The sequence below is a fragment of the Musca domestica genome, unplaced genomic scaffold (assembly GCF_030504385.1).
Source record: "Musca domestica strain aabys unplaced genomic scaffold, Musca_domestica.polishedcontigs.V.1.1 37, whole genome shotgun sequence".
Taxonomy (NCBI): Eukaryota; Metazoa; Arthropoda; class Insecta; order Diptera; family Muscidae; genus Musca; species Musca domestica.
In genome coordinates this window covers 6,849,611-7,131,656 of record NW_026712321.1, presented here as the reverse complement: position 1 = coordinate 7,131,656, position 282,046 = coordinate 6,849,611, and the positions used below count along the sequence as shown (strand labels likewise).

At 34.0% G+C, this 282,046-nt stretch overlaps 3 protein-coding genes across 3 annotated transcripts; 2 read left to right on the top strand and 1 right to left on the bottom strand.

Annotated features, from left to right (window-relative positions):
* Positions 1–39,961: 39,961 nt before the first annotated feature.
* Positions 39,962–226,959, top strand: LOC101888476 (uncharacterized). Its single transcript, XM_059126116.1, has 13 exons — positions 39,962–39,968; positions 107,563–107,698; positions 138,702–138,910; positions 139,355–139,599; positions 162,592–162,664; positions 182,994–183,145; positions 183,221–183,428; positions 183,538–183,668; positions 193,834–193,987; positions 196,951–198,036; positions 206,731–207,030; positions 210,176–210,573; positions 225,823–226,959. Exons 1-13 carry the CDS (start codon positions 39,962–39,964, stop codon positions 226,426–226,428), a joined length of 3,705 nt encoding a protein of 1,234 aa, XP_058982099.1. The 3' UTR covers positions 226,429–226,959.
* On the bottom strand, positions 151,039–152,553 carry LOC131804030 (uncharacterized). The gene is made up of 2 exons (XM_059126245.1): positions 151,258–152,553; positions 151,039–151,178 (listed from the first exon to the last, which is right to left on the bottom strand). Exon 1 carries the CDS (start codon positions 152,488–152,490, stop codon positions 151,342–151,344), a length of 1,149 nt encoding a protein of 382 aa, XP_058982228.1. The 5' UTR covers positions 152,491–152,553; the 3' UTR covers positions 151,039–151,178; positions 151,258–151,341.
* Positions 153,065–154,832, top strand: LOC131804029 (uncharacterized). Its single transcript, XM_059126244.1, has 2 exons — positions 153,065–154,662; positions 154,742–154,832. The coding sequence occupies exon 1, from the start codon at positions 153,277–153,279 to the stop codon at positions 154,576–154,578; it is 1,302 nt and encodes a 433-aa protein (XP_058982227.1). The 5' UTR covers positions 153,065–153,276; the 3' UTR covers positions 154,579–154,662; positions 154,742–154,832.
* Positions 226,960–282,046: the final 55,087 nt, after the last annotated feature.

Genomic DNA, 282,046 nt, shown 5'->3' with positions numbered 1-282,046 from the left:
TGTAATGTTTTAATACCATGTGAACAGAAATCCTCTCAACAATAACAAAAACACACAGAGAGCGAGAGTGAAACCAAAGGACCACTGGGACAAACTGGCATTTGCGACAGTTGTCAAATAAAAGCGGAATAAAAATTCTATGAAAACTAAAGCGAATCCGATTTACCCCTTGGTGGCAAGCGGAAAAAATTGCAATTTAATAAATAATCCAAAAACCACTTGAATGATGCACTTAAACACAAGCAGACACACACACATGAATACCACCACCATAGCAATAATATACATTCAATGAATGACTAGCTGGCTGACTGCCTGCCTGACTGCCCTCTCGCTTGAGTGCCCTCCATGAATTGCTGGAATTGTATCTATGAATTGATTCAATAGATGACTGCTGTTCGATGTTTGTTTGAAAATGAAATGCATGAACAACAAGATCACACATGAGTGTAAGTACTTGGCCTATGGTTGTATTCAGCCAGGCAGTCACTCATTGATCTCTGTCAGTCATTCATTCCCTCATTCATTGAAAAAGAGTCAGCCAGTCAATTATTTGACTAGTAAAGGACCCTTTTGTGTGCATTGCTGGATGCTAGAGCGGAGGGGTGGGGGAGTAGTGCAAAATATAAGTAAGCGACTTTGTTTGCCATTCAGTGAATAGTGAGTGGTTGAATAGCAAAATGAAATATTGGTGGTGAAACACTAACACACTCACACACAGAGAGACAGAGAGAGAGCACAAGAAATGGCAAACAATAAAGTATTGGAAAATTGAAATCTTTGTAACAAAATAATTGAAAATAATCGATTTTTAATCTCATTAGAGGGGTCGAGAGCCAAAGTCAATTTCTATAACCAACACACACACATCAACACAAAACAATAACCACACACACACACACACACACACATGAAAATGTAATACTTTTCAAATCATTTGGTAATGAAATAAACAACAACTGTCACTCTTATTACAATTGAAGCGTATTTGAAATATGGCAAAGAAGAGAGATTTTAAACTCCCCTCCTAGATTTATGGAATCGATTGATTTCATTCATGTTCGGAAATCGAACAAGTGTTCTATAAACCAAAAAAAAAAAAAAAAAAGAAAAAATGTAAATTTATTGTAATTGAATAATGTTTTTCTTAATGGCTGGAAACTCTTTTGCATCCGCTGAGTGAGAGAGGGGGGGTAGGGGAGAGGGAGACACTGGTACATAAAACATGCATCAACTACAAATGGCATTATGATTAACAATCGATTTTTTCTAAAGTAATTCAATTGAAAAAAATAGAAACAGGGAGAGGAGAAATACGCATTTTTATGGGGTGTAAACCACATGGTGGAAAATGATTTTCCAGGAGAGGCTGAATAGTTGAATTGATTGGGAAATGTCGTCATGGTTTTTGTAAAATAATGTCAATCACCAGGAGAAAGGGTTAAACACAGACAAGCCTCCGGGAACATACACTACAGCTCTTATATGAGCCACAGAAGACCTACAGCTCTTCTATGAGCCATAGAAGACCTACAGCTCTTCTATGAGCCATAGAAGACCTACAGAGCTCTTCTATGAGCCATAGAAGACCTACAGAGCTCTTCTATGAGCCATAGAAGACCTACAGAGCTCTTCTATGAGCCATAGAAGTCCTACAGAGCTCTTCTATGAGCCATAGAAGACCCAGAGCTCTTCTATGAGCCATAGAAGCGCTACAGTTCTTCTATGAGCCATAGAAGACCTACAGCTCTTCTATGAGCCATAGAAGACCTACAGCTCTTCTATGAGCCATAGCAGACCCACAGCTCTTCTATGAGCCATATAAGACCTACAGCTCTTCTATGAGCCATAGAAGACCCAGAGCTCTTCTATGAGCCATATAAGACCTACAGAGCTCTTCTATGAGCCATAGAAGACCTAGAGCTCTTCTATGAGCCATAGAAGACCTACAGAGCTCTTCTATGAGCCATAGAAGCGCTAGGGTTCTTCTATGAGCCATAGAAGACTACAGCTCTTATATGAGCCATAAAAGACCTAGAGCTTGTTGCTCCACTATAGGTCATAGAAGAGCTGTAGCTCTACTATGGCTCATAGAAGAGTTGAAGCTCTACTATGGCTCATAGAAGAGCTGTAGCTCTACTATGGCTCATAGAAGAGTTGAAGCTCTACTATGGCTCATAGAAGAGCTGTAGCTCTACTATGGCTCACAGAAGAGCTGTAGCTCTACTATGGCTCATAGAAGAGCTACAGCTCTACTATGGCTCATAGAAGAGCTGTAGCTCTACTGTGGCTCATAGAAGAGCTACAGCTCTACTATGGCTCATAGAAGAGCTACAGCTCTACTATGCTCAAAGAAGAGCTACAGCTCTACTATGGCTCATAAAAGAGCTACAGCTCTACTATGGCTCATAGGAGAGCTACAGCTCTACTATGGCTCATAGAAGAGCTACAGCTCTACTATGGCTCATAGAAGAGCTGTAGCTCTACTATGGCTCATAGAAGAGCTACAGCTCTACTATGGCTCATAGAAGAGCTACAGCTCTACTATGGCTCATAGAAGAGCTACAGCTCTACTATGGCTCATAGAAGAGCTACAGCTCTACTATGGCTTATAGAAGAGCTGTAGCTCTACTATGGCTCATAGAAGAGCTACAGCTCTACTATGGCTCATAGAAGAGCTTAGCTCTACTATGCTCATAGAAGAGCTACCAGCTCTACTATGGTCATAGAAGAGCTGTAGCTCTACTATGGCTCATAGAAGAGCTAAGCTCTACTATGGTCATAGAAGAGCTGTAGCTCTAATATGGCTCATAGAAGAGCTTAAGCTCTACTAGGCTCATAGAAGAGCTGTAGCTCTACTATGGCTCATAGAAGAGCTACAGCTCTACTAGGCTCATAGAAGAGCTACACTCTACTATGGCTCATAGAAGAGCTGTCAGCTCTACTATGGCTCATAGAAGAGCTGTAGCTCTACTATGGCTCATAGAGAGCTGTGCTCTACTATGGCTCATAGAAGAGCTGAGCTTACTATGGCTCATAGAAGAGCTGTAGCTCACTATGGCTCATAGAAGAGCTGTAGCTCTACTATGGCTCATAGAAGAGCTGTAGCTCTACTATGGCTCATAGAGCGCTGTAGCTCTACTATGGCTCATAGAAGAGCTGTAGCTCTACTATGGCTCATAGAAGAGCTGTAGCTCTACTATGGCTCATAGAAGAGCTGTAGCGCTACTATGGCTCATAGAAGAGCTGTAGCTCTACTATGGCTCATAGAAGAGCTGTAGCTCTACTATGGCTCATAGAAGAGCTGTAGCTCTACTATGGCTCATAGAAGAGCTGTAGCTCTACTATGGCTCATAGAAGAGCTGTAGCTCTACTATGGCTCATAGAAGAGCTGTAGCTCTACTATGGCTCATAGAAGAGCTGTAGCTCTACTATGGCTCATAGAAGAGCTGTAGCTCTACTATGGCTCATAGAAGAGCTGTAGCTCTTCTCTGTCTCATAGAAGAGCTGTAGCTCTACTATGGCTCATAGAAAAGCTGTAGCTCTACTATGGCTCATAGAAGAGCTGTAGCTCTTCTCTGGCTCATAGAAGAGTTGTAGCTCTTCTCTGGCTCATAGAAGAGCTGTAGCTCTTCTCTGGCTCATAGAAGAGCTGTAGCTCTTCTCTGGCTCATGGTAGAACTTTAGTTCTTCTCTACCTCATAGAGTGGCTGAAAGGCTTCCCTGGCTCATAGTAAAACTTAAAAGTCTCCCACATGAGGTTTTAAGATATCTTTTCTCTAAAAGTCCTTAAATACTGTTTCTCTTCTATAAAAAGTTCTACTATTTATTCCATTTGAAAATCTGGAAGACACCTCTCTCTCCTCGACATAAATTAATTTTACAAAATTCACTTAAATTTTTCATTAATTCTCCTTTTTCGTTTGCCACTCCTCTCTGCCGCTCCAAAAGTCCGCCTTCAAGACTTTCAGGATGTCCTCTCTTATTAATTGCATGCACAAACAATTTGACTTCATAAATCTCTTTTTGGCTTCTTGTTCTTCTGATGCTGCTGCTGCTATTAATTTACAAAGCTTCTTTAGCTTCTGGTTGGTGTGACATGAAAACAAAGGCGGACAAACGAGACAAGCAAAGATTGATTTCCGTTAGAAATTTGTCTCTAATGCAGGCAATTAATTATGTGGCAACTATTGATGTTTGTTGGCGTTGTTGTTGTTGCTGCTGCTGCCATTGTTGTTCTTGGCTTGGCGTTGGTGCCAAAGAAAATCGTGCCTTTTTTGCTTTGGGTGTCTCGGAGCATTGTTACTCTAAAGATTAACATTAATTACGGACAGCTGATGATCCCATTTAGCGGGGTGTTTAGTTAAAGATTTGCTTTTGTCGCCGTTGTTGTTCTTTTCGCTTTCTAAGGATTTTTACTTTCAATGTTTATTTTTTGTTTTTTTTTTTTTTTGTGTTTGTTTTAGTTTTCCACAGAATCCGTTTGCTTGTTTTCGTTTTATTTTGTATTCATCTCATTTGCTTTTTTGATCTTTATTAATGACAGTTAACAAAACATGACATATTTCTTCTGCATCTTCTTCCTCCATTTCTGCTTCATCTCATGAAGCGTTTTTAGGTTTTGTTTATTGTTCCATGGCTGGACGCGCGTGGATGGACCAAGCAGACTGATTGGCTGTTGTTGCAAGTAGACATTGTTAGAGTTCAGTGTTTTGTTTTGATTTCACTTTGACAGATGGTATCAAAATAGAGGCTATTTCATTAGCGGCACACATGTGTGCTTGAAACAAAAAAAAAAAAAAAAAACAAGAAACTAAAATAAATGACTCTCTTCAATGGATTGTTGATAGATTTGTTGCCTAAATCTGGAGGCGTGTGTTTTGTTGAAATTTTGGAGCTTTGCATTTTTTCTTTTGTTTTTCATGTAAGGTAGCAAAGTTTTAATCCCTTCGGGTTTTATCTTTGGCTTTTTGTTTTCAAAATTTTTATCCCAAAATATTATTATTTGTTTAGATAGTATTAGGTCTTTTTTTTTGGAGAGAAATATTTGTCATAATCTATTATGACATTTATTGCCAGCATCTGTGGGCGTATTTGGGTATAAGGGGCACACGCACATGTCAACGGAAATCCAAAATTTATGAGATTTTTTTTTTTCAATATTCATACTTTGGAGGAGCATAGTTTTTATACCCTCCACCTTGGAAAGGAGGGTATATTAAATTTGTCATTCCGTTTGAAACATCCCTAAATATTCGTCGTAGACCCCATAATGTATATATACTCATATATATTCAGCATAAAATTCTAAGTCGATTTAACGATGTCCCTCTGTCTGTCTGTCTGTATGTTTGTTGATATCTCGATACAGCCAACATTATTTGACGTAGAGCGTCAAAATTGTGCAGAACAATTTGTATTGTGTCTAGGATGGTTGGTATTGAAAATGAGATATATCCGTCGACGTTTTGGTGTAGTCCTCATATAACGGTAGCTCCAGATATTCGGTATTTTGATGATTATTGCCACATTTTTTCACCGATTTGTCTAAAAATTGGTATTTGTTGGTCACAATGGGCTCTTGCTCCGGTGGCAAAATATTGCACGTATAGGTCTACGATTTGGTATAGCCCCCATATAATGGTACCTCCCGATGTTCGGTATGTTGATGGTTTTTTTTTTTTCACATTTTTTCACGGAATTGTCTTAAAATTGGTATTTGTTGGTCATAATGGGCTCTAGCTCCGGTGGCAAAATACTGCACGTATAGGTCTACGATTTGGTATAGCCCCCATATAATGGTACCTCCCGATTTTCGGTATTTTGATGATTTTTTTTCCATATTTTTTCACGGATTTATCTAAAAATTGGCATTTGTTGGTCATAATGGGTTCTGGCTGCGGTGGCGAAACATTGTATGTATAGGTCCACGTTTCGGTATAGCTCCCATATAGCGGTACCTCCAGATATTCGGTATTTTGATGATGATTGCCACGGGTCTTCGCGGATTTGTCTAAAAATTGGTATTTGTGTGTCCTAATGGGTTCTAGCTCCGCTGCTGAAACATAGGTTCACGTTTTTGTATAGCCCCACCTATACCACCCTATATTCGATATTTTTTTTATAGGATACCACCCTATATTCGATATTTTGATGATTTTTGCGACATTTTCCCACGAATATGTCTAAAAATTGGTATTTGTGGGTCACAATGGGTTTTAATGTTTCCTTTACCCTAAGGTGGAGGGTATTAAAATTTCGGCCCGGCCGAACTTAATGTTTTTTACTTGTTTTCTTTGCATTGAGAGGGGTCTGGAGATTGTTAAATATTTTGGATTTCAAAATATTTACACCTTGAAATACTTGAACAGAATTTTGTATAAAAATCATATGACTTATCATAATTTTTCAGAACAGCTCCTCTATGGGCCTTAGAAGCTCTGTAGCTTCTCATTGAGCCATAGAAAACCTGCAACTCCTCTATGAGCCAAAATGGTCCAATAATCTTTCCCTTTTCTTCTCTCGTCTCAATTTCTCTTAAAAAAATTCAATCAAAGCATTTGTTGACTTTTTGATAAAATTTTGCGCTCCACCAACGTCAGCCTTGAATCCTTCACTTTCATTAGCCCCGTGGGGAAAATATGACCTTTTTTCCAAAATCAAACAAACCATACCGAAAAACAAAGGGTTCTTCGGGCAAAAATCAAAAGGTGTTTTCAAAAAAAAAAAAAAAAAAAAAAAAAAAAACCAAACTGAAGTGGAGGTAGGCATGGAAACAAACACACACAACCCCAAAAAAAAAAAAAAAAGAAAAAAAAACAAAAAACCTGTGTGGGTGGTTAATAAAAAATGCACACACTAACAAGCATCTCTGGGCAAAGTGGACGTTACACTGGGTTACGTTTGGCAATAAAAACAAAAATTTTTGATATTTCACAAAACCCAAAAAAAAAAAAATGAAAGTCCATGTCAAGGTCTTCAAGAGAAATTGGCAAAAAATCTCCTCGAGAACTGAAAAAAAACCTCTAGGATCACATAAAACACATGTCCAACTGCTCGAAAAATAAACCCACAAAACTGGCCATAACACAAAGTGCTCTCTCTCACACCAACACTCAAATATTTGCTCTTAAATTCATCATCATAGGCCAGCCAGCCAACCAACCAGTCAAGAGCGCAACTAAACTTAAATACTTCAACTTTATTTGGCCTGGCCGCAATCATAAAAATGGCTAAAAACAATTGACCATAAACCCACACACACACACACACGGATGCGTTCAAACTTACTTTTCCAAAATTCCATATTCGTCTCAAAAACCCCCACAGAAAATCTGGAGAAAAAAAAAAAACACATGACGGAATACTAACCAAGCCCAAAAGTAGCTCTGAGGCAAATTGAAAACTAAAAATGAACAAAGGTCGGACAGTGAGGTACGGTTCGGTTTGGTTTGGTTTTTGGGTAAACAAGGATTTGTTTTCATTGAGTTTTTAACTTTGGCAAGGTTGAGAAAACAAACACACCAACACATGCATGCATTTTTATTGAGAGACCAAAAGTTGGGAAGGGTACCAGAGAAAAAATCTTATGTATTTGTTATGTGTGTTGGTGTTTCTACAAACATAACTGAAACTCCATAAAATTGAATATGGATAAGGAGAAAAAGTGGTCAGAAATGCTACTGGAATAAAAAAAATTTAAGGGCTGTGAATAAAGGGCCCTCAAAAAGGCAGCAAGAATATTTCTCTTTTTTATAATGGAAAACCTCCACATGTCATTAAAGAAATGAGAATAATTTTTCCAAGGTGTCGAGATAAAACGGATAAGCTGTTTTCGTCACCCAGATAACCCTTGAAGAGCTTCAGAATAAAATTAAAGATTTTTCCAGAACAGCTAATAACTTTTTAGATTAACTGGATAGAATTTATAACCGTCTTAGAGTTTCAGGATAAATCTTGTGCAGCTTCAAAATAAAATCTAAGATTTTTCCAGAGTATCTGGATAATACGGATAAAATTTTAAGGCTAACTACATAAAATGTATAATCGTTTTAGAGTGTCAGGATAATATGGATAATCGTTTTAGAGTGTCAGGATAGGGTGGATAACCGTTTGGAAGCATTTGTATAACTTGGATAACTATTTGAGGATATGAGGGTAAGGCAGGATAAAATTGAAGATTTTTCCAGAGTATCTGGATAATACGGATAAAATTTTAAGGTTATCTATATAAAATGGATCACCATTTTAAAGAGTCAGGATAATATGGATAATCGTTTTAGAGTGTCAGGATACCGTTTGGAAGCATTTGGATAACTTGGATAACTATTTGAGGATGTGAGGGTAAGGCAGGATAAAATGGAAAATCTGGATAAAACGGATAAAATTTTAAGGTTATCTACATAAAATGGATAACCGTTTTAAAGTGTCAGGATAATATGGATAATCGTTTTAGAGTGTCAGGCTACCGTTTGGAAGCATTTGTATAACTTGGATAACTATTTGAGGATATGAGAGTAAGGCAGATTAACTTTTTAGTTTATCCGGACAACATGGATAACCTTTTGAGGGCTAACTTTATCCTTTTTAAGGCCCTGGACAAGGATAAAAATCTGTTTTGGGTATCTGAATAACTTTTTGGGGTACCTGGATAACGATTACAGTTTTGTAAGCTATGCGGATAAAACGGATAATCTTTGTGATTATCTGAATTATTACAAAGTATTTTGATAATGTGGATAACCTTATCCTTTTTCAGGCCCTGGACAAGGATAAGAATCTGTTTTGGATATCTGAATAACTTTTTGGGGTATCTGGATAACGATAACAATTTTTTAAGCTATGCGGATAAAACGGATAATCTTTGTGAGTTATCTGAGTTATTACAAAGTATTTTGATAATGTGGATAACCTCAATAACATATCTGAATAACGTGTATAATCTTCAGAGTTCATTTAGAATACGTAAATAATCGTTTGATACCTGATCTGGATAAAATGGATAATCTATTGAGGGTATATAGATAACTCGGATAAGCAATAGAAAATGTCTGGTAATTCCTATTAGGTCAAAGTATAAAGTGGATAATCCTGTCAGAGCATTGGGATAATTTGGATAATTTTTTAGACAGTCTGGATAAAATGGATAACCTGTTAAAGGCAAATAGATAGCGTGGATAATCCTTAGGATGTATTTTGCAAACGCAGATAACCTCCTCAGTGCATCTGGATAAAATGGATAACCTTTATGAGACATTTGGGCAACATGGATAACCTGTGTAAGGTATCTGGATAACGTGGATAACTTTAATAATGTGTATAACCTTTAGATGGTATCCTAATAACGCTAATAGCCCTTTTGAGGTATGCAGATAAGTTGGATAAATTTTTAAGATATAAGGATAATATGGATAACTTTTATAAGATATCCTGATATCTTGGTTAAGCTTTATAGGTCATTTGAATATAGATGACGTGGATAATCTTTAGGATGTATTTTGCCAATGCATATAACCTCCTCAGTGCATAACAGTCATAAGGGACATGAATAACCTTTATAAGAGATCTGGTTAACGTGGATAACGTTAACTTTATAATGCGGATAAATATGACGGATCCTGATAACGCTAATAGTCCTTATAAGGTATCCAGATAACCTGGATAACTTTTAAAGGCATACGGATAATATGGATAACTTTTAAAAAAATATCCGGATAACTAGAGGTACCTTTATAGGACATTTGGATAAGATGGATAACTATTATAGGGTATCCAGATATCGTGGATAACTTTTATAAGTTATTCGTACCACATTAATAGCCTTTATAGCATATTTGGATAACCTGAACAACCCCTATAATTTACCCGGATAATGGGGATAATATGTTTAAGGTATCAGGATAATGTGGATAACATTTATAAAAATATTGAATAGCCTGGATGTGGTATCCGGATAATGTAAATAACAGGTATCCGGTTAAGGTGGATAATCTGTATAAGTGATCCTGAAAACGTGGATAATTTTTAGCATATCTGGATAATGTGGGTAAGCTTGTAAATAGTGGATAATCTTTATTAGCTTTCCAGATAATGTGGATAATTTTTTAGAGCATATGGATGGCGTAGATAATCCTATAATAATCTGGATAAGGTGGATAACTTTCGAAGGTTATCTAAATAAAATTTTATGTAGTATCTGGATATGGTGGATAATCTTTTTGACGAATCTGGAAAATATGGATAACTCTTTTAGCGAGTCTGAATTATGCGGATAACAATTTTTAGGGAGTCTGGATAATGTGGATAAACAAATTAAGAATCTGGATAAAGAAGATAATTTTCGTAGGTTTGCTAAATACTATGGATAAGTTTTACGTAGTATCTGGATATCGTGGATAATATTTTTGGCGGATCTGGATAATATGGATATCTTTTTAAGCAGTCGGAATGATGCAGATAACAATTTTAAGGAGTCTGAATAATGCGGATCACATTTTCATGTTATCTAGATAGCTTGGGAAATGTTCATAGGATATCTGAATACCATGGATAATCTTTATATAATATCTGGATGACGTGGATATTTCTTAATCCAATCTGGATAATATGGATAACATTTTAAGAGTCTGGATAATTTTCGTAGTTTATATAGATTCTATGTATAAGTATCTGGATAAAGTGGCTGATCTTTTTAGCACATCTGAATCATGTAGATAACTCTTTTATGGAGTCTAGATAACGTGGATAAAATTTTCAAGTTGTTTGGATAAAGTGGATAATTTTCGTAGTTTATCTAAATACCACAGAAATTCTTTAGGTAGTATCCGGATTACTTCGACAACATTTTTGGCGTATTCGGATAATGTGGATAACCAGTTTTGGGTTTTTGGATAACGTGGATAATATTTTTAAGGAATCTGGATAACGTGGATAAAAAGTATAAGTTATCTGGATAGTGTGGATAATATTTTTAGCGTATCTGTATAATTTATATAAAATATCGACGCTGTATGGATAATGGGGATAAACTTATCAGGTGAGCGGATAATGAGGATAAGTTTTATGGCACAGGGTAACCCGGATAAACTTTGAAGGGAATCTTTTTGGCATATGGATAATGTAGATAATCTTCATAAAAAAATTTATAAAGCGGATAATGTTTAAAAAAATGTGGATAAAATGGATAAACATGTTAGCCTTACATGTACTTTGGAAACGCGGATAATCTATTTATGGATATTTTTATTAACATTTCCTTTTAGCCTCTTTCCAAACCTCTCCCTCTCTCCCAGGCCCTCTCTGTGCGAGGCCCTCAAACCATTTGCAACCTCTGCCAATGTATGACCGTTTGCCAAATTGATTGCGGATTTTTTGGGTAGCTTAAGTGGTTCCGCTTTTGATTTACTTGATTTGAAGTCAAACCGAAAAGGAAGCAGGAAGGATTTACATCTTGTTTATGTTGTTGTTTTTGCTTTTTTATTTTCTTGTAGACCCCTAAGCCTTTTTTCTCGCACACACAAACACACACACATCCACATCCAGTCATATGCTTGTATTAATATTCTTATTACTTATTCCGAACTTGTTCAGGCTTGAGCACACAGCCATGCATAAAACATTCATATGTGTGTGGACCATTTTTTTTTCCTCCATTTTCCGACCAACAATATTTGATTTGTTTATTTCTTTATTCTGGAACAAAAAATAAATGCTTAACTGGCAGGCTAAGCGATGGCGACTGCCACAGCTAGCCATGGAATTGAAATGCGCCGAGAAAAAAATAAAGGACTCAGAACAAGGAGTATGTTTTTGGTATGGTTTGGTTGAGTGACTTCTTAAGTAGTTTTCTTGTTGATTTAATTTCGTAACATTTGGCACACAAACACACACACACACACGTTTTCATAAAAAAACAAAACTGGAGATTGAGCATCAATTTTTGTTGTGTGGCTTTATGGGGTCCAGTTGGTCTCTTTTTTCTATAAGAGTTCATGGCAATGGCAACAGCTGTATTTGCCATTGTATTTATCCAAATTGGTGTGTGTGTGCGTGTGTGTGCCATTTTGTGGTGATGTGTTAAAGGAAACGGAAACGTCATTGGTTTCATTCTTTACTTTTCCTTGTTCTGCAAAAGAAATACAATAGCCTAACAAATCATTAAAGCAATTTCTTATTTTCTTATTTCCCTTGTAAGGATATTAGTTTTTTATTTATTTTTCGTTTGTTTTTGTTTTTTTTTGCTTTGTGGGTTACATGTGTGTGTGTGTGCGTGTGCATATGTGTGGCCAAAAATTAGTTTTATTTGCCAACAGGATTTCCAGATGGATATGTTTGCATAGGATTATTTTTTTGGTTGTTTGCGGAAGAATGTTTTGGGGGTGGGGAGAGAGTTGTGATGTGGTAAATATGTCAGTGAAATTAGCAAAACTTTGATGCGAAAAATTCTTATTGGAAATCATAAAAAAACACAAGAACAACACTCATTAGTCAAAGAAAACATACGGACGTGCTTATAATTAATATGGTGAACCAGGCATATGCGGATAATGTGAATAAGTCATATATGTTGTATGAGGCATTAGGTGATTGAGAGAGGTATAGCGGGGGGTTAGGGTGAATTACGCATTTATGCTGGATAATAAAAATTTTCCTAATTTGGATAATGATATATTCACATTTGTTTAGTGTGGATAATAATAGTTTAAGGTTAGGATAATAATATATTTACGTTTGGCTAAGGGAGATTGTGACTTTTTATATTTGAAAAACAAGTAAAAAGGCTGTAAGAACTTTGAATACCCTCCACCATTCAGAACGAATTGAAAAAAATAAAATCCATTAAAAATTCTGTTAAAATATTAAAAATACCGATTATAGCCGTTATATTGGGGTCTATACGACAACGTGGATCTACATAGGTAACTTTTGTCATAAGCCATTCAAATACGATATTCAAATGAGAAACTTATAAAAAATTCGGTGAATAACGTAGCAAAAATCATCAGGTACCGCTCTATGGGGGCTATACGAAGACGTGAACCTGCACAGACAATTTTTTGTCATAAGCTACAGTATCCATTACGAACTCCAAATGTCGAATTTGAAACAATTCCGGTAAATAATGTCACTAAAATCATCAAAATACCGAATATCGGGTGGTACCGCTCTATGGGGGGCTATACGAAGACGTAGACCTGCATACAAAAATGTTTTTCATAGGCGTATTACGAATTTCAAATACGAAATTTGAAACCATTCCGGTAAATATTGTCACTAAAATCATCAAAATACCGTATATCGGGTGGTACCGCTCTATGGGGGCTATACGAAGACGTATGTCTTAGGCTAATGTATCCATTACGAACTCCAAATACCAAATTTGAAACAATTCCAGTAAATACTGTTGCTAAAATTATCGAAATACCGAACATCGGGAGGTACCGTTATATTAGTGGATATTCAGTATATGATATCTGGAAAATAGTTTTTGCATCTGCAAAACATGGATAACAAATTTACGGTGTCTTTCGTACCATCTGCCTGACGTGGATAAGAAATTTATGATGTTTGGACCATTGGATAATCAATTTATGGTGTCTGGATAATTAATTATACATTTGGATAACGTGGATAATCAATTTATGAAGTCTAGATAATGTATTATACATCTGCATAACGTGGATAAGCAATTTAAAGCGTCTAGATAATTAGGATAATCAGTTTATGATGTCTGGATAATGTGGATAATCAGTTTATGGTGTCTGGATAATGTGGATAATCAGCTTATGGTGTCTGGATAATATGGATAATCAAATTGTGTTGTCTGGATAACGTGGACAATCATCTTATGGTTTCTGTATAACTTGGATAATTAATTTATTAAGTCTGGATAATGTGGATAATCAACTTATGGTTTCTGGATAACATGGATAATAAATTTATGAAGTCTGGATAATGTGGATAATCAACTTATGGTTTCTGGATAACATGGATAATAAGTTCATGAAGTCTGGATAATGTGGATAATAAATTTATGAAGTCTGGATAATGTGGATAATCAAATTGTGTTGTCTGGATAACGTGGATAATCACATTGTAATGTCTGGATAACGTGGATAATCACATTGTAATGTCTGGATAACGTGGATAATCGATTTTTGAAGTCTGGATAATGTGGGTAATAACATTGTGATGTCTGGATAACGTGGATAATTTATTATACAACTGGATAACGTGGATAATTAATTTATGACGTCTAAATAATTTGGATAATCAGTTCATGATGTCAGGATAATGTGAACAATCATCTTATGGTTTCTGTATAACTTGGGTAATTAATTTATGAAGTCTGGATAATGTGGATAATCAACTTATGGTTTCTGGATAACATGGATAATAATTTTATGAAGTCTGGATAATGTGGATAATAAATTTATGAAGTCTGGATAATGTGGATAATCAACATATGGTTTCTGGATAACATGGATAATAAATTTATGAAGTCTGGATAATGTGGATAATAAATTTATGAAGTCTGGATAATGAGGATAATCACATTGTGATGTCTGGATAACGTGGATAATTTATTTATGGTTTCAGGATAACGTGGATAATTAATTTATAGGGTCTGGATAACGTGGATAATCAATTTATGGTTTCTGGGTAAGGTGGATAATCAACTTATGGTTTCTGAATAACATGGATAATAAATTTATAGGGTCTGGATAATGCGGATAATCAAATTGTGTTGTTTGGATAATGTGGATAATCAAATTGTGTTGCCTGGATAACGTGTATAATTAATTTATGTTTCTGGATAACGTGGATAATTAATTTATGGTTTCTGGATAACGTGGATAATCAATTTATAGGGTCTGGATAACGTGGATAATCAATTTAAGAAGTCTAGACAATAGATTGTTTATGTGGATAACAAATTTATGACGAGTGGATAATGTAGATAATTAATTTATAGGGTTTGGATAATATGGATAATTAATTTAAGGTGTCTAGATAATGTAGATAATAAAATTGTGGTCTCTGAATAACGCGTATAATCAATTTTAGTGTCTAGATGATGTGGACAAAAAATCGATGAGTTATGGATAGCGTGGACAATTATTCTATGAAGTCTAAATAATAGATGGTTGATCTGGATAACATTGATAATCATTGTATAGGGTCTGGATAATCATTTATGGTGTCTGAATATCGCGGATAATCAATTTAAAGTGTCTGGATACAAAATTGTACATGGATCACCGATCTATGGTTTCTGGCTAATGTGGATAATAGAATTTTCATTTAGGTAGCTTATTTTAGATCTCTGAAGAAAATTCACATGAACAAGTTTGGAAAACAGATTGTAGCTTCAAAATTTTGTGAATCTTGATGGTGAGGTTAATCAATCAAAAAGGTCCAGCACAAAATTTTCTTATCCAAAGAGCACGGTTAACATATTCTCATTATGCGGATAACAAATTTTTTCGTTACAAGAAACCATAAACACACTTTTTCGTATCCGCTCTACGTGTTAAAGACTTTAAGCTTATGCGGATAACACGGATAAGCCATTTTCATTATCCTAACAAGTAAATTTCCATTTCCAACAGTCCCCCCCTACCATTAAATGACAGAAAATAAGTTGCTTATGCTTAGCTACCTCCTCCTTATCCCCCCCCCCCCCCCCCCCCCCCCCCTCCTTCCATTACCAATATATTTTTTTGATTTCCTTTCCTTTATTTCTTGGCTTTTGTTTTTACAGCTCATTTAAGCAACCACATTTTGTTTATTTCCTTCAATTTCGCTTTTTATACCCTACACCACATAGTGGTAAGGGTATTATGTCTTTGTGCATTTGTTTGTAACATGGAGAAGGAAACGAGTTAGACCCATAGTTACTTTTGAGAACCTTCATAGAATCACTTTCTGAGTCGATTTATGCATGTCCGTCCGTCTGTCTGTCCGTCCGTCCGTCCGTCCGTCTGTCCATGTTTTCTTGTGAACAAAATGCAGGTCGCATTTATTATCCGATTGAGATGAAATTTTCCTAACAATATTTTTTGGCCCAAGGACGAACCCTATTGAAATTGGTGAGAATCGGATCAAATTTAGATATAGCTCCCATAAATGTCCACTATCAGTCCAAATTACCTGAATTTTGGCACACCCAACCGAGTTCGGCCTAGAAGCAAGTATATCAAATTTGGAGAGAATCGGTTCAGATATAGCTATAGCTCCCATATATATCTTTCATCCGATTTGATCTTGAAGTCCCTCACATTCCTACTATGCACTCCACAACCGTGATATTTGGTACCAGGTATTAGATGGAGCACAGAAATAGCTGTTTTAAATTTTATCAAAATCGGTTCAGATTTGGATATAGCTCCCATATATATATTCATCCGATTTCGGGTTAATTGACCACCAAATGGCCAATATCAGCCCAAATGGCCCGAATTTTGGCACATGTGACCGAGATTAGCCTTAAAGCAAATACAACAAATTTGGAGAAAATCGGTTCAGGAACAGCTATAGCTCCCATATATATGTTTTATCCGATTTGGTGTTTAAGCCTCTCACATTCGTAATATGCACTCCACAAGAATGATATTTGGTACCAGATATAAGATACAGCCCAGAAATAGCTGTTTGTAATTTTATCGAAATCGGTTCAGATTTGGATATAGCTCCCATATATATCTTCATCCGATTTCGGGTTAATTGGGCACCAAATGGCCGATATAAGTCCAAATGGACAGAATTTTAGTACATCGGACCAAATTCAGCCTAAAAGCAAGTATATCAAATTTAGTGAAAATCGGTTCAGATATAGATATAGCAACCATATATATGTTTCATCCGATTTAGTGTTTTAGTCGCATACATTCGTAATATTCACTCCACAACCGTGATATTTGGTACCAGGTATTAGATGGAGCACAGGAATAGCTGTTTTAAATTTTATCGAAATCGGTTCAGATTTGGATGTAGCTCTCATATATATCTTCATCCGTTTTCGGGTTAAATGTGCACTAAATGGTCAATATCAGCCCAAATCACCTGAATTTTCGTACATAAGACCGAATTCAGTCTAGAAGCTAATACGTAAAATTTGGAGAACCCCGGTTCAGAGATAGCTATAGAATTAGATAGATTTTGATTTTGTACCAAGTATCTCATAGAGCTCTGAAATGCACTGTATAAACCTTTTTACGAGAGCTCTACTAAATATGCATAGTGGTGTAGGGTATCATATAGTCGGCCCCGCCCGACTTTTGAGCTTTCCTTACTGGTTCCTTTTTCAGTTTTTTTCCTCGGCTTTTTTTTCTCTCTTTGACATTCCTGAGCAACAAATTAACATTTCCCGCATTTTCTTCCGGGTATTTAGGCTGTGTGGCGTTATTGAGATTTTGGCCTTAGAATGTATTTAGAGTTCCCCCATTGTTTAACTTGGGGCTTAATATTCGTTCGAGAGAAAGAGAAAAAAGTGACGACTTTGTTGCTTTTGTTTTACGTTGTATTATTGTCATGGTTGGTGTTGTTGTTGCTCCACCAAAAGTCCTATTTAGTTTACATATTTAAGGATTAAGTTTTAGTTGACACAGCTGTTGTTCTAATTTCGGCCAAGAGGAGAGAGAGCAAAAAAAAAAAAAAAAAACAAAACACCAAAACTAAACAAAGAATGGAGGCTCAGAGCTATTTACTTTTTTGTTTTTGCTGTTGTTGTTACAATAACAACCATGAACTGTGACAAAAAACAAAAAACGAAAACAAATTGAACAACCAACCAATTTTTGTTTCGGAATTGTATGTTTACAACTGCCGTTTGTCCTTTATCCGAAACATTTTTTGTTTCGTTTTCTTCTTTAGGTGTGTGTTTGGCAACTTTTTAAGCCGTTTTATATACATTTGTACACAATCATCATCATGATCATTGGCAGTTTTGTTATTGTTTTTTTTTTCTTTTTTGCTGTTCGCTTTCATTGCCACAAACGTTTCTCTTGTGCAAATTAATAATGAAATTAGCTTAAACAAATATAGCCAATGTTGTTGTCCACCAACCAAGTTTTGTTTGCTTTGCCTATTTTTACTTGGCATGGTTGGATGGTCGGTTGGATGGTTGGCTGGCTGCTTGGTTGGCAGCCTGACTGTTAACTGCCCAAATGAGAGTCCGTGTCCATTTAGTGTATTTTAGGGATTATATTTGGCAATAAAATCCAGTAAATACAGATGGTGTTCATGTGAATTTTGTAATTTGGCTTTTTCGTTTAGTTTGCTACTCTGGTGTAAAAATCGTAGCAAGAGTAGTGGGTGGGGGGTATAGAAAACGAAAGTAATATTATTGAAAGGCTACGAGGCAAGGAAAGAAATCGTTTAATCTTTTACTGGAGATTTCTGAAATAATATAGGAAACATTGAAAAAACTCGTTCTAATAATTTTTTTTTTTTTCAGAATTCTTTCTTTGTATGGTCCCCATATTGCAACCAAAAAAGGAGCTTCCACAGGCAGTCTAGAAAATCTCAAGCTTCAAATAACAAAAAGGCACCTTAAAACAGTAGAATTTGAAAATTACATTAATTCTACAATTTTCAGGATAATTTTTCAAATCCACAATCACAATACAGGGTTGCCCATATTCGACGGACCCATCTGGCAACGGCATAACTTTTGACAGAGATGTCACAACGCTGACATACCGCGTTTGAAGCATCAGTCCAAGCAGATTTTTACCATGAACCAATACACGCCACGCGAGCGCTCTGAAATAGTTGAAATTGACATTCAATAGAAGAAGTCAATTGTGAAAAAAACAGAAAAATGTGAGAAGTGCGCCTTCTAAGAACACCATTAAGCGTTTATACGAAAAATTTTCGACTGGTAAGGCTCTTTCTAATCCGAAGAGGTCATAAAAAAGTCGACCAAGGCGATCGGCCGAGAATTTCGCTGCCGTACGAGCCAGTGTTGAGAGGTCCTCAAGAACATCCCAAAAACGCCGTTCTCAGCAGTTGGGCATGGCTCGGTCCACTTTACAACGGATTATTCGCATTGATTTGCATTTGTTCCCGTACAAAATTCAATTGACGCAAAGAATGTTGCCTGCGGACAAGCCTCGTCGATTGGAATGGGCAAAAGGGCCCAAAGGTCCGTCGAATATGGGCAACCCTGTATTAAAAAAAAAAATTACACAACCTAGTGTAGTTGTGGGGATTTTATCAAAATTAAAAAAAAATAGAATTATAACTCAAATATGTTATTACACCCTCCACCATCGAATGGAGGGTATATTAAGTTTGTCATTCCGTTTGTAACACCTCGAAATACACATTTTAGACCCCACAAAGTGTATATATTCTTGATCAGCATAAAATTCTATGTCGATCTATGTCGATGTCCGTCCGTCCGTCCGTCCGTCTGTGGAAATCACTCTAGCTGCCGAACGAATTGAAGTAGATTGATAAAATTTTGCTCAAATATATGCTATGTCTGCAGGACTTTTGGTATTGAAAATGGGCCGTATAGGTTCACGTTTTGGTATAGCCCCCAAAATTGTCTGTGCAGGTCCTTCGTATAGAACCCATATAACGGTATCTCCCCATATTCGGTATTTTGATGATTTTAGCGACATTATTCACCGAAATAGTTTCAAATTTGGTATTTAAAGTTCGTAATGGATACTACAGCCTAAGAGAAAAAAATTGTCTGTGCAGGTCCACGTCTTCGTATAGCCCCCATATAACGGTACCTCCCCATATTCGGTATTTTGATGATTTTGGCGACATTTTTCACCAGAATTGTTTCAAATTTGATATTTGAAGATCGTAATGGATACTACAGCCTAAGACAGAAAATTCTCTGTGCAGGTCCACCACTTCGTAAAGCCCCCATATAACGGTACCTCCCGATATTCGGTATTTTGACTTTACCGACATTATAACCGATTTTTTTTTTAAGTTTCACATTTGAATATTGTAATGGCTTATGACAAATGTTACCTACGCAGGTTCAGGTCGTCGTATAGACCCTAATATAATAGTTACATTCGGTATTTTTAAGATTTTAACAGAATTTTTAACGGATTTTATTGTTTTTGAGAATTGCCAAATTCGTTACGATTGGTGGGGGGTATTCGAAGTTCGGCCCGGCCGAACTGTGGTAGTTTTATCAAAATTAAAAAAAAATATTTAATTACAAATAAAATATTTTTTTTAAATTACATTAATTCTGGAATTTTCAGCACCTATTTTAAAGAAATTTATTTTTATTTATTTATTTTTATTTATTTTTTTATTAAATCAATGCTCTTGGGAGATCTTCAAAAATAACTGATTGACTGACAGTGAATCAACGCTCAGATGAAACGTCTTTTGTTGGATTTTTGGAAATACGTACTAAAATGGTTTGAAAAGTACTAAAATGTCGCGAAATAAGTGACTGGCAACCGACTGACTGAGAATCAATGAGCAGAAAAAACAACTGAAGCTAGAATCTTGAAATTTCGCACTATGGTCAGTCTTGGTGCGTAGGCGTGTATTGGACTCATAAAATGAGCTGAATTTCGGAATAAGAGTCACTGATGGGGTGCAGAATATGTATTTATATATATATTTTGTATTTATATGTATATTTTGCCAGAATATGATAAAAATCTACATCTTTACCATATTTAATTTTAATTTATAAAAAAATGTCTTTAAAAATTCTTAGAAGTAAATTCACATTTGTAACTCTGTAGGTATTTCGTATACAAAAAACGTCCTTTGGTAAAAATAAAAATGCGTTAAAAAATTCCTATCATCTCATTTCTTCGAAGCAGATGGCAACCTACTCTTCAAATGTTATTTGAAAATTCTCACACCCTCAGCAGCATCATCAAATTATCCCCGTTGACGTTTTCGATTACCTTCGTGCGTTCACACAGCCATTTACATGTTTTTTTTTTTATTTGCTTCGTTTCTTTTGTATTATTGATTCAAAGAAAACTAGCAGTTTTTCTCCGTTTTTTTTTTTTCATTTTCGCCCTGCTGCTTCAGGTTACATCTGTTAGGGGCTGTGTTGGCAATTTTTATTTGTATAATATTTTATACCGACACTTGTTTTCACATTCCGCTTTTCGTTTTGTGTATGTGTTTTGTTTGTGAAATTAAATATAAATAATATTGAAGCGTGAAAGCCATGCGGAAACAGCGGAGCAGCAGCAGCAACAGCAATAACCATTATCAAGTTGCGATGAAAAGACGTTCATATGTTTTTCCACACATGCACACACACTCTCTCTCCATGCCCTGCATTTTCATATGGTTATGTTGTGATGAAAATTTTAATGGCTGTGTAGAATGAAAAATATGAAAATAAGAAATGATGCGTGATTTTGCATCAAATCAAATTCTCCAAAGTGGATTCGAGGTTTTTTTTTGTAATAAAAATGTTGTAATTTTATTACAGCAAGAGTGAGCCAACTAAGAAAATTGAAATATAATGAAGTTAGTTTTGGCAAAATGTGGAGTTATGGAGCAGGTTAATTTAGGGTAATATAATTTACTGGCAAGTGCCCTCTACTTCGTCAGCAAAAAGTCCACCTTAAAATTATAGATTCGTTCTAATTGTTGCTAGGCCTTTAAGGTTTTCACAATTCACAATTTGATCAGCTGGGCAAAAAATTTTCCGACTTTCACGGCCATATATATTATTTAAGCTTTACCCCTTTTCGGAAAATATAATAGGTAAATGTTAACATTTTATAACAACATATCTTCCGAATCTTTGATTTTGAGGATTACCGAGAAGGATATTAGTAGAACCATTGTACAATGGACTCATATCCAATTTCTCCGTCCCAAAAGTATTTCGACGTCTCCTTGTGAAAACTCTAGAAACTAAAAGGGATCGTAGTATCAAATTTCGAAATTCCAACGCTATTTCTTCATTCATCTAAACATACCTATATCTAAAACAATCTACATCGGTCCATCCTAGACTCCAAAAGTGATCCAAAATTTTTAGCACCATTTAGTACATTTCTAACACTTATAGTACGCATTTGTAAAACCACCACCAGACCAACAGAGACTTTAATATCAAATTTCGAGATTCTAGCTCTATCGCTTCACCCAATACCAAAATTTAATTAATTTGCAAAAAAAAAAAATACCATATCTCAATTTCATTTCAACAATGATTGCAGTATAAAATTTCACGGTGTCAGCCTTATCCCGTCACCCAATACTAAATTTTGTGTGTTTCGTACAATTATCGGGATTTCAGCTCTATTCCTTCAACAAATACCAAATTTAGTAAAATTTAGTACCGCATTTCCAAATTTACCTCCATATCTCAATACCAGACACTAACGTAGACCTTGATATCAAATCTCGAGATTTCAGCTCCATCCCTACCCCCATACTAAATTTTGTACCACTTGGTACTTTTCGAACAATTATAGTATGCATTTCCAAGACCACCTCCATATCTTGACGCTGACACTAAAACTGACAGTTCTATAAAATTTCAGGATTTCAGCTTAATTCCTTCAGTCATAACCAAATTTAGTACCATTTAGTACTTTTCGAACAATTTTTGTACACATTTCCAAAACCACCTCCATATCTTAGCTACCGACACAAATCGCCTATTGGCCGATTCAATATCAAATTTCCGGATTCCAGCTCTACCCCATTACTCAATACCAAATTTAGTACTATTTAGTACTTTCCAAATTTAGTACTTCCAAGTTTAGTACTATAGCACGCATTTCCCAAAAATTCCTCAATATCTCAATTCCAGATACCAGAAGAGACCTCAATATCAAATTTTAGGATTCCAGCCCTTTCCCTTCACCCAATACCACATTTAGTACTATTTAGCACTTTTTGTACAATTATGGTACACATTTCCAAAACCACCTCCATATCTCAATTTCAGATACCAGCAGAGACCTCAATATCATATTTTAGGATTCCAGCTCTCTCCCTTCACTCAATGCCACATTTAGTACTATTTAGCACTTTTCGTACAATTATAGTACATATTTCCAAACCACCTCAATATATCAATCCTAGAGACCAACAGAGACCTCAATACCAAATTTCGGGTATCCAGTTCTATTCCATCATCCTATACCAAAATTAGTACCACTTAGTACGTTTCATACAAGTATGGTACACATTTTCAAATCCATTTCCATACCTCAATTGCAGATACCAACAGAGACCACAATATTAAATTTTAGGATTCCAGCCCTATCCCTTCACCCTACGCCAAATTTAGTACCATTTAGTACTTTTCGTACAGTTATAGCACACATTTCCAAAACTACCTCCATATCTCAATCCCAGATACTAACAAAGACCTCAATATGAAATTTCGGGTTTCCAGTTCTATTCCCTCATTCTATACCAAAATTAGTACCACTTAGTAGGTTTCATACAATTATGGTACACATTTTCAAATTCATTTCCATACCTCAATCCCAGATACCAACAAAGACCTCAATAACAAATTTTAGGATTCCGGCCCTCTCCCTTCACCCAATACCACATTTAGTACCATTTAGTACTTTTTATAGAATTAAAGAACTGATTTCCAAATCTCAATACCAGATACAAACAGAGACCTCAATATCAAATTTCCGGATTCCAGCTCTACCCCATCTCTCAATACCAAATTTAGTACTATTTAGTACTTTTCATAGAATTATGGTACAAATTTCCCAAAATTCCTCCATATCTAAATTTCAGATACCAGCAGAGACCTCAATATCAAATTTTAGGATTCCAGCCCTCTCCCTACACCAAATTTAGTACTATTTAGCACTTTTCGTACAATTATAGTACACATTTCCAAACCACCTCAATATATCAATCGTAGAGACCAACAGAGACCTCAATATCAAATTTCGGGTTTCCAGTTCTATTCCCTCATCCTATACCAAAATTAGTACCACTTAGTACGTATCATACAATTATGGTACACATTTCCAGAAACACCTTCATATCTCAATTACAGATACCAACAGCAAACTCAAAGGATTTCAGCCCTATTCCTTAAGGATTTCAGCCCAGGATTCCAGCCCTATGCCTTTACCCAATACCAAAATTAGTACCGCTTTATACTTTTATTAAAAATGTAGGACGCAAATCCAAACCCACCTCAAAATCTCAAACAAAGATGCCATCAGTAAACTAAATATCAAGATTTTTCTCTATTTTTTCTCCCAAATACAAAATTTAGTACCATTCTGTACTTTTCGTACAATTATAGTAGAGATTTCCCCAAACCATCTCCATTTTTTCAGGCTACACACGAGCAGCAGACACTAATATCAAATTTTAGATTTCAAGCACTCTCGCTCTCTCTCTCTCTCTTCACCCAATAACAAATTTCATCAAATATTGTACTATTTAGTACTTTTCGTGGACTTTTAGTACCCATCCCCAAACATCATTTTTATTACAAAACTTCCACGAGCAGCGACCCCAATACAATATTTCGAAATATCAGCTTTATCTATTCACCCTAAACCAAATTGTTCTAAACTTAAACCAAATTGTTCTAAACTTTCCGAAAACATCTTCATATACAGACCGCACATTCCAGCCTTGGTTCTCATACCAAATGTCATCTTTTTCGCTCTATTCTTTCACATTACACCAAATGGTACCATTTTAAAAGTTTAGTACCATTTTAGAACTTTTCGTAACCTTAAAGGTAGAATTTCTAAAAATTCTTCGGTACATCTATCCTGCACTCCACCAGTATCTCTCATCGCAACTTTTAGTATCGGAGCTCATTCCTTTTATCCAATAAAAAGTATCAAATATTTACTACATTTTAGTACTTTTCGTACCATTTTAGTACGAATTTTCAAAAAACCAAATCTTATCTCAAGCCAATGCAACAAGATTTGCTCTTTTCAAAAAATATTGAATAAAATGCAAAACTGTGAGGATTATGTACGTAGATCAGGGCCAGGAAAATGTAGGCTCACGTGCTTTTGGATGAGTGTAATTCTCTCCACAGAGTAAAAAAATTGGGAGAACAAAAAAATGCGCCCGAGCCTGATATAGCTGTTTTATATTTATTCCAATATCATCCTTGAGGGAAAATAATTAACATTATTCTCTCTTCTACCTGCACCTTTATTGTGCCGTTTGTAAATTAATACTGGGATTAAGGCTATTAATACTGGGATTAAGGCTAACCATTTTGCAACAACAAAGTTGCTGAGAATGATTATTTGAGGTCCGAAAATGATCAAAATTTAAATTATATATTTAAAAGGTAGATCGTTAGTCTGATTATCCCCAAAATACACAATTTTCGTACGGATTATGATTAATTGAAAAATTCTCTCTTCCTCTCTCCAGCTCTCTCTTCTCTACTCACAAGTATAAATTAAAGGTCCCAAAATTATCAAAAAATAAAAATGATGTATTTTAAAGATACTTCCTTAATTTAATAACCCCAAAATACACAACCTTGGCACGAATTATGACTAATTGAAAAAAAAAACTCTCTTCCTCTCTCCTGCTCTCTCTCTCTCTCTCAACTATCTACAAATAATTCCAAACACCTCCTCTTAAGCCTTATCCCATTTTAAAGTATTAAATCAGCATTTTTCCCTAAATATGTCAACACATTATCACATTTCACATGGCGGGTGGGGGTGGGGGGCTGAGGGGAAGGAAATGTTAATTTCCCTTTTACAGAAAAAGTATCCATCATTGTCAACGGCCTCGTTTTTTCTCTCTCTGAGTCATTGTTGATACATCATTGTTGGTAGGTTGTGTGTGTGTGTGTGTGTGTGTGTGATACCATTTATCATATCCAACTTGTCTCTAGGATCTCAATGTCTTCCTGGGCATTTTTTCACAACTTGGCAAAATGGTAGATATTGTTGCCTTAGCCCGACCATTGGCCATTGTTTATTTTGGGGAGAGCCAAATTCTTCTACTCTCCCTCGCTCCCTCGCTCTCTCTCTCTATCTAGTTACCTAAAATTAACAATTTTCCTTTTTGCAGAAAAATCTCCAGCTCAACAAAAAAAAAAAAATTTCAACAAACATAAATACATACGTATGTACATATATATATCTAAAGCAATCCCCTCAAAGTAGCTACAACTTCCGTAACACTTGTCTAAAGAACCATAAAATCTCTGTACGATGGGCTTTCATCCCCTCAGCTTTTCCCCCCAATAGGTCGCCGTAGAGAAAACAAACTTTGGCCAATAGGCCATTTACTCAGAAAAAATGACAAAGCAAAAGTGTGGCATTTCCCTCTTTCATCCCAATGTCCTTCAAAAAAGCGGTGAACTACATGATGATGTATGAGTTTTTGATTGACAGGTACTAAAAAGGATACTTAGGCTTAGGTAAATAATGTGATGAGGATCGAGGGGAGGTGTGGTGGTGTGGTTCATATAATGACAAACCCAAAAAAACGAAGAGAAAAACATCGCCACAAAAGAATCCCAAGGGGGAAACCCGAAAAATATCATGTCTAAATTTAGAAAATGATGACAAAAGGAAACCCAAGAACAGACAAAAACAAAATTTGGGGAAGGAATTTTTACAAAAAATTAAGAAAAGGACTTAGATGAAGGAGTGCAGTGAAAAAATCATGGTTTTGATAAATAGTCTAAATTTTGATATTTTCAAAGATGTGATTTTTCTCCATGTTCTAAAAACTCTTTTAAGACCTATTACTCGGCAGACTATCCACAAAGGAAACTCATTACGAAATAATGGATTAATGAACTATTTTTTTTTTTTTTTTTTGAGAAGGAGTGAAAGGACTTGAAGTTGGAGAGAGTTAAAAATCATAGATTTTGTTGATGAATGTTGAAGAATTTTCTAAGAACTATTTTAAGATCTATTGCTCGGCAGTCTATCTACAATGGAAACTCATTACCAAGTAATGAATTTATAATTCTTTTTGAGAAGGAGTGAAAGTTCTTGAATTTGGAGAGAGTAAAAAATCATAAATTTTGTTGAAGAATCCCCAATAGGAAGTCATTACCAGGTAATGAATTTATGAACTATTTTTTGAAAATAACCCATTAATTTTTAGATTCTTTTTTGGCGTATGATTAATGCAAAAAATATGTCTTGTCATTGCTCGGTAAGTGGTTATACAGGGTGAGATGAAAAAAACTGCAACCAACTTCAGACTGCTGTCATTTCTAAGCCACTCGTCCGACAGCTGTTAAAATTATTCCAGTGATTGCTCATTATATTGTTTACAAACGTACAAAAGCATTTTGTTGAGAATTTTCCAGAAAAAAAGTCATGTGTGATGGAATTCAAGCGTGATTTCTTCAGATTTGGCTGGAAAACCACAAGTAGCTATAGAGCATTCCAGAATTTAAATGTGAATACATCTTTTGTGTCGCGTACCATCATCGCTTGTTACCGTGATACTGGTAGGGTAGCCCGACGTCAAGGAAGTGGACGGAATAAAACAGCAACATCCGCAGAAATGGTTCGAAAAGCAAAGAAGCGACTTGGTCGACACCTGCGTCGCAGTGGCCGAAAAATGCCTTGTGAGCTGAACATATCGCAATATTTCATTCGCCAAATATTGAAAAATGAGGTCGGGGTAAAGCCATTGAAATTTCAAAAAGTGCAAGAACTTACACCGCAACAGAACAGAACTGCCGAATTTGGTTTTCTCCGATGAGAAAACATTTGTTATCCAGCAGTTTGTAAGCAAGCAAAATGCCAAACTTGCCAAAGAGGTCAGCTGAAACTGTGAAATTTCGGTTGGCCACCAGAACTCAAGCGCCCGCAATGGTGATGGTGTGGGCCGCCAAAATAGCCGATGGTTGCTCTCCGTTCGTATTAATCGACCGTGGCATCAGAAAAAAATGCCGAATATTGTGGCGAAAATATTCTGGAGGGTGTATTAAAGCATGGCCACAGACCTTGGACATTCCAACAGGGTTCAGCATCTTCGCACTCAGCACGCGCCACCCAAGAGTGGTTACAAAATAAGGTTTCTCGCTTCATTTCTAGCGCACAATGGCCACCAAAATCTCCAGATAACAATCCCTTGGACTATTGTGTCTGGAGTATTTTCGAAAGCAAGGTCGGCACAAAAAAATACCAAAGTGTCGATTCCGTTTCGCCGGGAATGGACCAAAATACCGCAGAGTAACATTCGGGTAGCCTGTAACGGTTTCATTGGCCGTTTAAAGGCCATAATTCGTGCCAAAATTGACCAATTCGACCAAATCTAAACTTATTCTAAAATTTGATGCTATTTCCCACATTTTTTGCTTTCATTCATTGAAATTTAAAAAAAAAATGTAAAAATTATGGCCTTTGAATTTATTGCCGTTTTTTTAATCTCACCCTGTATTCGATATTTTGATATCGAAAAGTGTGACATTTCATCGAAATTATATTAAATTTGCTACTTGGAGTTGGAAATGTACCCATTCATCCTATGACAGAAAATTGCCTATAGAGGTCCACATCTTTGTATAGCTCCCACATATATGTATCTACCTATATTCGGTATTTTTATGATTTTAGCTCCATTTTACATCAAATTTTATCAAAATTATTCCAGTTTGTGGAATTTACAGTTCGCAATGGTTACTGCTTACTATGACAGATCCTGGATACTAGCCCCCATATAGTATTTTGCAGATTTTAACAAGTTTTTTAATATATTTGTCTAAAATATTGGATTCCACAACAGACACCGTCCTCGGCGATTCATAGTTGATTGAAGAGGTCCACATTTTCTTATATCCCCATACATGGATAACACCTGATATTCGAAATTTTTTAAATTTTAGCGACATTGTTCAAGGGAAAACTCTTTAGTGTGAGTGTGTATGTATGTGTGTGAAACAAAAAGAAACAATGAAAAATGCATGAGAGAATGAACCAGAATTTTCCAGTGGAGTTTGAAGGGAGATAGAAGAGAGAGAGAGGAGAACTTTAAATGCTTTAGGAAATTCGATAGAAAAAATATCATCCTCTGGGGTCTCGATTTTTTCTATAGAAAAAAATACTACCCTCTACGGTCTCCACTTTTTCTATAGAAAAATAATATCAACTTATAGGGTCTCCACTTTTTTGTATAGAAAAAAAAATATCACCCTCAGGGTTCTCAGAATGCCAATCCCTGAGATCTCGGAATTTTTTCTATGCTGATCCCTGGGGTCTCGAAATTTTTTCTATTCCGATCATATTTTGCACGGCCGCTTTTTGGTACGGCCGCTTTTTCGCTAGTCTTTCCTTAAATAAATCTAAGATTTCCCCGCCTTACCCCCTGGTAAAAATTACCATCGTTCTCCACTAATAATAAACAAACGTTATTTTTATAAAAACAACAATATAGGGATTAAGCCTGACCATTTTGCAATAACAAAATACTATGGTATCCCGAACAAACAAGCCAGCACTGTTCTAAACCTAAGATTTTAATTTTTTGCCAACGATATTTTCGGACAAATTTTTTTTAAGGATTTCTATGGATTTTTCAAATATAGAGTTGAAAGGTCAGTTTTTCTGGCTTAGCATTGGAGACCGACATAAGACGTTCGTGATGAGTAATTAATTTCCCCATCCCAAAACCAAGCAGCTTTTGAGAAAAACTTTGTTGTACCTTTCAATATTTGATTTATTTAGGATTTTCCATAATTTCGAAAATATTTCTTCCTGTTTCTTTTTAAGCAAAAATAATTACAGAACATATTTTCAGGTAACTCCAACCCGAACCTTTATTCCTTTTTTTATTTTCCGAAATTTTGCCCGATTCAATATTTATTTTTCATTTAAACAAATTCATCGAAAAATTGTTTCAGATGTGAATTTGAAATGTTTAATTTATTTAAATATCCTTTAGCGCTGTTTTCAATATTTGATTTATTTAGGATTTACCATAATTTCGAAAATATTTATTTATGTTTCTTTTTAAGCAAAAATAATTACAGAACATATTTTCAGGTAACTCCAACCCGAACCTTTATTCCTTTCTTTATTTTCCGAAATTTTGCCCGATTCAATATTTATTTTTCATTTAAACAAATTCATCGAAAAATTGTTTCAAATGTGAATTTGAAAATGTTTAATTTATTTAAATATCCTTTGAAGGCCGTAGGAACTCTTTCTTTGCTTCTTCTTTGCTTTAAGAATTTAGCTTATCTCATGATTTATTTCCCAGGTTGAAAAATATCCTTATTATTTATGTTTTGAAATATTTTTTTTTTTTTGCCCGCCTGGGATAAAGCCTTCCTGCTTAAGGTGATTTTGGGTTTCTGCCTCCTGTGGGGCCAAATTTATTGCCGTTATAATAAATCGCTGGAAGAGTTTTCATTTCTTTTTTTTTGGCAAATATATTTCTTGAACACGCACATAGGTGTTTAGCATACATAAAATATGCTTATGTGGCGGAATAAAATGAAATAAAATAGAAGAAGCGGGGCAAAACTTCATCAATGGTGTCTGATGAATTTCCGTTTCCTTACACAAATAACCACAAAAAAAAATAATAAAAATAACAGAAAAAAATATGAACATAATTCCATAACCAGCAATTGTGGCAAGGAACTAGGGATGGAGGAGCGGGTGGGTGCCAGGTTTCGTATTTGCCTGGCATCTTTTTGATGATAAAATCAATAGAAATACCCAGTTGGAATAATACCAGCTTGCATGTTTGCTGGCCATTTGTAACGATGTTAAGGTTCAATTTCATTGCCTTTCAAATTTAATCTTCCCACTCTATCGTTCTTTCCCTTCCTTCGCTCATTCTCCATTTCTAATCATTATGCTAAGCCAACGAACATCTGCTTAATGAATAAAAACCAAATATTTATCAACTTGTAAGGCAGTTTTGAAGAGTCCTGGCAGAAACCAAAGAGGAGAAAAAATGAATAAAGAAAAAATTACAGAGAGAGGTGAAGGAAAGGAAGAAAGATCTGCCTAAGCATTTCCCCAATAACGTTTATTTACAAAGCATCATTAAAAATCATTGATATTCCTTATTCCTGGAAAACTTTCAGGCCACTAATGATAATGACCATAATTTTTGCCGCCCACAGCGTATTTGCTTTCAAAATTATAATGACTTGTGTAAAAAACAAATCAATAAAATGTCGGAAAAGCAAAGGAGAGAGAGAGAGGGACTCCTGGCAAGCACATAAAGCAAAGTCAGATAAATTAAAGGATAAATAACAGCCCCACAACAAAATGTGATTTGTAATCATTAATAAAGCGATTAGTATTAATCATTTCATATCATAAAGAACCTAAATAAAAAAACACCAACAACAACAGAAACAACTTCGATAAAGGAGTTCATGAAAATTCAATATATTATTTGTGTTCAATTAAAAGAGAGTGGGAACAACTGTGGGAGAGACTAAAATGGGAGAGACAAGTTAATTAAAGGGAATTTCCCAATTTTGTTAAGTGGAAGGACGTAGGAAGAAAATTCGAGGACAATGGACATTGAATGTTTATACCCTCCACCATATATGTATAGTATGGAGGGTACACTAAATTCGACATTCCGTTTGTAACTCTTTGAAATAATAATCTATATTCAGAGAGAGATGAAAAAACTACAACCAAATTTAGATTGCTGTCATTTCTAAGCCACTCGTCCGACAGCTGTTAAAATTATTTCAGTGACAGCCCATTATATTGTTTACAAGCGTACAAAAGCATTTTGGTGAGGATTTTCCAGAAAAAAAGTTATTCATGATAGAATTCAAGCGTGGTAGTGTAATTTCTTTATATTTGGCTGAAAAACCACAAGTGGCTATCGTTAGAGCGCTCCAGCATTTAAATGTGAATAAATCTTTTGTGTACCATCGCTCGACGTCAAGGAAGTGAACGGAAGAGAACAGCAACATCAGTAGAAATGGTTCGAAAACGAAAAAAGCGACTTGATCGAAAAATAGTTCGTGAGCTGAATAAATCGCAATGTTCCATTCGGCAAATATTGAAAAATGAGCTCGGGGTAAAGTCATCGAAATTCCAAAAAGTGCAAGAACTTACACCGCAACAGAAAGAAACTGGAGCCAAAAGAGCTAAAGAGTTGCTTCGCTTAGCCGAAAGAGGTGAACTGCTGAATTTGGTTTTTTTCCGATGAGAAAACATTCGTTGTCCAGCAGTTTGTAAATAAATAAAATGATCGTGTTTACTTGCCAAAGAGAAGAGCTGAAAATTTGCCCCTTCGTTTGGCCCCGAGGCCGCCATAACAGCCGATGGTCGCTCTCCGTTCTTATTAATAGATAAATGCCGAATATTATCGCGAAAATATTCTGGAGGGTGTATTAAAGCCTTGGGACCGCAAACATTTTGGCCGCAGACCTTAGACATTCCAACAGGACTCAGCACCATTGCACTTAGCACGCGCCACCCAAAATGGTTACAAAATGAGGTTCCTCGCTTCCTTTTTTAGCGCACAATGGCCACCAAAATCCCCGGACACCAATCCGTTCGACTATTGTGCGTGGAGTATTTTGTAAAGCAAGGTCGGCACTAAAAAATACCCAAATGTCGATCACCTCAAGCAAACGCTTCGCCGGGAATGGGCCAAAATACCGCAAAGAAACATTCGGCAGCGTGTGACGTTTCATTGGCCGTTTAACGTCCATAATTCGTGCCATAGGTAACCAATTCGAACAAATCTAAACTTATTCTAAAATTTTATGCTATTTCCGACATTGTTTGCCTTCATTCAATAAAATTAAAAAAAAAAAATGTAAAAATGATGGCGTTTGACTTTGTTGCAGTTTTTTTTATCTCACCCTGTATATATTCTTGATCAGCGTAACGGCGACTCCCGATATTCGGTACTTTTATGATTTTAGCGACATTACCCAGCGGAATTGTTTCAAATTTGGAATTAGAGGTTGCTTAAGGATACTACAGCCTGTGATACAAAATTATCTATGCAGGTCCAGGCCTTCGTATAGCCCCGATATAGCGGTGCATCTCTATGCAAATCCACATCTTCGTATAAAGCTCAATATAAAAGGTATTTACGGTGTTTTTAAGATTTTAACAGAATTTTTATGGATTTTTTTTATTTATTTATTTTTTTTTTTTTGACAATTTTCAAGTCGTATCGAGGGTATTCATTTTTTTTTTCAGGTTCATTATAGTTATTTTTATCGAGAACAATTTTCCAATAAGAAAATTAGTCTGAAGGAAACCTTTTTTTTGGAAAAAGTCATCAATTAATTTTTTTTATTGGGAAAACCTCTTCAAAAATATTTTGTTTATGCGAAAGATTAGATCAAAAAAAAAAATATTTGGGAACCTCATCGGCATTTGCCAGTAGTAAAATTTTCCAAGAAGAAAATTATTTTCTAGGAAAGATCGTATCGAACGGCATTTTCCAAAGGAATTTTTTTTCCAATAAGAAAACTTTTTTTCCAAGGAAATTTCCCACTTTGTTAAGGGAAATGATGGAGGATGAAAATTTTAGTCTGAAGGACATTTTTTTGGAAATGTTTATCAGTGAACTTCGAAAAAGTTTTTTCTCCAATAGAAAACCATAATTCAAAGACTTTTTCCAATATAAGAATTTTATTCTATGGCAGGATAATTCTATTTATCTTAATTTTCATATAGGGAAAAAATTGTCAAGCATTTCTCCTAATAATTTAATAAATATTTTTTTACGGATATTATTCTGATATCTTCAACCTTAAAAAATCCTCTCAATTTTCCTCTCCGCTTAAAATTCTTCTTTGTTCCCAATTATTAATCTATTAATTCTTAATCAGCAATCCATGCACCTTTAAGAAAATCCTTGAAAAAGTCATTAAAATTTGTTGTGTTTTTACCTTGTTTGTGTTGTGTTTCTCCCTCCCTTTCCCTCTGTAACCTACATAAACGCGGCCATAGAGAGAATAATTAAAAATTCACATGTTAAATACTTTATGTTCGACTTGTTTTCTCTTTACGGAAACAACAGAGCTCCACATCCTTTTTATCCTTTCTTCTCTGTTTTCCTCCCTTTTCTTTTTTTCGGCGGATATGAGCCCTTATCACTTTTCTTTCTCTCTTTGGGAAAGATATACTTAACATATAAATTATACAAATTACTTGCTTTTATGCTGAATATACAAGGATTGTTTGCTACATGGCATGGAATTGGGAAATCCTGGCCGGAGGAAAATTACACACACGCACACGAGAGGGGCTCGTTCTTGGAACGAACATGAATAATTCAAATATCGTGTTTGCTTAACTTTTAAGCGATATTAATGATAACCGTTTTCTGGAAATTTAAAATTGTAACGAAAATACACTCTCACACACACACCCGGGCATATGAGGAAAATACCGTTATGGAAAACTGATTCTTTAACCATTCATCCCAATGGGTGTATGTGTCTGTTTGTCTGTGTGTGATATATGTCATAGTCCTTGCCACAAAAACCTGCTGCATGTTTGTAAAAATAAAAACCGAAAACAAACAAGTTTGTTGCTGTTGCTGTTGTTTTCATTTACATTTCATGATGTCTTTGCCAGCAGGTTGAATTGTTTATACACAACTACATATAAACGATCTACAAACATGCATACATAGGAGAATAGTACTCTGCTGACACATATATTCGGAGCATTGTTACGTTAATAGAGTTTAAACGGAAAAAATACAGGATTTTAGCAAACTGTATAAAAGGGTGGGTTAAGATTATTGGATATTGATATTGGAAAGAAGAGCAGAGGTCTGGGAGGGAATTTTTTAATTAAAAAAAAAATAATTCTAAAAAACTTCGTCAATAAACCTTTAAAAAATGCATAAGAACTACGATAAAACACATTAAGTCCTTCATTCATCAAAATGTATAAAAAAACAGTAAAGAAAGGTCAAAAGTTGGGCGGCCGGACTGGATGATACCTTACACCTCCTTGTATATGTTTGGAATCTATTTGAGGTAGATTATACTTGATATATGGCTTTAAATTTGAAATCGGAAGGAATTCATATATGAAAGGTATATCCATCTCCGAACAGATTTTCACCAAATTTGACAATGAATTTGTACCTCTCGTATCAAAAAAGCTTTAAAACTCCTTTCTTAAAAAAATTCAAAAAATACCATTAAAGCTCCTTTATTCCTTAATACAAAACAATTCTAAAAATCCGAATTTTTTTCATTTATACAATATTTTCATAATATATAAAATATTTTTGAAAATAAAATTGGACTAAAAATTACTTGATTTTTTAGTCCTTATTTTTTTTAATTTGTCGCATTAACACTCTAATCGTCCTTTAAAAACAATCAATTTGTTCTCTTCAATAATTCTAAAAAATCCGCTACTTAGAGAGTCCTTGAAAATTTTACGCAACTTTCCTAAAAAGGACCAATAAAATATTCTCTTAAAATCCACAATTTGTATCCAGAAGTTTCTTGAAAAAAAAAAAATATTCTTAAAAAATCTACTTCGGACTCCTAGAATACCAAAAGAAAACATATTTCACTACAAATTGGAACAATAGTGGACCTCAATATAATTCAATAAATATTTACGATAAGATGATCTTTTAGTCCTTTAACAACATTTAACAGTACCTCAAAAATTTTTGTTTGAAATTTGTGAAAAAAATATCCTCTAAAATTTTATTTTTCACTTTCCTTCAAAAAATGTACTCAAAAAGTCAATCTTACGTCTTGAGGACATATTCCTAAAAATTCAAGTGTGTCCTTAACCAAAATGATTATAATCCTTTGAAATGATGACGATCCTTTGAAAAATATTTTTAAGAAAAATTTCAAAATATTTTTAAAATATCCTGGTTTTGTCCTGGAAATTTATCTTAAAACTTCAAGGATTTGCACTTAAAAATATTTTTGAAAACTACTCTTTAAAATACACATTTCGTCCTTAAGAAATCCATATTTAATACTTGAAAATACTCAAAAAAACAATATTTTACCCTGAAAAATTATTATTAAAGAATCCACGTTTAGTCCTTGGAACATATTTTAAAAAGGTCCTTCAAAAATATAAAAAATATCACTTTGGAAAAGCAATCTTAAAAAATCCACGCTGGATCTATGAAAAATAATCTCAAATATTCCAAATTTGGTTTTTGAAAAATATTCTTAAAATTTACTTTTGATCCTTAGAATTTAGTGTACAAAAATCCACTTTGGATCCCGTTTCTTATATATTTCACTTTTGACACTTTAAAATATTCTTAAAGATTCACGCGTGATTCTTGGAGAGTACCTTGAAATGTCCTCTAAAATTTAATTTTTTACTTTTATAGTCCTTCAAAAAAGGAATCAAAAAGTCAATCTTGAGGAAATTTTCCTAATGATGATGACCCCTTGAAAAATATTATTAAAAAAAAAAAATTCAAATATTTTTAAAATATCCTGGTTTTGTCCTGGAAATTTATTCTAAAGAAATTTGATTTTAAACCTTCAAGCACTTAAAAATACACATTTCGTCCTTAAGAAATCCATATTTAATTTTTGAAAATATTCAAAAAAAAAAAATATTATTAAAGAATCCACGTTTAGTCCTTAGAACATATATTAAAAAGGTCCTTCAAGAATATAAAAAAATCAGTTTGGAAAAATTATCTTAAAAATCCAAGCTGAGTCTATGAAAAATAATCTTCAGTATTACAAATACAAAATTAACGTTTGATCCTTAGAAATTGGTATACAAAAATCCTTGAAAGCCCGTTTCTTAAATATTTCACTTTTGACACTTTAAAATATTCTTAAAGATCCACGCGTGATTCTTGGAAAGTATCCTTGAAATGTCCTCGTTTGGTCCTAGAAAGCAAATTTGCCCTTAAAAATATTTTATTGAAATTCACATTTGGTCGTTGAAAAGAAAAAACATTTATCGGTCTTATGAGTCCCAGATTTCCCTCAAGAAAATGTTTTTAAAAATCCTGTCTTGTACTTCTTAAAAAAAATCACTTTTATCCTTGACAAAATAACAGTAAAAACAGTGTTTTCCCAAAAATCCACTTTCAATGCTCTGTAGGTCCTTTAAAAATATATATTTTTAAATCCACTTTGAATGTACTGAAATATTTTTTAAGACTCTACATTTTTTAATCAATAGGTTCTCGACAAATATTTAAAAAAAAAATCTACGTTTATTGCTCTACAGGTCCTTGAAATAATATTCTTAAAGAATTCACGCTTCATAATCTATAGCAATTTGGGAATATATTTAAAATTTCCAAGTTTTCAAATTAGTTTTATAGTCTGAAGTTACTTAGAGGATATACGGAAAATAGACACGTATATTGCTCTGTATGTCCTTCAAATATATTTAAAAAAAAAATCACGTTAATTGCTCTGTAGGTCCTTGAAAATCTATTCTAAAACGATAATTAGTATGTAGTCCTTAAAAAAATATTCTTAAAAATTTGGTGTAAAGCTAATTGGAAGAATATTTTTAAAAATCGATCTTTTCTTAAAGGGTATTCTCAAAATATCCTCAAAAAATGTTAAGAAAACAAACCCTACGTCCTTTCTTCGAATGTGCTGAAGCAATGTTCCTAAAATTTTTTATAATTCCAAGTTTAGTACTCCTAAAGTCCTTGAGGAAATTTCTTTAAACGATTCACGCTATTTTTTCAATAATTCTTAGAAAATTACGTTTAAAATTTTCATTTTCAAAAAATAAATATTTTAAGTTCCAAATATCCTTGAAAAAATCGTTAAAATTTCCATATGTATAAGTTCGTAGTTCCTTTAGAAAAAAAATCTTAAAATGGTCCACCGGTGTTGTTTCGAATGTCCTTAAAACGAAATCTGAAGAGAGTTAATTTGAAAATCTAGGTTTGTTACTCCATTGATCCTTTCAAAAACAAAAAAAAAAAAAAACTTTTGAAATCCTGGCCTATTGTTCCGTCCTTTAGAAACCATTAACGTTTTGCTCTGTAGGCCCTTGAAAAAAGTTGAGACTATCTTCATCCTTTATAAGAAATTCCCTAATCAAAAATCTTGCCTATATTTCCTTCTATCCTCCTCATTATATATATTTCGTGTTTACACCAAATCCTCTGATTGTCTCTGGCCCCTCTTCCTCCCTCGCTAAACCCTCCATTTTGCCACCAAAAAAAAAAAAAAAACACACACACACACCTTTACAATTACACCAAAACAATGGCATTCGGCCATAATACTACCGGTTTTGTTTTGCGTTAACCTACATAGCGTCATCGAACCAAAACCTGGGCTCAAAAGCCATTGCAAATGCTATTCCCTGTGGTAAGGACACACACACATATATATACACACACACATATATACACACAAACACACACGAAAATAAAGGATATGAAAACAAGTGTAACATCAGTGGCAACAAGACTACGAAACTTTGTTTTTTTTTCAACTCTAACTTTGTGTGCTCTGTACGGAATAAATGAAAAAAATGTATATTTTAAATGAATTTCTCGCTCTCTCTCCGTTCTTGCACGCTTCACATAGCTAAGTGAAATTGTGGCAAAAAAGAAAAAAAAAAATAAAAAGCTGAAATTAAAATTTTGTTTTTAAATCATTTTAATTGTTGTTTTTTTTCTTTCTTTTTTGTTCTATTTTCAGGTATGTGGAATTCAATTTACCTTTAATACGAAATGAATTTAGTTTTCATGTTTTTGTGCGAACGACTTTTGGGCAAGTAAAAAAAACTTATAACAAATTTTTATAATTAAAAATTATATAAATAATTGCGGGAATTTTATGGTAAATTTAATTAACTAAGTTTTTTTCAGCGATTTTTTTTTTGAACAAGAAGCTTGGAATTAGTTCATGGTAGAATAATTGAGAGAACACCTGTTCAATTGTTTCGGACTCCTGAAAGTATGCAACAAATGTTGTTTTTAAACAGAAATTTCAAGAATTTAATGCAGAATTGATATACAATATGAACAACTGTTTATTGTGGAATATTTGTGTGGGTACACATTATTTCAATACTCCTAAAAATATGCAGCACATATATATATATATATATATATATATATATATATATTATATATATATATATATTATATATATATATATATATATATGTATATATATATATATATATTATATATATATATATATATATATATATATATATATATATATATATATATATATATATATATATATATATATATATATATATATATATTTATATATATATATATATATATATATAAATATATATATATATATATATACATATATATATATATATACATATATATATATATATATATATCTATTATATATATATATATAATATATATATATATATATATATATATATATATATATAACTTAAATTTATATTCACCAGGGAGTGGATTCTTGTCTATGAAAATATGAAAAAAATATATCTTTTAAAAAATTTGCACTTTTTTCTTTTTTTTATAAAATTTTTCATTTCACATTTTCACGGAACAAAAATTGAGGGCCAGTGTATTTGGAATTTCACATCCATTATAATTTTATTGAGAAGGAATCCAGTTAATTCACCTTGATGACCATGAATATATTTTTTACACAGTCCAGTCAGTCAGCCTTAAAAAAAATGTTCCAAACTGCCAGTGCAAATATTGGTAAATCAATTGTTCGCTTAAAAGTTGACCCCTAAAAGTAGGCACCATTTTTAAAATGGTATTCTTAAAACCTTACCGTGGTGCATTGTTGTAAGGAATTTTGGCCAAATCAATTTTCATTTAACTAATAATCAAAGCAGTCAATACATTTCCACTGGATCCTAAAAGTGTGCACCATTAATTGATATTCTTGCCCGAATTTCTTCAAATTATAGTCCTCGTCAATCCATATTTTTGGCTTTAATATCCAATTTCAAGTCAATCCTTGAAAACTTATTCTTAAAAATCCACGATTGAAGATCTGAGAAAATATTTTCTAACAACTTTTGAGGGCTACGTTTCCTATTAAATATAGTTTCAAGGTTTCGGAGGAATAATTGCCAAAATGTCTGGTAAGTTTACTTTTTATCGTCCAATTTTGCTTCAACTTTTCAAATCCTAATATTTGCATCAGTGCTAGGTCATGTGAGAAAATGGACAATATCGGCCCACTCCATCAAGTATCTCTCCTACAAAGGGGTCAAATTTGGAATAATTATAACTCTTATAAAATTTGATGTAAGTGTTCGATTGTCTTCAAACTACACTCATCATGATATTTCCATAAACACAAGATCTGTTATAAAGATGGTAGATATCGAACCCTTCCTTCTGGTACCTCTCCCACAAAGGGCCAAAAAATCCGAAATAAACATCCGGTTCTCCTCATATTTCACACACACCATTATTTTTACTAACACAAGATCTGCTGTAAAGATGGAATATATCGGTCCATTCCTTCAGGTACTTCCCCCCACAATGGGTCAAAATGTCAAATAATCATGAAACTCATTCTCATTTTCAATTCTCTTCAAATTTCACCCATCCTAACTAACACAAGATTTGCAATGAAGGTGGAATATATCAACCGTTCCCATTTTTCTTTTTTCTTAGAATCTGATATGGAAATAATCCCTATCGACCCCACCCTCGTGGCACCACTCTCCCAAATGGTCATAATTTTCAATATTTATCTCTCATATATTGCAAAACATGTCAGTGATTCTTTCAAAATTGGTACAACTAAATATTTATCTTTACCAGAGATTTATCGACCGGACCGCCCCCACAAAAATTTACAATTTTTAATAACATTTTTTCGCATAAAATTCTAAATAAATGTTCGGGCTATTTCTAATCAGTATAAGATTAAGTAGAATACTCCACCATACTTGGTACATCACGCTTTTCTACGTTTCTCATATCCCAAATCGATTGGGAACAAGGTGGACAATATCGAAACCTCGCCCCTAGGAGGTCAACTTTTTAAATAATCATAGCGCAAATCAATGAACATTGGCAGAGGGTCGGCATAGCCGTCTGATACTTTTTAACTTGTTTAATAGCAAAAAAGGATGCAAATTTAAATAAATTAATTTGGCTCCTAAAAGTATACACTATTCAAGGCAATTAACGCAGTATCTCAACTAAATCAATTGTTTTACTATTATTTACAAAAAAAATCTTTCATTCCATTTGGTGTCATTCATTTTAATTTAATTCACGACTCCTAAATTATTAAACATTTCTCGCTCCTAACAGCATGCACCATTTTTAAACATGAACATTTTAGTATAAAAGATACAAAGAACACAATTTTCCAATTTTAAACAGAAATTATATTTGCCCCCTAAAAGTATGCACCAGTCATTAAAACATGTGGTAATTATTTCAACTAAATCAATTGTTTTTTACTCCCTACATTCCATTTTCTGTCATTCATTTTAATTCAGTTTACAGCTCCTTCTAAATAATTAAACCCCATCTTGCTCCTAATAATATGCACCATACTTTAACATGTTTTAGGACATTTTATTTAGGAAGATTATAAAACCAAGTTTTGGTTTCTAATATCACAGCATTTATTAATTTTAACCAAAATATATATATTTGACCCCCAAAAGTATGCACCATCCTTGGCAGTTAACACATTATTTCATTTAAGGCAGCTGTTTTTCTGCTTTTTTGTTTAAAAAGAATTCCTCGGTTTGCAAAAGCACAGCATCTATTAATTTTAAATAAAAAAAATATTTAGCCCCTGAAAGTATGCACCATTCATGCCTATTAACTTATTATTTCATCTAAATCAGTTGCTGTTTTTCTTTTTTTTTGTTTAAAAACAATTCCTCGGTTTTTGAAAAAACAGCATCTATTAATTTTAATCCAAAATTTATATTTAACCCCTAAAAGTATGCACCATTCATGTCTATTAATCTATTATCTCATCAAAATAAATTGCTGTTTTTTTTTTTTTGTTTTTGTTTAAAAACAATTCCTCGGTTTTTGAAAACACAGCATCTATTAATTTTAAATAAAAATTGTATTTAACGCCTAAAATTATGCACCATTGACGTCCATTAACCTATTATCTCATCAAAATCAATTGCTGTTTTTTTTTTTTTTTTTTTTTTGTGTTTAAAAACAATTCCTCGGTTTTTGAAAACACAATATCTTTTAATTTTAAATAAAAATTATATTTAGCCCCTAAAAGTATGCACCATTCATGTCCATTAACCTATTATTTCAACTAAATCAATTGTTTTTTCCCCGTTTTTGCTCAAAATCAATTCTTCCATTCGATTTTCTGTCAATCATTTTTATTCAATTTACCACTCCTGCTAAATTATTAAACACTTCTAGCTATTTCAAGGAAATCCAATAATAGCAATCAAATCAGCTGACGTAATTTTTTGTCCGCTGTGTCCTCCTCTATTCTGCGCGATGTGTAATGTGAAACCAAAAATACACTTTGTTGAATGTGATTCAATTGTTTTCCTTGTTGCTGCTGCTGCTGCTACGCAATACTTCATTCTTGGGCTTCCGATTCTGTTTTCATTTGATTATAACGATAAAATAATAAAAAAAACCAACAACAACAACAGCAGCAACAACCTATCAAACAAACAAATAAACAATAGAGTAATCGCAATAAATACCAAAGTAAGTAATTTAATATTGATTGACGACGATTGACAAGGTATGTTTTGCGCTGTCAAAGCGCTGTGAAATCTGTTTTGCGATGTTTTCGTTTTTTCGATTTTTTTTTTGTTATTTATTTGTTTATTTTGTTCTTCGACATAAACGGTGAAAGGAAAGGAAATTTGATTCAGTGTATTTTTGTTGTTGTACGTTCTTTCCTGGAGGAAACGTTTTACTTGGCGGGGGGTGGGGGAGGACACCAAGTACAATGTCAACAATGCCAAGACAATGCCTTGTCATATCAATGGATTGTGAGCTCCTTTGTTTACTTATTTATGCCATCGTTTTGATACCGAACCGAATACAAAAAAAAAAATCCTTCGATATCCTTATGCTCCCTCATTCATCCATAAATTCATAAAATATTAAAAAAGGCAAATCAAATCATTTGTTTTAAGCTTCAGAGGAATGGTTGAAAAACAAGGGCCATACGGTGTGGAAATTCCTGGAATTAGTCGGAAGAATGAAGGAAGGCCAAGACGAAAAAATATTCTCGATGTGTTTATTTCAAGTATGTGGGAATGTGTGTTCTGCGTATGTTTAGAGGTGTCAATATCTCACAAGTCTCCAGTGAAACCCCCCATCCTCCTTTTTGAGACTTTGCACTCACATGCAGGAACATTGTTTACAAGCCTTGTTTGCCACAAACAAAATGGGGCCCTCTATGTCATCTCCCTTCCTCCCTCTCTCTCCCTCCCTCTCTCTCCCTCCCTCTCTTGAACATATGCTCCCTCTTTTGTTACGGGTATCGCCAGAAATTTCGCAAAACCATAATCGCTGGTATTGTGGCAAGTGTCAAGTTGTTATATTGACATGTGTTGGCATCTTTTCATTTCGGTTTGTTTGTTTATTTTGTACGATTCGCGGTGTCTCTGTGTGTGTGTGTGTTTGTAATCCTTATATCAAGAGATCCTCTTTCGTTTTTGAGCAGGACTGACATTTAAGTGAGATAAACACATTTTAAAGAAATGATGAAAGATTTAGACCGCAATGTCAAAAAAAATGGAGAACAGTGGTGTGGAGAAGGAAGATCTGAAAATATGTAGATATGATACGAGCCAAAAAATTATGAATATTGGTTCAAGTTTTGGTAGAGTCCTTCTATAAGGATGCCTTCCGATTTTAGTTATTCCGAGAGTTTGACAAAAATTTGAACTGGAATTTTGCCGCTTTTGTGAGGGCTATTCTGAAATACTAATTCACATAATATTAGTTGTGGCGGACGGAGTTCTACCCCAACAAGAAGCAAACTACAAGCTGGAAAATACAGCCAAACACCTTGAAATAACCAAAATAACAAAATAACCGGGAGATAAATTTAAACATGGGCGGACTGTAGCAAAACGTAGTATTTTTTTCTAGTAGCGGTTCTGCACGAAAAGAACTCAAAATTCCAAAATTTGATGAAATTAAAGAGAAGACATGACAAGAAAAATACTTAAAACCCGTTTTACCCTTAAATAGAGGAGGTACTTTCCGAAATCGCATTTTTTATTTATTTACTTACTTTTTTTGGAAATTTTGCTATAAAGTCTCATTTTTTGCAGGTGGCCTCCCCGAAATGGTTTCGAAAGGCTACGTTAGTGATAGGAATTTTAGCAAAAAGTCCCGACCTCCATGGGCCATTGCTTCATCCAATTTTGAAGTAGTTCAAAGCTCTTTATAAATTGTCAAAGTTCTTTATTAGATGTTGCGAAATGTATCTCAAAATATTGGGTTCCTTTTGTATATGGCCGAGGCTATATAAATGACTTCAAAAGGTTTGGTCTACGAATCCGAAAGTGTCCTTATTCTTATACCCTCCACCAAGTATGGAGGGTATACTAAGTTTGTCATTCCGTTTGTAAAACCTCGAAATTAACATTTTAGACCCCACAAAGTATATATATTCTTGATCAGCATAAAATTCTATGGCGATTTAGCGACGTCCGTCCGTCTGTCTGTCCGTCTTTGAAAATTACTCTTGCTTCCGAACGAATCGAAATAGATTGATAAAATTTTGCTAAAATGTATGTTATGTCTGCAGGACTTTTGGTATTGAAAATTGGCCATGTAGGTCCACGTTTTGGTATAGCCCCTGACATTCGGTATTTTGATGATTAAAGCGACATTATTCACCGGAATAGTTTCAAATTTGGTGTTTGAAGTTCGTAATCGATACTACAACCTATGACAGAAAATTGTCTATGCAGGTCCACGTCTTCGTATAGCCCCCATATAACGGTACCTCCCGATATTCGGTATTTTGATAATTTTAGCGACATTATTCACCAGAATAGTTTCAAATTTGGTATTTGAAGTTCGTAATGGATACTACAGCCTAAGACAGAAAATTGTCTGTGCAGGTCCAACTCTTCGTAAAGCCCCCATATAACGGTACCTCCCGATATTCGGTATTTTGATGATTAAAGCGACATTAATCACCGGAATTGTTTCAAATTTGGTATTTGAAGTTCGTAATGGATACTACAGCCTAAGACAGAAAATTGTCTGTACAGGTCCACCTTTTCTCAAAGCCCCCATATAACGGTACCTCCCTACATTCGATATTTTGATGATTTTAGCGACATTATTCACCGGAATAGTTTTAAATTTAGTATTTAAAGTTCTTAATGGATACTACAGCCTAAGACAGAAAATTGTCTGTGCAGGTCCACGTTTTCGTACAGCCCCCATATAACGGTATCTTCCGATATTCAGTATTTTAATGATTTTAGGGACATTTTTTCATCAGAATTGTTACAAATTTGGTATTTGAAGTTCGTAATGGATACTACAGCCTACGACAGAAAATTGTCTGTGCAGGTCCACGTCTTCGTATAGCCCCCATATAAGGGTACCTCTAAATATTCGGTATTTTAATAATTTTAGAGACATTTGTCACCATAATTGTTTCAAATTTGGTAGTTAAAGTTCGTAAGGGATACTACAGCCTAAGACAGAAAATTGTCTGTGGAGGTCCACGTCTTCGTATAGCCCCCATATAACGGTACCTCCCGATATTCGGTATTTTGATGATTTTACGGACATTTTTCCACCAGAATTGTTTTAAATTTGAAATTTGAAGTTCGTCATCGATACTACAGCCTAGGACAGAAAATTGTCTGTGCAGGTCCACGTCTTCGTATAGCCCGAATATAACGGTACCTCCCGATATTCGGTATTTTGATGATTTTAGCGAATGTGTTCACCGCAATTGTTTCAAATTTGGTATTTGAAGTTCGTAATGGATACTACAGCCTAAGAAAATGTCTGTGCAGGTCCACGTCTTCGTATAGCCCCCATATAACTTAACCTCCCGATATTCGGTATTTTGATTTTATCGACATTATAAACGGTTTTTCTTTAAGTTTCGCATTTGAATATTGTAATGGCTTATGACAAATGTTACCTACGCAGGTTCATGTCGTCGTATAGACCCTATTATAATAGCTACATTCGGTATTTTTAAGATTTTAACAGCATTTTTAACCGATTTTATTATTTTTGAGAATTGCCAAATTCATTCCAAATGGTGGAGGGTATTCAAAGTTAGGCCCGGCCGAACTTACCGTGGCTTTTGCTTCAAAATGTCATTTCTTTAACAATGCGATGATTTTCAATGATCCATGAGAAAATATTTCTAAAACTCCATGTTTTTTTTTTTTCTTTCAATTATCTCTAAAAACCTAAAATTTTTCTTGCAAGAGGGAAAATGGCCCTTAAGAACTCCACGATTCTCTAATGGAACAATATTTTCTTAAAAAATCTACGAGTCTTCCAAGAAATATTTACGAAATATTCTTAAAAATCCTAAATTTTTTTTCCAGGAAACAATATCTAAAAAAATTTACTATCTCTCTGCAACGGTCCTTGAAAACTATCCTTTCGAGGTTTACATTTTTTAAATGTCCTTTAAAATTCTATTTTTCGTGAAACATTTTTTTAAATACTTGAATTTTTCAAAGGTGCTTAAAAATACACTTTAAGCATCCACAATCATAGGTCTATTTGTCCTTCTTAGAAAATCCAAACCCAATCTTTGTCTGAAAATTTTCATGAAAATATCCATAATTACTACCCTGTGGAACATTAAAAAATTTCTATACATTTAATGAACAGTAGTTGCCTTGTAGGTCCTTTAAAAAATCTTTAAAAAATAATATTTTATCCTTAAAAAATAATATTTAAAGATTCCTTAATTATTTTTGTTTAAAACGTTGTGACGTTTAAAATATCGTAATTATTTTTCTGTAAATCCTTTAAAAAAATCTTAAAAAAATCATACTTTTTGCCATTTAGGTCTTTAAAATGATATCCTTAGGTCCGGCATAAAAGATCCTTCAAAATGCCATGACTACTGCTATGTATATCATCTAATAATCTTTAAAAGTCCACTCAGAAGGTCCTTAAGAAAAACTATTCATAAAAAAAATTACGATTCTTGCTCTGTATGTCCCTGAAAAAAAGGAATTTCTTTAGAATTTATCGTTAATTTTTATTTTTCCAAAAAAAAATATATATTTCTTTCCAAATCCTTAAGAAGAGCAAAAAATCGATAATGTTCAAAAAATCCTGAAAACAAACATGATTTTTGCTGGTTTATAAGTTTTTTGTTCTAAATTTTTCCTCTAAGGATCCTTGAAAATACCTGCTCTGGAGGTCCTTGGCAAATATGTCTTAAAAATGCGTTGTTGCAGCTTAGGTGGTCTTTGAAAAATATTCTTCAAAATACCCTAGTGTTGCTCTGAAAAAATTTTCCTACGAATGTCACGAATTCCCTTCACCATTTTTTTTCCAAACCCATCTTTTAAGTATTCTGATGTCCTGCTCTGAAATTCACTCGAATGTTCCTCTGAAAAATATTCCTACGAATGTCACGAATTCCCTTCACAATTTTTTCCAAACCCATCTGATGTCCTGCTCTATTCTTAAATATTTTTAAAAAAAATTCTAAAATTCTTCCAAAAATATTCCTTTAAATTCCACGATTACGTATAACGTATAAACGACCCTTCAACAATTTTTTTTCAAACTCCTCATTTTTATATTCTGATATCCTTCAGAATTGAAATCTAAACAAAATCCCCTCAACTATTGCCGCCATTTAAAAATTGTTTATCTCATTCCTTCCCTGACATAGGTTTTGACTTGCAGATCTAAACTAATGTCAGATATTGAATTATTTATGAAATCCTCCTTTACCTTATGCCCAATGCCAAAATCTCAAAGAAAATCGCACAAAACATAAGTTTCAAATCAACAACACAACAACATCAAATTTCCTCCACACACATTAAATACGGCCTTGTCGTGTCGCCTTCGTATTTCCTTTTGCAAAACATCGAATGCGTGTTGAATTCACACTCAAATTTAATGGGTTTTTGTAAAATGGTATTGGAAAAAAAAAGAGAATGAATAAAAGGAGAAGAAGAAGAAGAGTGGTCTAAAAATGTTTATCCATTTCCAGGCCATTATGGCGATTATTATTATTATGAACGAGAAACAAAACTTTATTGAATATTTGATTTTGAAAACACTTAACAACCGACTATAATGTGATTGAATATTTTATGAACATCGTCGAATAAAAGGATATTTAAAAGTTTTCGTTAATTTGTGTGCGTCAAAAAAAAAAAAAAAACTTTTTATTCATAAAAATAAAATTTTATGAGAATGTTTTTGGATATTGGATGAAAGTCCAATATGGTTCGAGAAAAGGCTTGTTTAAAGTCGGAAAAGTCCAGCACAGACAAATTTCTATTCAAAAACAAAAAAAAAAAAAATACTTGCTTTGGCATATTAAAGATTTGAATTACTCTATGCCCTATTGGAAAAGAACTTATTCAGCGAGCAGAATTGCTATTCAGCTCAAGAAGTTGTAATATAAAAAGGCCCACTAAAGGTCAACAGTCGGGCGGGGCCGACCATATAATACCCTAAACCACTATACGTATTTAGTAGAGATCCGTAGCAAAAAAAAAGTTTAAAGGGTGAAATTAAAAAAAAAAAAAACCTGCAACAAAGTCAAACGCCATAATTTTCACATTTTTTTTTAAATTTTATTGAACGAAAGCAAAAAATGTCGGAAATAGCATCAACTTGTAGAATAAGTTTAGATTTGTTCGAATTGGTCACCTTTGACATGAATTATGTCCTTTAAACGGAAAATAAACCGTCACACGCGGCCTGAATGTTGATCCGCGGTATTTTGGCCCATTCCCGGCGGAGTGCTTGCTTGAGGTGATCGACACTTTGGTATTTTTAAGTGCCAACCTTACTTTCTAAAATACTACAGAGACAATAGTCCAACGGATTGATATCCTGAGATTTTGCTGGCCATTGTGCGCTGGAAATGAAGAGAGAAACCTCATTTTGTAACCATTCTTGAGTGGCGCGTGCTGAGTGCATTGGTGGTGAGTCCTGTTGGAATACCCAAGTTCTAAGGCCAAAATGTTAGCGTGCCAAGGCTTTAATACACCCTCCAAAATATTTTCGCGATAATATTCGGTGCCGAGTTCTGTTAGAATGTCCAAGTTGTGCGGCCAAAATGTTTGCGTGCTCAAGGCTTTAATACACCCTCCAGAATATTTTCGCTATAATATTCGGCATTTATTCTGATGCCACGGTCGATTAATACGAGTGGAGAGCGACCATCGGCTGTTATTGCGGCCGACACCGTCACCATGGCGGGCGCTTGAGTTCTGGTGGCCAACTGAAGGTGCACATTTTCAGCTGCCCTCTTTGGCAAGTAAACACGAACATTTTGTTTGTTTACAAACTGCTGGACAACGAATGTTTTCTCAGCGGAGACGGAGAAAACCAAATTCGGCAGTTCACCACTTTCGGCCAAGCGAAGCAACTCTTTAGCTCTTTTAAGTCTATTCTCTTTCTGTTGCGGTGTAAGTTTTTGCCTTTTTTGGAATTAGGAACTTCAATGGCTTTACCCCGAGCCCATTTTCCTATATTTGCCGAATGGAATATTGCGATATGTTCAGATCACGAGCCATTTTTCGGCCACTGCGACACGGGTTTCGATCAAGTCGCTACTTTACTTTTCGAACCATTTCTGCTGATGTTGCTGTTTTCTTCCGTCCACTTCCTTGACGCCGGTCTACGCTACCAGTATCACGGTATCACGGAGCGATGGTACGAGACACAAAAGACTAAATTCTGTCGGATGTGTCTGTCATTTGAACCGATTTTGTCCATTCGGTGCATAATTAACCCGAAATCCGTTGAAAATATATATGGGAGCTATATCCAAATCTGATCCGATCTCGCTAAAATTTGACAGGGGTAATTTTTGATGGCTTTATTTGATATCTGGTAACGAATGTACCAAAATTCAGGTCATTTGGGCTGATATTGGCCATTTGGTGCATACCTGGTAACGGATGTACCGAAATTGAGTTCATTTGGGCTGACATTGGCCATTTGGTGCACAATTAACAGAAAATCCGTTGAAAATATATATGGGAGTTATATCCCAAACTCATCCGACCTTGACAGGGTTTTTTTTTGGGCTGGATCTGATACATGGTACTAAATATCATGCTTGTGGAGTGCCCATTTCAAATGTGAGGGATTTAAACACCAAATCGGATGAAATATATACATGGGAGCCGTAGCTGTATCTGAATCGATATTCATAAAATTTGATGTATTTGCTTTTAGAATAAGTTCTACCGGATGTGCCAAAATTCTGGTTATTTGGACTGATATTGACCATTTGTTGAATGATTAACCCAAAATCGCTTGAAGATATACAGGGTTGCCCATATTCGACGGACCCATCTGGCAACGCCGTAACTTTTGACAGAGATGTCACATCGCTTAATGACATACCGCGTTTGAAGCGTCAGTCCAAGCAGATTTTTACCATGAACCAATACACGCCACGCGAGCGCTCTGAAATAGTTGAAATTTACATTCAACAGAAGAAGTCAATTGTGAAAACTCAACGTGCTTTTAAAACATTAAAAAATGTGAGAAGTGCGCCTTCTAAGAACACCATTAAGCGTTTATACGAACAATTTTCGACTGGTAAGGCTCTTTCTAATCCGAAGAGGCCATATAAAAGTCGACCAAGGCGATCGGCCGAGAATATCGCTGCCGTACGAGCCAGTGTTGAGAGGTCCCCAAGAACATCCCAAAAACGCCGTTCTCAGCAGTTGGGCATGGCTCGGTCCACTTTACAACGGATTATTCGCATTGATTTGCATTTGTTCCCGTACAACATTCAATTGACGCAAAGAATGTTGCCTGCGGACAAGCCTCGTCGATTAGAATGGGCCCAAAGGTCTGTCGAATATGAGCAACCCTGTATATAGGAGATATATCCAAATCTGATTTGATTTCGCTCAAAAATACCTCTCCATAATTATCTGGTACCAAAGACGATTATTGTGGAGTGTATACTACGAATGTGATGGACTTTAGCGCTAAATTGGTTGAAGCTATAGCTATATCTGAACCAATTTTCATCCTATTTGATGTACTTGCTTTTAGACCGAATTCGGTCGGATGTACCAAAATTCAGATCATTTGGGCTGATATTGACCATTTGGTGCATAAATAACCCGAAATCTCTTGAAGATTTATAGCAGCTATTTCCAAATTTCCTTTAGCCAATGGAGTACAACAACAAAAATTCTTGCTTTTGTATTTTCAAGATTTGAATTACTTTGCCTTATTGGAAAATACCTAATTCAGCGAGCTGAATTGCTATTCAGCTAAAAAAAAGATATAATATTAAATATCCATTAAATATTCTATTGCTTCACATAAATGTTCAGAATTTACTATAAAAAATACATACATATATATATCACAGATATGTTCTTGAATTCCATTCATAATGAACTGCCGTATATAAGTAATTACATATATGTATGGTATGCTCCACATATATCATTGTAATTTGTACCATATTTTTTTTTTGTGTGGCAGTCCTTTCCCCATTCAGCCTCTCCTCAATTTTTTTTTGCTACCATTTTTTTCCTGTTTTTCTTCATTCACTCTCTTCTGCTCTGATAAAAATCATTTAATGTTCTGGTTAAATTACGAAAAATTGTTCAATTCACTTTCTTCTTTTTTTTGCGCTAGCGAGAGATACAAAGCTACATGTATATGTACACATATACAGCAAGAGAGCTGGGGTGAGCATGAGTTGAGGACACAACAGCAAAAAACCCGTCCACCAAATAAATGAAGAAATTTCAGAGGTTATGCGGTGGCTATGGCAGGGAAATGAAAAAAAAAAATGAAAACAAAAAACCAGGAGGAAGGAAGAGCACAGTTTAGATACATTTTAATGTTTGTTGGGTAGAAGTAGGTCGAAAATGTGGTCGTTTCGTTGGTTTGCCTCATGCGCTAATGGCAAAGTGCATGTGGGCACTGACTGTTTTTTCTCGTTTCTCCATGGCATTTTATGGAACGTTTTTTTGTTTGGTTGGTTGGTTGGTGGCTCGGTTTCCTATATCTCTGTGCTTTTATGCGCCGACTATACATCACATTAAATGAAGGCATGGATGAATGTGTGCGCGTAGTTTTTTTATTTGGGTTAGGTAAGTCGGTCGGACGGTTCGCTCGCTCGGTTCGACTAATCAGAACAATATGTTGGGGTTTCTAGCTTTCTTTCTTTCAATTCGTTTTTGTTTTGGCTGTCTCTGTGTGACAGAATAAGTCATTTGCGTTTTGGAAACATTAAAATTAGGCTAGGCTGAATTGCCTAAAATTGGTTGCAAATTCCGAAAAAAAAACTAACAAACAAAAACAACATAATTGCTGGCATAATAGTTAAATGGTGGCATAGAAGGGGTCTAAGAAGGGGGGAGGGCTGGTTTTAATGCCACCCATTTGAAATTTGTTTTAAATTGTGACTGGCAGGAACTGATAAGCGGTTTACCATCTGGGGGTTTTAATAGGGACAACTTTGCAGCTTATTTGGGTACCTGAATTGAGAATTTGGGGTTTATTAGGGACAATATTATAGCTTAGTCAGCCAGCTAGTTGTAAAATTATACCATGGGAGCCCTGATTGAGCCAAAAATTTGTAACACCTGATAATACTGGTTGTAGACCCACTATGTTAGGTATCTATATTCCTACCTCGTCGAGCTAAACTGATCAAGTTTTTATACCCTACACCACATAGTGGTAAGAGTATTATGTCTTTGTGCATATTTTTGTAACATGGAGAAGGAAGCGAGATAGACCCATAAATGCTTTTGAAGATCTTCATAGAAGCACTTTCTGAGTCGATTTATGTATGTCGGTCCGTCGTCTGTCCATGTATTTTTGTGAGCAAAATGCAGGTCGCATTTATTATCCTATTGAGATGAAATTTTCCAAACAACATTTCTTTGGCCCAACGACGAACCCTATTGAAATTGGAGATAATCGGTAAAAATTTAGATATAGCTCCCACATATATCTTCGTCCGATTTGCCTTTTATTGTACACCAAACGTGTAATATCAGCCCGAATAGTATGGAATTTTGCGCATACAACCCGATTAGGCCTGAAAATAAGTATGCCAAATTTGATCGGTTCAGATATAGCTATAGCTCCCATATATATTGTTCATCCGATTTGTTATTTTAGTCCGCCACAGCCATAATATGCACTCTGTAACAACAATATTTGGGGAAATATATCAAATGCAGCTCAGAAATACCTTTGCTAAATTTTATCGAGATCGGTTCGAATTTGGATATATCTCCCATATATAACTTCGTCCGATTTACCTTTTATTGAACAGCAAACTTCTAATATTTGTCCAAATGGGATGGAATTCACCACATGCGACCTAATTGAGTCTAGAAGCTAGTATGTCAAATTTGGTGAAGATCGGTTCAGATATAGCTATAGCTCCCATATATATTGTTCATCCGATTTGTTACCCACTGCCGTAATATACACTCCGTAACAACGATATTCAGGGAAATATATCAAATACAGCTCAGAAATATCTTTGCCAAATTTTATCGAGATCGGTTCAGATTTGGATAAAGCTCAAATATATATCTTTATCCGATTTCAAATGATTTGTGACCATATGGGCAATACAAGTCCGAATTTAAAAGATACAAATGCTTCGGCATATTTAGTCTATTGAACTTTCAATTATAATCATAATCATAGCGTGTATGATTGAATTCTCCCATAAAAACTTTTAATTGTTATGTGGAGCTCTGCTAAATTAGTCTACTAAAAATTCCGCACGACTTCAGGACTTTCTTTACTGGTTTATTTCTGCTATTTAATTATGCCATTTAGCAATTTACTTATGCAGTTATTTTCTTGTTGTTCTTCTTTTAAAAATTCCTTTTACCCCATAGAAAGGCCATTGAGCTCTTTCCATGATCTGAAGTTCATTAAATTTCACACATATATCCATAAAAATTGTAAAATGTAGTATATTAAAATACTTTCTTTTTATGATATTCGTACGTGTTTAAAGCGATTTTAAAAAAACACACACAATACGAATGGAGTAATTTCGCATTAGGAAACAGTGTAAATACTAACCCAAAGAGATTGTTTCCCCTTTTATTGGAGTCTTTGAGAAGGAAAAACGAAAATCTCCCTCAAAAAAAAAAAAACAAAAAAAAAAATACAACTGGTGGATTAAAAATGATTTTCCATAACGCACATACAAAATCACAACACACACACACACAATCTTGTTATGATGGCAAGTATTAAATGTTACAATATACGACAGCCGAACATGTTCTTGGCCAATGTGTTTTTTTTTTTTTTTTTTTGAAAATTCAAAAAATTCCGAAAAAGTCACGTCTTTTTCATGTAGGATTTTCGGCTTGTTTACAAAGAAAACAAGCAAAAGGGGAAAACAAAAAATATTCTATTTTTTTCTTGTCTTCTAATGAATGTTTATGATCTAAGGAGAGGCACATCTAAGGGATATATGTGTAAAATTGGGGGAATATCTCTTCCCACCCCCTCAACCACAATAGGTAATAAAAATTTATGACATCTTTAAGTTGAGGTGTCTTTGTTTTCAAAAAAAAAAAAAAAAAACTAACAAAAAAATTGTCTGGTTATCAGGTCCGTTCTTTTAGATTATCTGTCAATACAAATCAAATTAGTAAGCCAAACTCCCCAAAAAAATTATCTGTATTAGATTGGCTTTTCACTTGTTTTATTGATTTCCCTTTGTTTACCTTTTTCCCCCTTTTGATAAGATTGCATTTTTGTCGTTGTAACACAGCTAAACTGCAGTTAATGGGAAATTGGGAAATTTTTAAAATTACATATCTAGGAGCCAAACACAGACACATGTCAAAAACAAACATTTCATATCAAAAAAAAAAAAAAAAAAAAAAAAAAAACAGACAAAAAATGCAGTTTGTTTTTTCGTTTAAACAAAAAAAGTAATTCATCATAACGTCATTATGAAAGTGGTCTGTGACAGGAGACGACGACTGTAAACAGACCAGCCAACCAACCAACCGACCAACCCCAACCACCATGCAACAAACATTTTCTTGTTGTGACACTTTTTTTGCTTCCTCAAAACTGAACTATAAACACGTCCATAGTTTTATGTGCATTTTTTTCCTCTCTGTTCCCCCCCCATTCCCTCGAATAGTTTATCTGTAAAAATCTTGAAAAGCCACAATCAACTATGAAGAAAATTATGTTGTCTCCAAAGTTATGCTGCATACAATAGAGAATGAGAGAGAAAGAGAGAGAGAGAGAGAGAGAGAGAGATTGAAGCTATCTTATGTTTTATAATTTAATTTATTTAGCAACATTTTTATTTAATTTATTTAGTTTAACTAACATACAAGTCATGCATTCATTCGTCCGTTCGTATGTGCGGCTTTGTGCAGGAATTCAGCAAAGTGGTTGCTGAAGGTGTGGCAGGATTTGATGCTTGCACAAAGATTTTAAGAGATGCTTGTAATTGTATTTCATTATTTACTCGTGATTTATGATGAAATGTTGAAAAAGCTGTCACTCAGCTAGGCGAATGGAAAAAAATGCCAGGAGGAAAAAAATAAGCTACAGTAAAAACAACATTTGTTTATTAGTGAAGAACGACCCAGGGAATACCTATGTTTCGGAAAGAGCCACCAATCCTCATCAGTTCCCTTGTTTTTTGTCTGGGATATTCACCCCAGAAGTTATTTTAAAAATTTTTATGACAAAAAACATTTTTTTTTACCCAAGTGACAAGATCGTAAGCTCAATAGAAGAGGAACCAAAGAAGTTCTCCACAAATAAACAAACGTTGTTTTTATAAAAACCACAATAAAGAGATTAAGCCTGACCATTTGGCAACAACAATATTTTTTTTTAAATAATTTCGATTATAGTTTAAAAACTTTTAGATTTAAAAATAATCAATAAAAAAATGATTCCTTTTAAAACCCAAACAAGAAAATGCTATAGCCAAGCGGGGCAGATCATGTGATAACCCGCATCATCATAATATATAGGAAAGCCCGCTTAGGTCTAAACCCATTTTTGTCGATTTTTCTTAAATAAATGCAAAAATATTTCCTCTGGTTTAAAAAAATAATCACACAAAAATGTTGGTCCAATTTTTGCCGCTAAATATTATCCGATATTCATCCAAAATACAAGGCTACTGCCCTGTTCTATACTCCAAACACATGAGAAATTCCGTGTCGATTGTTATCCAATTGGGACCTGTAGAGCGACTCTAAATCAGGAAAAATTTCAGTATTTCCAGTATTTTCAAAACCAAAAAAAAAAAAAAAAACAAGTAAAAAAGCTGCTAAGTTCGGCCGGGCCGAATTTTTAATACCTCCCACCACTTGAAAGAAACTTGAAAATTTTCAAAACAAAAAAATCCGAAAACTACCACTTAATTGAAAACCGCTACATGGAGACTATACAAAGATGGTGACCTGTATAGGAAAATTTTTGTCATAGGCTATAGCACCCATTACGAACTTCAAATACGAAATTTGAAATAATTCCGATAAAAAATGTCGCTAAAATCATGAAAATACGAAATATCGGGGGTACCGTTATATGGGGGCTTTTCGAAGACGTGGACCTGCATACGCAATTTTCCGCCATAGGCTGTAGTATTCATTACGAAATTCAACTGCCAAATTTAAAATAGTTCCGATAAATAATGTCGCTAAATTCATGAAAATATCGAATATCGGGGGTACCGTTATATAGGGACCATACGCAATTCTTTCCCATATGCTGTAGTACCCACTGGTATCTTCCAGTACGAAATTTGAAAAGATTCCGGTGAATAATGTTGCTGAAATCATCAAAATACCCAATATCAGGAGGTAACGTTATATGGGGCCTATGCGAAGACTTAGACCTAAATACAAAAATGTACATATTACGAACAGCAGATACGAAATTAAAAATAATTCCGGTAAATAATGTCGCTAAAATCATGAAAATACCAAATATCGGGGGATACCGTTATATGGGGGCTATACGAAGATGTGAACCTGCACAGATAATTTTCTGTTTTAGGCTGTAGTATCCATTACGAACTTCAAATGCCAAATTTGTAACAACTCCGATGAATATTGTCGCTAAAATCATCAAAATACCGAATATTGGGAGGTACCTTTGTATGGGGGCAATACCAAAACGTGGACCTACATGGTCCATTTTCAATACCAAAAGTCCTGCAGACATAATATACATTTGAGAAAAATTTTATCAATCTACTTCAATTCGTTCGGAAGCTAGAGTGATTTCCACAGACGTATAGATGGACGGACTTCGCTAAATTGACACAGAATTTTATGCTGATCAAGAATATATATACCTTGTGGGATCTTAAATGTATATTTCGAGGTGTTTCGGAATGACAAACTTAATATACCCTCCATACTATGGTGGAGGGTATGAAAATCTATAATTTTGGATTTTAAGAAAATATACTCAGACATTTTTTAGAATGTATTTATCCACTACAGTACCTTGTGATATGATAGGGTTAAGAAGTTTGATGTTAAAGGGTTTGAAAGAATATTCTTAAAATATCTGGAAAATCCTAAAAAATATTATTTAAAAGGTGTATCCTCTTTAAGAGGTCCTTTAAAAATATATTCCAAAGAAAGTTTAACAAGTTTATAATTTTTAATCCGCAATGGTTGGTATGTTTGTCCTTGAAAAATATCCACTAAAATTCCAAAATTATTGATTTATTAAGCCTTCCAATAGATTAAATTTACAAATATTGAGTTGCAAATTCTTTGAAAGTTATTTGTTTAGCAAATCTACGAATATTGGTCTAATGGTCTTGAAGGCATGTTCTTTAAAAAATCCACGATTATTGTTAATGGGGATATTCCTTAAAAAAAGAAGTATACATTCGGTTCGAATATTGTTTGTAAATATTGTCAAAAAGGAACAATTATAGCTCCATTACATTCCAAATCTGGCTTGGTGGTACGTCTGTAACGAGGACGACAAGGAATTGCTTTCCCCTGGTTTCTTGAGATTTTATATCTTTTATAAAAAAATAACTCCAATAATACCTTAGGATTCATAACCTCCCCATTTCCATGTGCTGTTTCATACGAATTTAACCCTCTCCCTCATCCTCCTGCCTTTTTTTCTTGGTCTTGCATCTCTTCTGTTGCAGGAAAATAGACCCTGCGTCATTTTGTTTATTTCCCCCCATCCCTAACCCTTTTCAAATTATTTAATTAATTTTGAAGACAAATTTCTCGAGCGATGTTGGCATGTTCCATGTCGTCTTGTGTGGAAAAGATAATAAACATAAACATTTGATTATAAGTACACAAGTGTGTGTATGTATGTGTGTGTGTGCAATAAGATTTCATATCTCATGCTCCTACGCAAACACACACACACACAGAGGCACAGAGAAAAAGTGACTGCCAGAAGCAGCCAAGAGCAACAAGCTGACAGCCAAGCAAAAAAAAAACATAAACGAATAACTAACAGACAGATTGATAGACATACGAATAGACAGACTTTCTTTGGCCAATGTATATGTGAGTGTGTGTGTGAGTGAGTGTGTGTGTGTTATCTTTATCAAAGAAAATATATCACTTGTTTTCAGCTGGCAATACTTGCCAAGTTTCTATGTCGAGCCATCATAGTCTCATGTTGGAAAATTGATACAAAAACAACAACAACAACAACAACAAAAATGAAGTGAAATGAGAGAAGAAGAAAAAAAGTCAAACAATTTTATTGCTAAATCAACAAAGTTATAATTGATGTTTAGATTTGTAATATTTTCTTATGTGGCTTTGTGTAATGAAGACGCACACACATACATACAGGGTGAGATAAAAAAAAAACTGAAACAAAGTCAAACGCCCAAATTTTTACATTTTTTTTTTAATTGTATTGATATCAGATTAAGTTTAGATTTTTTTTAAATTTGTCACCTTTGGCACGAATTATTGCCTTCAAACGACCAATGAAACCGTTACCAGCTGCCTGAATGTTGCTCTGCGGTATTTTGGCCCATTCCCGGCGAAGCGCTTGCTTGCGGTGATCGACACTTTGGTATTTTTTAGTGCCAACCTTACTTTCCAAAATACTCCAGACACAATAGTCCAACGGATTGGTATCCTGAGATTTTGCTGGCCATTGTGCGCTGGAAATGAAGCGAGAAACCTCATTTTGTAACCATTCTTGAGTGGCGCGTGCTAAGTGCGATGGTGCTGAGTCCTGTTGGAATGTCAAGAAAAAAATGTCGGAAATTTTAAATTAAGTTTAGATTTGTTCTAATTGGTCACCTTTGGCACGAATTATGGCCTTCAAACGGCCAATGAAACCGTCACACTCTGCTAGAATGTTGCTCTGCGTTATTTTGGGCCATTCCCGGCGTAGCGCTTGTTTGCGGTGATCGACACTTTGGTTTTATTTTAATGCCAACCTTGCTTTCGAAAATACTCCAGACACAATTGTCCAACGGATTGGTATCCAGAGATTTTGCTGGCAAAGCGAGGAACCTCATTTTGTAATAATTCTTGGGTGGCGTGTGATGAGTGCGATGCTGCTGAGTCTTATTGGAATGTCCAAGGTCTGCGGCCAAAATATTTGCGTGCCCAAAGCTTTAATACACCCTCCAGAATATTTTCGCGATAATATTCGGAATTTATTCTGATGCCATGGTCGCTTAATACGAGCGGAGAACGACCATCGGCTGTAATGGTGGCCCACAATATCACCATGGCGGGCGCTTGAGTTCTAGTGGCCAACCGAAGGTGGTCACATTTTCAACTGACCTCTTTGGCAAGTAAACACCATCATTTTGTTTGTTTACAAACTGCTGGACAACGAATGTTTTCTCATCGGAGACGGAGAAAACCAAATTCAGCAGTTCACCACATTCAGCCAAGAGAAGCAACTCTTTAGCTCTTTTGAGTCTACTCTCTTTCTGTTGCGTTATAAGTTCTTACACTTTTTTGAATTTCAATGGCTTTACCCCGACCTCAGTTTTTAATCTTTGTCGAATGGAATATTGTGATATGTTCGGCTCACGAGCCATTTTTCGCCCACGACGACGCGGGTTTTGATTAAGTCGCTTCTTTACTTTTCGAACCATTTCTGCTGGTTTCTTCCGTCCACTTCCGTCCACGTTGGGCTATGCTACCAGTATCACGGTTACGAGCGATGGTATGAGACACAAAAGATTTATTCACATTTAAATGCTGGAGTTCTCTAGCGATAGCCACTTGTGGTTCTTCAGCCAAATATAACGAAATCACACTATCACGCTTGAATTCCATCGCGAATAATATTTTTTTCTGGAAAATTCTCACCAAAATGCTTTTGTACGCTTGGAAACAATATAATGAGCTGTCACTGGAATAATTTTAATAGTTGTCGGACGAGTGGCTTAGAAATGACATCAGTCTGAAGTTGGTTGCAGTTTTTTCATCTCACCCTGTACATGTATGCACACATAGACAGCTAAGTATGTGTGCAATGTGCCATTACCATATTATATATTTTGATGTAGACTTCTAAGATTGATTTCTTCAAATAGATCATTGTTGTTATTGTTTTTGTTGTAGTTGTTGTTGTTTTCTTGTTGTTGTATGTTATCATAATGATAACACCATGTTGTATCTTTCAACCAAAAAAAAAAAAAAAAACATAAATAATATATTCTCGATTTGATTAATCTACTCTCGCCAAAAACATGGCGCCATGACCCCGGGCTATGGAGTCTGGGACAGTAATGGATAGTTCAAAAGGAGGGGTGGGGGAGGGGTTTCCACCCACTTCATTATAAGGTCGAAAGTAAAATTTCCATTTATTTTCCTTTCGAAAATGAATCCTTAGCAAAACATTACACAGCTCAACACACATTAGCAATACGGCCGAGACAAACAAACAAACAAACAAAAGAAAAGAAAATAAGTCTAGAAAAAAAAAACTCAATTAATTTTCCCGCTGTTTAGAAGTTGTTTAGAAACAATTCAAGCCCTTCAACACATGGGGAAACCTCTCAAAGGAACTTGGGAGAAAAGGAGGAGGAGAGAGAGAAAATCTGACCATAACAAATAGTTCTTCCCCACATATATGTCAAAATATTATGGCCAATGAAAAGTCACAATAAACACTTTTAATTTCATGGTTAATTCTCCGCCAGCACTCCACCCCCTTGCAGATCCAACCCAAGAAATTTTTCTTCCTTCCCCGCTGGGATGTGATTTTTTCCTGGGTAGTTTTCTTTATTTCTTCATTCATTTTCATTTCATTTGTTTGTTGTTTTTGTTTTGGGGGTTTCAAATTAAATTAATTGTTTACTATAATAATAATGGCTTTTTAAAAGTGATGGCGCACACAGTAGTTGTTAACAACATTTTCAAAGAAAAATGCCAACCCCACACCCCCATCCCCTCCAATCTTGCAACACTTTCTAGTTGATTAATTATTTTGCCTGGAAACGGAAATGGCGTTGGCATTTCACGTGGCTAATGATTAAATAAGTCTCTGATAATTACAAGACATTAGAAAGTTTAAACGGGGTCCAGGCCACAAATCTCAGTCGATTCAGACTGTGGGCCTTGCGGAAAAGTGTTTTATGGCGTCAAAGCATAATTTGTCATGTTAATGGCATCAATTTCCGTTAAAATGATGACAATACTTAGTGCTACCGTTTTAGAAGGCAAATGGAATATTATTTTAAAGGCCGGGAAGCCCTGGGAGAAAATTCTCAAAATTTTTTATTAGATTGAAATACCCTAATATACCACAAAAATCAATTATTTCATTAAAAGTCATAAAAAAACATTATGTTCGCTCGCTCCAAACTTTAGGTACTATCCATTTTTAGGTAGCGAAAATGATGGAAAATATTTTCGAATTAACACATCCCGAGAATATTTTCTGTTTCATGAAAATATAATTTTTTCTAACCTTTTAAAATTCCAGTGGATTAGAATTTGGAGAAGATTGATTTTTAATATTTGAACAAAATATTTGATTCTTACACATGACGCCCTTAAAACCCCGCTAAAATCGACTATTCTTGGACATGATGTCGTCAGAACAATTCTCAGAATCCCCAAACCCAAAAAAATACCGCTCAAATGAAACCCGTTATATGGGGGCTATACAAAGATGTGGCATAAGTAGTTTGTGTCATAGGCTGTAGTATCGGCTCCGTATTTTATATACGAAATTTGAAACTATTCCGCTGAATAATGTCGCAAAAATCATGAAAATACTGAATATCTGGGGGTACCGTCATATAGGCGCTATACTAAAATGTGAACCTATATAGACAATTCTCTTCTATGGGACAAAAGTACTCACAAAGAACTCTTTGTGTAGAATTTCAGATAATTCTATGAAAATCAAAAATCGTCAAAAAGCCGAATATCAGGGAGTACCGTTTTATATCGATATCGTGAACCTATATATAGACAATTCTCTTCCGGGGGATAAAGTTCTCACGTGGAACTCCTTGTATGGTTTTTTAAGCAATTCCATTGTAAAATGTGGCTACAATCATCAAAATACCGAATTTCGGGGGATACCGTTATATGGGGACTATACGATATCGTGGGCCGATATAGCCCAACTTCACCTGCAGGCAAAAGACAGATCTGTGCAAAATTTTAGCTTCCTATCTTAATTCGTTTTGACTGTAGCATGATTACAACAGATAGACGGACGGACAGGGCTAAATAGTCTTAGAATTTTACTCTGATTAAGAATATATGTACCTTGTTGGGTTCAAAATTATTATTTCGATGAGTCCCAAACTGAATGACGAATTTAATATAACCTCCATACTATGTATGGTGGAGGGTATAAAAATCTATCCAATTTGGGCTGATATTAAAAATATGGCTCACAATAACCGTAAAATCGAATGTAGATGTACATATCGAAGCTGAACCGAAGCTGTTACAAAGAAATGCATAAATAAATAAAAAAATCGAATTTACGACACGAAATAATTGTAAATAATAAAAGAAAAATTTAAAAAATATTGAATATTCTTCAGCATAAATATTTTGTAGAAGGACCTAAAATCCACGATTTTTAGACATGAGGTCCTGCAACTTAAAAAAATATTAAATATTTTTTAGCATAAATATTTTGTGCAAAGACGATTTTTAGACATGAGGTCCTGCAAACTTAAAAAAATATTAAACATTTTTTAGCACAAATATTTTGTAGAAGGACCTAAAATCCACGATTTTTAGACATGAGTTCCTGCAAACAAAAATCTTAAATATCGAGAATCTCGAAACTAAAAAAAATAAAAGAAAAAATTACAGATTTTTTGGTATCAAAAAAATTTAAAAAAGTCCTAAAAATCCATGATTATTCGAGATGAAATCCTTGAAAAAATCAAACCCAATATGATATTTATAGTGAAGATCTGAAAGAATTATTAAAAAAAAAAAAACAAAGAATAAACATTTTTCGGTATCAAGTCCTTGTAAAAATTTTATAAAAATTCCACGATTCCTCTGCATAAAGTCCTTGAAGAAAAAAAAAACAAAATCGATTCTTTGACAATTAAATAAAAAACCAAAAATACATTTTTTCGGTATAAAGTTTTTTAAACCGAAAAATCTAAGATTCTTAAACATGAAGTCCATAATATACTGATTCTTTGACATAAAATCATTGTAGATAAGCCCAAAAAGTTCAAAATTATTTGAATTGAAGTCCTCAAAATAAAATTCTTAAAAGTCTTATATTTAAACATTGAAAAAAATAATCAAAGAAATTAAAAATCTACAATTCCTCTTCATAAATTCCTTGAAAAAAAATACAAAAAGTCGATTCTTAGACTAGAGCCCGGCAAATACGAATCTTGTAAATCCACAATTCTTTATAGGGTCCTTTTGACCATACAAACAATATTTAAATATTATATTATTGTATTTACATAATTTTTTTGTTTAATGAATTTAGTCATATTTTCAAACACCAAAAAATATTTTTGCCATAATGAGGTAACTTCACTTTCACATTTTTTTTTTGTTTTGAAAAACATACTTCCCATGAACAATATTTGGAATTTTGAATATGAAAAAATTTAACACTTTTATTATTATTTGATTTTATATGTAAGAATATGTATGTATGTATGTATGTAAGTATGTATGTATGTATGTATGTATGTATGTATGTATGTAATACACTTGTCTTACAACTCTATTTTATTTTGATTAAATTAATTTAATTATTACTAATTTAATTATCACAATTTTGTATTCATTCCTTGATTTTGTTTGTGGGTTGAATTCAAAATTAATGACTTTACCCATTAATAAAGTCGTTCGGCTATCTTAATTGAATGTAAACATTGAGCAATTAAAATCATTTAAATTGTGATTTTTACAAGATTTTTATTACACTCTAATTGATTTGGAGAAAATATGGAATTTTTGGATGATATTTGTTTTATGGGAAACATGTGAAATCCATTAGATGAATACTGATTTGGTAAATCTATAAATATTTAATTATGTAGCGGAACCTGATTTTTTATTTAGCGATATGAATATTAAATAAAAAAAAAATAAATAAAACTGATGTTTGCACCGTGAGACTTCTTAATGTGGCAAAAACATCAAAGAATGGATCAACACTGATTTTTTTTGATGAAATAGAAAATTTTCCCCTTGGGAACCCATATCGACAAATTCTAAAAATAATCTTCAAAATTATGACAAGTTGGAGTCAAACGCCATAATTTTTACATTTTTTTTACATTTTATTGAATGAAAGCAAAAAATTTCGGAAATAACATCAAATTTTAGAATAGGTTTAGATTTTTTCGAATTGGTCATCTTTGGCACGAATTATGAGTTTTAAACGCTTCACACGATGCCTTGCGTTATTTTGGCCCATTTCCGGCGAAGCGCTAGCTTGAGGTTACCGACACTTTGGTATTTTTTAGTGGCAATCTTGCTTTTCAAAATACTCCAGACACAATAGTCCAACGAATTGGTATTCGGAGATTTGGTGGCCATTGTGCGCTGGAAGTGAAGCGACTAACCTCATTTTGTAACCATTCTTGGGTGGCGCGTGCTGAGTGCGATGGTGATGAGTGCTGTTGGAATGTCCAGGGTCTGGACATCCCTCCAGAATATTTTCGCGATAATACGAGCGGAGAACGACCATCGGCTCTTATGGCGACCCACACCATCACTATGACCGGCACTTGAGTTCTGGTGGCCAACCGAATGTGCACATTTTCAGCTGATCTCTTTGGCAAGTAAACACGATCATTTAGTTTGTTTACAAACTGCAGGACAACGAATGTTTTCTCATCGGAGAAAATCAAATTCGGCAGTTCACCACTTTCGGCCAAGCGAAGCAACTCTTTAGCTCTTTTGAGTCTATTTTCATTCTGTTGCGGTGTAAGGTCTTGCACTTTTTGGAATTTCAATAGCTTCACCCCGAGGTCATTTTTTTTTTATTATTTGCCGAATGGAATATGGCGATATGTTCAGCTCAAGAGCAATTTTTCAAGAGCAATTTTCGGCGACGCAGGTTTCGATCAAGTCGCTTCTTTTCGAACCATTTCTGCTGATGTTGCTGTTTTCTTCCGTTCACTTCCTTGACGTCGGGTGACGAGCGATGGTACGAGACACAAAAGATTTCTTCACATCTAAGTGCTGGAGTGCTCTAATGATAGTCACTTGTGGTTTTCCAGCCAAATATAAAGAAATCACACTATCCCGCTTAAATTCCATCAGGAATAACTTTTTTTCTGCTAAATTCTCACAAAAATGCTTTTGTACGCTTGTAAACAATATAGCCAGCTGTCCCTGGAATAATTGTAACAGCTGTCGGACGAGTGGCTTAGAAATGACAGCAGTCTGAATTTGGTTGAAATTTTTTCATCTCACTCTGTGAGGTGCCCATACCGGAACGTGGGCCGATACAAAGAATGTATATACATTGTTCTTCCCATTCGTAGATCTGCTCATCTCAATATCTCTCGGTTTACTGCCTTTTAGATTTATTCTGCAATATTGTTAAATTCTACCCCAATCTTCAATGGGTTCGAAACACACATTTAAACCCGTTTGTCATTCGTTTGAGTTAAGTACCCTCTCTCATGACATTTTTGTCCATCTGTTAGCGGTATAAACAAACTGGATTTTCATTTACTTGCAAATGTCCTGAAAAAGCTTCTTTGTGTCTTTCTTTGTTGTTGGCTCCCTCTTATTGCCATAAAATATTTCAAATGAATTTTGCCGCACATTAACACCGCACTCCTCTCGCTCCACCTCCCCACCCCCTCGAGTAAACCTTACGCACTCCCTTGCCATTCGATTCACGAAATCCTTTTCAACAAAAGAGAGGACTGAGGGGGTACCTTAATTTAATAATGCTCCAATTATTTTTGCATTTTTTGTTGCTCCTACCAACCAGCTTCAAGTACTGTGTTACAACAACAACAACAAAAATCCAACGTGTATATGAATGTGGTAATAAAAAACAACAAAAAAACCCCGAGTGCATTCAGTGCCAAAGCGGCTCTTTTAATACTACCAGTCAGTTCATAGAGCAACAACAACAAAAAAGACATGGAATAAAAACCCCAAGCCGAATAGGCACAGACAAGTTAAATTACATACCCAGCTTGTCAAGCTGTTAAATCCATTCATTTCAGAAATCACTGTGAAATGTTGTTGCTATTGTAGGTGTTGTTGTTGTTGTAGGGGGGGTTTTGCAGCTCACACAAAGTGAGTGAGAAAATTGAGATCCTTTTTATGCCACTGACTTAGTTTAACAGTTCGTTCTCCCGCCCGCAATTCTTTACATGGAATTGTGTCTATAAAACAAAAAGCGTCAGGCGAAATGTAAGCCAGCAATGAAACGCCGCAGTACAGCCGACCTCAAAGAGGGTCAAAACAAAAAATTTCATGAATAGCCCGATGGAGGTTAAAAGAGCATAAAAAACACAGCATTAACTTTATAAATGAGATAAAATATCTGGCCATTAACATGAAGGTGGCGCGGGAGGGTGTTAAAAGGTGTTTAGATTTTAAAGGGAATTATAAAAATATCGCTCATTTTTTAATTGTAAAATTTATAAAAATTAAGAGGTGTGAGAGGTTACTGCTGGTAGAAAATCTTTGAAGGTCTTCTATAATAGGACTGTTATAAGATTTTCACAGGTAGAACAACGTCGAAAGGTCTCTTACAATTTTTGAAGACCACTGACTTTTCCAGACCTTCAATAGGAGTTCGTAAACCGCTTCCAATGGCAGAAATTTACAGAGCCTCCATAAGGGAAAGTTTAGAGACGTCCTTCTGTAGATGTAGACTTTTGATCGTTCTTATTTAAACTAGAGGTAGAGATACGAAACCCTTAATATGAATTCAATGGACAAAAACCCCTTTACAGGGGTTCACTCGTCAGGAGATCTTTTTATAGGACATTCTAAAGATTTTTATCGCCAGTGATCTTTTTTTTTTCCTAGTAGAAAAATTCCTCTAGAGATTTTATGGTTTAAAGAGCCTTTCTGGGTCTTTTGTGGCAAGAAGACCTTTGATAGGATTTCTAAGACAATAGCAGGAAAATTTGACTTTATCTTGGTTACCTTGGGCGTAAAACACTTTTTATGTACAGGGTGACATAAAAAACTACAACAAAGTCAAACGCCATAATTTTAATTTTTTTTTAAATTTTATTGACATGTCGGAAATAGCATCAAATTTTAGAATAAACTTAGATTTGTTCGAATTGGTGACCTTTGGCACGAATTATGGCCTTCAAACGGCCAATAAAACCGTTACACGCTGCCCTAATGTTGCTCTGCGGTATTTTGGCCCATTCCCGGCGAAGCGCTTGCTTGCGGTGATCGACACTTTGGTATTTTTTAGTGCCAACCTTGCTTTCCAAATTACTCCAGACACAATAGTCCAACGGAGATTTTGGTAACATTGTGCGCTGGAAATGAAGCGAGGAACCACATTTTGTTACCATTCTTGGGTGGTGCGAGCTGAGTGCGATGGTACTGAGTCCTGTTGGAATGTCAAGCAAAAAATGTCGGAAATTTTAAATTAAGTTTAGATTTGTTCTAATTGGTCACCTTTGGCACGAATTATGGCCTTCAAACGGCCAATGAAACCGTCACACTCTGCTGCAATGTTGCTCTGCGTTATTTTGGGCCACTCCCGGCGTAGCGCTTGTTTGCGGTGATCGACACTTTGGTATTTTTTAGTGCCAACCTTGCTTTCCAACATACTCCAGACACAATAGTCCAACGGATTGGTATCCGGAGATTTTGGTGGCCATTGTGCGCTGGAACTGAAGCGAGTAACCTCATTTTGTAACCATTCTTGGGTGACGCGTGCTGAGTGCGATGGCGCTGAGTTCTGTTGGAATATCAAAGGTCTGAGGCCAAAATGTTTGCCAACCCAAGGCTTTAATACACCCTCCAGAATATTTTCGCGATAATATTCGGTATTTATTCTGATGCCACGTTCGATTAATACGAGCGTGGAGTGACCATCGGCTGTTATGGCCGCCCGCACCACTCCATCATCATGGCCGGCGCTGGAGTTCTGGTGGCCAACCGAAATTGCACAAATTCGGCAGTTCACCACTTTCGACAAAGCAAAGCAACTCTTTAGCTCTTTTAAGTCTATTTTCTTTCTGTTGCGGTGTAAATTCTTGCACCTTTTGGAATTTCAATGGCTGTACCCCGAGCACAATTTTCAATATTTGCCGAATGGAACATTGCTATATATTCAGCTCACGAGCCAATTTTCGGCCACTGCCATGCGGGTTTCGATCATGGCGGTTCTTTACTCATCGAACCATTTCTTATAAAAATATGTTTTTTATACCCTACACCACAAGGTGGTCAGGATATTATATCTTTTGTGCATTTGTTTGATGATCTCCATAGAATCACATTCTGAGTCGATTTATGCATGTCCGTCCGGCCGTCTGTCCATGTATTTTGTTGTAGACAAAGTACAGGTCGCATTTATTGCACAGATCATTAGTTTGGCCCAAGGATGAACCCTATTGAAATTGGAGATAATCGGTCAAAATAGATAGATATAGCTCCCATATATATCTTCGTCCGTTTTGCCTTTTATTGTGCACCAAACGTGTAATATCAGCCCTAATTGTATGGAATTTTGCATATACACCCAAATTAGGCCTGAAAATAAATATGTCAAATTTTATCGAAATCGGTTCAGATATAGCTATATCTCCCATATATATTGTCCATCCGATTTGTTATTTTTGTCCTCCGCAGCCGTAATATGCACTCTGTAATAACAATATTTAGGGAAATATATCAAATGCAGCTCAGAAATACCTTTGCTAAATTTTATCGAGATCGGTTCAGATTTGGATATAGCTCTCATATATAACTTCGTCCGATTTACCTTTGATTGTTCACCAAACGTCTAATAGTTGTCTAAATGGGATGGAATTTGCCACTTACGACCGAATTGAGTCTAGAAGCTATTATGTCAAATTTGGTGAAGATCTGTTCAGATATAGCTATAGCTTCCATATTTACTGTTCATCCGATCGGCCCCGCCCGACTTTAAGACTTTCTTTACTGATTTTTTTTTTGTCAAATGTTTGCAAAAAAATTGAAAAGGAAATGATTTATTTAATTTTGTCCTTGAACAAAAAACAAAAAATAAAAATAATAATAAAACTCCTCTATGGTTGGTAGATCTTGGAAGGAAACTTCTCCTTTACATCTATGATAGAATGACCTTCTGTGAACCTTCAATTCTTCTATTTTTAGAGATGCAAAGACATACCTTCTCTGATTAATTTGGCCTTATAATGTGGGTGGAAGACTTTTAAATATCTCTTATTTTTTGGAAGATCCTTTACAGGACTCCTAACGGCAGAGAATAGAATATAGGAGTCTTGTTAATAGAAAATATTATTCGGGTCTCTTATCGATGCCTGATCAATTACAGTTTTTTCATAACTGTACCGACCTTGTTCAAGGGTCCTATGGTCAGAAGACATTTCAGTTGTCTTCCATGACTAGAAGAAGTTTAAATGGACTTCTTTGTCCATACAACTCTTGACAAGGGCAGTTAAAGTTATCCTGTGGTTGAAAGGTTTTTTTTTTTTTTTTTCAAAATTTTCTTTAAATGATGATGAAGGAGGAAAAACTATTTTTGAGCTCTGCTTAGGTAAGTAATCCTTCTAATGATTTTTTTTTAGAATTTTGAAAAATTAATCTGAAGAGCTTCTAAAGATCGGAAATGTTTTAAAAGTTTGTATTTGTATTGAACATTTTTTTTTCACATCAGCAATATTTCAATATTTGATTTCAATTAATTGAATATTCAAAATAACAAGACAAATTTTTCAAATATGTCTCTGCATTACATCCACAATGTGACAGATGTTTCATTGCATTTCAAGCTTTATAATAAATCCCTCAAAAAAAAGATTTCCCAACAACGCAATATTTAAATTTTCATTTCAAAATATTTTTTTTTTCTTTGTAAAACAAAAAAAAAACAACAACACTATTCTGCTGATGATGCATCAATCATCATCAACATGATTCTAATGAACAAATGTTGTGTGTGGCGGTCGTTGTCGGCATCATTAAAATTATCCCCCCCCGCTCAAAACCAATATGGATGGGGTTCACCAACCAAAAATATCAAAACAAAAAAAAAATATTCGAAAAAAGATCAAAGCGATAAAAAAGACAAGCCATAAAAATATCCAACAATTTTTTGTTGTTTCAGATTTTTTTCTCCCCAAAATTTACGCTTGTTGATCTTTGGCCCCTGCCTCTGCGCAATGCAACCCTTTCCCCTAGCAAGCAATCCGAACGGCTTGCAATGGACAATTCATGTTCTTTTAATTCATTTGCCAACTAATTGATGTTGGATGCGTAAGAATTGATGGAAGCTAAAAATTTTGGAGGCAAGAACAAGGGAAAGAGAAAAATAATCATGACATATGTCTGTAAGTCTAGGGAAATTTTTATTGGATACAAAATCAATAAATGTTGGTTCCCATCATGTCTTTTGGAGGGGTGGGGGGGCAATCTTGATTGAGGGAATGCAAAGATTATTGCCCAAGTGTCAGTGATTCCATACGGAAACAGCTGGCCATAAATGGTGGTGTGTTGATTTCTTGGAAATTATATGGGTCACTTGCATAAAAACAATAATAATAAAAATATGCCATAATTTTTTTGGGAGAATGCATTCCAGAGCACATCCACAATTAGGCAGTGTGTGAAATGTTTCTATGGAGTTATGGGCTATGAGGTGTGGTGAGTATTTTTTATTAATTTGCTAAATTGGGAATAGGTCACATATTTTTTATTTATTTATTTATTTTTTTTTTTTTTCAAAAAAATACTAATGGGAATACAAAAATTTGATTACTTCAATAAAAAAAAAAACAACAAAAAAATAACAAAAGTAAATTAAGAGCTTCGAATTCCAGGAATTCCATTCAAAGTTACGAAAATAGAAAACAAGACTCCCCATGGATTCTTAAGACCAAAATTACATGTCTTGTATTTCCCATAAATCACTTTGCTATTTTGTAACACAACTCACACACACATAGACTCACTCACTCACGCACATGCTCTCTCATTTTCATGTATTTCTTTAAGATTTATCATTTCGTTTGTCATTAGGAAATGCTGATTCGAATCAATACATTTTTATCACCTCCTTTAATGAGTGATTTATTTCACTTAATTGTATTATAATAGTTTATTGATATTAACACTTGTTATTGCTTTTATTTTTTTTTTTATTGTTTGTATTTTTTTGCAACAAATCATATTCGAAGATTTCGGAAATCAGTTAATCATTCATGATGTGGGCGAAGCCATTAATCAATTTTATTGATTTTGAAGGGGGGAAATAAAATTGTTTTTTTTTTTTCGATTGTTTTTAGAAATTTATCTCCAAAGGTTTAGGAAATATAGAGAACATTGATTGTTGAGAAATAGATAGTATTATATACTGATCGAATATTTTCAAAAATTAAAAAATAACACCAAAAGTGAAAGAAATTTGAATTTACTGACATTTTAAGGGGCCAACAAGGCAATTTTCTTTAAAGGTCTACGTTGCGACTATAAGCAAGTTAAATCCAGTTTTTAGAACCAAATTCTTCAAAACCTCCTTTAATTATTTCCGGGAGCAAAGGAAAATCCAGGACATTAATTCCAATTTGTATTAGTGTATAACACTTCCAGGGGTACCCTTCTATAAAAACACTCCTAGAGGTCATCTTCCATAAAATACAACTTATATGTCATTGTTATGGAAGACCTCTCAAAATTTGTTTTTATACCCTCCACCAAAATATGGAGGGTATATTAAGTTTGTCATTCCGTTTTTAAGACTTCGAAATATACATTTTAGATCTGAACTAAATCTAAAGTATATATATTCTTGATAAGCAAAAAATTCTATGTCGACCCTCCGTCCCACTGTCTGTCTGTCTCTCTGTTCGTCTGTCCCTCCGTCTGTGGAAATCTCTCTAGCTTCTGAACGAATTTAAGTAGGATAATTAAATTTTACTCAAACGTGTTTTTAGTGTGCAGGACTTTTGGTATGAAAAATAGGTTATATAGGTCCACGTTTTGGTATAGCCCCCATATATCGGTACCTCCCCATATTCGATATTTTGATGATTTACGCTTCATTATTCACCGGAATTGTTTCAAATTTGATATTTGAAGTTCGCAATGAATACTACAGCCTATGACAGAAAATTGTCTGTGCAGGTCCACATCTTTGTATAGCCCCCATACAACGGTACTTCCCGGTATTCTGTATTTTGATGATTTTAGCGACATTATTCGCCGGAATTGTTTCAAATTTCGTATCTGTAGTTCCTAAAAAGTACAACAGCCTGTCACCAAAAATTTTCAATGCATGTCCACGTCTTCGTATAGCCCCCATATAACGGTACCCCCCGATATACGTTATTTTTATGATTTTAGCGACATTATTCACCGGAGCGGTTTCATATTTCGTATTTGCACTTCGTAATGGGTACTACAGCCTTGGAGAGAAAAATTGCCTATGCAGGTACAGGACTTTGCATGCTCCTCATAGATCGATACCTCCCGAAATTCGGTATTTTTCACCGGAATTGTTTCAAGTTCGCAATGGATACTACAGCCTATGACAGAAAATTGTCTGTGCAGGTCCACGTTTTATAACCCCCATGGTACCTTCAGAACAGATTTTTTTCAAGTTTCGTATTTAAATACTGTAATGGCTTATTACAAAAGTTACCTATGCAGGTCCACGTCGTCGTATAGACCCTGATATAACAGCTACATTTGGTATTTTAAAGATTTTAACAGAATTCTTAACGGATTTTATTTTTTTTAAATTGCCAAATTTGTACCAGATGGTGGAGGGTATTAAAAGTTCGGCCTGGCCGGCTACATTTGGTATTTTTAAGATTTTAGCAGAATTTTTAACGGATTTTATTTTTGAAAAATTGCCAAATTCGTTCCAAATGGTGGAGGGTATTCAAATATCGGCCCGGCCGAACTTACAGCTTTTTTACTTTTTTTTTTTTTTGTGGTCAAAATAACAAAAAATATTCGCCCTAAAGTATTTTGAGGTAAATTTTTGATTATCTTTGCTTTTATATGTTACAAAAAGGTTTATTTTAAAATTGTGAATCACCCTGCCCTGTAGGAGGTCTCGCACGAAGATTTGAAAGTGTTTCAAACTTCAAATCATTGTCGTTTTCCACATAACTTTTTTTTATTTAATGACCTCCCTTTTCTTTAAAAGAAAAGCTCTTTGAGGTAATAATCTATACAATTTTAGAATTAAGATAACGCTTTCAACTGCTCTCACAAAGAGAGAAATTAGAAAGAAAGCGACATTTTTTTTCAACACCATTCATTTGAACACTCAATTATGTTTGTAAAGGTTTTTAGATAAAAATACACCCATTTTAAACATTTGTGAAAAATTTTATTCATTTCCTTTCATCTATTGATTTATGGCCAAGCTAACGATCCGAATAACACCTTATCATGGCATATTAAGATATCACTAATGAAAACCGAATGTCCACAAACATATTTTATTTTGTTGTCATGTTATCATAATGATGACCCAGAAACCGAAAACAAATGTGGGTGCAATAAAACTTAAAAGGTTTTTAACAACCTGGCGCGCATGCGTCCAGATGGGGGCAATCTTTATCGATAATATATCATTTTAATGGCCATGGAGGTGTCTCTCTCACAACTGGGTGTGGGTTTTGGTGTAAAACAAAAGAGCTACCTAATTGAAAATAACCATCGTATTTTTAGTGTCTGTCTAAACAAGGCCTCTTTAGGTGTCACATCAAAATCAATGGGCCGTTGAAAGGGAAACATTTAAATTTACATTTCAAAACCACAAAAAAAAATTAAAAAAACTCTTTGTTTTGTGTTTATATTTCTGTTGTAACATCTTTCAATGCTAGCTGTGTTTTACATCGTGTTCACTTAACTAGGGGTGTCTTCATTCACTTGTCACTTCGTGGCTGAACGGAAGAATGTAAGTGTTGTGTATGTCATGCAACATGTTGGTGTATGATGCCAGCACCAGAAAAGTGTTCATATGGAGAATTTTAGAGATGCATGGTTAATGCATCTGACTGCAAGTTGATTTTCTGCCTCTGTTGCATTTTAATATTCCTCCTTCTGCTGGAGGAATCTACACACATACACACACAGTGTATGCCCCCTATCATTTGCCACTTGTTGAGTGTTTGCAAATTGCAGTTATGTTGCATGCATTCCAATTAATTAAAGTGCATCACAGACTTCCACTTTAACAAGGAGCAGGAGAAATAGAAGCAGAAAATTAACAAGAATGACATTAACATCATCATCATGAAGATGATTATCATCATTTGCTATTCTCTCAATTTGTGAGAGAATTTCTGTCTATTTGCTATATCTCTTCTGGGAGTATGGATATCATTATTTCAATGAAGGGAGTAGTATTTTAAGTCGCCTGACATCGTGAAATTTTAATGGATTTGCTTTTTTGTTATAAAAAAGAACAAAATTGAAAAATATAAATATAAGTTCAATTGATTATGGCCACAGATGTAGAAATCTTCGGAAAACTTTAAGATTTCCAGTCTCAAATAAGGGCAGTCAATGAAGGTTAACAATTACAATTTATTTGTTTGACTCTCAAGAACATTTTTAATAATATTTTGAATATGAAGTCAATTTTGCTAGATTTAAAGTATTTCGAATTTTGATTCATAATCCGTCGAAATAAATAAAACCCCAAATCATCAGCTTATATACTATTGAGAAATTGCATATAGTGTTATAATAGGAATTATACTCAAAATAAAGTAATAATAATAATAATAATAATAATAATAATAATAATAATAATAATAATAATAATAATAATAATAATAATAATAATAATAATAATAATAATAATAATAATAATAATAATAATAATAATAATAATAATAATAATAATAATAATAATAATAATAATAATAATAATAATAATAATAATAATAATAATAATAATAATAATAATAATAATAATAATAATAATAATAATAATAATAACAATAATAATAATAATAAAAAATTAAAAAGTTAAAAAGTATCAGCCGGTTTTGCCGACACATGTATACCTTCAGACAATGTTCGGTAATTATAATAAATTTAGACGATGGAGTAGGTTCCGAAGGAATGGGCCAATATTGTCAATTTCGTATCGGACCTAAATAAATATGATATAAATATTGTGAAATGCCAGGTTTGGACTATATCGAATATTTCCTTCAATTTGTATGGGATATGTGATAAATTTTAAAAAATGTTAAAATATGCGTGAGGTACCAGATATAGTCTACCGGATTATTCCGTTTAAATGTTTCATCTAGTACAGATAAAAATATTGGTATGGGCAAAATTGCAAGAAAATCGAACATTTATATTCAATTTTAGGCGAAATAATAAATTCCATATTCATCTCAAGTTTCTGGTGGAGAGAAATATTTAGATATGGCAAGTTGCAAAGAATCGCTGATTTGTTTCGCAAGTTATGGCTTATTTCGGATTTTATAATTGTTTTGGTTATTAAAAACTTTGACCCTTTTTGGGGGAGGTACCAACAGGCATGGGCCGATCTTTACTATCTTTATAAAAAACCTTGTGTTGATAAAATATTGAGATGTGCCAAGTCAGGTGGAATCGAATTTTAATTTCGAGTTTTATGAACATCATGGATATTCAAAATGTTGACCCGTTGTGGGGTAGGTACCAGAAGGCGTGGACCGATATATTCCATATTCACATCAGAAATTGGTTTAATAAAAATATTGTAATGTGTGTAATTTGAAGACAATCGGACTCGTACATCACATTTTATATGAGTTATTATTATTCAAAATTTTGACCCTTTGAAGGAGGGGAGGGTACTTGATGGAGTGGACTGATATTCTCAATTTTCTCACCTGACCTAGCACTGATACAAATACTAAAATTTGCAAAGTTGGTGCAAAATCGGATTATCCTTTCTCCTTCTGTAAAACCGTTATTTTTATGAGGCACGGAATGACAGACTTAATATACTCTCTATACTATGGCGGAGGTTATAAAAACACGTGGATTTTTATTTTTCAAAGGACTTTCTGGTCGAAAAACGAGAATTTTTTATTAAAAAAAATTGTGATACAAAAAACTTGCATTTTTACATGTTAAGGACGTTCTGATCAAAAAAAAAATGATTTTTAAATAATGTTTTAAGGACTATCTGACCAAGAAAATGCGGATATTTAAAATTATTGTTCCAAAGATGTTTTGATCAAAAAAAAGTGATTTTAAAAATACCTTATGAAGAATCTACCCACAAAGAGTTTTTTTGTAATAAAAAAAAAACTGAATATTTATATATTTCAAAAGATCCTCCGGCCAACATTATTTTGATTTTTCTGACCATTTTTTTAACGACAATAACCCCTTTTCGCATTTTTCCTGGCCGTACCAACAGAGACCTTAATATCAAAAATTTCGGAATTTCAGCCTTATACCTTCATCCAATACCAAAGTTTGTATCATTTAGTAGTTTTCGCACAAAAATCGGACGTATTTCCAAAATCACCTCCATATCTTAACCACAGACACCAACAGAGACCTGAATAAAAAATCTCGGTATTTCTGCCTTAAACATTCACCCAGTACCAAACTTAGTATGATTTATTAGTTTTTGTATAAAAATACATATTTCTGAGGGCATAAAAATATTCGTATAAATTGCCCCTCCACTCGGTCCTATAGAACATCTTCTTAAAAAATCCTCACTTGAACGGTTTATTGTCGTTGAAAATCCATTCTTAGACCACTAATAGTCCCTAAAAAAATATTTTTAAAAATACCCTGACGAAATATTTCAAAAAGACTCCGCTGGGAGCCCTCTTAATTTTTACAGAATTTACGTCTACTTGTGTATCTGCAATACCTTGAACAACAGTTTGTCACGATCAAATTTTATTGTTTGACGTTTTGAAATAAAGAAAAATAATCTATATTTTTAGTTTATAGCCCAGAAGGCACATATCTAGGTAGGCTCTTGAACCCCCCCGAGCTTAGAGCTCTATTGGGCCTTCATATACTTGAGCGTTTAAAAATTGACGCTTTAAGCTGTGTCAGCCCTTCAAAACAGCATTCTTCCAAAATCAAAAAAAAAAAATAAAAACAGCAAGGAAGAGTCAAAAGTCGGGCGGGGTCGACAATATGATACCCTACACCACTACACATATTTAGTAGAGCTTCCGTAACAAACGAATTTATTTAAAGTAGATCATATCACCTATCAACATTTGGCTTTAGAGCAGTTATAGTTTGGTTTCAGAGGGAACTAATTAATATATGTGGGAGGCATATCCAATTCTGAATCGATTTTCTCTAAATTTGAAGGAGAAATTTTAATCTTTTATACCAACTAACATTGTTACAGAGTGCATGATATCCGCATGGACGGACAGACGGACTGACTTGCATAAATCGACTCAGAAAGTGATTCTATGAATATCCTCAGTAGTAACTATGGGACAATCTCGCTTCCTTCTACCTATTACAAAAAAAGCACAAAGTCATAATATCCTTACCACTATGTGTTGTAGGGTATAAAAAAATCTTAAAAATCTCTCTTCATAGATTCTTTTAAGATTCCACTTTTTTTGTAACAGGCCTTTCCTCTTCTCGAAAAACAGCCAAATCATTGTCTGCTAATTTAAACCACTGACTTTAAGCCTGGCGCCTAAAAAGCTGTCTCCTTTAATTCACCGCAACGAAAAGATTCAAATCTTCTACGACTCCCCTAGCTAAGCTTGATGGATGACGATGAAGGCAATGACATGAGGATAAAATTTATATTTTTATATATAACTTGTTTACTTCTTCGAGAATACAAGAGTTGGGAATTTATTTGCATTATACCTTGGTAATTACAACACAAATCCTTAAGCTGAGAATCAGTCTCCAACCAGAATAGAAAAAAAAAATACAATTCATTCACAGTTTCCTGTTTCTAAGCACCTATCAATATTAATCTCAGTTGCACCCTTTTTGTTATGAAAACCTGTAGGAAATAGCCTCCTCCTTCCCATATTTTTTGTCGTTGCTGTTGATCCTCACGGTGGATGTGTATTATGGCTCGGCATTATACTTAACCCGGTTTTTTCTATTCATTCAAGATTACTCCCTATTCAATTTTTGTTCCGTCTTCATTTACAGCTTCTTCATTCATATACAGCGATTTTTTTTTTGTTTGAATTCATTCAAGTTTCTGTTTCTTTATCCAACATCAATTCATTTGGTTGCTCCCTCCGGCGATGGTAGTAACATCAGTGGCAGTGAGTGGAGGTAGCGGCAGTAGTTCTTTCTGCAATTCAAGTAACTCATTGACTTGTACAATTGAAGAAGTGAACCTTACAGGTTAACTTTTTTCTTGGCCTCCTCCCCCCCGTACCCACTTCGGTATAGGGTGTCACTTTGGATCCAGTGTTTTTTGTTTTCATTCTTGTTTTTTTTTTTTTTCGTTGTTATAAAGCAAGCTACAAGTTCCACTTGTTAGGGAACTCTGGTGTGTGTATGATTCTCCGATTTTTTTTCTTGTTTATAATGAAGGAAAAAAATGGGAACTTCACACTAGTGTGAAGTGTTAAGCAACTTAAAGATATGAAGACCCATAAGAAGCAGCCGAGAAGTGGTAGAGGTAGAACAAAAAAAAAAAAAATGTCGAACTCTCGCTCTTTTTTTTGTTTGTACTCTCTCAAGTGCAGTACTGAAAAACAAAGAAGCAATGAACAGCAACAACAAAAAAAAAAAAAAAACTCAAAATAAAGAAAATCGCAAGTCAAGCTGTTTGTTGTCACCATGGTCGGTACACAATGAGATGAACTCGATGATTTTCTGGCTCAAAAAGCAGCTGTAACCAAGGAGTAGGGAAGACGAAGGGGGATTTTTCGGGTATTTCCAAATTCCAAAAATTTCAAAAAAAAAACAATTTCAGCTAAAACTCCAATTTTAGAGGCAAGTCTTTAGGAAACTTTTTTAAAAATGTATTGATCAGGTTAAAAAGTATCAGTCGGCTCTGCCAACAGACGTCTGCCCTCAGCCAATGTTCGATTACTTAAATATAGTTTTACTTCTGTTATGATTATTCAAACGCTTGACCCTCTATGGAGTGGGTTTTGAAGGAATGGGCTTTTTGGATGCTTACATGGTTTACTTTGAGCGTTTGGTTTCTCAAAATCTTGAATCCTATGGGGGAGGTACCAGAAGAAATGGTCCGATCTCTACCATCTTTATAACAGATCTTGTGTTGATGGAAATATTGAGATGTGCCAAGTCTGAAAGGAAACGGATGTTAATTTCGCGTTTTATAAGGTCCATGGATATTCAAAATTTTGACCCTTTGTGGGGGAGGTACCAGAAGAAGAGGACCGATAAATCCCACCTTCACAACAGAACAGATAAAAAAATGTGTGAAATATAAATAGAACCTGATGCTTATTTCGGATTATATAAACGTTTTGATTATTCAAAACCTTAACCCTTTGTGGGGGAGCTAAAAGAAGGAATTGTCCGATCTCTACCGCCTTTACAACAGATCTTGTGTTAATGGAAACATTGAGATGTGCCAAGTCTGAATGGAATCGGATATTAATTTCGCGTTTTATGAGCTCCATGGATATTCAAAATTTTGACCCTTTGTGGGGGAGCTACCAGAAGGAGAGGACCGATATATCCCATCTTCCCAACAGATCTTGTATTAGTACAAATAAAGATATGTGTGAAATAAAAAGAAAACCTGATGCTTATTTCGTATTTTATAAACGTTTTGGTTATTCAAAATTTTGACCCTTTGTGGGGGAGGTACCAGAAGGAGCGGACCGATATATCCCACTTTCAAAGAAGATCTTGTGTTGATGGAAATATTGAGATGTGCCAAGTCTGAATGGAATCGGAGGTTAATTTCGCGTTTTATGAGCTCCATGGATATTCAAAATTTTGACCCTTTGTGAGGGAGCTACCAGAAGGAGAGGACCAATATATCCCATCTTCATAACACAACAGATAAAAAAATGTGTGAAATATAAATATAACCTGATGCTTATTTCGGATTTTATAAACGTTTGACCCTTTGTGGGGGAGCTAACAGAAGGAATGGTCCGATCTCTACCGCCTTTAAAACAGATCCTGTGTTGATAGAAATATTGAGATGTGCCAAGTCTAAATGGAATCTGATGTTAATTTCGCGTTTTATGTGCTCCATGCATATTCAACAAGTTGACCCTTTGTGGGGAAGGTACGTGATAGAGTGGATCAATGTTGTCCATTTTCGCACCTGACCTAGCACTGACTGCAAATATTCGGATTTGCTAAGTTGGAGCAAAATCGAATCATCATTTCTCTTTCTGTGCAAAAAAAAATGTATTTTTTGAAAATTTCGACATTTTGTGGGGAGGTAGGTAACAGAAGGAGTGGGCCGTCCGATCGCGATCTAAGTTTGACAAAATATTATGATGTATCAATGTTGGACCAAATCGAATACTCCCTTCGAGAGTTATCGTGCGCATCAGCCAGACATATAGATGGACATCGTTGGCCAAGGACACCAAATGTCCTGAAAGGGATTTGGTTCAAAGACACCTAGGGTCTAAAATCGATATTTCGACTAGGTACGTTTTGATCGTATCAGATTATTAAAAAAACTAAGTTTGGACCTTCAAAAATTTTCTTTAAATAAATTCACGTTTGGACCTTCAAAAATATTCATTAAAAAAATTCACGTTTGGACCTTCAAAAATATTCTTTAAAAAAAATCAGGTTTGAACCTTCAAAAATATTCTTTAAAAAAATTAGGTTTGAACCTTCAAAAATATTCTTTAAAAAAATCAGGTTTGAACCTTCAAAAATATTTTTTAAAAAAGTCACATCCGGAACTTCCAAAATATTTTTTAAAAAAGTCACATCCGGAACTTCCAAATTTTTTTTAAAAAAAAGTCACATTCGGAACTTCCAAAATATTTTTTAAAAAAGTCACATTCGGAACTTCCAATTTTTTTTTTAAAAAAAGTCACATTCGGAACTTCCAAAATATTTTTTAAAAAAGTCACATTCGGAACTGCCAAAATATTCTTTAAAACATCCACGTTTATTGATCCTTGAAAAAATCTTCTTTAAAACATCCACGTTTATTGATCCTTGAAAAAATCTTCTTTAAAAAATCCACGTTTATTGCTCTTTGAAAAAATATTCTTTAAAAAATCCACGTTTATTGGTCCTTGAAAAAATATTCTTTAAAAAATCCACGTTTATTGGTCCTTGAAAAAATATTCTTTAAAAAATCCACGTTTATTGGTCCTTGAAAAAATATTCTTTAAAAAATCCACGTACATTGGTCCTTGAAAAAATATCCTTTAAAAAATCCACGTTTATTGGTCCTGGAAAAAATATTCTTTAAAAAATCCACGTTTATTAGTCCTTGAAAAAATATTCTTTAAAAAATCCACGTTTATTGGTCCTTGAAAAAATATTCTTTAAAAAATCCACGTTTATTGGTCCTTGAAAAAATATTCTTTAAAAAATCCACGTTTATTGGTCCTTGAAAAAATATTCTTTAAAAAATCCACGTTTATTGGTCCTTAAAAAAATATTCTTTAAAAAATCCACGTTCGTTGGTCCTTGGAGAAATATTCTTTAAAAATCCACTTTTATTGGTCCTTGAAACAATAACCATTAAAAATTCAAGGTTTAAACCTTCAACAATATTTAAAAAAATATATCCACATTTATTAGTCCATGGAAAAAGTTTCTTAAAAAAACATCCACATTTATTTGTCCTTGAAAAAATGTGTTTTAAAAAAATATATTTTTATAGGTTCCTGAAAATTTTTTCTCTAAAAAATTGGTCCTTGGTTATTGGTCCTTGAAAGAAAATTAATTAAAAAATTCACGTTTATTGGTCCTTGAAATAATATTCTTAAAAAATACCAAATTTGTGCCCTGGATGAAGCTTAAAAAGTTTTCTTAAGAAACTCAAATGTTTGGCCTTGAAGACCCGCTCAAAAATCTTCAACAGCTCCCCTTTTTAGATTTAAAAAACTTTGATAAAAAATTGTAAAGCTTTATATGCCAAAGTAATTTTTTAAAGAATTCCCAATTGTGAGCCGTGTTTAAAAAAATATTAACCCTTCAAAATCCAGCAAATCTCCTTTACCCAGTACGTATCTTAGAAAATCCCCACTTTTTGAAGTTCAAATCATTTTCCACGGATCGACATCCCTAAGACCTCAGTTATCAACATCATGCTTAAGTTCATCATCTTGGCGGCAGGCTGTTTGCTTGTTTTTGTAGTCGTTGCTTGTTTTTAGTCGGTAAATGAGTAGCAAACATAGCCTGGAGATAGTCTTGGCTTAGGTTGGGTTGGTTGTCTGACGTCCAACGACTGATGCTATGGTTGGTTGCTTGTTATCTAAGGCCTTCATTACATACACACATACCTATAAGCAGACGTACACGTACATACGTTCAATGACTGTCCTTTAAGATTTAATTTGAAGTAAACTCTTGTTTATTGGATGATGACGATGAGGCTGGCGAGATAATAATGCTGCTCCAATAATTCTGTTTTTTTTCGGTGTGCTCATGTTCGAAGTACACTCCAATGAAAAGCAGAAGAAGAAAAAAACGGCTTCCATGAGTCCACTTCTCATTCTATGCCTCGTCTTTTTTTTGCTTTGTTACTCAAGGGGTATTTTCTTCCTTGCCTGCTGTTCGTCTGCCTTGGCTGTTGTTGTCGGCATCATCGTCGTCCATCCGTCTTCATTCTGTGTCAATGAAGTGTGTCGTCTCTTAGATGAACCTTTAAATGCGTGCAAAATTTATATGTTGCATGCCTGGATAACACTTGTCAGAATCGTTGCTCTTGTTGTTGTACAACAACAGGAGGCTTGGCGAGGATTTTTTTTTAAATTGCATAGCATAAAACAGTAGTGCAATGCCTTAAAGTCATTTATGGAAAACGAGTGTTCAACGCTAACAAGCGTTGCTTTAAATTATTACCTCTCTCTTTGGGAGGAGGAAGTCTGAGATGAGCAACCTAACAATAGAGAGAGTGAAAATCATGAAATCAAAACTAGAACTTGGAAGAGAGTGAAAATAAATTGAAACATATAATGAAATTCTTTAATTTTTTTTTTCAAATACAGGTGGCTGAATATAAAAAAATTTGGGAATCTAGTACAATTTTTATACAAATTATTTTTAAGGTAATTCAGCTAACCTTTGACGATTACAGAATTCAACAAATCCAAGTCATTATTTGCCATCACTTTATTTTCAGCACTAATATTGTATCTTCCTCCAGCTAAATGAATATAATAATACTTCAAAAAAAAAAAAAAAAAAAAAGAAATCCATAAAAATAAATGCAATTCATATTAAATATGCAAAATTATCACCAGCTCAGCTAGCTGAAGACTTCTCCCTTAACATACGTTCCTACACCTCATAACTCATATCCACCATGTTCTCCAACATAAAATGTCACTACTTTTCTCTCTGGACAAGAAAAATCAACACAAATATGTTTTTTTAAAGCATTGTAAAAAAGAATTACGAGTCTTATTGCTAAAAAAGGCACAATAAAATAAAATTTAACAAAATTGCACGCACTTCAGCTATAAAATATGGCAAATGACTATTACTGCCTGACGCCATCTAATAGTCACATACGAACTGTGTATATCTACATACACACATTCGTTGTACGACAAATGTTAGCATATTTCAATTGCACCATAACGACTACACATGTACTCTCTTCGTAAGTACAAAATGTTCTGCAAGTTGAATATTTTTGTCATTTTGACTGCAGCGGGCACAGTGGTTAAGAATTTGGTTTTCAAAATCTCAATTTTATTTTAACAAAATCGATAGTTTTTTATTATTTTAATAAAATTCATAAAATAATATTTTCCTAAACAAAGCAGTCGACCTTAATGGAAAACTTTGAAAAAATATTCTTTTAAAAAATCCACGTTTATTGGTCCTTGAAAAAATATTCTTTTAAAAAATCCACGTTTATTGGTCCTTGAAAAAATATTCTTTTAAAAAATCCACGTTTTTTGATCCTTGAAAAAATATTCTTTAAAAAAATCCACGTTTATTGGTCCTTGAAAAAATATTCTTTAAAAGATCCACGTTTATTTGTCCTTGAAAAAATATTCTTTAAAAGATCCTCGTTTATTGGTCCTTGAAAAAATATTCTTTAAAAGATCCTCGTTTATTGGTCCTTGAAAAAATATTCTTTAAAAAATCCACGTTTATTGGACTTTGAAAAAATATTTTTTTAAAAAATCCACGTTTATTGGACTTTGAAAAAATATTCTCTAAAAAATCCAGGTTTATTGGTCCTTGAAAAATTATTCTTTAGAAACATCCACGTTTATTGGATCTTGAAAAAAATATTCTTTCAAAAAGTTCCTTTTAGTAGATTTTGAATAAATATTCATTAAAAACACGTTTTTAGGCTTTAAACAAATATTCCTTAAAAAAATCCACGTGTTTGGACTTTGAAAAAATATTCTTTAAAAAATCCACTTTTATTGTTTATTTATATATTTTTCAAAAAAAAAAAACCACGTTTATTGTTCCTTAAAAAAATATTTAAAAAAAATACTTTTTAAAATCCACTTTTGTTGGTTCTGAAAAAAATAAATTATTTAAAAAAAAATATTTTTTTAAAAAAAATCGCGTTTATTGGTCCTTAAAAAATATAATTATATTAAGAAATATTTTGTTAAAAAATCCACGTTTATTGGTCCTTAAAAAATTATTTATATTAAGAAATATTTTTTTCAAAAAATCCGCGTTTATTGGTCCTTAAACAATAAATTATTTTAAAAAATATTTTTTTTAAAAATCTACGTTTATTGGTCATTAAAAAATAAATAATATGAAAATATATTTTTTTAAAAAATCCAAGTTTATTGGTCCTTAAAGAAATAAAAAATTTGAAAAAATATTTTTTAAAAAAATCCACGTTTATTGGCCATTAAAAAATAAATAATTTGAAAAAAATTGTTTTAAATCAACGTATTTTGCTCATCAAAAAAATAAATTATTTATTTAATTTATTTTTTAAAAAACCGACGCTTAATGGTCCTAGAAAATATATTTTTTTGAAAAATCATTCTTTTAAAAATTCCACGTTAATTGGTCCTTAAAATACATATTTCTTAAATAACCCCCATTGAAAAATATTCTTTAATAAAATATTCTTTATTGGTCTATTGATCGTTGAAAGGGTTTTTTTAAAACCTTTGATTATTGACCTTTGGTCCTTGAAAATATATATCAAAAAAAAAAAAAAAAAAATCAAGAATATTTGTCCTGGAAAACTATTCAAACAAAATACAGATTATTGGTCTGTTGGTTCTTGAAAAATAATCTTTATAAGATTTAAAACTATTCTTTAAAAAAATTCACTATTACTGATATGCTAGTTCTTGGAAATTATTCTTTAAAAGATCCAAGATTACTGATTCTTTAAAGAAATCCACGTTTATGAGTCTGTTGCTCCTTGAAAAGAGTTCCTACCAAATCTTCAAATCCCCTTTGACAAAAATATCCTTTAAAATCTACGAAATTTAAATAAAAATATAAAAATGAAAATTTTTTTCTTAAAAACTCCATTTTTGTAGTCATTTTTTTATAAAAATATTAGAATGAGCAAATTTGGGCCCAATCGGATACGCTCTCCAAGACCAAGAGTTGGTGTGATCACGACAATGGCGATTGTTCTCGATTTTTTTAATACACCACTGATAATTGATAAATGTTGCTAAAAATTTTATTTTTGTAATACATTTCTTTAATAAAAATATTAAAATGACCAAAATTTTCCTAAAAATTCCATTTTTGTAGTAATTTTTTTTATAAAAATATTAAAATGACCAAATTTGGATCCAATTGGTTAACCTCTCCAAGATTTGTTGTGGGCTTCAGACAGACATTTATTTTGGCCGTATTAAATAATAAAAAACCTCAACGTAGTGTTGAGTATTTAAATCGATCAGAATTAAAAAATAAATTTTGTATTAAATTTCCCTAAGGAGAAGTGGAAAATGTGTTATCTTTTTAATCAAATAATATATAATAATGTTGAGTATAAAAATCTATCAAATTTAAAAAAATTGAATTTTTTCTTAAATTTCCCTAAGGAGAATTTTAAAATATTATATTTTTTGGTATTTGCAAATTTTGGAAATCCCAATTTGTTACTTTTCCAACACCGAAAAAATCATGAAAATATCTTCAACCGTTTAAAAGTTACAGCATTTTTACCGGAAACCACAATCACTGTGCATTTTATGACACACGTATGTGCATACGCATGTATGTGTAAGTGTGTGTGAGTGTCATTCCATGCAACTTTCAATTTGCCATTTGCTACTGGAATATACAAATGTATGTCCGTTGTAAAGTGTTCTCAACAATATTTTCATAGATTTACCCAATATGACACTCAGAAAACTTTTCAACACTATTACAACTCTCTCCCTACAATTCCCACACTCTCTCCTCTCTCGCACTCCCGTTTCTCACTGCAATGGTAACACAACCAAACAGACAATTACAATAACTTTCATATTGGCTTTGCACTACTGTCAAGAATATAGAATTTCTTCGATTTGCTGGATTGGAGTTGTCACTGATGGTAGTAGTGGTGTTGTTGTTGTTGCTCTTGCTGTTGTTGTTTTTGTTGGCTTACACAAAAAGTTATTGGTGATTTGAACGTGACCAAAAGCATACTTCAGCACGTACTTTACTACTGCAATGCAGCCCAACTGCTGCTATTGACTAGAAATGACTATAAAAAACAAAAAAAAAAAAACAACAAATACAAAACTTTAACACTGGAAGTTGGAGCGCCATCAACACCACCATCAAACCCAACAAAGTATTGTCGTCGTCGTCGTCGTATGGCACATAATGACGATGGCCCCTTCGTAAAAAAAGTGTTTGGCCACTCTTTTTCAATGACTACCACTTCCACTCTCTGAGTGTGTGTGTGTGTGTGTGAGAGAGGGAGAAGAGTGGGAGAGCAGCAGCACCATGTTGAATGTTATTATTAGTAACGAAATTAAATTGATACTATTGATTTTAATTAAAAATGTGTTTATTCCCCTTATTACGTGCCTGCTCATTTTGCGTGGTGGTGCGGCTGGCCATTTCCAAGATTTCCTCGGACCATTGTTGTATTTCTTTCTTTTTTTCTGTCGATAAATGCAATGGCATTTTGTGGCCCTGCACGTGCTTGTGGTTTTTATATGAAATGAAACAAAATGAAATGAAAGAAAAAGAAAAACAAAGAGGAAAAACGCAGCCAATTGAAACATGTTTAATTTCAATGTACCACCAAATGGAGGAACTTTTCTTTGTTTGCTTTATATATAAGTGTGTGTGATTAAGAGTGCATGTGTGCGTTTGAAGAAGAAGAAATTGCATTAACCTTTTTGAGGTCGTTGAGCAGTTAAATTATTAAAACAAAAATAAAATACAAAACAATGACATGCCACGTTGCAGTGAAACAAACGCAGAAAAATCATTATTTAAATGAGTTTAAGTGGCAGGCAATTTATGGCGGGTAATTAATACCAGTTAAGTGGAGAAATTGAAATTTATAACACAATAATCATAATTTCTGTTGAAAAATTCTCTTGGCTGAATTGAATTGCAAATTGCAAGAAAGTTAAGACATGTTTGCCAAATGAAATCTAATTTTTCTGTTTTAATATATTTGAGGCAAAAGGGGCTCATTTGTATTGAAACTGAAAAATAGGCTTTATTGGTCAACAATATATAATTTTCTTAACTGAAATCTGCGAAATTTAATAAAAATGCTCTAAAGAGTTGGAATGTGTATCAGTCGGCGTTTTCGAAATATATCTTAAACAGAACACATTTTGAGAAAGATCGCAAGTTTTTTTAGAAATATTGCACAATTGTTATTAATTGTATTTAGGCAGTACTTGGCAAAAAAAAAAGAATGAATTTCGATGATTTATCCAAGATTTTCATGCCAGAATTTTTTTCAAGAATTCCTGTCCTGACAAAAAATGTGGTTTTTTGACTGACTAAGGCATTTGTACCTCTCGTGGATATATGGATATAGAGTACATGATATGACTTCGAAAAGGTAATTTAAACAAAAAAAAATGATAATAACAATAATAATAATAATAATAATAATAATAATAATAATAATAATAATAATAATAATAATAATAATAATAATAATAATAATAATAATAATAATAATAATAATAATAATAATAATAATAATAATAATAATAATAATAATAATAATAATAATAATAATAATAATAATAATAATAATAATAATAATAATAATAATAATAATAATAATAATAATAATAATAATAATAATAATAATAATAATAATAATAATAATAATAATAATAATAATAATAATAATAATAATAATATAATAATAATAATAATAATAATAATAATAATAATAATAATAATAATAATATAATAATAATAATAATAATAATAATAATAATAATAATAATAATAATAATAATAATAATAATAATAATAATAATAATAATAATAATAATAATAATATAATAATAATAATAATAATAATAATAATAATAATAATAATAATAATAATAATAATAATAATAATAATTGAAAAAAATATATAATGAGCTTTCACTGGAATAATTTTAACAGCTGTCGGACGAGTGGCTTAGAAATGAAAGCAGTCTGAAGTTGGTTGCAGTTTTGTTATTTCACCCTGTATATCTCTAGGTGTATGTGAATGGGTTTTCGCCAAAATTTGAACACTTGATTCTAAGCTGTATTTGGTCGGATGTGGGGAAATAAATACTAGTTGGACAAATATTACACATATGGAGGACTATGAAATTGAAATCAGACAAAGATCTATATTTGAGCTCTATATGAATTTGGAACGATTCTCATCCAGAAAGTTCGTCATTGGGCCAAATAAGTGATTTGCGGAAAATTGAATTTCATTCGGACAATAAGTGCGACCTGCACTTTTTTACAAAAATACATAGGCAGACGGACGGGCAGATGGTTGGACATGAATAAATCGACTCAGAATGTGATTCCATGGAGATCTAGAAAAAACCTCATGCCTACCGGGAAATGCTTGAAATAACTTAACAAATATCGACAAACTTTTGATAGGAGGTCCTTGAAAAAATGTTCTTAAAAAATACCTATTTTTTCAGGAGCATATTTTAAAGCATTTTCTTAAAAAATTCATATTTTAGTCGAAAAATATTTGCAAAATCCAATCCAATTCTGAGCTAGGAAATTTTATAACGAAAATTTTACAAAAAAAAAAAAAAAAATCAGAATTATTCGTCAAAATCCTTGAAGTTTTGCCAGAAAGGCCTCAATGATACGTGTGTCTGAAATTTACATTTTTTTGTAGAATAAAGTCCTTTTAAACGTTTTGGAAAATAATTCGCCATATTTTACCTTAAAATAATATTGAAAAAAAAATCCTTAAATGTTTTTATTAGAAAGTTCTTAAAAGTACATATTTTGTGGCCAAAAATTATTTACAAAATCCAAGATTTTTAGCCAAGAAATTTATTAACGAATATTTAAAAAAAATATTACAATTCTTCGTCAAAATCCATGAAGTTTTGCCAGAAAGACCTCAGAGATACGTTTGGCCGAAATTGGACATATTTTAGCATAAAGTGCTTTAAATTTGTCGGAAATAATTAAAAATGTTTACCTTAAAATAATATTGTGTAAAAAAATTCTTCATTTTTTATCAGAAAGTTCCACAAAAGTACCAAGTTTTTGGCCTCGAAGTTCTTAAAATATCTTAAAAAAGTAAAAAAAAAATACCTCCATATATTGTGCTATTGATGGGAGTTATTCGAGAATACAATGCGTCATTTTTAGTTGAAATAGTTGTTTATTGGACTTTAAGTAGCATAGAATTTTGGAAGGAAGTGAGGTTCCTATATAAAAATTTTATGTTGGGCGCCACTATATATTTTACTCTTGGGAAACTATTTAATGTGTCATATTTAGTTGAAATATTTGTTTATGGGATTTTAAGTAGCATAGAATTTTGGGAGGGAAATGAGGTAAAATTAAATTGGGCGCCACCAAATATTGTTCGCTGTAGGATTTATTAGAGAATTCAATGTGTCATTTTTAGTTGAAATATTTGATTTGTAGTACAATAAAATTTTGGGAGGAAGTGAGGTTCCTATATTGCCTCCAACAGGGACCGTCAGGTGTATAATGTTGGAAAAACCTTTTGAGGTCTTAAGAATGTTATAAATAAAAAAATGGAGTTGAAATCAATTAAAGTTTTTAGAACCAAGCCATAAACCTATGTTGGCCACCAAATACTGAAATAGAATCTACGAAGTTAGAAAGTATCTCAGCTAAAAAAATATGGGATATTTGAAATATGAGCCGGATGCTTTTTTCGGATTTCGGAAATTCTTCGTTTTTTTTATCAGAAAGTTCCACAAAACTACCAAGCTCTTAAAATATTTTAAAAAAAGAAAAAAAAATACCGAGAAGTTCTTGGAAAACCTAACATTGTCATTGGAGCTCCTAAAATTATATAGAAATATTTAATTTAAAAAAAGTACGATTTTTACCAAAAAAAATTCTAAAAAAATATTTTTTTTTTGTAGAGTTGATAAAAGTTTATAAATGTTTATAAATTCCTTCCACCACTGGTTCCTAATGGGTTAAGACCGCACTGCTTGCATTTTCATTCTAAAAAAATATTTTTTTTTGTAGAGTTGATAAAATTTTATAAATTTTTATAAATGCCTTCCCCCACTGGCTCCTAATGGGTTAAGACCGCACTGCTTGCAATTTCATTTCATTAGCTGCAGTTTTGTGCAAACAGGAAGTCTCAAAACGTCTTAAGTTTTGATTTAATTGAATGTGTTTTCTGTTATTGTTTTGTTTTGTTTTTTTTTTCATTTTTTTTTTGCTCTTCCATTTCTATGCACGTCTTCCAATTTCGTTTCAACAACATTGTTGACATTTTCTATTAACGTTTGGGGTTTTCTTCGCTTCGCTTTGTTTTGTTTTATTTTTTCCCCTGCAACTGACTCCCACCATGGCACCGAAACAATGGCAATTCTCTCAGGCTTTAGAATGAGTTGTGAGTGTTTAGTTTTTCAATTTAATAACAATTTTTTTTTATTTAGTTTATTTTTCTTTTTTTTTTGCAATTGGTGTTGTTGTTTCTATTTTGACCACTTGAAAGAGCGAAGGAAAAATTCACATGGGCCCCTAATGTCGACAAGTGTGGCAAAATGTGTGTGATTGACGTTTGTGTGGCAGTGGTCAGTTGTGTGAGGTGCCACCACCCTGCGAGTGTTTGCCAAAGTGACAATGGACGTGATTGTTGCTGGGTTTGTTCTAAGCAGGAGTTTGTGGTGGCTGATTCCAGCTTGACTAAGCTTTGGCGAAAACTATAGAAAATTATTAAACGGAAGGAAGTCATAAAATTTTAGTTTAAAATATTTTTTTTTTTTATTACTCTCAGCTAAAAGAAGATTTATTAATATTGCATTTTAATAGCAGCCTGATTGTGAGCAATAAATTTATGCATTATGTGAGGCGCCATAATCTTCGGGAGTGGGGTGTGGGTGGTTGGCTATTTTCCCAGCTCTTTCTAAACTGGCATTAGTTTGTATGCTTTCTATTGTTATATGGCGATATAATGAGAAAATATTGTCTAGCTTATTGCCTTTTCTAGCTGCAGAAAAGGAAAATAGTTATGTCTTCAAACTTAGTTAAATTTATGGTTGAGTTTTTTTTTTTTTTTTTTTTTTTTTTTTTTTTTTTTGTGAAAAAAATATTATTCTTAGCTGCATTACAAAATTTGTGTCATTTTATAAAATTAATATTTTTTTATGGCAAAAGGAAAGAATGGAAAACTGCAGTAAAAATGTTTACGTTGAGCGCCACCATATATTGCGATATTGAGGGGAGTTATTAGAGAATACAATGTTTCGTATTTAGGTGAAATATTTGTTTATGGGATTTTAAGTAGCATAGAATTTTGGGTAGGAAGTGAGGTTCCTACTTTAAAAATTTTATGTTGGGCGCCACCAAATATTGTACCCTGGAAGAACTATTCAATGTGTCATATTTAGTTGAAATATCTGTTTATGGGATTTTGAGTAGCATAGAATTTTGGGAGGAAGTGAGGTTCCTACTTAAAAAAATTTATGTTGGGCGCCACCAAATATTGTGCTGAGGGGATTATTAGAGAATTCAATGTGACATTTTTACGTGAATTATTTGTTTATAGGATTCCAAGTAGAATATAATTTTAGAAAAAGTAAATTGCCTATTTAAAAATTTTATATTGGGCGCCACCAAATATTGTGCTGAGGAGGGTTTTTAGAGAACTCAATATGTCAATATTTGTTATTGGATTCCAAGTAGAATATAATTTTAGGAGGAAGTGAGGCTCCTATTTAAAAATCTTATATTGGGCGCCACAATATTGTGATATTGATGGGAGTTATTAGAGTATACAATGTGTCATATTTAGGTGAAATAGTTGTTTATTGGATTTTAGGTAGCATAAAATTTTGGGAGGAAGTGAAGTTCCTACTTTAAAAATTTTTTGTTGGGCGCCACCAAATAAAGTACTCTGGGAGAACTATTCAATGTGTCATATTTAGTTGAAATATCTGTTTATGGGATTTTAAGTGGCATAGAATTTTGGGAAGGAAGTGAGATTCCTACTTTAAAAATGTTATGTTTGGCGCCACCAAATGTTATGCTGAGGGGGGGTTATTAGAGAATTCAAAGCATAATTTTTAGGTGAATTATTTGTTTATTGGATACCAAGTAGAATATAATTTTAGGAGGAAGTAAGGTTCCTATTTAAAAATATTATGTTGGGCGCCACCAAATCTTGTTTTTAGAGAATTGAATGTGTCGATATTTGTTTATTGGATTTAAAGTAGAATATAATTTAAGGAGAATATAGAGAGAATATAGTAGAATATAATTTAAAAATTTTATGTTGGGCGCCATCACATATTGTACTCCGGAGGAGCTCTTAAAGATTTTAATGTGGCATTTTTAGGTGAAATATCTTCTTTATTGGATTTTAAGTAGATAGAATTTAGGCAGGAAATGTGATTCCTATTTTTATTTTGCCCTCAGACAGGTCCGTTATGAACAAATGGTTTGTCAACTCTTTGGAAAATAAAAAAAGACTGCGATAATTTGGGGTCATACTTAAAACACGTATTTCATAGCTTGCCATAATTTTTGTATCTTACACCACATAGTGGCAAGAGCATTAGGTATTTGTGCATTTGTCTGTAACATGTAGAAGGAGGCGCGATAGACCCATACTTACGTTTGAGGACCTTTATAGAATCACTTTCTGAGTCGATTTATGCATATCCGTCCGTCTGTCCATGCATTTTTGAGATCAAAATGCAGGTCGTATTTATTATCCGATTGACATGCTATTTTCCAAACGAAATTTGTTTGACCCAAGAACGAGCCCCGTTGAAATTGGTGAGAATCGATTTAAATGTATATATAGCTCCCATATATACCTTCAACCGATCTCAGGTTAAAAATAACCAAAATCAGACCAAATGACTTGTATTTTGTGCACATTAGACCGAATTTATTCTCGAAGCAAGTACATCAAATTTGGTGAAAATCGATTCCGATATGGCTATAGTAGCTCCCTTATATATGTTTCATCCGATTTGGGGTTTTAAGCCCCTCACATGCGTAATATGCACTCCACTACAATGATTTTTCGTACCAGATATCAGATACAGCTCAGAAATAAGTGTCTGAAATTCTGTCAAGATCGGTTAAGATTTGTATATAGCTTCCACATACATCTTTAACAGATTTCGGGTTAATTGTGCACCATATGGTCAATATCAGTCCAAACGACCTGAATTTGGCACATCCGAGCGAATTCAGTGAAATTTAGTGAAAATCAGTTCAAATATAGATATAGCTCCCTTATACAGGGTTGCCCATATTCGACGGACCCATGTTTTTTTTTTTGGGCCCGTTCCAATCGACGAGGCTTGTCCGCAGGCAATTGAATTTTGTACGGAAGCAAATGCAAATCAATGCGAATAATCCGTTGTAAAGTGGACCGAGCCATGCCCAACTGCTGAGAACGGCGTTTTTGGGATGTTATTGGGGACCTCTCAACACTGGCTCGTACGGCAGCGATATTCTCGGCCGATCGCCTTGGTCGACTTTTATATGGCCTCTTCGGATTACAAAGAGGCTTACCAGTCGAAAATTTTTCGTATAATGTAAATTGAATGTAAATTTCAACTATTTCAGAGCGCTCGAGTGGCGTGTATTGGTTCATGGTAAAAATCTGCTTGGACTGACGCTTCAAACGCGGTATGTCATTAAGCGATGTGACATCTCTGTCAAACGTTATGGCGTTGCCAGATGGGTCCGTCGAATATGGGCAATGTTTCATCCGATTTTGGGTTTTAAGTCCCTCACATGCGTTACATGCACACCAGAACCATGATCTTTTATACCAGATATCAGATACAGCTCAGAAATATGTTTCTAAAATGTTGTCAAACTCGGTTCAGATTTGGATATAGCTTCCACATATATCCTTATTCGATATCAGTTTAGATTATACATCTTCATCCGATTTTACCGTTATTGTCTACCATATATATTCAACCGAATTTTTCCATTTGGTGAAACTCGGTCCAGTATATATATTGCTTCAATAAATATTTTTTAATAAAATTCCTATCCATGTCATATTATGTACTATACAGCAATGTTATTTGCTACTATAGGTTCAAAAGCCTCCTATTCAAATATGTTGAAAATCGATTCGGAGTTGGATATAGTTCCTAAATTTTGAATACTCTAAAGCCATGATACGCATTCAAATAAGGTTCATAGTTGCTATAATCTACTTCACATAAATTCGCAATATACAATTTTTTGTTACGGGACCTCTACTGAACACGCATATTGTTGAGGGGTATCTTATAGTCGGCCCTAACCGAATTTTGAACTTTTCTTACTAGCTTTCTCTTTTGCTTGACGAAAACTCTCCCAAAGCCACCTCGATAGTTTTGCCTTTTATCAGACACGACATATCTGATTGGGGTTTCTAATGACCGACAACTCTCTCTCTCTCTCTCCCTACCTGTCTGTCTCTCTCTTTCTTTCTCTATATCTCTCGACTTCTGCAAACACTCCAGTTCTCTACATTTTATTTCTAGCCTTTGACATTTTAGCAGCCTATCAAAAAAGACAAATCACAGAATTAAACATAGAATAAATTTTAAACAAATGTGTGTTTGTTGCATATAATTCGCATATACAATTTCCAAATCACTTCGGAATAAATATCAAATACAAAAATAATTTAGAAATTATCTTGACAAAATATTGGCAAATATTTGAGCTAAAACTGCCTTCCTGCTCCTTGATGTAATGAAAATTGGACATCTCTGCATAATTCCTTCTCTCTCTCTCTCTCTTCCTCTCCATGTCTCTCCCCCCTCAAACTTGTAATTATTCTTGATTTCGTTTTAATAAACCGAAAACGTACACCAGGCGTATGTATGCTGAAGATAAAAATCTTAAAAACTCCTCTACGTTCAAGACATGATCCTGATGGCAGCTTAATTGGTGGCACTTCATTGTTGTTATTTGTCATTGATGTTGTTGCTGCTGGTGTTTTTGTTGTTCTTTTTGTTGGCAAAACTACTGCGACTCTCACAGTATCTTTAACTATTAATTATAATTTAAAAGTAGTATTTTTTTGCTATTTGTTGCTGTAATATTTATTTAATCTAAAGTGGAGTGGAGTGAAGTTGATTTCCCCACATCAAGTGACTATCAAGTGGCATGGTGAGGAGCCAATCTTGGGGCAGGCTGGCAGACAGTCATACACACAACTAGCCACCTGCTAGCTATTAGTTTTATGATGATCTCCTGTAGAGGTAGCGTTTTCAGAGTGGGGGAAGGGGGCATACAGGTTCTCGATTTTTTTCTCTGTTTGCCATTTTAATACACTGTTTATCTTTATGGCGCTTAATAAACTTAAGAGCTCCTCTATACGATATTCCATCATATTTATTTTTGTTCTGCTTTTTTTTATTTATTATTTTTTTTATAAACCACAAATCCTGTTTTATATTTTTGTGATGCCTGTTGTGATTATCGTTTACGAATTAAATTTTTCAATTAACTGCGGTCTATTTATGTTATTTTTATACGTGGTTTTTATGATTAATAATATTTGATTGATTTTAATCTGCTGAGTATAAACAAATATACATAGGCTCACACACACGCACACATATGTAGATTGTAATTAATAAAATAAATATGGTGTAGTGTTTATTTTTCAATGTTTGTGTATTATTTTTATGAATTATCAGGAATTGTTAATCGGTTTTTATGGGACTAGTGGATGTTGTGGGAAAATGTGCAGCCTTAAATAATGTTTTGAGGATTTTTATATCATGGCTAGAGAGGGTATACAGGGTTGCCCATATTCGACGGACCTTAGGGCCCATTCCAATCGACGAGACTTGTCCGCAGGCAACATTCTTTGCGTCAATTGAATTTTGTACGGGAACAAATGCAAATCAATGCGAATAATCCGTTGTAAAGTGGACCGAGCCATGCCCAACTGCTGAGAACGGCGTTTTTGGGATGTTCTTGGGGACCTCTCAACACTGGCTCGTACGGCAGCGATATTCTCGGCCGATCGCCTTGGTCGATTTTTATATGGACTCTTCGGATTAGAAAGAGCCTTATATGGCTCATTTTCTGTCTTAGAATGTAGTTCCCATTACGAACTTCAAATGCCAAATTTGAAACAATTCCGGTAAATAATGTCGCTAAAATCATCAAAATACCGAATATCGGGAAGTACCGTTATATGGGGGCTATACGAAGACATAGACCTACACAGGCCATTTTCTGTTTTAGGCCGTAGAATCTATTACGAACTTTAAATACCAAATTTGAAACAATTCCCGGTAAATAATGTCGCTAAAATCGTCAAAATACCGCACATCGGAAGGTACCGTTATATGGGGGCTTTACGAAGACGGGGACCTACATGGCCCGTTTTCAATACCAAAAGTCCTGCAGATATAATACACATTGGAGTAAAATTTGATCAACCTACCTAAATTCGTTCGGAAGCTTCGGACGGATTTTGCTAAATCGACATAGAATTTTATGCTGATCAAGAATATATATATTCTATGGGATCTAAAATGTACATTTCGAGGTGTTACAAACGGAATGACAAAGTTAATATACCCTCCATATTGTGGTGGAGGGTATAAAAAAAAACATATGACAGGGTGGTTCTTTTATTCGTTACTGTTTTTCTCCTCTTGGGTTTTGTACACTATACGGATACCATGATACAGCAGCATCCAATCGTTTTTGCTACTATTTTCTTCTCAGTCTTGAACCTTTTGACTACCACACTGATCGCAAGTACTCGTGATCGATCCATATGAGGCAAAAGAATAAATGTATTTTAAAACACATATCCTTCAGATCTCCCGCTCTCGAGTATTTTTCACTCGCGGATATTATCGAGCAATTCTAAGCTCTGGTAAAATAGCATTGCTTTGTCGTCTGCTCAAAGGAGAGTAAATTGTGGTTTTTCTCTTTGTATCATTTTTTTGTACTATTTTCATTTTCTCACGGATAGAGCACTGCCAAATCCTAATATAGAACTATATATTGATTCTGGCACCCCAGACATGGACATTTAAAAAAGTTTTGATATTTATGGGATCCCTTTAAGGGTCTCCTATTTTATGACGGTCAATTAGGATTTACACATGACTCTAACACTGTGTGTAACACTGTTCAGTTTCTTAAATTTCACATGGGGCAACATTCTTTTTCTATGAAAATATGAAATAAAACCAGTAAAGAAAGTCATAATGATACCCTACACCACTGTACCAATTTAGTAGAGCTCCGCATAACAATTAAAAGTTTTTATGGGAGAATTCAATCATACACGCTATGATTAGAATTATAATTTAAAGTTCAAAAGACTTAATATGCCGAAGCATTTGTATTTTTTAAATTCGGACTTGTATTGCCCATTTGGTGCACAACTAATTTGAAATCGGATAAAGATATATATGGGAGCTATATCCAAATCGAAACCGATCTCGATAAAATTTGGCAAAGATATTTCTGAGCTGTATTTGATCTATTTCCCCGAATATCGTTGTTACGGAGTGCATATTACGGCTGTGGGTGACAAGTCGGACGAACATTATATATGAGAGCTGTAGCTATATATGAGCCGATCTTCACCAAATTTGACATACTAGCTTCTAGACTCAATTCGGTCGTAAGTGCCAAATTCCATCCCATTTGGACAAATATTAGAGGTTTGGTGCACAAAAAAAGGGTAAATCGGACGAAGTTATATATGGGAGCTATATCCAAATCTGAACCGATCTCGATAAAATTTAGCAAATGCATTTCTGAGCTGTATTTGATATATTTCCCCAAATATTGTTGTTACAGAGTGCATATTACGACTGCGGAGGACAAAAGTAACCACATTATATATGGGAGCTATAGCTATATCTGAACCGATTTCGATAAAATTTGGCATACTTATTTTCAGGCCTAATTTGGTTGTTTGTGCAAAATTCCATACTATTCGGACTGATATTACAGGTTTGGTGCACAATAAAAGGCAAATCGGACGAAGATATATATGAGAGCTATATCTAAATTTTGAACGATTATCTCCAATTTCAATAGGGTTTGTCCTTGGGCCAAACAAATGATCTGTGCAAAATTTCATCTGAATAGGACAATAAATGCGAACTGTACTTTCTTTACAAAAATACATGGACAGACGGACGGACGGACATGCATAAATCGACTCAGAATGTGATTCTATGCAGATCATCAAAAGGAACTATGGGTCTATCTTGCTTCCTTTTGCATGTTGTTTGTCACAAAAACATAATACCCCGACCACCTTGTGGTATAGGGTATAAAAATTTCCTTTATAGACTTTTTCATATGATATTTTTTTTTTTTTCTTGTAAATATTTGTATTTTTCAATTTTATAGAACAACAAGTAAGCAAAGGCTACAGTCGAGCGGGACCGACCGTTGAATACCCTACAACACTATAATAAACGATACAGTTTATATAGGCGAAATACTCGAAATAATTCCACAAGATATTGTGATAAATAATAAAAGAAAACCATCAGGTTTCGTTCTCTAATTTTCGAATAATAGCAACTTCAACTAATTTGCTCATTTCCAATTTATTGGTAGATGTTGCACTTAAATGGTCTTCCTAGATCTGGAACCAGTATTTCCCAAAGACCTATAATCTCTCAGAAGTAGCAAAAGATTAACATTTATTATTGGTTTTTGACTGAAACGCATCTATATAAGATACAGACATTTGACTATATTCTTCAACGAAATCAGCGTTAACGAAATAGTCAGAAGTGCGTCTATCCTGTACTTGTGAATTCTCCAAAAAGTCACTGGAATGGTCATTTTCGTATTTTGTCTACAAAAGTTGGCAAACTATTTCACACATTGAATATTTTTGGATGGCCATCCAAAACTGCTCGGCTTTTTGCAATGCCCGTAACCCCCTTTCAAATGTGCGTGAGGATCGGGCGATAATTACGACCTGCTGACAATTTTGCAGTTTTTTTGGTCCATTTCAACCCCTAAATATATGGCGATCATCTCCAAAAAGAGTAGGCTTCTATTCTGACCCTCATCTGATCCCCATGCAAAATTTCGTTAAGATCGGGCCATAAATGCGATCTGTATATAATATCCTGATATCCTAACTACTTAGTTTTGTTAGCTGTAGAAATATTACCAAATGTTTAATTCAAAATGAAAATATGCCAAAAATATGACAAAATTGAAAAAAATATGAGAAAATGTTACAAAATCAATATTTTCACCTTTAAAGAGATATTTTTATGCGATTTTTTAGACGTTGTTTCTTTCCTGCCAAGAGGCCATTCTGAATTAATGAGAACTGTCGAAATCAGTTCAGCCGTTCTCGACATATAAGAGATCTTTCAAGCATATCTTCTTTGATAGACATATATATCGCACATATTTTGCTATGTATCCGATTTGTTGGATGTTAACATCAATGTAAAGATCAGGAGTAACCTTGTCATGGCTTTGTGATTTCGCCGGGATTTAAAATATTCGCGGTTTAATGAAAATTTTTGAATTTTTTCAACACAAAAGATATGGTCTATTTTACCCGCTAAACTCTAGCTACATGCGAAGTTCCCCGTCGATTGGTCTATAATTGCGACCTGTATAGCTACTGCAAAATCCGACATTTTTTCAGTTTTTGGTCCATTTCGACCCCTAAATATTATGCGATCATTTCCAAAAGAAATAGGGTTCTATTCTGACCCTATCCCCACCTCCATTCTAAATTTCGTGAAGATCGGGCCATAATTGCGACCAGTAGAGTGATTACAAATTAACATGGACAGACGGACAGACGGACGGACGGACATACATAGCTAGATCGACTCAGCTTGGCGAGCTAGGAAGATCCATATATATTTTCCTATATGGGAAACCAATATTTCGTGGTGTTACATAATTTTTGGCCCAATCAAACTTATAATACCCCCAACACATAGTGTTGTAGGGTATAAAAACTGAGCCCCTGGTATTGTCAAGAAATTATTTAAAATAACTTCAAAATTATTAACATATATTTAAAAGTCATTATCTGTCAATAATAACACCTAATTTATCTATTGGCTCATTTATCAATGCCAAAAATTAATTACAGCAGGAGTTTCAATTCAATTAGCTACATCATCGTTATTTTTTCACAACCTATATGCCAAGCCTGTTTCGGCAGCAGTCTTTCCAAAGAAAATCATTTTGGCATAAGGCATTTTGTTCAATCATTTACAACAAATGTATGCTTCATAGACCCTTCATCAGCATCGTCATCATACGCATTGTCATCATCATCAAACATAACAACAACATTTATCTGTCTGATTCCATGATGATTGATTGGTCCTCCCTCAACATTTTAAAGAGATTTCATGGTATGACAACCAACATGGTTTTTTTTTCACAGAGAAAAAAAGCATTTAATTCCAGGGAAACATAATGTCATAACATCATCCCATTTAGGGTCTGGAAAAGAGTGATGGGAGAGAGAGAGAGAGAGAGAGGGGTAGGAGAAGACTCATTTTTCTACTTTCAAGAGAATCGCTTTATCATTGATGCCATCAACGGCAAATTATCACAAAACTGATGTGTTTGACATACTTGTATGAAGGTCTGGTTGGCAGTTAACTCATTTTGCGACGTTTCTTTTACATTTTTTTTTTTTGACAAAGGTTTTGTAGTGGGAAACTTGAGCTGTAGGAGTAGCAGTTCATTGCCAGCCATCTGTGGGCTGCTGCTGCTGCTGCTGCTCTTGATCGCCATTTTCATAGGAAAAACTTCCTTTGAACTTCTTCTTCCAAGAACATTGAAAATGGAATGTAATGAAGATGAGACGGATGACAATGACAACAAACGATGACACGTTTAGACGTCATACGCCCACGTTTAATTAATTTTATTTTCCACGTAGAGAGGGAGAGGAGGGAGGGGAGGGTGGGAGGGGAGGGTGGTAGGTTAACCCAGCACCCGAATAACTGTTATGGAACACATTTTTGAACAATAAAAGTAACACAAAACACTTGCAACCGTGGCTACATATTAAGTAGGAAATTCCAATGCTTAAATACCACCCTCCCCCCACCCCCCTATTCCAAGGTGTATGCCCATCGATGATGATGATTTTTCTTCCACATAAATGTTTTTGCCTTAAATATCCATAATTCAGTTATGATTACAGAATGGTGACGCATCGGGTTTATGGTGTCCATGCCATCACCACTCCACTCCACAACAACAAATTGAACTCCAGGAAAAAATATACAAAGGTCTTTGTCGCATGCTGAATATTGAATGAAATAAGTGGCGTCACCTCAACGTCATAGCCCAGCAAATTCAACTCAACTCGTTGTGTGTCTGTCTCTCAGTCTATCTATGCCTGTCACCCATCCCAATTTCTGAGGCAGACACGCACAAGCCATTTTGAATAAAATCCATAATTGGATGAACTTTTCATAAGAAACAAAAAAAAAAGAGTTTATTATTTAAACGAGAGAAAAGGTCATAAACGTCATGATGAATGTGACAATAAAAATGCAAACGAAAAACATGAGCTCTTCTTTTTGAAACAGACACACACACACCCAAACACAGTGTCAATTTTGAAACAAAGGAATTTTCATGAACATAATCATAAATCAAGAATCAATAGAATATTGAAAATCATTAAGATGATTATTTACTGTCAAAGAATTATTTTTGATTTTGATTGGATGACATTGATTTGGAGGGAAAGAATTTGAAAATAAGATTTGAAAAAAAAAAAAAACACAGATAGGAGAATTTTCTTACTCCAAAGACACTCTTGGTGGGATATTATTAAAAATCATTGGAAAAAAAAGTCTGCCCGCTCTTCTATATAAGGAAGTGCTCCTTAAGGACTTTAATATATAGAAGATTAGCCTCAAATTTGCAGATTTTCGCACGTCTTTTTTCCATATATCGCATAACCCATCCAGCTTATTTTTAGTTCGAAGGCCTTAAAAAAGTCCAGAAAAAAAGTTATTCGTGATGGAATTTAAGCGGGATAGTGTGATTTTTATACCCTCCACCATACTATGGAGGGTATATTAATTTTGTCATTCCGTTTGTAACTCCTCGAAATACTCATGTCAGACCCAACAAAGTACATATATTCTTGATCAGCGTAAAATTCGAAAACGATTTAGCCATATCCGTCTGTCTGTCTGTGTGTCTGTCTGTCTGTCTGTCCGTCTGTATGTCTGTCTGTTGTAATCACGCTATATTTCGAACAAATTGAGAAAGAAGGCTAAAATTTTGCACACATGTATATTTTGCCAGTCGGCAGGTTAAGTTCGTAAATGGGCCATGGAGGTCCAATTTATCATATAGCCCCCATATAACGTTACCTCCCTATATTCGGTATTTTGATGATTTTAGCGACATTATTCACCGGACTTGTTTCAAATTTGGCATTTGAAGTTCGTAATGGATCCTACAGCCTAAGACAGAAAATTATCTATGCAGGTCCACGTCTTCGTGTAGCCCCCATATAACGGTACCCCCCGATATTCGGTATTTTGACGATTTTAGCGACGTTATTTAGCGGAATCGTTCCAAATTTGGTATTTGAAGTTCGTAATAGATACTGCAGCATAAAACAGAAAATGGGCCATATAGGTCTACGTCTTCATATAGCCCCCATATACCGTACCCCCCGATATTCGGTATTTTGATGATTTTAGCGACATTATTTACCGGGATTGTTTCAAATTTCGCATGTGAAGTTCATAATGGATACTTCAGCCCATGCCAGAAAATTGTCTGTGCAGGTTCATGTCTTCGTATAGCCCCCATATAACGGTACCCCTCATATTCGGTATTTTGATGATTTTAGCTACATTATAAACAGATTTTTCTTCAAGTTTCGCATTTAAATATTGTAATAACTTATGACAAAAGTTGCCTATGCAGGCCCACGTCGTCGTATAAGCATTCGGTATTTTTAAGATTTTAACTGAATTTTTAACGGATTTTATTTTATTTTATTTTTTTTTTTTTTTTTTTTTTTGGAAATTGCCAAATTTGTACCAAATGGTGGAGGGTATTAAAAGTTTGACCCGGCCGAACTTACAGCTTTTTAACTTGTTTATATTTGGCTGGAAAACCACAAGTGGCTATCGTTAGAGCACTCCAGCATTTAAGTGTAAATAAATCTTTTGTGTCTCGTACCATCGCTCGTTACCGTGATACTGGTAGCGTAGCCCTTCGTCAAGGAAGTCGACAGAAGGTGGAAAACAGCAAACATCGGCAGAAATGATTCGAACAGCAAAGAAGCGACTGGATCGAAACCCGCGTCGCAGTGGCCGAAAAATGGCTCGTGAGGTGAGCTGAACATATCGCAATATTCCATTCGGCAAATTTTGAAAAAATGAGCTCGGGGTTAAGCCATTGAAATACCAAAAAGTGCAAGAACTTACACCGCAACAAAAAGAAAATAGACAAAAAAGAGCTGAAGAGCTTCTTCGCTTGGCCGAAAGTGGTGAACTGCCGAATTTGAGTTTCTCCAATGAGAAAACATTCGTTGTCCAGCTGTTTGTAGACAAACAAAATAACCGTATTTACTTGCCACAGAGGTCAGCTGAAAATGTGCACCTTCGGTTGGCCACCAGAACTCAAGCGCCGGCCATGGTGATGGTGTGGTGCGGGCAACCATAATAGCCGATGGTCGCTGTCCGCTCGTATTAATCGACCGTGGCATCAGAATAAATGCCGAATATTATCGCGAATATATTCCGGAGGGTGTATTAAAGCCTTTGGCAATCCAACAGGACTCAGCACCATCGCACCAATCCATTGGACTTGAAATTGGAATTAATATAAAATTTAATTCAGATTTGGCACATCTCAACATTTCTATCAACCTTAGATCTGTTATAAAGATGGTAGAGATCGGTGCATTCCTTCTGGTACCTCCCATACAAAGAGTCAACATTTTGAATAACCAAAAGAATCAGAAAATCCGAAATAAGCATCCGGTTCTCTTCATATATCAGGCATTTCAACATTTTCAATAACACAAGATCTGTTATGAACATGGTGGAGATCGGACCATTCATTCTAGTACCTCCCCCACAAAGAGTGGAAATTTTGAAATACCAAAACCATCATAAAATTCGAAATAAGCATTCTGTTCTCTTCAAATTTCGCACATCCCATTATTTCTAGTGACCCAAGTTCCGCTGTGAAGATGGGATATATCGGCGCACTACTTCTGGAACCTCTCCCGCATAGTGTTGAAGATTTTGAACTCTCAAAGGAAGCGAAATAAGCCCCCAACTCGGTTCAAATTTCACACATTCAAACATTTCTGTTAACACAAGATATGTTGTGAAGATGATATAAATTTGCGAATTGTTTCTGGTATCTCATCCACAAAGGGTCAATACCCCGACAAATATTTTTTAAAAGAATCGCGATTTCTTTCAGAGAAAAATCTAAAAATATATTAAAAAAACTTCATTCATAAACAGAAATCCGTTGAAAAATATTTGAAAAAACTTAAGGACTTTTGTCGATAAAACCCAGATTTTTTACACCAGAGTTTCTGTCTGACAAACCCTGGGAAAATTAAAAAATCTAAGTTTTTCAATTGGTGGCCCATTGAAAAAAACTTGAAAATTATTTTTTTAGGAATAAATATTTTTAAAGATTTCATTTTTGACCATAAAAAATATTTTAAAAAAATCAACGATTTTGTTGATACAATCCTTATTTTTTACCGCTAAGAAGTGCTGGAAAAAATTAATAATTCAAGATTTTCAATTGGGAAGACCTTAACAAAATATTTTTTAAAAATCGATTTTTCCATTGAAAGACCTCGAAAAATATTTAAGAAAAAATTACTATTTCTGCAATTGAAAAAAAAAAATTAAATCCATGATTATTTGCCAAAAATGCAACTTCAAAGCATTTCTGAGAGGGGACAACCTCAACAAATAAAATATACGATTTCTGGCCGATAAGGGCTTAATAAGTTTTTTGGGACGTTCCAGAAAAATATTTTCACGAATCCTCCATTTTGATTGGGAGGACTGTGAAAATGCTAAAAATACACCATTTTTCCCAGCAAAGATATTGAAAAAATAGTTTATCTTCCGATGTAAACTTTCAATTTTTAACTCCTCTTTCACAATTAGTTGTTTTTTCCCACAATTTGGCTATTCCATGAAAAAATTACATTTATTGTATATTTAATGTTTATTATATTGTTTTTTTTTTATTTTTTTGCATTGTTATTTAAGATTTTAATTCTAACTTTTTTTATTCAATTTTTAAATATTTTATTATTTATTGGATCTCCTCTAATTCAATTTAATTTCTAACCACAAATTAAATTACCTCAAATGATTTATAGAGCTCTCAACAAAATTAATATTTTCGAAAAACCGGAGAAGAGAGGGATAGAGTGAGATATTAAAATGTGTCTCCTAGGTCATACACAAGCGTTTAATAATTTTGATTGATTACTTTGGTGTCTGGTGTAGTAGTGTGCGTGTGTGTGAGAGAGAGAGAGCGCTCATGTAGATGGGTCAGTGTCAAAAGAAGAAAAATGCGTTTGGCGACCTAATCGACGTTGTAAAACCTTTTACCTTAATAATGTAAATGTAAAATGTCTTAGTAAACCAAGAGTTCACCTTCAATGTTTTCACGAGGAGAGAGACTTACTCTTCCTCTATCTCTATCTCTCCCAGTCACGTTGGGGTAATAAAATGTTGTTGGATTACTCCGAAGTGTGTGTTTGTGTAATTTGCGCCTTTAAGCAATTTAAACTCTTTTTTTTGGTAATTTAGCATTAATTTGATTTCGGTGGGTTTCTTTTGATTTGGTGCGGTGGAATTTTTAGTTATAATTATTTAATAAAATTTCGTTTTTGGTAAATTATTGCCAAAGGGCAATTGATTTTATTACTCGACTTTGGAGTTGGGGGTAATTAAATTAGAGAGCGATTAGAAAATATTTAACTCTTTTTGGTAATATATTATTTAAGGTGGGGGGAATTGTAGTTGTTGTAGAAAATATTTAACTCTGTGGGTAATTTTTTTTATGTAGTGTGATGGAATTTCTTGTTTATGCCTTAAAGTAAATTATTATTAACAACTATAATTTTCTTGTCTCTCTTTTGCAGGTCCCCTCTCTGAAGTACAGACCGCTGTTGGCCTCGAGGTAGCATTGCCCTGCGACCTAATGCCAGGTACCATGATGGCTGATAAGGTACAATTGGTAATTTGGTATCGTCAGGGCAATGTTAAGCCTATCTATACGTAAGTACACCAATAATAATTATTCGAAAATAATTAAAATTTATTTAAATAGACATTAGAACAATATTTTGATGATTATTATTTTTTCTTCAAATAGAAAATATAAATTTAAAATAAAAATAAAAATATTTGGTCAATTTTAGAAAAAATCGAAAATTATTGTAAATTAAAACTATTTAAATAGGAATTGAAAATTCATAGCTGGCATTAAAATTAACAAATATAAGGAGGTTAAAATATTGCATAGAAGATTTTCTTTGAAAAGATGCCGGTCAGTTGAGATAATTTTTGCAAGGATAGTTTATGAACTCTAATGGGATGCATGAACAAGTTAAAACGTATCAGCCAATATGGCCGACAGATACATACCCTCAGCCAATGTTCGATCATTTAAATCTATTCTGACTTCTATTCAAATTGTTGACCCTCTATGGAGTCCGTTCCGAAAGAATTGACCAATATTGTCCATTTCGTACCGGACTTAAATAAATATGATATAAATATTGTGACGTGCCAGGCTTGGACCATATCGACTACCTACTTTACTTAATATGAAATATGTGATAGTTTTTAGAAAATGCTGAAATATGCGTTAATTGCCAGATATAGTCGACTGAAGTATTCCATTTTCATAATCTACCTAATGCCGATAAAATATTGCTATGGGCAAAATTACAAGAAAATCGAGCATTTATGTCCTATTTTATGCGAACCCATAATTTCAGATCAAAGATTTTATACCCTCAGCCATATGGCTAGAGATACGGTCAAACGTGCCTAGTCGAAATAACGGTTTTAGACTCTAGGTCTCCTTGGACCAAATCCGTTTCAGGACATTTGGAGTTGATCTAGCGATGTTCGTCCGTCCATCTGTCTGTCTGGCTGGTTCGCACGGTAACTTGATACATCGTAATATTATCATCAAACTTAGATCGAATTCGGATATGGACAATATTGGTCCATTCCTTCTGGTCCTTCCCAAACAAAAGGCCGAAATTTGAAGAAAAGCATACTCTATCAAGTACCCCCCCCCCCCCCTCACAAAGGGTCACAATTTTGAATAACAATTGTAACTCGTATAAAATGTTATATAAGTGTCCGATTGTCTTCAAATTACTCACAGCACAATATCTTTATTCACCCATGGTCTGGGAATATATGGAATATATGGAATATATCGGTTCACTCTTTCTGGCACCTCACCCCCCACAAAAGGTCGAAAAAAATATATTTTCTGCACAAAAAGAGAAACGATAATCCGATTTTGCTCCAACTTTGAAAGAATTAATATTTGCTTCAGTGCTAGGTCAGGGGCGAAAATCGACAATATCGGTCCACTCCATCAAGTACCTCCCCCGCAAAGGGTCACAATCTTGAATAATTCTAACTCTTGTAAAATGCGATGTGAGAGTCCGATTGTCTTCAAATGTTACACATCCCAACAATCCTACTAACCCAATGTCTGGAAGAAAGATAGGATATATCGGTCCACTCTTTCTTCTACCTCCCTCACAAAGGGTCAAAATTTTGAAAATTCATGAAGCTCAGAAAACACGAAATTAATATCCGATTCCATTCGTACTTGGCACATCTCAACATTTCCATCAACACACGATGTGTTATAAAGATGGTAGAGATTGTACCATTTCTTCTGGTACCTCCCCCACAAAGGGTTAACATTTTGAATAAACAAAACGATCATACAATCCGGAATAAGCATTCGGGTTTCTTCAAATTACCCACATCCCAATATTTTTATTAGCCCAACGTCTGGTGTGTAGATGGGATATATCGGTCCACTCCTTCTGGTACCTCCTCCACAAGGTGTCAAAATTTTGAGTTACCCTGAAGTTCGTATAACGCGAAAATAACGTCTGATTTTATTCAGACTTGATGCATCTCAATATTTCCATCAATACAAGATCTGTTATATAGATTGTAGAGATCCCACCATTCCTTCTGGTACCTCCCCCCACAAAGGGTTAATATTTTAAATAACCAAAACTATCATAAAATCCGAAATAAATATCGGATTGTCTTCAAATTTCACACATCACAATACTTTTATTAGCCCAAAATCTGGTATGAAGTTGGGATATGCCGGCCCACTCCTTCTGGGACCTCCCCTAATAAGAGTCAAAATTTTGAATAACTCCACAAACAAAGAGTCACATTTTTTATAACTTGCGAAACAAGTCGGGAATTATTTACAACTTGCTATATCTAAATATTTCTCTTAACCAGAAATCTGATATGAATATGCAATGTATCGGAATTTATGATTTCGTAAAAAATTGGAAATAAATTTTAGATTTTCTTCAAATTTTGCACATACCAATATTTTTATCTGTATTGGATAAAGTATGAAAACGATACTTCGGTCCGCTATATCTGTTGCCGCTCATTGCACATATCTCATATAAAGTATAGGAAGTAGTCGATATAGTCCACGTTATAATATTTTTATGAGTCTTTGGTCAAATACGAATTGGTCAATATTTTCCAACTGCTTCGGAACGACCCCCATAGTGAGTAGACATTTTGAATAATCATAACTTAAGGCTGAAGTTGTATATCTGTCGGCAAAACCGACTGATACTATTTTATTCGTTTACCTTAATTTTTATACCCTCCACCTTGGAAAGGAGGTTATATTAACTTTGTCATTCCGTTTGTAACATCCTTAAATATTCGTCTTAGACTCCATAAAGTATACATATTCATAATCAGCATAAAATTCTAAGTCGATTTAACGATGTCCGTCTGTCTGTCCGTCTGTCTGTCCGTCTGTCTGTCCGTCTGTCTGTTGAAATCACGATACAGCCCACATTATTTGACGTAGAGCGCCAAAATTTAGCAGAGCTATTTGCATTGTGTCTAGGATGTTTAGTATTGAAAATGAAATATATTGGTCCACGTTCTGGTATAGTCCCCATATAACGGTACCTCCCGATATTCGGTATTTTGATGATTTATGCCACATTTTTTCACGGATTTGTCTGGAAATTGGTATTTGTAGGTCATAAGGGGTTCCTGAGCGTGTGGCAAAACATTGCATGTATAGGTCCACGTTGTGATATAGCCCCCATATAAACGTACCTCCCGATATTCGGTATTTTAGGTTTTTTGCCACATTTTTGCACGGATTTGTCTAAAAATTGGTATTTGGTTTCCAGCTCCGGTGGCGAAACATTGCATGTATGGGTCCATGATCCATATAACGGTAACTCCCGATATTCGGTATTTTGATGGTTTCTGCCACATTTTTTCAATGATTTGTCTAAAAATTGGTATTTGTGGGTCATAATGGGTCCTAGTTCGTGTGGCGAAGCATTGTAATTATAGGTCCACGTTTTGGTGTAGCCCCATATAACGATACCTCCCGATATTCGACATTTTAATGGTTTTTGCCACATTTCTTCTAATGTTTCTTTTACCCTAAGGTGGAGTGTATTAAAAGTTTGGCCTGGCCGAACTTAATGTTTTTTTACTGCTTAAATTTGAAATTTTATTTATTTTCAATATTTTTTGCATTCAGAAATTCCCATTTCTCATTTCTTGAGAATCAAAATAAAAATTTGTCTTAACCTCAATTTGTTTCCATTTATTTCCCGTCCGAAAAAAATGAGATTTATTAAAGAAATCTGATTTATTTCCACTGGATTGCTGGATGAATTATTAAACCGACGAGAAATGTTTATTTGTCTTGGCATTTCTTCGAACATATTTGCTGGCTTTATTACATTACGGGCTAGCCATGCTAGGCTAGGCAGAGGAAGATAAATAAGTAAAGCACTCAGTCAGCCAGCTAGGCTGCTATGCAGCCATTTTTTCTTCCAGCCTTTTGGCCTTATACATAACATAATTATTATTTACACCCGCATTTTATGTTGAATATTTCTTTGGAGATACCGTGACTGCCCCTACTCCTCCTCCTCCTCTCATCTCTTCTTGGTATCACTACCACTCATTTGGAATAATAAATATTAAGGAAAACACTTTATTCCCAATAATAATTTCCAGAAATTGTGGCAAGGTCTTATGGTACTTATTTGGTGTTTTTGGGTGGTGGGGAGGTCTGTGGTATTGACCAAAGAGAGGATGTGCCCAGAGAGAAAAAAAATTAACGAGGCGCCTTAAATTGTGTTGTTCTTCAACTCAAATCTTTAATGGACCTCATAAAGACATTTTTGGACGGCAAGAAATTCCAGCGCTCCTGGGGATAGGCCGGATGGCTGGCTGGAAGGTGTAGCTGTTTTTTTTTCTCCCCCTTTTTCTCCCTCCTCTCTTGCCTGCCTATATTTTGTACATCATGTTTGCTCTTCATTAGTTTAATTAATTGTTGTTATTAATGAGTTTTATTTTGTATTCAAATAAACACCTATACCTCTAACCTCACACCCCTCCCCTCACCCTCACGGCTCATCTTCATATTCTTTGAGGTATGGCCAAGAAGTAAAGGAAATATCTAATGATGTAAATGATTCCAAGAAGCAGAAATTTTTACCGAAAATATTTAAATGAATTGAAAAATTTTGTAATCTTTATTTCCTTTAATTTTTGGTGGTGGCGGCGGCGACATTCAATAGGGGTCTCATAATGAGCAGACCCAGACCCCCCTTGAAGTGGTGGTGTTCTAATTTTTATGGTCTGTCACTAATTTTAGGAAAGGTAAGGCCAGCCAGCCAGCAAGACATACAAATGGCATTTGAGGAATGTTTTTGTTTAAAAAAATGAATCCAAAAGAAAAACAATTAAAAAAATTGTCATCAATCATGTTTTTTATTATGGTTTGCTGCCTCGATAGAGAGGTGCCAGACCTTATGTCTAAAATCACGTAGCTGGTATCTAAATTGTAAAATTTTTATTGTTCGGGTTTTTTATCTTTATTACTTGTAATGTATTTTGGAAAATAATTTCTTTGGTGGCCCAAGGAATGGCTGGCCGTGATAAATCATGGCTGAGAGAGAACACTTAAGGGTTCAAAAGGAGGGTTGCCAGGAGGTAACATCTTCTCTTGGAAAAAAGATATGCATTGAAATTAAGTTGTATATCATTTCAAGTGGGCCATTACCCCAAGAACTTTTGGCAAATGTTTGTTAATTTGTTTTGGAGATAAAAAATATTGAAAAATTGCTTTTTTTCAAAAAAAAAAAAAAAAAAAAAATGAAATAAAAAAATAAAAATAATAATAATAATAATAATAATAATAATAATAATAATAATAATAATAATAATAATAATAATAATAATAATAATAATAATAATAATAATAATAATAATAATAATAATAATAATAATAATAATAATATTAATAATAATAATAATAATAATAATAATAATAATATAATAATAATAATAATAATAATAATAATAATAAGAATAATAATAATAATAATAATAATAATAATAATAATAATAATAATAATAATAATAATAATAATAATAATAATAATAATAATAATAATAATAATAATAATAATAATAATAATAATAATAATAATAATAATAATAATAATAATAATAATAATAATAATAATAATAATAATAATAATAATATAATAATAATAATAATCATAATAATCATAATAATAATAATAATAATAATAATAATAATAATAATAATAATAATAATAATAATAATAATAATAATAATAATAATAATAATAATAATAATAATAATCATAATAATAATAATAATAATAATAATCATAATAATAATAATAATAATAATAATAATAATAATAATAATAATAATAATAATAATAATAATAATAATAATAATAATAATAATAATACTAATAATAATATAATAATAATAATAATAATAATAATAATAATAATAATAATAATAATAATAATAATAATAATAATAATAATAATAATAATAATAATAATAATAATAATAATAATAGTCAATAATAAATTCGATCTGCATTTTGTTCACAAAAATACATGGACCGGAAAACCGGACTGGCATGCATATCGACTCAGAAAGTGATTCTATACCATAATCAAAAGTAACTATGGGTCCTCATGTTACAAACAAGGTTTAAGGTACGCACAAAGACATAATACCTATATCACTATGTGATGTAGGGTATAAGAGCGAATATATAGAGTTGGAGGTTCATAAATAATTTTTTTCTAGATATTCAATGGTGGGAGTTGGTATGGTCATAATTTAATAATTAAAATAAAAATTAAGAAAATAAAGAATTTTGTTACCAGAGGATACATTGAGGATTTTGAAAACGTAAAGAAAATTTTCTAATATTTAAGGTCCTGGAAAAATTATATTTTAAAAATTCACCACAAATACTACTCCTAAAATATTCATTAAAAATCCCTTTCATTTTTTTTTGATACCCCTATGTTCCCATGTACATACATAGCTTTGAGTGTGGGTACGATGTATATATTTCCTTATTTACATACTTGATACCATAATATTGTGACAATACCAGAGAACACCCTCCCTACTATTGTAAGGTAATAACTCTTTAACAATTTCACTTGATGTTCTTTCATATCACATCATCTTCTTTTCTTCTTCGCCTCGCATTCATTCATTCCTCAAATACAATAACCAAATATTATGTCAGACAAATAAGACAAAATTTGACAGTCGAAAAAATACCAAAAAAAAAAAAAATAAAAATAAAATAATAAAAGAAAAAAGAAATATATTGAAATAAAGTGAATTCTTATTAACGAACATATTGTGTCTGTCAGGCTGATGTTATGTGTGCTTTACATACAAACACACATCAAATCAAGCATACGAACATACATACATCAAGATGTGAATGCTGTTGACATTTTTTTTATATTTATTTTCTTATGTTATTTTTTGAATTTTATTTTTTTTTCTTTATTTATTTTCAAACATAAGCTACATGAATGACGAAAATATCAATTCAATTTCAGAATAAAATAAAAACAAATTTAAATAGAAAAAAATATATGTCTATGACAATCGTATTGTCATACATTCAATTCGTGTGAAATTGAATGGAAATATACTAAGGAAATAGGAAAGTTGTCAGAGAAAGGCACTGACGAACAATATATGCAGAGCACATAAAAATTCAGAAATATTTTTTAAATTAAAAAAAAATTGTTATGCAAAAAATATAATATTTCAAAAAAAAGTTTTTTCGAATTTTTTAAACAAATCAAATTCAAAGGAGGAACATTTTGCTTTTTCGTATAGTATAGAGACCCTTGATATATTCTGTAATCCTAGGACCATAAAATATGTACTTTAAGGCTGCTTCATGAGCTACGAGAGCCATTCCATAAATAAGTTTTTAAGAAAACCTTAGTTATTGCCTCAAATTCAAAAAGACCCCACTAGGGTGCCAAAAGACAGTAAGAAATCTACCCTCGTAGCTTCACTTTTCTTTAACAGTATTCTTGAAAAATATAATAACTTTGAGAGGTCGTCAGGAAATATTGGGACCAAATCCAGAGCATTATCTCTGAGAACTCTCAATGAAGATGTCACCATTATAGGCCTGAGCAGTTCTTAAAAAATGTTTTTTTTTTTTTTTAATAAAATAAAATAACCTTTAAAAACATCGACTTTTCTAAACTCTTCAAAAAAAAAAAAAATAAATAAATAAATCAATTCCAAAAAGATTAAAAAAAATCTTCCGATTGCTTAAGTCTGGGGTATTCCTTCATTGACTCAACTTCATATTACTCTCTATTGTAGAGGGCAATATTTTTCAAAACGAAACTGAACAGAGATCGTCACAGAAACACTTAAAAATACCTAGATTCGAGAACCTTCCAAATAACACCGGCGATGTGCTTCAAAATTCTACAAGACTAGCAGAAAATGTTTCAGAATAAAATCTTGAAATGTCGATGGTTGTGCGCTTCTATAGATCTAAACAAAATAAAAAAAAAACTCAACTAGGCGTTCTCAGAAGTTTTCGAAAATTCCCTTTAATTTCTTTAAACGTTTACACAGGAAATCCACAGTTAAAGCTCTAGGAGGCCTTCAAACATTTAATTTCAGTTCTTCCTCGTATAGCTCAATGAAATCTTAAAAAATCTTTTCTTAAATATCCGAGAGATCTGCACTTAAAAGTTTTCTGGTCCGAAAGCTTTCCTAAAAGCGCTAGCTTCAAAACTCTTCAAAACCCGAAGAGAATACTTCAGAAAATATTCTTAAAAGAAATCCAAAAAAAAATCTAGCCCTCCCAGATATTTTTGAAAATGTCCTTTATTCTCCTAAAATTTTTTTCAAAGGTAGTCCACAATTATAGCTCTAGGAGGCCTCTAAACATATTCTTATAAAAACATACACAACCTCTTAGGTCTCTTCAAGAAAATACTTGAAAATTCATATGATCCTTAAGGCAAAACAAATCGGTTAGCAACCAATTCTGAGCTTCCAAGCTTTTGAAAAAAACTATTGTTTAACAAGTCAACAATAGTAGCTTCGAAAATCAATTGTAGAAAAATCTGAATAAACCCTTTGAGAATCTTTTTCAAAATTCGTTAATTTCTAAAGGTCTTCATAAAAGCTCCAAAAAAAATCTTTAAACTTCGAGATCTCTTCAAAAGAATAATTAAAGTCGAAAGGCTCCGTAAAGGCTCGGTTATTGATCCAAATTCCATAAGGATTTTGGATCCATAGGCCAATTTTTTTTTATAACCCATTATATAGGCTTAGCCATACACAAAATTTAAGATAGAGCTTTTAAATTTAATATTGGTCTGAATCTACATGTAGTAGATTCAATTGTACAAAATATGGGGCATCTCGGTCCACGTTTTGGTGTATGCCCCATATAAGTGTATACTCCGATATCAAGTATTTTTACATTTTATCCATAATTTTTGTAATTTCAAACCATCCTGGCAATATAAGTTGTGATATAACCCTCATATCCCCCGATTCCAGCTATTTCCGGGGTCTAGGCCACATTTTTAATTGAATTGGCTCTTATTTGGCGTCTTGGTTGCTTAGGGGGTAGAAAACCTCTTCCCCAATTTGTTTAGCGTAGGTCAATGTTTAAAAATGGCGCCCATATAAGGGTACCTCCTGAGTTAACCTATTTTGCGGAGCAAAAAATTTCGAGGTTTTCTATTCTGACCTAATACTATCACTTGCATTTGGAATTTTCCATCCCCAATACCATGACTCGAAAATTGTTGCATAGTGTAATCAATGAACTCCCATAACGGAAATTTTCAAAAAAAAAAAAAAAAAATCCCACCAGCTCCAAGAGCTTTTCATGAAAATGCGATAATTCAAAAAAAAAAAATTAATAAAATTACGAACTTCGAAAGCCATTCAAAAAATATTTGAAACAAAATCCACGAGAATCGAGAGATCAAATTTTTTTTTCAAAATCCCACGAGCTTCGAAAGTGCTACAAAATGTAGACCAAGAGTTCCGAGAGTTTTCCTAACGAAATTATGAACATTCTAGTAGCTCGTTGTTTAGAATTTCGAGAGATCGAAAGATCCACGAGAATCGAGAGACCTATTTTTTTCAAAACCCCACGAGCACTTCAAAATGTAGACCAAATAAGAGTTCCGAGAGTTTTCCTAACGAAATTTTGAACATCGAGCTCCTAGAGCTTTTCAAAAAATGTGCCTTGAAAACTCTACATTTCTTGTTCCGGAACCTCTTCAATATCTATTATTTAAACAATGGACGATTCAAACAGATAAAGAAGGAACTCAAATAGCTCTTACAAATGACTCAAAAAATTCCCGAGCTCAATTATAATAATTTATAGTCTTTCATCAGTCGAAGGTGCCCTGCATAGTCCTCCATGTTCAAAACACCCCCAACAAATAGATTGGTCTTCTCACCTGCTTATATATTATTCATTACTTTGTTTGAAATAAATTTTATTTGATTTCGAATAATTTCCTACAAAATTCCTTAACATTCTGCCCACCCACTCTCCACCAATTTATTTTTCTTCCACAGAATTCCATTGTCCTTTTGTATCCTTTCTTCGTAATGGACTAATAAAATATCGTTAACAAACCTGTACGGAATATTAAGTAATTCCTTTGAAGTTTACCTTGGCCATTTGGCCAATGTTGTTTGGCAAATTGCTACGCATTCAATTGCCTTAGCCACCTCTCTCATACCCTTCTCATGCTTCGCCTGTTTATTTCCATTGTTGTCTCCTTAACAAAATAGACAAGCTCCGTTCGGTCTTTTGTTGAAAACGCCAATTAACCAAATTTCAATTGAAACTTCATTTCATTTTGAATACGAAAAAAAAAAATACTGAAATACATAAATAACAAAACACATCATTGTTGCCGATTTCAAAAGAAGCAGGAGTATTTTCTTTTGGAATTTCTAAAATTCTTCTCCTGGCCGCCATCTGAGAAGCGGAGGAAGGTGAAGAAAATGAAATGATCAGAAATTCCGTAAACGAAAAACTAATTATCCGATTTGCATAACGCTAAACCAGGGTCCTGGTGGATATTTGGTTTTCTAAGCCTGTGGCGTAGAAATATTGTGGAAAGATGGGAAAGGGGAGGGATGGGGTTGAGTACAATAGGCCAGTTCTGGAATTATTTGCATTTGTTATAGCTGAGTCAGCATTTTTCTCAAAATAGACAAGCACCCACCCTCACCTGAGAAAATAAATATTTTCTTTTGTCTATTTTTATTGGCCAGTTTGTGGGGGGGGGGAGGAGAGAGAGGGGAGGATGCAAATTTTAACACATTTTCTATTGAACTTTGTCACCTCATAAAACTGGCGACATCATCATCAGCAGCATCATCTTCAACATCATCATGTTGTCATGTCACAGTAGAGAGGGGAGGGCAGGGAGAAAACAGGACAATAAAGTCTCAATTTTTTGGCAGGAAGTATCCAAGACTCCCCCACATCTGCTGTTTGTTTAAGGTCTATTGCAGACATCAGATACTCTGTGTGTGTGTGTCTCTCTCTCTCTCTCTCTCTCTCTCTCTAAAATAACCAGGGAGTAACGTATAACCATAACGATACCCAGGAGATATCTCCCATTCCCAGAAGATAATACTATTTGAACGAAACTTAGTTTAAACGGCCAGCGAAAAAAAAAAAAACACAATCTGTCGAATTTTTGGCCTTCCCGGGAGCCAAGTTATTTGTGTGTGTGGGTCGGCCGCTGCGTCGTGGCATCCATAAAGTTATTTGATGTATTCGTATTTTTGAGGGGCCCCCAAAATGAAAATGAAAATTGAAGAAGAAAAATGTTTAGCATTTGTTGATGTTCTCATTACAGTTTTCACTTGACTGATGAAAATGTAAAGTATTTCTTTTATGTGTCTTCGGAGTGTGTCATAGAGAGAGGGGGGGAGACTGTTTACCTTGGCCATGTCATTGTTACTTCGACATTCCTTCCCCTCCCCTCCCTCTCTTAAAGCATGTATTTTCTCTTTGAATAGGTAATCCCAAGGTATAAGAAAAATTCCAGTTGTTCATTTTCCATGATGTTGTTGCTGTTGTTGTTGTTGATTTTACAATGTTTATTTAACATAAACATGCGACAACAATAGAATTTTTAATCGAATTTTATTTAGAAACGCGTGTCATTTCTTCTTCCAGACACCAATTTTTGCTGTTGTTGTAGTTGTGGATGATGTCGTGTTTTTTCGATATTGGCTGACTGAATGGCTGGCTGGCTGACTGTTTTTCTCAGGACTACCGCTGCTGTTTTTGATGTTTAAATGTCTAAACTCAATCAATTGAGAGACAATTTGGCAGGCATGGTAGGAGGAAAAAAAGAGACAATTTTTTTTCTGTGGAAGATCCGGACAATTTTTTCTGATTTTAATTTTATTTTTTATTTGAAAAAAAAAAATCCTGAGTTTAAACCTGCAGGGTGAGAACAAAAAACTGCAACAAAGTCAAGCGCCATAATTTCTATATTTTTCTTAATTTTACCGAATGAAAGCAAAAAATGTGGGAAATGGCAACAAATTTTTCGAATAAGTTTAGATTGGTTCGAATTGGCTACCTTTGGTACGAATTATGGCCTTCAAATGGCCTACATTTTTCTTAATTTTATCGAATGAAAGCAAAAAATGTCGGAAATAGCATCAAATTTTAAAAAAAGTTTAGATTTATTCGAATTCGTCACCTTTGGCATGAATTATGGCCTTCAAACGGCCAATGAAACCATCACACGCTGCCAGAATGTTGCTCTGCGGTATTTTAGTCCATTCCCGGCAAAGCATTTGCTTGAGGTGATCGAGACTTTGGTATTTTTTATTGCCAACCTTGCTTTCCAAAATGCTCCAGACACAATAGTCCAACGGATTGGTATCCGAAGATTTTGATGGCCATTTTACGCGGGAAATGAATCGAGGAACCTCATTTTGTAACAATTCTTGGTTGGCGCGTGCTAAGTCCTGTTGGAATGTCCAAGGTCTGCGGCCAAAATGTTGGAGTGCCCTAGGCTTTAATACTTCCTCCAGAATATTTTCGCGATAATATTCGGCATTTATTCTGATGCCACGGTCGATTAATACGAGCGGAGAGCGACCATCGGCTGTTATGGCGGTCCACACCATCACCATGGCCGGCGCTTGAGTTTTGGTGGTCAAACGAAGGTGCACATTTTCAGCTGGCCTCATTGGCAAGTAAACACGAGCGGATCATTTTGTTTGTTTACAAACTGCTGGACAACGAATGTTTTCTCATCGGAGAAAACCAAATTCGGCAGTTCACCACTTTTGGCCAAGCGAAGCAACTCTTTAGCTCTTTTGAGTCTTTTTTCTTTCTGTTGCGGTGTAAGTTCTTGCACTTTTTAGAATTTTAATGGTTTTACCCCCCGAGCTCACTTTTCAATAGTTATATCTGAACCAGTGTTCACCAAATTTGATGAATATACTTCTAGACTGAATTCGGTTGGATGTGCCAAAGTTCAGGTCATTTGGACTTATATTGGCCATTTGGTGCACAAATAACCAGAAATGGGTTAAAGGATATATGGGAGCTATATGTAAATCTGACAGATGGAATTACATGCCTAAATCGACTCAGGAAGTGATTCTATGAAGATCCTCAAAAGTAACTAGGGATCTGTCTCGCTTCCTTTTGCATGTTACAAACAAATGCACAAAGACATAATAACCTGACCACCTTGTGGTGTGGGGTATAATAATACTCTTCCTGAACTTCATGTTCTGCATATAATTGAAACCTCCGTCTCTCCATTCCCTTTTCATTCATCAAAATTTTCTGGGAATAATTATTCATTGTTTTTGTCGTAGTACTTCTCCTGTCTCCATTCACTGTCGTAAATTTAATTCATGACTTCTATACCTTGTCAAACAAAAAAAAATCAATGGCTCTTAACAATTCCGCTGGTGTGTGATTACAAAGTTGACAAGGTTCAGTGCCAAAGAAAAGGGTAATGGTTAATGAAAAATTCAGCAAATCAAGAAATTTCCGCCACACAACCCCTACCCACAAAAAAACCCTTTTTACCCATTTTTTTTTTTGAAAATTGTTGGCATGTTCAGGACAAAGAGAATTTATGTACAAGTTACAAGTTATATGGCCACAAAATGCAAAAAAAAAAAAACAAAAAATAAACTTGGGAAAAATGTACAACGACATTTCTTTATTAACATTCATGCCATTCATACGCTCGCTCTCTCATTCATTCCTTCTTTCCTTGCTTCATTTTCGGGTTAGAAGGCAATAAAACAAAAGGCCTTCAAAGAAAAGCGTGTAAGAAATTTCCTTTTGGCATCACAAAACATGAATCATGCGGCAGTCACTTGAGTTGGGGGTCGTTTTTTGTTTGGCTCAAAAAGAGGAATAAATTTACTGAAAAATTTCCAAACAAATTAGTTGCAATAAAACAGAAACGGGGTAGGTCACCAACTTTTTGTCTGTCTTTGATAAGGGGTAGCCAAAAAAAAAAAAATGAAATGGAACGTGCAAATTTTTCAAGACATTTCAGAGGCAGAATAAAAAATTAAGCAATTGAACAGAGATTTTAAGACGTGAGAAAATGTAGGAAAAAAGGGCCTCTACACCAAATGAAGGTTCCTTAAAAAATAAATGGAATTTTAAAACAATTCCAAATTGTTTCCTACCACCCAGAGGATTTATGTTTGAAATCCATTGATTAACATTGGTTTTATTTTCCCCTCTCTCTCTACCTTTGATCTGCCATAAAGACATAACAGTTATGTCATAAAATTCAATTTATATATTTTATTTCTCCAAAATTTATTTGTTAACATTTCCACCTCAAACATCATAAAATTGTAAGCCTTTTTTAATGGCAGATTAGAGTTGACGTGGATGTGATGTGATTTTATTTTAATTTTCTGTTTTTTCCTCATCAAAATCTCCCATGTTTATCACCAATGTTAAAATTGTGTTAAAACAAGCTGGGAACAACAGGAACATCAACGCCGACATGTCGCTCCATAAACGTGTGTAAATGTAAATGATATTTGTTACACATTAATGTCAGTCGACCATAAAAATACCTCTGGCTGGTCACATTCAATGTGCTGTAATCCAGGGCAAACATTGGATTTTTGAGTGAAATTCCCCCCAACCCTCTCTCTCACGAACTCCGTCGAAGGGTGTACAATTTCCCTCAAATTACTACCGTTGGAAATATTTTGAAATTTATATATCTTTTGTTTTATGACCACCCCGGTCAGGTCTTTAAATGAAAACATAAAATTAAAAATTGATTTTTATGGTGCTCAGTGTTTTTCAGTGGGTTTTATTTGAGAAAAATATTGTTTTACAGGTCATGAAATTAATCTTTTTTTTCGAAAAAAAAAAAAATATTCTTGTGGGTAGAAGGAGTGTAAGGAAAGGAGAAGGAAATATGGAGTAAATTTAAAATAAGTTCTGGCCCCGAGATATGGTGCATATTGGAGTATCTGTTAATCCTTATTATTTTTTTATTTTTTTATTTTATTATTATTATTATTATTATTATTATTATTATTTATTTATTTATTTATTTATTTTTTTTTTTTTTTGAAAAGCAGACGTTTTTTTCATTCTGAATATTTTTTTAAAATTTCGAACAAAATAAAAATAAAAAATCCATGTTTAATGCTTGGGTAATATTTTTTCTTTTCTTCCCCTTTTTTTCTTTCCGAATATTTTTAAAAATTTCGAAAAAAATCCATATTTGAAGCTTAGGTAATATTTTTAAAACTATTAAAAAAAATCCAAGAAATTAAAAGAAGTTTAAATGTAGCAATCGGTTCTCTCGGCAGATTTATACCCTCAGATTATTTTAATATATTTTGTCGTGCGTTACGGATTTTAAAAATATTGACCCTTTACGGCATGTGATGTACTTGAAGGAATGGACCGATATTTCCCATCTCCGAACTCGATCTATCTTCAATATAATCAATAATATTACAATGTAACGAGTACAAAATCGAATACTCGAGAGTTAGAGGGTTATCGTATGCACCAGCCAGACAGACAGACGGACACCCCTAAATCGACTCCAAATTTCCTGAAACGAATTTGGTCCAAAGAGACCTAGGGTATAAAACCTTTATTTCGATGAGGCATTATTTGGCCGTATTAAATGATATATACCCTCTGTAGCCATATGGCTGAGGATATAAAAATATAATTTCGAAATTTATGTTTGAAGTCTTAAAGGTCCTTTAATCAAAAAAAAAAAAAAAAAAAACTAACAATAAATATCCTTTTGTAAATCAAAATTTAAAAAGTTCTTGGGAAATATTCTTAAAAAAATCTACTAGAAATGCACTCTAGAAAATCCAAATGTAATGCCTTGGATGTCCTTGATAAGTATCCTTAATTCTTAAAAAAAAAATCTACTAGAAATGTACTCTAGAAAATCCGAATTTCCAGCCTTGGATGTCCTTGATAAATATCCTCCAAAAATCACCTCTAAATCGACTCCTGTGAAAAACTACGTTTGTAGCATTAAGAGTCCTTGAAAAGTATTAGAAAAAAAACAGGCAATAAATGGTCTTTAGAAGTTTGACGCTTAAAAAACATTCCTAAATATCTTTCTAAGTGATCCTGTGAAAATCCACTACAGAGGCTTTGAGGGTTCTTGAAAAATATCCTCCCAAAATCGACTCTAATTCGGCTTCGGCGAAAATCCATGTCTGCAGCATTAAAAAATCGACAGTGAATGGTTCTTTCAAAGTCGACATTTCAAACTTTAAAAGTGCAGGAAAAATATTTTTAAAAATCGACTCCAAATTCTTTATGCGAAAATCCACTAGTAAAGCTTTGAGGGTCCTTGGAAAATATTCTCCAAAAATCGACGCTAATTCGACTCCTATGAAAATCCTCTATTAAAGCGATTAAGGTACTTGAAAATATTAAAAAAATATATATATTCTAAAAATTCCTTGCAAATCATTTGAAAAAAAAAAAAAAATCAAAAATAAATGCTGCTTGAAAATTATTACCCCGAAGACCAACTCTAAATGGTCCTTTGAAAATCCACATTTGAAGCTTTAGAGTTCCTTGAAAAATATTAAAAAGACTTTAAGAGTGCTGGAAAATTATTCTTGAAAATCTATTCTCAATGCTCTTGTGAAAACTCACTTCCAAAGCTTAGAGGGTCTTTTAAAAATACCCCCCAAAAATCCTTGAAAAATTATTCTGAACAAATTTGTAGCTTTGCTAGTCTTTGTAAAAATATTTTAAAAAGATGGACAATAAATGCTCTTTGGAAAATCCTGCTTCAAAGCTATTAAAGTCCTTGAAAAATATTCTTTATAATCCAAGTCTGAGATCCTCAAAAAACATCCTTAAAAAATCGAGAACAAAATCCACATTTGAATTTAGGTATTTGGATGTGATTGTCCTCAATATTATAGCTTTGAAGGTCCTTGAAAAATATATTTTTAAAAAATTGATTTGTTATTTTCCCAAAAAATCCTTAAAATCCAGTTTTGAATGTCCTTTAAATATAGAGACTTTAACTTCGATTATAATAATATATTGGAAATGGACAGTAAATGCTATTTAAAAAATCCTGCATTAAAGCTCTGAAGGTCCTTCAAAAAATATTCTTCACTGTTTGTAGCTTTGATAGTCCTTAAAAAATATTTTCAAAATGTATAATAAATGCTCTTTTGAAAATCCTCCTTTAAATCTATCAAGGTCCTTGAGAGATATTCTTTTAAAAAAGACTATTGAAGACCTTGAAAAACATTCTTAAAAATGGGAAATAAATGTTATCAATCTAGCTTTGAAGGTCCTTTAAATGAAGAATCTGTTAAAATACGATTTTTGGAATTTTAAATTTTTACTTTTTATTTCTTATTTTTCTTAAAAAATCCCCTTTTGTACTAGTCCTTGTAAAAATATTTAAAAAAATGGACAATAAATGCTCTCTTGAAAATACTACATTAAAGCTTTAGAAGTCCTTGAAAAAATAATTGGAAAAATCCGATTTGTAGCTTTGATAGTCTTTGAAAAAAAATATTTAAAGAAATTGACAGAAAATTCTCTTTGAAAAGTCCTCTTTCAAAGGTTTTTTTCAAAGGTTTTTTTTTTTTCAAATTTTTCTTTAAAAACAATGTTTGAGGTCCGTTAAAAAGCTTCATAAAAAATAGAGAATAACTGCTCTTTGGAAACTTCACGTTTTGGATACTGGTATTTGGTTGCGATTATTCTCACGTTTATAGCTTTGAAGGTCCTTGAAAAATATATTTAAAAAAGTTGTTTGTTGTTTTCCAAAAAAAATCCTAAAAATCTAGCTTTGAAGGTCCTTGAAAAACATTCTTATAATATTGATTGTAAAAGCTCTTTGGAAAATCCACGTTTGGATTCAGGTATTTGGTTTTGATTGTCCTAACAATCCTCGTTTGTAGCTTTGGAGGTCCTTGAATATATATTTAAAAATCCAGGTATTTAGATTTGACTGCGACCATTATTTTACAATTTTTTTTTTTAAAAAAAATCTCTTGATCCCAAAAAATTTGTATAAAAAATTTAATTGCGTTTAAAAAATGTTCTTAACATTTTATGGCAACAAAAAAATATTGGTCTTCTAAAAATACAAAAAAAAGTCAAATGAAACGTTTGTGGTCCCTTGTTTCCCAAGCCACCAAAATATATCCCCCGATCCCCAATAAAATGTCTATTTCCAAGAAAGGTCCACTTCATTTCCTCTTTTCCAAATTCGAAATGTCCATCAATAACAGCCCATCAAAAAGAGCGAGGACACATCAATTGTCAATATAAATTTCGTCTAACCTGACACTAATTATAGGCCCTGGCTCAATATCTCTTGGAACAAATTCATTGACATTAAGGCAATTTAATTGCTATTTTATTGAAATTGTATTTGCTGTCAATAACATGTTAATGTTGACGTCTAATGGCTCTAAATTTCAACACAAATTTTACATGACAAACGAAAAAAGGTCGGTCAATAATTTCAATACCAAAAATAAACCTAAAATGTAAATCCAAAAATAAAATACAAATAAAAATAAAAATATATTGGGACCTCAATTGCTTCTCCCAGTGGAGAAACTTTGAGTTACTTCCCCCAACCCCAAACAAGGGAAAAAAGATGTGAATGGAATTCCTTCTATTTGGCACAATTATAAAATGCCAACAACAAGAAACTTTCCGGTGTGTGTGCGTGTGGACACCAATGAAAACGAAAGCTAGCTGGCTAGGCCCAAATACTCCCCCATAATTTAGGGTCACTTGCCGCGCTTGTTCGAGGGCGTTAATAAAACTTGTTGTTGCCATGATGTACAAGAAAACTTTTTTGTTCTTCGATTCCTTTGGGAAAATCATCCTCAAACAGAACGAGAACAAACTCAAATTGATGCACCAGTTTGTCAAAATAAAGAACACCGTTGATGACTCCACGACAAAGTTTGTGTGCGGGTGTGTCAATGTGTTTGATGAGAGGTAAGAAAATCCATGTATCTATCCATGATGGGGGTGGGAGGAATCTATGCGTGTGCATATGACAACAAACATGTCAACACGTGGAACTTTTGACAAAACAACGGCAACAACATCAGCAGTGAGACAATTTACGACAATGACAACGACCTGTCATTAAAATGAGATCTACAGCGAAGGGTCTCAACAATGTATCCAACGGCTAAGGGATACAAATTCTACACTGAAAAAAAATGCCTGGATAATTTTTCAGAAGAGAATTATAAGATAGAGCTCACTGAAGAAAGCCAAAAGCCTTCTATTCTGGTATGTTTTTCAGAGAAAAGCTAAAATTTGTCTCCTTTAAAAAATAGCTGGTATCCCCTTTTTCGGAGAATAGTAGATGCTGCTGTAGGTATTTTCTATTGGATAATTTCGTAAACGAACTAGACATTTTTAATTACTGAGAAGGGCAAGTGGTGTCACCTTTCGGAGAAGAGTTGAAATTTGTATCTTTCAGAGAAGAGATAGTGGTCTTCTCTATCGGCTGAAGCTATTTTATCTCAGATATGGCAGAGGTTTTCTCTTTCGGGGAAAGCAATATATCTTCTCTTTTAGAGAAAAGCTAAATGTCTTTCCTTTTGGAGGTGTTCTACTTGAGAAAATTGAGCTGAGAGTTTTCTTTTTCGAAGAAGGGTCGATGGCCTTCTCTTTCAGAAAAGAGATGAAGTTCTTGTCCTTCTAAGGAGAACCAAAGTTTTTATTTTCTATTGGATAATTTCGTAAACGAACTAGCCATTTTTAATTACTGAGAAGGGCAAGTGGTGTCACCTTTCGGAGAAGAGTTGAAATTTGTATCTTTCAGATAAGAGATAGTGATCTTCTCTCTCTGCTGAAGCTATTTTATCTCAGATATGGCAGAGGTTTTCTCTTTCGGGGAAAGCAAGATATCTTCTCTTTAAGAGAAAAGCTAAATGTCTTTCCTTTTGGAGGTGTTCTACTTCAGAAAAAATGAGCTGAGAGTTTTGTTTTTCGCAGAATGGCTGATGGTATTCTCTTTCAGAAAAGAGATGAAGTTCTTGTCCTTCTAAGAAGAGCCAAAGTTCTTATATATTGGAGAGGTACTAAAGTCCTTATTTCTACGAAAAAATGCTTAAAGTCTTCCTTTTCGGAGGATATCTGAACATCTTATATTCTGGAGTAGAGTAATAGTTCTTATATATTCATAGAACACCTGGCGAATCTCATTTTTCAGAGAGAAGTTCTCTTTTCTGTGATAAAGGTTTTCTCCTTCCTGCAACAATTTTTCCTTTCGAGAAGAGCAAAAGTTAGTCTCTTTTAATAGAATGTTCTCCCTTTCGAAAAAGATCTAAAGGAATTATATTTTGGAGAAGATCTTCTAGAGTAGAAATACTCTTCTCTCTCGTAGAAAAGCTGAAGGTTTTCTAGTTCAGAAAAATGAGCTAAGAGTTTTCTTTTTCGTAGAATAGCTGATGATATTCTCTTTCAGAAAAGAGTTGAAGTTCTTGTCCTTCTAAGAAGAGCCAAAGTTCTAACATATTGGAGAGGTGCTAAAAACCCTATCTCTAGGAAAAAATGCTTAAGGTTTTCCTTTTTGGAGGATATCTGAACATCTTATCTTCTGGAGAGTTCTTATATTTCTCATTTTTCAGAGAGAAGTTCTCTTTTCTGTGATAAAGGTTTTCTCCTTCCAGGAAAAACCTCTCCTTTCAAGAAGATCAGAAGTTCGTCACTTTCAACTGAATGTCTTCTCTTTCGAAAAAGATCGGAAGGAACTATATTTTCGGGAAGATCTGAAGTTTTGCTCTGTCTCATTGAATGCCTAAAGGTCTTTTCCTGTCTCATAGAAACCCTTAGGATCTTCACCGTCTCTTTGAAGACCTGTAGCTCTTTTCCGTTTAATTGAAGTCCTGAAGATATTTCTCGAATTTATTATCATATAGAAGGCCTGAAATTCTTTCTCCATCTCATCGAAGATCTGAAAGTAAAAGATCTACCGGCTTTCTCTTCCACATAGAAGATCTTAGGCTTTTCTCTGTGTGGAAGAAGGTTATAGACTTCCCTTTCTCTCTCCCTCTCTCTCTCTCTCTCTCTCTGTCTCTCTCTCGGAAGAACTAATTGTCATTTTTATTTCATGGCAGTAATGTTATATTCGCGGCCTCAAATAACTAATGAACTTATCTGTATCGTAGAAGAGTAGAAGACCTCCCCTGTTTCATGAACAGCAAAGGACTTCTCTGTATCATAAGAGAGGGAGAAGATCTACAAATATTAATCCAAAAAAAAAGACCATCAACTGTTCTATGGGAAATAAAAACTGTCATGTCTTCTATGAAAAATTTAGACCTTTATGTCAGAGAGAGCGAGAGAGAGATAATTGCTAGTTTCATTACCTGGAAAGAGAGTACTTATTTGAGATATTCTTTTTATCGAGAGTAGGCAATCATATTATTTTTCATAGTTTTAATATCAAACCTCTGAGAGCTCTCTCTCGTAGAAACATCAGATCTCTTAAATCCGATTATATATGAGAGACAAGATTTCTGAGATCCTTACTCTGGAAGAAAAATCTCTGAGATAAATAGAAGATCTCTTTAATAAATAATTAGTGAAGAGAGATGATGACCGTGTCTTTCTCTAGTATAGACATTTGACCTCTGTGATTTTCCTCTGGCGTAGAGAATATCTCTGAGATCTTCCTTTCGCATAGAGAGAAAATCTCCAAGATTTTAGCGTAGATATTTGAGATCTTCTTCAAGCAAAGATAGCAGGAGCTGTGTCCACTAAATAAATTAGATTTTCGGGAATTTTCTTTGGGGAGATTCTTGTGATCTTCCTTTGCCGAGAATACAACTGGGATATTTCTATAGTATATTGAGCAGATTTCTAGATATCCTGGTATAGAGAGCAGATGCTGAAGATCTTCCTTAATTCAGGAAAGCAGTTATATGAAGCCTAGCGTAGATAGAAAATATTTTAAACTCTACTCTAGCAAAGAGAGAAGGTTTGTTATATCTTTCCTTTTGTATAGGGCGCAGATACTTGAGTTCTTCCTCATGCATAGATATTAGATATTTGAGATCTTTGTCCTGTAAAAGATCATTCGATCATTCTCAAGCATACAGAGCAGATATCGGAGTCTGTCCTCTATACAGACAACGTTTTTTTTTTTTTTTTGAGATTTTTCTTAAGCATTGAAAGAAGATCACTGAGATCTTTAAAATATCTGCGATATCTTAAGGTAGTATTGGGAAAAGATCTCCGCGATTTTTTTCTGGTATGGACGAATCAGTGAGATCTTCCCTTTTTATGAGGAGAACATTTCTGAGACCTTTGTTTAGCATAGAAAGAAGATCTCCGAGGGTTTACGCAGGTATTTTCCTTTATTATAGACCAGCTATGAGCAGCCTTAAACGAAAAAGTAGAAGTGTGAAGTATTCCTCTAGTATTGGGAAAAGATCTCCGAGATGTTTTTCTTCCGAGAATCAGTGAGAGCTTCCCTTTTTATTAGGAGAACATTTCTGAGACCTTAGTATGGTATAGAAAGAAGATCTCTAAAATCAGGTATTTTCCTTTATTATAGACCAGCTATAAGCAGCCTTAAACGAAAAAGTAGAAGTGTGAAGTATTCCTCTTGTATTGGGAAAAGATCTCCGAGATGTTTTTTCTAGTGTGGACGAATCAGTGAGATCTTGCCTTCTTGTTGGGAGAACATTTCTGAGATCTCTGAGAGTTTTCGCAGGTATTTTCCTTTATTATAGACCAGCTATGAGCAGCCTCAAACGAAAGAGTAAAAGTGTGAAGTATTCTTCTAGTATTTGGAAAACATCTCGGAGTTTTTTCTGTTATGGACGAATCAGTGAGATCTTCCCTTTTTATTCGGAGAAAATTTCTGAGACCTTTGTTCAGTATAGAAAGAAGATCTCAGAGAGTTTACGCAGTAATCTTCCTTTGTTATAGACCAGCTATGAGCAGCCTCAAACGAAAAAGTACAAATAAACCACATGTATTCTCTCTCGATTTTCTTTTGTCGTTGATTTGGCAGGGTGAGAGAGAGTCTCTTATCATTATTGATGTAGATTATGTGAGAGGTACTGTTATACAAATTTTTTATGTAGAGAGACAATTGCTGAGATTTAGAAGAGTAGAGAAAATTTTTCTCTAGTTTGAGATGATCCCAGATATATTTCCCGAGCAAAGAGAAAAGATCATTGGCGGAGATCTCTCTCTCTCTTTATCTGCCCTAGAAGGAGTTCCCCAAAAAAGAGGAAGTCTACTGAGAATTTTTGATTGGAGACATGATGTTTCCTGGTCCTCTTTGTTTTTGCACAGTGTCGTCCTTATTCCATTTGTTGTTGTTCTTCCAGGGAAACCCATATTTTGGCATATTTTCCTTCCTATGCCAAGGGCCTTCTTGGCGGACTTGTATATGTATATTGACTGTTTATTTGCCTGCATGTTGTTGATGTGTGTGTGCGGTGGTATTGATGCCGTTATTAAAGATAGCTAAAATACCACACCACACAGCACACACACGCAGATATGACCCTATATCCGCTGGCTGTATTTGTCGCCTGGTGATGCCCTGCAATATTGGGTGTTATTTTGGATGACAGCTAATAAAAGTAAATTAAACGTGTCACATTTTACGATTTTGGTTTTTTCTCGCTCGCTTCATCTCCATCTGCTATTTTTTATTATGTGTTAAGTTTTGAGAACCGCCTCCCGAAAAATCTACATTTGAAGGCTATTAAATAAGTAATAGGTAGAACCAAAAAAAAAACGTTTCTAAAAAACGAACGAACGCTAGAATGTAACTAAAAGCTCGTAATTTATTTTATAAGTCTATTTGAAGTTTATGCTCGTGTTTTGTTGTTTTTTGGCTTTTTGACACTGGGGTATGAAAATGTTTTTTTTTTGGTTTTTTTTTTGGGAGATTTTGCTATTTTGTTGTGCTGCTGTTACTAGAAATGGCCAACGGCCCTGGCTGCCTCCGCTGCTCCTTCGGCTTTTTCTTCTCCTCCATTTTTTATGGTGATGCATGTTAATGTCTTACAATATTCTTGCGATTGGCCGTCTTATTTTATGATAATTGCCAGGGATTTTATGCCCAGGTAAAAGCCATGGAAGATGGCAAAGATAGCGTCCAAGATCTATTGGCTTTCTTTTTTGGTTTAAGACAAATTGGATTTTTTGTCCAAAGTTGATTGAGAAGTTCAAATGGAAAACTTTGCTAGAGAATGTTGCCATTTTTTGTTGTCGATTTTTTATTTGGCTTTCATCTTATCTAATTTGATGAATTTATCTAGGTCAATGTAATTGCCCAATAAAAGTAGACATCCTAATGGAGACATGCTGTAATATGGGTGGGCGGAAGACATTTTAAGAATATAGCTTTCCGGTCATCAAAAATTTGTTTTGATGGTTTAATTTAAAAGAAATTTAATTTGAAGTTAAGATGTAATTTTGTGAGGCAAGGAAATGGAGGAAAATAAGGGCAATATAGAAAATTTTATGGATCCAACATCGGAAGAAAAAGAAAATTCTGACAAGATACTCATAATATTGAGGAGTTTTTATGGTATTTTTTTTTCTTTCAAATTAAATGTACAGGGTGAGATAAAAAAGAACTGCAACAAAGTCAAACGCCATAATTTTTACATTTTTTTAAATTTTATTGAATGAATGCAAACAAGTAAAAAAGCTGTAAGTTCGGCCGGGCCGAATACCCTCCACAATTTGGAACGAAATTGGCAATTCTTAAAAACAATAAAATCTGTTAAAAATTCTGCTAAAATCTTAAAAATGCAGCTATTATATTAGGGTCTATACGACGACCCTGTTATAAGCCATTACAATATTCAAATGAGCAACTTAAAAAAATCGTTTATAACATCGATAAAATCGAAATACCGAATATCGGGTATTTCTGGCGTAGGCTGTAGTATCCATTACGAACTTCAAATACCAAATTTGAAACAATTCCGGTGAATAAATGTCCATAAAATCATTAAAATACCGAATATCGGGAGCTACCGTTATATGGGGGCTTACGGATAGGTGGACTTGCACAGACAATTTTCTGTCTTAGGATGTAGTATCCATAACGAACTTCAAATACCAAATTTGAAACAATTCCGGTGAATAAATGTCCATAAAATCATTAAAATACCGAATATCGGGAGGTACCGTCATATGGGGGCTCTACGAAGACGTGGACCTGCACAGACAATTTTCTGTCTTAGGCTGTAGTATCCATAATGAACTTCAAATACCAAATTTGAAACAGCTCCGTTGAATAAATTCGTTAAAATTATCAAAATACCGAATATCGGGAAGTACCGTTATATGGGGGCTATACGAAGACGTGGACCTGTATAGACAATTTTCTGTCTTAGGCTGTAGTATCCATTACGAACTTCAAATACCAAATTTGAAATTATTCCGGTGAAAAAATGTCCATAAAATCATTAAAATACCCATATCCGGAGCTACCGTTATATGGGGGCTCTACGAAGACGTGGACCTGCACAGAAAATTTTCTGTCTTAAGCTGTAGTATCCATTACGAATTTCAAATACCAAATTTTAAACTATTCCGGTGAATAATGTCGCTAAAATCTTCAAAATACCGAATATCGGGAGGTACCGTTATATGGGGGCTATACCAAAACATGGACCTACATGGCCCATTGTCAATACCAAAAGTCCTGCATACATAACATACATTTGAGTAAAATTTTATCAATCTACTTCAATTCATTCGGAAGCTAGAGTGATTTCCACAGACGGACAGACGGACATCGCTAAATCGACATAGAATTTTATGCTGATCAGGAAAATATATACTTTGTGGGATCTAAAATGTGTATTTCGAGGTGTTACAAACGGAATAACAAACTTAATATACCCTCCATACTATGGTGGAGGGTATAGAAATGTCGGAAATTACATTAAATTTGTTCGAATTGGTCAATTAGATTTGTTCGAATTGGTCACCTTTGGCACGAATTATGGCCTTCAAACCGTTATGACCAATAAAACCGTCACACGCTGCCCGAATGTTGCTCTGCGGTATTTTGGTCCATTCCTGGCGAAGCGCCTGCTTGAGGTGATCGACACCTTGGTATTTTTTAGAGCCAATCTTGCTTTCTAAAATACTGCAGACTCAATAGTCCAACGGATTGGAATCCGGAAATTTTGGTGGTCATAGTGCGCTGGAAATGAAGCGAGGAACCTCATTTTGTAACCATTCTTGGGTGGCGCGTGCTAAGTGCAATGATGCCGAATTCTATTGGAATATTCAAAGTCTAAGGCCAAAATGTTTGCGTTTCCAAGGCTTTAATATACCCTCCAAAATATTTTCGCAATAATATTCGGTACCGAGTCCTGTTGGAATGTCCAAGGTCTGCGGCCAAAATGTTTGCGTGCCCAAGACTTTAATATATCCTCCAGAATATTTTCGCGATAATATTCGGCATTTATTCAGATGTCTCGGTTGATTAATACGAGCGGGGAGCGACCATTGGCTGTTATGGCGGCCCACACTCTCACCATGGCCGGCGCTTGAGTTCTGGTGGCCAACCGAAGGTGCACATTTTGAGCTGACCTCTTTGGCAAGTAACCACAATCATTTTGTTTGTTTACAAACTGCAGGACAACAAATGTTTTCTCATCGGCGACGGAGAAAACCAAATTCGGCAGTTCACAACTTTCGGCCAAGGGAAGCAACTTTTTAGCTCTTTTCAGTCTATTTTCATTATGTTGCCTCGGTGTAAGTTCTTGCACTTTTTTTGGAATTTCAATGGCTTTAGTCCGAGCTCATTTTTTAATATTTGCCGGAATGGAATATTGCGTTATGTTCAGCTCACGAGCCATTTTCAGCCACTGCGAGGCAGGTTTCGATCAAATCTCTTCTTTACTTTTCGAAACATTTCTGCTGATGTTGCTGTTTTCTTCCGTCCACTTCCTTGGTGTCGGGCTACGCTACCAGTATCAGTATCACGGTTACGAGCGATGGTACGAGACACAAAAGATTTATTCACATTGTGGAGTGCGGGAGTGCTCTAACGATAGTCACTTGTGGTTTGCCAGCCAAATATAAAGAAATCACACTACCAGGCTTGAATTCCATCACGAATAACTTGTTTTCTGGAAAATTTCCACCAAAATGTTTTGGTAGGCTTGTAAACAATATAATGAGCTGTCACTGGAATAATTTTAACAGCTGTCGCACGAGTGGCTTAGAAATGACAGCAGTCTGAAGTTGGTTGCAGTTTTTTTTATCTCACCCTGTATTTGTATGATTATTCTGGAAGGATGTTGGCTGTAGAATCCTGCAGAAGATGAATACAAAGTTATATAATTAAATACAAAATGATATAATTAAATTCAAAATTACATAATTTAACTACTAGAAAGCCTTGGACTTAAAATTTGAATAAATTTTTATTTTCAAATAGTCGGTGAAATTTTTATAAAATAATTTAATTTCAATATTTAAAAATAATTACTATAAGCGATTTTTTTCGTCTGCCATCTGAGTCACCTTCATCGGCGGAAAATAATCACCAACTAATCCCCTTCATTAAGTTAACCAAAAATGGAAAAATAATACTCTCCAGAAATGCACCACATTTGCCACATAATCCACCCACATGTTCCCTTGAGTCCTTGAAGCCCTCATTAACCTTCAACCACATTTATTATGATTATTTTCCTTTTTTGTTTCTCTTTTAAAACGCATATTCTTTTCATTATATTCCATCATCTCATACAGAAATCCATCTCATTAGTAATGAATCTCAGTATTAATAGGTTTTTTTCTCTTCCAACAAAACAAAAATCTCCTCATTAATACAACAAAAAAAGATTAATAAATTCTAATAACTTGCATGCCATAAATCATCCTCAACCAAAAACAAAAAACTCCCAACCGGCTTGTTATACAAATCAACTCAGGTTAATTATTACGAAATAATAATTTGTATGGAATCCTTAACAAATGAGCATAAATATGAAAACGGGGTGACCCACCCCATGGCCTGAAAAGAATGTTTTGTAGGTTAATTATAAATTTAGATTTAGGAAGAACACATGTTCCCACATTGGTTGGTAATCTCTTTTGGAATATTCTTTTGTTGCAGCCAGGTGGGTAGTGAATCTGTAGACTGAAGAACCTTTAAAAATATATCAAACATCTAAAAGTTCATTCAGGATTAAATTTCCCCTTAAAAGGTCATATATGGCCAGAATACTCTCAAAAAGGTCTTCTATAGAGAGAATGCATTACGAAGGGAGAATTAGTTACGGAGGAAAAAGCTCTTTATTATTGAAAACATTTCAAAGAGATATTAGTTAAGATCCAAAATATCTATGACATGGGAAGGACTCAGAGAGAAAATCCCAAACGAAAAACCTCAGATGTTCTCTCTTACATCGTAGCAAATTTTCAGAGTCTTATCAGAAAGAGATGTCAGAGATTTTATAAGACTTCGAGAAAATCCGTGATACTCGTAGGGATCTCTGTCTCTGTATTAGAGGAAGATTTCAGATATCTTCACTCTGTATTAGAATAAAATTTAAGAAATCTTCTCTACTAGGGGTGATCTCATAGACCTTTTCTTTCTAATAATAGAAAATATGCTACTTTTTACTACTATAATTTCACAGAGTTAAGCTTTCACATATAACATGAGAAGATCTCAGAGGGAAGATTTTAAAAGAAAGACTGCAGATATCTTCTCTCTACAATGTCAATGATTTACTAGAAAAGATCTCAGAGGTTTTATCTGTCTACAAGAAAATCCGTAATCTTCTCACCATACTAGATAAAGTTCTTAGAGATCTTCTATATATATTAAATGAAAATCTCAGAAATCTTCCCTCTATCTGTCTCTCTCTCTCTCAACTAGAGGAAGATTTCAGATACCTTTTCTTTACACGTGTAGGAAATATGCCAGGAAAGGAAGATCTTCGAAGCGTAGTAAAATACTAGGAGAAATGCTATTTCAATGCCAGAGTAATATCTCTCTTTCTCTGTATCAGGCGGATATATCAGAAATCTGGTTTCTATATAAGATAAAGATATCAGCGATCTTCACTGTATACCATAGGAAAGCTTTGAAATGGTTCTTATTTAACAGGAGATTTCAATGATCTCTAATCGACAAATTGAAGATGCCATCTACTTCAATGAGAGATTTCAAAGCTCTTCTATACCTAAAATAGATTTCAAATGTCTTCAACATTATTTTAGTCTCAAATAGCTTACAAATGCCTTCCCTTTATGCAAGAGCCTTCAAAGATCTTGCATTTATAGACTCCCACTAATAAAAGACTTTTTAAGGGTATCGATCGGTAGAAGAGCCTTCAAAATATTTTATTCATAAAAGAGCTTTTAGGAGTATTCTGTCCACAAGTATATTTTACAGGTCTTCTGGTCATAGAATAACTTTTATATGTCTTTTTTAAGGTCTTCTGTTCATAGAAGAACTATCATGTTATTGGGAGAGCTTTCAAAGGCCATATAAGAGCTTTTTAAAATTTGATATTCATTGAAGAGCTTTTAAGAGTCTTCTGCTCATAGAGGAGCTTTCACAAGTCTTATATCCATGGGAGAGCTTTTAAAGATTTTTTATTAATAGGAGAGCTTTCAAAAAGCTTATATGTACTGATAAAATGCTTTCGAAGGTGTGATATTTATAAGAGATTAGAACATTTTTTCTATTCATAGAAAAGGTTCTAAATTCGTGTTTATTCACTGAAAAGCTTTCAACAATTTTTAATTCATAAAAGAGCTTTTAACCGTATTGCATACGTAGGGAAGCTTTTGAGTTTAGTTCTTTGAATAAACGGCTTCTATTACCTCATTTGTAAAACCTTTGCGTCTTAACTAACTTTAGACGATTTTTTTTACCTTTTAAGGCTTTGATATACCAAAAAACGGCATCTACAACTCTCCTATATACCCTTTCCAGAGCTTTTGTAACTAAAAGACCTTCAAAAGTTCTTCTGAAGAACTTTACAAAAAGCTTCCATATTTAGAAGCTCTACAAGAAGTTTTATTTTATAGCTAGAAGGCCCTTTTGTTATTACATTTTGTTTTTGAGATTTGAAGACACTTTACAGCTCATCTTTAAAGTACCTCTATGAGTAGAAGACTTTCTAAAGCTCTTCTTCGAACAGAAGACCTTGTCATATAGCTTTGTATGCTTTCTTATACATGATATATCTTCTAAAGTTCGTCTATTCTAAATATTCCTTCCGATCTCTTCTATACAGAATAACGTCAAAAGCTCATCTATACTTTTTTAAGGCATTTTAAAGCTCTCATATATATAACCAGGCTACTCTATATTTAGTAGACCACTTAAAGTTCTGGTTTACGTAGGGGTAATTTTCAAGTTATTTTATAGAAGTTCTTTGAAAGCTCTTTTTTTGATTTTTTAAACAATTTCCACAGCTATAAATCTTTTTACGCTTTTAGAACTTTCCAAGCTTTTCTGTGAGTGGGGCTTTTTAAGTTTCACTGTGATTACAAGACTGTTTATAGCACCTCTACGAGTGGAGGTCATATTAGAGCTCTTCTGATAATAGTAGACCTTCAGCAGGTTAAAGATCTTTGTAAGCTTTTCTACAACAAAAATTATTTTCGATCTCTTTAAAAGATAAAACTAAGTTAACTGCCCTCCTATTGATAAAATAGCCTCCAAGAGCCTCTCATATCATCAGAAGACATTTTGAAACTCTTTAATATATAGCTCTTCTATATCTAGTAGAGCTTTTAAAGTTCTTTTTATATAAATTATTTTCAAGGTGGGCTTTAAAATCTCTTCCCTTTATTAGATAAATTCAAGATGACAAAAAAGCTTTTTTCATAAAATAATACTCATAAAAGCTCTAGAGTAAATAATTATCATCAGAGCTTGTTATATTCTTATCGAACGGTATTTTTTAAATTACTTTCCCCTCAAATTTCTAAAATTTATATCCCTTCAAATTCATCACCTTTTTGTATATTATACCAAAATCCAGCCATCATTACTAATAACATTTCTCTTTTTTTTTGTTTCTTTCTTTTGCCTTCTTTTCTCATTATAGATTTGATGCCCGTGGACGGCCATTACATCAGGGCATACCATGGGCCGATGAGAATGTTTTCAATAAAAAAGCCCACTTTTATTATGACTCAAATCCGCCGGCTTTAAGGATTAAAAACATACAGCCAAGTGATGCCGGTCTGTATAAATGTCGGGTGGATTTTCATAAATCACCGACGCGTAATTGGAGGATAAATGTAACCGTATTGGGTAAGTGTTCTGAGGGGGAGTGCGGGAGTACAACAAAATGGGGGGCGTAAATGATGTAGCTTTGTTAAATTTTTCGTTTTTTGTATTTTATTAATATAAACATTTCATTTTATGGGCAAAAAGTCAGTGGGTGTTTCAATTAAATTTTGTGATAAAAGAAAAAAATGAAATGAGAGAGTGCCTGACAAAAAAAAAAAAAAAAAAAAAAAAAACATAAAAATGTCAGCAGCAGAGGTTGGAAAATTTGTGGGAGAATTCTTTGGAATTTAAAAATTTGAAAATTTTTTAATGTTTTATTTATGGCATAAAATGTTTGAAGTTCTTAAAACTTATTTGCCATATTTTGAATTAAAGTGCCTGGTCCTCAATTTATTTTATTTTCTGTTTTTTTTTTTTTTTTTTTTTTCTTCCTTAAATTTCATTTTATTTTCCTTCCTCTTTCAGTGCCACCCACCCATTTGACAATATTGGATAATCAAGGAGCAGCAATACGCGACCAGAAAGCCGGTCCCTATTTGGAAGGTGAAAGTCTGAACATAACGTGTTTATCAAGCGGCGGTGTGCCACCACCACGTGTCTCCTGGTGGCGTGAACATGCTTTGGTCGATGATTCATATGACGTACTACCAGATGGCAGTGTGCGCAATACGCTGCAGTTGAAAAATATTTCACGCAAAGATTTATTAACGGTAAGTGTGTCCTTTTGCTAGTAACAGGCACTGGCCAGCATTGCGGGAGTGGATGTTACATCCTCCCATGCCATTATGTAGCGGGTCGCCATGGGATGACTGTTACATAAAACCGTAGCTTTTTTTGTTGGTCTGCTTCTCTTCCTCTCTTCCTCTGCTTTTTTGGTGTAATGTGTCCTACAACCATAAGTCGTGTCTGTGGGAGACACCATGCTTTGTTGGTTATCCTTATTTAACGAACCATGCTAACAACGAATATCAACATCATCACTGCCAGAGGCATACTTAAAGGCCAAGCTGTTCTATTTTGCTTCGCTTCTTCTTTTTTTTTTGGTTTTTCATTCACCTACATTTCTTTAAATGAATAGCCATTTTTTATGCTGCCCAACTATTCTCCAGCTAAGGTTGAAATAAATAATGGCCACAGCATCGTGTTTGCAATTGAACTTTGAGTATTTTTTTCTCTCTCTTCTCTTCTCCTCTCCACTCTCTTTTCGTTGGTTGGGATTTAGTTTTTTATGTTTTGTAATTTTCTTCCTTAACTTTTATTGAATTTATAGTTGGGGCAAAAGTTTTAAAGGGAATCAAGAAAATATTTAAGTGGATTTGCGGTGAGGTTTTGCAGATTTTTTTTTTTTTTTTTTTTGTGGAGAACATTTACTGACATTGACTTATATAAAAGGAAATTGATGGTTTTGAATTTGTATTGAAAAGCGGATAACATGAAAATAGGAAAAACTTATTTAAATGGGATGTGGGCAGGATATGGAAGCTACTGAAGGGGAACAAGGAAAAGTAAAGTTGTGAAATTTATTTAACTGGGTTTCCTACAAAAAATATAGCCGCATAAGGCTAGTTAGGCATGTTAGGGTCAGTCAATCCCAGTTTACACATCATTATTTCAATCATATGTAAGGTGAGTTTTTCAAAATGATATTTAAAAATTTTAGGGCCTACTTTTAGGCGCTCTCCATAGTATTTATATTTAATACAAGAGCTTCTGTGTCTACCGGAACTTTTAAAGTTCTTCGGAAATACTTTTGAAAAATCCGCTCAATATATTCTATAGTTAGATAAGCAACTGCATAGTTAAAAGGACGTTTTACGATCTTCTCTCAGAAGATGAAATCATATCAAATGATTTTTAGAGCCTATTTTAAGGCGCTCCAAACAATTTTTTACACTGTCGATATACCCTACACCATAGTAGGGAGGGTATATTAAGTTTGTCATTCCGTTTGTAACGCCTTTAAATATACATTTTAGACCTCACATAGTATATATATTCTTGAACAGCATAAAATTCTATGTCGATTTAGAGATGTTCGTCCATTTGCCTGCCGTCCTTTCATCTGCCCGTCTGTGGAAATCACTCTAGCTTCCGAACGAGATGAAGTAGGTTGCTAAAATTTCACTCAAACGTATATTATGTCTGCAAGACTTTTGGTATTGAAAATGGACCATGTAGGTCCACGTTTTGGTATAGCCCCCATATAATGCTACCTCCCTATTTTCGGTATTTTGGTGATATAAGCGGTATCATTCATCGGAATTATTTCAAATTTCGCATTTGAAGTTCGTAATGGATGCTACAGCCTATGACAGAAAATTGTCCATGCAGGTCCCCGTCTTCGTATAGCCCCCATATATCTTAACCTCCCTATATTCGGTATTTTGATGATTTTAGCGACATTATTTAGCGTAATTGTTTCAAATTTGGTATTTGAAGTTCGTAATGGATACTACAGCTTATGACGGAAAATTGTGTGTGCAGGTCCACGTCTTCGTATAGCCCCCACATTACGGTACCTCGCGATATTCAATATTTTGATAATTTTAGCGACATTATTTACCGGAATTGTTTTAAATTTGGTATTTGAAGTTCGTAATTTATGCTACAACCTATGACAGAAAATTGTCCATGCATGTCCAGGTCTTTGTATAGCCCCCATATAACGGTACCTCCTGATATTCGGTATTTTGATGATTTTAGCGCCATTATTTAGCGGAATTGTTTCAAATTTGGTATTTGAAGTTCGTAATGGGTACTACGGAATAAGAAAGAAAATGGGTCATGAAGGTCCACGTCTTCGTATAGCGCCCGCATGACGGTACCTCCCTATATTCGGTATTTTAATGATTTTAGCGACACTCTTCACCGGAAGTGTCTCAAATTTGGTATTTGAAGTTCGTAATGGACACTACAGCCTATGACAGAAAATCGTCTTTGAAGGTCCACGTTTTGGTATATACCCCATATAATGGTACCTTCCTATATTCGGTATTTTGATGATTTTAGCGACATTATTCTCCGGAATTGTTTCAAATTCCTTATTTAGAGTTCGTAGTGGGAACTACAGTCTTTTGCAGAAAATTATCAATGCCCCATATATCAGTACCTCCCTATATTCGGTATTTTGATGATTTTATGTAAAATATTCACCGAAAGTTTTTGAAATGTCTTATATGAAGTTCTTAATAGGTACTACAGCCTATGACAAAAAAAATTGTCCTTGCAGGTCCACGTCTTCGTATAGCCCCCATATAGCAGCACTTCCCGACATTTGGTATTTTTATGATTTTAGCTACATTTTTCATCGATTTTTTTTCAAGTTTCGCGTTTGAATATTGAAATGACTTAAGACAAAAGTTGCCTATGCAGGTCCACGTAGTCCCTAATGTAACGGCTACATTCGGTATTTTAAGATTTTAACAGAATTGTTAAGGTTTTTTTTTTTGAAAATTGCCAAATTCGTTCTAAATGGTGTCGAACTTACAGCTTTTTTACTTTTTTTCATTTGTAAATTTAGGGGTTTCAAGGGCTCATGCTGAAGAAAATCCTGTCTCCGTAACTAAATACATCACCAAATATAGAATATTTTCCCCCTGTGACCTTTTTTTCCTCTTCTGAACAACAAAAAAAAAGCAAAAGACAAATAGAAGAATTTATAAATTGCCCGAATGAAATCAACTTTAATGCAGCCAATTTTAAAAATTTCAAAATGTCTAGGTAACGAAGAAAAATTCGAAAAAGAAAATAGGAAAAGCGAAACAAAGAAAATGTGATTTGAAAGGTACACAACAGTAAAACTAAATACGGTAATATATCAAAAAAAATCTGAAAAATATCTGGAGCATAAGTAGCAGAATGGTAAAAGTGACATTTGTCATACCCACACATCCATAAACCGTCTCTCGTTGGCGATGGTTGCATAACGTAAGGACAATGCCATAGTAGGATATATTACCAAAATATGTTGGCTTTGTTCATGGGATTGAATGGAGCATACAATTTCTAATGGGAAATTTCACCCAAGCGTATTTGGAGGGGGGACGAGGTGGCGGTGAAATATTTTTTCCAGGACAATAAAATCAAGCCTTGAAAAAATAATATATTCCCAAGGATCTATTTGCGGTAAATGGCTTTTAACAAATCTTATTTTAAATTTTGATGTTGTTATGATTGTGAGGTGAGGGGAATTAATATATCGTGGTTGGTTTTGTAATGTATACTGGGTATATGAACTGTACTTTACGGTTCTAAATTCGGTACGATTTGGATTTTTACGATTGGAAATGTTGATATTGGGATAATTGTTGAGGTATAAAGTTGAGAATTGTAGGTGGTTCTAGGTTACTAAAAATTTCGAGAAGTACTACATGGTACTAAATTTTCTATATGAGGAATGGATAGAGTTGGAAATCTCATATTTGGTATTAGGGTCGGATTCACTTTCACTTTCATTACCGGCAACGAACTTGAGGAAGTTGTGATTTCTTTAAATTCAAAGAGAGATGAAGCCTTCGATGACAGCGAACAAAAACCGAAAAGATTTTTCGTTGATGTTGCTTTTGCAGGGTTCGACTACGGCTGCCCAAGGGTAATCTATGTCAGAGTAGATGAATCCAGGGGTAATCTAGAGTGGAGTAGATGGATTGAGGGGACAGCTACGGAAGAGCAGATTGTCCCAATGGTCATGTACGTTGTTGTAGATGAATCCAGAGGTCATATATGGTAAAGCCGTCAGGAATCGATGGGATATCTACTGTAGCGTAAATGGACACAGGGGCATCAACAGTGGATGACTTCAATTCGAAGACGTAGACCAGTTGAAGTTCCCTTCGAAGAAGATAGGAGACCTTCTGCGGTCTTCTATCCATAGCAGACCTCCTTTCCATACAGAGAAGACTTTCTGACGGTCATCTGAATATAGAAGACCTCCTGACGGACTACCATGCATAGAATAACTCTTAACGGTATTCTGTTCATAGAAGGCCTCTTCACGATCCTCCGTAAATAGAAGACCTCTTGACGATTTTCTATATAGGGAAGATCTTTTGATCTCTATAGAAGAATTCTTTATGACACTCTAGCCGCAGAAGATCTCCTGACGATCTTTTGGCGATAGAAGACCTCTTGAGGCTCTTCTAGCCATATAAGGCCTCTTAACCGACTTCCAGCCTAAGTAAAGCTGCTTACGGTCTTCTACCTAGCAGACCCCCTGATGGTTTTCTAGCCACAGAAGACCTTCTGACGATTTCCGAGCCATAGAAGACTTCTTTACGGTCTTGTAAACATAGGGGACCTCCTGACGGTCTTCAGTACGTAGAAGTCAGAGAAGATCTCCTGACGGTCTCCCATACATAAAAAATCTCTTGACGATATTCTATATAGGAAAAGCCTTCTGACGATATTTTAGCCATACAAGACTTCTTTACGACTTTCTAGCCGTAGAAACCCTCTAACGATCTTCAGGCGATAGAAGACCTCCTGACGTCCCTCTAGCCATTGAAGTCCTCTTGACAGTCGTCTAACTATGGAAGATCGGACCATAGAAAACCTTATTGACGGTCTTCTTGACATAGAAGAACTATGGACTGTCTTCTAGCCATAGAAGATCCTTTAGAAGTTCCCCTTAAGGTTTTCTAGCCATGGAAGACCTCCTGATGTTCCTCTCTTCATAGAAGACATATGGAGGGTCTTCTACACATGAAAACCTCCTGACGGTCTTCCAGCCACAGAAGACCTCTTGACGGTCTCCTAGTCACCGAAGACCCCCTGACGGCCCTCTAACCATATAGCATCTCTCTACGTTTTTCTAGCCATAGAAGTCTTCTTGGCGGTCTTCTAGCCATAAGAAACCTCTTGACGGGTTTCTAGTCGTAAAAGACTTCCCGACGGTCTTCTAGACATAAGAGATCCTCTGATGGAATGCCATAAAAGACCTCTTGACGGTCTCTATAACATCTCTCGACGGTTTTCTAGCCATAGAAGACTTCTTGGCGATCTTCTAGCCATAAGAAACCTCTTGACGGGTTTCGAGTCGTAGATGACTTCCCGACGGTATCCTAGACATAAGAGATCCTTTGTGGCATTCCATTCATAAAAGACCTTTTGACGGTCTTCCCCTGAACCTCCTGCTCTTTTAACATATTTTTCGTTTTTTTTTTCAAAAATTTGCAAAGTATTTTTTTCAATCAAAGACAAATCCGAAAATTCGAAAATAAAGCCAAAGTAAACAATTTTTAAAACAAGGCTGCTTCCATACATTCAAATTGTAAATTTCTTAATCCCATATCTGGCCACATCCTTCTCTTCCTTTCCAACTCTCAAAAGAATTCATTCACCTTCTTACCTCTGTTCAGAAATCATTAACTTCTCCCCAATTAATTCAAATCAGGTGTTAAAAATTTCATTTTCATTTCATCAAAGGGGCAATGTATCCTTTCCGCTCTCTAGAATTTTAATGTTGGCTAATTAACTCGCTCTCCACTCACTGGCAAGGCTTCATAAATTAGTTTTTTTTTCTCCACTAAAAGAAGGCCAAACGGAGTCTAGCCAAAGGCTGGCTGGTTTGGCTGACTGGCAATGATGAAAAACTTTCACGGTTAAAATGGAAAATTTATTAGGTCTGCTGGGTAATTAAGATGAAATGAACTAACATTTATAAAGAAGAGAATAAAAAACGAATTTTAAATTTATTTTTAAATGTTACTTATTAAGGGGATATAAAAATATATATATTTTTTTTGTTAGGAAACCAATTAAGAAAAGAAGAAGCCCAAGAAAGGAACATGAATTAAATATTTTCTTGGGAGGGAAATTTTTGTACACGAAAAATGAATTTATTTAAGAATGAGGAGAATTTCTCTCTCTCTTCCCTCTCTCTCTCTTCTCAGAAATTCGAAATTCTCTTTTTTTAATGTTAAAAATTACAAATTCCTTAATTTACTTTGTAAGTTCTTTGCAGTTCAATGATTTTTCGCCATCCTCTGCCTCTATTTCTTTCGAAAAAAAATTTCTTTCTAATTTTGCTTGGCATTGTTGAAATCTTCTTTGGAAAATCAAATCAGAATGAAAAAAAAAAAAAAATAATTTGCTGCATTTTTTCCCATTACAAGCAGATGAACCGGAAACAGCTCACACTAAACCAGCCAAGAAGAAAGCAACAACAACAAATCTCACCAATCAATAACAAGACTTCCTGCTCTCAAGACTTCAAAAAGTTTCCATTAAAGAGGGTTTTTTTTTGTTATTTTTTTTTTTTTTTGGGAACGAAAGTTGAACCACTGATCTGCACTTGAAAATCAATTTCAAGTGTAACAAGCAAATGTGCACACACACACGCACGCAAACACTTTACCATAAGAATTCCGTCTTTGTAAAGCTTAACACGGAAAATCTAAATGCCCACCCAAAAAGTAGATTGAAAAACACTCACTCAATGAACAAGAAAAGTGGAAACAACAACAACACAAAACGAAACTAAAGCAGGAAAATCAGAAAAAATAACTTTCATGCTTCAATAATCTCTTTAATGCTCTTGTCCCACCAAAAACATATTTCAAGCATTTGCCTGGGACTGGTGGGTGAGTGAGAGAGAGAGAGAGAGAGAGTGTGTGTGTGTGTGAGAGAGTATTGTTTTGGTAACACCACTTGAGACTAGGGTCTTGGTAATACCAATGTCGTTCATTCATTCATTCATTCATTTATTCGGTCGTTCGTTTCTCCACTATCGTCGTTGTTGTTGTTGTTGCTGCTGGCCACTACTGCATCAAAATCTGTTATGGTAGCCAGTTGTAGTTCTTGTTGTTGGGAATTATACCAATTACCAAATTCAAAAGCGGATTAAAACAGTTCTCAACGAAAAAAAAAAAAAACAAACAATTGGAAGAGAATTGAATTTGTCTGAAAATTTTCAAAAAAAGAAAGACCAACACCAAAAACCCTTCCCTCCCCTTCACCGCTCTTAGAAGCGATGATGGAAAGAATATGTTTTCGGGAAATTCCATAACGAGGGTTAACAATTGAAGTTTGTAAACAAAAAGAAAACAAAAATCAATTGGCTTAAACTCAAAAAAAAAATTTGTTGGGGGGGGGGGGGGGGGGGGGGGTGGTATTTTTGTCACAAAATCGAGTAACACAGATTGGACAATAGTAAAGCTGCTACTTGTTTATATTTCAACAATGGCTATACCAAAATGGTTGAAAATTCGTGAGAAGGTAGCTTAGAGTAAGGAGCGGGCCCTTTTGACTGGCTTAAGTCATAGACTTTAAGATTTGAAGGTGATTTTGGAAATATGTACTAAACAGTTCAAAAAGTACTTAATGTTTCTAAATTTGGTATATGAGGATGGGATAGAGCTGAAAATCTAAAATTTCGTATTAGGGTCGGGTTTTGAGGAAGTTCAGGATTCTTTGGATTCAGAGCTGAAAATCTAAAATTTCGTATTAGGGTCGGGTTTTGAGGAAGTTCAGGATTCTTTGGATTCAAAAAGCGACAAGGCCTTCGATGACATCGAAAGTAAATCGAAAAAATTGTTCTTGATATTGTCGAACTCATTATTGTTAGTTAATTACTTGTTGTTGTTGTTATTGTTTTAGTTTTTTTTTTGTTGTTGTAGCTGAAGACTTGGTTGTTGTTTCCTTATATGCAGTGTGTTATTACATAATTTTGGCAGCATAAATGCCCGGCGTGGTGAGTGTTTCTTAGCTTTGCTATTTGTATTAGTAGATGAAAATTTGGCTTATCTAGAAATACGGAACCAGGGGTTAAATAAGATGAAGGGGTAATCTTCGGTGGAGTGGATGGACTCAGAGATCATCTTCGCTAGAATAGATGAGCATAGGTATTATTTTGCGGTACCTCAAGGGTAATGTATGGCGGAGTAGATAATTTCCGGGATTATCTACGGTAGGGTAGGTGGACGCAGTGCTCATCTACGAAGGAGTATATAGAACCGGGGGTCATCTAAGAACCGAGGGGACATCTACTGTCGAGTAGACGGAACCAGGGATCATCTCTGGCGGAGTAGATTAATCGAGGGCACATCTACTGTAGAGTAGCTGTACCCAGGGGACTTCTAATGCAGCGTAGCTTGAACCAGCGGACATATAACTATAGAGCAGCTGGAACCAGATTAGCTGGAACCAGGCGACATCTACTGTTGAGTAGATGAACTCAGGGGATATCTACTGTTGAAACGATGGACCCAGGGGACATCTACAGTAGAGTAGCTGCACCCAGGGACATCGACTGTAGAGTAGCTGGACCCTGAGGACATCTACTGTGGAGGGCTCCTTTTCGAACAAGAAAACATCTTGAAGTATTGAAGATCATAGCAGACCTTCTGACTCTCTCCAAGACCTCCTTACAAGACCTCTTGACGATATTCCAGTCATTGGATACCTCCTTATGTTTTTTCTGCCGTTGGAGACCCCCTGGCGATCTTCTGGCCGTTGAAAAACTCGTGAGAATCTTCTAAACGTTAAATACCTTCTGCCGGTCTTCTTCTAGCCATAGAAGACATTCTGACGATCCTCCAGACGTCGTAGAAGACCTCCTGACGGTCTTCTAGCCACAGAACACCTCCAGACGGTCTTCTGGACCTAGAAGACCTCTTGACGGTCTTCTAGCCATAGAAGGACATCTTCTGTGGAGGGTTTTTTTTTTTTTTTTTTTTTTTTGAAGAAGAACAACTTGAAGTATTGAAGATCATAGCAGACCTTCTGACGATCTTCAAGCCTTACAAGACCTCTTGACGATATTCCAGTCATTGGAGACCTCCTGATGATTTTCCAGCCGTTAGAGAACCCCTGACGATCTTCTGGTCGTTGAAAACCACGTGAGAATCTTCTAACCGTTAAAGACCTCCGACGGTATTCTAGCCATTGAAGACATTCTGACGATCCTCCAGCCGTAGAAGACCTCCTGACGGTCTTCTAGCCACAGAAGGCTTCCAGACGGTCTTTTAGACCTAGAAGAGCTCTTGACGGTCTTCTAGCCATAGAAGACCTCCAGACGGTCTTCTATTTATATAAGACATCCTGATGGCCTTCTATACTTCTATACATTGAAGATCTCCTGATGGCCTGTATAGATAGAAGACTGTCTGACGGTCTTCGTGACTCCGTGACTGTCTTCTCGTAATAGAAGACCTCCTGATGGTTTCTTTACGTAGAAGACCTCTGGGTGTCTTCTAGCCATAGAATACCTCTTGACGCTCTCCTAGGCATACAAGACCTCTTGGCGCTCTTCTAGCCACAGAAGACCTCCTGGAGCTCTTCTATGCATAGAAAACCTCCTGACGATCTTCTAGACTTCATAGAAGACTTCTTGATAGTCTTCGAACCATATTAGGCCTTGTAACAGTTTTCTTTTCAAGATTTTCGGATGGTGACTTCTTCTTCTTCTTGTTTTTTTTCCCGTATTTGTATAGGCATTTTTCTCCTCTTTTTCATACCGTCCCTCTTCATTTCTTTCCTTTCCGTCCATTTTATCGATTATAATCGAAAATGTGTAAATGTTTAAATGTCACGCCTCCAAATGCTTCAGTTTTTTTTATTCCTTCTTCAAATTGTGTTTGTGCGTGTGCCAGTTCAACTACAATTTAGGATTTCCTTTATGGCCATGGAGCAACGAAGAATAAATAAAAAAGCAGGAAAGAAAAACAACAGCTGTTTTAGCCGAGGGGGATAAACTTAAAGGAAAATCGCATTTTCTATGTGTGTGAGATTTTCTAAATGTGTCGACTTAACATTTGGGGCTACTTAATGCCGGTTACAGCAAAGTCCCTCTCCCCACCCTCCTTCTCTTTGTATTTTTAATTAATTTAAACACCTGATTTAAGACCTTTTTGTAGGTCTTATGCCACAAGTCATCATCGAATGTGTTGTGTGTGTATGTGCGTTTGGAATTTCTTTAGTCCCTTAAGTTATGTCCGTTTTTTTGGTTTTAATACCACTCTAAATGTCACAATGGTTAACTTTTAACTCTCCCAAATATGTTTTTTTTTTTTTTTGTTTTTTGTTATGTTTATGTCCATGTCCGTGCTCATTCGATTATGGCCCGGTTCATGTATTTTGACCATATTTTTGTATTATTTTTTTATTTGATTTGTTGTGTTCTACTCTTCTGGTGTTGGATGGAGTGGGAGGCCTGGCCTGGATTAATTTCCTATTAGATATGTAACATAGATTGTTTTGGTGTTAGTTAAGTTATGTGACAAATTTATTATGACTTTGTTATTGTTGTCGTTGTTGTTATTGTTAACAACATTATGTGTTGTGGCTCTGGGTGAGTTTTGGCCCTAATTCAATTGGTTTTCACGTTTCCACTCTTCTTCTGCCTATGCCTCAAACAATGTCATTGGCGATGATGTTGCTTGTTTGGCCGTTGTTGTTGTTTCTGCTTGGCCATAAAGGAAATGTTCGAAAGAATATTTCCACAAAAACTGATTTTTGTCACGTGTAGCTGTAGACTATTTAATATTCTGTGCAGTAACAAGAAATTAAAGAAATTCTTAAAGTCTTGAAAGAAAAATACAACATGGCTAATAGCTTGTAGCTACATGGGGGGATTACAACAGAAATCTAGGTTTCTGTTGGGCACAGCCATGTAATCACCTAGTTTTGTTATGGATTTATGCCTTGTAATGCCTAGAAAAAAACATATGAAAAAAAAATTGAAGAGGAAATAAATATTATTTTATTGATTGAACAAATTTTTGAGCAATTAATTGTTGAACTCAATTCGTGATAATAATTGAAATTGAAAAGAACACGTTGCAGACCTAATGGTGTCTAGCAAACAAAAGAGAAAGTGTTAATTGCTACGAATTTTCAAAAAAAAAAAAAAAAATTGATTTGAATATTCATTTTTTTCTACAGGCCCTTGGAATAATTTTTCAATTAAACGGAAATATTTAAAAATAATTTTTTGAAAAAAAAAAAAAAAAACAAGCGAAAAATTATCAATCGGTTTTGTCGACAGATGTATTCCCTCAGTCAATGTACGATTATTTAAATATATTTTTACTTGTGTTATGGTTTTTCAAATTGTTGACCCTCTATGGAGTAGGCTCCAAAGGAATGAAATAATGTTGTTCACTTCGTATCGGACTTAAATAAAAAAGATATATCTTGAGAAATGGTTGTTTATCGGCCTTTTTATTTGATTTATAAATAATAAGATTTTTTTTTTTTTTCGAGCTTTAGGCCATTTTCGGATTTATTTTATTGATTACAATAATATGTTCCCAATATTTCGCAATTATCAAATTGCATCTTCAGGGGCAATCTATTTTAGAAAACATAATTATTAGTATCACAGCATTTTGTTATGGGCACAATTATTTTCCAAAAAAGAGATTTCTTACATTTACATAAAATTGTCAGATTTACTTAACAGCTAATGTAGTTTTTACTACCATTGTCTGGTGTTATTATTGCACTGATTATTTCTACGTATTGCACGATCTCTTCTTTGTCAAGTGTCGATAACAATAAGCTGCATTATCGGTGTCGCTTTTGTAATTGATCTTTTTGTTTGTTGGTATGTTATTTATATGCAGCATCTCCAATGTTAACCTTCTGTTGTAGTTGTTCTCCGCCTGTAATACTCGTATTTTGTCAAAGTTTGGTATGTGGTTGTTAAGTTTACAGTGTTCCGCAAGTGCTGTTTTTTGAATATTGTTTTGGCTCCTTAATTTAATGTCTGATTTATGTCCCGATATTCTAGTTTTTAATTTGTTTTTTGTGGTACCAACATATATTTTTCCACATTTTTCGTCTTTTGTTCCATCACATTCAATGCTATATATTACATTGTGTCTCTCACTTAACGGAATTCTACTTTTGGTATTAGTAAATAAACTTTTTAGTGTATTGTTTGTCCGTGTTGCTATTTGCAGTTTATCCTTGTCATATAAATCGGAATTTTGGAATCTCTCAGATAATCCAGGAATATAAATCATTGATTTGTAATATTTTTCTTGAGATTTGTCCTTAGATTTCGGTATATTATATTCATTTATTAATTTTTCAATTAATAATTTTGGAAAACAGTTTTTGGACAGTATTTTTCGTATTTTGTTTTTATTAGTTTCGTGGAATTTATGGTCGCTAATATTCAATATTCTGTTTATAAGATTCCTACCTGTGTTAATAATCATTTGTTTTGGATGTTTCGAGTGGAAATTTAATATGCGACTCGATGCCGTCGGTTTTTGATACCAGTTCATTTCTATTTTATTGTCCTTTCTCATTACAAGTGTGTCCAGATATGGGATGGAACCATTATGCTCCTTTTCAATGGTAAATTTAATATTTTTGTTGAAATTATTGAAAGTCGTCAATGTTTCTTGTATTGCATTTTCCCCAACAATCATAAATAAATCGTCTACATACTTTGTTAATATCACAGGTTTCGTCTTAAGTTTTTCCATGCAGGTGTCAAGTAGTTTCTCCATCACTATATCAGCTACAATCGGAGAAGCTGGTGAACCCATAGGTAGTCCTTTCTTTTGTTTGTATATTCTGCCCTCATATTGAAAATATCGATTATCTTTAATACAAAACTTTAGAATACTTAAAAATAAGCTCTTTGACATATTGGTGTATTCCTCAATTTCGTTCCATCTTTTCTCTATTATTTCTAGTCCCAGGTCCACAGGTATACTTGGAAAAAGTGACACAACATCACTCTCAACGATGGCTGGTTCGTGAATAAAACTAACGTAGAATTCCCAAAAGATGTAAAATGGTTACTCTCGTTAGGAGAAAAATTTGGATTACCAACTAGCAAACAGAACTTTCCACTATTCAAAGTCATTGCTGACGGCGACGACATCATACAAACAAACAACGACAAAGAGCAACAAGAAATAATGAGAACCAAATTTACAACAATGCTAGACTCACATCTAAACAAAATGAGAGATAGCTACAGAGACAAATTTATTAACACAACAGTGGCTCACAGCAAAACATTTTTGAAACAAAATAAAAATATTTTAATTTTAAATGCGGATAAGGGTAATGTGACAGTAGCAATGTATAAAGATGATTATCAACAAAGAATGAATGAGATATTAGGTGACATGATGACTTACCAACGATTAATTAAAGACCCCACATCTAACTTGTCCAAGAAAAACAATGAACTCGTGGAAGAATTGTTTAAAAACAATATACTATCGACGGCAGAGAAAAAATGTCTGAAAACTGACGTGGCTATAGCACCAAGACTATACGGACTACCCAAAATTCATAAAGAAAATTTCCCCTTGAGACCTATATGCTCATCGGTTAACTCACCTTCAATACAATTATGCAAATATGTGGTAAATATTCTAAAAAATCTGACCAAAAACTCCAAATACAATGTAAGTGACTCGATGCAATTTAGAGATAAGATTAAAAACTTGACGATTAAAGACGAAGAGCAGATGGTCTCATTTGATGTTGTGTCACTTTTTCCAAGTATACCTGTGGACCTGGGACTAGAAATAATAGAGAAAAGATGGAACGAAATTGAGGAATACACCAATATGTCAAAGAGCTTATTTTTAAGTATTCTAAAGTTTTGTATTAAAGATAATCGATATTTTCAATATGAGGGCAGAATATACAAACAAAAGAAAGGACTACCTATGGGTTCACCAGCTTCTCCGATTGTAGCTGATATAGTGATGGAGAAACTACTTGACACCTGCATGGAAAAACTTAAGACGAAACCTGTGATATTAACAAAGTATGTAGACGATTTATTTATGATTGTTGGGGAAAATGCAATACAAGAAACATTGACGACTTTCAATAATTTCAACAAAAATATTAAATTTACCATTGAAAAGGAGCATAATGGTTCCATCCCATATCTGGACACACTTGTAATGAGAAAGGACAATAAAATAGAAATGAACTGGTATCAAAAACCGACGGCATCGAGTCGCATATTAAATTTCCACTCGAAACATCCAAAACAAATGATTATTAACACAGGTAGGAATCTTATAAACAGAATATTGAATATTAGCGACCATAAATTCCACGAAACTAATAAAAACAAAATACGAAAAATACTGTCCAAAAACTGTTTTCCAAAATTATTAATTGAAAAATTAATAAATGAATATAATATACCGAAATCTAAGGACAAATCTCAAGAAAAATATTACAAATCAATGATTTATATTCCTGGATTATCTGAGAGATTCCAAAATTCCGATTTATATGACAAGGATAAACTGCAAATAGCAACACGGACAAACAATACACTAAAAAGTTTATTTACTAATACCAAAAGTAGAATTCCGTTAAGTGAGAGACACAATGTAATATATAGCATTGAATGTGATGGAACAAAAGACGAAAAATGTGGAAAAATATATGTTGGTACCACAAAAAACAAATTAAAAACTAGAATATCGGGACATAAATCAGACATTAAATTAAGGAGCCAAAACAATATTCAAAAAACAGCACTTGCGGAACACTGTAAACTTAACAACCACATACCAAACTTTGACAAAATACGAGTATTACAGGCGGAGAACAACTACAACAGAAGGTTAACATTGGAGATGCTGCATATAAATAACATACCAACAAACAAAAAGATCAATTACAAAAGCGACACCGATAATGCAGCTTATTGTTATCGACACTTGACAAAGAAGAGATCGTGCAATACGTAGAAATAATCAGTGCAATAATAACACCAGACAATGGTAGTAAAAACTACATTAGCTGTTAAGTAAATCTGACAATTTTATGTAAATGTAAGAAATCTCTTTTTTGGAAAATAATTGTGCCCATAACAAAATGCTGTGATACTAATAATTATGTTTTCTAAAATAGATTGCCCCTGAAGATGCAATTTGATAATTGCGAAATATTGGGAACATATTATTGTAATCAATAAAATAAATCCGAAAATGGCCTAAAGCTCGAAAAAGAAAAAAAAAAAATCTTATTATTTATAAAAAAGATATAAATATTGCGACGTGCCAGTTTTGGGCTATATCGACAACTTCCTTCATTTTATGTGAGATATGTGATAATTTTTTTGAAAATGTAACAAGTAAAAAGCGGTTAAGCCAGCGCCGAACCTATAATAACCTCCACCATTTGAAAAAAATCAAAAAAATGACCAAAATTGTCGTTATATCTTTGTACGGAGGCTATACGAAGACGTGGACCTGCATAAGTAATTTTTTTTTTTATCATAGGCTGTAGTATCCATTAAGATCTTCAAAAACGAAATTTTGAAACAATTCCGCGAACAATGTTACTAAAACCATCAAAATACCGAATATAGGGAGGTACCGTTATATGGGGGCTATACGAAGACGTGGACCTGCACAGACAATTTTCTGTCATAGGCTGTAATATCCATTGCGAACATTAAGTACCGAATTTGAAACAATTCTAGTGAATAATATCGCTAAAATCAACAAAATACCGAATATAGGGAGGTACCGATACAGGGGGGGCTATACGAAGACCTGGAACTGAATAGACAATTTTGTGTCATAAGCTGTAGGATTCATTGCGGACTTCAAGTACCAAATTTGAAACAATTTGGGAGAAAAATGTTGCTAAAATCAGCAAAATACCGAATATCGGGAGGTACCGTTATATGGGGGCTATACGAAGACGTGAACCTGAACAGACAATATTCTGTCATAAGCTGTAGGATTCCTTGCGAACTTCAAATACCAAATTTGAAACATTTTCGGTGAATAATGTCGCTAGAATCATCAAAATACCGAATATCGGGAGGTACCGTTATATGGGGGCTATACGAAGACCTGGAACTGAAAGGACAATTTTCTGTCATAAGCAGCAGTATTCATTTCGAACTTCAAATACCAAATTTGAAACAATTCCGGTGAATAATGTCGCTAAAATCAACAAAATACCGAATATATGGAGGTACAGTTATATGGGGGCTATACGAAGACCTGGACCTGAATATACAATTTTCTGTCATAGGCTGTAATATCCATTGCGAACATCAAATACCAAATTTGAAACAATTCCGGTAAATAATGATGCTAGAATCCTCAAAATACCGAATATTGGGAGGTACAGTTATATGGGGGCTATACGAAGACATGGACCTGAATAGACAATTTTCTGTCATAAGCTGTAGGATTCATTGCGAACGTCAAATACCAAATTTGAAACAATTCCTGTGAAAAATGTTGCTAAAATCATCAAATACCGAATATGGAGAGGTACCGATAAATGGGGGCTATACAAAGGCGTGGACCTCCACAGACAATTTTCTGTCACAAGCTGTAGTATTCATTGTGAACTTCAAATACCAAATTTGAAATAATTCCGTTGAATAATGTCGCTGAAATCATCAAAATACCGAATATCGGAAGGTGCCATTATTTGGTGGCTATACGAAGACGTGGACCTGCATGACCCATTTTCAACACCACTAGTCCTGCAGACATAATATACGGAAGCTAGAGTGATTTCCACAGACGGAATGGGGAGACGAACGGACGGAGAGACATATTTCGGATTTTATGATCGTTTTGGTTATTCATAGCTCTGGCCCTTTGTGGGGGAGGTACCAGAAGGAATGGTCCAATCTTTACCATCTTTATAACAGATCTTGTGTTGATGAAAATATTCAGATGTGCTACATCTGAACACAATCGGATGTCCATTTCGAGTTTAATGAGCTTTATGAATATTCAAAATTTTGTACCCTCTGGGGAGGGGAGGTACCAAAAGGAGTGGACCTTTATAACAAATCTTGTGTAGACGGAAATATTGAGATGTACTAAGTCTGAATTAAATAGAATGTAAATTTCGAGTTTCGTGGATGTTTCAAAATGTGGGGGACATATCAGAAGGAGTGGACCGATTTATTCCATCTTAACACCAGACCTTGGATTAATAAAAATATTAGGATGTGTGAAATTTGAAGACAATATAAGAGTTATAATTATTCAAGATTTTGAGGAGGTACTCTATGGAGTGGACCGCTATTGTCCATTTACGCACCTAACCTAGCACTGATGGAAATTTTAGGATTTTGCATAGTTGGAGCAAAATCGGAGTATCGTTTCTCCTTCGGTGCAGTATTTTTTTGAAATGTTGACCTTTGCCCATCTCCGAACTCTATCTAAGTTTGATTATAATATTACGAAGTACCAAGTTTGGACCAAATCGGATACTCTCTTCGAGATTTATCGTGCCCACCAGACAGACAGGCGGACGAACGGACATCGCTAGATCGACTCCAAATGTCCTGAAATGAATTTGGTGCAAGGAGACATAGGATCTAAAAACGTTATTTCGATAAGGCACGTTTTGGATGTATCAAGTGATATATACCCTCTCTAGCCGTATAGCTAAGGGTATAAAAAATTAAATTTTTTATTTTTTTTTTAATTCTCTAAAAAATTTTAAAATTAATAAAAAAACCTTAAGATGTATCTATGTTCATTTTTTCAAATCAGTTTTCTATTTCTCATTAAATTTTGCACCCACTCCCCACCTCATATCCTTCGAAGTGCGCAATATCCCCTGAAATCCCATCTCTTTAATATAGATTACATCCTCCGCCGATAGGTATTAAAATACTCAAGATATTTGGTATTTGTGGTATCTCCGTATCTTGCCACATCTTATTAACACCCACTTAATCCTTATTTGTATTTACCTTACGCTTGATTTGTTCGCTTGATTTTCAAATACACCCACACCATCCCCCACAGCCCCAAAACGCCTACATGCCATCTTGTAATGAATTCATTCACCAAACAATGTGTACCCCAGGCTCCGAGGCTAAATATGAAATTCTGAAATAACAATCGTCTTTGTCTGACAAGTCTTCAGTTTCGGCATGAAATCGTATCGACATAGATTCTGATTCTGCTAAGACATTACAATAATATTTTTGTATTTGTTTGCATAAATATATAATGTGAAGGATAAGGCGAAGATAACGCACAAGTCCTGTGGCATCGCAGTTTGCTATACGTAAGTACTTCTACTCCCTCTCTCTATTTCCCTGTCAATGTTACAATTGGCAATAACATTGACTTAACGTTTGCCATTGATAATGACAGCTGGTGGTAGAGGGCAGGTGGAGAAGTAGACTTGTGGTACTCCTAGTCCTTATTATCATCATCATCGTGATCTCTATTTGAAAAGTGGAAGGCGGAAATCAATAACAAACAAAATCTGCAATATTCAATAATAAACAAAAATTAGTATTTAAGCCCTTTGGGCCTGAAGCGAGGATGGCAAAAAGTAAATAGAGGCAAGGAATGATAATGATAATATTCCTTTCTATTCATGGGAAAAATAAAAATTAATATTTAAAGGAATAAAGGGTGGGTCCAAAAGTGACTACGGAATTTTATAATAATTACAGTTTTTAGCATATTATATTAAAGACTCATATCAAGGATTGAAGATTAATTACCCTCAGCCTGAAGTCTCTGGGGTATATGATGAGAACACATTGTATTGAAAATTCATTACTTAGTTACTCCTAAGTCACCTTACCTTACCTCACCTCAACCTAACCCCAAAACAATGACATTTCACATTGAAATGAAAGGATTCCCTTTGGTCCTTTTGCCACACAAAGCCACATAATCAAAGAAGTAAATTTCATTTGCTGCCATAACATAAACAGCTACAGCAGCAGCAGCAATAGCATTCAATGTTAATGACAGCTACAATTCCTGACAAGGGAAAAAGTAGAGAGAGAAAATGGGAGAAAAATATCACAAAAATCATAAAAGGAGAAGGAAGTCAACAAAATGAAAACATTGATTCACTTTCAATATAATAATCATCATCATGTTCTGTTTCGGTCCGCAGAAATATTGACTTTCGTAGACATTTCTAAGCAGTCAGTTAGGGATGGGAGGGGGCGATGGAGTCATGTATGGCATTGGGAATGTATGAAAAGCAATAAGCTTTGATAATGGTTTCTCGTAATGATGGCAACAGGCACAATGTGGCTGGGGACTGGTGTCCAGAGGGGGGAGGGTGCAGTTATGAAAGCAATATTCTTGGATTTGAAAAGGAAAATGAAAGTTAGAGCAATTAACCCATTGGGGGATGACAGTTCATGTTTCGAGGGAAAAATTAAAAAAAAAAAAGAAATTTAGCAAAAAAAAAAATTGTTTTAAATACTAAAAAAAAATAAAATAAAAATTATAAATATAAAAAATATAACATAAATAAATAAAAAAAAGAAAAAAACATTAAATTTGGCCGGCTAAAGGAAACATTAGAACCCATTATGACCCACAAATACCAATTTTTAGACATATTCGTGGGAAAAAGTGGCAAAAATCAAAAATATCGAATATTAGGAAGTACCGCTATATGGGGCTATACAAAAAACGTGAAACTGTACATAGAATGTTTCGCCAACGGAGCTACAACCCATTTTGACCAACGAATACCAATTTTTAGACAAATCCGTAAAAAAAATGTGACAAAAACCATCGAAATTCTGAGTATCGGGAGGTACCATTATATGGGAGCTATACGAAATCGAGGACCTATACATGCAATGTTTCGTCACCGTTATATGGGGGCTATACCAAAAAGGTACCGTTGTATGGGGAATATACCAGATAATGTGGGCTGTATTAAATCGACATAGAATTTTATGCTGATTATGGGAAGTTTGAAACGGAATGACAAAGTTAATATACCCTCCTTTCCAAGTCGCATGTTTTAAAAATATAAATAAATAAAAAATATAATATAAATATAAAATATTCTTTTTTTGATTGGGCCAAGAATTTTGCAACACCACGAAATATTGGTCCTAGGCTGAGTGTATTCATTCATCTGTAAGTCGGTCCGTCCATGAAAGCTACAGGTTGTAAATATGACACGATCCTCGGGAATTTTTGCATGGAGTTGGGGTTAAGATCAGAATATAAGGTTAAAAGGCAAAATATTTAAAGGGTTAAACAGACCAAAAACTGAAACAAATCTTGATTTTGCAGTTACTCCACAAGTCACAATCGACGCAGATGCCTTTGCATGGGGAATAAGTTTACGAAGTCTATCAATTTGGATTTTCATCGGATAATATTTAGAGGGTGATATATCTTATGTGTAAAGAAATACCACCATTTCCATTTAACTTCGGATATTTTTAACCCCTGGAGAACTTATAACATCACATGAAAAGGTCGCTTTCGCTTTGATGCTGATGGCCAATGTATCGGAAATACGTCAAAATATTCACAATAGGCCGGGGGGATTTGTTTGAAAGAACGGACACATAGCGTTTCTGTTTTCTGGGGTTGTACATGAGGCCACCAGACCATATGTCAATGGTAAAAATCGAGCCCGCCCATTTTGAATTAAAGTTTAATCTCAGACTTCATTATACCCTACACCACATGGTGGTAAGGGTATTATGTCTTCGTGCATTTGTTTGTAACAAAGAAAGTGAGATAGACCCATAGTTACTTTTGAGGATTTTTATAGAATAACTTTCTGAATCGATTTGTGAATATCAGTCATTTGAAATTGGTGAGAATCGGTTAAAATTCAGATATGGCTCCATATATATATCTTCTACCGATATATACAGGGTGAGATAAAAAAGGTGCAACAAAGTCAAACGCCATAATATTTACATTTCTTTTTAAATTTTATTGAGTGAAAGCAAAAAATGTCGGAAATAGCATCAAATTTTAGAATAAGTTTAGATTTGGCGGAGTTTTAGAAACGGCGAATGAAATCGTCACACGCTGCCCAAATGTTGCTCTGCGGTATTTTTGCAGAGTCCAACGTCAACTCAACCTTATTTTGTAACCATTCTTGGTTGGCGCGTGCTGAATGCGATGGTGCTGAGTTCTCTTGGAATGTCCAAGGTCTGCGGCCAAAATGTATGCGCGCCCAAGGCTTTAATCCACCCTCCAAAATATATTTTCGCGATGATATTCGGCATTTATTCTGATGCCACGGTCAAATAATACGAGCAGAGAGTGACCATCGGCTGTTGTGGAGGCCCACACCATCACCATTGCCTGCGCTTGAGTTCTGGTGGCCAACCGAATGTGCACATTTTCAGCTGACCTCTTTGGCAAGTAAACACGATCATTTTGTTTCAAAACGCTGATATACGAGTCTTCTATTTAAAGCTCTACTTTCAATTTGGAATTTTACCATAATTATTGAAAAAAAATTGTCGCACATTATAACCGACTTTTGTCGCTATGGTTGTCTTTGAAAAATATTATTTGATAAATCTAAGTTTGGGGGTATAGTTGCTTTGAAAAAAATTTTAAAGGGTCTTGAAAAATACTCATTGCAAGTAAAATGTTAAATTTTTTTTTCTGTTTTGCTATCTTTAAATTCTCCCCTGGTGGGTTAATTTGTCTCCAATAGCCACTTTTTCCCTTCGAAAAAGTAAATATTTTTTTCCCAGTATTATTTACGAAAATAAACATAAGCCATAAAAAACGCAAAAATTAATACCCTATGAAGAGCTATTAAAGAAAACGCGAGAATTTCCAGTCATGGCCAATGAAGCCATTTTATTTCAAATTGAAAATGGAAAAAAAAATTGTCCTCATGGAAATAGACAAGAATTTTTAATTAATTTCTTGTCTAGTGATTATTTGTTAAAATTTCGTAATAAAAAAGAACGGAGGCATTTTTTAAGAGTTGAATAGAAATTAAAAGTAAAATATTTTTAGAGGTCTTGTCCGGGGAGAGGAGGAGAAGTCACAAAAAAAAGTTAGATTATTGGGAAATTTGTTTCAATTTCCAATGGAATTTATTTCAATTTTCTAGCGAAAATTTCTTTTTTTAAATTGAATTGAATTTTTAGCCAATAAATTCCATGAAAATAGTGCCATCTCCAAGAAATGATTGAAAGGCCATCGCTGTAAGATATCCTATTTAAAATATCTGTAAATGGGCATCTATTAGTAGCCGACCTGGTGTTGGATTTTTGTTCTATGAAAATGAGAAATGAGACCTTTTATTGAGAAAATAAATGACAAATGAGAGATTTTGTGAGAAAAAATGTTTTTTCATAGGATTTTTTAGCTCCTCTTCTAAGAAATTTTGAAATAAAAATATATGAAACTTATCGCTTGACATTTCCATTCTCCATAAAAATTCCAAGGTAGATGTATTTCTTTTCCTCTCAAAACACAACTTTTTAATTAATTCAAATTAAACAAAGCATGACAAAGCATTGATGCACATCATCGAAATATAAAATTTCCGAATCATATTTTTAGAAATTTTGGCAGAGAAGAAGACTTTGGTCCGAATTCTCCTCCCGTCTGACCTCTTTATATAGGCCTCGAACATTTTGAATTTGATATTTTCATAGAACAAGAATCGTGTCTCTGGTCTTCTACCCAGGATTAACAGTTAAATTTCAAATATATAGGATCTCCTCCTTCTCTTCAAGGTCTCATAAATGTGGACTTATTTTACCTTTCCCCATGAGATCTTCACCCCCTTCACATTAACAGTTTAATTTCGAATATATAAGATCTTTAAAAATCTCCTCCTTCTCTCCTAGGTCTCATAAATGTGAACTTATTTTACCTTTCCCCATGAAATCCTCACCCTCTACCCATTCCCCTAAAAAATTATAGCAAACCATAATTTTAATTAGTGTATCATAAAAAAAAAATAATTCCAAAAATTCTCTTCACCTCTTTTCATTGCAGGTCTACACTTGTCAAGCCAGTAATGGCCATGTGGTGGCAGCTCTCACCAAGAAATTTGTGCTCGACATGAATTGTAAGTATCATTCGTTGCATATTTTTAGGCGCAACGAGAAAATTTTTTGTTCACTTCAATATAACGTTTCTTTTAATTTTCCTTCCGACAAAGAGGATAAATGGTAGTCGACAAAAAAAAATTAAAAAAAAAAAACGTAGAAAAAATCACAGCTTAACCTCGAGCAAGAAAATTAAGCTCTGTGTTCACAACCTTTGATACAAGTACAATACAAGGTTTCTCCAAGTCGTTTGCTGACTTTATAATGGCATGTCCTTCAGATTGTCTACATCCTCTTTGGATTGTATTTTATTTTCATGTTTTTTTGTTATTATTTATTTTTTTTTGTATTTTACAAAGTCATACTCATAAATATTGACTTTGCCAGCCTTGTTGCTATCGCATGTGTGTGTGTGCGCGTATCCTGGCCATTAATGTCATGTTTCATAACTTAAAACGGAAAACACACACACACACATATTTAAATTTCATTATGCAAATAGCTTGATAGGCCTTGTGTGTGGCCCGTTCGCCAAGGATTTTCGATGTTCAATTCTTTGGCTTACCCACCTACCTCCCTCCCAACCTCCTGCCTATTATTCATTTTCCACTTACCGTCCATTATTTGTCCATTGCTTTGTGTATTTATGTAGAAAATTGTTCATTTGCGCTCAAAACTGAATAATGGCAAGCTTTACTGCTCTAATAGAGCTAAAAGTGGGCGTATTATCCTGCAATGATGATGATGATGATGATGGACGACCATTGTTTTTGTAGGCTCATCAAAAGTATGCAAATGAGGCGTATTAGAATTATAATTAAATCGATAGCAAAAGGCTTTTGATTCGGGAAACCATCAGTTACTGGGGTAATAAGGGGAGGAGAGGGTTACGTTGGTAGTGGGTGGGGCTCATTTGACAGGGGAGGATTCCATGTAAAAGCTTCGGAGGTACTTTTGAATGCAGAAGAGCTTTTGGGGTGATTTTGTGTAAAACAGAACATTTAAAGCTCGTTTGTGCTTAGAAAAAGTCTAAAAGCTCTTTTTTCCTTAGAAGAGCTTTAAATTGTCTCCGTCTACAAAAGAGCTTTAAAATATCTGAGAAAATAAAAGAAAAAAAACAAAAAATGAAGGAATTGTTTTTATAAGGAGCTTTAAAAGATATTTTTCTATAGAAGTGCTTTAAAGGATCGGATAGAAGAGCTTTCAAAGATCTTATACATATAGAAGAGTTTCCAAGGAACTTCTATCTATAGAAGAGCTTCAAAGGACCTGATATTTATAGAAAAGCTTTAAAGGCTCCTATGTCTACAGAAGAGCTTACAAAGGCCTTCTATCTATAGCAGAACTTTCAAAGGATTGTCCAAAGAAGCACATTTACCTTTGTACTTCGAAAAAGTCTAAAAGCTTTTTTTTAGAAAAGCTCTAAATGCTCTTTCGTCTACAGAAGAGCTTTGAAATGTCTACGGAAATAAAAGATAGCTTTAGAAGTCTTTAGTTTATAGAAAATCTTGTGAAGGACTTCTTTTCCTACAATAGTTTTAAAAGGTATTGTATCTAAAGAAGAGCTTCAAAAGGACCTGTTAAAGCTCTTTTATTTATAGAAGAGCTTTAAAGGTTCCTATATCTATAGAAGAGCTTTTAAATGCCTTCTACCTATAGCAGGGCTATCAAAGGTTTTACATCTATAATAGAACTTTCAAAGGTCTGTCCAAAGAAGCACATTTAAAGCTCCTTTGTACTTCGAAAAAGTCTAAAAGCTTTTTTTCATAGAAAAGATCTACATGCTCTTTCGTCTACAGAAGAGCTTTGAAATATCTACGGAAATCAAAAATATAGCTTTAAAAGTCTTTTGTTTATAGAAAATCATCTGAAGGACTTGCTTTTCTACAAGAGCTTTAACAGGTATTGTTTCTAAAGAAGAGCTCCAAAAGCACATCTATGTATGGAAGACCTGTTTAAAGCTCTTTTATCTATAGGAATGCTTTTAAATATCTTGTATCTATGGAAGGGCTTCTAAAGGTCTTATATCTATAGAGGAGCTTTCAAAGACCTTCTATTTATAAAAGAGCTTTAAGAGCTTTCAAAGGTCTTCTATCTATAGCAGAGCTTTCTAAGGTTTTCTATCTTTAAAATAACTTTAAATTGTCTTTTTTTCTACAGAAGAGCTTGTAAAAGTCCTCTATCTTTGGAAACAGGGGAAAAGCTCTTATGTTTTTATAATAACCTTGAAAGCTCTGTTTTATAGAAGTATAGTACTTTCAACGTCTTATTTTTTTAATAAGAGCTTTAAAATGTTTTCTATAATTGGAAAGGCTTTATCACTAGAAAAGCTTTAAAAGATTTCAACCTCTAGAAGAGCTTTAGAACGTCTTCTATATCTAGAAGAGCTTTAGTAGGTCTTCTATATTTTAAAAAGCATCGAAAGTTGTTCTATAATGGAAGAATTGTAAAAGCAGTTTTTGGAATAACTATTAAAGTTATTTTTTCCAAAAAACACTCTAAAAGGTCTTTAAGAAGAGCTCCAACATATCTTCTGTCTATAAAGAGCTTTAGAGATGTTTTACCCACAGAAGAGCTTTCAAAGTTACTCTATCTACAGAATATGTTTAAAAAGTCTTCCATCTATAAAAAGAATTTAAAATATCTTCTGACTGTGAAAGAGCTTTAAAAGCTCATTTGAATTTAGAAGAGCTTTGAAAGCTCATCTTTTTATGTACGCTTGAATGAGGACTTGTAAAAATCTCCTATAGCCTGAAGACCCCTCCCTGATTTTCTTGAGCAATTTTTTTTCATTTTGCTTCTCTTTTTTCCCTTCATCAATTACAACCAGAATCTCATGCTTCGCTCTCCATAACCCCATTTCCTACTTTGGGTTTTTTCCTTGAACTAATTTAAAATGAATTATTTTTCATTCATTTCATTACCGTTCCCACTTAACTGGATGGCATTTAAGTACGCATATTTTTTCCGTTTCGCTGTCGTTTTCATTAATTTCATGTTAGCCACCACGGCGATGCTTTCACAAGCATCGCTGGCCCTTGCCCAGCTGGTCATCAAAATAATTAGCTGTTCATCATATGTCATGAATGGCAAGAAATGACTGGCTGTTAATGAGTTGTGTTCTTCATTTGAAGAAATCCTTGTTAACAATTCACAACAAGCGGGCAAATCGTTTTATTTGCGATTTTTTTCTTCTTCGTTTTGCTCTCACCATGGAGCTTGATTGTCAATACAGTGGATGGCAATGAGGACATTCAGGGAAATTAGGAGGAGGGGGAATATACTTTCCTTACATTTTTTTTGCTGCTGGTGCTTATCTTGACCTTTGGAAAATCTGTGTTAAGATTCTTTTTTTTTTTTGTGGGTACTTGTTGGTGTCACCCAAGATGAAATGTCATAATGATTTTGAGTTGCTTATGCTTTTTTGGGACATTCGAAATGATTTTTTGTTTTTTTTTTTTTTTTCATTACATTTAAATTATAATGGGTTCTTATTTTGAGAGGGGATTTGAGCAATTGAAAATGAAGGTCATTAAAGACAAGAACCGCGTTTAAGTTAATTTTTAAAATTGAAGATATTAAAGATATATTGTAGGCAAATGCAGCATACTTTTAGGTATCACTAATAAAAATTATAAACTTGAAAAATATTTCTAATCTTGATGTCACTGTTGGTTATCGTAAATTTTATAAATAGAATACATCAAGAATATATTTTGTATTCAGAATTCATTCTACATATCTGCCCATTCGATCGAAGAAACTTCTAAGGCCATCTCTCTTTAAGATATCATAACTTGAAACAAAAATATCAACGCCATCTATAGTTAGATTCCATTCCAAAGCTGTTCGGATTCTCCCATGACTAAATTTTCAACATACAACTATTTCAAATTATAATAATTTATTTAAATAAATTAATATACTTTAATATAATATACTTTTTAAACATTTCAGTTTGAAATACAGATGGCGTTGCTGCCAACTTCTGTCATTTTCTGCTTCTTTAAATGTAATATAAATTTCACATTGAAAAATATGGTTTACAGTTCAAATATACATCATAAATAAACAAAATCTTCTATCTTCAAAAGGTTTTTGAAATTTCTCCAATCTCTAAAATTTTAGAAGCAGATGGCGTTCTCTTAAGACTTATAAATATTAGTGTCTCAAAACGAATTGTGAAGAGTCCTTCCATCCTATTTTATTTCAAGAGATGGCGTTACTCATATAGAAAACGGCCCTGGTGTAAACCTTAAAAGATAAATATTTTTGTTTGCCTCAAAAAATGCAACCAACTCCAGACTGCTGTCATTTCTAAGCCACTCGTCCGACGGCTGTTTAAATTATTCCTGTGACAGCTCATATATGGTTCACAAGCGTGCAAAAGCATTTTGTTGAGAATTTTCCAGAAAAAAAGTTATTCGAGATGGAACTCAAGCGTGAGTGGACGGAAGAAAACAGCAACATCAGCAGAAATGGTTCGAAAATTAAAGAAGCGACTTGATCGAAACATGCGTCGCAGTGGCTCGTAAGCGGAACATATCGCAATATTCCATTCGGCAATTATTAAAAAATGAGCTCGGGGTAAAGCCACCATGGGCCGCCATGACAGCCGATGGTCGCTCTCCGCTCGTATTAATCGACCGTGGCATCAGAAAAAATGCCGAATATTATCGCGAAAATATTCTAGAGAGTGTACTAAAGCCTTGGACACGCAAACATTTTGGCCGCAGACCTTGGATAATCCAGAAGGACTCAGCACGCCACCCAAGAATGGTTACAAACTGAGGTTCCTCGCTTCATTTCCAGCGCACAATGGCCGCCAAAATATCCGAATACCAATCCGTTGGACTATTGTGTCTGGAATATTTTGGAAAGCAAGGTTGGCACTAAAAAAATACCAAAGTGTCGATCACCTCAAGCAAGCGCTTCGCCGGGAAAGGGCCAAAATACCGCAACATTCGGGTAGCGTGCGACGGTTTTATTGGTCGTTTAAAGGCCACAATTCGTGCCAAAGATGACCAATTCGAATAACTCTAAATTTATTCTAAATTTTGATGCTATTTCCGACATTTTTTGCTAAAATTTAAAATAAAAATGTCAAAGTTATGTTGTTTGACTTTGCTGCAGTTTTTTTTATCTCATCCTGTATATAATAATGCTAAAAATTAGAACAACTTCTCGATATATATTACACCCAACGCCACCTATACTAGGAATTCCTAGTCTTTAAAAATATAATATTCTTCAGAGTATTTTCATGGCATACAAAATATTTTGCAATTCGTAAGGCAAGAATATAATGAATTAAATTAAAATATATAATAAACTTAAAAATTAAAACAACTTCTCGATATATATTTTGCCCAGCGCCACCTATACTTGGAATTAATAAGATTAAAAAATATATTTTTTTTAGAGTTTTTCCACGGCATATAAAACATTCTGCCATGCGTAAGTCTAGAATAAATTAAATTTTTTAAATATATAATTATGCCAGAAATTAGGACAACTCCTTGATATATAGTTCAGCCAGCGCCACCTATATTTGGAATTAATAATCTTTAAAAAAATAATATTTTTCAGAATGTTTTCATGGCTTATAAAACATTCTACAATACGTAAGACTAGAATAAACTTAATTAATATTGCTCAAAATTAGGACTACTTCTCCATACATATAAGCTAGCCAGCGCCACCTATACTTGGAATTAATTATCTTAAAATATATATTTTTCTTCAGAGTATTTCCACGGCATATAAAACATTCTGCCATACGTAAATCTAGAATAAAATGAATGAAAACGTATAAAAAATGCTTAAAATTAGGACAACTCTTCCATATAAATGTAAGCTAGCGCCACCTATACTTGGAATTAAAATTCTTTAAAAATATAATATTTTCACAATATTTACAGGGCTTATAAAACATTCTGCCAAACGTAAGTCTAGAATTAAATGAATTCAACATATGAAAATGTTAAAAATTAGGACAACTCCTCGATACATATATGTGAGACAGCGCCACCTATTATTTCCAAGTATAGGTGGCGCTGACTAACATATGTGTATCGAGGAGTTGCCCTAATTTTTAGCATTATTATATATTTTAATCATTTTATTGTAGCCATGAAATTAATAATCTTCAAAAATATAATATTTTTCCGAGTATGCTTCAATATTTTCATGGCATAAAATAGAGTATTTTCTTGATGAGGAAAAAAAGTCGAAATTTCTGTGGGAAAATCCCCTTGTCATAACTCAATTAATGATGTAACACATAAAACTATCCCTTCACTGGCCACAAATAATTTATGTGGGATACTCACTAAGTCAGCACGGTCATGAAATTTCAGGACACTTGATCAATCTTGTAATTGATTATGTCCTCTGTATTGATAGTTCACAGATTCCAGTAAGTGGTTGCTAAACAAGGACTTAACACCCTCTATGGAAGCCAGAAACACCAAACGATTTTTATAAGGGATGAATTTACCAGGACATCCCCTTTCGATGCAATAAATGCAATATGAAACCACAACACTTTATTGGTGGTGAGATAATTACAAAACTGATGCTGCTGGTTGGGTGAATGCATCATAAATTTTGTCCACACACACCAAATAAACCCATCAACTATATGATGTCCTTTTGAACAATTAACAATAAAAACAAGAACACCATAGACAGGCGAAAAAACAATTATGGCATCAAAAGGAATCAAACGATGATTACAACAATGGCCAGCGATATAATTGTTTGGTGGCTGGATGGCAAAGGACATTGTTTTCAATTTTCACCCAAAAAGGAAAAAAACACGAAAACGAAATGAAATGAAACAAAAGCCCATTGTCATGCGACTTGTTTCTTATTAAGAAGGGAGTAAACATCCTGCCGGTGAATCATGATAGAGAAAAACTGTTTATGGGTTTGTTTTGTTGTTTCTTATTTCGGGGAATATTACAGCAACAAAACACTGACATGGAAATACCCCAAGAAACCCGTAAAAATTGGATAATTGCAAGGGCACGTGTTTCCGCCAACGCTGCCGGCCGTCATCTCACCCTCTGAGTAATTGCACAAACGTGCTTTGATTATTCGAGCGTACCAAAAAAGCAAACAGAGGCTATTTCCGGTTTTATTTGTCTGCTACTGTCGAATGCAATGGGGGTGGGGATGTAGAGGAAGGAGAAAGAGCAAAAAATATTAATTAAACTGCTTTTGTCATAAAATTCCCCAACAACAAATTTGTTTATGTTGTCATTTGAGAGAATCCTCTCCCCCATAAGGAACAGGTAGAAAAACATTTATAATCAACATCCTTTCCCCCTTCCAAAAAATTTTGTCTGAATATTTGGCAATGACTGAATCCTTTTTAAAATTTATTTATTTTTATTTCCCAAGAAATTCCTTTTTTAAAAGGGATCTCTTAATGTCCAACAAATCCTTTGGTGTTTTATTACTTAATTGTAAAGGATATTTTTGTATCACTTTTTTTAACCCATGTTGTTTGTTTTGTTGTTGTTGTTGCCTCCAAATGTTTGACCATTTCCTATGGCTGCCATCACCCGGGTGATAAGTCTTGTTGTCCTTTATTATTATCACCATCATCTTTGTCTGCTCCCAGTGTCTCTCTCTGTTTCTGGGGATTACAATTTGCTTAACGCCACCCCCCCCCCTCCCCTTGTGCAAAGTTTACAAATCTCCATAAATCATAAAAAAGTGTTTTATGTCATTTGTCCAAAAAAAGTATTAATTGGATTGCTTTATCTTTTTTATTGCCTAAAATGAAATGAAAACGAAAAAAAAACTTGAAAATTAGTCATGTAATTGGATCGGGAAGAGGACATAAATTAGAAATGTTAGGGAAAAATAAATAAAAAATTCTTAAGGACAATTTTTTATGAAGGCTCTTAAGTGATATCCTAAAAGTAGGCAACAATTTATTACACTTTTTTATATTTTATATAAAGTTCTAGAGAAGCCATTATCATACAACAGCAAAATGTCTTCTCATAGGATGCCTCATTATCATTTCATGAGGAAATTAAAATTTCTCTTCATAGAAAAGCTATAGATCTTCTCACAGAAGAGCTATAGGTCTCCTAATGGAAAGATTTAGCTTTATGTCTTCTCAAAGAGGTCTTCTCACAGAAGAGCTATAGGTCTCTGCTCATAGAAGAGCTATAGAGGTCTTCTCACAGAAGAGCTATAGGTCTTCTCATAGAAGAGCAGTCATAGGTCTTCTCATCGAAGAGCTATAGGTCTTCTCATCGAAGAGCTATAGGTCTTCTCATAGAAGAGCTATAGGTCTTTCCATAGAAGAGCTATAGGTCTTCTCATAGAAGAGCTATAGGTCTTCTCATAGAAGAGCTATAGGTCTTCTCATAGAAGAGCTATAGGTCTTCTCATGGAGGACCAGAAGGTCTCCTCATAGAATACCAGAAGGTCTTCTCATAGAGGACCAGAAGGTCTTCTCCTACAAGGACAGAAGGACTTCTCCTACCAAGACAGAAGGTCTTCTCATAGAAGACCAGAATGCCTTCTCATAGAAGACCAGAAGGTATTCTCAAAGAAGACCGAAGGTCTTCTCATAGAAGACCAGAAGGTATTCTCGTAGAATACCAGAAGGTCTTCTCATAGAGGACCAGAAGGTATTCTCGTAGAATACCAGAAGGTCTCCTCATAGAGGACCAGAAGGTCTTCTCCTACAAGGACAGAAGGACTTCTCCTACCAAGACAGAAGGTCTTCTCATAGAAGACCAGAATGCCTTCTCATAGAAGACCAGAAGGTATTCTCAAAGAAGACCGAAGGTCTTCTCATAGAAGACCAGAAGGTCTTCTCAAAGAAGACCGAAGGTATTCTCATAGAAGACCAGAAGGTCTTCTCATAGAAGACCAGAAGGTCTTCTCATAGAAGACCAGAAGGTCTTCTCATAGAAGACCAGAAGGTCTTCTCATAGAAGACCAGAAGGTCTTCTCATAGAAGACCAGAAGGTCTTCTCATAGAAGACCAGAAGGTCTTCTCATAGCAGACCAGAAAGTCTTCTCATAGAAGACCAGAAGGTCTTCTCGTAGAAGACCAGAAGGTCTTCTCGTAGAAGACCAGAAGGTCTTCTCGTAGAAGACCAGAAGGTCTTCTCGTAGAAGACCAGAAGGTCTTCTCGTAGAAGACCAGAAGGTCTTCTCGTAGAAGACCAGAAGGTCTTCTCGTAGAAGACCAGAAGGTCTTCTCGTAGAAGACCAGAAGGTCTTCTCGTAGAAGACCAGAAGGTCTTCTCGTAGAAGACCAGAAAGTCTTCTCATGGAAGACCAGAAGGTATCCTCGTAGAAGACCAGAAGTTCTTCTCGACCTTCTCTTAGATGACCAGCAGGTCTTCTCGTAGAAGACCAGAAGGTCTTCTCGTAGAAGACCAGAAGGTCTTTTCCTAGTAGACCAGAACGTCTTCTCTTGGAAGACCGGCAGGTCTTCTCGTAGAAGACCAGAAGGTCTTCTCTTAGATGGTCTTCTTCTCCTAGAAGACCAGAAGGTCTTCTTTTCCTAAAAGGCCAGAAGGTTATCTTTTTCTAGAAGGCCAGAAGATCTTCTGTTCCTAGAAGGCCTGAAGGTTTTCTTTTCCTAGAAGTCCAGAAGGTTTTCTTTTCCTAGAAGGCCAGAAGGTTTTCTTTTCCTATAAGGCCAGAAGGTCTTCTTTTCCTAGAAGGCCAGAAGGACTTTTTTTCCTAGAAAGCCAGAAGGTCTTCTTTTCCTAGAAGGCCAGAAGGTCTTCTTCTCCTGGAAGGCAGGAAGGTCTTCCTCTCCTAGAAGGCCAAAAGGTCTTCTTTTCCTAGAAGGCCAGAAGGTCTCTTTTCCTAGAAGGCCGGGAGGTCTTCTTTTCCTAGAAGGCCAGAAGGTCTTTTTTTCGTAAAAAACCAGAAGAACTTCTTCTCATAGAAGGCCAGATGGACATCTTCTCATAGAAGGCCAGAAGGCCTTTTTCTCATAGAGGAATAGTAGGTATTCTTCTCCTTGGAGGCCAAAAAGGCTTCTCGTAGAAGACTAGAAGGTCGCCGAATAGAAGACCCGATCTATATAAAATTTCTATGAAGAATGGAAAATTTATTCTGCTCCTTAATATATGCAGTATTTTATAGTTGTAAATTTATATCTATCGCCATGGTGCTTTAATAAACAGCATGCAAGGAAATCGTCTACTAAAGCCTCAAAGTATGCTCTATTCTTTATAATTTCTTTTTTGTTTGTGTCTTGCATTTAAAAATTCCATTAATCTTCGTTTTCGTTTCTAGTTATTTTCCTTTCTTTTGCCATATGTCACGTTGGAAAAAATATACAACGCGCGTTTGTCCATGTTGTGTTTGTTGATGCCCAAAAGTAGGCCATGTGTTTTGTTGCTGTTGGCTTGTACATTTGCCACGTTTTTCCAAGTAGAAATAAATTAAATTTTTTTGTTTCTTAAATTTATTTGCCCAAGGCAAATCAACTCCTCCGTGGTTGATATGTTTTGGAAAAAGTTGAGAGAAAAACACTTTTAAATTAATTAGAATATTAAATTTCGTAAGAAACAGCGGGTTCTTTTGGAGTTTTTTTTTTTTTTTTTTTTTTTTGTAAAACACAAAGGTTTACTTTAACTTTAGGTGTTTTTTACACACCCACCCCGATCACCAAATCCACCTGTTAAAGTCAAGGTCTTATCATCACCTTAAATGTCAGAAAAGTTTTAAAGGATTCCCTTTCATTTCATTCTTCACTTTACTTTTTTTTGTGTTTGACTTTCCATATATTTTTATTTTTTTGGTATTTGCCTTTGTTCCACACAGCTAATCGCTTTTGTTTTTCTTCTCCGGCTTTTTTTTTTTGCATCGTCTACTTTGAAAGCCAATTAATTTAAATTATTTGCAAGTGACTTCACAAAGTCTTCTAATGGAACGTTTTTCTGTATTATCTTTAGATGCATAATTACCTTTGACAAATCAACTAACCAGCCAACCGTACAAAAAATGGCATGCCAACCAACGAATGAAAAGAAAAGAAAGGAATTAGGAATGCTGCAAAAATTCCGGAGATTTTGTGGTGGATAAGGGGATGGGGGGAGGTATTGGAATATGAAAATGGTTGAATTTCTTAATTGGGGATAATTTTCCAAAAAATGATAATTTTTAATGAGATAATTGATGAAATAATGAAGTATAACTATAGGCTCTAGATAAATGTTCATAATAAATAATAAGTCTCTCATAAAACAGGCAATAATGTTGCATATTTTTAGGGGTTCTTATATCCCCCACCATACTATGGAGGGTATATTTGTCATTCCGTTTGTAACTCCTCGAAATACTCATGTCAGACCCAACAATGTATATATTCTTGATCAGCGTAAATTTCTAAGTCGATCTAGAGATGTCCCTTTGTTTGTCTGTCTGTCTATTGTAATCACGCTATCTTTCGAACGAATTGAGATAGAAAGCTACAATTTCGCACACATTTTTATTTTGCCAGTAGGCAGGTTAAGTTTGTAAATGGGTCATGTAGGTCCACGTCTTCGTATAGCCCCCCATATAACGGTACCTCCCGATATTCGGTATTTTGGTGATTTAAGCGACATTATTCACCGGAATTGTTTCAAATTTGGTATTTGAAGTTCGTAATGAATGCTACAACCTATAACAGAAAGTTGTCTCTGCAGGTCCACGTCTTCATATAGCCCCCATTCGACGGTACCTCCCGATATTCCATACTTTGATGATTTTACCGACAGTATTCATTGGAATTGTTTCAAATTTGGTATTTAAAGTTCGAAATGGATACTACAGCCTATGACAGAAAATTTTCTGTTCAGGTCTACGTCTTCGTATAGCCCCCATGTAACGGTACCTCCCGATATTAGGTATTTTGATGATTTTAGCGACAGTATTCACCGGAATTGTTTCAAATTTTGTATTTGAAGTTCGTAATGAATGCTACAACCTATAACAGAAAGTTGTCTCTGCAGGTCCAGACAGAAGACGTGCAGGTCCACGTCTTCGTATAACCCCTATATAATTGTACCTCCCTATATTCGCTATTTTGATGATTTTAGCAACATTATTCAACGGAATTCTTTCAAATTTGACATTTCAAGTTCCAAAGGGATAGTAGAGCCTAAGACAGAAAAATTACTGTGCAGGTCCACGTCTTCGTATAGCCTCCATATATCAGTACCTTCCTATATTCGGTATTTCGACGAGTTTGGGTACAATACCCACCGATATTGTGTGAATGCCGTATTTAAATTTCGTAATGGATGCTACAGCCTCTGACAGAAAATTCTTTGGCTGGTCCAGGTCTTCACAAAGCTCCAATATAACGCTACCTCCCTATATACAATATTTTGATGATTTAAGCTACTTTCATCGCCGTTTATTTCAAGTTATCGAATTTGAATATGGCAATGGCTTATGACAAACAATGCCCATGTAGGTCCACGTCGTATAGACCCCAATAAAACGGCTATATTCGGTATTTTTAATATTTAAACAGAATTTTTTAAGGATTTTATTTTTTTGAAAATTTCCAAATTCATTCCAAACGGTGGAGGGTATTCAAAGTTCGGCCCGGCCGAACTTACTGTTTTTAAACTTGTTACATTTTTTTTTTTTAATTTTGGTGACTGAAAGCAAAAAATGTCGGAAATAGCATCAAATTTTAGAATACGTTTAGATTTGTTCGAATTGGTCACCTTTGGCACGAATTATGGCCTTCAAACGGCCAATGAAAACGCGGCACGCTGCCCGAGTGTTGCTCTGTGGTATTTTGGGCCCATTCCCGGTGAAACTCTTGCTAGAGGTGGTCGACACTTTGGTATTTTTTAGTGCCAACGTTGATATCTAAAATACTCCAGACACAAGAGCCCAACGGATTGGTATCAGGAGATTTTGGAGACACAACAGCCCAACGGATTGGTATCCGGAGATTTTGGTGGCTATTAAGCGCTGGAAATGAAGCGAAGAACCTCATTTTGTTACCATTCTTGGATGGCGCGTGCTGAGTACGATGGTGCCGAGTCCTGTTGGAATGTCCAAGGTCTGCGGTCAAAATTTTTCCAGAATATTTTCGCGATAATATTCGGCATTTATTCTGATGCCACGGTCGATTAGTACGAGCGGAGAGCTACAATCGCCTTGAGTTCTGGTGGCCAACCGAAGGTGCACATTTTCAGTTGACCTCTTTGGCACGTAAAGACGATCATTTTGTTTGATTACAAACTGCTGGACAAAGAATGTTTTCTCATCGGAGAAAACCAAATTCGGCAGTTCACCACTTTCGGCTAAGCCAAGCAACTCTTTAGTTTTTTTGAGTCTATTTTCTTTCCGGTGCGGTGTTAGTTCTTGCACTTTTTGGAATTTCAATGGCTTCACCCCGACCTCATTTTTTAATATGTGCCGAATGAAATATTCCGATATGTTCAGCTCACGATCCATTTTTCGGCCAATGCGAGGCGGGTTTCGATCAAGTCGCTTCTTTACTTCTTGAACCATTTCTGCTGATGTTGTTGTTTTCTTCCGTACACTTCATTGACATCGGACTATGCTACCAGTATCGCACGGTAATGAGACACAAAAGATTTATTCACATTTAAATGCTGGAGTGCTCTAACGATAGCCACATGTGGTTTTCCAGCCAAATATAAAGAAATCACGTTTCTGGAAAATTCTCACAAAAAAGCTTTTGTTCGGTTGTAAACAATATAATGGGCTGTCATTGGAATAATTTTAACAACTTTCGGACGATAGGCTTAGACATGACAGCAGTCTGAAATTGGTTGCAAATTTTTCATCTCACCCTCAAAGTCTAATCGGACGAAGATATATATGGAAGCTATATCTAAATTTTGACCGATTATCTGCAAATTATAATAGGGGTCTACCTTGGGTAAAAAAAAATTATTTGTGCAAAATTTCATCTAGATTCGGCAATAAATGCAACCTGTTCTTTGTTTTCAAAAATACATGGACAGTCGGACGGATATGCATAAATCGACTCAGAAAGTGATTCTATGAAGATCCTCAAAATTAACTATGGGTCTATCTCGCTTCCTTCTCCCTGTTTCAAACAAATACACAAATATATAATACCCTGACCACCTTATGGTGTAGGGTATAAAATTTATAAACTATTACCTTATTTTACACAAGGCCTAAAAATAAAATCTTAAAGAATGAAGCCTACTTCTAGGCTTTACTTAGCATAAATTTCCTAAAATACTCTATTTTGCTTTTATTTAATAGTTCCCTCATTTGATATGGGAAAGCTCTGTAATAAATAAAACTTTTCTTAAATTCACCATAACTTAATGTCTTACATGAAGCATGCCTTTAGACTTTGGCTTAAATTCTAAAAATAGAAAAATCCCCACTACTATTTAAATGAAAATCCTGCGTAAAATCCAATTTTCCATAAAAAAAAGAAACCTCAGGATTATCAATGTTTGCCATAAACAGTTTTTATGATTTAAATTATTCCGCACTCGAAAACCCTTTACTTATTTTCTAGTTCATTAAACATAATCCCCTCAAGAAAATTATGAATAGAAGAAAAACTTTCAACATTGAGCTGCGTGTTAAGGCGTGTTATCCTCTCGAAACACTAAAAGTTGATAGACAAGCAAGAATCGTTATAGAGAAAGAGGTGGTGGAGAGAAGGAAGAGAGGAGAGGGACTTCAAAGTACTAAAAAATTCATTTACAAAAGTAGTACTATTAAAATATATAATCTACTTTTAGGCTTCAATCAAACACAGCAACTTATCAATGCCTGGGCTTTAGGCATTTTACTGCCATAACGTCTCTCTCTCTCCCTCTCTCTCTCTCTCTGCAAGGCATATTAAATCCTATTTGCAACTAAATAGCGCTTAAATTTGTTTTTTTTTTCTTCATTCCACCAAAAATTAATTATTTCACCCTTACGGCAATATAATAAAACTTGAGAATTGTTTTTGCCTTCCCAGTGCTTTTCTCCCTAGTTTGCAAGAAAAAAATGCTGCATACTTCTGGGGATTTCCCAGGAAAAAATCAACTCTGCTCTGTATTTAATGTGCAATTGCAAATACTAAGTCCATTCATAAATTCTAGCATTACCATTAAAGTGGTAAATTACTAAGAAGGGAGTAGGGGGGGGGGGGGGGGGGGGAAGGGGAGTTTTTCACTCTACCATTGCAATTGCAAATACTTAATGGCTTTTCATTTGTAGGCTTAGCTCGGTAATAGTTTCATAATCCAATAGCAACTCCACATTTTTTTCCTATTATTATGATTGCGTGTCAAAATTTAATTGACTTGAAGTGGGCATTGTGTGCAAGAGAGTTAGAGAAGGAGGGGAAAGGGAGGGGGGAGTTCTTGAATTACATAGCAATTAGTTAAATGAATTGTGTTGTAGCTAGAAATTAAGATGGCCATGAACATTGTTGGTGGGTGTGAAGGTGATTGCAGGTGGTGGTGGTAAATGAAAGCAAATAATTGAGTTCTCGTTTAGACCCAAGACCTTTTGAGAGGTCTTGTATTAATAGAAAACCCATTGTGGGGATTTCTATACATGAAAAAAATAAATTATTTTTGAGAGGTCCGCTGAAAATTATCTAGTGACAGGCCTTCCGTAAAAACTTAGATTTCTGGTCTTCCATTGCAAAAAGGACCTTAATATATATTATGCGATCTCCTTCGGGCCGTTTTTAAGATCCCATACTTCTTCTATGGAAACTTCTTCTTTACCTTTCAATTCAAAATAGAAAAAAATATTTTCAAAATTTAATAAAATACTATTTTTTAATAAAAATCATTAACAATTCATGCCATTTATGCTGCACCCTAACATATGCAGGATTTTTTTGGTTTTAATTTAAAATTATCAACAATTGGTGGCTAAAAACAATAGGGCGAAAAAACTTTCAATTGAAGCCTTAAAGTAGGCTTTATTCTTTACTCTTTCTTTTTTTTTGTTTGTGTCTCTGATATATGGCAAGTCACGAATTAAAAATTAATAACCTAAATCGAGTTTTTGTCCACTTTGTATTTTTTTGATGCCTAAAAGTAGGCCATGTGTTTTTTCAGTATTGCTTTTTTATTCGAGATTTTCAAAATAGATACAAATTTATGGTATGTTCCAGAAATGCAAGAATGTAAACGTTTTTTCTACGATAACCGATTTTCCCATTATGATATCGAAGAAAATTGCAAAATTTGTAGATTCTTGCAGGTAAAGGTACAGAGCATTAATTCGTTTTTTTACCCTCCACCATTGTATGGAGGGTGTATTAAGTTTGTCACTCCGTTTGTAACACCTCAAAATATGCATTTCAGACCCCACGAAGTATATATATTTTTGATCAGCATAAAATTCTATGTCCGTCCCTCCGTCCGTCCGTGGAAATCACTCGTAATTCCGAACGAAATGAAGTAGGTTGATGCAATTTTACTCAAATGTATATTACGACCGCAGGACTTTTGATATTGAAAATGGGCCATATAGGTCAACGATTTGGTATAGCTCCCCTATAATGGTACCTCCCTATTTTCGGTATTTTGGTGATTTAAACGACATCATTCACCGGAATTGTTTCAAAATTTCGTTTTTAAATTTCCTAATGGGTACTACAGCCTATGACAGCAAATTGTCTATGCAGGTCCCATTTTCGGTATTTTGGCGATTTTAGTGACATTGTTACTAAAGCCTATGACAGAAAATTTTTTTGTGCAGGTCCACGTTTAGGTATAGCCTCCATATAACGGATCCTCCCCATTTTCGGTATTTCGGCGATTTTAGTGACATTGTTACCCGAAAATGTTTCAAATTTGGTATTTGAAGTTCGTAGTGGATACTAAAGCCCATGACAGAAAATTTTTTTGTGCAGCTCCACGTTTAGGTATAGCCTCCATATAACGGATCCTCCCCATTTTCGGTATTTCGGCGATTTTAGTGACATTGTTACCCGAAAATGTTTCAAATTTGGTATTTGAAGTTCGTAGTGGATACTAAAGCCCATGACAGAAAATTTTTTTGTGCAGCTCCACGTTTAGGTATAGCCTCCATATAACGGATCCTCCCCATTTTCGGTATTTCGGCGATTTTAGTGACATTGTTACCCGAAAATGTTTCAAATTTGGTATTTGAAGTTCGTAGTGGATACTAAAGCCCATGACAGAAAATTTTTTTGTGCAGCTCCACGTTTAGGTATAGCCTCCATATAACGGATCCTCCCCATTTTCGGTATTTCGGCGATTTTAGTGACATTGTTACCCGAAAATGTTTCAAATTTGGTATTTGAAATTCGTAGTGGATACTAAAGCCCATGACAGAAAATTTTTTTGTGCAGCTCCACGTTTAGGTATAGCCTCCATATAACGGATCCTCCCCATTTTCGGTATTTCGGCGATTTTAGTGACATTGTTACCCGAAAATGTTTCAAATTTGGTATTTGAAGTTCGTAGTGGGTACTAAAGCCTATGACAGAAAATTTTTTTGTGCAGGTCCACGTTTAGGTATAGCCTCCATATAAAAATTTATTTAAGCGATATTATTCACCGAAAATATTTCAAATTTTGGTATTTGAAGTTTGTAGGGGATACTAAAGCTTATGACAGAAAATTATCTGTGCAGGTCCACGTCTTCGTATAGGCACCATATAACCTCCGAATATTCGGTATTTTCACGATTTTAGCGACATTATTCACCGGAATTGTTTCAAATTCGGTATTTGATATTCGGTGACAATAAATTGCTTATGTAGGTCCAGGTATTATGCAGGTCCCCGATATTCGGTACTTTCATGATTTTTGCGATATTATTTACCGAAATTGTTTCAAATTTTGTATGTAAAGTTCGTAAAAGGTACTACTGCCTAAGAGAATAAAAATTACTTTTGAAAGACCACGTCTTGGTATAGCCTCCATATAAGGGGTTGGGAGGTAATTTCCTTCGATTTTTTTTTTTTTTTTTTTTTTTTTTTTTTGAAAATGTTCAATGTTGGCTGGTATTAAATATGGTTCGGCCCGGTCGAACTTAGCTGCTGTTTTACCTGGTTAATTTGTGTTTTGCATATACAAATTCCATTAACTTTTCGTTTCTTTTGCCATACGGTGTTGGGGCTATTCAAATTTTGATTGGGCCCAAAATGTTTGTAACTCCTCGAAATATTGGTCCTAGACCAACGATGTTAGATATGGATATTTCTATCTCACCAAGCTGATTCGAACTAGCTTTTTGTGTCCGTATGTCCATGTTCAGGTCGCAATTATGGCCGAATCCTCTCCAAATTTGGCATGGAGTTAGAGTTAGGGTCAGAATAGAAACCTGCTATTTTTGGAGATGATGAAGAAATATTTAGAGGTTGAAATGGACCAAAAACATGAAAAAAATCGTGATTTCCCCAATTGCTCTACTGGTAACAATTATAGACTGATCGGCAACACTTTGTAGCACCTCGTAATATTTGTCCCAAGTGGTTAAGTATGGATCTTCCTATAGATCATCGCTGAGCTGATTCGGTCCAGCTTTAAAGGGGTTGAAATGAACCCGAAATAGAAACATTCCCTGATTTTGAGTTGCCCTACAGGTTTTGCATGTGGCTTTAAGGCAGGTAAGAAGCCTACAATTTTGGATGGTCATTGGATAGTAGTAAAGGGTCTACCTATATCTTGGTTTTCTTTCCAGTCAAAAAGATTTCAAGTCTACAAAAACTTCAGCGTTAAATACAGGATAGGATTGTAGGGTATCACATGGTCGGCCTTGACCAACATAGGCCTTTACTTACTCGGAAACATATTTCCATAATAATTAAAACAAGTAAAAAAACCTTAAGTTCAGCCAGGACAAACTTTTAATACCAACCACCTTAGGGAAAAAGGAAACAGTAGAACCCATTATGACCTACAAATACCAATTTTCAGACGAATTTGGGAAAAAAGTGGCAAAAATCACCAAAATACCGAATATCGGGAGGTACCGTTATATGGGGACTATGCGAAGACGTGGACCGATCGATATATCTCATTTTCAATACCAACCATCCTAGACACAATACAAATTGCTCTGCTTAATTTTGGTGCTCTAAGTCAAATAATGTGGGCTGTATCGTGATTTCAACAGACAGACGGACTGGCAGGCAGACGGACAGTCAGACAGACGGACATCGCTGAATTGACTTAGAATTTTATGCTGTTTATGAATATATACGACGAATATTTAAGGATGTTACAAACGGAATGACAACGTAATATACCCTCTTCCAAGTTGGAGTGTATAAAAAGGATTAATTTCAATAATATCCGATAACACATTACATTTTCGACCGAAAACAGGCTTTCCTCAAGCCCCAATCTTGACCACTGTAATACCCATAAAAATTTCAGAACCCACTCTCCCTTAATTTATGCCATTTCATTTAAGTAAAAAAAAAAACACATAACCCACCTCAGGGGGCATATGAACTTTATGATTAGCAACATACTTTTAGGATGAGCTTTTCATACCATTGACCTAAAAAAAAAAACACAACAACATGTAATAAAACTATAACTATGTGTGTGTGTATGTATATAAGATAAATATCTTTATTAGCCATCGTAACATGTTACCCCGACATTTGCAACTAAAAATGACCATTTCTGTATAACAACGACGAAAAGTAATTTATTTCTTTCGTTCAGAGCAACAACGCCAACAAAAAATAGCACAAGAATAAATAAACATGGTTCAAAGGTTTACAACAACAACAACAACAACGACGACGACGAATATGAACGACATTTAGAAGTAGCACAAATAGATGAAATAAATAAATGAATATTCAGGTGTACAAAAGTCATTTTCATCTTCAAATGAGACAGAGAGGGAAAAAATTACAATCTTGTGCACACTCACACACAAACATAGACTCACCCCCAACCCACTATTCAGCCTCGCAAACGGAACTCCCCACCCATCCACTTAGCAAAGGCAAAAGGAAAAAGAAGAAATGAGAAACGGACGTATACAAAACATTTTGAAAGATTCAAACAGATTAACACAGATTAAAAGATAAGGCAAACGGGAAATACGAGAGTGGGAAAGAGAGAGAGGGAGAGCAAAAAAGAAAAACCCCACCCCACCAACAACTATTCTTTGTGAGTAATAGAAAAATGCAACAAGAAAGCCAAGGAAAATAGTTGTTAGAAGTTGCCATTACAAATGGTAGGATTTGAAAATTGTAGAAGCTTTGTGGGAAGGGTGCTCCCACAACAAACAACCTTTGCAAATGATATTCCTCATAAAGAGATGAGATATTAAAAGCAATCTTATTCCATTTCCATCTTTTATTTTTTCTTCTTCTTCTTTCAGTGCCTCCCCTAAGCTTATTGTTGCAAGGCTTAAATCATGCCCTGGTGGCTGGAACCCGCACTCATGTTACCTGCACCTCAGTGGGTGCCCGTCCGGCACCACAAATCATTTGGTCAAAGGGTGGCCAAATTCTTAAAGGAGCCACACAATCGGTAAGCCGCAAATAAAAGAAGACAAATTATTGAGAGAAATATTTTCTTTATGCGATGAATATTCCTCTTTTGCAGACTTCGGTTGATGGCAATACCACAGTATCGGAGTTGATCCTTATACCCGTGCCGGAGGACAATGAACGGCAAGTTCAATGTTCAATTTCATTAAATCCCCAAATGACTTCGCAACATTTGCCCGAGGGTCATACCAGTGTCACCACGGTATTGGGCAATGGCAACATGGGCTTGTTTCTAAAGGATTCAAGGGTTTTGAATGTGACACGTAAGTATTGGGAAAAAAGACATTTTCCATATTCTTTTGCAAAAAAAAAAAAAAAAAAAAAAAAAAATTAATTAAAAATTATTATTTTTCTTTATTCCATATAAAACAGATGCTCCAATTGTCTCCCTGAGCCTGGGCGCCCCTTTGGATCCCAACAATCTGCTAAAGGGTACTGATGTCTTCCTGGACTGTGAAGTTAGAGCTAATCCCGCAATCACCAAAATTGAGTGGTATCACAATGTGAGTATTCAAAATTAAACTTAAATATGAGTTGAAACCAAATATATTTGAAAAGGAAATATAAAAAAATAAAATTTTGTTAGTCGATAAAAAAGTTATCGGTTCCGAAATGGTTCGATAACAAAGTTATCGACATTAATATGATAAGTTTACCAAGCTTTTAGCACAAAAACAATTCGAGAACACAGTTATCGGTAAAAAAAATTGTTCGATAACAAAGTTATCGGTCATAAATATATATATATTGATACTGAAGTAATCGCTGCAATAATGATTCGATATTGATACCAATACGATTTTAAAACAGTATTATGGGTAAAAATGGTTTCGATAATAAAAGCTATCGTCATAAACGTGGTACGATTAAAAGTTATCGCTTCAGTAAATTAACAATTACCACCAAAAAGGATTTGAAATGGAAGATATAGGCGTAAATATGGATGCTTACCGATACACATCGACTATTTCTATAGATAAGTTGTTCGATAATATAATTTTCTATAGATAAGTTGTTCGATGACAACATTTTCTGTAGAAAAATTGTTCGATAACAACATTTTCTGTAGAAAAATTGTTCGATAACAACATTTTCTGTAGAAAAATTGTTCGATAACAACATTTTCTATAGAAAAGTTGTTCGATAACAACATTTTCTACAGAAAAGTTGTTCGATAACAACATTTTCTATAGAAAAGTTGTTCGACAACAACATTTTCTATAGAAAAGTTGTTCGATAACAACATTTTCTTTAGAAAAGTTGTTCGATAACAACATTTTCTTTAGAAAAGTTGTTCGATAACAACATTTTCTACGGAAAAATTGTTCGATAACAACATTTTCTATAGAAAAGTTGTTCGACAACATCATTTTCTATAGAAAAGTTGTTCGATAACAACATTTTCTATAGAAAAGTTTTCCGATAACAACTTTTTCGAAAGAAAATTTGTTCAATAACAACTTTTTCGAAAGAAATGGTGTTCGATAACAACATTTTCTATAGAAAAGTTGTTCGATTACAACATTTTCTATAGAAAAGTTGTTCGATTACAACATTTTCTATAGAAATGTTGTTCGATATCAACATTTTCTATAGTTTGATAACAATTTTTTCTATGGAAAAGTTCTTCGATAACCACTTTTTCTATGGAAAAGTTGTTCGATAACAATTTTTTCTATGGAAAAGCTGTTCGATAACAACATTTTCGATAGAAAAGTTTTCCGATAACAACTTTTTCGATACAAAAGTTGTTCGATAACAACATTTGCAATAGAAAAGTTATTCCCTAACAACATTTTCTATAGAAAAGTTGTTCGATAACAACTTTTTCTTTAGGAAAGTGTTTCGATAATAACTTTTTCTTTAGGAAAGTGCTTCGATAACAACTATTTCTATAAAAAGGTTGTTCGATACAACCATTTTCAAAGAAACGTTGTTCGTTGTTTTGATGGAAAATTTGTTCGATAACAACTGTTTCGATAGAATAGCTGTTCGATAGCAACGGTTTCGATAGAAAAGCTGTTCGATAACAGCATTTTCCGATAACAAAGAGCTTCTTTTTTTGTTATCAGTGTAGCTGCTTGGAATGTCTGCACTTCCTTTCCATCTGCACTTACCTACAATTGTAGCAACAACATTTAACATTCTTGCCTCAAGTCCGCAAGCCGGCGCTCAGCTTATGCTGCATAACTTAAGCTAAAAGCCCGACAAAAAAACAGCCGCTCATTAAATTCCGTTATAATAAAGCAAAAAATATGTGCTCGCGAAATAAAGCATTTATAATAACTAGACAGCTGTAAACCAGCAGCAACAACAACAATATGCGGCTTATAATGTTCTTCTTCGACATTTATTTTCTTGCTCCTGCTCCGGTTCTTCTTCTTCGTCTTTGTCGTCATTGTTGTTTAATCGTCTTGCAATGGGCTTACATTAACATTGTTTTGCAAAAGGCTTAAAACTCAAGTTGTTGTTATTTTCCGCTGTTGTTTTTTACTTGTTTTTGTTGGACTTGCTTTTTATTTTTGTCAAGTTTATGTTTATTTACCAACAACTTAAAGTTTCTGCTCATTCCTCGTTAAATAATAAATGTTTATAACTCCATTGTTAATGCCATTTAGAGTGTGGATACGAGACGAGACTTTGGCTCAACACAATTACCGTTACCACCACCATCACCACCCGATCCATCAGCATTTTTGTGTGTGTGAGCATCTAAGTAGAGTGGCCCATTAAGAACCACCCTATCCTACCCTAAATACCTACCACATTGCTAACACTTTCAACAGCCCACTCTACACCACGCCCGGCATGTGGCGTTGGTTATTTATTAAAGTATCACTTGAGACATGAAATCACAGAGGGTTTTGTGTTGGTGTTGTTGTTGCTGTTAGTGAAAAGGGACGGGGTTTGGTTTCATTCCACTTTTTTCTTCGCCTACTCTAATTATGAGCTTTGTTCCTGTGCTTTTGTGTGAGCTGCGTATTTAATTTGCTCTTAAACTGTGTAATTTCAAAACTGTGTAATTTCAAAACTCGAATATCCCTGTGAATTAGAATGAACAGCTGCACAGTAAATGAGCAGAAGTATGGAAAAGTTGTTGGATAAGAGAATTTTGTTGAAAACGGTCTGGCGACAAAAAAATGAGTCTTGTGACGTTATTTACTACGAAAAAGTTTGAAGATTTTATAAGATAATCTTTTATGATACTCTTTCTTAAATGTTGTTTTACAATTTTAACAACATTTTTTATAGAAAAGATGTTCGATAACTACATTTTCTATAGAAAAGTTGTTCGATAACAACAGTTTCTACAGAAAAGTTGATCGATAACAACATTTTCTATAGAAAAGTTGATCGATAACAACATTTTCTATAGAAAAGTTGATCGATAACAACATTTTCTATAGAAAAGTTGATCGATAACAACATTTTCTATAGAAAAGTTGATCGATAACAACATTTTTTATAGAAAAGTTGATCGATAACACAATTTTCTATAGAAAAGTTGATCGATAACAACTTTTTCTATAGAAAAGTTGATCGATAACAACATTTTCTAAAGAAAAGTTGATCGATAACAACATTTTCTAAAGAAAAGTTGACCGATAACAACATTTTCTATAGAAAAGTTAATCGATAACAACATTTTCTATAGAAAAGTTGTTCGATAACAACATTTTCTATAGAAAAGTTAGTCGATAAGAAAATTTTCTGTAGAAAAGTTGTTCGATAACAAAATTTTCTATAGAAAAGTTGTTCGATAACAAAATTTTCTATAGAAAAGTTGTTCGATAACAACATTTTCTATAGAAAAGTTGTTCGATAACAACATTTTGTATGGAAAGGTTGTTCGATAACAATATTTTCTAAAGAAAAGTTCTCCGCTGACAACATTTTTTAAGAAAATTTGTTCGATAACATCATTTTCTATGGAAAAGTTGACCTATAACAACATTTTCTATAGAAAAGTTGTCCGATAACAACATTTTCTATAGAAAAGTTGTCCGATAACAACATTTTCTATAGAAAAGTTGTCCGATAACAACATTTTCTATAGAAAAGTTGTCCGATAACAACATGTTCTATGGAAAAGTTGTCCGATAACAACATGTTCTATGGAAAAGTTGTCCGATAACAACATTTTCTATAGAAAAGTTGTCCGATAACAACATTTTCTATGGAAAAGTTGTCCGATAAAAACAATTTCTATAGTAAAGTTGTCCGATAACAACATTTTCTATAGAAAAGTTCTTTAAAGCAACGTTTTCTATAGAAAAGTTCTTTAAAGCAACGTTTTCTGTAGAAAATTTGAACGAAAACAACATTTTTTATAGAAATGTTGTCCGATAACAACATTTTGTATAGAAAAGTTGTCCGATAACAACATTTGCTATAGAAAAGTTGACCGATAATAACATTTTCTATAGAAAAGTTGTTCGATAACAACATTTTCTATAGAAAAGTTGTCCGATAACAACATTTTCTATAGAAAATTTGTCCGATAACAACATTTTCTATAGAAAATTTGTCCGATAACAATATTTTCTGTAGAAAATTTGTTCGATAAAAACATTTTCTATAGAATAGTTGTTCGATAACGACGTTTTCTATTGAAAAGTTGTCCGATAATAACATTTTCTATAGAAAAGTTGTCCGATAACAACATTTGCTATAGAAATGTTGTTGTTTTCTAGGAAAATTTTGTTCGATAACATAATTTTCTATCAAAATTTGTTCGATAACGACATTTTCTCTAGAAAAGTTTTTCGATAACAAATTGTTTTTATTAAATATATCCTACGTTTTCTGTGATTCATAATAAGTTCGATATCACAATTTTTGCTACATCCGATTACTTGCAAGTCTCCACACCCCATCTATTTCATTATTTCTAATATCCATTGCATACTTTCAGGCGGCACCTTAAAATAGCTATATTCACAAGCACTTTCCCCATTATCTTCATGGTAATGATTCCATAACTAAAGCTTCATTGAATTTTATCACTTTAAAGCTCTCTCTACTATCGATAATAGAACTATTTAAAACAAACAACTTTCTTAACTCTCATCACATTGTCGTTTCTCTTGTCTCTTTATATTTATTTATGGATATTAATTTTCAAAGTTATTACTCCAAAGCAGCACATTACTTTATCAACTGATTAGCATTGAGTTGAGCGAAACAAAAACAAAAAACCGACAACGGAAAGATTGAGTTTAGAAATGTTGCGTTGCGTTTTTTCCCTCTCCTCTCAACTCTCTGTTTCCGTTTAGTCTTGCCTCAATGGCTTTTTATGCAACGATTACTTCTGCACAATTTATTGTCAATGTTATGTCGGTGGCACATGCTTCATGCCACATGAATAACAACGATGAGCGTCAGTCAGTCAGCGCCGGGCTAGTAGAGATGGCAGATTTAGTCGTTGTTGTTGTTCCTGTTGTAGGCTTAAGCGGATCACTACACTTGTGTTTGGCAAATAAGTGATTTCACCATTTTCTGAGCTGATACAACTGGAATTGTGATAAGAATGCTTTACAAACATTTTTTCTAGTTGTTTTTGAAAAAAAAAAAAAAAAAAAAAAAAACGAGAGTTTGAGAGAGCTAGTGGCTTGGAAGCAAATGTGACTGTGTGTGTGTGTCATCACTGCAAGTATGATGAATGGTATCTACCAATATAGGCCGGAAATAAACATGTATGTGTGTCAGAGTGTTTGTGCAATGCCCTTTCTTTGTAGTGGCCCTGTGTAAAATTTTAAATGGGTTTCTATGCTCTACAAATACCATTACATGTGTCTAACTGCGTGTATGTGTGTGTGTCTGTGTGACATATGCATATATTGGCATAAATATGCCGTAAACACTTCTAAACAATTTAACCATAAAGCAGCTTAGTAGACGTATTTTCAAACGAGGAACAAAGGGACAGAGAGAGACATAAAGAGAGGGAGGTAGAGCGAAGTAAAAAAAAATAAAAATGCTGAAAAATTCTTGTCATTGTTGCTTTTTTAGTTGCCTCTGTCGCATTGTGATGCGTAACGACATTGTATTGCTGGAAGTTGTGTTTCCACATTTTGTATGTGTGTGTGTTTGTTGTCTTATTTTCATTCTGTGGAATTCTTTTTACTTAGCTACCACTTGAAATTGCAGTACCCTTTGTAGATGTGAGCTACCAAGTGTGTATGTGTCTGTGTGTGCTGGGTTTACAGCCGATAAATATGCAATGACATTTGTAGCTCAAAAACATGCCATCATCCTCTTTCGGCTCTCTTTCTACGCCTCCTCAAGCAAGCAAGCCTTTGGAGGTCCCCCATCAAGGATGATTGTTTGGAAAATAACAACAATAACGATTTCTATGTTGATACTTAGAAGGCAGAGACAAAAAATTAAAAAATAACAACAACGGCAAAAAAACATCTAACAAGTGAACTTCATAGACTGGCAAATAGGGTTTAGTTCAATGCTGCGTATAATAATGGCAGGAGTGGCCAGACATAGATAAGCTGTAGCAAAATGCAAATGTTCAAATGAAATTTTCTGATACAAAATGATTCGATAATGGAACCCATTGTAAAATCTCCTATCCATAACACATTTTACAAAAAATGTATGTATTTTGCAAAAAATGTGTTATAATTTTTGTCGATAAAACACCTTTGAAATTAGATCCCATAGCAAACATTTTTAAAAAGAAAAGTTGTCCGATAACAAACTTTTCTATAGAAAAGTTGTCCGATAACAAAGTTTTCTATAGAAAAGTTGTCCGATAACAAAGTTTTCTATAGAAAAGTTGTCCGATAACAAAGTTTTCTATAGAAAAGTTGTATGATAACAAAGTTTTCTATAGAAAAGTTGTCCGATAACAAAGTTTTCTATAGAAAAGTTGTCCGATAACAAAGTTTTCTATAGAAAAGTTGTTCGATAACAAACTTTTCTATAGAGAAGTTGTTCGATAACAAACTTTTCTATAGAGAAGTTGTTCGATAACAAACTTTTCTATAGCGAAGTTGTTCGATAACAAACTTTTCTATAGAGAAGTTGTTCGATAACAAACTTTTCTATAGAGAAGTTGTTCGATAACAAACTTTTCTATAGAAAAGTTGTCCGATAACAAACTTTTCTATAGAAAAGTTGTCCGATAACAAACTTTTCTATATAGAAAAGTTGTCCGATAACAAACTTTTCTATATAGAAAAGTTGTCCGATAACAAACTTTTCTATATAGAAAAGTTGTCCGATAACAAACTTTTCTATATAGAAAAGTTGTCCGATAACAAACTTTTCTATATAGAAAAGTTGTCCGATAACAAACTTTTCTATATAGAAAAGTTGTCCGATAACAAACTTTTCTATATAGAAAAGTTGTCCGATAACAAACTTTTCTATATAGAAAAGTTGTCCGCTAACAAACTTTTCTATAGAAAAGTTGTCCGATAACAAACTTTTCTATAGAAAAGTTGTCCGATAACAAACTTTTCCATAGAAAATTTGTCCGATAACAAACTTTTCTATAGAAAAAAGTTATCCGAAAGCACTGGCTTCTATAGAAAAAATGTCCCATAACAGTCTTCTCATGCAAAAGTGGTCCAATAACACAACTTTTTATAAAAAAAAGTATTTCGATAACAAATTTTCTATGTCCGATAATACTGAGAATACATGTCAAGATTTTGTAAAATATTTTTCATGTGACCGATACATAATTTCTGTGTAATACACTGTTATTATTATTATTATTATTATTATTATTATTATTATTATTATTATTATTATTATTATTATTATTATTATTATTATTATTATTATTATTATTATTATTATTATTATTATTATTATTATTATTATTATTATTATTATTATTATTATTATTATTATTATTATTATTATTATTATTATTATTATTATTATTATTATTTTATTATTATTATTATTATTATTATTATTATTATTATTATTATTATTATTATTATTATTATATTATTATTATTATTATATTATTATTATTATTATTATTATTATTATTATTATTATTATTATTATATTATTATTATTATTATTATTATTATTATTATTATTATTATTATTATTATTATTATTATTATTATTATTATTATTATTATATTATTATTATTATTATTATTATTATTATTATTATTATTATTATTATTATTATTATTATATTATTATTATTATTATTATATTATTATTATTATTATTATTATTATTATTATTATTATTATTATTATTATTATTATTATTATTATTATTATTATTATTATTATTATTATTATTATTATATTATTATTATTATTATTATTATTATTATTATTATTATTATTATTATTATTATTATTATTATTATTATTATTATTATTATTATTATTATTATTATTATTATTATTATTATATTATTATTATTATTATTATTATTATTATTATTATTATTATTATTATTATTATTATTATTATTATTATTATTATTATTATTATTATTATTATTATTATTATTATTATTATTATTATTATTATTATTATTATATTATTATATATTATTATTATTATTATTATTATATTATTATTATTATTATTATTATATTATTATTATTATTATTATATTATTATTATTATTATTATTATTAAAAGTATTATTATTTTTTTTATATTTTTATTTTTTTTTAAAAAACACATTCTTGCAATTTTATTAAAATTTATCCTCTTCGTGCCTCAGTTTGCACTTACCTGCCTAGAACGCCAAAAACACTTAACCATGACTACGATTACATGCTATGTGCTGCTTGCTCTTGTGGCTGTTGTTTTTGTCGTTGTTGTTGTTGTTATTATTATTGTCATTGTCGTTTTTGAAACCGTATCTCTGCTCACTGCTCTGGTTAAAGTGGCTTATGTCTGTTATGGCATACTCGGTGCACAATGTAAACTTAAATGTGTAGAAAAGAAGGCTTTAGTTGTCTCTAACGTCCTGGTTGCTACACATCAAGTAATAACAATAAAACAAAAGAGCTTAGTTTGTAGTATTTTTCGTTTCGTTTTTTTATTTCGCTGACAAGACAAGATATGTCAAAGTAGGTATGTAGCAAGGCAAAGGGTTAAATCAATGTCTCTATGTATAAAATTTCCTCCTTGGCAGACAACGAGTTTGGAAATAATTGTTTTCTGCCTTCGCCACATAAATCAAATTTATGATACAATTAAATACTTTAGGTAAGCCTAGAAGATATGCAATGGTTTTCATTGAAATGCTGTGAGGCTTTGATGGTACTTCAATTGTTTTTTGAGAGAGAAGAAAAACGCTCCTAGGAAAGTTAATTTCCATATTACAACAGGAAAATTGCTTTGGGAGGATTTTTTTGGAAAAACATTATTTTAGGATAATATTCATCGGGTTGGTTATCCATTTTATGGTCATATATGTACAATTTGACAATAAAGAAAGAGTTTTTATTTTATTTAAATTTTATCCTAAAAGTATGCAAAATATTTCAATTAATCTTTAAAAAAAATATTAAAAAGTAAAAAAGCTGTAAGTTCGGCCGGGCCGAAGTTTGAATATCCCCCATCATTTGGAAAGAATTTGGCCATTCTCAAAAACAATAAAATCCGTTAAAAATTCTGTTAAAATCTTAAAAATAGCTGTTATATTAGTGTCTATATGGCGACATGGAGCTGCAGAGATAACTTTGTCTTAAGTCATTACAATATTCAATTGCGAAACTTAAAAAAATCGGCGAATAATGTGGCTTAAATCATCAAAATACCGAATTTCAGGAGGTACCGTTACATGCGGGCTATATGAAGACGTAGACCTGGACAGACAATTTTCTGTCATATACTGTAGTACCCATTACGAACTTCGAATACCAAAATTGAAACATTTCCGGTGGAATATGTCACTTAAATCATCAAAATACCGAATATCGGGAGGTGCCGTTATATGGGGGCTATACGAAGACGAGAACCTGGACAGACAATCTTCTGTCATAGGCTGTAGTACCCATTACGAACTTCGAATACCAAAATTGAAACATTTCCGGTGGAATATGTCACTTAAATTATCAAAATACCGAATATCGGGAGGTACCGTTATATGGGGGCTATACGAAGACGTGGACCTGCACAGACAGTTTTCTGTCTTAAGCTGTAGTATCCATTTCGAACTTAACATACGCAATTTGAAACAATTCTGGTGAATAATGTCGCTAAAATCGTCAAAATACCGAATATCGGGAGGTACCATTATGTTGGGGCTATATCTAAACATGGACGTACATAGCCCATTTTCAATACCAAAAGTCCTGCAGACAGAATATACATTTGAGTAAAATTTTATCAATCTACTTCAATTCGTTCGGAAGCTAGAGTGATTTCCACAGACGGATAGACGGACAGACGGAAGGACATCGATAAATCGGCATAGAATTTTATGCTGATCAAGAAAAAATATTTCGAGGTGACACAAACGGAATGACAAACTTAACATATCCTCCATACTATGGTGGAGGGTATAAAAATATATGTAGCTCGAAGTTGATAAATTTTTGCAACCTAAAAGTATGCAACAGTTTAAATCCTAAAAGTATGCAATTCTTTTTGAATTTCATTTTAAATAATTATGTTTTATTCATAAATTTATACGTTTTTCTCCCATTCCAGGACAAACAACTGCATTCCTCACGAGGCATTATCATATCGAATCAAACCCTGGTCCTTCAGGCCATTTCGAAGTCATCCCATGGACAATATTTTTGCAGGGCCACAAATATACAAGGCAGTGTTTCCAGTAATGAAGTCTATTTAGATGTCAAATGTAAGTTTAAATTTCAAAAAATTAAAAAAAAAATTAAATTCATTAAAACTTTACACTAAAATAGCGTATTGGCGTATTAAGGATACATATCTATATCCTTATTTAAGGACATTTATTATTTTTCGTTAAAAATCATCCTTCTTATGTTTTATCACCCTAGTCTTTAAATTTTCCCCACCTGATATTTCTTTCAATCCTTTTCCTCGCAAAAACCCAACAAAGCCTAACAAAATATCTTCTTTAAACAGAGACAATTATATTTACATAGGTACACCCACTCACATAGACCCACACATACACAGCTGTTTGTCCAAGCATTGTATTAAATTTCAGTTACCTTTTTTCCTCCTCCTCTCCTATTCTCCCCCCATTTCCATACACTTTGAATAGTTTCTGATTACAGCTACCGGATCTTTTGTTCGATATTTTCAGTTCAACCACCCTCCCTCTCCAAACATTTTCAAATATTCTTTTCACAAAAAATTTTGCTTCAAAAGAAAAACTATAACACATTGTAAACATTGTGAAATAATTCCAATATGTGAACAATTTCTAATTTTCTTAGACCTTCCTTTTCATAGTTTCCTGTCTTGTTGCTGCCATTCAATAGATGAATGAATAGAACTTGAAACAATAGCTGGTATTATGGACATGTATGATAGGGGGACGAGGAGGAAGGGAAATATGAATAGATATTTGATAGACAAGAGTTCAAGTGTCATGCAAAATATTTTTCCTGTTGTGAAAAGAAAAACCTTAAGTTGTTATTTTTTATTTTCTTCAAAAAAAGGTGTTGAAGTGGAATATGTTGTTATGAGGTATTATGGATATGAGGAATAAGGGAAGGATAGACTCGGTTAAAGAGTAAATTATTTAAAAATTTAGAACTAAATTTGAAACAAATTGACCGATAATAATATTTCTGGCTGAAATTTCATATCTTTCTCAAGAAAAATGATCGATAACAACACTTCCCTTAAGAGAATTTATCGATGACATTATTTTCTGTAAAAAACTAGACTGGATAACAGCACTTCCTTTGTAGATAGCAAAAAATGGTCGATAACAAGATTTTCTATAGAAAAGTTGGTTGATAACAACATATTCTATGAAAAAAGTTGATCGATAACAATTTTTTCTATAGAAAAGTTTATCGATAACAACTATTTCTATTGAAAATTTGCTTAATAACAACTATTTCTATAAAAAAGTTGTTCGATAACAACTGTTTTTATAGAAAAGTTGATCGATAACAACTATTTCTATAGAAAAGTTGTTCGATAACAACTATTTCTATAGAAAAGTTGTTCGATAACAACTATTTCTATAGAAAAGTTGTTCGATAACAACTATTTCTATAGAAAAGTTGTTCGATAACAACATTTTCTATACAAAAGTGGTTCGATAACAACTATTTCTATAGAAAAGTTGTTCGATAACAACATTTTCTATAGAAAAGTTATTCGGTAACAACATTTTCTATAGAAAGGTTGTTTGGTAACAACATTTTCTATAGAAAAGTTGTTCGATAACAACATTTTCTATAGAAAATGTACTCGATAGCAACTTTTTCTCTAGAAAAGTTTTTTTTTTCTATAAAAAAGTTGCTCGATAACAATTTTTTCTATAGAAAAGTTGCTCGATAACAACTATTTCTATAGAAAAGTTAATCAATAACAACTATTTCTATGAAAAAGTTAATCGATAACAACTATTTCTATGGAAAAGTTAATCGATAACAACTTTTTCTATAGAAAAGTTAATCGATATTAACTATTTCTATAGAAAAGTTGTTCGATAACAGCTATTTCTATAGAAAAGTTGTTCGATAACAACTATTTCTATAGAAAAGTTATTCGATAACAACTATTTCTATAGAAAAGTTAATCGATAACAACTATTTCTATAGAATAGTTAATCGATAACAACTATTTCTATAGAAAAGTTAATCGATAACAACTATTTCCATGGAAAAGTTGTCCGATAACAGCAATTTCTATAGAAAAGTTGTCCGATAACAAATATTTCTATAGAAAAGTTTTCCGATAAAAAACTATTTCTATAGAAAAGTTGTCCGATACGAACTATTTCTATGGAAAATTTGTTCGATAACAACAATTTCTTGAGGATAGTGGTTCGATAACAACATTTTCTGTAGAAAAGTTGTTCGACAACAACCTACTCTACAGAAAAGTTTGCCTTTGAGAAGTTCTTCGATAACAACATTTTCGATAGAGAAGTTGTGCGATAGCGACATTTTCTATGGAAATGTTCTTCGATGACAACATTTTCTGTAGAAAAGTTCTTCGATAACAACATTTTCAATAGAAAAGTTGTTCGATAGCAATATTTTCTATTTCGATTATATAATTTTCTATTTCGATAAAAGCATATTTTCTATCGATAATAACTGTTTTCTAGAAAAGTTGTTCGATAACAACTCTTTTAATAGAAGTTTTGTTCGATAACAACATTTTCCATAGAAAATTTGATCGATAACAAACTCTTCCGTAGCTCGTTTAGAAGAACTCTATAGAATATCTATTCGAAAACTCATTTTTCGGTTGTTCGATAACTGACTTTTTTACTGCAAGGTATTTCGATACCTTCGATTTCCGATGACACACTTGTCTCTATACTATTGCAATATTCTTATTTTTCCCTCCCCTCCCACTCGCTTTCCCCACCCTCTCTCTGCGTTCCTTCCTTCTACTTATTTTATCCTCACAAAATTCCTTTTTTTTTTTTGTTATGCTTTCTCCTTACCTCCCATCCCCTCAATCTAAGTCCTTTCTCCTTCTTTTGAAGGGATTACATTAGCTGTGACATGAAATTATGAAATATTATGACCCCAATTCTGGGGGACAAGCCCTGTACAAATTTAATATGAATTCTAATTATGCCTTTTTCTTTGTTGTTGTTCTTCTTCTTGTTGATGTTGTTGTGCTATCTATTCCCAACAGATCCACCTGTTTGCAAATCCGAATCAACAATCATACGAGCAGCCCTTAAGCAGACCATTAATATAACATGCCAAGTGGATGCGAATCCACTTGATAATCTAAATTACAAATGGCACTTCAACAACTCACTGGAGAGTCTCATTGAGCTACCCAACTCGTTGGGTGGTGGAGGCGTTGTTATGGGACTGACGGCTGGTGGTGGCCATCACTCGCAACAGCAAATGTTATTACATGCGGATGCAAGTCACGCTTCCGCCGGATATTATCAACGTAGCAAGAGGAAACACCTACATGGCCAACAGCATGAGGCTAAACTGGCACATGGCCGACATGGACGCATGGCTATGCGTACGATTGTCCATCAGCAGCAGCAGCAGCAACAGCAGTCCCTGTCACACATGGAGGCCTGGTCAAATATACAATTTGAAGATGATGATGTCGGTGCTGGTGATTATGTGGAACAACCAAAGCCATTGCATCGCCATCGGCCACACTATCACAACGCGGATGATCATCATCATGCCGATGACGACGATGACGACGATGATGATGATGGTGGTGGTGTTGAGGGCCATGATGATGTTGTCGTTGATGACAGAGAAACTGATGAAGCCATTAATGGAGTTTATGGCCGCACTAATAGTGAGGATTTACCTTACACACAAATGGTTTATTCCAATATGATTTATAAAAATCACTTGGACGGCAAACAGCATTCGACTGGGGCAGCAACAATGGGCGGTGTTGGCGGCAGTGGCACTGGACTGCTCAATGGCAAACAGCCCACACAATATCAAACACTGCATCATCAACAACAGCAAATGCGTAGCCAGCCTCTGCATGAGGCGGCCGTGCACAGCAATCAATACCAGCAACTGGCCGAACGCAAACGTTTGGCCGCCCTGCACAAACAGCAACATCATCGCCTGGCCATGGCCACCACAACGACCACTGCCGCTCCAGTGCCCCTGAATAATGTCTACAGCTATCACATTGAATCGTATGAGAGTTTCGGAGCAATTTCGTGTGTGGCCAGCAGTCCGATGGGTCAGTCGCAGCCTTGTTGGTATCACATCCAGCCGGCAGGTAAGTTTCCCGAACGGGAGAGAGAGGGGGGGTGGTTTAAATTACATATTTGTGTGTATGCGCACCTTGAAATGTGAGCATGAATTTGATTGGAGAGATTGCAAGGATGTATGGTTGATTGTATAAAATCTGATGTTAAAAATTGAAGCTGTGTCATGTTTATAATGTTGGTCAATATAAAATATAATGGTGCGGGAGTGTGGGTCCAAACCAAATATTTCATTGCCTCGAAAATGTTGATCCATCCCTTACCTCCCGATGTGATATGTTTTTTTTTGTTGATTTTCATTTGCTTTCCTGTGGTTTTAATGGAAAATATTGATTTTTTGTTCATTGCCGGCCCCAGTGGTTTGTTGTTCTGTTGCCACTTAATTGCTGTCCGTATACATTTCGCTAATTATTGTGAGAGATTTAATTGAGGCCAATGTTGGTTCGTTCGAATATTTGATTTAATGGAAATCAGGGACAAAAAAAAAACGTTTCAAATTGGATTTTTGTTTCAGTTTCATGAACAAAAATAGGGAATTTTGGATTTAATTGCATTGGGGAAATCCGTAGCCATTAGGGCGTATGAATGTTGTCGGTAATCATACGCCCAGTGGGAACTCCTAAGTTAAAAATATTTTGGAGGAAATAATTTCACAAATACAAAGCGGAAATGAGATGCTGGCTATAGAAAGTTATCGAATTTTGAAGCAATGTCAGCTTTATTTGAATGGCGTAAAAGTTACTATTTCTACACATTTTTTTCAAATCGGTAGTTTACGTTTGAAGTCGATCTAGAGCTATGTCCGTCCGTCCGTCTGGCTGGTGTGCTCGAATGGAGTATTCGATTTGATTTAATCTTGGCACATCGTAATATTATTCTCCAATATAGATCGAGTTCGGAGATGGGCAATATCGGTCCACTCCTTCTGGTACCTCCTCACAAAAGGTCGAAATTTTCAAAGAAAAAGAGAAAGAATAATCTAATATTTGCACCAGTGCTAGTTCAGCGGCGAAAATGGACAACATCAGGTTCGAAAATGGACAACTACCTCCCCCCAAAGGGTTAAATTTTTGAATAACTATAACTCATTTAAAATGTGATTTAAGAGTCCGATTGTCTCCAAATTACACACATCGCAATATATTTATTAACCCAGGATCTGATGTGAAGACGGAATACATCGGCCGACTTCTTCTTCCCATAAAGGGTCGAAATTTTGAATATCCAAGAAGCTCATAAGAAGTGAAATTAATATCCGATTTCATTCAGACTTGGCACATCGCAATATTTCTAGCAACACAGGATTTGTTATAAAGAGCGTAGGGATGGGACCATTCCTTTTGGTACTTCCCCCACAACGGGTCGAAATTTTGAAAATATATAACTTTCATAAAATGTGAAATTAGCAATCGATTATCCTAAAATTTCACACATCCCAGTATTTTCATCAACACAAGTTCTGGTGTAAAGATTTAATGTATCGGTCCACTTCTTCTGGTACCTTCCCCACAAAGGGTCGAAAATCTGAATATCCATGAAGCTCATAAAAATTGAAATTAATATCCGATTTCATTCAGACTTGGCACATCGCAATATTTCTAGCAACACAGGATTTGTTATAAAGAGCGTTGGGATCGGACCATTCCGTCGGGTACCTCCCCCACAACCGGTCAAAATTTTGAATAGAAATAACTCTCATAAAACGCCAAGTACGCATCCGATTTTCCTAAAATTTCACTCAACCCAGTATTTTTGTTAACACAAGCTCTGTTGTGAAAATAGTAGATATCGATCCACTATTTCTGGTACCTCCCCCACAACGGGTTAGAATTTTGAATAACCATAAAGCTCATAAAACGCGAAACGAGCATCCGATTATTTTCAAACTCAACACATCCCAATATTTTTATCAAGCAAATATTGGATGTGAAGATGGGATATACGGGATCACACCTTCTGGTACCTTTCCCACAACGGGTGGAAATTTTGAATATTTATGACTCTAATAAAAAAAAGCGAAATATGCATCTGATTCTCCTTAAATTTCGCTTCTTCCAATATTTTTACTAATGCAAGATCTAAAACTTCCTAAAGCCTGAAAGCAAATCCACGTTGAAACTCTTTCTCTACAAATTTTAGATTTTCCTGGGAACGACAGGCTCATTCTGATCTAATTTTAATTTGCTGTAGATTCCGATAAAATTATCATCAGAGTTATATTTATTCATTATCCATGGTTGCGTATAAATAACCACCAATCATCATACGCCCCACCGTGCAGATTTAATAAATACCCACTTGATTCTAGGTTTTATTATGAATCCCTCGTATTATTTACATTTCTCCATAGAGACAGCAAACCAGCATAACCCTTAAATTTTAAGCTGGATGTGTGTGGGTAACGCTACCTTACCATGGCTTAGTGTTATCCACCTCCACACAGTTTGTTAATACTTCTACTTAGCTATTGTAACGAGGTTTTTTCCTGGTTATACAATTCCTCGACTTAAGACCATGAGTAACAATATTGTGGGCTCTTTCTCCCTTTCTCTCTATCTCGCTCCCTTACGAAATTACTCCCTCTAAACAAAAAAAACCTAACTATTTGTCTATTATAACCTCACTTGTATAACATTTATGGCTTTGAGCATATTGTTGACCCTAAAAAGACAATAAAACAAAGAGGAGCAAAGAGGTTGGAAAGAGTGGTACCTCTTTGTTGGATTACATGTTTTGCTTATCTGGGTGTACACAAACATATATACATACATACGATTGTGTGCAAATGTTTGTTAGCTTGTTACAAATACGGTCAGCTAATGCGACAGGATCACATGGAAGATATAAATGTTGAAGGTGAAATGAAAATAACAGTTTTTAAGAAAATTACACTCGGAATATAAAAAATTCAACACAAGTTAAAGGCGCATCTATTTTCCAGTCAAAGTCTCTTTAAAAATTCATTTTTGGAGAAAATGTCAAAGGAAGAAATATTCGAAATCAAATTCTACTTTGAGTCTCTGAACAAAAGAAACTTGTATCTTTAATATGTTATATAGAAAAATGACATATATTTTGGTATATAAAAATCTATCCTTATTTTTCATGTTTAAGTAGACCTTAAAAAATATTAAAAAATCCACGTTTATTGGTCTGTGGGTGGTCTATTTGTCCTTGAAAAATATCCACGTTTTTTTATTATTGGACTGTTGGTCCTTGAAATATATTCTATAAAAAATCATTTTTGGTGGTCCTCGGTCCTTGAAAAATATTCTTAAACAAATCCTATATTATTGATCTCTTGGTCCTTAAAAGATATACTAAAAAAAACTAATTTTTGGTGGTCGTAGAAGAATATTCTTTTTAGTCTTCAGATCCTTGAAAACATATAAAAAAATATTCTGTAAAAATCCACGTTTTTTTCGACTTCAGATCCTTGAAAAAATATTCTTTAAAAATCTACGTTTTTTTCGACTTCAGATCCTTGAAAAAATATTCTTTAAAAATCCACGTTTTTTTCGACTTCAGATCCTTGAAAAAATATTCTTTAAAAATCCACGTTTTTTTCGACTTCAGATCCTTGAAAAAATATTCTTTAAAAATCCACGTTTTTTTCGACTTCAGATCCTTGAAAAAATATTCTTTAAAAATCCACGTTTTTTTCGACTTCAGATCCTTGAAAAAATATTCTTTAAAAATCCACGTTTTTTTCGACTTCAGATCCTTGAAAAAATATTCTTTAAAAATCCACGTTTTTTACATTTCAGATCCTTGAAAAAATATTCTTTAAAAATCCACGTTTATAAGTTTTCAGATCGTTGAAAAAATATTCTTTAAAAATCCACGTTTATAAGTCTTCAGATACTTGAAAAAATATTCTTTAAAAATCCACGTTTATAAGTCTTCAGATCGTTGAAAAAATATTCTTTAAAAATCCACGTTTATAAGTCTTCAGATACTTGAAAAAATATTCTTTTAAAATCCACGTTTATAAGTCTTCAGATCGTTGAAAAAATATTCTTTAAAAATCCACGTTTATAAGTCTTCAGATACTTGAAAAAATATTCTTTAAAAATCCACGTTTATAAGTCTTCAGATCCTTGAAAAAATATTCTTTAAAAATCCACGTTTATAAGTCTTCAGATCCTTGAAAAAATATTCTTTAAAAATCCACGTTTATAAGCCTTAAGATCCTTGAAAAAATATTCTTTAAAAATCCACGTTTTTTTCGACTTCAGATCCTTGAAAAAATATTCTTTAAAAATCCACGTTTTTTTCGACTTCAGATCCTTGAAAAAATATTCTTTAAAAATCCACGTTTTTTACATTTCAGATCCTTGAAAAAATATTCTTTAAAAATCCACGTTTATAAGTCTTCAGATCGTTGAAAAAATATTCTTTAAAAATCCACGTTTATAAGTCTTCAGATCGTTGAAAAAATATTCTTTAAAAATCCACGTTTATAAGTCTTCAGATACTTGAAAAAATATTCTTTTAAAATCCACGTTTATAAGTCTTCAGATCGTTGAAAAAATATTCTTTAAAAATCCACGTTTATAAGTCTTCAGATACTTGAAAAAATATTCTTTAAAAATCCACGTTTATAAGTCTTCAGATCCTTGAAAAAATATTCTTTAAAAATCCACGTTTATAAGTCTTCAGATCCTTGAAAAAATATTCTTTAAAAATCCACGTTTATAAGCCTTAAGATCCTTGAAAAAATATTCTTTAAAAATCCACGTTTATAAGTCTTCAGATCCTTGAAAAAATATTCTTTAAAAATCCAGGTTTATAAGTCTTCAGATCCTTGAAAAAATATTCTTTAAAAATCCACGTTTATAAGTCTTCAGATCCTTGAAAAAATATTCTTTAAAAATCCACGTTTATAAGTCTTCAGATCGTTGAAAAAATATTCTTTAAAAATCCACGTTTATAAGTCTTCAGATCGTTGAAAAAATATTCTTTAAAAATCCACGTTTATAAGTCTTCAGATCGTTGAAAAAATATTCTTTAAAAATCCACGTTTATAAGTCTTCAGATCCTTGAAAAAATATTCTTTAAAAATCCACGTTTATAAGTCTTCAGATCCTTGAAAAAATATTCTTTAAAAATCCAGGTTTATAAGTCTTCAGATCCTTGAAAAAATATTCTTTAAAAATCCACGTTTATAAGTCTTCAGATCCTTGAAAAAATATTCTTTAAAAATCCACGTTTATAAGCCTTAAGATCCTTGAAAAAATATTCTTTAAAAATCCACGTTTATAAGTCTTCAGATCCTTGAAAAAATATTCTTTAAAAATCCAGGTTTATAAGTCTTCAGATCCTTGAAAAAATATTCTTTAAAAATCCACGTTTATAAGTCTTCAGATCCTTGAAAAAATATTCTTTAAAAATCCACGTTTATAAGTCTTCAGATCGTTGAAAAAATATTCTTTAAAAATCCACGTTTATAAGTCTTCAGATCGTTGAAAAAATATTCTTTAAAAATCCACGTTTATAAGTCTTCAGATCCTTGAAAAAATATTCTTTAAAAATCCACGTTTATAAGTCTTCAGATCGTTGAAAAAATATTCTTTAAAAATCCACGTTTATAAGTCTTCAGATCCTTGAAAAAATATTCTTTAAAAATCCACGTTTATAAGTCTTCAGATCCTTGAAAAAATATTCTTTAAAAATCCACGTTTATAAGTCTTCAGATCCTTGAAAAAATATTCTTTAAAAATCCACGTTTATAAGTCTTCAGATCCTTGAAAAAATATTTTTTTAAAAATCCACGTTTATTGGTCTTCAGATCCTTGAAAAATATTCTTTAAAAACTGGTCTTCAGATCCTTCATTCTTTATTGGACATTCGGTTCCTGAAAATTAATCTTCAAAAAAATCTGCGTTTATTGCTCTGTTGTTGGTCTGTTAGACCTTGAAAAATATTCTTTTAAAAATTCATGATTATTGGTCTCTTAGGCCTTGAAAAATATTCATTAAAAAACCATATTTGGTATCTTTAATAAGTATTATTATTATTATTAATAATCTTTAAAAAGTATTATTTTAAAAGTCCACATTTATTAGGCCTTTGGTCCTCAAAATATATTCTTAAAAAAAATCCTTGATTATTGGTATTTTTGTTCTTAAAAAAATATTCTCTAAAAAAATCCTGGATTATTGGTCTATTAGTCCTCGCAAAACATTCTTAAAGAATCCATATCTGGTGGTTCTTTGGTCCTTGAAAAGTATTTCTTAAAAAAATCCACGTTTATTGGTGCGATGGCCCTTGAAAAATATTCCTAAAAAAATTTCCTTTATTGTTTAAACAAATTTGCTGGTCTCTTGTTCTTTGAAAAATTGTCTTTAAAATTGCTTTAGAAAAGAAAAATATTTAAAAAATCCTTGCCTATTGGTTGTTTGGTCCTTGAAAACATTCAATAAAAAATCCACATTTTGTAGTCCTTTGGTGTCTGAAAAAATCTGATAAAAAATCCTTGATTTTTAAGCGCATGGTCCTTGAAACCCTTATTTTTAAAAAAATCTGGATTATTGTACCACATTTTGTAGTTCTTGGGGGTCTAAAAAATTTCTTAAAAAAATCCGTTTGGTCCTTGAAAAATATATTAAAAAAATTCTGTATTATAAGGTCCGTGAGAATTCTTTAAAAAGTACACATATGGTAGTCTGTTGGCCCTTGAAAAAAAAATCTTAAAAAATCCAAGTTTATTGCCTTATAGGTCCTTGAAAAAAATGTTTAAAAAATTCTTGACTATTGCTCTATAGGTCCTTGAAAAAATTTCCTTAAAAAATCCACGTTTATTGTCCTATAGGTCCTTGTATAAAAATCCTTGAGGAATCCTTGATTATTGCCCTATATGTACTTAAAAAATCTATATAAAATTCTTGATTATTGGTCTATAGGTCTTTGAAAAGAAATTCTTAAAATCCATATTTATTGCCATATAGATCCTTGAAAAAATCCTTGATCATTGCTCTGTAGGTCCTTGAAAAAAATTAATAAAAGATCTTACATTATTGCTGTATGGGCCCTTGAAAAAAATCTTAAAAAATTCAAGTTTATTTCTGTATAGATCCTTGAAAAAAAATTTCTTATTGCTCTATAGGTTCTTGAAAAAATCTATAAAAAATCCTTGAATTATGATCTATAGGTCCTTGAAAAAAATCTTAGATTATTTCTTTATAGGTCCATGCAAAAATATTATTACAAAAATCCACTTTAATTGGTCTTATGGTTAATGAAAGAATTTACAATAAACAAATCCATGTTATCGGCCCTTAAAAAAAAATTCACTTAAAATTCACGATTACTTGTCACCGGGATTATTGCCCCCTCCTTGAAAAGCATTCCTATTTTTAAAAATTCACCAATAAAAACGCGTTGATCCATCTAAAATTTTTCTTTAATAATCCAGTCTTATGGGTATGTCGGTCCTTGAGAAGAGAATCAAGATTTTCCCAATTTTCTGCATTTCTCCCTCATTTTTTTACCATGCCAGTGCGTATACTTGTTTTCGATATGTATACGCCACTCCCTCTCCTCCCCATTAGTATAACTCATACGCCACCTGATATCACGTATATCTTTTTTTCTGTGGTTTCAATTGCCCCTCCCTCCCCTCTCACCCCCAATCAAATTGTAGCAAAAAAAAAACACATATCTCCTCAACCATTTAGGCCTTCACATTAATGAGTATTCCTTAATGAACCACTTTAATATTTTTGTGTTTATAGAAAATTTCAATATAGGCATGGCGAAATGAGTGGTTACACTCATATAAATATAATATGTCTGGCTACAACTATGAGTGTGTGTGTGTGTGTTTCGTGGCGTTTTCCTTCTTGAGAGTTATTTTTTCAATTCTTTCCTCATTCACACACACACACACTCACACACCCATCTACATATATAATGAACATACTTTCCTGAGTGTAGACACTTAATATTCTTTTGCCTACAAAAGCATAAAGTGTTATATTCTGAAATTGAATTGCATGTATGCACACACACACACACTTACACATACGTGTATACACACACCCGTATGCAGAAAGAAAAAACATAGCTCAACACAAAAGTTAAGTGTTGAATCGCATACATGTGAGTATGTGTGAATGCCGCCTTACCAAACTAGCATTGGAGAAGGCAAGCGAAAAAAAACTATAAGTGTTTCTACATTCATGTGGCAACTCATTTATGAGGGGAGGGTGTGAAGTTGAAGGTGGTGGCTATATAACGCCAATATTGTTTGCACCCAGAAGAAGAAGGAAAAAAACTGCCATGAGTTCATGGCTTTAACATTAACATACAAGTGTTTGGAGTGCCAGAGTTTCTTTCAATTTTCTACACCAATGAAGCTAGTTCTAATGAACATACACATATACACACTCAAACCTACTCCCTCTCCTGGTCACATAAACAACATGGTTGGTATGTTGGCATGGAGGAATGGGTGGCATATGTGTGTGAGGTTTGCATACCGGCACATACTTAACACCTATAGGCCCCTGGGCCCAAGGTAATTGTATAATTGCTTTTGCTGAGTCTGGGTGCGTGCGGGTATGTGTTAATAATTGAAATTAAATATGTTTTCTTGTGTCTTAATTAATGGAAAGGTTGGGGAAATTGGATAATAAGGAATATATAACTTAATTCTTAATTCAAATTAAAAAAATTAAAATATTTTTTATATTTCTTTCTAGATCTCCCCGAACCCGTGAAAAATTGCTCCGCCTATAATTTCACCGCCAATTCCATGCAAATACAATGTATACCCGGCTATGATGGTGGCATACCCCAGCATTTCCATGTCCAGGTCTATGATGAGCTGAATCGCCAGATTTTATATAACACCTCATTTCGTAATCCCGAATTCACGGTCAAACGTTTGCCCAGCGATTCAGTGTTTGTGTTGCGCATAACAGCCGTCAATGCCCAGGGACCAAGTAAAGTGTCATATCGTTTGAGAGGAAGGACATTGTCGGCACCGCTGCTGAGAACTGGTAAGTGCGAAGGATTTTAGGGATAGCTTTGGGATTAAATAAGAAAATATAAAAAATTATATACTGTGTATGATTTATATTAATTAAGAAGGGTCCTTGGGGTGGTATGAGTGATATTAACAATTATACGCCTTATAAGCATTTAAATTGAAGAAGAAGGGGATTTTCCTGGGGAATTTATGTTTTTATAACTTAGCTGTTATAAAATTATTATATCAATTATATGGCATCAAAGTTCATAAACAAAGATTTCGAAAGTATTTTGGGAATTTTTTTCTTGGGATTAAATGAGGAAATTGGGAAAATAAGAAGTAGCGTATGATTCATATTAATTTAGAAGGTTTCGTATACACCCTATGAACACTGATACTCAAGAACAAAACAATTTTTTGTCAGGGATTTTTTTTATATTGCCTTTAAAAGTATTTAAACCTTTGAACCATGACCCGTCATCAAATATTTAAAAAAAAAAATCTTTAAATGATAGGTATGTGGAAAGCATTTTGGGGATTTTTTTGAAATTGAGAAAATACCTGCTGCGTATGATTTATATTAATATAGGGGGCCCTTGGGGTGTATGAGTGATATTAACAATTATACGACCTATGGACCCTGAAACCTAAGAAAAAACTATTTTTCGGGGAAAACACTTATTTACATTGCCTTTAAAAGTACATAAACCATTTTGCCAGGTCTAATATACAAATATTTTAAAAAATCTTTAAACGATAGGTTTGTGGAATGGATTTTGCGGTTTATTTTATTTTTAAATTAGAGAATTGAAAAAATAGAGTTTGCGTATGATTAACATAAATGTAAAGGGTTCTGAGGGTGGTATGAGTGTTGATAACAATTAGACGCTCCAAGAACATTGGAATACAGATTTGTAGGGTGAAAATATGTTCATAGTATGGAGGGTATATTGAGTTTGTCATTCCATTTGTAACATCTCGAAATATAAATTTTAGACCCCACAAAGTTGATTTAGCGATGTCTGTCCGTCTTTGGAAATCGATCTAGCTTCCGAATAAATTGAAGTAGCTTAATAAAATTTAACTCAGATGTGTGTTAGGTCCGCAGAACTTTTGAAATTGAAAATGAGCTATATAGGTCCACCCTTTGGCCTCCATATACCTGTTCCTCCAGACATTCGGTATTTTGATGATCAAATTTGGAACTTAAAGTTCCTAATGGGTACCATATCTTATTCCCAAAAATTTCCTGTACCTATATCTTCGTATAGCCCCCATATAAGTGTACCTCCAGATATTCGGTATTTTAAAGATCTTAGCGACATTTTCACCAGAATTGTTTCAAAATTCATATTTGATGTTCATAATGTATGCTCAGATGTGTGTTAGGTCCGCAGAACTTTTGAAATTGAAAATGGGCTATATAGGCCCAGGTATAGCCCCCATATAAGTATACATCCGGATATTCGATATTTTGATGATTTGTGTCAAACTTTTCACCGGAGAAGTTACAAATTTGGAACTTAATGTTCCTAATGGGTACCACATCTTATTCCCAAAAATTTTCTATACAGGTTCACGTCTTCGTATAGCCCCCATATACGTGTACCTCCAGATATTCGGTATTTTCATGATCTTAGCGACATTTTTCACCAGAAATGTTTCAAAATTCATATTTGATGTTCATAATGGGTACTAAAGTCTATCCGAAAATTGCGTATGCAGGTCCACAACTTCGTATAGCCTCCATATCACAGTAAATCCCTATTTTCGATATTTTGATAATTTTAGGTGACATTTTTCGCCAGAATTATTTCATATTTCGTATTGAAAGTTCGTAATGGGTACTGCAGCCTGTGACCGAACGTTACTCACACAGGTCCACGTCTTCATATAGAGCCGAGATAACGTTAGCTCCCTATATTTGCTATTTTGAAGATTTTAGCGACATTAACCACCGGAATTATTTCAAATTTCATATTTGATGTTCATAAAGGGTACTCCTATTTGTGACAGAAAATTGCCTTTGCAGCCAAAAGTCTTCCTATAGGCCCCATATCACTGTACCTCCATATTTTTGGTATTTTTATAATTTTAGGTGACATTTTTCACCCGAATTGTTCCAGGTCTTCGTTTAGCTCCCATATAACAGTAGCTCTCTATTGTCGGTATTTTGATCATTTCAAAGATAATTGTTCCCCGCAATTATTTCAAATGTCGTATTTGAAGTTCCTAATGGCTGCTATAGCTTGTGACAAAAAATTTTGCATGCAGGTCAACGTCTTCGTATGGCCCACATATAACTGTACCTCCCCATATTCGGTATTTTGATGATTTCAGCGACATTTTTCACCGGAACTGTTTAAATTTTCGTGCTTGAAGTTCTTAATGGGTACTACAGCCTGTGACAGAAAATTGCATATATAGCTCCAGGTCTTCGTATAACTCTCAAATAACAATAGCTCCCTATTTTCGGTATTTTGATAATTTTAGACGACATTTTTCACCGGAATTGTTTAAAATTTCGTATTTGAAGTTCCTAATAAATAATACTGCCTGTGACAGAAAATTGTCTATGCAGGTTCAAGTCTTCCCATAGAACGGTAACTCCCTATTCGGTGTTTCTATGAAATTTTTTCCACGGATTTTTTTTTAATTGTAAATTTCTTCCAACTTTTGAAAGACATATAAGGTTCGGTCCAGCCAAACTTACTCCGTATGAGTAAAAAACTTACGTATGAGTAATAAATCACTTATACCAATCATACGAAGTTTTTAAATAGATTTTTAAATCATGGGCCATGGTGTCGTATGATGATTTTTTACTCATACGCTTGCAGACAATGTAAAACATATTTGCTCGAGAAAAATATTTTCTTCTTGAGTTGAAGTGCTCATTGGGCGTATAATTGCTAATAGAACTCATACCACCCCAGCACCCTTTAAAATAATATAAATAATACAAATTTTCAACTAATATATACAATTGATATTTTTCCCCATTTGCTCACAATTAATATTTATTTATTTTTCTTCAATTCTCTCTACTTTTACTTTCACAAAAAAAAATTCATCAACAAATAAAAAACTTGGTATTTAACCCCCTATGCCACGGTTTCACACAACACACCTTTACTGCATTGAATCGAAACGCCAACAAAAAACACAAACAGCATCCTCCACTGCAGTTCTGGTCCAACTAACCCCATTACTGGGTGCCCTAGTTGGTGTCATAGCAACACTGTTCCTCGTTGCCATTTGTATTGTGATTTTCATGAAGTTTCGCACAAAGCACAATCGCCGTGGCCCCAGCGGCGATACAACAACAACGGAAGCCGACAAAGGCAGCGCCGAGCCGTTGTCACGCAACATGGGCAGCCATTCCAGTTTGGAAGATAAAAATCCCGATGTGATACCGCAGGAGACCAATAGCGAAGATGAATTCCATTTGGAGGAGAAGGCATTCGATCGCCTGAATATGGAATCACAGCGCATCATTTATACGCCAACGTCGAGAATGAATGCCGCATCGCCACCGCCGCCCTCGCTGTCGCCCACCTTTGGCAAGCAGGTGAGTTGAAAATTTTGCTGAGTTTATTTTTGTTTAAGGGGTTTCTGCAAGGGGTGGCAAAAAAGTTATTTTGCATTTCTGCTGCCACCACTGGGAATAATTGTTTGTTTTTTGTTCAGTTTGAAAATCTGTATAAAAATTGTTGTGCCTGCAAATCTCATAGCTAAAAAATATGGCGTAGAGGACAACAAAAACATGTCAATTTTATTTGAGGACTGGAATGTAACTCCCAGTTTTTCCATTGATGTTGTTCATTCTTTGTCCAGCTTTGAGAATATTTGCATTGTAAAATATTAGCTTTGTGGAGATGCCCAATAGGCGGAGGTGATTTGCCATTCAATCAGGTTAATAAAAGGGCAAGCATGCATATCAGAGGCAGTTCTTTTTTAATAAAGCTAGGCATAAAAACTACTTTAGGAATTCTTGAAAAGATTTGAGTTGCATGAGTAGAACTTGTAAAGGTTTTCTGAAGAAAGAAACATTATTCTAATCCTTTAATATGGCGCCCAACATAAAATTGTAGAAATGGCATCTTAATTTCCCATATGGGCTACTAAGGGAGATTCAAGCTTAATACAGTTAGAATTCACAATATAATCTCCCAAGATGGTTGCCCTTTTTACCGTATTCAGTTCTCTCTCAGTCTATCAAAGTTTAGGCTTTCAAGGGTAAAATGAGCCAAGAGAATGGCTTCAAATTACATACATTTTTATTCCAAAGTTACTAATATTTTTTTTCTGTCCAAAATTATGTCAAGGTCTCCACATGTAAGCCCTAGAAACCAACAGCCACCTCAAACATCAGGATTCCAGTTTTATAATTTCCTCCATTACCATTTAGTACAATTATATTACGCTTATCCGAAACTGATGATTCCTACAGTGATATCCATATCACATTTCAAGATTCCAGCTATATGACCTTAGCAAATACAAAATTTAGTACCATTTAGTACAATTATAGTACGCATTTGAAACCAATCTCCACGTATCTATGTCAGATACTAACAGTGTCTTAATTATACAATTTCAGGACTCCAGGTCCATCCCTTCGCCCAATATCAAATTTAGTTCTATTTAGTACTTTTTCTACATACTTCCAAAACCACGTCCATTTTTCAATTCCAGATACCGACAAAGACCTCAATATCAAATTTCAGGATTTCAGCTCTTACCCTTCACCCAATATCAAATTTAGTACCACTTAGTACTTTTTGTACAATTATAGTACACATTTTCAAAATGATTTCCATGTCTCAATTCCAGATGCCAACAGAGACCTGAATATCAAATTTGAGGATTTAAGATCTATTACTTCACACAATACCAAATTTAGTACTATTTAGTACTTTTCGTGCAATTATGGTACACATTTCCACTACCATCTTAACAGCAGACACCAACATAGACCTAAATATAATTCCTCTGGATTTCAGCTCTATTCCTTCACACATTACCAAATTTAGTACTATATAGTACTTTTTGTACAATTATAGTACACATATCCAAAACTACCTCCATATCTAAATTCCAGATACCAACAGAGAACTTTGTATCAAATTTTGAGATTCCAGCTCTATGCCTTCACACAGTATCCAATTTAGTACCACTCAGTACTTTTTGTACAAAAATGGCACCCATTTCAAAAACCAACTTCTTATCTCAATCCAACATACCAACAGAGACCTCAATATCAAATTTAAGGATTCCAGGGCTATCCCTTCAACCAATACCCAACCATTTAGTACTTTTCGAACAATTATAGTCCACATAACCCCCTCCATATCTTAACCACATACACCAGCATTGACCTCAATATTAAATTTAAGGTATCTTGGGGATAGGGTTGCATCTAGAACCAACTTCAGAACAATTTAGTACTTTTTGTACAATTATTGTACACACATTCACAACTACATACATATCGCGATTTCAAAGAACTCAATATTAAATTTAAGGATTTCAATCCCATTCGCTCACCAATTTCCAAATTTCGTACCATTTAGTACTTTTCGAAAAATTATAGTACAAATTTCCAAATCCACCTCCTTATCTCAATTCCAGATACCAACCATGACCTCAATATTAGATCTGAGGACTCCAGCTCCATTGGTTCATCACAATTCTAATTTGTTCGAAATTTAGTTCCCTTTAGGACACATAAGTACGAATTTCCAAATCTCCCTACATACCCCAATCTCACACTCCCAAAGTAATCCAAATTCCAAATTTTAGGATTCTACTCCTGTTGGTTCGCCCAAATTCCAAATTGTACCATCTTTAGTACCATATAGTACACTAAAGTACAAATTTTCATGACTGCCTAAATCACAAAGTTCAACAAAACTCTTATTTTTAAATTTCAGGATTCCAACTCTATTGGTTCTCCCAAAAATTTAAATTGTACCAAATTTAGTACCACTTAGTACCCATAGGTACGAATTTCCAAAACTACCTACATTCCTTAGTCCTACAATACAATAGTAATCTTATTTCCATAATTCAGGATTCCAACTCTATTGTTTCTCCCAAAAATTTAAATTGTACCAAATTTAGTACCATTTAGTGAATATAAGTACGAATTTCCAAAACTACCTTAATATTTCAGTGTTACAAAACTTGAAATCTTGTATCCATATTTCAATATTCCAATTCCATTGGTTCTCCCAAAAAATTAAATTGTACCAAATTTAGTACCATTTAATACATATGCGTTCGAATTTCCACACCTACCTACATTCCTCAATCGTAGAATGCAATAGTTATTTTATTTTTAAATTTCAGAATTCCAGCTCTATCGGTTTTCCAGCAAATCGAAATTGTACCGAATTTAGTACCACTTAGTACCTTTGGTGCACATAAGTACAAATTTCGAAAACTTCCCCCATATCCCAATCCCACTCTCCGCCAGTAATGCTAACTTTTAATTTTAGGATTTCAGCTCCTCCAGATTTGAATTGTACTAAATTTAGTACTGCTTAGGACTTTTCGTATACATGAGTACACACTTCCAAAAATAACTCCTTATATAGAGTGTACTTGTAAATTTTTATTCCCATTCCCAATTTAAACTTTTTACCTCTAATGGTACGAAATGGTACCAAATTTAGTCAATTTAAGTACACATTTCGAAAACTTCCTCCATATCCCAATCCTACACTCCGCCAGAAATATTAACTCCCAATTTTAGGATTTCAGCTCCATCCGTTCTTCCAATTTCAAGTTGTATTAAATTTAGTACTGTTCAGCACCTTTCATGTACATGAGTACACACTACCAAAACTATCTTCTTATATCGACTCTACTCCTCAGCCTTGATTCCCATTGCGAATTGCAACTTTTTAGCTCTTACCGAAAGTATAACAAATTTAGTACATTTTAGTACTCTTCGTACACTTATAATGCGAATTTCCAAATTAAAGAGTTCTGGCTCTAATGCTTCCTCAAAATAAGAAGGGACCCATATTTATGTTCTTTGATACTTTTCGTACCGTTCTATTACGAATTTCTTAGAACCCAGGTTTATTTGAACCCCTCGATAAAGCTGGGACCACCTTGTACCCATTTTTTTCACAATTTTCAAGATTCTAGCTTCAGCCGTTTCTTCTGGGCGTTGATTAATTGTTTAGTCAGTCAGTCAATTACTTTACTCTTGTATTAATACAGTTTGACCCTGGTTGCGTATACCTAATATTAATTATTGGTCCCATGTAACGTATGATTAACGAAATAATATAATAAAACAATCATACGCCCACATGTGCCCTTTAATCCAGTGCATTTTTATTTTTTTATTTTGTTTATATTTTCTTTTTAATTTTTCGGGTTTCTTCTTATTTTTCTTTCACATAAATCCGCTTTCTGTTGACTTTCAACATCATCAACAAAATTTTAGAACTTTTCTATGAACTTTTCGAAATGTTGGTTTACATCGAAAAAAAAAAAAAAAACAAATGATTTCATTAAAGCTCTTTGTTGATTTCATCGGTTACTTACCCTCGGGGAGTTTTCGAGTTGAGTGCATTAAGTTGATGTCAAATAAAAACAGAAATGTTTGTGGGTAGCTCAACTCTTAGATGGCCTTAATTTTGCAGCCAATCAACCGGCAGAGAACAACGATGTCTACAAAGTTTTCAATTTTAACTTTAAAGCTTTCTTGGCAAATCTCTCTTGAGACAGTCTGCGATAAATTAAAAATACATGGAAATGAAATTTTGGGACCAATTTTTTTTGCTATGAAAAGGAGGTTATTTACAGAATATGTGTTTAACTTAAAGATGATATGGAACTGAAAGAAAACGAGATTTTCAAAATGTTTTTTGTTTTAAAAATTGATAAAAAAAAACAGTAAAGAAAGTCTTAAAATCGGGCGGGGCCGACTTTATGATACCCTACACCACTTTGCTAATTTAGTAGAGCTTCACATAACAATAAAAGTTTTTATGGGAGAATTCAATCATACACGCTATGATTATAATTATAACTTAAAGTTCAACGGACTTAATATGCCGAAGCATTTGTATCTTTTAAATTCGGAATTGTATTGCCCATTTGGTGTACAATTAATTTGAAATCGGATAAAGATATATATGGGAGCTATATCCAAATCTGAACCGATCTCGATAAAATTTGGCAAGGATATTTTTGAGCTGTATTTGATATATTTCCCTGAATATCGTTGTTACGGAGTGAATATTACGGCTGTGGGTAACAAATATGACACATCGGATGAACAGTATATATGGGAGCTATAGCTATATCTTATCCGATCTTCACCAAATTTGACATACTAGCTTCTAGACCCAATTCGGTCGTAAGTGCCAAATTCCATCCCATTTGGACAAATATTAGACGTTTGGTGCACAATAAAAGGTAAATCGGACGAAGTTATGTATGGGAGCTATATCCAAATCTGAACCGATCTCGAAAAAATTTACCAAATGTATTTTTGAGCTGCATTTGATATATTTCCCCAAATATTGTTGTTGCAGAGTGCATATTACGGCGGCGGTGGACAAAAATAACAAATGGGATGAACAATATATATGGGAGCTATACCTATATCTAAACCGATTTCGATCAAATTTGGCATAAATATTTTCAGACCTAATTTGGGTGCGTATGCAAAATTCCATACAATTCGGGCTGATATTGCACGTTTGGTGCACAATAAAAGACAAATCGGACGAAGATATATATGGGAGCTATATCTAAATTTTGACCGATTATTTCCAATTTCAATAGGGTTCGTCCTTGGGCCAAACAAATGATCTGTGCAAAATTTCATCTGGATCGGGCAATAAATGCGACCTGTACTTTGTTTACAAAAATACATGGACAGACGGACGGACGGACATGCATAAATCGACTCAGAATGTGATTCTATGCAGATCATCAAAAGGAACTATGGGTCTATCTCATTTCCTTCTGCCTGTTACAAACAAATGCGCAAAGACATAATACCCTGACCACCTTGTGGTGTAGGGTATAAATATTCCTTGTAAAAATCATGATATGACTAGAATTTAAAGCATACTTTGGGGCGTATTTTAGCTGTTGAATTTTTTTATTAATTTTAAGCCAACAAAAGGTATCATTACTCAAATCCACTTGGCTTCTCAGTGTTGGAAAGGCAATAATTACCTATCATTTACCCTTGGACATATATCATTTCCTTGACTTCGTAAATTTTTTTTTTCCGTTTCCTTCCATTTTCCAATTTTTCTCTTATAATGATCATCTTGTTTTGACATTCACACAAATGGTTGCCACATTGCCAGTATTTCCGTTTCCCATCCACACCAAACTTATAAATGTATCCCAGGCATGACCAATAACCAACTAAATTCCGAAACCTCCTCCCAATTTAGTGTCGCTTACGCCTCTTGGTTTTTTTTTTCGACACAAATACATCAATTTCATTTATTATGTCCTTGTTTCTTTAATGAACACGAGTCACCGCACAACTTCTTTTGAAGTTTCTCATTGTCCTTTCACTTACCTCCAGTAAAAGTATCAATTTACTATTGTTTACTAGGATATTTATTTTCCTAGTTATTGTTGTTGTTGTTGCTGAGGTTATTTACCTTCATATCTTGAAAACCATTCATTCATTCGTTGTGCTGCAGGGAGGGGAGATTAGGGGGGGGGGGGGGGGACTATTGTTTGTTTTGAAGTGCTTGAGTTTCCTTTTCTTTTTTCTTCTTTGGAGAAGAAAAAAAAATCGGGCTCCTTAAAGTATGTGTTGTTTGTGTGGTAATGGCAGTGCCATTTACAGTTAATGTTTCCCGTATAACATCAATAAACAATAAAAATAAGTAGGGGAAAATAAAAAAGAAGAAGAAGAAGAAGAAGCATAACAACAACAACCAACCATACAACAACAGCAATGGCAAATATGGCAGTAAGACATTTTCATAAAGCGGAAGTGCGTGCTTGAAATCTTAAAGATAAACAAAAACTCACACACACACTCACATCCATACTTTATTGATAGCTTGTGTACGGGAGCGAGCGTGTTGGCTTGCATGTGTGTGTGTTCGAAGCAATATTTTCCATTACCCTAATGTTATGCTATCTCATTTATCAGAATATTGAATGGCCTGTGTATTGTACTCGTATAGTATATGAAATTATTGTCATATTTGTTTAGCCGCAGCCGCAGTGGGCCATCGAACTTATCTGCCAACAGCAATAGGACCTATCGTTCGAAGGCATTCAAGTAAAATAGGCCATGCCGGTGATAATTTGTTATCATATAGGACGAAAATATTGACCAAACAAACAATAATTTCTTGTTTACTAATAGGTGGCATATGATTTATTGGGGGGCCCTTGAGGATAATGACATTTGACTAGGGTTTTGGGGAGTAAAAAATTGTGACGCCAGAGAAAATTGTAACTATTTTTGGGAATTCAACAGAAATTAAATTATTTATAGCCTTCTAAATATAGAATATCTTAAAAAAAGGTCTTCTGCAATTTGAAAATCTCATAGAAATGTTTTGTAGGTACAACAACTTATGAAGATCTTCTTTGTATGTAAGGCTTTTATAGATTGAAAATTTCTAAAAAAAATCGTGGCATAAAAAATTCATAAGGGTTTGGAGTAGCTAAAAATCAGTAGCTACAAATCGGAGAACTCATAAAACTATACCACACGCAGAAGAACTTTCCAAGTTCTTCTTTATCTACAAGACCTCGTACAGGAATTCAATTAGAACCAGTAAAGAAAGTCTTAAAGTCGGGCGGGGCCGATTTTCTGATACCCTACACCACTTTGCTAATTTTGTAGAGCTCCAGATAACAATTACAAGATTTTATGGGAGAATTCAATCATACACCCTATGATTATAATTAAAATTTAAAATTCAAAGGACTAAATATGCCGAAGCATTTGTATCTTTTAAATTCGGACTTGTATTGCCCATTTGGTGCACAATTAATTCGAAATCGGATAAAGATATATATGATAGCTATATCCAAATCGGAACCGATCTCCATAAAATTTGGCAAAGATATTTCTGAGCTGTAATTGATATATTTCCCTGAACATCGTTGTTACGGAGTGTATATTACGGCTGTGGGTAACAAATATAACGAATCGGATGAACAGTATATATGGGAGCTATAGCTATATCTGAACCGATCTTCACCAAATTTCATATACTAGCTTCTATACTAAATTCGGTCCTAAATGCCTAATTCCATTCCATTTGGACAAATATCAGACGTTTGGTAAGATAAATCGGACGAAGTTATATATGGGAGCTATATTCAAATCTGAACCGATCTCGATAAAATTTGGCAAATGTATTTCTGGCCTGTATTTGATATTTTTCCCAAATATTGTTGCTGCAGAGTGCATATTACGGCTGCGGAGGACAAAAATAACAAATCGGATGAACAATATATATGGAAGCTATAGCGATATCTGAACCGATTTCGATCAAATTTGGCATACTTATTTTCAGGCCTTATTTAGTTGTATGTGCAAAATTCCATACTATTCGGGCTGATATTACGCGTTTGATGCACAATAAACGGCAAATCGGACAAAGATATATATGGGAGCTATATATAAATTTTGACCGATTATCCCCATTTTCAATAGGGTTCGTCCTTGGGCCAAACAAATGATTTGTGCAAAATTTCATCTGGATAGGGCAATAATTGCGAGCTGTACTTTGTTTACAAAAATACATGGACAGACGGACGGACGGACATGCATAAATCGACTCAGAATGTGATTCTATGCAGATCACAAGATCTTTGAGAAGTCTTGGGTCAATAGAAGTTATATCAAGGCTCATCCGTCGTTAAATCTTGAAAGCTCACCATATTAGAGGCACCGGTAAAGTGATATTTTCCACATTTATATATTGGATTTTTATTGCATACTTTTAGGCACTTTTAATTATCTTTATACCCTTCACCATTCTATCGAGGGTATATTAGCTTTGCCATTCCGTTTGTAACTCCTCGAAATATTCAGGATACACCCTACAACGTATATATATTCTGGATCAGCGTAAAATTGTAAGACGATTGAGCGATGTCCGTCTGTCTATCCGGCTATATTTTTAACGAATTGAAATAGAAGGTTCAAATTTTGCACTTATGTGTATTTTGACAGTAGGCAGGTTAAGTTCGTAAATGGGCATGTCGATCCACATTTTCGTATAGCCCCCATATTTGTCTTCTAATGATTGCAGCGCTTTTAAAGGTCTTCTAAAGACAAATGTCCATTTACAGGACCTCTAAAGCAAGAAGACCTTGGAAAGGAGAAAGCAGTTTAAGGGTCATCTAACGGGAAAAAACAAATATTGAATAAGTCACCTGATGACCTTTGACAGGTCTCCTGAAAACAAAATAATATTTTACAGGTCTTGGAAAGGAGGAGATCATTTGAAAGATCATCTAAATGCAAAAAAAACCTTCGACAGGTCTCCTGAAAACTTTTGACAAGTTTCCTGGATAAAAAATACAGTTTTACAGATTTTCTAAAACCAGGGAATCTCTTAAGGCTCATCTTTGATAGGTCACCTAATGACCTTTGGCAGATCTACTGAAGACAAAATAATATTTTACAGGTCTTGGAAAGAAGGACATCATTCGAAAGATCTTCTAAATGCACAAAACTTTGAAAGGTCTTCTAAAGACCATTGACAGTTTTTCTGGAGACAAAATACGGTTTTAGAGGTTTTCTAAAGCCAGGGATTCTCTTACGGCTCACGTGAAGACAAAAAGCATTTGAGAGGATTTCTGAAGAAAATGATTTTTACAAAGTCTTTGAAGACCTTTGGCAGGTTTTCTGAAGACAAAATGCGGTTTTACAGGTTTTCTAAAGCCAGAGAATCTCTTACGGGCCACCTGAAGACAAAAGGCATTTGAGAGGAATTCTGAAGAAAATGATTTTTACAAGTCTTCAAAAAACAGAAGTCCTATTAGATGTCTTCGGACCATGTGAAGACAGGAGGAGACCATTTGCTGGTCATCTTAAGAAAAAAAACCTTAGCAGGTCTCCTGAAGACAATATACCGTTTTACAGGTCCTCTAAAGACAGGGGACTCTGGACAAGTCCTCGGGAGGTCTTCGGACCAGGTCAGGACAGGAGGAGGTCCTTTGCTGGTCATCTAAAGAAAAAAACCTCAACAGGTCTCCTGAAGACAATCTACCGTTTTACAGGTCTTCTAAAGACAGAGGACTCTTGACAAGTCCTCGAGAGACAGATATATCCTCTTTTTTCTGAAGAAAATGCCAGTACTAGTCGAAGACAGAAGTCCAATTAAGAGTCTTCTGCAGAGTTATGACCTTTCACAATTATTCCGAAAACAGGAAACTTTGGACAGAACAGGAGAAGGTAATTTACAGGTCATCCGAAGTCAGAAAACCTTTGACAGGCCTTTTGGACACAAAAGATAATTTTTCATTTCTTTTGAAGACAGAAGGCTTTTGACATATCCACTGCTGATAAAAGATCTCTCCTCCAGACCTCCCATAGATCTGCTAACTTACAGGTCATCTGAAGTCAGAAAAACTTTGAGTGGTAAAGAAAGAGATTCTGTGTAGGTTATCAAAAGTAATTATGGGCTTGTCCTCTCTCCTAATGCCCGTTACAATTCCATTATAACTTGTATCACAGTGCGGCTTACCTTATAAATATCCACTAATATCTACAGGAGGCTTATAGAGTTATTAATTCTTACCCCTTAAGATATGCACTAATATATTTCAATTTTTTTCATAGATACTTATATTTCATAGATACATACGTATTCATGTTTAGAGCCCTCTATGTGTGATTTATTCATATTTGGTATTTAATTTTCCTTGATACGAATAAGTCGTCCTTACATTCTCTATTATCCTTAAACGGAATCGCCCTTCAACTTTGATTTATCCCCTTTTTCAAACTTCCCAAATCATCAATAACTTTAAAGTTATTTTATCTTCCAACCACCCTCACCCGAAAGATTTCTTCTCTCCAATTTCTGCTACATTTTTGTGGAGCTATTTCTCCTGCTTTGCCCGAACACAAAATTATAATATCCTTCCTTTTGTGCCAAAAAAAAAATCGTATTTTTCCCCCGTTCGTTGTCACCTATTTTGAGCATATCCTTTCTCCATTCAGGTATCATTTTATGTGTCTAATACAAAACGTGACTTAAATATTTATGGCAGATTTTAAGGTAGCGACGAGAAAAAAAGGATAGCGTGGCGAGAAAGACATCAGAAAATCGTTCAATTTTTCACTGCCATACATCCCCCCAAGCTGCCCCGTCCCACGACTCTTTGATATGAACATTTGGCCGCAAACAATTTATGCAAAATGTTGTAAAAAGCTTTTGACATAGACACACCGACACTCAAACAAATTTGTTGCCGAGAATTATGGTTGCCATCAATATGCTGCCACTGCCGCCACTGCTGCTATGGGTTACTGTTACTGGCTTGCTAGTTCAACATGCTTTACATGACTTCCGCTTCCTTGTTATTTTATTTTTTTTGCTTTGTGCCAAACCACCTGAGCTAGGTTATAGATGCTGGGCATGTATGTGCACGACAAATGCCTTTTAAAGTTTAAAATTTATTGATTGCCATTTTTTTCGAACACACATTTTTTTTGTTTTTGGCATATTCGATTTTTTATGCCCATGCTTCAATTGCCTCTATGTGGTGGTGGTGTGCAGCTATCAGCCACCATGTTGGCGGGATGTGGTCTTGGTGTTGATGGCCAACAAATACCTTTTGTTATAAATTGACACATCATAAAATGGAGATATATGTGTGGAACCATTGTGTAGATGGTGTTTGTTTGGTTTTCAGGGCCTTCCAAATCTTCCCTTTTTATATGCATGGGAAAATGGAGAAGAGATACACTTCTATTTTGCAATTTTCAAGCTATTGCAATGTACGGGTTTTTTATTTGTGACTTGATAACTCGCTAGAAAAATATTATGAACGTGACCATTTCTGAAACATATCTGTGAACCATTTAAAATATCACCAATTTCAATTTAGTGGGGAAAAAATTTAATTTTGGTGCCTACCTTTAGAAGAAAATAGAAGAGATCTGTGAAAGAAGTTTATGATAGGGAGAAAACGAAATGTACAAAAATGTTTGAAGACTTGGTGAAATGGAATGCCATCTATATTCCGCCTTAAATATTCTTTATATAGCATATAAAAAGTCTCAAAACTAAACGAATGAATATTAAAAAAAATATGATTCTGGTGCCTAGTTTTAGGAAAAAAAAGAAAGTGGGGATCTCTGAAAGAAATTTATATCAAAAATATAACGAAACATACAAAAAATGTTTGAAAATTTTGTGAAATAGAACGCCATCTACATTTCCATTTAAATATTCTTTATACAGCAGATCATAGGTCCTAAAACTTAGCGAATGAATATTAGATCCTGAATACTTCCATTATTGGTGCCTACTTTTAGGAAAAAAAGATGAAGAGGAAATCTGAGAAAGAAATTTATATCAAAAATACAACGAAACATACAAAAAATGTTTGAAAATTTTGTGAAATAGAACGCCATCTACATTTCCATTTAAATATTCTTTATATAGCAGATAATAGGTCTCAAAACTGAGCGAGTGAATATTAGATCCTGAATACTTCCATTAACTTTGCTATTTGCACATGGAACGCCATCTATATTTTAAAATAGATATTAGTTTTTTCTTTCTTTGTCTCATGCTTAGTTCTAATAAAAAATGATCGGTCTGAAAACTCAGCAAACATACGAAAAGGTCCCAAAATATTCAAAAAACGTCGTTAATGGATCGAAATCCTTTAAGAAAAGTTTCTAAGTTAAGAGATAGTGGGAGTATTCGTCATTTATGTTCCAAAGTTTTTGTATTTATTTTTTTAAGCGAATGAAAAGTAGATCCTGCAATAAACCATCAGATATGCTATAAGAGCAGATGTGGGAGAAAAGAAATGCCAATTTTTCTGAAGATAAAACGAAACAAATACAAAATCTATGTACGCGATGTTATAAGAACGCCATCTAAACTTCAATTTACTTGAGCATAATAAGTTTGAAGGTTATTTAAAAATTGACCATGTGATTATGTCCTCCCGTGGTGCTTTCGGAGCTAAGATTTTTTAAGAGAAGTATAATTTTTTCTAGCATAGAAAGTCACGTTTAAAATATGTGTGTACTCCTTTTGACACAGAATGCCATCTATATTTAAAGTTAATTGCTCATTCTTTTATAGTGCATACCATTGGGCGGCATTATGGCTATGGAATAATAAGTGAGAGGTCTTTAACAGAATTTGTACACATTTTTCTAGAAGTAGGAGATATATGGGAAATATCCTTGTACAACATGTTATGTGAAACGCCACCTATTTTTCAGTTGAAACATTTCTCTTGGGCGCCACAATAACTCTAGTTAATAATGAATATAAAGGCTTGAAAAACATTCTATATCTACAATTGTTTTGAGTACTGTAAGGTCTTTAACAGAATTTTCTACCTCATTTTTCTAGAAGTATACGAGAGATTCTCGTATCATATGTTATATGGAACGCCACCTAATTTTCAATTGAAACGTTTCCCTCGGGCGCCCTTATAACTCTAATAAATAATGAATATGAAGGATTAGAAATCATTTTCTGCCAACAAATTTTTCGAGAACCGACGCTAAAAGGTCTCGTTTAAAATATATACTATTTTTAGCGCGGTATGCCATCTATATTTAAAATTAGTTCCTCATTCTTTCATAGCGCATACTGTTGGGCGTCATTATGGCTATGAAATTATAAGTGTGGAGTCTTTAACAGAATTTGTAGTCATTTTTCCAGATGTACTAGTAGTAGAAGATATATGGGAAAGATTCTTATATCATATATCATGTGAAACTCCACCTATTTTCAGTTGAACATTTCTCTTGTGCGATATAATAACTCTAGTCAATAATGAATATAAAAAGCTTAGAAAGCATTTTCTATCAACAATTTTTTGAGACCTGACGCCATTATGGCTATGGGATGATAAGTGTGAGGTCTTTAACATACACTCTCTTTTTTTATTTTTCTAGAAGTAGAAGATATATGCGAAAGATTGTTGAGTATATGGAATGCCACCTATTTTTCAGTTGAAACATTTCTCTTGGGCGCCAAAATAACTCTAGTGAATAATGAAAATAAGGGATTAGAAAGCATGTTCTGCCAACAGTTTTTTTTGAGAACTGATGATATATAATCCTTGACTGACTGATATATGTTCCTTTTAGAGCGGGATGCCATCTATATTTGAGGTTGATTCCTCATTCATAGTACATATCTTTGGCCGCAAGTATGGCTATGAGGCATTATATTATAGTAAGTCTGAGGTCTTTAACAGAATTGCTTTTATCATTTTCCTAAAAGTAGAAGATATATACGATAGATTCTCGTATGATATGTTATGTAGAACTCCATCTATTTTTCACTCGATACATTTCTCTTGGGCGCCATAATAACTCTAGATATATAACTCCCAGATAAGATAGGTTTGAAGGCCTAAAAAACATTTTTTATTCAAATTTTTTGATGATCAATGGTATAAAGAATGAATGAATAGCAGATATTTAAATGAAATATAGATGGCGCCCTATACAACGTAGTATGAAATAGTCTTTTTCGAGGAATCCCATCTATGTTGTAAGTTTATTGTTTATACCAGTTAATGGCATCTGGCCCATGTTATACTTAATTAATTTTATCTATGAGGACTTCAACAACAATTTTCCCTTTCCCCTTCGAATTAACAAAAAAATATTTTCTCTCTATTTGCTCTTCATCACAATTATTTGCCTCTGCACTTAAGTCAAATTCCAGCGTAAAAAACTTTAGCGAACTATTGCCATCCTTCACTCTATAGAAAAAATCATGTACCCATAACAACGTGATAATTGATTCCGGCTAACTTCATTTGTTTGTTAATAAAAGTTTTCCAATTAAAAACGAGAAATTAATTACATATTTTTTCTAGCATACTTTTGGGCCTCTAGTGTCCACAATGAAATAAGTTGTCCATCTCGTGGAGTTGTTTTTTATTTTTTGTATTTTTTGCTATTGTATTGCCGTTATCCCTTGATAAGCCATTTTCGAATTGGCAAACAAACGACGGAAAAACAAGTGTGTGTGAAAGAGATAATATAAAAGGTTATCAAATGGGTTATATTGAAAGAGAAATGGAAATAAAATCATGGGAAGAACCTATAGAAATCTTTAGAGAGAACCAAATGGTTGAAACTAGGAACGCCATCTATACTTCAAAAAATTATAAATTTCTTAGAGAATGTTCGCTTCCAATAATATCCTGAATTTATCCATGGTTGGAGAGCAATATATATTTCAGATATAATAAATTACTTAGAGTAATTTCGGTTTCAATGAGAACTTGAAATTGTCCATGAGCATCGTTCAGATAATCATTTTGTACTCAGAAAAACTCCCGATTTAGAAAAAACCCTTAACACTACAGAAATCTATAGAAGACCTCTGAGCTAGATCGGATCCACAACAGAGTTATTTATTAATATATTTGAATTTAAATAAACCTTTTTTTTTAATAGACAATATTCTCTTATTTCCCCATTTGCTAACCCTTTAGGCAATATTATTTCCCTTTTTTGTTCAAAACTTTTTCTTTCTATTTTTTTTATCAAACAACAAATTATAATGAATTCTATTTAAATTAATTTCCACTTTTTCCCTTTCTCTCTTAATTCTCATTACAGTATGGCGAACTATCGTTGACAACAAATCCAGCCTTTAGTCTTTACAACACCCCACAACGGGCACCGGCTACCCAGAGGCCCGTTTACACAGCCCCACCACCTCTACTGTCGACCAGGACACCACCTAATATTTATACACGCATACCGGGACGCTCCTATCTGCCAGCTTATGAGACACGCACATCACCCACATCCCCCTACGGCTCGACAACAACCTGTACCATGCCACTTCTGGGTGGCCAATCGAATGGTTCACTGCAAACGAACAGCAGTGCGGGCACCGCTGGCGGTAATAGCAGCAGCAGTGGTCTGGTGGGCAGCCTTTCCCTATCACAGTCCGGCAATTGCAGTACCCTGCCCCATCCCCATCACAATGGTCAGCTACAGCAACATCATCATGGGCAGCAACAAAATTCCATACCCACAGCGCTGACCTCATCGCTGACCTCGGGGAATATAACAATTGGTGCAACACAGTCGCTACTGACATCACCGCGCACCCATTCGGCATTCGGTGGTTCGGCGACAGCGACAACTCAATCGCCATTGCTGGCGACCAGCACTCTCTTGGGCACAACAGGGAATTATGAGACAATATCTTCCTGAGAATTACCCAAAGATGACATTAAATGTCAGTTGGTGTGTATTGGTGGGAGTAGTACGTGTACAACGTCAGCGGAACGGACCACAATTGTCTAAGAAAAAATCAAACAAACAAACAAACACACACACTTACCTATACATATATTTTTTTATATTTTTGTATTTGTACAGTGATGAAGAAAATGAGTGGTTTATTTTATCCAATTTTCCTTTTGGTAAAAAAGTTTTGAATTAAATTGGATCGACCTTAAGTTAGAAAAGTAGTTTAGGGTAGTGTGATGACCAGTTAGGGTTTTGAGAATATCGAAATTTCAGCACACAAAAGGGGGTATAATTATGAAGGAGAGGAGAGAGTGGAACAGAGACAGTAATAGAGTGGGAGATAGAGAGTAAAGAACAGCGTTTTTATGTTTTTTAAGGAATAAGAAAAATATTCTTTAAAATTCCATCCTAAGAGGATACTTTAGGACTTTTTTAAATGGAAGCTTTTTTCGTCCCCGAAAAAAATATTTTTTATTTAATGTCATACCTCATCGACCCTTGAAAAAATATTTGTTTTTAAAAATTAAAGATTTTTTTATCCTTGGTTACTGAAAAAAAATATTTAAATATTGGGTTCTCAGAAAAATATTTTATTAAAACTCCACGCATAAATGGGTACTCAAATAATTTTGTTTTTTTTAAATACACACATATTTGGATCCTTGTAAAATATTTTTTAAAAATCCACAGATATTTGGATCTTTGAAAAAATATTTTTTAAAAAATCAACGGATATTTGTGTCTGTGCAAAAATATTTTTTTTAAAATACGCTAACATTTGGGTCTCTAAAAAAATATTTTTATAAAAATTCACAGATATTGAAAAAAAAATATACGCTCATTTAGGTCACAGAGCAAATATTCTTCAATTATCTACGCATATTTAAAGCCTTAATATAATATATTTTTTTAAATCCTTTCTTATTTGAATTTCTGAAAAAAATATTTTTTAAAGCCACGGATTTTGGGTCTCTAAAAAATATATTTCTTTTAAAGCCACGGCTATTTAGATCTTTAAAAAATATATTTTTTTAAAGCCACGGATTTTTGGGTCTCTAAAGAATATATTTTTTCTAAATCCACGGATATTTGGATCTTCGAAAAATTATTTTTTAAATCCACGGATATTTGGATCTCTAAAAAATATTTTTTTTTAAATCCATGCAAATTTTAGATCTTAAAAAATATTTTTATTAAAAATCCATGCAAATTTTAGGTCTTAAAAAATATTTTTTCAAAATCCACGCAAATTTTAGGTCTTAAAAAATATTTTTTTTTAAATTCACGCAAATTATAGGTCTTAAAAATATTATTTTAAAAAATTCAGGCAAATTTTAGGTTTTAAAAAATATTTTTTGAAAAAATTCACGCAAAATTTTAGGTTTTAAAAAATATTTTTTCAAAATCTACGCAAATTATAGGTCTTAAAAAATATTATTTTAAAGAATTCAGGCAAATTTTAGGTTTTAAAAAATATTTTTTTTAAAAATCCACGTATAATTCTGTTCTCGAAAATTCCACGCCTGATTCTGTCCTTGAAAAAAAAATATTTTTTAGAAAAATCCACTCATATTTGAAAAAAATATTTTTTAGAAAAATCAACGCATATTTAAAAAAAATAATTTTTATGAAAATCCACGCATATTTGAAAAAATACTTTTTTAACCCACGCATATTTGGGTATTTGAAAAAATATTTTTTAAAAAGCCGCGCTTAATTAAGTCATTGAAAAAAATATTTTTCAAAAAATCCACTCTTAATTGGGTCCTTGAAAAAATATTTTTCAAAAATTCCACGCTTAATTGGGTCCTTGATAAAAATATATATTTTTTTAAATCCACGCTTAATAAGGTCCATGAAAAAAATATTTTTTAAAACATCCACGCTTAATTGGGTCTTTGAAAATTTTTTTTTAATAAATCCACGCTTAATTGGGTCTTTGAAAAATTTTTTTTAATAAATCCTCGCTTAATTATGTCCTTGAAAAAAATATTTTTTTAATAAATCCACGCCTTATTATGTCCTTGAAAAAAATATTTTTTTAAAAAAATCCACGCGTAATAGAGTCCACGTAAATTTTTTTTTTTTTAAAAATTTACTTTTAATCGGGTCCTTGAAAAAAATATTTTTTAAAATAATCCACGCTTAGTTGGGTATTTGAAAAAATGTTTTTAAGAGATCTACGCTTATTTGGGTCCTTAAAAATATTTGTTTAAATAACCACGCATGTTTAAGACCTTGAAACAATATTTTTAAATATTTAAAAAAAAATATTTAATTTTAAAAAATATTTTTAAAATATTTTAATTTGGGTCCTAAAAATATTTTTTAGAACTCCACGCTTATTTAAGAATTTAATCAAATTTAAATCGTCCTTAAGAAAATACCCTCAAAAATCCTCTCAAATATCTCTCCATTTTTGGTCTATTAAAAAATTGGGAGAGGCTCTGCGAACTTTGGCATTTTTCAGGATTTATTTAATAGTGTTCCACCTAACCTCAATTTCAATGGAAGTCTACGATATTCCTCTCTCTCACTCTCCATCTTTCTCTTTGCCTTGACAGTTTTATATTCTCCTTGGTGTGAAAAATCGCATTCTCAAAATCTAATTAAACCCTCCTTTAGTTTATCGTAAAATTTTTCAACCACAAATAAAAACCAGCCCAAACGAACAAAAACAATTTGACTAACCAAACAAAGACTTCCAATAGAAAATTAAAAACAAGAAAAAAAAAAAAAATAAAACAAAAATAGCAACAACAAGATATGAAGACCCAAAAATTAATATAAACAAAATTATAAAACTGTAGCATATTAACGGAAATTTATACATATATTGAGGATAAAACAATAGCATTTAAATGGAAAGAAGAACAACAACAACAAGAAACAGAAAAACAGAACTATTACAAACAAATACTAAAAAATATAAATAAATGTTTTAAGGAAGAACTAAAAATGTCAAAAGGAAATAACACAACAACAAAGGAGCTTTTGCTAAAATTAAAAAATTATATATAATAATAATAATAAAATTGATAATAATAATAAAAAATATAATAATAAATAAATGTAACCTGTAAATAAAAACCTAATGATTTTTTCTGTAAATATTTAACAAATCGAATTAAGCAAACCTACAATAAATTCTTTAGTTAGCTAAAAACTAATAAACCAACAAAAACAATTTAACGACAAGACTATTAACATAAACTATAATTAAAAATTAAAAAAAATATTAAAAGAGAGATATAAAACATAACGAAAAAAAGAACTTACAATTTGAAACTAATAAAATTTGGAAAAAAATGTAAGAAACTTAAATAAGAAATAAAAATAATAATCTACAACTGTGTATATCCAATAATATTAGACCAAAAAATATGCGAAAATAATGTTTTTTTTTTTAATTTTTAAGGTTTTTTATATTTTTCTTTATATATAAATATATATTTTTTAAATCTTATTAAAATTAATTTTTTAATAATTCAAACTATTTTTTTTTTTGTTAGAATTATTTTTTTTTATTCTTGATTACTTGTTTGTTAATAACGTTTAGTAACAAATTGAAAAACAAATATTTTTTTGTATAAAAATATTTTTTTTTATAATAAAAATATTTTAAATATTTTTTATTATAATAAAGAAAATATTCTTATACTCTACAACACTACTATCTGGGGATATTATGAGTTTGATAAATTTGATAAATAAATTTTTTTTTAAAATAATTCATTAAAAAAAATAAAAATTTTATAGATTCCTATTAACCTGATTCCTGAATTTTTATACCCTACACCACATAGCGGTAGGGGTATTATGTCTTTGTGCATTAGTTTGTATCCTGAAGAGTCGAGTCGATTTACACATGTCAGTCAGTCCGTCCGTCCATGTATTCTTGTGAACAAAATGCAGGTCGCATTTATTATCCGATTGAGATAAAATTTTGCAAAAAAATTATTTTTTTGGCATAAGGGCGAACCTATTGAAATTGGTGATAATCGGATCAGATTTAGATATAGCTAACATATGTCTTCAACCGATTTCGGGTTAATTATGTACCAAATGGCAAATCTAAGTTCAAATGGCCTGTATTTTGGCACATCCGACCGAATTCAGTCTAGAAGCAAGTAAATCAAATTTGGTAAAAATCGGTTCAAATATAGCTATATCTCCCATATATAGTTTACATCCGATTTGGGGTTTTAAGTCCCTCACATGCGTAGTTGCACTCCAAAAGAATGATATTTGATACCGGACATCAGATACTGCTCGAAAATACCCCTGTCAAATTTTGTCGAGATCGGCTTAGATTAGGATATAGCTCCTATATATATCTGATATCAAGTTTAATGGACTGAATTTTGGCATTTATTCATCCGATTTGGGGTTTAAAGTCCCTCAAAAGCGAATTATGTATCCCACAACAATGATCTTTGGTACCAGATTTCGCATTAAGCTCTGAAATAAGTGTATCATATTTTGTCAAGATCGGTTGAGATTTAGATATAGCTCACACATATATCTTCAACCGATTTCGGGTTAACTGTGCACCAAATGACCAATATCGGTCCAAATGACCTGAATTTTGGCACATCCGACCGGATTCAGTCAAGAAGCAAGTACATCAAATTACAATACTTGAAAATCTTTTTTTAAAAATCCACGGATATAAGAATCTCTGAAAAAATATTTTTAAAAAAATCCAAGAATATTTGGGTCCTTTAAAAAAATATTTTTTTTAAAAATCCTCGCTTAATTGTGTCCTTGAAAAAAATATTTTTAAAAAATCCACGAATATTTGGATCCTTCAAAAAAATATTTTTTTTTTAAAAATCCTCGTTTAATTGTGTCCTTGAAAAAAATATTTTTAAAAAATCCACGAATATTTGGGTCCTTCAAAAAAATATTTTTTTAAAAATCCTCGCTTAATTGTGTCCTTGAAAAATATTTTTTAAAAAATCCTCGCTTAATTGTGTACTTGAAAAAATATTTTTTAAAAAATCCACGTTTAAGTGGGCCCATAAAGAAATATATTTAAAAACCACGCTTCATTGGGTCCTTAAAAAATATTTTTCAAAAAAATTCACGGTTAATTGAGTCTTTAAGATTTTTTTTTTCAAATCCAAGCTTAATTGGGTTTTTGAAAAAAATATTTTTAAAAAAATCATGGCTTAATTGGTTTCTTGAAAAAATATTTTTAAAAAATCCCCGCTTAATTTGTGTCCTTGAAAAAATATTTTTTAAAAAAATCCTCGCCTTATTGTGTCCTTAAAAAATATTTTTTTTAAAAATCCACGTTGATTTGGGCTCCTAAAGAAATATATTTTAAAAAATACACGCTACATTGGGTCCTTAAAAAAATATTTTTCAAAAAAAATCACGGTTAATTGGGTCTTTAAGAATTTTTTTTAATCCAAGCTTAAATTGGGTTTTTGAAACAAATATTTTTTAAGAAATCCACACTTAATTGGATCTTTTAAAAAATATTTTTAAAAAATCCCCGCAAATTGTCCTTGAAAAAATATTTTTTAAAAAATCCTCGCTTAAATGTGTCCTTAAAAAATATTTTTAAAAAAAATCCACGTTAATTTGGGCTCCTAAAGAAATATATTTTAAAAAATCCATGCTACATTGGGTCCTTAAAAAAATATTTTTTAAAAAAATTCACGGTTAATTGGGTCTTTAAGAATTTTTTTTAAATCCAAGCTTAATTGGGTTTTTGAAAAAAATATTTTTTTTGGAAATCCACGCTTAATTTCGTCTTTGAAAAAATATTTTTTTTAAAAATCCACGCATATTTAAGACTCTGAAAACATATTTTTAAGAAAAAAATTTTCTTATTTTTTTCTCTTCTTGTAATTTGCATTCGACAACAATGATTTGAATTGCCAAATTTGATCTAAGAATTAGATATCCCAGCTCCCATATATATGCTTGATCCGATTTAAGGCTTATAGTGCAAATAATGGCTAATATCAGCCCAAATGGAGTGAATATCTGGACATACGTTTCCATTTTGTTATATTTATTTTTTTTTTTTAATATAATCCTCCTCCCAGTGAAAACCAAATATTGACGGGTGGTATGATTGGCTTGAAATTAATTCCTTTGTTACGGGAAAAATTAAATATGCACAGTAGTGTGGGGTATCATATAGTCGGCCCCGCCCGACTCTTGAATTTTTCTTACTGGTTTATTTTTTTTAATGTTTTTTTAATGTTTTTAATGTTTTACTTTTTTTATATTTTTTAATATTCCTTTTTTTTTGAAGCAAATGGTTAGTTTTGATAATAATATAAAATTATAAAAAATAAAAACTAAAAATTTAAGTTTTTGTTGAAGTTTCTATTAAAAATGATCTTAGTTTTTATAATAAAATTGTTTAAATCTTTTTATTAAACTATTTTTTTTTTAATTTTTATAATGTATTTTTCTTAAATTATTATATTTTCATCTATTTTTTATATTTTCTGATTATTTTTTTTTTCGAAATTTATTTCCCGTAGCAATTTGTTTAATTATTTTTTGTTAAAAATTTTCAATTTTTTTTTCAGTTTATATTTTTTTACACAAAATACAACATAATAATTATTATAATATGTAATTATTTTAAATTTCTTTTAATATAAATAATAAAATTATTTCCCTTTAAAATATTCATTTTCAAGTATTTTGCCAACAAAACCTACAGCACAATTTTTAATCTAACTTTAAGTTTTAAAATAATATTAATTTTAGTATTACACAAGAAATATATTTTATAATTAATTATTTTTAAGTGATATTTTAAGTTATACTTTTACATTTTAATTATAGTCGATGTAAATATTTAAAAATAATAACAAACCAATTATTTACAAAAGAAAAAAATTGTAAAAAAACGTATTATTTTTCTCCCAAGTTTTTTTTTTCTTTCAATTTTTCTAGATATGTAAATGTTTGTAAATGTATCTGTATCTGGTATTTTTTTTTAATATATATGTAATGTATGCATTTATTTTTTAGCAGAGAAAAAATACAAATTTTTAAAAAATCTCCTATTACACCTCCTTCATTTTGTACCACCACCACAACGACCTCCTCCCATAATCACCACCATTGTATTTGTATACAGATTTTTGTGTAGTATTATGAAAACACCTCTCCTTCCCGCCCTCCTTTAAAATCTATTCTTTTTTCTACTACTATATATATATGTATTATATAGACAAACAAAACATGAAAATATATATAGAAATAATATTAATTTTTAGCATAATCTCTAGTTATAACAAATAATAATAAAAATAATAATTTAAATATAAATGGTAAAACTATATATATGAAAAATAATTAATGAAGGAAATAAGAAAGAAATGAAAATAAAAATCATATAAAATGAGAAAAAAATAATTAACAAAAAAAATGTTGTGGTTTTATTGGATTTGGATATTTGAAAGAGGGAGGGGGAATTAAAAGTGAAGAAAAAATTCCCACGTTTAGGCTCTTGGTTATACTTGACGTGTGTATAGGGTGAGATAATAGAAACCAGTAAAGAAAGTTTTAAAGTCGGACGGGGCCGACTTTATGATACCCTACACCACTTTGCTAATTTACTAGAGCTCCGCATAACAATTAAAAGTTTTTATGGGAGAATTCACCCTATGATTATAATTATAATTTAAAGTTCAAAGGACTAAATATGCCGAAGCATTTGTATCTTTTAAATTCGGACTTGCATTGCCCATTTGGTGCACAATTAATTTGAAGTTGGATAAAAATACATATGGGAGCTATATCCAAATCGGAACCGATCTCAATAAAATTTGGCAAAGATATTTCTGAGCTGTATTTGATATATTTCCCTGAATATCGTTGTTACGGATTGCATATTACGGCTGTGGGTAACAAATATAACAAATCGGATGAAAAGTATATATGGGAGCTATAGCTATATCTGAACCGATCTGCACCAAATTTGGCATACTAGCTTCTACACTCAATTCGGTCCTAAGTGCCAAATTCCATCCCATTTGGACAAATATTAGACGTTTGGTGCACAATACGAATCGGACGAAGTTATATATGGGAGCTATATCCAAATCTGAACCGATTTCGATATAATTTAGCAAATGTATTTCTGAGCTGCATTTAATATATTTCCCCAAATATTGTTGTTATAGAGTGCATATTACGGCTGCGGAGGACAAAAATAACAAATCGGATGAACAATATATATGGGAGCTATAGCTATATCTGAACCGATTTGATCAAATTTGGCATACTTATTTTCAGGCTTAATTTGGTTGTATGTGCAAAATTCCATACTATTCTGGCTAATATTGCACGTTTGGTGCACAATAAAAGGTGAATCGGACGAAGATATATATGGAGCTATATCTAAATTTTTAGCGATTATCTTTAATTTCAATAGGGTTCGTCCATGGGCCAAACAAATGATTTGTGCAAAATTTCATCTGTATAGGGCAATAATTGCGAACTGTACTTTGTTTACAAAAAAAAAAAATGACAGACGGACGGACATGCATAAATCGACTCAGAATGTGATTCTATGCAGATCATCAAAAGGAACTATGGGTCTATCTCGTTTCCTTTTGCCTGTTACAACCAAATGCACAAAGACATAATACCCTGACTACCTGGTGGTGTAGGGTATAAAAACTGTAACAATGTCAATCACCATAATTTTAACATTTTTTTTTAAATTTTATTGAATGAAAGCATATGTCGGAATGTCGGAAATAGCATCAAATTTTAGAAAAAGTTCGAACTGGTCACTTTTGGCACGAATTATGGCCTTCAAATGGCCTATGAAACCCTCACACGCAGCCCGAATGTTGCTCTGCGGTATTTTGGCCCATTTTCGGTGAAGCGCTTGCTTGAGCTGATCGACACATTGGAGTTTTTTAGTGCAAACATTGCTTTCCAAAATACTCCAGATACAGTAATCCAACGGCTTGGTATCCGGAGATTTTGGTGGCCATTGTGCGCTGGCTCTTGCTTGACGTGTATATAGGGTGAGATAAAAAAAACTGCAACAAAGTCAAACTACATAATTTTCACAATTTTTTTTTTTTCAATTTTATTGAGTGAAAGTAAAAAATGTCGGAAATAGCATAACATTTTAGAATAAGTTTAGATTTATTCGAACTGATCACCTTTGGTACAAATCGTGGCCTTCAAAGGCCAATGAAACCATCACACGATGCCCGAATGTTGCTCTGCGGTATTTTGGCCCATTCGATGCGCTTGCTTGAGGTGATCGACACATTGGTATTTTTTAGTGTCAACCTTGCTTTCCAAAATATTCCAGACACAATAATCCAACGGCTTGGTATCCGGAGATATTGCTGGCCATTGTGAGCTGGAAATGAAGCGAGGAACCTTATTTTGTAAACATTCTTGGGTGGCGCGTGCTGAGTGCAATGATGCTGAGTCCTGTTGGAATGTCCAAGGTCTGCGGCAAAAACGTTTGCGTGCCCAAGGCTTTAATACACCCTCCAGAATATTTTCGCGACAATGTTCGTCATTTATTGTGATGCCACGTACCCAAGGCTTTAATATACCCTCCAGAATATTTTCGCGATAATATTTGGCATTTAGTCTGATGCCACTGTCGATTATGGTGGCCCACACCACCACCATGACCGGCGCTTTAGTTCTGGTGGCCAACCGAAGATGCACATTTTCAGCTAACCTCTTTGGCAAGTAAGCACGATAATTTTGTTTGTCTACCATCTGCTGGACAATGAATGTTTTCTCATCGGAGACGGAGAAAACCAAATTCGGCAGTCCACCACTTTCGGCCAAGCGAAGCAACTCTTTAGCTCTTTTTGAGTCTATTTTTTGCGATGTAAGCTCTTGCACTTTTTGGAATTTCAAGGCTTTAACCCGAGCTCATTTTTCAATATTTGCCAAATGGGATATTGCGGTATGTTTAGCTCACGAGCCATTTTTCGGCCACTGCGACGCGGGTTTCGATAAAGTCGCTTCTTTACTTTTCGAACCATTTCTGCTGATGTTGCTGTTTTCCGTCTTCCGTAGACTTCCTTGACGTCGGGCGACGCTTTCAGTATCGCGGTAACGAGCGATGGTAGGAGACACAAAAGATTTATTCACATATAAATGCTGGAGGGCTCTAACGATAGCCACTTGTGGTTTTCAAGCCAAATATAAAGAACTCACACTATCACGCTTGAATTCCATCAAGAATAACTGTTTATACCCTCCACCAAAAAAGTATGTAGGGTATATTAAGTTCGCCATTCCGTTTGTAACTCATCGAAATAATCATTTTAGACCCAACAAAGCGTAAAATTCTAAGACGATTTAGCCCTGTCCGTCCGTCTGTCAGTCTGTTGTAATCACGCTACAGTCTAAACGAATTAAGATAGGAAGCTAAAATTTTGCACAGATCTCTCTTTTGTCTGCAGGCAGGTCAAGTTCGAAGGTGGGCTATATCGGTCCACCATATCGTGTAGCCCCTATATAACGGTACCCCCGATATTCGGTATTTTGATTATATTAGCCACATTTTTCAATGGAATTGTCTGAAAATCCACACAAGTAGTTCCTTGTTGGTACTTTATACCTCGGCAGAGAATTATCTATATAGGTCCCCGATATCGTATAGCCCCCATATAACGGTACCCCCACGGTATTCGGTATTTTGATGATTTTAGCCACATTTTCCAATGGAATTGTCTGAAATTCCACAAAAGTAGTTCCTTGTGAGTACTTTGTCCTCTGAGAGAGAATTGTCTATATAGGTCCACAATATCGTATATCCCCCCATATCGGCACCTTCCTATATTAGATATTTTAAAGATTTTAAAAAAAATTTTAATGGATTTTATTTTTTTGAAAATTTTCTAATTAGTTCCAAATGGTGGAGGGTATTCAAAGTTCGGCCCGGCCGAACTTACTGCTTTTTTACTTGTTTCTTCTGGAAAATTCTCACCAAAATGCCTTTGTACGCTTGTAAACAATATAATGAGCTGTCACTGGAATAATTTTAACAGCTATCGGACGAGTGGCTTAGAAGTGACAGCAGTCTGAAGTTGATTGCAGTTTTTTCATCTCACCCTGTATTTAAAAGGGTGGGGGTTAGTTTAAGGGTTAAGGAAAAATCTCCCTTAATAATTAGTCATTTACAATTCAGGTTTTTCACCCTTTACTACTTTCCATACTTTTGTCACTTTAGATGTATTGAGTCGATCTGGCCGTGTGGTCAGGTTGCTGAGTTGCCGAAACCCATACCTTAAATTTTCCAATATAGTTATTGAACATTATTTTGCCCAGTTCTCTCTGTAAATTCAACACAAAATTTAATTTTAATTTAAGCCCCCCCACACTCTTCCTCTTTTTCCTTTGCTTTTTTCCATGAAAACCTTCTATCCCAAAAAAGGAGGAAAAAAGAAAACTAAAAAATAACAAACAACCCAAGCCAAGCCAAGTTAAACAATTTGTCTCGATAATATGTGTACGATATGGTACTAACGGTATGTTACTTAATTCCATCAAAGCCACTACCAAGGAGATATGCAAAAAAAAGGAGAACACCAACAACGGCAATGAGTACCGTAAAAAAATAAAATTGCTTCAGAAAAAATGCAAAGGTTCTACCTACCATACATATTTGTATATAAGCACATATATGGATGTGTGTTCCTGGGCAAGGTGTTAATATATTATTCGATGCTATATGAATGAAGGTGTGCATGAGTGTGTGTGTGTGCGAATTGGTATGTTGATATTTACAGGACCAGGGTGTTGTAAATAAAGGCATTAACATGAAAATAAAAGAAGGTAAGAAGAAAAGAAGGCTAGCATGACTGCATGTGTGTGAGTTGAAGTGTCCGGGTTGTTTTGGGGTGAGTGTTGTAAAGGGGTATTGAAAAAGGGTTATCGAATAGGAAATCGGGTGAAATGATGAAAAGTAAGGTGGGAAGTATAATTCAAATATTTTCGACACACAATCAAAATTTTTATAGCTTCAGTGAAACATTTCATCATCGTATATATCAGAGCGGTATAAGTGAACTTAAAAAAACAAAAATAAAAATCTAGAATTATTTAAGGATTAAGCGATAATTTTTTAAGAATACTCTTTAAGAAGTGACTATTGTAGATTCTTAGGTGAAATGAAAAAACTGCAACCAACTTCAGACTGCTGTCATTTCTAAGCCAGCTGTTATTTATTCCAGTGACAGCTCATTATATTGTTTACAAGCGTGCAAAAGCATTGTGGTGAGAATTTTAAAGAAAGAAAGTTATTCGTGATGGATTTCAAGCGTGATGGTGTAATTTCTTTATATTTGGCTGGAAAGCCACAAGTGGTTATCGTTAGAGCACTTCAGCATTTAAATGTGAATAAATCTTTTGTGTCTTGTACCATCGCTCGTTACCATGGGATACTGGTAGCGTAGCCCGACATCAAGGAAGTGGACGGAAGAAAATAGCAGCATCAGCAGAAGTGGTTCGAAAAGTAAAGAAGCAACTTTGTCGAAACACGCGTCGCAGTGGCCGAAAAAATGCTCGTGAGCTGAACATATCGCAATATTTCATTCGGCAAATATTGAAAAATGAGCTCGGGATAAAGCCATTGAAATTCCAAAAAGTGCAAGAACTTACACCGCAACAGAAAGAAACTAGACTCAAAAGAGCTAAAGAGTTGCTTCGCTTGGCCTAAAGTGGTGAACTGCCGAATTTGGTTTTCTCCGTCTCCGATGAAAAAACATTCGTTGTCCAGCGATTTGTAAACAAACAAAATGATCGTGTTTACTTACCAAAGAGGTCAGCTGAAAATGTGCACCTTCGGTTGGCAACCAGAACTCAAGCCATGGTGATGGTGTTGGCCACCATAACAGCCAATGGTCGCTCTCCGCTCGTATTAATCGACAGTGGCATCAGAATAAATGCACGATTATTATCGCGAAAATATTCTGGAGGGCCTTGAGAACGAAAAAATTTCGGCCGCAGACCTTGGACATTTCAGCAGGACCATGTTTACAAAATAAGGTTCCTCACTTCATTTCCAGCGCATAATGGCCACCAAAACTCCCGGATACCAATCCGTTGGACTGTTGTGTCTGGAGTATTTTGGAAAGCAAGGCTGGAACTAAAAAATACCAAAGTATCGATCGCCTCAAGCAAGCGCTTCGCCGGGAATGGGCCAAAATAGCGCAGAACAACATTCAGGCAGCGTGTGACAGTTTCATTTGCCGTTTGAAGGCCATAATTCGTGCCAAAGGTATGATTCGACCATGACATCAGAGTAAATACCGAATATTATCGCAAAAATATTCTGGAGGGTGTATTTAAGCCTTGGGCGCGCAAACATTTTGGCCGCAGACCATGAACATTCCAAAAGGACTCAGCACCATCGCATTCAGCACGCGCCACCCAATAATGGTTACAAAATTAGGTTCCTCGCTTCATTTCCAGCGCATAATGTTCACCAAAATCTCCGGATACCAATCCGTTGGACTATTGTGTCTGGATTATTTTGGAAAGCAAGGTTGGCACTAAAAAATACCAAAGTTTCGATCACCTCAAGCAAGCGCTTCGCCGGGAATGCTCAAAATACCGCAGAGCAACATTCGGACAGCGTGTGACGGTTTCATTGGCAGTTTGAAGGCCCTAATTCGTGCCATAGGTGACCAATTCAAACAAATCAAAACTTATTTTAAAATTTGGTGCTATTTACGACATTGTTTGCTTTCATTCAATAAAATTTAGAAAAAAAAAATTATGTAAATTTGTTGCAGTTTTTTATCTTACCCTGTATATCTTCAACCGATTTCGGGTTAATTGTGCGCAAAACGGCAAATCTCAGTCCAAATGACCTGAATTTCGACACATCCGACCGAATTCAGTTTAGAAGCAATTACAATAAGTTTTGCGAAAATCGGATTAGGTATAACTAAATGGCCAATATAAGTCCGAATGGTTTTGGTATATCCAACCGAATTCAGTCTAGAAACAGGTACATTAAATTTGGAGAAAATCGGTTAAGATATAGCTACAGCTCCCATATATATCTATCATCCGATTTGTTATTTAAGTCCCTCACATTCTTAATATGCATACGACAACAATGATATTTGGTATAAGATATCTCACAGAGCTCCGAAATATATTTGCCAAATTTTATCGAGATCTCCCATATATATCCTTAATCCGATTTCAGGTTTATTGTGCACCACATGGCTAATATCAGCCTAAATGAACTGAATTTTGATACTTCCGATGGAATTCTGTTTCAAAGCAAGAACTTCAAATTTTGTTGAAAATCGGTTTAGATATTGCTACAACTCGTAAATACCTCTACATAATTTTATCGAAATCGGTTCAGATTTTTTTTGTAGCGTGTGTGTAATATCAGCCCAAAATTGAATATATTTTTATACCCTCCACCATACTTTGGAGGGTATATTAACTTTGTCATTCCGTTTGTAACTCCTCGAAATACTCATGTCAGACCGAACAAAGTATATATATTCTTGATCAGCGTAATAATCTAAGTCGATTTAGCCATGTCCGTCTGTCTGTTGTAATCACGCTATCTTTCGAATGAATTGAGATAGAAGGCTAAAATTTTGCACACATGTTTATTTTGCCAGTAGGCAGGTTAAGTTCGTATATGGGCTATGTAGGTCCACGTTTTCATATAGCCCCATATAACGGTACCCCCCGATATTCGGTATTTTTATTCACCAGAATTGTTTTAACTTTGGTATTTGAAGTTCGAAATGGATAGTACCACCTAAGACGGAAAATTGTCTGTGCAGGTCCACGTCTTCGTATAGCCCCTATACAACGGTACCACCCCATATTCGATATTTTGATGATTTTAGCGACATTATTCACTGGAATTGTTTCAAATTTGGTATTTGAAGTTCGAAATGGATAGTACCGCCTAAGACAGAAAATTGTCTGTGCAGGTCCACGTCTTCGTATAGCCCCTATACAACGGTACCACCCCATATTCGATATTTTGATGGATACTAAAGCCTAAGACAGAAAATTGTCTGTGCAGGTCCACGTCTTCGTATAGCCCCCATATAACGGTACCTCCCGATATTCGGTATTTTGATGATTTTAGCGGCATTATTCGTCGGAATTGTTTCAAATTTGGTATTTGAGATTCGTAATGGATACTACAGCATATGACAGAAAATAGTCTGTGCAGGTCCACGTCTTCGTATAGCCCCCATATAACGGTACCTCCCAAAATTCGGTATTTTGACGAGTTTTGACCCACCGAAATTGTTTGAAATGTCGTATTTGACGTTCGTAACGGATGCTATAGCCAGTGACAGAAAATTGTCTATGCTGGTCCAGGTATTCGCACAGCTCCGATATAACGGTACCTCCCTACATACGGCATTTTGATGATTTTGGCTACTTTATTCACCGCTTATTTCAAGGCTCGAATTTGAATATGGTAATGGCTTATGACAAACCATGCCTATGTAGGTCTACGTCGTATAGACCCCAATATAACGGTTATATTCGGTAATTTTAAAATTTAGCAGAATTTTTTTAAGATTTATTTTTTGAAAATTTCCAAATTCGTAGCAACTATAAGGTACAGATATCGTCAAATTTGTTGAAAATAGATTCAGAGTTGGATATAGGTCCCGAATTGTGACTACTCTAAAGCCATGATACACATTCAATAAAATGTTTGTTACTGAAGCTGTACTAAATACACATGGTGGTGTAGGTTGGCTGCGCCCGACTTTTGATCTTTCTTCCCAATAACCCTTTGTCGATAGATGTATAACTATTCGAGTTTCGATAACATTGCACACCGGCATTACTTATATGGAAGGCAAATACAATATCAGAAATCAGCACTATAACGAATTACATTGTTTCTTTATAAATTGAAGGGGATTTTTCGACTTATTTTATTGTGTACATAAAGTTACGGACAGGGTATAGTCGATACATTTTTTTTGTTATTGTACAGTTGTGAATAATGCGATAGTAGATTTGTAGATTTTCTGAGGATAATAAGAGGAAATGTCCAAGGCACAAAAATATATTTTGATTTTATGGAGAGGATTATGGTTGATATGTGATTGATAAAATTCTTCTATCTAACATTTATAATAAACTATGCAATGTTAGCTTAACATTTTTCTCAGACCCTAAAATTAGCCTTGGTGTCATTGTGGTCAAATTTGGTTTTACAATTTGGTTATAATCCTCCTTAACAAGTCTTAGATATTAACGACGTGGTAACTGCCTTTATATTTGGCAAATTATTGACTCCTTGAAAAAAAAAACTTTCCCATTATATCACTGTTTCGTATGTTAACTCTCAAGCCCCCTTCCCTTTGGACTTATTCCCATATGTTTGCCAGACCAAAATAAAATCCTTAACAATATTGGCACGCAATGTTATTTAAACATATGTACACACACAAAGACGAAAATACCTACATAAACAACAAGGAATCCTTATGTTGCATGGGTACACCAAAAAAAGAGGAGCAATAACAGCAGAAAAAAACACAAAGTGTGAATATTCAAATACAGGATGTCTGGCTGATAATACTTAATAGTAAAATCCAATTTAAAAACATGCCACTTACTTTTACCTGTGTGTTTGTGTGTGTGCCAATGTTCCAATACATGCATGTTTGCCGGAATATGCAAATATATTTATGTACCCACGTAGGTGGGTTCGTGTAAAAGTCTATAGCTATGTAAATAAGAAAGAATATCAGTGAGAGAGAGAGAGAGAGAGAGAGCAGCAAAAATTAACATACGGAATAAAAGTTTGTTTACCTTTTTCCTATGTTGTACACGATAACCAATAAACTAACAATAAAATTGGGCCGTCCTGAAGGAGTTCGAAAAATGTAAGAAAATTTAATTTTTATTAATTGGATAGTGTCTGCAGGAATATTTGGTGAATATTTATTAAAGAGATCTGTGAGACATAGACGTGAATATTTAAGGATATAACTCAAATATTTATTAGAGATTTAATAATGGATTTTCTTAAAATATTTTGACAATGTTCTGAAATTTATGGATTTTTTAAAAATTTTTATTTTTAGCTTGACAATATTTGAAAGATATTTTTATTCAATTTCTATTGCAGCTCGTTTATTTTAAGAATATCTTTGAAAAGTTTTCAGAGCTTGTGGTATTTTTTAAGAACGAATTTGAAAGGATATTCAAAGGTCGTGAATTTTGAAAAGTATACATCAACATATATTTAAGATTTTTTTTGTAATTCGAGCGATTTCAATGCTGTTGAAATTTTTGAAAAAAAAAAAATAGAGAGCTTTTAAATCTCTTGGAATATTATTAATATATATTGCAGAGTTTTCATTGGACGTATATTAAAAAAAGTAGATTAAAAAAAATGAAGGGCAATTAGAGCTCATGTATTTTATATATAGCTAGAGTATTTTAATTTTACAAAGCTTAAAAAATACGCAAAGTTTTAAGGAAAAATTTGACAAATTTTAAAAACTCCATGGTTTTAAAGAAAATGTTTTGAAGAGCCTTCAGAGCTTCTAAATCTTTTAAGGATAATTTTTGAATGCCTTTTTGAGCGCTCGGATTTAAATGGGCGTATTTAAAACCATTCAAAACTCATGAAAAATTACAATTTATTTTCAATGATTTTAAACATTTTTTACAAACACATTTTGAACAGCTTTCAAAGCTTTTAAACTTTGAAGAATAATTAAGAAAATATTTTGAAGAGCTTTAGTTTTAAAAGTTGGTATTATATTTTGAAAAGCTTTTAAATCATTGAATCTTTAAAACCTTTTTAAATAGCTTTTAAAGCTTGAGATTATTTAAGAAAAAAAAATCAATGCCACAGCTTAATTTTTAAAAGTAATTTTTGAAGAGCTTTTGATCAAAAAAATGTTTTACTTAAGTATGTTCTGTAATGAGATTTGGAATCAACAAATTCTTTCTTTTAATATTTTTGAAGAGTTTTTGAACTTTTTTTAAAGATAAATTTTTGCAGACTTTTTGGATCATAAATTTGGACTTTTTAATGAATGCTTTTAAGGAGCTTTTGTATTAAAAACGTATATTTTTTAAATAATAACTTTGAAGAGTTTTATTAAAAGAATATTTTTGGAGAGCTTTCAGATCAACAAACGTGAATTACTTAAACAATATTTTCGGAGAGTTTATGGATCTACCGAGGAGGACTTTTTTAAAAAATATTTTGACGAGCTTTTGGGTCAATAATTATAGATTTTTTAAAAAAAACTTTCAGGTCAACAAACGCGGATTTTTTAAAAAATATTTTTGAAGAGATTTTGTGGACGTTTTAAACAATATTTTTGAAGAGCTTTCGGATCAACAAACGTGGATATTTTAAAGAATATTTTTGAAGAGCTTTCAAAACAACAAACGTTGATTTTTTAAAAAATATTTTTGAAGAGCTTTCGAAACAACAAACGTTGATTTATTAAAGAATAGTTTTGTAGACCTTTCAGACCAAAAAACTTGGATTTTTTGAAGAATATTTTTGAAGAGCTTTCAAAACAACAAACGTGGATTTTTTAAAGAATAGTTTTGTAGACCTTTCAGACCAAAAAACGTGAATTTTTTAAAGAATATTTTTGGAAGAGCTTTAGGAGCAACAAAAGTGAATCTTTCACAGAACATTTTTTAAGAGCTTTCAGATCAACAAACGTGGATTTTTTAAAGAATATTTTTTGAAGAGCTTTCCGATCAACAAACGTGGATTTTTTAAAGAGTATTTTTTTGAAGAGCTTTCAGATCAACAAACGTGGATTTTTTAAAGAATATTTTTTGAAGAGCTTTCAGATCAACAAACGTGAATTTTTTAAAGAATATTTTTTGAAGAGCTTTCAGATCAACAAACGTGGATTTTTTAAAGAATATTTTTTGAAGAGCTTTCAGATCAACAAACGTGAATTTTTTAAAGAATATTTTTTGAAGAGCTTTCAGATCAACAAACGTGGATTTTTTAAAGAATATTTTTTGAAGAGCTTTCAGATCAACAAACGTGGATTCTTTAAAGAATATTTTTTGAAGAGCTTTCAGATCAACAAACGTGGATTTTTTAAAGAATATTTTTTGAAGAGCTTTCAGATCAACAAACGTGGATTTTTTAAAGAATATTTTTTGAAGACCTTTCAGACCAAAAAACGTGGATTTTTAAAGAAAGGTTTTGTAGACCTTTGAGACCAAAAAAACGTGGATTTTTTAAAGAATATTTTTTGAAGAACTTTCAGTTCAACATACGTGGATTTTTTAAAGAGTATTTTTTGAAGAGCTTTCATATCAACAAACGTGGATTTTTTAAAGAATATTTTTTGAAGAACTTTCAGACTAACAAACGTGGAACTTTTAATGAATATTTTTGAAGAGCTTTCAGACCAACAAACGTAGATTTTTTAATGCATATTTTTGAAGAGCTTTCAGATCAACAAACGTGGATTTTTTAAAGAATATTTTTTGAAGAGCTTTCAGATCAACAAACGTGGATTTTTCAAAGAATATTTTTGAAGAGCTTTCGAATCAACAGAAGTGGATTTTTAAAAAATATTTTTGAAAAGCTTTCAGTTCAACAAACGTGGATTTTTTAAAGAATATTTTTTAAAAGCTTTCAGTTCAACAAACGTGGATTTTTTAAAGAATATTTTTGAAAAGCTTTCAGTTCAACAAACGTGGATTTTTTAAAGAACATTTTTGAAAAGCTTTCAGTTCAACAAACGTGGATTTTTTAAAGAATATTTTTGAAAAGCTTTCAGTTCAACAAACGTGGATTTTTTAAAGAACATTTTTGAAAAGCTTTCAGTTCAACAAACGTGGATTTTTTAAAGAATATTTTTTGAAGAACTTTCAGTTCAACAAACGTGCAAAAATGTATTCGATCAACATACGTGGATTTTTTAAGGAATATTTTTGAAGACTTTTCAGGACAACAGACGTGGATATTTTAAAGAATAATTTTAAAGAGCTTTCGGATCAACAAACCTGGGTTTTTAAATAATATTTTTTAAAGCTTTCGTGAATTTTTTAAACAATATTTTAAAGCTTTCGTGATTTTTTATAGAATATTTTTTAAGAGCTTTTGTGGATTTTTTAAAGAATATTTTTGAAAAGTTTCCGGATCAACAAACGTGGATTTTTTAAGGAACATTTTTGGAAAGCTTTTAAATCCAAAAACGTGGATTTTTTAATATTTTAGACCCCATATATATTCTTGATCATCAAAAATTCTATGTCGATTTATGGATGTCCGTCCGTCTGTGGAAATCACTCCAGCTTCCGAACGAAATGACATGGGTTGATAAAATTTTACTCAATTGTATATTATGTCCACAGGACTTCTGGTATTGAAAATGGGCTATGTAGGTCCACGTTTTGGTACAGCCCCCACATAATGGTACCTCCCTATTTTCGGTATTTTGATGATTTAAGCGACAGCTTTCACCGAAAATGGTACAAATTTGGTATTTGAAGTTCGTAACAGATTCTACAGCCTTTGGCAGAAAATTGTCCGTACAGGTTCAGGCCTTCGTATAGCCCCCATATTACGGTACCTCCCTATTTTCGTTATTTTGATGATTTAAGCTACAGAACCCCTGGAATTGTTTCAAATTTGGTATTTTAAGTTCGAAATGGATACTATAGCATATGACAGAAAACTGTCAGTGCAGGTCCACGTTTTGGTGTAATCCCCATTTAATGGTACCTCCCTATATTCGGAATTTGATGATTTTAGCGACATTATTCACCAGATTTGTTTCAAATTTGGTATTTGAAGTTCGTAGTGAATACTATAGCCTATGACAGAAAAATGCCTGTGCTGGTTCACGTCTACGTATAGCCCTCATATAATGGTACCTCCCGATAGTCTGTATTTTGATGATTTTAGCGACATTAAATTATTTGCGCAGGTCTACCTCCCATTATTCGGTATTTTAATGATATTAGCTACATTATAGATTTTTTTTCAAGTTTCGCATTTGAATATTTTATTTTTTTTTATTTTATTTTTATAGACCCCAATATAACGTCTACATTTGTTAGTTTTAGGAATTTAACAGAATTTTTAACGATTTTAATTGTTTTTAATCAATATTTTTCAATGGTGTCCCTTAAGGATGCTTTTTAAAGAACACGTTTCGAATGACCGAATCGTGTCTTTTTTATGAAAGGACAAAATTCTGGATTTTTTAAAGAGTATTTTTCAAGATCCGATTGCCGTGGGCCATGGAAGCAATGGATCGTGGATTCCTTTAATAGCAACATTTTTAATTACTATTAATGCCAAAAAGGGCTATTCGGAATTTTTTTAACGGACCAAAGTTTTTAAAGAGTCTTTTTGAGAAAAAAAAAAAAAAAAAACAATAATGGTGTATTTTTAAATAGCCACAAACGTGGATTTAAAAAAAAATATATTTTTAAGGACCAAAGGATTTTTAAAAAAGAATTTTCTAGGGCCTAAATGGATAACGAATATTTTAAAGTAAGAAACCGGGTTATTGTCGTTGATTTTTTTGGAATTTTTATTTATTTTTATTATTATTATTATTTTTTTTTTTTTTGAAATACCAAATCGTCGATTTTTAAAGAGTGTCCGTAAGGTTTTTCCCGTTTTTATATTCTTCGGGCTGTACATTTTTGTATTATTTTACCATAAAAGTCTTTTATATTTAAATTGCTTTGAATTGAAAAAAAAAAAATCCCCCTCTCCCAGCAATTCCATTGAAATGTGTCAAGTCTTATTCCATTCTGTGGCTATTTGGGTTACATCAAACCCATATCCATTCACTTGGGGTAATCTCCTCATCTGGGTCTTGGCTACAAACAACAACGTCTAAATGCATTTGCCGATAATCTGCCTTAAGAAAATTAAGAAAAAACAAGTAATGACTTTTGTGGTTTTATTTCTAAATTGGGTGTCTTATGAGAAATGCAGCTGAGAAACCCTAAGTTGTTCTATTTCTTGTCACACACATACACACACACACTGAAAATTGAGTTGCGACAGGCATAGTAACACACAATGACACAGAAGTCACACTAGACAGCTTGTATCCAAGCTACAAGTTACAATGAATGGATTTGAATGTTTGTTCATTTCATTTCGTTTCTTCGTTTCGGGCTCACCACGTAGTACTTAATTGGACTTATGTGTGGACTTCTTGTGTTGGCCTGTCGTCCCAACTGCCTGAATGACTGTCTGCCTGGAAGGCCTACAACAAACATGTCTTTCAGGGCTTTCAACTAAGAACTCACTTTAGAATCGATTTACTTTTGCAGATATGTGGTTTTTACTGCTCTGCCCGGCCTATCGTATGACCAAAATAAATCTTCATTTTAGTTTATGTTACTCCTAGGAGAGGCCCTTGAGGTGTAGGGGGGAGATAAAGGCGTTGATTATATTTTTCGGCTGCAATACTGACTTTTCTTCCTCAGTTCTTATTTTTCTATTCTATCTTGACTTGTGGTTTTTTAGTTGGTATTTGTTTTTTCTCTCTTCCTTCTCATTTGAGTGTCAGCTATTGGGACTCATTGGTAGGTCGTTTGGTCGGACGCTCGTTTGGTTAGTTTGGCATGGTTTAGATAACTTCAAGTCGTTTGAAAAGCTGTTGGACATGCAAAAGATAGTGCAAGTTAAACAGCAATCAACAGAGTATTGCAACCCAGATGTTGCCACAGAACTTTGAAAGTAGGCAATCTTCCTTCAGCCGGTCGGATATGTTTGTGGCCAACCGCCGGTACTAGTTAGTGTGAGTTTGTGTGTGTCTACATTTGTAATATGGTGTAACATGTAAACCAACCGCCAATCAAGAGATATCAAAAAGTCAAAGTGATAAGTGTGTTCATGTTAAATTGCATTTAATTGGGAAAAAGGATAGAAGAGAGAGAGAGAGAGAGAGGGGGAAGGAGGAAGAGGAGAAGGAAGAATCATGAATTGTAAGAAATACCCAGAACACCAAAGCAATGAAAGACCACCGACATGGAAAACAGGTTTGTATGAAAAAAAAAAAAACACAGATCCTAAGATGGAGGTGCCGGGAATGCGAACAGAAGCTAAAATTTCCGTAGAATACATTTTATTAATTGAAATGGTTAAATGCCCTACAATGTTAACAAGGAAGAAGAAATGTAGATTTTTTGTATGAAAGAATATAATTCTACTACAGAAAGGAAAAATGAATACCAAGAAATACGAAATTCAATAATACCGAAATTCAAAGAGATACCAAGCCAAACGCCATAATTTTTAAATTTTTTTTTTGAACTTTATTGAATGAAATAAAAAAATATCGGAAATAGCATGAAATTTGAGAATAAGTTTAGATTTGTTCGAATTGGTCACCTTTGGCACGAATTATACCCTTCAAACTGCCAATAAAACGGATACACGCTCACCCGAATGTTGCTCCGCGGTATTTTGGCCCATTCCCGGCGAAGCGCTTGCTTGAGGTGATCGACACTTTGGTATTTTTTAGTCCCAACCTTGCTTTCCTAAATGCTCCAGACACAATAGAGCAACGGATTGGTATCCGGAGATTTTAGTGGCCATTGTGCGCTGGAAATATTGCGAGAAACCTCATTTTGTAAAATTTAGCGAGTGCTGAGTGCGATGGTGCTGAGTCCTGTTGCGGGTGCTAAGTGTGATGGTGCCGAGTCCTGTTGGAATGTCCAAGGTCTGCGGCCAAAATGTTTGAAGGCCCAAGACTTTAAAACACCCTCCAGAATATTTTCGCGATAATTTACTCTGATGCCATGTATTCATAACTTTGGCACGAGTCATGGCCTTCAAACGGCCAATGAAACCGTCATACGCTGCCCGAATGTTGTTCTGCGGTATTTTAGCCGATTTCCGGTGAAGCGCTTGCTTGAGGTGATCGACACTTTGGTATTGGTGGCCATTGTGCGCTGGAAATGAAGCGAGGAACCTCATTGTGTAACCATTCTTGGGTGGCGCGTGCTGAGTGCGATGGTGCTGAGTCCTGTTGGAATGTCCAAGGTCTGCGGCCAAAATGTTTGCGTGCCAAGGCTTTAATACACCCTCCAGAATATTTTCGCCATAATATTCGGCATTTATTCTGATGCCACGGTCGATTAATACAAGCGGAGAGCAATCATCGGCAGTTATGGCCACACCATCACCATGGCCGGTGATTTTTTCTGGTAGCCAATCGAAAGCGCACATTTTTAGCTGACTCTTTGGCAGGTTGAAACGATCATTTCGGATCAATAAACGTAGATTTTTTAAAAAATATGTTTCAAGGATCAATAAACGTGGATTTTTTTAAAAAATATGTTTTAAGGATCAGTAAACGTGGATTTTTTAAAAAAAAATATTTTTTAAGGACCAATTAACGAGGATTTTAAAAAAAATATTTTTAAGGGCCAATTAACGAGGATTTAAAAAAAATATTTTTAAGGACCAAAAGGCCAATAATAGTTTTTTAAAAATATTTTTCAGGGACCAAAATACCAATAAACATGGCTTTTAAAAAATATTTTTTATGGACCAATAAACGTGGATTTTTTAAAAAATATTTTTCAAGGACCCGTAACAAGCATTAAAAAAATATTTTTTCAAGGACCAAAAGACCAAAAAATATGTTTTTTTAAATATTTTTTAAGGACCAATTAACGAGGATTTAAAAAAATATATTTTTTAAGGACCAATTAACGAGGACTTAAAAAAAATATTTTTTAAGGACCAAAAGGCCAATAATGGTTTTTTAAAAATATTTTTCAAGGACTAAAATACCAATAAACATGGCTTTTAAAAAATATTTTTTATGGACCAATAAATGTGGATTTTTTAAAAAATATTTTTCAAGGACCCGTAACAAGCATTAAGAAAATATTTTTTGAAGGACCAAAAGACCAAAAAAACATGGTTTTTTTAAAATATTTTTCAAGTTCCAATAAACGTGGATTTTTTAAAAAAAAATATTTTTCATGGACCCGTAACTAGCATTAAAAAAAATATTTGTCAAGGACCAAAAGACGAAAAAAATGTTTTTTTATTAATATTTTTCAAGATCCAATAAACGTGGATTTTTTTAAATACTATTTTTCCAGGACCAATAATCATGGATTTAAAAAAAAATATTTTTCAAGGATCAATAAACGTGGGTTTAAAAAAATATTTTTCAAGGACCAATAAACGTGGATTTAAAAAAAAATATTTATAAAGGAGCAATAAAAGTGGATTTTTAAAAAAATATTTTTCAAGGACCAATAAACTTGGATTATTTTCCAAGGTCAACTAAACGTGGATTTTTAAAAAATATTTTTCATTGATCAATAAACGTAGATTTAAAAAATATTTTTCATGGATCAATAAACGTAGATTTAAAAAAAAATTCAAGGATCAATAAAATTTAATTTTTAAAAACATATTTTTCAAGGACAACTAAAGGTGGATTTTTAAAAAAATATTTTTTAATGACAACTAAACGTGGATTTTTAAAAAAATATTTTTCAAGGATCAATAAACGTGGATTTTTTTAAAAAATATTTTTCATTGATCAATGAACGTAGATTTAAAAAAATTCAAGGAGCAATAAAATTTAATTTTTAAAAACATATTTTTCAAGGACAACTAAAGGTGGATTTTTAAAAAATATTTTTCAATGACAACTAAACGTGGATTTTTAAAAAAATATATTTCAAGGATCAATAAACGTGGATTTTTTAAAAAAATATTTTTCGAGGACAAGAAAACGTGGATTTTTTTTAAAAAAATATTTTTCAAGGACAAGAAAACGTAGCTTTTTTAAAAAAATATTTTTCAAGGACAAGAAAACGTGGATTTTTTTAAAAAATATTTTTCAAGGACAAGTTAACGTGGATTTTTAAAAAAAAAATTCAAGGTCCAATAATGGTGGAGATTTTTTAAAGCCCATTAAATTATGTTATTTGTTTTTTTTTATTTATTTATTATTATTATTTTTTTTTTGTTGATTCGATGCAATACGGAAGTTTATGCATGCAGCCATTATCTTCTTTAAATCCATACATTTTCTGATTTTCTTTTTTGAAGTCCGTCCATCGAAATAAGTGGTTTAAAATTCGTAGTGAAATCTTTAAAATATTGAAAAAGGCTAAGTATTGTTATATGGAACCTACATTGCGGGGAGTTGTGTTATCCACTGGGAGCTCGAGGAGTCAAATTTCAGCTGCCTTGGTTGGAAATTGAGACCGTAACTCTTGAAATACTGAAGATCATGTGATACAATAATATGGGGGCTAGACCTATACGTGAACCGATACATGAAGATTTCTATACCAAACGTCCTGGCTTAATATCCATGCCTGAGCAAAATACATTTTCCATAGTGTGGTCTCTATTGCGATCTTACTAATGGACATGGCTTACCATGACTAAATCTGTATACAGTTCTCCGAAGAATTTTTGAAAGAATTGCAAATGGAATTAAAAATGCAATTTGGCCTCAATTTTGTGTTGAAGAGTATAAAAACCATGGTCTTACATCGTAAACCTACAGGAGTGGGCTTTTTCAAACTTTCCAGTCATTAATTGCAAAGTTCAGCTAAAAAATCTTCTAACAATTCAAACTAATAAAATCGTGTTGAGAATTTGATAAAAACAAATTGTGATAAATGTTGTCCTTTGGGACCTTACAGTTTAGGTGAAACCAATAGGAAACGCCGATTTTTCTCCGTTCGTCCACACTCGAAAAAGAACAAGTAAAAAAGCTGTATCTTCATCTGGGCCGAACTTTGAATACCCTCTACCCTTTGCAACGAATTTGGCCATTTTCAAAAAAAAAAAAAAAAAAATAATAATAATAATAATAAATAAATGAAATAAAAATTAATAAATAAATAAAATAAAATCCTTTAAAAATTCTGTTGAAATCTTAAAAATACCAAATGTAGCCGTCGTATTAGGGTCTAAACGACGACGTGGACTTGCATAGGCTAATTTTGTCGTAAGCCATTACAATATTCAAATGCGAAACTTAAAAAAAGAAATTCGGTAAATAATGTACCTAAAATCTTCAATATAGGGAGGTACTATTATTTGGGGGCTGTACCAAAATGTAGACCTGCACAGCCTGCACGAACTTCAACTACCAAACTTGAAACAATTCCAGTAAATAATGTCGCTAAAATTATAAAAATACCGAATATCGGGAGGTACCCTTATATGTGGGGGCTATACAAAGACGTGGACCTACACAGACAATCTCCTGTCATACGCTGTAGCATCCATTACGAACATCAAATACCAAATTTAAAATCATCAAATCATCAATATAGAGAGGTACTATTATTGGGGGCTATACCAAAATCGAGACCTGCACAGCCTAGTTTCTGCCTGCCTGGCTGCAGTATCAATTACGAACATCAAATACCAAATTTGAAACAATTCCGGTGATTAATGTCGCTTAAATCATCAAAACTCCGAATATCGGGAGGTACCGTTATATGGGGGTTATACGAAGACGTGGACCTGAACAGACAAACTTCTGTCATAGGCTGTAGCATCCACTACGAACATCATATACCAAATTTGAAACAATTCCGTTGAATACCGTCGCTAAAATCATCAAAATACTGGATATCGAGAGGTTCCGTTATATGGGGGCTATACGAAGACGTGGATCTGCACAGACAATCTCTTGTCATAGGCTGTAGTATCCATTATGAATTTCATATACCAAATTTGAAACAATTCCGTTGAATACCGTCGCTAAAATCATCAAAATACCGAATATCGGGAGGTACCATTATATGGGGGCTATAAGTAGACATCGACCTGCACAGACAATTTTCTGTCATAGGCTGTATTATCCATTACGAATTTCATATACCAAATTTGAAACAATTTCGTTGAATAATGTCGCCAAAATTATCAAAATACTGAATATTGGGAGGTACCATTATATGGGGGCTATACCAAAATGTGGACCTACATGGCCTATTTTCAATATCAAAAGTCCTGCAGACATAATATACATTTGAGTAAAATATAATCAATCTACTTCAATTCGTTCGGAAGCTGGAGTGATTTCCAGAGACGGACGGACATCGATAAATCGAAATAGAATTTTATGCTGATCAAAAATGTGGGGTCGAAAATGTATATTTTGAGGTGGAGGGTATAAAAATTGCCCCTTTCTACTTTTTCTTTTTTTCATCTCTGAGTTCATTTTATTTCCATATTTAAAAAAGAATTACATTTTAAAGCAGACACTAAATATTTTGTCGATTAGCCGTTTCAAGCTTCCTGGGTCAAAAATCGTTATTACACTTTTTGATAATGTCTGTCCTGGGGGAATACTACAAATTCGCCGGGAAGAAGTAATGCAAATAAACATCAACAAGTAGAAATTATATATTTCATTTACAATGTAAAATATTTTATTGCTACCTCAAAGCAACCTCCCATGGCATCTGTTTTGAAATCGAAAAAAAATCTAACGATTGTTTACCTGTTTCCAGGCGAACATTCCCCTCCTCCAAATGACCATATTCAAAATGATGAGCCAATCAAATCATTTTTGACAATAACCAAAAGCTAGCAACTGGGGCGTTTCGACCAGACACCAAGAAACATTGGTAATAACAGCATTTAATGTCTTCGCCAAAAAGAAAAAAAAACTGGGAAACAGCAGGAAAACATAACCCTTAAGCATTACCAAAAAAACGGATCGAGTGCTTGGGCAATCCGCAACATAGAACATGGAAGAACAGGGACAAACCATAGAAAATATGCAAAAAACATAATTGCCATGTCGATGCTGGGTGATGTTACCGGGCTTAACGGATGCCTGGCTAGCCACCATATCTAGTGTGTGTGTGTGTGTGTGTCTGACATAAGCCCATACTAATTTAGTGGTTAAATGGTCCTACAAAACAAGATATGCCGATCTGTTGTTCTCTTGTTTTTTTTTCTTCCCCCCAAACAACTTAAATAACTGCCTGCCTGGTCTGTTGTTTTGGTATAAATATAACAATAAATTTGATGCTTGTTACCAATAGGGTTAACAGAGCAGACCCGAGAAAAGGTAAGGACATCGTTTCGGTGGTAGTTGAAGTCAATTTAAAATAACGATGCTCCAGGAGACACACACCTCACTTATTTAAATGTGTCGAAATTCCGTAAAGTGGTATTTGGTTACACCGTAAAATCATTGGATGGGACAGGAGGAGGACTAACAGCATGAATTTGCTGAGGGAGATTAACCAATAAAGGTTGTCTGAGGTGGTGAGGTGGTTATGGGAAGCCGGTGAAGTAATTGTGGGGATAATATTTTACATGTCCATAATTTTTTGCTTCCGAAATCAGTGAAAAATTTTGGGATCGTAATATAAGATCTTTGTGGAAGACTAATAAATTATTTTTATTTTTGGGGCAGATATCTGCCGGTACACCCATTATTATACCCTTTAGTCTCGTGGCTGTAGACGTTATATATTATTTGATGTGACAAAAACTTTTCTCATAGATATTCGGTTTCTACGAAAAACAGTCGCAATTAACAAGAGAGGATTTTAATCGTAGTTTGAACTATCGAAGAAAAAATCACTTGCCTTCACTTTCTAAGATCTGGTGCTTTTATTGCACCCTTTCGGTATATATAAAGAAACCCCAATTTTTTCTACTAAAGAAAGCCAGTGAATTTTCAGAGATGAAAAACCAGAAGCTTACAACCATCGAAGACCAGAAGTTATTCTGCTAGAAAAATAGAAAACAGTTTTCTAAAATAGAATAGCTTCTTCTACAACGTCTACTTCTAGGGATGACAAGAGTCTTATTTTATTGAAAAGTAGAAGATAATAGTAGGACTTTACTATAAACAAGTAAAAAAGCTTAAAGTTCGGCCAGGCAGAACCTTGAATATCCTCCAACATTTGGCACAAATTTGGCAATTATCAAAAAAAAATCGGTTAAAAATTCTGTTTAAATCTTAAATACCCTATTACATTAGGGTCTATACGACGACATGGACCTGCATAGGTAACTTTTGTCATAAGCCATTACAATATTCAAATGCGAAACTTAAAAAAAAATCGGCGAATAATGTAGCTAAAATTATCAAAATACCGAATATCGGGAGGTACCCTTATATGGGGGCTATACAAAGACGTGGACCTGCACAGACAATTTTCTGTCATAGGTTGTAGTATCCAGTACGAACTTCAAATACCAAATTTGAAAAAAATTCCGACGAATAAATTCGCTAAAATAATCAAAATACCGAATATCGGGGGTACCGCTATATGGGGGCTATACAAAGACGTGGACCTACACAGACAATTTTCTCTCATAGGTTGTAGTATCCATTACGAACTGCAAATACCAAATTTGAAAGAATTCCGGTGAATAATGTCGCTAAATGCAACAAAGAACCGAATATCCGGAGGTACCGTTCTATGAGGGCTATACAAAGACGTGGACTTGCACAGACAATTTTTTGTCTTAGGCTGTAGCATCCATTTCGAACTTCAAATACCAAATTTGGAGGGGTTACGTTTTATGGGGGCTATACCCAAACATAGACGTACATGGCCCATTTATAATACCAAAAGTCCTGCAGACATAATATACATTTGAGTAAAATTTTATTAATCTACTTCAATTCATTCGGAAGCTAGAGTGATTTCCACAGAAGGACAGACGGACGGACATCTCTAAATCGACATAGAATTTTATGATATTTTGAGGTGTTACAAACGCAATGACAAACTTAATATATCCTCCATACTATGGTGGAGGGTATAAAAACAAAGAATCTTCTAGAATAGAAGATAAGAATAACATATTATATAGGAGACCTGAAGGCCTTTTACGCTAAAATACGGGAAAACCTACTTCGGTGGTAGATTTATTTTGCTATATAATGCCCGAAAACTTAAGGCTCTTTTGCTATAGAGGACCAGACCAAGGTCATTCATATTATCTCTCCTAATTTTTGCCCCAATTATATCAGAAGCAATATCCATGCTAAACCTCAAAGCGCTTGATCTACCTTTTAGCATTTAGTACTTAGAAAATTTTTTGCCCTCATCCATATTTTTGGAGAGGATATATATCATTTTATACCGCCCAAAACGGTCTCCTTGAACCAAATCTGTTTCAGGACATTCTGAGTCGATCTAGCTTTGTTCTTCCTACTGTCCTTCTGTCCTGTCCTTCTCGAAGGGAGTATCCAATTTGGTTCAAACTTGGTACATCGTAATATTATTATCAAATTCGATCGATTCGAGATGGGCAATATCGGTTCACTCCTTCCTGAAATCTCCTGAGACGGATTTGGTCCAAAGAGACCAAGGGTCTAAAATCGTTATTTCGATGAGGCACGTATCAAATGACCATAAGGCTGAGGGTATAACAAATATTTTACTGCACAAAGAGAGAAATGATAATCCAATTTTGCTCCAACTTTGCAAATCCTAATATTTCAAGTGCGAAAATGGACAATACCGGTTCATTCCATCAAGTACCACCACCAAGTGTCAAAATTTTGAATAATTTTAACTCTAATAAAATGTGACATAAGCGTTCAATTGTCTTCAAATTTCACACATCACAATATTTTTATTAATCCAATGTCTGGTGTGAAGATGGAATACAACGGTCCACTTCTTCTGGTACCTTCCCCATAAAGGACCAATTTTTGAATATAATATGAATAATAAAAAAAAAAAACATCCGGTTATCTTCATATTTTACAAATCCCATTATTTTTACTAATACAAAAACTGCTGTGAAGATGGGATATATCGATCCACTCCTTCTATTAACTCCCCCACACAGGGTCAAAATTTTGAGTATCCATAAAGCTCATAAAACGCGAAATTAATCCAATCGATTCCATTTAGACTTGACACATCTCAATATTTCTATCAACACAAGATCTGTTATAAAGATGTTAAAGATCGGAACATTTCTTCTGGCACCTTCCCCACATTGGGTTCAAGACTTTAAAAGACAAAACGCTCAAAGAAAATCGAAATAAGCATCCAACTCTCTTCAAATTTCACACAAACAAAAATTTTTTCTAATACAAGATCTGTTGTGGAGATGATATATACCGGCGAAACCCTTCTGGTACTTCACCCACAAAGGTCTCCATTTTTTTCTTATTTCAATCCTTTTTAAAGATATTTAAGTAATAATTTACCTTTAAGTAAGTTAAGTTTAAGTTAGGAATTTTCAAAAATTTCGCCCCATTTTTTACAACAGTTATTTACATGAAAATATACAAAGTCCTATCATTTGCTAATCATTCAATAACAATATTGTACCTCCTGGTACATTTTTCTAATTTTGCACTCTAAAGGTACAGAAAAGTGTGATTGCCATGAAAAAAAAAATTATATTTGTAACTCTTATCCATCATAGTGTTGTAACTTTTAGTACAAGTAAATATTTTGAAAATTTTCAACTTATTTTAATATTTTTTTTTAAATAAAGCTGGATTTTAGCTCTTTCTGTTGGAAATAGTACCACTTAGTACTCTTCGTATTCTTAGAGTACAAATTTTCAAAAATTCGGGTAATTTTCTAAATATTTTACTTCTTTACAAAAGAATGCCTTGATGCAAAATATTCAAAATCTTGATTTTATAGGTCAATAACAATACAGTACCATTTGGTGCTGTTTAGAAATTTTTGTTCTCTTAAAGTATAAATGCCAAAAAAAATTCAGGTAATTTCACCTAAGAGTGACTTCCATGCTAAAATTTACAGTCTTGTCTCCCACCAATAACAATATTTTACAATTTTGTAACTGTTAGTACTTTTCGTCCCTGTAAAATTTAAATTTCCAAAAATTCGTCACACTTCCCCCCTGGAGTAGTCTTTGTTTAAAAGTTGAAAAATTTAGCTGTTAGCTGTTCGATCGCCTAAAAACAAATTGTACTATTTTGTACCATTTTGTACACTTCACAATCTTAAGTTACAGAGCTCCAAATTTATCGGATCCAGAATTTCTAAATTTCTTGTTTTTTTTTTTTCGATCAAGAATTATATGTCACAAAACTTTTAATATCTGGTACCTTTAACGTGAGAATTTCCAAATTCGTGCTTATTTTACCCTTGTAATTTTTTGAAATTCTTAAATTGTGTGCTTTTTAGTACTTTTCGTACTCTTATGTAAGTTTCTTTAAAAACTCCAGACTTATTTTATCATCCAACGGAAGAGTGGTCTCAAGTAATGTTGAGAGCTCTGGCTACTATTTCTCATTGAAAATTGTATAAATTGTAGCTTCGCAACAATCCTAACAAATTCTAAGGTTATACCATTGCAGCGGTGCTCAGGAAGAAATATCTCTTTTCAGTCAAATTTCTCTTTGCTTATTTAAATCAAGAACAAAACAGTGTTAAGTCATTATTTATACAAATATTATTTATCCATTGCTTTATAAATTACTAGCTGGCCCGGTCCGCGTTGCCGGCCCGTAGTTTTTGTCTATTATGCATATATTCCCAAGCATAATTATTCACAGATATGACTGATATAAGTGTTCACGTACAGGTCGATTTAAAGTGTTTTAAAATACCTGTACCCATTTTTAACCAGTGGGCTTCAATATTTAAACCGTGGGCTTCAACTGTGTGGATGTGCTATACAAATCTATTAAAAAGTATATATCACTCTTATCGCCATATAAGGGATCAAATTAATTTTTAATATGGTAAAAATCGTAGCAAAATCTTCCAGTCAAATGAGCAGTAATTCAATGATGATTAAACAAATATTCGGTCCCGTGCTACTTTCTTATATTTGTAATTTGTTCATGTTTCCACAATTTATTTCATATGGATGCACATCCCAAATCTACGTTCCCAACCAATATTCTCTTGGGGGTTAAAAATTCAATAGAATACAAAATTTTCTTTTCTGACCACACATTAGATGTGAAAGTGGACTTGGGGATACTCCAATGTGGGGACTTTACTTAAATAAATTCCATGTGGCAATTATCTGTATGATGGTTCCCTACCCCAGGGTGGCATAAATAAAATTTTTTAGCCAAATCAATTGATGAATGTGGTCAATACCAATATGGGCCCTACTCTGAAAATTTCAAATTTTATGCGAAGAGGTTATCTACCCCCTTAGAAACAAAAATGTTAAATAAGGGCCAAAAAATGAAAAAAGTGGCCGGCCAAGACCCCAAAAATAACTTAAATCATAGATGGTTATATAAATATGAAATCGGGTTGTTCCCTTATCCATGAGTTATGATCGATATAAAGACCTGCAAAAGTGATTTTAGGTATTTTGAATGTTTGGGAAGAATTTCTGGAAGGATATAAAACCTTTTCTTACTAAAAGTCCCATTCGCTCTACTATTTTGCACCTTTTATTTCAATATTGGTATATTACTTATTATTCTCCCAAAGAATTTTGCATTTTGAGCTCTCATTGGACGGATCATTGTCACGCTTTGAAATGAGCCCCATTAAGCTTTTTCGGTCATTTTTGTTTGTTTAAACGTGTTCGCATCTTCCAGCTAACCCACGATGTAGGCCCTGGAGTTGAAAGGTAGATGTCAGTTAACATCCTATTTCGCACTTATTCAATTTTTTTAGTGAAAAATTATTCTTTATTTTGTTCACAAAAAAAAAATTGACAAAAAAAATAATAACAAATTGAAAAAGTCTTCAACTTTTTCGCTGATTTTTTACAGCAAATGTTTTAAGATCCTTCCTTACAAAGTTTGTCAATAGAATGTACTATTACTTTAAAATTCGATTCCATTGAAAATGTTTTTTTTTTTGATTTTTGCAATGAGATCTCTTTTTCATGATTTTTCAGCGATTTAGAAAAAAGTCTTTATCTTTTTTGGTGTGACCGCGTTAAATTATTTCGATATCATCTATTCCGTTTCGCCACCACATAATTCGCTACTACACTTCCATGTAACCCGCCATCAATTTCAGTTCTCAAGAAATCAAGTCAATTAAATAAATTGGTATAAATATTCGAATTCAAAAATAAAATATAAAAAAACACTACAAATGTACATTAGAAAAAAGTAAGTCAAAATGGAAAAAAATCATGCAAAATAAAACATTACTATTGTACATTTGAAAAGTCAAAATGAAAATGTTAATATATCACATTTTTACGCGATTTTTTTGGATATTATCCTTTTCGGAGAGTAGACAACTCCGAATTTGTGTGAATCGTTAAAATTAATCCAGCGGTTCTTAAGTTATAAGCGTAGTAACTAACACAACTTACATTTATATATATAGATTTCATTAAACAAACGTTGTTTTTATAAAAACAACAATAAAGAGATAAAGCCTGACCATTTTGCAACAACAAAATAAACATTTCATGTATATAAGCGCATACATATTTTTAAACAAGTAAAAAAGCAGTAAGTTCGGCCGGGCCGAACTTTGAATACCCTCCACCATTTAAAACGAATTAGGAAATTTACAAAAAAAAATCCATTAAAAATTCTGTTAAAATCTACAAAAATACCCAATATCGGAAGAGCCCGATATATTGAGGATATACGATATTGTGGACCTTACCGACAATTCTATTTCAGGGGGTAAGGTACTCACAAAGAACTCCTTGTGTAGAATTGCAGACAATTCCATTGAAAAATGTGTCTTAAATCAACAACAACATATATAAATATTTCATGTATATAAGTGCATACATATTTTTAAAAAAATATGATATATTAGGAACATTTTACATGTGGTTAAAACTTGCAGACATACACATTTTTACAAACAATTATGTTCACCCATAAAACCTATAGCTTCAAATTCAGTTGAAGTTTTGTAAACAAGAAGAAAGCAGCCATGTATAAACTTACGTTTTTTTCTCGTTCATTTTACTTTTCCTTCAATTGGTTTATAATACACAAAATTCTTCATTTTATTATGGTTTATTAGAAAAGAGTAAACAAAAGAACTTCAATGACAGGAATGACACGTAAAGAATTTGTAAAGAACTTGCGACAAGTTTCGTTTCGCGCTATGCCCACTATTTTGGCGTTTTAGGGGGTCTAAAAAGCACCATAAATAGCGCGAAAAGCACTAAGTTGGCATCGCTGGGTGTGATTGATGTCTTAATTTCTCTCCTTCTCTCTTTTATTAGTGTAGATCAGCCTTGCTCACAATATATGAATTAGTAGTGGTAAGAGGCTCTTTCGCTCTGCCAAATTATTGGTAAATTAAAATCGAGAGAGAATACGAATGCTTTGTTTTTTTCTTTTTCGTTCGAGGTATCCCATTGCTGGTATATTTTCTCTAAAATTTCATTTTACAAAAAAAAAAAATATATGGCCCTGCTCTCTCTCACTTTCTCTCCCTTTTAAAGCCTTTTATAAGTCAGCATTTAAGCATCGTTCTCTTTAATATTTTTTTGATTTGCTAATGCTGGCTGTTTTTTATTTGATTGTTTTTTTTTTTTCTAATAGCCAACCCATGAATGAAAAGCAGCAGCAGCTATTTGGCTAATGGCATTTTGTTATGGCAAATTCTGCAGTAGCTTCATATATTTTTTTTGCTCTAAATTAAAGATGATGGGGGAGGAGGTTGGTGTAGGCTTCTGTTTCCATTGCTTTCCTTTTATTATTATTTTTATTTCCAAAGGTTATTTGCCCTATTGCTGTTTTTTTCCTCATTTATTTTTCACTTTTCCATGTTCCATTTTCAGTTTTTTACTTCCTAGTTAAACGTTTGCAGAGACGGTAAAGTTAAGGAAGAAAAAGAAATTAAAATAATCTGCTATCTTCATACAGGATCTGTTTCATTTTTTTTTTGGGAAGGGGAGAGGGGGAGAGTATTCGTTTTTTTGGCTGATTTTTATAAAAAAAAATGTGGGGAAAGGTTGCTGTTTATTTTTTTGTGGCCTTCCAAATCTTTTATTAAACTTAGCCAAGGACAATGAACTTGTTTCCTATTTTAATGGAAACTTTAAAGCCCACTCACATTACGGCTATTAGTGTAAAGTGGTCTTTGCGAAAAGTTTTGGTCCAAAAAAAAAAAAAAAAAGTTTGAGATTAAGAAATATTTTTATTTTTTGATGAATGGACAAATTTAATAAGTCAAACACGTGATGGGATTTGAGGGAGAAAAAAAGTCGATAACATGAATTGGAAATCAGGAGATTTAAAGCTCAATTGCCATTGGTAATGGCTGTGCCATACATTTTTTATTGGAGAAATGCCTTATAAAAGGTCCTTGTAAAATAGTTTGATGTGAGTACCTATCAGGAAAAGTGAAGTAAATACGAGATGACAGGTTGTCGATAAAATGAAATTTTTGGAAATTCGAACTTGAACGGTACGAAAAATACCAACATTTTGACAAAGGTATTGGACTATCCGTAAGGTCTACGGTTCTTAATTATACCCGCAGACATATGGCTAGAGAGAGTATACTTCATTTGATACGGGCAAAACCTGCCTCATCGAAGTAACAGTTTTAGACTCTAAGTCTCTTTGGAACAAATCCGTTTCAGGATATTTGGAGTCGATTTAGCGATGTCTTCCGTCTGTCTCTTTGTCTGGCTGGTGCGCACGATAACTCTCGAAGGGAGTATTCGAATTGATCCAAAGTACGTAAATCATAATGTTATTATCAAAATATAGATCGAGATCGGAGATGGGCAATATAGACCCACTCCTTCTAGTCCATCCCCCACTAAAGGTCAAAATTTGAAAAAATATTTTACGGCAAAGAAAGAGAAATGATAATCCGATTTTGCTCCAACTTTACAATTCCTAATATTTGCAACAGTTCTGGAGCCGGTGCGAAAATGGACAATATTGGCAGACTCCATTAAGTATCTCCCCTACAAAGGGTCAACATTTTGAATATTTATATTTTTCCGATTATCTTCGAATTACACGAATCACAATTTTTGTTATTAACCCAAGGTCTGGTGTGAAGATGGAATATATCGGTCCACTCCTTCAGGTACCTCCCCTACAAAAGGTGGAAATTTCCAAAGAAAATATTTTACTGCACAGAGAAAGAAAGGATAATCCGATCCAACTTTGCAAATCCTAATATTTGCATCAGTTCTAGGTCAGGTGCGAAAATGGACAATATCGGTTCACTCCATCAAGTACCACCCCCAAAAAGGGTCAACATTTTGAATAATTATATTTTTATAAAATAGGATATAAGAGTCCGATTATCTTCAAATTACACGAATCACAATTGTTGTTATTAACCCAAGATCTGGTGCGAAAATAAACAATATCGTTCCGCTCCTTCTAATACTTCTCCCACAAAGAGTCGAGATTTTCAAGGAAAATATTTTACTTCACAAAGAAAGAAAGGACATTCTGATTTTGCTCCAACTTTGCAAATCTTTATATTTCGATCAGTTCTAGGTCAGGTGCGAAAATGGACAATATCGATCAACTCCTTCTGGTACCTTCCCCACAAAAAGTCGAAATTTTCAAAGAAAATATTTTACTGCACAGAAAAAGAAAGGACAATCCGACTTTGTTCCAACTTTGCAAATCTTAATATTTGCATCAGTTCAGGTGTGAAAATGGACAATATCGGGCCACTCCTTCGGATCCCTCCCCCACAAAAGGTCAACATGAAGCTCAATTCTAGGTCAGGTGCGAAAATGGACAATATCGGACCACAAAGGGTCAACATGAAGCTCATAAGACGCAAAATTAACATCCGGTTCCATTTAGACTTGGCACATCTCAGTATTTCTATCAGCACAAAAATTGTTATAAGGATGGAAGAGATCGGACCATTCGTTCTGGTACCTCCCCCACAAAGGGTCAAAAATTTCAATATCTATGAATCTCATTTGGCGTGAAATTAATATCCGATTTCATTCAGACTTGGCACATCTCAATGTTTCTGTCAAAACAAGATCCATTATAAGGTTGAAAGAGATCATATCATTCCTTCCGGTACCTTTCCCACAAGGGTTCAAAGTTTTGAATAACCAAAACCATTATAAAATTCGAAATAAGCATCCGGTTCTCTTCATGTTTCACACATTCGATTACTTCCAATAACACAAGATCTGCTGTGAAGACGGGATATATCGGTTCACTCCTTCTGGCAGCGCCCACCCAAAAAAAAAAAATTGTCAAAATTTTGGAAATCTATGAAGCTCATTAAACGCGAAATTGACATCCGATTTCATTCAGACTTGGTACATCTTAATTTTTCCATCAACACAAGATATTTTATAAAGATGGTAGAGATCAGACCATTCCACCTGGTACCTTCCCCACAAAGGGTTAAAATTTCTGATAATCAAAACGATCATAAAATCCAAAATAAGCATCCGGTTCTCTTCATAATTCACATATCCCATTATTTCTTTTAACACAAAATCAGCTGTGAAGCGGGATATATCGGTTCACTCCTTGGGGTACCTCTTCCACAAAGTGTCAACATTTTGAACATCCATGAAGTTCATAAAACGCGAAATTGACATCCGTTTCAATTCAGACTTGGTACACCGCAATTTTTCCATCAACACAAGATATGTTATAAAGATGGTAGAGATCGGACCACAAAGGGTCGAAGTTCCTGATAACCAAATAGATCATAAAATCGGAAATAAGCATCCGGCTCTTTTCATATTTCACACATCCCATTATTTCTTTTAACCCAAAATCAGCTGTGAAGACGGGATATATCGGTTCACTACTTGGGGTACCTCCGCCACAAAGACTAAAAATTTTAAATAATCATCAATCTCATAACACAGGAAATTAACATCCGATCCACTCAGGCTAGGTACATATCAGTATTTCCATCAACACAATATATGCTATAAAGATAGTAGAGATCGGATATTTCCTTCTGGTACCTCTCCCACAAAGGGTCAAAGTTTTTGATAACCAAAACGATCATAAAATCCTAAATAAGCATCCGGTTCTCTTCATAATTCACACATCCCATTATTTCTTTTAACACAAAAACAGCTTTGAAGATGGGATCGGTTCACTCCTTCGGGTACCTCTCCCACAAAGGGCCAAAATTTTGAAGTTCATGAAACACGTTTAATATCTCTTCAAATTTCACACATACAAATATTTTTGCAAACACAAGATATGTTCTGAAGATGACATATATCTGCGAACCCCTTCTGGTACCTCACAAATTAAGGATCACAATTTTCAATACTTTTATCTGTCATAACTTGCGAAACAAGTCAGTGATTATTTACAACTTTCTCGATATAAATATTTTTTATACCCTCCACCATACTATGGAGGGAATATTCATTTTGTCATTCCGTTTGTAAATCTTCGAAATAGTCATATCAGACCCAACATTTATATATTCTTGATCAGCGTAAAATTCTAAGACGATTTAGCCATGTCTGTCTGTTGTAATTACGCTATCCTTCGAACGAATTGAGATAGAAGGCTAAAATTTTGCACACATGTATATTTTGCCAGTACGTTATCATATAGCCCCCCATACAACGGTACCCCCCGATATTCGGTAGTTTGATGATTTTAGCAACATTATTTACCGAAATTGTTTCTAATTTGGCATTTGAAGTTCGTAATGGATACTGCAGCCCAAGACAGAAAATTATCTGCGCAAGTTCTCGTCTTCCTATATCCTCCATATAATGGTACCTCCGAATATACGGTATTTTGATGATTTTAGCGACATTATTCACCGGAATTGTTTCTAATTTGTTATTTGAAGTTCGAAATGTATACTACAGCTTAAGACAGAAAATTATCTATACAGGTCCACGTCTCCGTATAGCCCCCATATAACGGTACCTCCCGATATTCGGTAATTTGATGATTTTGGCGACAATATTCACCGGAATTGTTTCAAATTTGGCATTTGAAGTTCATAATGGATACTTCAGCCTAGGACAGAAAATTTTCTTTACAGGTCCAGGTCTTCGTATAGGCCCCATATATCAGTACCCCCCTATATTCGGTATTTTGACGAGTTTGAGTACAAAACCCACCGAAATTGTTTGAGATGTCGTATTTGAAGTTCATAATGCATGCTACAGCCTGTGACAGAAAATTGTCTATGCTGGTCCAGGTTTTCGCACAGCTCCGATATAACGGTACCTCCCTATATACGATATTTTGATGATTTTAGCTACATTATTCACCGTTTAATTTAAGTTTCGGATTTGAATATGGTGATGGCTTATGACAAACAGTGCCTATGTAGGTCCACGTCGTATATATACCCCAATATAACGGCTATATTCGGTATTTTTTGAAAATTTTAACAAAATTGTTTAAGAATTTAATTTTTTTCAAAATTTTCAAATTCGTTAAAAATGGTGGAGAGTATTCAAAGTTCGGCCCGGCCGAATTTACTGCTTTTTAACTTGTTATAAGATGAAGCAGAAGAATGGAATATTTCGCTGGAATATGGTACCTCCGGTATCTCCCTCAAATTTTAACATTTTCAAAAAATTATCAAATATCTCGTATAAAGTAAAGGGTGTATTGGATACTTCCTTTACCAAACCTTGCACCTGGCAATATTTATATCGTATTAATTTAGGTCCAAGGCGAAATGGACAATATTGGCCCACTCTTTCGGTACCAACTCCATAGAGATTCGACGATTTGAATTATCATAACACAAGTCTAAATATATTTAAATAATCGAATATCGGCTGAGGGTATACATCTTTTAACAAAACCGACTTGTTTATTACTCAATAATAACATCAATATTTTTAAATTTTATTTATTTTTTCTTAAAGAGATATAGTCCAATGACTCTGCCTTGTAATTAGAAGAATAATAACCTGCTGTGTCCCACAAAAAAACTTGAAATGGATTATTCCAAAAATAACAATCTTTTTAATTAAAATAATGTATGTTTTTACATTAATAAATGTCTTTTTAGGCCATCCAGTTAAGCATCAAGACCAATTACATACACATCCAAAAGGAAACCCTTAATACACACACACGCACACATATACAACAATTTATATTAATTAAAAGCTTAAAATACAAACTTGTAGAAAAATATTTGTCCAAAAAAAAAAAAAAAACAAGTAAAAAAGCTGTAAGTTCGGCCGGGCCGAACTTTTAATACCCTCCACCATTTGGTACAGATTTGACAATTTACAAAAAAAAAAAAAAAATCCGTAAAATACCGAATGCCTATACGACGACGTGGACCTGCATAGGCAACTTTTGTCATAAGTTATTACAATATTTAAATGCGAAACTTAAAGAAAAATCAGTTTATAATGTAGCTAAAATCATCAAAACACCGAATATAGGGGTACCGTTATATGGGGGCTATACGAAGACGTGGACCTGCACAGACAATTTTCTGGCATGGGCTGAAGTATCCATTACGAACTTTACATGCGAAATTTGAAACAACTCCGGTGAATAATGTCGCTAAAATCATCAAAATACCGAATATCGGGAGGTACCCTTATATGGGGGCTACACGAAGACGTGGACCTGCACAGACAATTTTCTGTCTTAGGCTGTGGTATCCATTACGAACTTCAAATACCAAATTTGAAACAATTCCGGTGAATAATATCGCTAAAATCATCAAAATACCGAATATCGGGAGGTACCGTTATATGGGGGCTATATGAAGACGTGGACCTACATGGCTCATTTTTTGACTTAGTATGTAGTATCCATTACGAACTTCAAATACCAAATATGAAACAGTTCCGGTGAATAATGTCGCTAAAATCATCAAAATACCGAATATCGGGAGGTACCCTTATATGGGGGCTACACGAAGACGTGGACCTGCACAGACAATTTTCTGGCATGGGCTGAAGTATCCATTACGAACTTCAAATACCAAATATGAAACAACTCCGGTGAATAATGTCGCTAAAATCATCAAAATACCGAATATCGGGAGGTACCCTTATATGGGGGCTACACGAAGACGTGGACCTGCACAGACAATTTTCTGGCATGGGCTGAAGTATCCATTACGAACTTCAAATACCAAATATGAAACGATTCCGGTGAACAATGTCGCTAAAATCATCAAAATACCGAATATCGGGGGGTACCGTTATATGGGGGCTACACGAAGACGTGGACCTGCACAGACAATTTTCTGTCTTAGGCTGTGGTATCCATTACGAACTTCAAATACCAAATTCGAAACAATTCCGGTGAATAATATCGCTAAAATCATCAAAATACCGAATATCGGGAGGTACCGTTATATGGGGGCTATAGGAAGACGTGGACCTACATGGCTCATTTTTTGACTTAGTATGTAGTATCCATTACGAACTTCAAATACCAAATATGAAACAGTTCCGGTGAATAATGTCGCTAAAATCATCAAAATACCGAATATCGGGAGGTACCCTTATATGGGGGCTACACGAAGACGTGGACCTGCACAGACAATTTTCTGGCATGGGCTGAAGTATCCATTACGAACTTCAAATACCAAATATGAAACAACTCCGGTGAATAATGTCGCTAAAATCATCAAAATACCGAATATCGGGAGGTACCCTTATATGGGGGCTACACGAAGACGTGGACCTGCACAGACAATTTTCTGGCATGGGCTGAAGTATCCATTACGAACTTCAAATACCAAATATATAACGATTCCGGTGAACAATGTCGCTAAAATCATCAAAATACCGAATATCGGGGGGTACCGTTATATGTGGGCTACACGAAGACGTGGACCTGCACAGACAATTTTCTGTCTTAGGCTGTGGTATCCATTACGAACTTCAAATACCAAATTTGAAACAATTCCGGTGAATAATATCGCTAAAATCATCAAAATACCGAATATCGGGAGGTACCGTTATATGGGGGCTATATGAAGACGTGGACCTACATGGCTCATTTTTTGACTTAGTATGTAGTATCCATTACGAACTTCAAATACCAAATATGAAACAATTCCGGTGAATAATGTCGCTAAAATCATCAAAATACCGAATATCGGGAGGTACCCTTATATGGGGGCTACTCGAAGACGTGGACCTGCACAGATATTTTTTTGACTTAGTATGTAGTATCCATTACGAACTTCAAATATTAAATTTGAAACAATTCCGGTGAATAATGTCGCTAAAATTATCAAAATACCGAATATCGGGAGGTACCGTTAAATGGGGGCTATATGATAACTTGGGCCTACATGGCCCATTTACGAACTTAACCTGCTACTGGCAGAATATACATGTGTGCAAAATTTTAGCCTTCTATCTCAATTTGTTCGATAGATAGCGTGATTACAACAGACAGACAGACGGACAGACAGACGGACAGACAGACAGACAGACGGACATGGCTAAATCGTCTTAAAATTTTACGCTGATCAAGAATATATATACTTTGTTGGGTCTGACATGAGTATTTCGAGGAGTTACAAACGGAATGACAAAATTAATATACCCTCCATAGTATGGTGTAGGGTATAATTACGGGAACTTTGTCGGTGTCACGCAGGCATAGCAGAAGGATAGGTGAGTGACAAAGAGGAAATTTATTTGAAGAAAAAAAAAAAAAAAACTAAACAGAAGCCAACTAAAAAACCATAACAAAAACAAAAAAGTGGGAAAAAAAAACAAAAACATTTTAACAATAACCACAATAACTGGCATGTCTGGCAATTTGTGTCTATTATAAACATTTATGAGCACATTTCTGTTAAGTTTAACATGCGTCGTTAACTGGTTGGCCCACTGGCTTGGCCCATACCCAGCTAAATGGGACCAGCCGCAAAAAGTCATTTGGTAAAAAATAGAAATTCTGCCGTGGTGCGAGCGATGGGGAATTTATAAACGTATTTTTAATAATTTCTTAACATTTTTCATTTACCAAACAACTGACGGGGCTATGTTTAATTCCCGGTGTCCTTTGCCTTGTTTTGCTGACTACGTGGGGAGAAGCTGGTCAGGTGCAAAGAGAAACTAGGTTGGGCTAAAGTTCAGTTTTTTTGTCAGACATATTTAAAAAGGGTAGGTGTGATAAGGTTTGGGAGCCATCATAGGGGTAAAAGGAAAGTAAAGGGTTCCTTTGTTTGTACCAATAAAAAAATAAAAACCAGTAAAGAAAGTCCTAAAGTCGGGAGGGGCCGATTTTTTGATACCCTACACCACTTTGCTAATTTAGTAGAGCTCCACATAACAATTAAAAGTTTTTATGGGAGAATTCAATCATACACCCTATGATTATAATTATAATTAAAATTCAAAGGACTAAATATGCCGAAGCATTTGTATCTTTTAAATTCAGACTTGTATTGCCCATTTGGTGCAAAATTAATTTGAAATCAGATCGATCTCGATAAAATTTAGCAAAGGTATTTCTGACCTGCATTAGATATATTACCCCAAATATTGTTGTTACAGAGTGCATATTGCTGCGGAGGACAAAAATAATAAATCGGATGAACAATATATATGGGAGCTATAGCTATATCTGAACCGATTTCGATCAAATTTTCCAGGCCTAATTTGGTTGTATTTGCAAAATTCCATACTATTCGGGCTGATATTACACGTTTGGTGCACAATAAAATGCAAATCGGACGAAGATATATATGGGAGCTATATTTAAATTTTGACCGATTATCTCCAATTTCAAAAGGGCTCGTCCTTGGGCTAAACAAATGTTGTTTGGAAAATTTCATCTCAATCGGATAATAAATGCGACCTGCATTTTGTTCACAAGAATGCATGGACAGACTGACGGACAGACGGACTGACATGCATAAATCAACTCAGAAAGTGATTCTATGCAGATCATCAAAAGGAACTATTGGTCTATCTCGCTTCCTTCTCCATGTTACAAACAAATGCACACAGACATAATACCATACCACAATGTGGTGTAGGGTATAAAAAAATGAGGAATCGTTATTCGATTTGTTGTCTAAATGGCAGTACCGATTGAAATTTTTTATCCATCGAAAATCTTGTTGATTCGATCTAGCTATGTATGTCCGTCCTTCCGTCTGTCCGTCTGTCCGTCTGTCCATGTTAATTTGTAATCACTCTACAGGTCGCAATTATGTTCCGATCTTCACAAAATTTAGAATGGAGGTGGGGCTAGGGTCAGAATAGAACCCTATTTCTTTTGGAGATGATCGCATAATATTTAGGGGTCGAAATGGACCAAAAACTGAAAAAAATGTCGGATTTTGCAGTAGCAATACAGGTCGCAATTATACACCAATCGACGCGGAACTTCACATGTAGCTAGAGTTTAGGGCGGGGAAGAAGGCTACCAATTTGGGTGGTCATCGGATAATATGTAGCGGGGAAAAAAAGACCATATCTTTTGTGTTGAAAAAATTCAAAATTTTTCATTTAACCGCTAATATTTTAAATCCCGGCGAAATCAGAAAGCCATGACAAGATTACTTCTGATCTTTACATTGATGTTAACATCCAACAAAACGGATATACAGCAAAATATGTGCGATATATATGTCTATCAAAGAAGATATGCTTGACAGATCTCTTATATGTCGAGAACGGCTTAACTGATTTCGACAGTTCTCATTAATTCAGAATGGCCTCTTGGCAGGAAATAAAAAACGTCTAAAAAAATCGCATAAAAATATCTCTCTAAAGATGAAAATATTGATGTTGTAAAATTTTCTCATATTTTTTTCCAATTTTGTCATATTTTCATTTTGAATTAAACATTTGGTAATATTTCTACAGCTAACAAAACTAAGTAGTTAGGATATCAGGATATCATATACAGATCGCATTTATGGTCCGATCCTTACGAAATTTCGCATGGCGATAAGATGAGGGTCAGAATGGAAGCCTACTCTTTTTGGAGATGTTCGCCATATATTTAGGGGTTGAAATGGACCAAAAGCTGTAAAATTGTCAGCAGGTCGTAATTATCGCCCGATCTTCACGCACATTTGACTGGGGGTTACCGGACAGTGCAAAAGCCAAGCAGTTTTGGATGGCCATCCAAAAATATTCAATGTGTGGAAAATGTCCATTCCAGAGACTTTTTCGAGAATTCACAAATACAGGAAAGACGCACTTCCGACTATTTCGTTAACGCTGATTTCGTTGAAGAATATAGTCAAATGTCTGTATCTCATATAGATGCGTTTCAGTCAAAAACCAATAATAAATGTTAATCTTTTGCCACTTCTAAGATATTATAGGTCTTTGGGAAATATTGGTTCCAGATCTAGGAAGACCATTTACGTTCAACATCTACCAATAAATTGGAAATCAGCAAATTAGTTTAAGTTGCTATTATTCGACAATTAGAGAACGAAACCTGATGGTTTTCTTTTATTATTTGTCACAATATCTTGTGGAATTCTTTCGAGTATCTCGCCTATATAAACTGTATCGTTTATTATAGTGTTATATGGTATTCAACGGTCGGCCCCGCTCGGCTGTAGCCTTTGCTTACTTGTTTTTTACTAGTCTTGAGTCATTGTGGGAGTCTATGAAAGGCCTTTAATTCTGCCCATAAAAGAGCAGTCAATGATCAACAGAAGACTTTGTTTGGTATATATAAACAAATCCTAAGAGGTTTCTAAATAAAAAAATGTCCTGTTTTTTTTTTTAAAGGCCTCTAGTCTTTTTAGAGGTATTTTTTATGGTTTTTCTTTAAATGAATTTTAGGCGCTTTCTTTTCTTCTGATTGCTTTCTATAGACAGAGAATTTTTTTAACTTAACTTTAAATATACCTCTTGAGTGCATTTCTTATATTGTCATTTTCTTAAGAGTAATCTAGTTCTTTGCTTTTCCCTGAAATTACTTCTCTCCCATCGATTTTTTACTTTAATATTTAAAAATGATTTTGTTGAGGTTGGTTACACGACATATTTGTCACATTATTTCGTGTGAGCACGCTAGTGACCGAACCAACAACGTTCCTGTCCTCCCTCCCTCCCTCCATGGGGCAGGGAACAGGTCATGAGTTGTATTTCGTTGATATTGCTATTGTTGTTCTTGTTGTATTGTCTAGGACAACTACTACCACTGCCACTACTGCTGCCACTGCTGTTTTGGCCGACATTGTTAATGCCACAAGACAAGTTTTGTTGGTGGTGCTCTTGTTGTTGCTGCTATTGTTGTTGTTGTTAAACTTTAGGGTAAATAAAATGTGCGTGTCCTTGCCTCATTGCATTACAACATACGGCACTCGTTTAGGTATGTGTGTTGTTGTAGTTTCTTTTACAGTTCTTTTTTCCATATAACCTGCTGCTGTTGTTGTTTCGGTCCCCAGCCCAACGAGGTCAACATGACAAAAATCCACCATAAAGAGCGACACAAGAAGAGCACACAAAAAAAAAAGCGAAAGCACAAAAAATATGGAGGGAAAAAACTAATGTTTAAATGAAAAAGAAGAAAAACAACGTTCTAACAACTGTTGTTGAGGTGCTTTGGGTATTTTGTTGTGACCGTGTGCGAGCCTGCGAGAGTGTGTGTGTGTGTGTTTGTGTCTCTGTGTGAACATGAAAGTATGTTATGTGGTGGCTGGTCTTTCAGGTACACACGGGGAAATTTATATAGGATGAATGGAAAAAAGGAAATACTAGACTGGGAAAATATACAGAAGAATATACGAAAAGAAAGGAAAATCTAGACAGGAAATACAGGGTGAGATAAAAAAAACTGCAACAAATTCAAACGAAATAATTTTTACATTTTTTTTCTTAATTTTATTGAATGAATGCAAAAACTGTCGGAAACAGCATCAAATTTTAGAATAAGCTTAGGGTTGTTCAAATTGGTCACCTCTGACACGAATTATGGCCCTCAAACGGCCAATGAAACCGTCATTCGCTGTCCGAATGTTGCTCGGCGGTATTTTGGCCCATTCCCGGCGAAGCATTTGCTTGAGATGATCGACACTTTGGTATTTTTTAGAGCCAACCTTGCTTTCCAAAATACTCCAGACACAATAGTCCAACGGATTGGTATCCGGAGATTTTGGTGGCCATTGTCCGCTGGAAATGAAGCGAGGAACCTCAGTTTGTAACCATTCTTGCGTGGCGCGTGCTGAGTGCGATGCTGTTGAGTCCTGTTGGAATGTGCAAGGTCTGCGGCCAAAATGTTTGAGTGCCCAAGGCTTTAATACACCCTCCAGAATATTTTCGCTATAATATTCGGCATTTATTCTGATGCCATGGTCGATTTATACCTTTGGCACGAATTATGGCATTTAAACGCAAATGAAACTGCCACACGCTGCCTGAATTTTGTTCTGCGCTATTTCGGCCCATTCTCGGCGAAGCGCTTGTTTGATGTGATCGACACTTTGGTATTTTTTAGTGCCAACCTTGCATTCGAAAGTACTTCAGACACAATAGTCCAACGGATTGGCATCCGGAGATTTTGGTGGCCATTATGCGCTGGAAATGTAGCGAGGAAAATCATTTTGTAACCATTCTGGGATGGCGCGTGCTGAGTGCGATGGTGAATGGAGTCCTATTGGAATATCCAAGGTCTGCAGACAAAATGTTTGTATGTCCAAAGCTTTAATACAACCTCCAGAATATTTTCTCGATAATATTTGGAATTTATTCATATGCCACGGTCGATTAATACGAGCGGAGACTGACCATCGGCTCTTATGGCGGCCCACACCATCACCTTGGCCGGCGCTTGAGTTCTGGTGGCCAACCGAAGGTGCACATTTTCAGCTAACCTCTTTGGCAAGTAAACGCGATCATTTTGTTTGTTTCAAACTGCTGGACAACGAATGTTTTCTCATCGGAGAAAACCATATTCGGCAGTTCACCACTTTCGGCTAAGCGAAGCAACTCTTTAGCTCTTTTTAGCCTATTTTCTTTCCTTTGCGGTGAAAGTTCTTGCACTTTTTATACCCTCCACCATAGTATGGAGGGTATAAATATTCACAAAGTATATATATTCTTGATCAGCATAAAATTTAATGTCCGTCCGTCTATCAGTCGGTCCGTCTGTGGAAATCGCTGTAGCTTCCGAACGAAATGAAGTAGGTTGATAACATTTTACTCAAATGTGTATTATATCTGCAGGATTTTTGGTATTGAAAATGGGCAATGCAGGTCCACATCTACGTATAGCCCCCATATAAGGGTACCTCCCGATATTTGGTATTTTGATGATTATTGCAACATTATTTGCCGGAATTGTTTAAAATTTGGTATTTGAAGTTCGTAATAGTTACTACAGCATAAAACAGAAAATGAGCCATGTACGTCCACGTCTTCGTATAGCCCCCATATAACGGTACTTCCCGATATTAGGCCTTTTGATGATTTTAGAGACATTGTTTACCGGAACTTTTTCAAAATTTAGTATTTGATGCTGGTAATGAATACTACAGCCTACGACAGAAAATTGTCTGAGCAGGTCCACGTCTTCGTATAGCCCCCATATAACGTTACCCCCCGATATTCGGTATTTAGATGATTTTAGCGACATTATTTACCGGAATTTTTTCAAATTTGGCATTTGAAGTTCGTAATGGATAGTACAGCCTATGACGGAAAATTGTCTGAACAGGTGTACGTTTTTTAACACCCATGATACCTCCCTCTATTCGGTATTTTTATGATTTTAGCTACATTATAAACAATTTTTTTTTCAAGTTTCTCATTTGAATATTGTAATAGCTTGTAGCAAAACTCTCCTATGAAGGTCCAACTCGTCGATAAGACCTTAAAAGAATTTTTAACGGATTTTATTTTTTTGAAAATTGCAAAATTTGTACCAAATGATGGAGGGTATTCAAAGTCCCCGTTTCGTCCCGGCCGTACAGCTTTTTTACTTGTTGGAATTTCAATGGCTTTACCCCGAGCTCATTTTTCAATATTTGCCGAATGAAATATTGCGATATGTTCAGCCAAGAAGCCATTTTTCGGTCACTGCGACGCGAGTTTCGATCATGTCGCTTCTTTACTTTTCGAACCATTTCTGCAGATGTTGCTGTTTTCTTCCGTCCACTTCATCGACGTCGGGCTACGCTACCAGTATCACGGTAACGAGCGATGGTGCGAGATTTATTCACATTTAAATGCTGGAATGCTCTAACGATAGCCAATTGTGGTTCTCCATGCAAATATAAAGAAATCACTCAATCACGCTTGAATTCTATCACGAATAACTTTTTTCTGGAAAATTCTCACCTAAATGCTTTTGTACGCTTGGAAACAATATAATGAGCTATCACCAGAATAATTTTAAAAGCTGTCGGACGAGTGGCTTAGAAATGACAGCAGTCTAAAATTGGTTGCCATTTTTTAATCTCACCCTGTATATAGAGAAATATTTATAAATTCCTTGGACAATAGTATATACAGGTTATTTTTTATGTATAACACTCCTGTCCATATACGAATTTCGTGTAGTGTATAGCTCTACGTTTTATTTTATTTTTTGTGTTTAATTTTTTACATATCAATTATATTTTATTTTTTATTTATAAATTCTTTTTTATATAAAACACCCCCTGTCCTTATACGATTTTCTCATAGTGTATAGCTTTATGTTATTTTTTCTCTTAGTTTGTTTTTGTATTTTTTTCTGTTTTGTTTTTTTCATTTTCTTTAGTGCTAGCTTTTAGAGACCATAAAGAAAAGTACGTACTTACTTAAGTTTAAATGAAACAATTTAAGGACATCTTGCAAGAATATGAAGAATTTAAATATTTTATTTTTCAACCAGATGAAAAAAAAATCTCAAAACTTTTGTCAATAACGAAAGAGAACACGAGAATGTCCATCATGTAGGGGGGCATAAATATATCACGGCACCTGTGATTTTAATTCCTCGTAAAAAATGAAATTAAAACGTTTGGTTTTCCTGTCATTTGTTTGGTCTTACAATTTAATTAAGAGGCTAATTAAATATCTTTTTTTTCTTGAAGATTTTTAAAGGACATACATAGATGAAGAATATATATATCCTTATGGGATGCCTTGTGGTTGGAAAATTCAAAAAAAAGTTTGTTCTTGGACATGGGAGCGTATTATGTATACAATTAAAATTGTTATCATTGCTTATACGCCACGTGGTCCAAATGAGAAATTCTTAAAATATTTGTATTTAAATAGGAAATTTTATGAAATTTTGGAAATTAAATGCACCATGCAGAAGTATTTCCAGTATATTCATATGTTTGGAATATAGAATTTTGCATATTCCATTAGTCATCGAAAAATTGAAATTAACTCGTCATGAAAAAAATGTTTTAAATCGTTTAGTGTTTATATTATTTAGGTCGGACCAAACCTACTTTTTATGATAATTAGAACCTAATTAATATTTTTAGGGATTTCAGAAGGACAATGATAAATTATCTAAAATATTTGAATTTAATGCACTATAAAGAATTTTCTCTTAAGCTATAGTATTTAAATATTGAATTTTATTTATGTTCATGTTAAAAATGAAAAAAAAAAACAAGTAAAAAAACTTTAAGTTCGGCCGGGCCAAACTTTTAATACCCTTGGAAAGAATTTGAAAATTTTCGAAAAAGACAACATTCGCCAATAATTCTGTTAACATTTTAAAACAAATAAGCAAAGGCTATTGTCGTGCGGGGCCGACCATGTGATACCCTACAACACTACAATATGTTAGAAGCCCCCTTATGTCCAAATCCATTTTGGAAGATTTCGCTTTTGAAATTATGTGACGCAACACTGCCCAGATATTACCCTTAGCATTTTGACCAGGGACATTTGCCCAATATTTACGCACTCCGTCGTATTTTGCGATCATCTCCAAAAGCATGAGGCTCCTCTGTATCTCCAAATTTAGACTCTTCTATACGATCTTCTTGTCTACGATATTTGGCTATCTTCGTCAAAGAAATCAGCAAAAAAAAGGCAGAAGTTCGAATTTTGTGTATTTCGGCTATCGCCTGTAAGTAATGTTGGTATTTTTCAGACAAAAATAGTGATCCATTTTACCCGCTGTTTTAAACTCTAACTTCATGCGAGATTTCGTGTCCTTTGGTTTCTATTTATGACCTTTATAACGGCTGCAAAATCAGGAACATTTTTAGTTGTTGGTCCATTTCAACCCCTAAATATATTGCGGACATCTTTGAGCCTAACTCTACCCCTTTCGGACGATAATTGCAATCTGTATATAATATCCCAAACCTGTGTTGTAAGGTGGAAAAATATTGCAAAATGCACACCTTAATATTATAAGTGAAATTGAAAAAATCGAATGCGATAAAAAATATGAAAAAATAAAAAAAAAATGTCACAAAATACTAAAAAACCTATATTAAAATCATTTTTGACTTATTTTTATGCGATTTTTTTAGATTTTATACTTTTATGTCAAGAGGGCATTCTGAATTGATAAAATTTGTCAAAATCGGTCAAGCCATTCTTGAGATATAAGCATTCTAGCTAACATCCCCTTCCTTTGTATATATACATTGTATATATTTCGCTATATATATATCCGATATATTTACTATCGACATCTACGTAACGGTCAGAATTGACCTGTTCGTCTATTTACGACTTCGCCGGGACTGAAAAAATATTCGCGGTATAATGGAAATTTGAATTTTATTTATCACAAATATTATAGTCTTTTCACCCACTAAATATTACCCGATGACCATCAAAGAAGGCTTCTGCCCAGCCCGAAGCTTTAGCCCCATGCTAATTTCCGCGTCGATTGGTCCATAATTGCGACCTGTAGAGCAACTGCAAAATCAGTATTTTTTTCAGTTTTTGGTCCATTTCGACACCTAAATATTGTGCGATCATCTCTAAAAGAACTAGGGTTTTATTCTGACCTTATCCCCACCTCCATTCTAAATTTCGTTAAGATCGGGCCATAACTGCGACCTGTAGAGTAATTACAAATTAACAAGGACAGACGGACGGACGGACATATATAGCTAGATAGACTCAGCTCGGCGAGATAGGAAGATCCATATATACTTTCCTATGTGGGAAATCAATATTTCGAGGTGTTACATCATTTTTGGCCCAATCAAACTTATAATACCCCCAACACAAAGTGTTGTAGGGTATAAATACCGAATATAGCCGTTACATTTTTGGGCCTGTACGACGTGCACCTACATAGGCATTGATTGTCACAAGCCATTACCATATTCAAATTCGAAACTAGAAATAAACGGTGAATAATGTAGCCAAAATCATGAAAATGCCGTACATATGGAGGTACCGTTATGTGGGAGCTATACGAAGACCTGGACCTGCATAGACAATTTTCTGACACAGGTTGTAGCTTCCATTACGAACTTCAAGTATGACATCTCAAACAATTTCGGTGAGTATTGTACCTAAAATCGTCAAAATACCGAATATAAGGAGATACTGATATACGGTGCCTATACGAAGACCTGTACCTGCAGAGGCAATTTTCTGAAACAGACTGTTGTTCCCATTACGAACTTTAAGCACCAAATTTGAAACAAATCCGGTGAATAATGACGCTAAAATCATCAAAATACCAAATATTGGGAGGTACCCTTATATGGGGGCTATACGAAGACGTGGACTGGCAAAGACAGTTTTCTGTCTCAAGCTGTATTATCCATTTCGAACTTCAAATGCTAAATTTGAAACAATTCCGGTGAATAATGTCGCTAAAATCATCGAAATACCGAATATGGGGAGGTACCGTTATATGGGGGCTATATGAAAACTTGGACCTACATGGCCCATTTACGAACTTAATCTGCCTACTGACAAAATATACATGTGTGCAAAATTTTAGCCTTCTATCTCAATTTGTTCGAAAGATAGCGTGATTACAACAGATAGAGAGAGACAGACGGACATGGCTAAATCGTCTTAGAATTTTACGCTGATCAAGAATATATATACCTTTTTGGGTCTAAGATCATTATTTCGATGAGTTACAAATGGAATGGCAAAATGAATATACCCTCCATAGTATGGTGGAGGGTATAAAAAATTAATATTTGGATTTCCTTTCATTTGATTGACCCTTCACATCAACTGTAACACTATCAACTAAAACTACAGCAAAAACACTGTTCAACTGAAAGTAAAGCTGAAAGTTTACATCGCAAAGCAGGCTACATAGAGGGTGCAATTTCCCCTCAAGCGAGTAAACAAAGGGGTCGTGTTGGCCATTTCTTTAAAAATATGGTTAAAAGCTACCTTTGGAAGGGGCTATAGCAAGTTAAAATAAATTATTCATCATAAAAAATAAAATTTGGCAGATGTTAGTAATTTGGTGCACAAAAAACTGAATTTGGATAAATTTCTGAACTGATCTTGACAACATTTTAGCCACTTATTTTAGAGCTGTATCTGATATCTGATACCAAATATCATTGTTGTGAGGTGCATATTACGCATGTGAGCGACTTTAACACCAAATCAAATGAAAAATATATATGTGGGTTATATCTATATCTGAACCGATTTTCACAAAAATTGTTAGTACTTGCTTCTGGACAAAATTCCGCCGGCTATGCCAAAATTCAGTTCTTTTAGGCTGATGTTAGCCATTGGATGCACAAAAAATCTGAAATCGGATATTGTTTCGGAATTGTAACTGATATCTGGTACCAAAGATCATTTTTGCGGAGTGCATATTACACATGTGCGATACTTAAAACCCCAAATCGGATGAAA

Excerpts from the sequence above, each read along its gene's own strand:
- LOC101888476 (XM_059126116.1), top strand. Across the intron at positions 107,699-138,701 it reads AATGTTAAGCCTATCTATAC|ATTTGATGCCCGTGGACGGC; the intron begins GTAAGTACACCA and ends TTCTCATTATAG. Across the intron at positions 183,429-183,537 it reads AAGGGTTTTGAATGTGACAC|ATGCTCCAATTGTCTCCCTG; the intron begins GTAAGTATTGGG and ends CATATAAAACAG.
- LOC131804030 (XM_059126245.1), bottom strand. The coding sequence starts at position 152,490 with ATGTCAAAGAGCTTATTTTTAAGTATTCTAAAGTTTTGTATTAAAGAT.
- LOC131804029 (XM_059126244.1), top strand. The coding sequence starts at position 153,277 with ATGCAATTTAGAGATAAGATTAAAAACTTGACGATTAAAGACGAAGAG.